This window comes from Lithobates pipiens, unplaced genomic scaffold (genome assembly GCF_037356315.1).
Source record: "Lithobates pipiens isolate NorthernLeopardFrog02 unplaced genomic scaffold, aLitPip1_a1.2 Scaffold_1, whole genome shotgun sequence".
In the NCBI taxonomy this organism is placed as follows: Eukaryota; Metazoa; Chordata; class Amphibia; order Anura; family Ranidae; genus Lithobates; species Lithobates pipiens.
The window spans coordinates 219,100,442-219,325,806 of NW_027507685.1; the positions used below are offsets into that span (position 1 = coordinate 219,100,442).

Below are 225,365 nucleotides of genomic sequence, written 5' to 3' on the forward strand. Positions count from 1 at the left end.
GTGTAGCGGATTGCTGCTCTTGGTAGCGATTTGTCTCTGTGACAATTTTTTTTAATTACCTCCTCAGTGAGGAATAATTGCAGGTATGTCAGAGGGTTGTCACGCTCAACATCTACCTTCATCCCAGGGGATCCAGTGAAGGGGAATCTTGGGGGCGCTACCTGGTCCGTACTGCAGTCAATAGGGCACCAAGTGCGCACACCACTGAGGTCAGGTGCAGGATCGTCACCGCTGTCACTTGCCAGATCAGTGTCAGTGTCAGACGACAAATCTCCCCAAGACTCACTATCGATCAGTTCTGCGAGCAACTCCGTGTCGCTGTCACTGTCACTCAACTGGTCCAAAGGCGATTTTGTAGCGAAGTGGCGCTTTTTTGATGCCATGTTAGAAATATTTTATTGGGGAAAATTTGAGGCAAGGGGAACTGTACATTTATCAGTCAGATCTGAGATGATACAGTGTAATCCTCTCAGATTACAGTGTATCACCTCTTTTTATGTGTTTGTGTTTATGTTTTACTTTTGAAATTCCCGCCCAGTTCCGCTCCCAATGCGCCACTGCTGCTCGCAGGCAACGGAACCAGAAAGTCAGATGCCGGTGATCTCGCTGGCTATCGTGCCGGCGATCACAGCAGAGGACATCGCTGGATCGCCAGGAGAAGGTAAGGTCTCCGCTGGCAGCTCTGCAATGTTACCCTGAGGGTGACTTGTGGTCACTGCTCCTGGCAGAGAAAATCAACCCCTGAGTCACGCTCGGGGATACTACCAGGGAGGGAATGCACACAAAAACGCAGGTAAACAATGATCCAAAATAAATGATAAAAAAAGCCAAAATATGTGTTGAAAAAAGCAGCAAAATGTACTTCAAAAACTGTACAAAAATGCACAGGAAAAAGGCCCAAAATGCCAAATTGAATTTTTTTTGGCATTGAGCATTGTTTTAATGTGCATTTTGACACGGTAGTATTTTTCTCAAATGGAAAAATGTGTGGCAAAATGCATGTATGCTAACTGCATTTGGGGTGCCATTAACAATGAATGGCACCCAAAAGCGCATTGAGGATTTTGACACAATTTTACAGCAATTTGGAATCATGGGAAGATTCGGATAATTTTGCCAACAATTCTGCATTGCTCAGATGTGAACGGGTCCTAAAAGAAAATACATTATAACTATACCATGTGTATATATGTGTGTGTGTAAATGTATGAATATATATATGTATATGGATGAGCTCCAGCGTGTTTGCATACTCCACGTGCAGAGCCCGCCAGGAAGTCGGCATAGCGCTGCGCTAATGTGAGGAAGGAGGCTTCTTTTTTCCTAATATCAGCAACAGCAAGCTTAAAGATTGATATAAATTATAACTATATATGTTTGTGTGTGTGCATATATATAGAGCTGCCGTACCGTCAGCAAAGTGCAGCTGCTGCTTTTTTTTTGTCCACTAGTGGGGTTTAACCCTTTTTTGTCTGCTAGTGGCCCAATAGCGCCGCTAAAAACAGCGGGCGCTTTCAGTGAGAAAGGGCTCTAAAACTTTTTTTTTTCACAAGGTACTAGAACTACAGTTACATATATTTAGCTTCATCCCTCCAATGTACACCATTGTCTTGGATCGTATGCAGTGGTCATCAACCCTGTCCTCAGGGCCCACTAACAGGCCAGGTTTTATGTATTACCTTGGGAAAATGCAGACTAGAATACTGCAATCACTGAGCAACAAATGATATCACCTGTAATGTATTTCAGTTATCTTGCAAACCTGGCCTGTTAGTGGGCCCTGAGGGCAGGGTTGATGACCACTGCTATATACGATTCAAGACAATGGTGTACATTGGAGGGATGAAGCTAAATATATGTAACTGTAGTTCTAGTACCTTGTGAAAAAAAAATAGTTTTAGAGCCCTTTCACACTGAAAGCGCCCCGGGCGTCGGCGGTAAATCGGATCACCATACCGTATATAGGATCACCAACCCTGGAATATCATTTTTCCATACTTATACATATTCATTGTGCTAATGTCAAACAACTTACACCAGGCTCTTTAAAAAAGGCCATCTACAGTCTAAATTTAAGTCTACATCCAAATCATATTCACATGAGTCTTGCCAAACAATGGTCACATGTACATCGCTTATATCATCTATTGATCGTCCATTCATCCACTCATTTATTCTGGGTAAATCTATAACTTTCCATAGGATGTCTGGCTTTAAAAATTTTGGACCACTAAACTATAGCAACTAAATTTGCATACCAATTAGCCACCTCAAAGATATAATGTCCCGCTATGTTAGATGTGCATGTGTCTCTTATAACAAACTATGTAATGACAGAGATAGAAGTGTTAATGGTTTAGTTTTATCAATTAACACAATGGCAAGTAAATGAATAGAAGAGAAATCCAAATAAATATTTAGTGTGACCACCCTTTGCCTTCAAAACGGCATCAATTCTAGGTACACTTGCACACAGATTTTGAAGGAACTCTGCAGGTAGGTTGTTCAAAACATCTTGGAGAACTAACCACAGATCTTCTGTGGATGTAGGCTGCCTCAGATCCTTCTGTCTCTTCGCAGACAGACTCAGACTCAGTGCTGGTCAAAGGATCAATTCCAGGACTCCTTTTTCTGCTTTACGCTGAAGATAGTTCTTTTTTTTACACATTGTTTTTATTACATTTTTGTTTTAACACACAGACACATTAGCAGCACTTTAGACAAAACAAACCAAGAAAGGTATGCAGACATACAGTGAAGCTCGGTTCACACAGGGGCGACTTGTCCAGGCGACTTAGCCGCCTGACAATTCGCGCTCCGTTCTGTACTATGGAACCATTCTAATAGGAGCGACTCAAGTCACTCTGACTTAGAAAAAAGGTTCCTGTACTACTTTTGGGGCGACTTCAGACGACTTGCATTGACTTCTATACAGAAGTCGTTTTGCAAGTCACCGCTGAAGTCGTTTGCAGGTCGCGTCTGTGAGTCGCGCTGCAAGTCGTGCCACCCCTGTGTGAACCGAGCCTGACAGTTTAAGTAATCCAAACAAAGCCAGTAGTAGCTTCCGTAAGCATACGGACAACCACAATTAGCAGCCATTCGCTTGTTTGGGAACAAGATATAGGACATTACAATGACATAAAATTATAGCTATCAATGCACTTATAGCTGCATGAAAAAAACAAACCTGAATCTGTTTAGTAACCTAAACCTAACTTGCACAAACAGACCAAAATACTTATTAGTGACATATGTCTTGAATATCAATAAGACCCCTCCAAGAAAATAATATCAGAACTACAAGTGCACACAGTGACCTCACACTCAAAGGGACAGTAGCCTGTCTGATATCAAGTGGAATGGGACCAGATCAGGCACTGCCAGCCAAAGGTTCCATAATCTATCATATTTTTGGGTACAATTCCTATGCTGGTATATGATCTTTTCTCGAGAAATAACAATGTTAACTTGGTTTTTCCACTCCACAGTCAATGGAGGGCTAGAGTAAATCTATTTTTGGCAACAACTTTCCGTGCTATATAAAGCAATCCAATTATAGAATTGTCAGGTGCTAAAGAGTCTTCAAAATATTGAGAAGACACAATTTAGGATCTAGTGGTAGAGTAGTGTGATATATGAAGGATATGACAGACACAACCTCATGCCAATACCTATGGGGTTTAGAGCAGCGCCATATCATAAGCATAAAATCTGCCAGACCTCTGGCACATCACACTGACAGACATCTGTATTCCTACTCTTCAACGTATACAAGTTTAGTAGGGGTATGGTAAACACTATCAAATCTGAGTTGATAAAAGGGACACCAAGTGAAGAGAAGTTCATGCCTTCTCACATAGGTCCCCCATTAAGGGGCCCAAATCCTTTCCTAGAAGAGATTGGAGTATGTTTTTTTATTTCAGCTATTAAAATCTCATATAAGCGAGAAATATGTCCTTTTCTGGCAATAGTAGTTAAAGTATATGATTTTTATATTCACTTAATTTATATGTACATGCTTGAACATTTATAGCATGTCACAATTGTAAATACTGGAAAAACCTTTGAGTTGGGAAATGGAATTCCACCTGAACTAACTGAACGTTTTTCAATGCGCCACACTCATATAGTTGGGACAAATATCTCACACTCCTCTCTCTTCAGAGCCCGAAGCCCTGTAGTTTACTCATTTCTGGTAGAAACACATTTTTCCATAGGGGAATGTAACAATTATACCCTCTCACATCATCAGTTTCCTCACCTGCAGCCAAAGCTGATGAAAAAACAGCAGTGTGGGATATGGTATCAGCCTCGAGTTAGGAAAGCAACAGGTATTCAGAATTGTGGGAGTGCAAAATTTCCTGAGTAGGATTTGCCAAGTCCTTCTCACCCCAGTTCAAAAAATGTCGAAGCTGGGCAGCAAGAAAGTACATTTTAGGGTGAGGTATGGCAAGGCTACCAGCATATTTCACAAGTTGAAGAGTAGATAGAGTAATATGTGGAGGCTTCTTTTTCCAAATACGGTAAGCGCCTGAAAAAAGGAATCTATTTGTTGAGACTATTTCTGTGGCAATTGGGGAGTTGTGACAGCTGTACAGTAATTGGAGTGCCCAAATCATTTTAATAAGGTTGGAGCAGCCAACCACCATTAGGGGTTTAAATTACATATTTACCGGCTCCTTTCGCCGCTCTCTGTCCTGACAGATCTGAGACAAAGGGGGAGTGGAGGAAGACACAGAGGGGGACCCGGAGGAGGACACGGATGGGGATCGGAGGAGGACACAGAGGACCCAAGGAGCCGGAGGAGGATACAGGGGACAGTTAGGGGTGATCGTTGAGGCTGACAGCCGATTCTCCTCCTCTCCCTCCAAAGGTTTTTAGCTGCTTTATTGAAAGCCACACAGGGAGATTGGGGATGTAACTAGGGATGGGCTGAATGGACCCCTGTTCGGTTCGCACCAGAACTTTCGAACACCGCAAAAGTTCTCACCCGAATAACGAACCCCATTAAAGTCAATGGGACCGAATGTCAAAAATCAAAAGTGCCCATTTTTAAGGCTTATATGCAAGTAATTGGGCATACAATGGTTATAGGGTCTAGGTCCTGTCCTAGGGGACATGTATCAATAACAAAAGTGTGAGAAATGTCATTTTTAAATGAGCAGTGATTTTTTTGGTTTTTAAAGTGAAAGCATAAAAATGAAAAATTCCTTCCAATATAGTGCCTAGGGGGTCCCCTTGTCTACCTGTAAAGTGAAAGATCTGTACCATGTCTAGAATCTGCTGCAGCAATGATTGCATTTCTAAAGCCAAAAAATAATAATTTTCACTCTAAGTTGCATTTATTTTGCTCAGCAACAGCTGGGGAGACAGTGTGTATGATGAGGCCACAATGTAGTGCACTGGGAACAAGATTAGATATTTTTTGGATACATTCTGGTGTCACTTTGACTTTGTATAGGAGTAACTGGTGCATAAAAATTTATCTTTTGGTGTTGGTGGCGCCTTCCCACCTTTACCCTATAGAGGTACTCTTGATGAAAGCAAGAATTGGCCTTACTGTAAAAAATTGCAATGATATGCACCTGTCAAACAGGTGCAGAAAAATTACTTTTTGCGTGTCGGCGGTGCCTTCCTACCTTTACCCTATAGAGGTACTCTTGATGAAAACAAGAATTGGCCTTGCTGTAAAAAATGCAGTTATATGTACCTGTCAAACAGGTGCAGAAAAATTGGTCTTTGGATGTTAATTGTGCCCATGAAACCTATACCAAAAGCATTCTTCCAGATGAAATGATTGAACACCCTCAAAGCTAGGCAGCCTTGAAGTCCTGCAGAGATTCCACATCCTAAAAAGACTTAATCAGTGACTTCAGCATCAGGGGCATCAGGGGCTTCATAGCTGGTAATCCAGGACTGATTCGATTTTTATAAAAGTCAAATGGTCCACGGAGTCTGTGAACAGACACGTTCTATGATCAGTAACGAAACCTCCTGCAGCACTAAATGCCTGTTCTGAAAGCACGCTGGATGCAGGGCAGCCCAACAACTCAATAACATACTGGGCAAGTTCTGGCCAGTGGTCTATTCTCATGACCCAGTAAGTCAGTGGATCGTCAGCTGGAAAGTTCTCCATCTCTGTTTTGGCCCCAAAGTAACCATCCACCATGTGATGTAGACACTGCTGATGGGATGTGGAAGCTGTCAGCTCTGGGCGGCGTGAACTAAAAACATTCCGAACTGCCTCACTTAGGCGGATGCCTTCTCCAACGCTCCTCTCTTGACCAACAGAAGACTCAAAAGTTTTCCATGACATTACAACCTACTGGAGTAAGCAAAAACATTCAATAAAATGCTCTTTAACGTGTCCTCGTGAGATTTTATCTTCTGCACCCTCTGTGGGGACGGGATGCGTTCTGAGACCTTCCCCTTAGACGGTGGTCAAGGAGGTGTCAGAAACCATGAACTAGACCAAGACAGAAGTACAGTAAAATCACACTTATTTATTAATAAAAATAAAAAGGTAAATAGAGTAAGCGTAGTCAAAGCATAACCAGAGTCCAGTAACCAGATTGGGTAATCAGCCAGGCCAGAAGTCAGGGATCCAAGTATAGGAACAGCAAGCAGGAAAAGGAGCCAGAAGGGATGCCAGTAAAGCCAGTCTTTTACCAGGAACACAGGAGATGGTTTCTTGTGATGTGATCAAGGTGAAGGCAGGAATAATGTGAGCTGCAGATCTTTAAGTAGGTGGGACTGACGAGCAGATCCACAACAGCTGGTAAACTGTGGAGAGAGATGAGAATTGGTAATTAGCTGACAGCTGAGTGGCCAGCTCAGAGAAGGAAGGGCTGACCAGCCCTGACCGTACCCCCTTCCTCAATGACCCCTCCCTCTTGTAGGACCACCAGGCTTGAACGAAAAACGTCTATGGAAATCAAGGAGGGCAGGAGCATGTACATCTGAGGATGAAACCCAGGAGTAGGGATGAGCTACGTTGTCACGTACCTGGTTGGAGGCCGAAATGCCGAGAGGGCTCCCCTTGCGGCTGAGTGCAGTACACCCCTGAAGTTGGGTACAGAGGGTGTAGTGCCCAGAGAAGCACAGGTTGCCAGATGGATTCCGGAGATAAGAGCTGGTGGGCACCTGAAGGACACCAGGTAATGCAGGAAGCACAGCAGAGTTAAAGTCTATAAGAATCCTTGGTAATACTTGGCAAGGTGTGCATAAGGCGCAGTAGTGGAAGCCAGGCCAGGGGTCAAACACAGTAGATCCAGCAGGAGGATGAGGCAGGTTGCAGAAACGGGACAAACCAAAGGTCTGGTATCAGGAAGCAGGCAGGAACAGGTAACTGTAGCGAAGTCCGTAATACTAGCCGGGATCAGGTATAGGAGAAGACAGCAAGTCGGTAAAGCAAGCCAGGGGGTCAAACCAGAAGAGCAGATCAGACAGGTCAGGAACAAGCCGGGTCACAACAGGAATCCAAATAGTGCTTTCACAGAGGTTCAGGAACACAGGAAGACTGACAAACCAGCAACTGCAGACTTCCTTATATAGGACCATGTGACCTGCTGGTAGAGATACTGGGTCCTAAAGTCCTTCTCCTGCCAGAGATTCTGGGTCCTAGAGCCCTTCTTCTGCTGTTGGCTCCCTGACAACTGACACTATAGCCAGTTCTCCTACGGACATTTCCCTGACAGTGCCCCCCCCCAAGGGGCAGCCTCCGGATGCCCCAACGGGCCAATGCTTCGGGATGTCTTCTGTGAAAGTCTCGCACAAGTCTAGGAGCATGCACATTGTTTTCAGGCTCCCAGGAATTGTCTTCGGGAGGGTACCCCTTCCATTTGATTAGGTACTGAACCTGCCTACCCCTCCTCCGGCAATCCATAATGGCTTCGACCTCAAATTCTGTTTCCCCTTCTACCAAGACTGGAGGTGGAGGTGGCTCTTCTCTTCCAGGGAAGGGACTGGGTACAGCTGGTTTAAGCAGGGATATGTGGAACACTGGATGGATCTTGTAAGTATTGGGTAGTGCCAGCTCAAAAGCCACCGGATTTATCTCTCTTTTGATTTCAAAGGGACCGATGAATTTGGGTCCGAGCTTCCGGGAGGGACATGAGAGCTTGAGGTTTACTGAAGAAAGCCATACCTTGTCCCCAATCTTAAAGACAGGATTCCTTCTTCTTCTCTTATCATGGAACTTTTTATAGTCCTCTTGGGCTTTTCGCATGGCCTCCTGTAGCAACCTATAGTTGGATTGAATGAACCTTAATCGATCCTGGACAGCGGGAGCAGAAGTTTCAGGTATAGTATTTGGAAGGAAGGAGGGATGGAATCCATAGTTTGCCCAGAAAGGGGACTGATTGATTGCTGCATGCAAAGAATTATTGTATGCAAACTCAGCACAGGGAAGAAGGGAGATCCAGTCATCCTGCGAGCAAGTACAGAAACACCGAAGGTACTGTTCTAAGGTCTGGTTAGTCCTCTCTGTTTGACCATTGCTCTGAGGGTGGTAAGCTGAGGAAAGACACACTTCTATTGATAGAGATTTGCAGAGATCTCTCCAGAACCTGGAGGTGAACTGTACCCCTCTATCGGAGACAATACTATCTGGTAATCCATGTAATCTGACAATCTCTTTAATGAACATGTTTGCTGTGTCTGAGGCGGAGGGTGTGCCAATCATCGGAAGGAAGTGTGCCATTTTGGAAAGGCGGTCTACCACCACCATGATGGTGGTGCATCCCCCAGAGGGGGGCAGGTCTACTATAAAGTCCATGGATATTTCTTTCCAAGGTTGTTCAGGAATGGGTAATGGCCTCAAAAGTCCCCATGGCTTGGCATTGCAACCCTTGCTGCGCTGGCATAGGGTGCAAGAGTTCACATACTTTCTGCAGTCCTGTCTTAGGCTGGCCCACCAAAATGAACGCTGAACGAGTTCAGTGGTTCTTCGTATCCCAAAATGCCCAGCAAGTTTATGGTCATGTGAAATTTTTAGAACCTGGAGTCTGACTGGCTGGGGAACAAAAATTTTATCCTGGTGCCACAAAAATCCATCTTGATTTCTCAGTGAGGAAACTTCTGATCCAGAGCACTGGGTTGAGGCTTGCTTGATTAAGGTCTTTAAGTCAGGTTGGATAAGCAAAAAATTCTGGGTAGATAGGATCGTACTTGGCTCTGTCATTTCAGGGGTGTCCGGAAACATTCGGGAGAGTGCATCTGCCTTCCCATTCTTGGAACCTGGCCTATATGTAATATGGAAATTGAACCTGGAGAAGAACAGAGCCCAGCGGGCTTGCCGAGGTCTTAAACGCTTGGCTGTTCTGAGGTACTCCAGGTTCTTATGGTCTGTAAAAATCATAATGGGATGAGCGGCGCCCTCCAATAAGTACCTCCATTCTTCTAGGGCAGATTTAATGGCCAGAAGTTCTCTATCTCCCACGTCATAATTTCTCTCTGGTGGGCTCATCTTTCGAGAGAAAAAGGCTACGGGGTGAAGAAGAGCCTTAGGTCCCTGCCGTTGGGACAGGATTGCCCCTGTAGCAACTTCAGAGGCGTCCACTTCCAATACGTAAGGCAGGGTCGGATCTGGGTGCCGTAGGATTGGGGCGGAAGTGAACAGGTTCTTTAATTTGTCAAAGGCTGTCTGGGCTGCTGGAGACCACTGGAACCGGACCTTCTGGTGGGTCAGCTGAGTGATGGGTGCTATGGTGGTGGAGAAATCCTTCACAAACCTCCTGTAGAAGTTGGAGAACCCCACAAAGCGCTGAACACCTTTCTTGTCTGAAGGAGCTGGCCAGTCTAGTATTGCTTTCACCTTCTTTGGGTCCATTGAAATTCCTTCTGTGGAGATAATGAGACCCAGGAATTGAATAGATGTTTTTTCAAAATCACATTTGTCTGCCTTAACATATAGTCCATGTTTTCTCAAGGTTGAGAGCACCTTTTTTACGTGGATTCGATGAAGCTCCAAAGAGGCAGAAAAAATGAGGATATCATCGAGGTATACGATTACAAAGTAATCCAGGAATTCCCGAAAAATGTCGTTCACTAGATGCTGGAACGTGGCTGGGGCGTTGCATAACCCGAACGGCATCACAAGGTATTCAAAGTGGCCGAACCGTGTCCGAAATGCTGTTTTCCACTCATCACCCTGGCGTATGCGGACAAGGTTATAAGCGCCCCTCAAATCCAATTTAGTGAAAATCCGGGCGGTTCGGAACCTTTGGAAGAGTTCAGGAATGAGAGGGAGTGGGTATCTGTTCTTTACAGTGATCTTATTGATTTCTCTGTAATCTACACATGGCCGCAATGTACCATCCTTCTTCTCCACGAAGAATATACCTGCCCCAGCAGGAGAAGAAGAGGGTCGGATAAACCCCTTTTCAAGGTTCTCGTGAATATATACTCGAAGGGTCTCCAGCTCATTTTCAGATAGGGGGAAGATTCGTCCAAACGGGATCTCGGCCCCTGGGAGTAGTTCAATTGGACAGTCATAAGGCCGGTGAGGTGGGAGGACATCGGCCTTTTTCTTGTCGAAAATGTCTATAAACTCATGATAGGCTGGAGGAACATACTGGAGATTACTGAGAGCAGGTTGCACCGCCAGACAGCTAACAGGCTTACTGGAGCTGGGAGTAAAGCAATGCTGCAGGCAATATACTGAAGAAAGAGAGATTTCCTTCTTGGCCCAATTGATCTGTGGGTTATGTGCCTGCAGCCATGGAATTCCCAAGATTATGGGAAACATGGGGGAACATAGGACATCAAATCGGACAAATTCTTGATGGCCGGTATCTGTGGTAGTGAAGATGGGCATGGTTTCCTGGGTGACAACTCCAGAACTGGGCAGGGAACCATCAGCCAAAAGAACCTCAAGTCTTTGCTTTTTTTCATAGAGAGGCACACCAAGTTTCTTAGCCAGAGACAAGTCCATAAAACAGCTACATGCCCCAGAATCAATGATTGCTTGTAGCCGAATCTCCCTTTCTGCCACTTGTAAGGAGATGGGGAGAACAAGGTAAGAATGGCAGGATCCAGAGACTTGGAGATATGTGGAAGTTGGTGGGTGGACCTTACTGGGTCTTATGGGGCAGCTGCGCAAAAAATGTCCGGCCCCTCCACAGTACAGGCAGAGATTGGCCTGTTGGCGGTGTTGTCTCTCCTCAAGAGTAAGGGAGGAATGGGCCAGGCCAACTTGCTTTGGTTCCCTTCCAGAAATTGCAGGGCAAACAGATGTGGGTGCTACAGCAGGAGAAAACTTGGGTAGCATCTGTGTAGGCTGGAAGGATTGAGCACGTTCAGACCGCCGCTCCCGCAGGCGCCTGTCAAGCTGAATGGCTAGGTGAATAAGTCCATCAAGAGAGTCAGGAATAGCAACTCGAGCCAGTTCATCCTTAAGGATCTCAGACAGTCCTTGGCGGTACTGGAACCTGAGTGCTGCCTCATTCCAGTTAGTGTCAGTGGACCATCTGCAGAAATCAGCGGTATAATCTTCCACTGGGCGTTTTCCTTGCCGTAGAGCAACTAAGGCAGATTCAGCGGAGGCCGCACGCTGGGGGTCATCGTACAACAGAGTCATGGCCTCAAAGAAAGTGTCCATAGTATTCAAAGCAGAATCTTTTTGTTCCAGCAGGTTATGAGCCCAGGCTTGGGGTCCCTCAGATAATAAAGAAATGACAAATCCTACTTTCACAAACTCAGAAGCAAAAGTTCTAGGTTGGAGGGCTAGGTACAGTAGGCAGGCATTCTTGAAGGCCCTGAACTTTTTTCGGTCACCGGAGAATCGTTCGGGTGTAGGTATACGTGGTTCAGGAGGAGGCAAGGAAACTGGAACCGTATTAGAGGAGGATGAACTAGAGTCCACCAAGGCTGGAGCAACAGGCAAATGCTGCAGCCGACCCTCCAACTGGAAATAGCCGTCCTGGAGCTTCTGTACAGCTTGTGTAAGGGTGGTGACTTGCTGACACATCATTTTGAGCGGGGAAGCACCTCCGTCGGCCTCGGTCATGCTGGTTTGTACTGTCACGTACCTGGTTGGAGGCCGAAATGCCGAGAGGGCTCCCCTTGCGGCTGAGTGCAGTACACCCCTGAAGTTGGGTACAGAGGGTGTAGTGCCCAGAGAAGCACAGGTTGCCAGATGGATTCCGGAGATAAGAGCTGGTGGGCACCTGAAGGACACCAGGTAATGCAGGAAGCACAGCAGAGTTAAAGTCTATAAGAATCCTTGGTAATACTTGGCAAGGTGTGCATAAGGCGCAGTAGTGGAAGCCAGGCCAGGGGTCAAACACAGTAGATCCAGCAGGAGGATGAGGCAGGTTGCAGAAACGGGACAAACCAAAGGTCTGGTATCAGGAAGCAGGCAGGAACAGGTAACTGTAGCGAAGTCCGTAATACTAGCCGGGATCAGGTATAGGAGAAGACAGCAAGTCGGTAAAGCAAGCCAGGGGGTCAAACCAGAAGAGCAGATCAGACAGGTCAGGAACAAGCCGGGTCACAACAGGAATCCAAATAGTGCTTTCACAGAGGTTCAGGAACACAGGAAGACTGACAAACCAGCAACTGCAGACTTCCTTATATAGGACCATGTGACCTGCTGGTAGAGATACTGGGTCCTAAAGTCCTTCTCCTGCCAGAGATTCTGGGTCCTAGAGCCCTTCTTCTGCTGTTGGCTCCCTGACAACTGACACTATAGCCAGTTCTCCTACGGACATTTCCCTGACATACGTATTCGAGTCGAACCCATGTTCGACTCGAACATCGGCTGTTTGCCCATTCAGCAAAATCCGAACATTATGGGCCGTTCACGACAAATTAGAGTGGTGCTCACGGCCCATATTCACTGCGGCATCGCAGTGCATTGCTGGCTGATGATTGGCCAAGCATGCACTATGACCAGCATGCTTGGCCAATCACAGCGCCGTCAGTGAAGAGAGCCATAATTGGCCACAGGCAGGATGCCTGTGGCCAATTATGTCTCAGAGTGTTTAGTACACTCCCCACACTAGGAGGCCTTGCGTAGTGTGTTGCATCGGCTAAGAGAGATAGATGGAGAGACAGTGTCTGAATTTCCTTTGAAGCTGTTGCAATTACAGTCGGTGTATTGTGCCACCTGCACAGTGTACACCTAAAGCTACTCCAATTGTTGGTGTTCTTCTGATCCTATACCACATGCAGCTGCTGCAGCAATTACAGTCTGTGTATTGTGCCACCTGTTGACACCACGCCAGCTTAATCGAGAAATGGTGGTTTGCGACAATGGCACCAACCTCCTCTCCGCCCTCCGACAGGGACAACTGACCCATGTGCCCTGTCTGGCTCACATTCTTAACTTGGTGGTGCAGCGGTTCTTGGGCAGGTACCCAGCCTTTACAGGATGTTCTGAGGCAGGCCAGGAAGGATCCTCGTATTTGGCGGATCAAGGAGAGGGATCATTACTGGCTGGCAACTCTCCTTGATCCACGGTACAAGGGTAAGGTTGCAGACTTTATCTTGCCGTTGCAGAGGGAGAAGAGGATGAGACATCTCCGGGAGGCCTTGCAGAAAGGTCTGTGCAACGCTTTCCCAAAGACTGAGAGGTTACAAATTCCTAGTCCTGGACAACCGGTTGCTGAGGCTTCGGTCAGTCACAGAAGGAGCGGTGGAGAAGGTGGCCGTCTTACCGATACGTTCAGACAATTTTTTAGTCTGCAGCTCCAAGGTATGATCAGTTCCAGCAACCATTGCCAGCGTCTGATTTACATGGTGCAGGAATACCTAGGGGCAAGATCAGACTTGGACACCTTTCCCACCGAAAATCCTCTGGGCTACTGGGTCTTGAGAATGGATCACTGGCCAGAGCTTGCACAGTATGCAATTGAGCTACTGGCCTGTCCTACATCCAGCGTTCTTTCAGAACGCACATTCAGTGCTACTGAAGGCTTTTTAACTGATCACAGGGTGCGCCTATCCACCGACTCGGTTGATCGATTGACCTTAATAAAGATGAATCAGTCTTGGATCACCACCAGCTACCAAGCACCTGAAGCTGATGTAACTGAATAATTTTTTTTGAAATGTCACATCCCTTCAAGACTGCCTATGCTGATGCTGAGTGACTATCTTGTTATGCTGACTGACTATCATCTTCCTCCTCAATGATCCTGCTGATAGCTTAGAAGAATTTTTGGTTCTGGGCACCGCCACCAGTGGCTTAGGCCCAATTTTTCAGCCCCTGTTTAACAGGGGCATGTAATTACAATTTTTGATGCAATACTTTGAAACAGGGCTCATTCCTACACTCCAACTAGAGTATCTGTGAGGGGTTGCAGTGTCCTGGCAGCAACACCAGTTCCTAAGGCCCAATTTTTCAGCCCCTGTTTAACAGGGGAGTGTAATTACAATTTTTGATGCAATACTTTGCAGCAGGGCTCATTCCTGCTCTCCAACTAGAGTTTCTGTGAGGTGTTGCAGTGTTGTGGCACCAGTGCCTAAGGCCCAGTTTTTCAACCCCTGTTAACAGGTGCATGTAATTACAATTCTTGATATAATATTTCACAGCAGGGCCCGTTCCAGCGCCCACCGAGAGTAACTGTGAGGACTTACAGTGTTGTGGCACCAAAAAACGCAATAAAGGTCTGTAAATAGCTGGAAAAATTGATCTTCTATAGAGATCTATTGGAAGCTGCAACTCTGCTGTATAACATAACTATAGTAAGGGTAAATGGACAAATAAAATAATTGCGCTAAACCAGTGACACAAAGTAATTAAATTGTGTGAAAGATACCCCAAAATCATTCTAACAATCTTGAGAAAATAATAAAACAATATTGCATACCAGAAATTATAATATAATTATAAAAGTGTTGGACACAAACCTATACATATATGTGCTATATATATAACATATACTTAAAAAAGTCCTCACAAAAGTGATATAAAAAGCCAAAATTAATGGCCTTAAAACTAACGATGAAAAGTCAATGTGTTAACACAAATGGCCTGCAAAAATATAAACTGAAAAAATCAAACAAAAAATATTTTAAAATATATAAAGTCCATCCATAAGTGAAAATAGTCTTCAAAATGTGTGCCGTGTTCAATCCACCACCAGTGTATAAAGATTTACTTCTTACTAGAAGTCTATGACCCCCCCGTTACAGAGGATCACAGAAAACTTGTAATACAAATGTATCTCTCCTGGACCATCAGACAATCCTGCTGATCTCTTTGATGCACAGCCTCCAAAATGTAAACAAAAAACACCCAGCACTCTTCGATCCACCTCTCATGTACTCAAATCTCATTGGTGTGTAACCATGGCATGAAAAAAATAAAAAGCTCCAATAGTATAAAACCCACGATTTATTTCAAATAAAAATAGCAATTGCACTTACCACAGGTAAAAAGTTCCAGAGCCTTAAGTCCGGTGCGCCGGCCGGCACACACATGGACAAACCCGTCCTTTCCGGTTCTCCGTCTACAAACAGAGGAGACGTCAGAGCGTCGCTCCACCCTACGTGTTTTGTAATAGATTACGTCATCCAGGGGCCAATATATTTACGATATTTAAAGAAATATTTTAAAAAAAAATTCACTTTAAGCGTCATTAAAATCAGTGCTCCCGAAAAAACGTTAGTTTTTAAAACTTTTTTTGCATTGATACATGTCCCCTGGGGCAGGAGCCGGGTCCCCAAACCCTTTTTAGGACAATAACTTGCATATTAGCCTTTAAAATTAGCACTTTTGATTTCGAACGTTTGAGTCCCATAGACTTTAATGGGGTTCTAAAGTTCATACAAATTTTCGGTCTGTTGGCAGGTTCTGGTGGGAAACGAACCAAGGGGTGTTCGGCTCATCCCTAATCTATAGCTAAAAGACACGTTGGGATGGCAGTTCTCTGAATGTACTCCACAAATGTACAAGTTTTAATAATATTGTCCCTAGTTTCTTGTCCTTTTTGTGAAACCCGTCTGATCTATTTTTATATACCCGGGTAAAATAGGTGTTAATCTGTTAGAAAAAATTTTTGGATGTGGATATTGGACATTGGTGTCATTATCTCAGGTCCGAGGTTTGTTTTTGCAGGCATTTTTGGGTCTGGGGTTTTCCCGGACACCATCTGATTAAACACACAGGTTTTGCCATAAAGCCTGCTTCAGTTCTTGACAGATCTAAATGTTTCTACCAGCTCATTATTCAGAAAATACGCAGTTTTGGGGAATATATTATCTGCTTTAGAAAATATTTGGGAAATACTAGTGGAGCAAGTTATTTATTCTTGTCCCGGACAAATTTGCCAGTAAATATTGTGTACATATTGAAATCTGTTGCCCTTTTGGACCACTGACCTGTGAGCACTTCAGGCGAAGGAGGGGATGTTGAGTGAGAAATGGTTTTACAATAGTGTGCTGTAGGATTGAAAACTATTTTATTGTAGCATGTGGTCACATTTTCAGTGTAACACAGACATGGGGACTGTTACTCTCACTCACTTGTTGTCAGTGATTTCTCTTCTGCATATCACCTATGGAAACCCTGTGGACTGCAGTTCTAAAATAACGAAGATCCCTAATGACTTTTTGCAGGTTAGCATGTTGGATTATTGTCTTGTATTTAAAAATGTATATTTAACCACTTCAACTCTCACACCTGTAAACCCCTTATGGAGCAATTTTTACAATTCCGTTATGTATCTGTTGCTTCAGTGACAACTTTATTCTTACTTAAGATAAGACAGTAATTCATATACTATGTTTTAGGGACAAACTAGGCTTTTTCTTGCCAATACTGTTTTGTAAAAAGCATTTTACTTTGATTGAATCTAAAGGCGAAAAAAAAGAAAAGACATAAGTGTAAAAAAGGAGGCCTGGGGGGTCTATAGTATGCCTGTAGTGGTGCATTTTTCCCCATGTTTAGAACAGTACCACAGCAAAATGACATTTCTAAAGGAAAAATTGTAATTTAAAACTCATTGCGGCTGTAATGAATTGTCGGATCTCGGATCTCTGTTTTAGTGTATATCCTGTTTTTGACTCCCCTCTTTTTCCCATGGTGCCCTCAGGGGGAGTTTAGGAGGATCCTAATATCTTGGTTAAGCATTTAAAATAAAGTTTTTTAAAGGTCTACTTCTAGGATATTTTGATTCCAGTTTACCTTTAGAGCATAACAAAGAAAAGTGCTGGTTTGTTCATGTGGTGAGTCCTCACTTTATTCTTGGCTTTCTGTAACAGAACATTAGCCATCTGGATCTTGTGGCTAAATCCTCCAGTCACGAGGATACACATCTCATAGGTCAATCGTACTATGAAGCAAAATTGTCGGTCAAACTCAATGAAGATAAGTATACCATTACTGAACTATGGATAGCGTAAGTTCATAACCAATTTATTTCAGATCATACACTGGATTTGATGGGTTTTCCTGAGACAGCTTTTGTCATAAAGTTTATCTAAAAACTTGACCTTTTGGCTTTTGAATGTTAAATTTTTTGCTATGTGTATCTCCACTAGGAAGATTTACTCTCTCTTTTTGTCTTGAAGACTATTGTCAACTAGACTAAAGTGAAAGAGAATTCAACATTTTGAGTAGTCAACGGAACAAAAATAGAAGAGAAACATTTAACTTCTTACTTCTTGTTATGTCTATGAGACAGAAAGGAAAGCTAATTGTCATCAATAGGTTGGCAAAAAAAAAAAAAAAACAGTGTTTTTATTATTCCCTACTCCATTCAAAACATACAAAAAGGTTTTTATCTTTAAATATACTGTAAAGGAAAAAGTCCCAAAAGTATATGACAAAAAAGGAGGTCTACTTGGCATAGCATACTCTGTTCATTCCTTGAATGGCTAATTCAGAAGGTAATGATTCCTACTCTGAATGGTATAAGGTCATCAGTGGTGTACCCCAAGGTTCATTGTTGGGAGCCTTACTTTTTAATACCTTTATAAATGATATAGGGTCTGGGATTAAAAGTACCATTTCAGTCTTTGCAGATAACACCAAGCCATGCAGTGCAATAACGTCCTTACAGTCTCCAACTTACAAGTCAACCTCAATGCACTGTTTAACAACTTAAGCTCCGGACCAATTTGCAGCCAAAGGACCAGGCCCCTTTTTGCGATTCGGCACTGTGTCGCTTTAACTGACAATTGCGCAGTCGTGTGCAATGTGGCTCCCAAACAAAATTACCGTTTTTTTTCCCCACAAATAGAGCTTTCTTTTGGTGGTATTTGATCACCTCTGCGGTTTTTATTTTTTTGCGCTATAAACAAAAATAGAGCGACAATTTTTTACTTTTTGCTATAATAAATATCCCCCAAAAATATATAAAAACATTTTTTTTTCCTCAGTTTAGGCAGATACGTATTCTTCTACATATTTTTGGTAAAAAAAAAAAATCGCAATTAGCGATTATTGATTGGTTTGCGCAAAAGTTATAGCGTTTACAAAATAGGGGATAGTTTTATAGCATTTTTATTAATATTTTTTTTTACTAGTAATGGCAACGATCAGCGATTTTTATTGTGACTGCGACATTATGGCGGACACATCAGACATTTTTGACACTTTTTGGGACCATTGTCATTTATACAGCAATCAATTCCTGTGTAAATGACACTGACAGTGAAGGAGTTAACCACTAGGGGGCAGTGTAGGGGTTATGTATGACGTGATGTTTTTTTTTTTATTGTAGGGGGCGTGGCCTGGCTTGTGACATCCCTGATCGTCCTTCCCTTTAAAAGTGAAGAGACAATCAGTGACAGCCACACAGGGAAGCACGGGGAGAGGTTTGTTTACACAGACCTCTCCTCGTTCTTCAGCTCAGTGACCCGATCGCGGGACACCACCAGCGATCGGGTCCACTGGTCCCGCGGCCACGGTCACGGAGCACAGGACCGCGTCGGGAGCATGGCGGCGGTGGCGCGCCCTCGACCCACGGCTGGGCACTTATAGAATCACGTACCGGTACGTGATTGTGCCCAGCCGTGCCATTCTGCCGACGTATATCGGCGTGAGGCGGTCCTTAAGTGGTTAATTGGGCAACTATGTGGTAAATAAGATTTAATGTTGATAAATATAAAGTTATGCACTTGGGGGCTAAGAATATGCATGCATCATACATACTAGGGGGAGTACAACTAGGGGAGTCAATGGTGGAGAAGGATCTGGAGTTTCTGGTCGATTATAAGCTTAAAGGGGTTGTAAACCCTTGTGTTTTTTCACCTTAATGCATCCTAGCAGTCACCGGCCCCCCAGCCCCCCCCCCCCCGGTTTACTTACCTGAGCCACTTCATCTGTTCGACGGGGACATGCTGTCCCTCTCTTCACGAGGCCCAGCTCTTGATTGGATTGATTGATAGCAGCGCAGCCTTTGGTTCCCGCTGCTGCCATTCAAATGCAATGACGCAGGCTCCGGGAGCTCGTCTGCAGGGTAGCCCCCTTGGGAGAGAGCTTCTCCTAGGGGGTTATCTGATGCGGGGGGAGCCGCGAGAGCAGGCGGGGGACACCAGAAGAGGATGTTCAGGGCCACTCTGTGCAAAACAAGCTGCACAATGGAGTTAAGTATAACATGTTTGTTATTAAAAAAAAACAAAAAAAAAACGATCCTTTACAATCACTTTAATAATAGCATGCAATGCCAAGTTGCAGTTTCCTATGTGAGCAAATCCTTTCTTCTATTAAGAGAGGTATGAACTCCAGAGAGAGAGAGATATCATTTTTCCCCTGTATAAATCATTAGTAAGGCCTCATCTGGAATATACAGTTCAGTTTTGGGCACCAGTTCACAAAAAGGAAAAATCGGGGGAACTGGAAAAAGTGCAGAGAAGGCAAGTTTAACTGTTAAGAAGCAAGGAGGAGCTCAGCTATGAGGAACTGAATTTATTCTCTTTTGAGAAGAGGATATTAAGGGGGATATGATCCACATGCATAAATACATAAGGGGTCCATATAGTGAACTTGGCGTTGAGTTATTCACTTTTAGGTCATCACAGAGGATAACGGGGCACTCTGGCCAGCTCAGTAGACTGCTTTAAAAAGGCCTGGATTCTTTTCTAAATGTACAAAATATAACTGGATACTAACATTTATAGAGAAAGTTGATCCAGGGAATATCTGATTGCCTCTTGGGGGATCAGGAAGGAATGGATTATGCTTTGCTGTTTTTTTAGCCTTCTTCTGGATCAACGGTAGGTATAGGATTGTCTATATAGGATTGTATATTTTATTGGTTGAACTAGATTGTCTTTTTTTTTTTTAACCAGACTAACTATGTGACTATAAAGGAAGGGTTTATTTGGCTAAAGTAAACAGTGAGGGAAAAAGTATTTGATCCCCTGCTGATTTTGTACGTTTGCCCACTGACAAAGAAATGACCAGTCTATAATTTTAATGGTATGTTTATTTTGACAGTGAGAGACAGAATAACAATAAAAATATCCAGAAAAATGCATTTCAAAAAAGTTATAAATTGACTTGCATTTTAATGAGTGAAATAATTAGTAGACCCTTTCTTAAAACTTGACTTGGTGGCAAAACCCTTGTTGGCAATCACAGAGGTCAGATGTTTATTGTAGTTGGCCACTAGGTTTGCATACATCTCAGGAGGGAATTTGTCACACTCCTCTTTGCAGATCTTCTCCAAGTCATTAAGGTTTTTAGGCTGTTTGGTAACTTGAACCTTCAGCTCCTTCCACATATTTTCTATGGGATTAAGGTCTGAAGACTGGCTAGGCCACTCCAGGACCTTAATGTGTTTCTTCTGGAGCCACTCCTTTGTTACCTTGGCACTGAGAAGAGCCAAGGTTTGCAACCTTCCCCCTTTTTATATGACAGGTGGGCTGGCTAGGATAAAAAATCCCAGGAACAGAACTTCCACAAATTACTCCCCCTCCCCCAGCCTAGGGAAGCCGCTAACTCACTAGAACCAAACACAGTTTACCTGCCTACATGTTCATGTTGCTCTATCCTTCTCATATGCACAGGAACAGTTCACTGTGCCTCCAGACTATCTGGGATGGAGACCCTTGATTAATGATTTAATAGGCCAGCACTTGGATCCTAATACACCAGCTTGCAACCACAAAAGAACCTTGAATGGCATACATGGGTCTGGTGGTTGTCCCTGCATGTGGGATCAGTACTCAAAATATTATTGTCTTCATTGGGAGACAGCATACATATGATTGGGTGACCCATGTCCAGCATATCCAGTCCTGTTTTCCATACATGGAAGTAGATGATGGATCCATTACAGTATGAAACATACCCATACTGGATTGAGTATTAGTATACAATATATGAGGATATTCCTCTTTGGAAGAAAAATCTTGGATGTTTTCCCACATACATGGACATTTAATGTGCAGGACAGAGGATATAGAGTAGGAGGAGTGTTTTTTGTGTTTGTTTTATATAAATTTCTTGGCCAAGTATTTTAAATATCAGTAATTGTGTTGTGATTTACAAGTTATAAACTACTGTATTTTATGTGTCATCTGCATTGGTTGGAATATTCAAATATTTATACAAATAAGGTATGTTTGTTTGAGTCTCAGCCAGGTTTATACTTTTTAATTTAAAATATTTTTATTGGAAAAACAAATTAGACATAACGGACATAATTGTGCATAACAGTGTAAGTTTTGTCAAGTAGCTATAAGTTCCAGCATATCACTAATAATCCAAATATAGTAAGAAAGGCATATGAGCAACTTCAGAACATAAATAATAATTGGTTAACTCAAGTGGTAAGGTCAGGACTGTCCAGGAGCCCTAAAACCGGGTGATATTTCATGGGTCTTCCTTCTCTCCTAAAGGGGCTGGCCCCAACGCCTGCCTCACTGTATCAGGATAACTGACAGAGTGAAATATATAAATATTAACCTAAGGGTGACCGCCGGTCCACCCAAAGGGGTTCCATACACAGCACCCCTTTGGGAACTCTATGTGGATATGCGTGGTGCCCCCCTGGGGCCCACGACCAACCCCTCCCCTGTGCTCGCTACTGGCCCTCTGGTAAAGGCTATAAAACGGCGCCCACCATATCAAAGATCAGTACAAGAGTGGTTGAGTGTCAGCTGTACAATATTAGGAGTGATTAAACTCTGACCAATAATGATTACTAAACCCCCTTCAGGGGTAGCGTTCTGTCTTGCTTGAAGTGAAGGGAAGAAGGGACCAGATTGTCCCCGAAAGGAAAGAGAAGAAACGTGTGAGAGGAAAAGAGAGGTGTAAAGAGATGGGTTCTAAGAGGGATAGGAGCATTCATGGTTCCAGGCGGCATACCAGGAAGGAAAGGTATATTGCAGGAAGTGGCCCAAGGTTCCCAAGTGGCATTAATCCTTTCAATTGTGTCATTAAATTTCCCTACTATTTGTTCTTTAGCCATTATCCAAGACACTTTTCTCCTGAACCCCTGGTAGCAAACAGTGGGTTTCTTCCAGGCCTTAGCTATTGTTACTTTAGCTCCTAATAAAATGAAAGAGGACAGTGCCTGGAAGTGCTTAGTTAGATCCTGGATATTGTGATTTATGTGCTATACTGAGGTTAGGTGTCACTGTTTCACCTGTTAAGCAGCTAATGGTATGGTAGACTTTCTGCCAGAAGGATCTATGCGAGGACAGGTCCACCATATGTGGAGCATTGTGCCCTCCAGCTCTCACCCCCTAAAGCATAGTGGCGAGGTCCCTGGGTAAATTATTGCCAGCCTGGAGGAAACATAATACCACCTAGTCAATAAATTTAAACTAGCTTCAATGAGGGATTTATTGAGAATACCTTTGTAAGCTCGTTTTGATGTGCAGAACCAATGCGAGGTAGTCCACGTGCTGCCTCCTGTCCCCCTCCCAGGCCCGAGCATAGGTTGGCTTGGTCAAATTTGTCGCCAGTGCTGTATAGATCAGTGAGATACCTCCTCTCTGATCCATAGTGTTTGAGCACCAATGCTCATAAAGGGTTATTGTGGGGGGTTCCGTTTTGTTGGTCCAGATGGAGTATAGGAAATAAGAGATTTGGGAGAATCTAAATAGTTCCAAATCGGGCATTTCTAATTTCTTCCTGAAGTGGAACAAAGTAAGCGGACTCGCCAGAGAGAGGAAGTGACCAATTCGATAGAGGCCCTTATCTGTCCACCACCGGAACGCTTTAATGTTCAACCCCGGTGAGAAGTTAGCATTATGAAACAAATGCGCTAGAGGCTTGAAGGGGGATATCAGGGTGTGTTGTGCTTAAAGCTTGGAGCATAGGGCAATGACGTGAGAAAGGGTGGGGGACATTATAGCTGGCCTAATTTTTGGGTCGCACTAAAGGAGATAATCATTAGTATTCAAGGGGGTAGCTTGTCTTTCCATGGAGAGCCAATCAGGCTTTGGTCCCCTATAGAAAACCATTGAAATTTGTGTGAGTTGTGCTGCCTGGAAGTACCCCCAGAGGTTTGGCAGACCCAGACCGCCCTGGGATTTCACGCAGAAAAGGATTCCTGAGGGACACATATACCCTTTTGTTACCCCAAACAAAGCATACTATTTCCGACTGGAATTTATTGAGGAATTGTTTCTTAATTGGGATTGGGAGAGAGTGAAATAAGTATAAAAGATGGAGGAGAAGGGACATCTTAACTGCATGATCTCTGCGCAGCCAGGATAGACCACACTTTTACCACCTTTCCATGTCACCTCTACATTTGTGTACCATAGGGGGGTGGTTTGCTTTAAAAAGGTTATTTATATCTGGCGTTAGTTTGATTCCTAGGTATGGAAATGCGGCAGGAGCCCAAGAAAAGTCAAAGTTACTTGAAAGCTGTTTAAGCAGATTCGGAGAGACTGTTATGTTTAATGCTTTTGATTTGTTCATATTGCCCCGCAGGCCAGAAACCTCGCTGAAAAACCGCAATAACTTATATACCATAGGAGTGAATGTGTCATGCACCACGTGTGACCAGAACTGCGTGGTTAGCTACAGAGGAACACCAAACACATGTGAGTGAAAATATAAATGATTTATTAAAGTAAGTGAATAATATAAATACAACCTCCTCCAATATGACACAACATAACCAACCAACAGACAGAGACCCACAAATAACAACAGACAGATAAGTACAATAAATGGGAAATACCCGAATCATAAATAATAGCCAGGCCAAGGTCATACAGAGCAGATCAGCAGATGGACAGGGGATGTTCCAGAAACATAAATGTAAGCCTGGCCAAGGTAATACAATCTCATGATAAGCGGGATCATTAAGTAAGATGGGAAGATATTTAGCTACTGTAATCTTAATCTTGGTAAATTCTGAACTATAAGGTGTAGAGAAAATGGGGAGATCTTTAAAGGACAATGAATATTTATTATTCTTTTATGTTTTCTTATTTATATTGTGCATAAGTAAAGATTTTCTAGGGATTTTTTTTTCTAATTCCACTTCAGCAAAATGTCCCAAGAGACTTATTTCAACTTTGCAGTTCAATATTGTCCCTTCTCGTTTTTACATCATCGTGTTTTATTCTAGAATGTCTTATTTAATTATCAAAACAAATCAAATATATTTTTTAATTACATACAAAAATAGATCAATTCTATTACTTATTTCTTACCACCCCTTCCCACTATCCCTCTCACCCTTTCCCCCCTCCCCCTCCCCCCCTGGTTTGTTTTATTTTAGATCTCTTCTGTTCCGAGTTCACATTCCTCTGCCTACTATCATCTTCTCTAGGTATTTTTCTGAGGATTTACATTTTTCCCAACTTTCCCAAGTACTGATGTAATTCCGGTATCGTCCTTTATCTCTTCTGCCCAAGTATTCCATTTTATTATAATACTCCATTTTATCGAACCATTCTCTTATACCTGGCTTTTCGCTATTTGACCATTTAAACGAGGAATGATTATAATACTACAGGTGTAGCCTGTGTTGGCTAACCACAATGGGTCTATTCACATTAATCAATTTATTAATTAATTATTTTAGTCACATGGGTTTAACCAGAGAAAGTATTTATTCGATTTCCTGTGTTGTGATTGTTAGCTATGAGTAAGCACTACTGCAAAACGTCAGCTCCTGTCTGCTGTGATATTTCATCTTTGATTTTGATGTGAATTTTTCAAATAAAAAAAAGGCAGTTTTTCAAGGGTGCGGCTGTCCAGAACCATTTCCTGTTTATGGCTACTTTCAATTGCCAGCACCCGTGGCTTCTAAACCGAGAGAGAGGTTTACCATCGGTTTGTCCTCCTGGAGCGGTGATATCTTCCCTTTCCTTCCCCATGTCCAAGTTAGGGGCCCCAGTTGCTCGGCATAAGCCAGTCCTGCAGTAAAGTGAGGTTGTGACTTAGCTGAGTCAATGCAGGTGTGGGATCAGTTCTAATTTGGGTTTTCAATGCAGGGAGGACAGGGGGAACCCCCAAAAATGTGTGGGGAGTGGTAATGTCACAGATCAGAGCTGGTGGGGTCTCCTTGTAGAGGAGGGGGTTCCCCTGACAGCCGGTGTGGAAGGTGGTTCCTGTGCAATCAGACCAAGTTGTAGCAGAAGATGTTCCCCTTTCTGCAAAAGAGAAGATGAAACTTTTATTTCTGTATGAAAAGTTCAGGCGGAAGGGGGAATGACCATCTATACGTGATTTCCCTTTCAATCAATAGCTGAAGTAACGGTTTGAGCAATCGTCTTTTCTGAACCGTATATGGGGATAGGTCAGCAAAAATCTGGATTTTGTGTCCATTCAATGTGAGATTGTCAGAGATCCTGGACTTCTTCATCACCTCCTCCTTTACTGAATAAAAGTGGGGTTTCACAATGATGTCTCTGGGGAGACCATCCGTGCGGCGCGGGGGGGGGGGGGTTGAAGGGCATTGTGAGCTCTATCCAGCTCAAGGTGGTGTTCAGCAATATCTGGGATAAGGCCTTTTATGAGAGATTTTACAGCCGCTTGTACCTCTTTCCCAGATTCAGGGAGCCCCCTAATCCTAAAATTATAGCGCCTCGATCTGTTTTTGAGGTCATCGATCTTTACAAATGATGTTTCTAGTTGATCCTGCACATCTTGTAGCCTGGCGAATTCTGGTTAATCCATGCCACAGATTGATCAGCTTTTTTCTCTATTGTGTCTATTCTCATCACTATTTGCTACAAATCTGGAGTGATGGATGAGGTTATATGTGCTGCATTCAAAGCTAAGCTTTTTGAGAGCATTTGTGCAAAAGTTTCCATCATGGAGGGGAAGTCAGTGGGTGTAGGAGTTGCTTAGTTTGCTTCACTTACAGCCATAAGCAGGCCTGTGTGAGGGTCCAGCATGGGGGTATTGGGGAGACCAGAGCTCATCCTGCGCAGCAAGGACTCAGTGGAAGCGGGAGATGTGGCCAGGGCAGGGGAGGGTGTACAGTACCTGGGGAAGGCGGAGGGATCGAGTCCTGGTCCGCAATAGAATCCTCTGTGTCCTCAGCGATGTGTGCGCCTCGTGGTACCACCACCATCTTGGCGTAGCTGATTAGTCTGGCCGCTGCTAACATCTGGCGTTCCTCCTGGATTGCACTGCTGTCATCAGAGGGTTCCCAGTGAGAGGTGTGGGGGGGCACTCTGTGAGCCCCGGTGGCTTTCAGGGGGCTGTATTGGAGCGGAGCTCTAGACACTGGTGGCCATCTTGGGAGCTGCCACACATGCTCCTAGGTTTATACTTTTTGGTCCATTGAGACAAACCAAACCATGAGAGTTTGATTCGATTGTTGGATTACTAAAGATGATATGAGAATGGTTGCAAAGGCAGAAGATTTTTTTTCACCTTCATGCAAAACCTATTGCATGCAGCAAAATCAAGGTTTACAATCACTTTAACTAATATATTGTAGAATTAAACATAATGTCAATAGCTATCTGATCTAAAGACTGGCTGAGTGAAAACTTCAAGTCTTTAAAGAAGGGGTTGAGCAGAAAGCAGGGGAGGCCTTGACTGGGGGACATTCAGCCTCCAGACAGTATTAATAAGATTAAGGTTTTGCAGGTGTCCCTGAGTGGGGATACTCCTCCATTCAAATATTGATTAGAGCAGGACCCACCTTCAGAGATGCATGCTGAGCATTATAAAACTATCAGCTCCCTGCTTAGACAAGCATCTCTACAATCTATGGAAGTCTTCCAACATCAACCTCCCTTGCGTCTGGGATTTCATGTGACCTAATGTCAATAACCGCAAAGGAAGATTGTGCTGGAAAATGTGAAAAGACATGTCCTTTAGTAATGCCCACATTTTTTATTATGCCCTTACAATTACTACCGCACTGTGTCATTATTTAGTACACAGAAATCTGTCTCTACAATAAAAGGGCCAGTTGGTTGTTTTGTCTCCTGACCAAGGGTTCCTAGTCCTCCCCTGGCAGAGAGGTTAGCTTTTTACATGTAGGAACAGTATGAACAAGGATCCAAATTTAGGTAGGATACCCTCCAACACATGAATTAATACCACAAGAGTCATTTGCATGTTCGTACCCAGGTGATGCACGAGTGTGAGCAAATATGTGTCATCTCTATTCATCTAGCAGATTTTTCACTCTTTCTCTATAGATCTTGTCTTTCCCTAATTCCACACTGTTACTTCTGATGCCGGGTACACACGACCGGACTTTCCATCAGAATAAACTCCGAAGGTCTTCCCGATGGAGTTCTGACCGAACTGACTTACCCACACACAATCGGACCAAATTCCGTTTCGAACGCGATGACGTACGACGGAACTAGAAAAGGAAGTTCAATAGCCAGTAGCCATTAGCGTTGTATCTGGTCCGTCGGACCAGCATACAGGCGAACGGTTTTCCCGATAGAAATTGATTCCGTCTGAAAGATTTAAAGCTTGTTCTATTTCTAGGTCCTTCTGAATTTTTTTAAGAAAAATGATCGGATTATCCCAGACACAATCGGAATATCCAACGGAATGATTCCGTCTGACCTTTTCGGCCAGAAATTCCGGTCGCGTGTACGTGGCATTATTCGTTTTCATCGTTTATTTTGTATTGCAGACCAAGGAGCAAGGGAAATTTATATGACCTACCAATAGGGACAGGTGGGTGCAAATGACAATCTTTTTTTCCTATACCTAACCTCATAGTACTAAGCTAGGGATTCAAGTATTTTATTGTGTTTCAACAGAAGTGGATTACAAAACAAATAAATAGATTAAATTGACAAAAAAAAATTAAAAATAAGGATTTGGGTAGGAAAGAAGAAGCACCCAGTGTCGAGAAAACTGCAACCTTCAATGTATGGTTCAAAAAATGTTTATTGTCGGTGTAAAGCTGTAAATCAAGCAAACGCATTTCAGGGGAATGGATTCTCCCTTCTTCAGGGCTGTTGCAGCATGCTATTGGATGGGAATGGTTCCCATTATAATGTGTGGTCCATGCTATCTGGTAAGAAGCATATACTAAGAGTTTGTGTTTGGTGGCGGAGACTGTCAGTCAACTTTGTCTACATTTTTTGTACTTTATGGACATTTTTTGCTCACTATTGAAAGAATTTTTATTTGATTTTTATTTGATTTAATACTTCGCACATAGATGTATGTATTTGTTTGTAATATCATTAATTAGGATGTTGAATGTCCAGTTATTGTATGATTTTTAGGTGATAATTAGTTTGATGCATTATTATTATTTTTATTTTGTTTGCACCTTTGTTTATATTCATTGTATGGGGATTATTTGTCACCCAATGTATATTTAAACTTTTAGCACCACTTCTTATCTGAATTCCCATCCAATAGTCCGCAGCAACAGCCCTGATGAAGGGGGAGTTCATTCCTCCAAAAACATGTTGGCTTGTTTTACAGATTAACATCAACAACAACTGTCTGTTGAATCATACATCAACAGTTTCGGTTTTCTGGACACTAGGCAGTCTTTCTCTCCTACCCAAGTCTTCTAGCTGAAACAACCACATAACCGTATCAGAAAGGTGGCAGCTCAAGCCCCCAAAGGTCCACCACCACGATCCACCATTGGGCAAAACCCACTGGAAGAGATTGCTTTCCCTTTTCTCACACACCCATGACTAGTGACTGATGTAGAACCACTTGCTGACCACCCTATAGCAGTGTTACTGCTATAGAGCGGCCGCTCTGTGTAGAAGCAAGTATATGAACGTATTCTGCACTTCTGGGTAGGGAGCATGTATACTGCCGAAGCACTGATTCTGCTTTGATTAGTCACAGCAGAAGCCAATCAGCCTATGGATGACCGCCGTACCTGCTAATCAGCGAGGAGATACATTGAATGGAGCTCTGCATATGTAAACAATGCAGAGATCCATCCTGTCAGTGGGAATGTGCTGGATTTTGTTTCCCTGCGAAGCATGGAATAAACTCCAGCACTTTCAATAGTGAAAGCAGCACACTGTACGCAAAAAAGCACTGGTTTGGCACACATTTACTCTTTGATTGCCCTAGATGTTTAACCCCTTCCCAGCCAGTGTCATTAGTACAGTGACAGTGCATAACACCGGTCACTGTATTAGTGTCACTGGTTCCCACAAAGTTTCAAAAGTGTCAGTTAGTGTCCGATTTCCCGCCACAATAACATAGTCCTGCTATAAGTCACCGATTGCCGCCATTACCATACCATAACCATACCTTACCATAACTTACCATAAAAAATGAAAAATTATAAAAATTCCAGTATATATACCATTATACCATATACGCTTATTTGGATTTTTTTTTAGCAAATATATGTAGCAGATTACATATTGGCCTAAATTTATAAAGAAATTAGATTTTCTATTTTTTTTTTTTAATTGGATATGCTTTACAGCAGAAAGTTAAATATATTTTTCCAAATTTTTCAAAAATTGTTGGTCTTTTTTTGTTTTTAGTGCAAAAAATAAAAAACTTAGTGGTGATCAAATACCACCAAAAGGAAGCTCTATTTGTGTACAGCATTATTGCAAAATTGTCAGTTAAAGTAACGTGGTGCTGTATAGCAAAACATGGCTTGGTCATGAAAGGAGGTAAATCTTCCAGAGGTCAAGTGTATAATGATAAAATGGATACATGAGAGCATGAATTCATTATACAACACTCATGTTTAAGATGGAATTTTAAAGAAAGGAAATTAAAAAAAAGCTCTTGATTATTACATATTACCTAACAACTAGGTATAGAGATTACATAAAGATTTCAGGATAACGTAACCACATTTTCAATCAAAAGGGACCTGCTGACCTCTGGTATCACAGTCTATCTAAAGCACTGGCTCCTGCTAGTTAAAAGAGATTAAAGAAGTATTTAGCACTCCGTTAAAGTGCATGTAATGGCATTTTTTATTTTATTTAATTTGGATAAAGTGGGGAAGGGGGCCACCCTGGCCTAGGATTTATTGCTATTTATGTTCCCGTTGTGATGTTTGACCCTTCCATTTATCCTGGTGACCACTGACACTGAGCAAAAAAGTAAGAGGAAATTAAAGATTTTAGAGTTGCCTGCACAGCAAGGGCCAAGGGGAAACCATCCAATGGGGCAAATAATTGGGTGGTCACTGTCCAAGACTTTAGTTCCCCTCACTTTATGGAGATTTCCTTCCTGTTGCTTCTCCAGGATAGAAAATGGTGGGAAACCTCCTCAAAAGGGGGATTTCATTAGCATAAAACACAAGTACAACATACATGCTTTTTCAATGGGTAATTTGGTATTCAAGTATTTTATAAATACACCCCATATTGTGCAGAGCACACAAGATCAACGTTTTTTTTTTTACCAAACTTGCCAAAAAGATATAAAATGATTCCAATGGTATAGTTGAAGACCAAAAGGAAGCAAACGAAGAGAAGCTCAGTGTTAGGGTTTACATACAGAAAATATAAAAGAAACACTCCTATGGCCACATCCATATGGGAGTTTGATATAAAAGAAAAAAATGAGCATAAGCTAGCCCAAAGGTAGGACTTTAGAGGCACAGTGGACAGTAATAGATATAAACTTATATATTTTATTTATAACGATACATGGTGCAAAAAGAAAACAAAAATGTAAAGAATTAAAAATATATACACAATACATGACAAAAATTAACATGCATAGTATACATAGTAGTGAGCCCCTGTGCGTTAACACGTTTCTCTGTCTTTGTCAGGACACACTCAGGGATTGTAGGAAAACTGGTCTCACTATCTAAGATAAAACACATAGATAAGACTAGATATTTCATTTGTCTGTCCTTTTTAACTATACATTACAAGGATGTGCTTCTAACAGACTGCTGCTATGGAATTTTTTTTCCAATAGGTGACATAAAATTGTCAAGATTTAAGATGGATGAAGGATTTCTGCTCCTGGAGATCAAGACTGCAGAAATTACTAATTTATACCTGGCAAGTGAGTATAAAGACACTCACTTAAAGGAATTATTTCATAGAAACTGACCCTCTGGCATCAGTACTGGCAATAATGATCATGTTGTGGCATTTCCTTATGGTTCTAAGGTATGCAAATTAGATTTGTGGCAGATAATTCCTGCATAAAAACAAGAGGATGAGCTGTATATTAACATGTGTATTGGCATGTTTTTTTCACGTATGCGTGGAAAATTCATAAAATTCTTCTAGCTTTTGTTTGGTTGTATCATACACATGTATACTATACTGTCAAAAGTATTGAGACACCTGCCTTTACACGCACATGAACTTTAATCCCAGTCATAGTCTGTAGGGTTCAATGTTGAGTTGACCCATCCTTTGCAGCTATAACAGCTTCAACTTTTCTGATCTCACTGATGTGCTTCTGGAAGAATGGTCAAACATTCCCATAGACACACTCATAAACCTGGTGGACAGTCTTTCCAGAAGAGCTGAAGCTGTTATAGCTGCAAAGGGTGGGCCAATTCAATATTGAACCCTACAGACTAAGACTGGGATGACATTAAAGTTCATGTGCATTTGAAGGCAGGTGTCACAATACTTTTGACAATATAGTGTATATGCAAATTTTTTTGCATTTTTCTTTTAATGATCTATACGCAGTGCAAGTTTGAACGTCTGTGTGTACAGGCCCATTAAAAACAATGGGCTGCATTTACATCCGCAAAAAAAGTCTGAATGCCTAAAAACATGGTGTTTTTTAGGTGGCTGTGTGCAAGAGGCTTTGAAAGAATAGCTTATATTCTGTCCTAACTCCAAAGTATTATTATAATAATATTTTTAATAAAAAAAAAAAAATATATATATATATATATATATATATATATATATATATTTTTTTTTTTTTTTTTGTACAAACCAATAACTATATTGAAATAAAAAGTGTTTTTATATGCAATTTTTTTCTACAAAAAGGAAAAAAGATAACTAAGGGCCTGGGATATTCAAGCTCTTTGCAGATAAAAAAAAAAGATCACCAAGTCATTCATTTATGTATTACCGTAATTAAATTAATTAATTGTGCATTCATACTGCATAAAGCTAGTGTGGATACATGATTCTGTTTTTATATTAGCTTCTGCGTAGCAGCACTGAGACTGAGGGATAATAGCAGCACTGTGAGTTAATTAGACTTTACTATGCTAGGCTGTACTGTCAATCTAACACTGATATCTTGCTGACAGGAGGAAAGAGTAGAGCAGTTATTTGCTGTGGAGTTAGCAAACTAGGGTTTAGGGCAGCCAGTCCCTTGAGAACATCTTCTATGACAAAATGCATCAGGGCGGAGCCTGTGCTGATGTCATCACACCATCAGACCGAACAGTTGGCTCGTTTGTTTCTTATGCTGTCTTTTGCATATTGACAATTTGAGTACGGTACCTTTCTTTTAATAATAAATATACCAAATGGTTTACACTATGAAGTCTTTGTGATTTGTTTCTTGCCGGAATCCTGTTACATACAGAGTGTTGGTGCAGACTGTTACAGATGTTGGTGTTCCCTGTGGTTCCCTATATTTGTCCCTGTGGTGGATTGATGTAGACAGTCCTCTGACATCAATAAGGGCTATTATTGCTTTGAAGTCTCTAATTTTGGTAAGGCTGATGTTTTGCAATGATGGTGGAATTGTAAACTCACTAACAGGATTCACAGAAGAAATTGAGCATCATTCATATTTTTTTTGGTGGACTTTTTATTGTTTATGATTTTGCACTATTGTGATGATTGCACAAGGTGTGTGTATGTGTGTATGTATATGTATATGTATATATATATATATATATATATATATATATATATATATATATATATATATATATATATATATATATATATATATATATATATATATATATATATATATATATATATATATATTTTTTTTTTTATCATTTGATTTGTGAACCTAAAGGTATAGCAATATTGTGATTTTGAAACTAGGGCAACCAAGCTTGTTGACTAAAAGCCTAACCCTAAGCTATTTTTTCCCAGCTGGTTAATATAAAAAAAGCAGCCCTAACTACAATACTCACTTTCAATTCAGGGATGTCCCAGGCAGTACCACAGTACTTCTTTTCCAAAACAAGATGTCCTTGGTCTTTAGAGTTGAATGAAGCCTCAGTCACCCAACCTGGAAGACTGAGCACAATACCATTAATACAGGGTGTCATGGACCCAACCTCTGAAGGGTGCCACCTTGGCTCCTTTCATTTACTGTATATTGATGCAGCTAGGGGCACTGACCTCAGTGGGATTTCTCTGGGAGAGGGGAGAGAGATGAATAAATGCTGGAGAAATGTAAAGTCACTTACCTGGTTATGCTTTTTGGCAGGGATGCCTCAATTGCTGAACTGGCCAGACACAATTACAAATCCTTCAGCGGATACTATAGGTAATGTTTACATATTTCAAAAACAAATTTAGCTGATTGCCTTGATATAAGATATAAAATGTGTTTTTATTTTTTATTTTTTTTTAGTAGTCAAAACTGCCACACAGGCCGCTGTAGATAAGTTTCAAGAACAGGCTACGTGTTTTGGAACCAAATATAACTACTTTTTGCATGATGCTGAAGTAGTGAGTCGAGGTAAAGGTGAAGGAGGAGGTAAATAAAAGTCTAAAGTGTTAATAATGTTTAAAAGATGCTATGCTACATATATAAAATTATTTCATCAGTATAACCCCTTCACGCCTAAGGGTAAAACAAATCTATAAGCATAGGCACAATTTTGCAATTTAACACGTGTTAGTAAACTGTACATGTCATCACAACTACTTAGTGTATCCAGGGGGATTATACCTTGTTTCTTTCAGGACAAATTGGTCTTTCTTTTTTGTGGTAAATGGTAACCGATATCTCCTGATTTTTTTTTTTATTATCAAAGCAAAACTGGCCCAAAATAATAATAATAAAAAAAAAAAAATGTAGCTGTATATTTATTGCTATTATCGTAATTTGCCACCAAAGAACAATCTGAAATAAATTCTTCTGCTCCTGACAATTGCAGGAAAACTACATATGTATATGTTAGTTGTTGTTTGTACCTGTAGTACAGCACAGAATCAATGGTGCACATTTAGCATTTTTATTATTCCTGCCTAAAACACGCCGACACTGATAATTTTTTGATCATTTCTACCCAAAATATACTGACCATGACCTTTGACAACAGCATTGACCCTAAAGCTAACCCTGGTAAACCTTGATCTTGTTATTTTTTTTCTTTATAGTTTATGTTTTAATTAAAGCGGAGGTCCGCGGATATTTTTATTTTTTTTAAAGTCAGCAGCTACAAATACTGCAACTGCTGAATTTTAAAATAAGGACAATTACCTGTCCAGGGCGCCTGCGATGTTGGTACCCGATGCCGATCTCTCCCTCGGCTCTTGGGTGCTGCCGCTGCCATCTTCGGTAAGGGGATCAGGAAGTGAAAACTTGCAGCTTCACTTCCTGGTTCCCTACTGCTCATACTCGGTAATCCCAATAGGCATATATTGATTGGTTTGTGCAAAAGTTATCGCGTCTACAAATTGTTTTTACTAGTAATGGCGCCAATCTGTGATTTTTAGCAGGACTGCGACATTGCGGTGGAAAAATCCCACCCCAAATGACACTTTTTGGGGACCAGTGACATTATTACATTGATCAGTGCTATAAAAATGCACTGATCAATGTAAAAATGACACTGGCAGGGAAGAGGTTAAGACTAGGGGGGTGATCCCTTAGTGTGTGTTTTAACTGTAGGGGGGATGGGCTGCCAGGGACATGACAAAGATTGCTCTTCCCGATGACTGGGAACAGTAGAACTCTGTCATGTCCCTTGTCAGAGTGGGGATTCACCTTGTTACCAAAGGCAGATCCCCGTTCTGCCTCTGTACTAGGCGATTGCAGGTCGCCACCGGGCATCGAGTCCGCTCGACCTGTGGGCACGCTCCGATACGCAAGCCGACGTACAGCTATGGCGAGAGCCAACCTGCTATCGTATAATGACGGCGGCTGATCGGCAAGCAGTTATTTTGGTTGGCACAGAGGAAATGAGTTGGTGATGGGACCAGGACTGATGAGATTTAGGCATTGGTACCTTGGTGCTTGTAGCTTTTGGGACAGAAATGATGGTGTACAGCACTGGGGATCAAGACACAGATGAGTATGCAAAAATAGTTTTGGTTTAAATCAGGTATTGTTAGTGTTAAGGTTACACAGAGGGTTGGTGGTAGGGTTATGTTGGGTAAATACTAAGGTTACTGATCCGGTTGATGTTGGGTCATAGGGAGTGTTGCTATTAGAGTTGGAGTTACAGGTAGAGTTAGTTTGAGCGTTATGGTGGCCATATACTAAAAAAAAAAAAGATCATACAAAATCATTCTATCAATTTTAACGTTTGTTTAATTTTCTAATAATTAGTGGGTGAATAACGATAATCCTTTTTAACTTTTCAGAGCTGAAAAATGGATTGAAAAGTTTGCCAAACTTTTTATTGAATGAACAAAACTTGAAAGGTTAGTGAGTTTCTCAAACGGTAAAAATTTGTACGATTTTTCATGCGCATGTGCAAGAAAATGTTAATCTAGAAGTAAAATACTTTATTAGAACGGACAAACATTCCAGAACGTCAAAAGGGCAAATATATTTTGCCACTTCCTTTCTAATGTGAACAAACTAAACGATAAACCGATTAATTTATGTCCATTGAACGATTTATCTTTTGAAATTTAGTCACTACATGATGGTAGTATCGTGAGCTCTGCCGAACGAGGTTTCATTTTTCTGAAGCACTTCAAAATGAGTTTTTGCCTAGTGTAATGCAGGCCATACACGGTCGAATTTCGAACAAATTTTCTTTTCAAAATCAGAAAATTCGTTTTTTTTGTGATCCGATGATGCCACCATTGATTTTCGAAATTCGGCCGACCAAGCCTTCAATTTCACCTCATGTTGCTACAGAAAAGAATTTTCTTGGCTGGGAATCTTCTTTTCTCTCCGTAAATTTTCTTTTATCTCCGTACATTTTCTTTTATCTCCGTACATTTTCTTTTCTTATTACGTTTCTCGCACGATTCTCCCATCATTGATTAGAAAATCGTTTGTTTTTCTAAAAATTTCCAACATGTCCGATTCCTCAAATTTTATTTCCGCACGAAAATCGGCTGTTGCTGCAGCCCACTAATGGTGCGAAATTCATACGAAAATTCTTAGATACGATTTTCGAAAGAAAATTCTTTTGAAATTCGAACCGTGTATGGCCAGCATAAGACCTGTATTAGGGTTACAAGGAGATTTATTAGTAAGTATAATGGTGGTTGGTGTAAGCTGCTGCACATGTGGTGATAGCCACGGGCAAAACTCTAGAACGTGTAAAAGTGGAACATTTTTGTACAGTCAGGTTTGACACATGATATATTTTGCATTGATAAATTTGGCTTATTACCTTAGCTGAGCCATGCCTGATCCTGACAAGTTCATGCTGCACTTATGATGCAAATCAAACACCTCCTGCGGATGAGTGTGGTATGGTAATAAAGCTCCAGAACCTGTGACACTTGGATTCTTGACTTAAGATATGAACACAATGCACCTTGCTGCCCTCTCAGGACTGGGGATGTCCTAATGGTACACACACAAGAAACACAAGAAAGAGAGGGTGCGCCAGGCAAGCGCATTATCCCAGTAACGCTTATTAAAAAAGGAAGTAAATGTATCTGGATCCAACTGGCTTATGCGTTTCAAGGGTTTGGATCTGAGGAAGAGGGTTTAACCTCGATACGCAACGGTAAATGCAATCCAGGTGTGGTCCTGTAAGGGACTAGAAGCATGTGGAGAGGATTGCAACATTGCTACATTTTGATGAGCCTTGGACAGTTTTTGTTTGTGAGTAGATATATTTACTTCCTTTTTTAACCTCTTGCTTACTGGGCACTTAAACCCCCTCCTGCCCAGACAATTTTTAGCTTTCAGCGCTGTCACTCTTTGAACAACAATTGCGCAGTCATGCTACACTGTACTCAAAATAAACTTTTAGAATTTTTTTCACACAAATGGAGCTTTCTTTTGGTGGTATTTAATCACCACTTGGGTTTTTATTTTTTGCTAAATAAACAAAAAAAGACAGAAAAAAAAAGTTTCATAGTTTGTTATAAAATTTTGCAAACGGGTAATTTTTCTCCTTCATTGATATTCGCTCATGAGGCTGCACTGATGGGCACTGATAGGCTGCACTGATAGGCACAGATAAGGCGACACTGATAGGCATAGATAAGACGGCACTAATGGGTGACACTGATAGATGTCACTGATGGGCACGGGTAGGTGGCACTGATGGGCACAGGTAGATGGCACTGATGGGCACTGGTAGGTGGTATTGATAGGCAGCACTAATGATGAGGCACTGATTGATGACATTTATAGGTGCCACTGTTGGCACTGATAGGTGACACTGTGGGCACTGATGAGTGCTACTGAGGGCACTGGTAGGTGGCACTGATGGGCACTGGTAGGTGGCACAGGTGGGCACAGAAGCCTCTGCAGAGGCTCTTCGCAACTCACAGCTGGGGTTTTTTTTTCTCCTCACTAGGGATGAGCCGAACACCCCCCAGTTCGGTTCGCACCAGAACCTTTGAATGGACCAGAAATTCGTACGAACTTTAGAACCCTATTAAAGTCTATGGGACTCGAACGTTCAAAATCAAAAGTGCTAATTTTAAAGGCTAATATGCAAGATATGCATCAGACAACACCAGCAATAAGGGGTATCTTCAGATGTATACTGTGCTGGAGGCACACAACACCCACTTTAACTCCTGCAGATGCCTGAGAAAAGAACACACTGTCCCTGTCTATCTTGCTCTTTCCCTGCATGCCAGAACACACTACACTATATCGTGTGGGGTGTGTACTAAACCCCCTGAGCTATAATTGGCCACAGGCATCCTGCCTGTGGCCAATTATGGCTCTCCACGCTGCAGGCGCTGTGATTGGCCAAGCATGCGGGGGCACAGTGCATGCTTGGCCAATCATGAGCTAGCAATGCATTGCGATGGCGTAATGCATTGTGGGCAGTTCGTGCCACATGAATTTGGTGCGAACAGTCCACAAAGTTCTCAATTCACCGAACAGACGACGGCTGATGTTCGAGCCGAACATGCGTCGAGTTGAAAGCCGAGCTCATCCCTACTCCTTACACTACTTGTGTGAGGAGAAAAAATAGGCGATTACTGACTCTGTTTACATCACATGATCAGCTGTTGGGATCGAGTCTCATAGGCAAATTAGGTCCGCTCTGTAGCCATCTTTTGGCTATAGCACGGACAGGAGGTGGTTAATAAACGTTCCTGGGATAATGCTCTAGGCTGGTGCGCCCTCTCTTTCTTGTGTATTTTGTTTTGCAGTGTACCATGCTGCGCTTATGCTGTATGTGGTCCCCACTCTTGGAATACCTGGGATTCTGTTCCAGGCTCAACCTTCACAAGGGTTGCTAATCTCTCTTTTCCCATGCGAATGCCAAGTAGCGTCCAGAAGACCTTGGATGTACCTTTCATATTGTAAGAGCTATCTTGCTTCCTGCATGATGAAAAAAGCCAAACTTCAGCCAAACTTCAGCCCCTCCCTCCTGCCGAGTGCCCCCACAACAAGCCGCTTGCAATGGGGGCACCCAAGCAGGCACGCTCCTGAGCTGCGGCTCTGTGTGTCCATTCACACATGGAGTTGGGGTTCGGCCCCATCCCTCTGTCTCCTGATTGGCTCAATGGCTGTGATTGACAGCAACGGGAACAAAAGCCATTCAGGAGTGTGAGTCCCCAGTGAGCCAAGTCTCTTGTGGACATCGCTGGATCAAGAGGGGGCTCAGGTAAGTATCAGGGGGGCTGGGAGGGGGGGATGCTGCACACAGAAGGTTTTTTACCTTTATGCATAGAATGCATATTATTTGAACAAGCTGAAGTTAGAAGCTGATTGGCTATCATGCACAGCTGCACCAGATCCTGAGTGCTCCAGTTTTAGTAACTTAACCCCTCAGTGTCCAGGTACCCACATCTTGCATCATATGGACCAAAAACAAACAACCAGACACTATCCTATGAGCTCCTACCCTGTTTCCCCGAAAATAAGACCTAGTGTGATTGTCATCGGTGATGGCTGCAATATAAGCCCTACCCCCCAAATAAGCCCTAGTTAAAGTCCTTGTAGGTCTTATTTTCAGGGTAGGACTTATTTTTGGGGAAACCGGGTAGGACTTATTTGGGGGTAGGGCTTATATTGCAGCCATCACTGACAATCATGCTAGGTCTTATTTTTGGGGGAAACAGGGTAGTAATACTTGCTAACCTGGTTGTATTCCTGTTATACTGGGAAGCCACAATGAACACCCATCAGTCAAAATTAACCTATCATAATTGCCTTTTCATAAAAAAAGTAAAAAAAAAAAGTTCTGTTCATGCAATCATGCAATATTGAGATCATATTGAGATCACCAGAAAAAAACTGCCTTGCACCAAGTGTAGTCATTCACAAAGCCAAGGAAGTGTTTTTGGGATGCCAGGATCCAACTGGTCAGCACTAACCTTAAATGTAACTTTAATAATTCTGGTGTTCATATATTTTAGAATCCTGCTCTGATTTGGAAGAAAAGCTGACTCCTCTTTCCAGCAAAAAGGTAACATTACATAGGAGGTTTTTGTATAGTAATAGAGAGATGGATAACCTGGGATGATGGTTGTGATTTGCTTTTTAGTCTTTAGGGAGGTGGAATGTGGTGGTTTCAGCGCACAGCAAGATATTCATCGCCCTTCATGACACTTCAGCTGTCCATAGTGCTGTAGAGATACGCCAAGAAAATCATAAATATTACATGAGCATTTTGGCAATATTGTGAGTATACAGAAAGCCATCAGTAGTATCAGAGGGTACTTTCCAAGCTGAGGTCACCACTAACCATGAGTGTAGTGATAATGACAAAATGTAATTGTTGAAACCAATGATTTGATTGATTCCAGTCTTGGTTTTTAAGGTAACAAGCCATTTAACCTCAACTTGATAAGTAACTTTTTCTCAAGTAAGAAAGTTGTCAAACCAGCTAAAAGACATGGGCACCGTCAAAAAATTTGTTTTGTTCTGTACTAAAAAAAAATCGTATTTCATAATTTGTGTACAAAATTGAATTCAGATTCTTACAAAATACGAATTTTTGGAAACTTTTCGTGAAAATAATGAAAGTTCGTTATGATGAATTTATCATTATGAGGGGTTCCCACCTTCCCTGTGCTGTGCTGATTTCCTGGGTTTTAAAATTTTAGGTTTGTTAACTTTTCGTAACAATTACGAATGTTCGTTATGATTAATTTATCATTATGAGGGGTTCCCACCATCCCTGTGCTGAGTTCCCAGGTCTGTACACCTGCTGTGTCCATTATGATGGGTTCCCACCATCCCTTTGCTGAGTTCCCGGGTCTGAGTGTACACCCGCTGTGTCCATTATGAAGGGTTCCCACCATCCCTGTGCCAAGTTCCCGGGTCTGTATACCCGCTGTGCCCATTATGAGGGGTTCCCACCATCCCTGTGCTGAGTTCCCGGGTTTGAGTGTACACCTGCTGTGCTCTTTATGAGGGGTTCCCACCATCCCTGTGCCGAGTTCCCGGGTCTGAATGTACACCCGCTGTGCTCATTATGAGGGATTCCCACCATCCCTGTGCTGTGCTGACTTCCTGGGTTTTTAACTTTTAGGTTTGTTAACTTTTCGTAACAATTACGAATGTTTGTTATGATGAATTTATCATTATGAGGGGTACCCATCATCCCTGTGCTGAGTTCCCGGGTCTGAGTGTACACCCGCTGTGCCCATTATGAAGGGTTCCCACCATCCCTGGGCTGAGTTCCCAGGTCTGTACACCTGCTGTGTCCATTATGAGGGGTTCCCACCATCCCTGTGCTGTGCTGACTTCCTCTGATTGGTGAACAAATCACCAGTCACAATTCTGTTAATTTGGATCCGAAATTCGTTAACGAAATTTCGTATTTCGTCTAAAATTCGTAAGCATAGAAATTCCCATAGGGTTCCCACCATCCCTGTGCTGAGTTCCCAGGTCTGTACACCTGCTGTGTGTCCATTATGAGGGGTTCCCACCATCCCTGTGCTGTGCTGACTTCCTGAGGTTTTAACTTTTAGGTTCCTTAACTTTTCGTATCAATTACGAATTTTCGTTATGAATTTGGATCCGAAATTCGTAAACTAAATTTCATATTTCGTATGGAATTCGTATGCATAAAAATTTGTATTTAGGATTCGTACAAATGTACGAATTTTTGCAAATTCGTACAAATTTTTGATTCATACGAAATGAATTGCACATGTCTACCACCTAATCATTGTCTTACTTTGGTGAGCCAGTCCTGTGTCCTAGTATGTACTGTATGCGAGTACCTGTTAATTGTCCCGATTTTAGCAATTCCTGATTTTAATTCAGAAGAGTTAGCGCTTCAGACAATGTACAGGCATACGTACCCCACTTTTAAGTACACAACGGGGTTTATTTACTAAAGCTGGAAAGTGCAAAATCAGGCTCACTTCTGCATAGAAACCAATGAGCTTCCAGATTTTATTACCAAAACTTAATTGAACAAGCTGGGGTTAGAAGGTCATTTGTTTCTTTGCAGAAGTGAGCCTGATTTTGCACTTTCCAGCTTTAGTAAATAAACCCCATTGTGTACTTAAAAGTGGGGTATACCTGTCAATGTGGTTTGGTATACACACGGGAGTGGTTCAGAAGATCACGGGAAGGGTTTGAGCAAATCAGAGGTGTGATTTCTCTATTCAGTGTTTGCCTCTGAAAAATAATGTGTGCCAGTGGCTCTAATATAATGACCATGAAGTTTGTGTCGATGCAATCAGATTTTAAGCATGTCATTTATTCTCTTTAAGAGCCAATTATCCCGTTTTGGTGAAAATGCCTCTGGAAGAACAAGACGGGTATTTAAGTTATAAAGGTAATGCAGCCTGAAAGGCAATAGCTTTAAGCCTGCATGTGAACAAAACTCAGGTAGCTTTCTAACTGAATTATTAATCAAACCCTTATACAAATGGAAGTTTTAGTAAATAAACCCCTTATTGTATGAGCAGGCATCTATAGGAGTTGGGTTAGGGACTCCGTAGGAGTCTAGTTTTAGTTATCCTGTTGCATGAACAGCTTTTAACAAAACTTTAATAAAGTCTTCTATTAAGGTTTCCCACAATGCGAACAAAGTACCAAACTGAAAATCCACAACTGAAGACTTCAGTCAAAATGTTCCCTGAATTCCATCTGCTACGGCTACTTTCACTGTTTTAATGGGTTCTAATAGTGATGTTATGCTAGTTTTGGAGTGGCTTTCTTTAGTTTGGAAGTTAATTGTAGAACAAGTGCTATAAAGCTGTCTTCTGTCTTTATTTTCTGTTCCAATATATCTACAAAAAATAAAGTTTCAGTTCCAAAGAAATACAGGATACATAGATGATCAAGATCCAAACATTTAACCGCTTGCATACCCACCCTATTCTGAAACTCCTCTCCTACTTTTAAAAATCATAATTTTTTTTGTTAGAAAATTATTTAGAACCCCCAAACATAAAATGGTGGTCATTGCAACTTTTTATGTCACACGGTATTTGCGCAACAATTTTTCAAAGCGTTTTTTTTTGGGGGGGAAAATGTATTAAAATATAACAAAACAGTAAAGTTAGCCCAATTGTTTTTGTATAATGTGAAAGTAAATAGATATCTAACATGTCACATTTTAAAATTGCGCACACTTGTGGAATGGCGTCAAACGTTGGTACTTAAAAATCTTCATAGGCGACGCTTTCAATTTTTTACAGGTTACCAGTTGAGAGTTACATATGCGTTTGCTTCTGTGTGCGAGCACGTAGGGACAGGGGCGCTTTAAATTATTATTATTTTTATTTTATTGTTTATTTTACCTTTCTTTTTACAATTATTTTTAATCCCTTTTATTGCTATTACAAGGAATGTAAACGTCCCTTGCAATAGGAGTAGTGCGTGACAGGTTCTCTTTATGGAGAGATCTCCATCTGGCTGCGGTGGGTTCCTTCTCCGGCTCGCCAATTGCACAGGCGAGCTGGTAAAAGCACTGGATGGAGGCGGGAGGTTTGTCCCCTCCCGCCGCCTGTAACAACGATCAAGCTGCTGAACTATGATTGTTCTTACGATGCACAGAATCACCGGCTGTAAAAGATGATATCTGAATGGGCATCATTCAGATATCCCCACTCAGAGTCTAGACCTCATATGACGTCTTTGGGTTGGAAGTGGTCTGGGAAACATTTTTTAATGAATGAAGTCTGCTCCGAATATAAACAGCACAGTGGCATGTTTAGTCACAACAAAAAAGCATGTAGTAAGAAGAAAAATGTTCTCTTTTAGTGAGGGCTTTACTCACTTACATTTTTCCCCAAACCCTGATGTCCCACAACCATTCCGGCAAACATATCCTTGCTGAATGTGTGTGCATGCATACTGCAGCTCTGTTCATTCCTATGTGTGCTCTGTATTCCAGCTGTCCAGTGGAGCATGGCTCGCTCATATGAATGAAGGGGGCTGTGGCACATGGGCACACTGTGTGGTGTCAGACAGTGCTGCGCAGTGATGATCGCTGGAAGGGGGAGCAAAGTAAATATTTAACATGGCAGGTAGCAACCAAAGTAGTTGTGGAATCGAGACAAGGACAAGTTCACCAAAAGAACTTTAAAACATAATGGGGTTGATGTATTAAAGGTAAACAGATTGTTCACTTTCCAAGGGAATTTTCACATAACAAGGGAATTTTCCCTTAGCATAGGGAATTTAGTCAATTCATTTTGCAAAGAACACCTAATCACATGCAATAAACTCATTCACTAAGCTAAGCCTATGTTCTTTTAATAAATTAACCCCAATGCATTTAATGTTTCAGGTTCTTAACCCTATCTTGACTAAGCCTATTTTTGACATTTGGTGTTTACAAGTTAAAATCCGTATTTTTTGCTAGAAAATGACTTAGAACCCCCAATCATTTTATATATATATATATATATATATATATATATATATTTTTTTTTAGCAGAGAATATAGAGAATAAAATGGTAATTGTTTCAATATTTTATGTCATACGGTATTTGTGCAGTGGTGTTTTAAACGCAACTTTTTGGGAAAAGGGACACTTTCATGAATTTTAAAAAATGAAACAGTAAAATGAGCCCAGTTTTTTTGTATAATGTGAAAGCTGATGTTACGTTGAGTAAATAGATACCAAATATGTCACGCTTTATAATTGTATGTACTCGTGGAATGACGACAAATTGCAGTACCTAAAAATCTCCATATGCGATGCTTTAAAAAATTGTCACATGTGTGATTTGAACACCGTTTACATATGCGGGCGCGACTTCTGTATGCGTTTTCTTTGCTGCGCGAGCTTGCGGCAACGGGGCGCTTTAAAAAAAATCTTATTTATATTATATTATTTATTTTAAAATGAATACATTTTATTGCTTTTTATTGCTGTCACAAGGAATGTAAACATCCCTTGTGACAGTAATAGGTGGTGACAGGTACTCTTTATGGAGGGATCGGGTGTCTAAAAGACCTCCAGTCCTTCCTTTGCACTTCCTTTGCACTTCAAAGTATTCAGATCGCCGTTTTTGGCGATTCTGAATACTAAATTGGCAACCGAGTAAACGGGAAGTGACGTCATGACGTTGCTTCCGTGTTTACAATTAGGAGACTGGAATGAAGCCACTTACGGCTTCATTCCAGTCTGCCCCTAGCTGCCAGAAGCGGTGGATGGTTGGCCCCCCTCTCGCTCCTCTGGTATAACAGCCGAGCAACTTTTAGCCGCATCGGTTGTTATTGCTGGAAAGCCGAACGCCGGCTCTAAAAAACAGTACTGGGATGATGCCTGCAGCTGCGGGCATCATCCCGGTATAACCCCCGAAAGCCGAGTAGGCACATCTGCGTACGCTCGGCGGCAAGGGGTTAAAGAAAAAAAAATCACTGATTATCACTTTCAACAAACTATAATGCATTTTTATTATTCAACTGATCCCACATTAACATTAAACAACATGAAATAGTAAACAGTGAATCCATCTGCTAAAGTTATGGTACAAGATGAATAACTACTAGACAATGGGCTAGCCACCCACAAACTGTATGTAACTTTTTGGACATCGCCAATACTGTCCTATATAAAAGTCTCTGCATTTCTTTGTCTAACAAAATCTTTCATCCTCCTTTTATCTCTTGATTTAGGAAGTGATAAGGCAATTTTTCGCCATTTTAGCAAAGACTGTGCTGTGTTTGCATCAGAATCCCTTGGAGATTCCCTCTTTCTTTGTTGTAAGTTCTATTACTTAAATCATATATCAAAGCAAAATTAAAAAAAAAAATTTTTTTTAGTACATTTCTGAAATGCATGCACATTTCTGAAATGCATGCACATTTCTGAAATGCATGCACATTTCCCCTTGTTTTATCCCTTTGAACATGATGCAGTTACAGAAAAATAACTTTTGATGCTCCTGAAATGTAGTGTGCTCCTACCTTTCTCTTTGACATGACAGCACAGAAAGAGTGTTCATTGTGTCCCCCAAATGTCAGTGCAGGTAACAGACTCATGTACCATGTACATATGGACACTCCATCCTCAGTGCAGTTGAGCTTCCTCCTGACATTGTAGTTGTCACACAGAATTTTCGAATTTCCGAATTTCGAATTTTCGGATCTCCGAATTTCGAATTTCGGATTTCCGAATTTCTGCTTTCTGCTTTCCAAATTTCGCATTTTTGGATTTCCGAAGTTCGGATTTTCAGAATTCCGAATTTCCAAATTTTTTTCAAGGGTATTCTCTTTGCATTTACTATTTATTGAACAGATACAACAAAACTTTTCCAATGTTGTATTTAGCAGATGAATTGGGGGCTAATAAAAAAAGTATATTTATATATTTAGCATTTACATACACCTTAAGAGAACTTAATGAATATACGGTATATATATATTTATAGATCTATATATATAGCTATATATATATATATATATATATATATATATATATATATATACTGTATATGATATATTGTAAAGCTACCTCTTTAGTTGTGCCCACAGAATGGAAGAAAGTCCTTCTACTGCTTTCACACTGCAATACTTTGCTCTCTTGTGATCCCTGCAATCAACTGCCAAGCTCTTTTTTGAGCTCCATGCACGCTGGAGCTCAAAAAAGCTTTTTCTGGATGCCAGATTGCTGGCAGAAAACACTGGTTGAAAAATGTGCTTTTAACAGAGTTTTGTACTAGCTTTTATGTGCGTTTATGCAGTTTTTAGCGTTTATGGGCGTTTTTAATAAAAATACACAGAGGACTCTCCAAAAATCCCGAAATGCATTCCCAAATTCCCACAATGCATTGAAAAAATAGAACGCCGAACATTAATTAACGTGCGTTTATGCGCGTTTAGCTTTTCTTGCGTTTTTTGTGGTAAAAAAAAAATGGCACTTTGAATGCGATTTTATGGCATTTAGAGAACACCCCATAAACTCCACTGCTGATAAAAGCTAAAAAAAAGTCCATGTGTGCAGGGACACATAGGATAACATAGAGAGGAGTTTATGGGCTGTTAAAAAAATTGCCCAAACTCCAAAAAACGGACATTTATGAGCTTCAGTGTGCATGGAGCCTTAGTTTTTATGACCAAATAAAAGTATAGTATGGGACCTTCAATCCCAGAGCAGCTGCGAACATTACCTACCATTTCATATGTGATTTGGTGCGTAGCAGTGTAGGTTTGTAATAGTACATTGGGGTGCCATTCAACATGAATCGCACTGCAACTTCCTGCATGGTGGTGCATGTATTACTAGGCATTGCAATAAGTGTGAATCCGACCTTAAGGACAAGTCTCTTTTTTTTCCATCTCCTACAACAGTATATTAAGCATACCATATATGCTGTCTGCTGCCAGTATCGATATTTTGTTCTCTACTTTTTATCTTATCACAGGTCGCACAGCTATCCATTCCTCTGAAGCTATGAGCATGTTTGCACAGTGTGCTCTCCATCTCAATCACACCTTCATCTTTTTTAGAAGAGAACCCGGTAACTGCCATTATATATTCTCAATCCATAATTAATGTTAAACATTAAACATGAAAAAAAAAATGGGAACTGTTTTCCTGTCAAAGGATTTGCATTTCTGACCATCCAGTTTTGACATTTTCACAGCTCTTCCACACAGCAAAACCCTGTCTACCCTGGCAGGAGGCCTGATTTTTCTCTGCTTCAGTTACTACTTATAGACTACCTTCTCACCCCAAATCTCTCACTGGATAGTGAAAGGAGAAGCAGTAGACTGATGAGCTCATCCCTATGACACTCTGCTTTCCACCTACCAGCCCTACTGCAACATGACTGATTGGCTCCTACTTGCAATAATAAAGAAAAAAAATATCTGCTGCACATTGTTTTACTCCTACGCAGCCTGTCCCACCTCTCCTCTTCAGCACTCCATCTATTGGTCACAATCTGACATCTTTACATACAATGCAGGACCAGTAGTCCTGCAGAGTAGAATTCAGGCTGTCAGGAGTGCAAAGGATAAATGGTCCCCCAGACGAAAAGGAACATTTAACCCTTGTAGTGTGGAGGGAGCCCCACTGCAAGACTAGCTTTAAATTTTCACTAGAACTCACCTTTAAACATAGTTTACACTATATCTAGTCTTGAAAAAGAACATAAACAATGTCCAGATAATTCTAACTTATTACAAAAACTCAACAACAAAAGGAATAAGCTTAGGACAATTTTATTAACGAACCATGACAAATACCTCAAATGACTGAAATGCAATTATTACTCCCAAAATTACAGGACAGGCAAATTGATGGCCTCTGTACTAAGTCACCGCCAAAGAACACAAAAAATTGATAGACTAATTCATCATAAATCTGGGAAAGCATTAATAAACCCACAAGAAATAGCAGATGCTTTCTCAGATTATTATGGAGATTTATACAATTTAAAAAATTTAAAAAATGACAAGGATACTATCCAACCAACATTAAAAGACATTACAGTATTCTTAGACAAAGTGAACATACCCAAAATCATCTCTAATACACTTGACGCACTAAATCAACCCATATCGTTAATGGAAACCCAGAAAGTTATAAAAGACCTTCCGCTGCATAAATCACCAGGTAATGACGGTCTATCCAGCGAATATTACAAAATATTCATTAATATTTTAGCTCCGCACTTAACAAACCTGTTCAAATGCATAGCTACAGCAAAATGTTGCCCGAAAGAACTATTAGAAGCGGTAATAATTACTCTCCCGAAATCTGACAAAGACTTTACTTCACCTTTAAACTATCGACCAATCTTGTTGCTCAATTCGGACAATAAAATTTATGCTAAAATATTGGCCAATCATTTGTTAGAAATAACTCCTTACCTGGTCGACTCTGATCAAGTAGGCTTTGTTAAGGGTCGTCAAGCCCCGGACAGCAGAAGGATGATCAATTTGATTAACTACGTTGAGAACACACAAACGCCTGCTCTGCTCCTAGGTCTGGATACAGAGAAGGCATTCAATAGAGTGCACTGGAACTATATCTCCAGGACTCTTAAGAAGTTTGGATTTTCAGGATTTATCCATGAAGCAATTATGCTACTATATACACAACCATCAGCAAAAGTTTCCTCCTCAGGAATGTTGTCTAACACTTTTAACCTCACAAACGGCACCAGACAGGGTTGCCCACTCTCACCCATTATATTTCCTTTGGTAATTGAACCCTTAGCAGAAACCATTAGGTCCAATGAAAATATTTCAGGAATAAAGATAGGTGATAGAATACATAAAATTGGGCTATTTGCCGATGACATCATTCTATCTTTAACTAATCCCAACACGTCCCTGCACGTGCTACAATCAATACTTAACTCCTTTAGAAAAGTATCTTATTACAAAATTAACAATAGGAAAAGCTTTGCCCTACCTATGAATATATATAATGATACCTCGACCATCCTAAAAAATTATATAATTATAATTAGGATGCATCTTTGTTTACCTATCTAGGCATCAACTTTACATTTCCCTAAAAAAAAAACTATATGCAGCAAATTTTCCTAAGTTATTAGACTTGATTTCTAAATATTTTCAAAATATAAAACAAACACACCTATCCTGGATAGGCAAAGTTGCAGCATTTAAAATGCAAACCCTACCCAAAATACTCTACCTTTTTAGAGCCATACCTATTCCAATACCTTCAAACTTAATCAAGATTCTAAATACTAAATTGAGAAACCTGGTCTAGAATAACAAAAACCAAGGGTAGCGTTCTCTATTTTAACATCTTCTAAAAACAAAGGGGGTATTAACTTACCTGATATGCATAAATACTACTACGCAACACTTTTGGATCAAATGAAATACTGGTTCTTCCCAAATGACGATAAGCTGTGGTTATCCATTGAAAGAGAAATAACCAAGAGAAATGATTTATTTGCCCTGTCGGTGGCTCACATGGATATTCCCTAAGGTCAAAGTTCCTAAATTGCTTTCTATTAAAGTTACCCTGTTAGCATGGAAGTTTCTTGTCTCCAACTTCCATGCTCTAGGGCATTTACAAAAGATCCCTATACCACTCAGAGCCCTTGACTACTGTAGAGGCCGACTCTTGATGAACAAATGGATTGCTGAGGGCTTTAACTTTTACATACACCTTCCCTCGGGATACAAAGCCACGATTGATGATAAGTTAAATAAGCTTAACCATCTGCAAAGCTTTAATCCACATCAAGATTTTGAAATTCCATCTTTAATTTGGTCACACCTCACCATTAACAAACCTGTAAACCATAAAAGTATAGCTTTCTTCTATAAAGCTTTTTCTCAGTATCCTAAATATGAGAAAAACCCTAATATGTATAAATGAGAAAAAGATTTAGGAGAATCCTTTTCGGACGAATGTTGGTACAATGCTATGAGAATAAACCAAACTGCAACATCTTGCTTAGAGCATTGGGACAACTCCCAGAAAATATTGAATAGATGGTACCTAACTACTTACAAATTAGCTAAAATATATCCATCTACATCACCACTATGCCGGCGTTGTACGGATCAAGTTGGTTCCTTATTTCACATTTTATGGAGTTGTAAAAATCTGACCATTTTCTGGAACTCGATATCCACCTTTATTGCCTCTCTCACTGGCAACTTTTTAAAACTATCACCTGCTATGGCCCTTTTAGGAATCAACCTTGACACGTTCCCATTTCAATACAGAATATTAGTGGTGAATATTTTTATAGCAGCTAGACTTACCATAACGAACATGTGTAAATCAATTGAGACCCCTAACCTGTGTGATGTCATTCTTAGAGTCAACACCCAGACGTACTATGAATTACTGTTAGCACTTAAAAATTATAACTTGATTCACTTTAAGAAGCACTGGCATGTATGGATCATACATCCTAAAGCATCTACAGTACTGAAAGACTTGTACGCTTAGTCTTAACTACCACTAGGTAGCCTGTTGGTATCGCTTATTCCTTGTAGAGACTTATGCTGCTTTCAATTCCTGATTGGTTTGATTCACTAGAATACATTGATATACTAGACAACATCCTGTTCTCTCTTTTTTAAACATAGAATAGACCTGTTCACAGTTTGCTCCCCTAGGGGTGAATTGGTTTATTCTTGGAGGTTTACTAGCTAGAAACTCAATGTAAAGATATGAAATTGAAGGATTATTCACGATTATTATACTGACTTAATGTATTTATCAAACATGCATTCGCTATACTATGTACCTGTAATGGTGTGAATCCTGTTATACTTTTCTTAATGTCTTAATTTGTTATTTTATGTTCTGATAACTAAATAAACATAACTTACACTGACTGTACCCAATGAGCAATTCATCACTGCCCCCAATCAATGCATTTAATGTAAAAATATTTGAGAAACTTCTATTAAATAATACAATTATTTTTCTCCAGCCTCTTCCTGCTTAGACATCCCACCAATAGTGACATCTCCAAATCTGCAGAAGGTAAGACTTCATCATAATTAATAATGTATGAAACTTCATTTTGATTGCTGTTAAAATCTACGGCATGCCTTGTCAGAGACAGAGAAATCAAAAATGATTAAAGGTATTGTAAATTCACAAGTTTTTTTTTTATCTTAATGCATTCTATGCATTAAGATAAAAAGCCTTATGTGTGCAACAGCCCCCCTCAGCCCCCCTAATACTTACCTGAACCCCACCTCTGTCCAGCGATGTCCATAAGTGTCTCGGCCATCAGAGACTCACCCTCCTGATTGGCTGAGACACAGCAGTGGCGCCATTGGCTCCCACTGCTGTCAATTAAACTCGGTCCGCCAATCAGGAGAGAGATGGGGACAGGGCCAGCCCGCGGATCTGTGTCTGAATGCATACACGGAGCTGCGACTCAGCTCAGGTGCCCCCCAGCAAGCACTCAACAGGAGGGAGGGGCCAGGAGCACAGAAGAGGGACCTGAAAGAAGAAGGATCTGGGCTGCTCTGTGCAAATCCACTACAAAGAACAGGCAAGTATAACTTGTTTTTTTAAAAGACTAGACTTTACAATAAATTTAACTACTTTAGCCCTGGAAGGTTTTACCCCCTTCCTGACCAGAGCACTTTTACAATTTGGCACTTTGCTGTTTTAACTGGTAATTGCGCAGTCATGCAATGCTGTAAACAAACAAAATTTGTGTCCTTTTTTCCCACAAATAGAGCTTTCTTTTGGTGGTATTTGATCACCTCTACGGTTTTTATTTTTTGTGATCTAAACGGTAAAAGACCGAATTTAAAAAAAAAAGGATATTTTGAAGTAGTTTTCGAGGGGCCACATGTTGTACTCCGTCATCAGAGCTATCTGTGAGGGTGCCGCTGCTGTCTACAGGTTCGTATTCTGAGCCTGAATCTGACAGATGAGTGACTTCCTCCTCACTATCTGTCATGCTCTGAAACGTGTAGGTCTCCTCATTACTGTACCTTCATTTGGACATTTGGGCCTCTACATTTACTGGTACAACTAGTGAGACTCACAAGAACAAAGAGCACCTGACTGCTTCAAACGCTACCAAAAAAACTGTTAGCATTCGCAGGGATCAGGCCTGACTCTGCAAATGCTACAGCTATGTGTTTAGTGTGTTGTAACTGACAGTGATCGATTAATACTGCACTTGGGTGGGCTGGGCGGAGGGGCTAAACACAGGTGCTATATGGTATCTGGGCTGATCCCGCTAACGCTGCATTTTTGGGAACCTTAAACTATTGGGGACGCTAATATAGTTCTGATCAGATCAAAGACATCAATCCGTATAGACACTATACTACTAAGGGCGGTGTATGGTTCGTGCATGGGTGTTAGCGATACTGGCCCTAATCTGATGCTGTCTGGGGTGACGCAGACCCTAACTGACGCTAAAACCTTACTGATATCACCCACCGAGTGATCGGGGGGTTAAACCTTTTATTAGGTCATGTACGGCGGATGCCCTGACACTATCAAAAAATAACTAACTAACCAACGTCACCCGTGACACTAATACGGTGATCACTGGTGACAGGGGGTGATCAATGGGTTAATCCTTTATTAGGGTTTAGTGGGGTACCCTAAAGCTACCTGGGCCTACCACTAACTGCTCTAATGCTGATTAGTGTCACAAATGACACCAGTACAGTGATCAAAGAAAAATATGAACACTGCACTGGGTGACACACTGACAGGGAGTAAATGGGTTAACTGGGGGGGGGGGGGGAACGGGGGGTGATCAGGGGGTGAAATGTGTGCCTATGTGTACTGTGCCAGTGTAGTGTTGGTGCAACTCACCTGAGGATGTCCTCTCTCCTCTCTCTGGAATGGAAAAGAATTCCAGAGAGGGAGATGACATCACTTCCCCTGTCTGTGTTTACACTTACAGACAGGGGAAGCATTTAATTTGTCAGGACCGATCAGCAGGTCCAGGCCAGAAATCATTTGTCTGGGCCTGGAGACTGATCGGTTCTGAAACTAATCTGATCGTCCCGGCCGCCATACAGCTATGTCGTTTCGCCCACCCGTGCCATTCTACCGCAGTAAAACTGCGGTGGCTGGTCGGGAAGTGGTTAAATGTTGACCTTCAGATTTTATAACAATGCATTACATTTCTTTGGGGATAAAAATTATGGTATTTAAACACATATGTGTAAATCAGAACTTCAATTTTCAATGCTCATGGGTTTTCTTCTTTAAAAGTAACAACAATCTCACCGTATAGCTATGACTTATTAATACAGGGAATTCCTATTAGTTAGCTCTTCTGAAAGCAGATATAATAATATAATAATAAACGTTATTTTATATAACGCCTTTAAAGGTGGCTTCTCAAAGCTCTTTACAAGGAATCACAAGGATTACACAGGTTACATGATAGCATAAAAGAAAAGGGACAATTAAATTAAATGTTGTCTAAAGAAAAGCGTTTTTAGATTTGATTTGAATGAGTTTAGAGAAGATGACTCTCTGATGTTCTTTGAAAGTGAATTTCAGAGTTTTTCAACATAGCAGGAGGAGGCTCTGTCTCCCATCGAGTGTCGGTGAGTAGGGGGGGATACACAGCAAACCAGAATTTGAGGACAGGTTATTATGAGGAGGGGGGGGGGGGGTGAGTCGATAGTGGTTGCCAAGCCATGCAGAGCCTTATAGGTGAGCAAGAGGATCTTAAAGTCTATGTGAAGCCTGACAGGTAGCCAGTGCAAGAACTCCAGGATAAGGGTAATATGAACACTTGTACAAGACCTAGTCAAGATTCTGGCTGCAAAATTTGGAACACATTGAAGTCAATTAATAGTGGATTTAAATACACCAGCGAGTAGAGCATTGCAGTAGTTAAGTCAAGAGAACACAAATGAATGGATCAGCTATTCAACTACAGTGTATGATAGCATAAATAGAAAAATCAGTGCTACTACCCATACAACACATAGATAGCAGAGCCCCCAGGTGCTCGATCCACAGTCGCTGGCTGAGTAGAGTAATGTGGAAAGAATGATCTGCACTCCGTTTGTTGCTCTTAAAATGTCTTCATTTTATTGAAAAGCCACAGTGAACAAACACAGATTATGTCAGTTTACGCGTTTCAGCCTATAAGGCCTTAGTCATAACCACTATTATGTGTATGATAGCATAGAACGCAGCGAGCAATGTTTCTCAAGTGGAAAAAAAAGATGTTCTGAAAACATTTTGTACATGTGATTCAAAGGTTCATTTTGCATCAAAGGTTTTAGGTTCTAGGTTTTTCAGTTTAGACTGAAGCTCAAGAACAGTGACATCTATGTATACGCTATTAGTGCCAATAAGCATGACTTCAGTCTTGTCACAGTTTAATCAAAGGAAATTATGGGCCACCCACGTGTTTATTAGACACGTACGAATACAAAATACAAATTGTTATGCATACAAATTTTGTAAGCCCTTGTACACACGGTCGGACATTCCGACAACAAAATCCGTCGGATTTTGTCCAACGGATTTTGTCCGAAACTGGTGTTGCATACACACACGGTCGGACAAAGTTGTCGGAAAATCCGATCGTTCGTAACGTGATGACGTTATTTCGTTACGACTTGCCTACGTTCAGGCTAGTAGCCAATAGCTTTGGTCTTGTAATTTGATCTGAGCATGCGTGCCACTTTGTCCCATCGGATGTTGTCGGAAAATTATATAGCCCAGCTCTAAAACTTTGTTGGTAGGATATTCCGACGGAAACAGTCCGATGGAGCCCACACATGGTCGGATTATCTGACAACTCGGAATGTGCGACCGTGTGTACAAGGGCTAAGAAACGAAAGATACGAACTTCGGATTCAAATTCCGTTACAACAGAATCGGATAGAATGTTCATTAACTACGCTTATTTGTTTTGATGAAGTTAAAAACCCCAGGAAGACAGCACAGCACAGGGATGGTGGGAGCCCCTCATAATGATAAATTCATCATAAGGAAAATTTGTAATTGTTACAAAAAGATAACGAACCTACAAGTTAAAAACCCAGGAAGTCAGCACAGCACAGGGATATTGGGAGCCCATCATAACGAACATTCGTGATTGTTACAAAAAATTTACGAATCTAACGAAAATTTGTATTTCATACGAATCCGAATAAAATTTCAGACAGGAATTACGAAATATGAATTAATTTTAATACGAAATGGAACGGAACAAAACAAAACAATTTGTTTGATGGCACACATGTCTAGTTTTTTTTTTTTTTTAAACATCAAAAAGTTTATTAGAAAACATGCAAAATGTTTATATCATTTGCATATCTAGAGAATAAAAAAAGAAAACCAAGTCATAAATGCTATAAAAGTGCATTCAACATGTTCTAATGATAATTATATCACTGGTTTCCGGCTGTAACAGTGTCCTATAAGTGTGAGATATCCTGAATTAAACTTTCATTCCATAACTAATGCTTGTTCAGTTTTTTCTTTTTTCCTTTTTTTTTTTTTTTGTGAAACATTGTATCTCCATATATATAGAAAGAGGAAAGGGAAAGAGTAGAGAAAGAGAAGAGAAAAAAAAGGGGGTAGGTAAAAAAAAAAAAAAGCAGGTGAGAAGAATACTTTTAGAAAAGATATCTATAGAATAGGGCGATTACGGTTACGGTAACTTCCAGTATATCACGGCGTAACTTTCATTCAGTGCATAGTATTAAAATGTATGTCTAGTTTTTATGTCACAAATACAGTTAGATAGAAGCGAGGACGTCAAAGTAGAATCCAGTTTAGTGTGGATGAACTGCATATCTGAGCTATCAAATGGCAAGGGAAAATTTACTGCAACGTTTATGCAATAGGATAATTTACAGTTATGTCTTCATGCTACTAGTAAGTTTGTTTATTGGGAACACAGCAGTCAGGAAAATCTCTCCAAAAATCATGAATATTACATTATTTAGAATGTAAGCTCTATGAGCAGGGCCCTCCTGTCCCTTCTGTATTGAACTGTACTGTAATTGTGCTGCCCCCACGCTACATTGTAAAGCACTGTGTAAACTGTTGGCGCTATATAAATCGTGTATAATAATAGTTTTCCAATATTTTCATATAATAGAGAGGAAACACTACAATTGTTACACAAAGGGTCTTTTTATCAATGTTGTCACCCAAGATTCATGCAACTTTCACCCAAGAGTTACCCATTTCCTCATATGATTCCATTTGAAGTTAGAGTAACAAACTTAAGGGTCCTAGAAGACTCGCACAATCTTTACCCAGGTCTTAATTTTTTTAATTGAATTAGAACAACGGGAGAATCTTGGGTAAAAGCTATGTGAATCTTGGGTCAACATCTTCAGAAAATAGGCTTTGAGATATTTGTTGAATGTGTTACTAACACGGGTCCCTTTATCCTCTTAATCGTCTTCATCCAGTTATCAGGTAAATGGAAGGTGGTGGGATCTGCTACGTTTATTTCTGAAGAGCACTCTCCAACAGAAATTGAGTTCACTGTGGAAGGGGAACATGTGATTCTCTCATCGTATAAGGGGTAAGCAAATTTGTATTGCTATAACAATGAATAAATTTTCAAGTAGACAGGAGAACTTATTTATTCTTTGCTGTTAAATTCCAACTATAGATATTTTTTTTATTTTTAAATACATGGGGTAATGTAGCTTCTATTTAGTTTTTTCTTGCTTCCAGTGACCCTGATGAGGTATAATCTTTCTGTATTCCCATGGAGAATCCATTATGGAGCTGGTGACCCCTTCACCACCTCTCAATGAGTTCTCCAAAGGAACACGTGTAGGATGCATTCCGGAGAGGAGTAACAGGGAGTTCAGGTCAAAGGAATGCCCTTATTTTTAATGTGACAGAAAGTGAGTGTGAATCTACCCGGAGAAACCAAAAATGAACAGAGGCTCTAACCATTCCTCTTCTATGTTTCACCTGATATGTATCTAGTGTAGGAGCAGTGATAGCCCTCCAGTGGTCAGATGGGCTGCCGTTTCACTGCATTCTTGACTTATAGTGGGGTTGTGGACAGATGCACACCAACCATTTTAGAGTCAAAATTTGGAGTTTATTTGCCACCATAAACTCAGGGAGAAAAGGTTAGGGCACAGGACACCCAAAGAATACAGCAGGCTCCAGGAAATACTCACAGAATTTACAGGTAAATGGACCTTTAAGCCAGACCGGCAGCCTATGATTTTTGAGTACTTAACTATAAATTGCTCCCCCTTAGTGAGACACCAGACACCCTATGAGGTCCAAGGCAAATTCCAGCTTCTTGGGCATCTCCAGCCTAAGTTCCCCCCTGGTGGTCCTTCCCAGGAATGACTCCATTATTTCTGAGAAAACCACCTCCAGCATGGTAGTGTACAGAAAAGAGATTTCATCTTCAATTATGGAAAGGTTTTTTCACAGTAAGAGCTGGGAACATGTGGAATAGACTCCCTCAACTAATAATTTTTCCTTAGGCTGACTACAGCCTAGTAGCACTAGATTTAACCACTTAAGGACCAGGCCTCTTTTTCAGACTTGGTGTTTACATGTTTAAAACAGTTTTTTTTGTTAGAAAATTACTTAGAACCCCCAAACATTTTATATTGTTTTTTTTCTAACACCCTAGAGAATAAAATGGCGGTCATTGAAATACTTTTTTTCACACCGTATTTGCGCAGCGGTCTTACAAGCGCACTTTTTTTGGAAAAAATTCACTTTTTTGAATAAAAAAATAAGACAACAGTAAAATTAGCCCAATTTTTTTTATATTGTGAAAGATAATGGTACGCCGAGTAAATTGATACCTAACATGTCATGCTTCAAAATTGTGCCCGCTCGTGGAATGGCGTCAAACTTTTAGCCTCAAAAATCTCCATAATCGACATTTAAAAAATTCTACAGGTTGCATTTTTTGCGTTACAGAGGAGGTCTAGGGCTAGAATTATTGCTCTCGCTCTACCGATCGCGGCGATACCTCACATGTGTGGTTTTACCACCGTTTTCATATGCAGGCGCTACTCACGTATGCGCTCGCTTCTGTGCGCAAGCTCGTCGTCACGGGGTGTTTTTAAAAAAAAAAAATTTTTCTTATTTATTTTAATTGATTTTATTTATTTTTACACTGTTTTAAAAAAAAATGGATCACTTTTATTCCTATTACAAGGAATGTAAACATCCCTTGTAATAAAAAAAAGCATGACAGGTCCTCTTAAATATGAGATCTGGGGTCAAAAAGTCCTCAGATCTCATATTTGGGCTAAAATGCAAAAAAAAAAAAAAAAAAAAAGAAAGAAAATCTGACATTTAAAAAAAATATACCTTTAAGAGGTATGGGCGGAAGTGAAGTTTTGACGTCGCTTCCGCCCTCCTATGGTAGACGAGTTGGGGCCGTCTTAGCCTCACTTGTCTCTATGCCCAGCAGATGAAAGGACCCGATCGCCTCCACCGCTACCGACGGCTCCGGTAAGCGGCGGAATGTGCGGGAGGACGGCGGGAGGGGGGGTGGCACCTCTCCCGCCGCCGATAGCGGTTATCTTGCAGGGAATCCGCCGCGGAGACCACCGTTATCGTACAGCCGACCGCCACCTGAAGAGATGGATATCTCGGTTGTGGCAGCAGCTGCTGCCGTTACCGAGATATCCCTCTTCAAAAATAGGACGTACATCGTCGTGCGGCGGTCGGCAAGTGGTTAAAGATTTACTTCTGTTTATGGCAAGGTGGCTACACTAGTATCTATCTGTATCATTGTTAAAGGGAAACTATAACATGTTTATAAATTATACAGTATGGTATATGTGTAATGGATCTATCTTAAAAAGTAGCCTAGCCATAAGAAAAAATGCAGAAGTTTTCAGCTTCAGATGTCCTGCAGAAAATTTCCTGTTTATCATGCTTATTCTGTGACTTCAAGACTTTTTCAGCCACTTTGTCGCTACCTGTCCTAATAAGTCGAGAAACGTCAAGAGTCTATTGCAGTTGGGGTCTGCTTCTATAGACCATACTGTGTCTGTTTCCCTCAGAGATGGCTTATTTTTTCCTGCACAACTTAGTTCTGCCAAGTTCTCTCACCACCTTTCTGCTTTCATTGATTCTGGTACTGCTAGCAATTTTATTGATAGGGACCCAGCACATCGTCTACAGATTTCGGTGACTAAGGTGCACAGACCCTTCTCAGTTTTAGTCGTTCATAATTCTCCCTTGTCCATGGGCCTGGTGACCTTGTGCACGGTACCCATTACTCTGACCATTGGGGAATCGCATAAGGAGACAATCAGCTTCTACGCGATCTCATCTCCTGCTTATCCCCTTATCTTAGGGTATCCCTGGCTTGAACTGCACAACCCGCACATAGACTGGGCTGCAGAAGAGATTGGATCCTGGTCCCAGACCTGCATCCAGAATTGCATTAAAACCGCTGACCAGTTGCCCATGTATAACTCTTGTGTGGCCAGTACTAGTCACATGCCTTTTTTCCAGTCCTATTCAGATCCTGTTGATGACAACCTTTCCAAATGTGACTACAGTTTGCATAACCATGTGTCTTTACATGACTCTCTTAGAGCAAAAGACGCTGACAAGTTTATTGAATTCTCTACAGGTCATCTCTCCAGCCCATTGCCACAGCCTGAATCCTCTCATCCTAGAAGCTAAATGTATCTGTTGCCTTGCACCCTATATGGAAACTTCCTTTAAGTTCCCAGAAGTCATGCGTCCTGAATTACCCCTTTCCTCTGCCCGTCACTGAACTCCCTTGGATGAACAGCCAGACTAACTTGGCTGCAAGTTCCACATTCGCTATGTCTGGTGATGCGATTCAGACAGTTACTATGCCTGGCGATGCAATTGAGACAGTCGCTGCACCTTACAATGCGATTCAGACAGTCACTACACCTGGCAATGCGGCCCAGTCAGCCACTGCATCATTTATGCCAGTCCAGCCCATGCCCGTTGAGCTTCCTGCTTCTTCCTATTATGGACTTTCTGTTGATGTGATTCAGACAGTCGCTACACCTACTGATGTGTCCCAGTCAGCCACTGCATCAAGTATGTCAGTCCAGCCCATGCCCATTGAACTTCCTGCTTTTTCTTATTCAGGACTTTCTATAACCTGGCCTCACCCTACTTCTCTAACCGGTCTAAGAAGTTCAATCCACCCTTAAGCTGAACTGCCTCATTCGACCAGGTGGGGCTATCAATCCTTTTTTCAGGGCTCTCTGCACCCTGCTCATGTTTTAGCTGTCCAGCTTGACCCCTGTGACACGTCCCCTGCTAATATCATGGATCCACGGACCTTTGCTGATGGTCCTATGCTGAATGTCTTTTAAGGGTCTGGGGACCCCTCCTCGGGGGGGGGGGGGTAATGTCATGATCACTTAGTGCCCCTGTTCCTCATTCCAGCACCCGGTTTTCGTGACAATTATACTCACAAAATTACAATATCATCAAAGCTCATCACCCAGCACAGCACCGTCCAGTCCACATTACATCATACCTTGTGGCAGGAGGTGAAGATTCAATAGGCTAACGTGTTTCGAGGACTAGCCTCTTCCTCATTATGCACTAGTGAGCCCTTTCTTTCTTTTTGTGGTTCCAGTTGTTCCAGACTTCCCCAGATGTATGAGGGCAGCAAGACTAGACTTATCCACATTAAGCCAGGATAAAGACTTAGCCTACTTATTCTGAGAACTGGAGAATTTGTGTTTGTGACAATTTGCTTTTAAATGCAAACACTGTAGGTACCTGAATTTGACTGGATATCAGCATCTTGCATTATAGCTCAAACTGGGAAGAGAAAGAAATACCACAAAGTGTCCTTCACTTGTACTGCAGCACAAGGAACATGCTGACAGGAGGAGTGAGTAGAGGAACAGAGAGATGAGCTCATCAGTCTGCTGCTTCTCCTTTCACTGTCCAGTCACAGGCTGGGGGAGGGAAAAGACCTAGAAGTGTTATTGAAATGCAGTAGAGAAAAATCAGCTCCCTTATATGTATTTCAATTGTGTATTATCTGTTTGCTTGGGGTTCCGCTTTAAATAACAGTTGTGAAATTTTGTGTCAGCAGCTGGTTTTGAGAAAGAACAACATTTATCTGATATTGTAATTTAAACTCAACAGCATTAAAACTACATGGGAGAAGCGATTTGACGGCTTCTATGACATAAAAGGTAAGAAAAATTATTGATAAATTATTATATTTCTGAGCAGATATATTGAGTGGGTATTAATAGGGGAACTTACTTTACAGACCAGGGACTGCATAAAATAAATAAAATGTGACAAGGACTCTATCCTGTCACTGTGCTGTGAACTTTTTCATGCATTCCCTGCTGCATTGTGGAAGTCTCAAACCCCACTGCTGCCAAAAGAAAGTGGCAGCAGTGCTCTCAGCCTCACCCTGGGCATAGATTTTCTAGTTCACAGTACAGCAATCTAAGCACCAGTAGGCTGAGAATGGTCATCACTGGGGTCAAACTACCACTATGTGCATGCGCTGTACATCTGCTGTAGTAATTTTGACTACTAAGAAATATGTGCGAATTTAGCTGCCACACCAGACAGGAATATATCAGAGTTTAAAGTGCCGCTGTGCAGCTCTGATGAATGGCCTTTGCAGGAGGGGCTGAGATCTCCCTCTGACATCAGCTAAGGAGATCACATGGCTGCTCAGCCCCTTCTGCAGTAGCCCTAGAAACCGGCCGAGAGTCACATGACCGGCCTGAAGATCGCACTAAATCTGTATTTACAAGCCTCCTTTTCATAAAATAATAATAGTGTGCTATGCCTGCCTATAATACAGTGCTGGCAGTGATCATTTATAATTTTTTATTTTACAAATAACAGTGGGGGGGGGGGGGGGTCAGATGGACAGAGACAGAGGCACATACACAAATCTGACAGGCAGGGAGGAGGGGGTGAGGGGGAGAGAGGAGAGCAGAGCAGGCTGCAGATGATGGAGCAGCCCTTCCTTCTCAATGCTGGCCGCTCAGCTATTGGCTAATTGCCAGCTCCTTTCTCTCCAAAGTGACTCACCTGTTGATGATATCATGTTCGTCAGTCCTGCCTACTTAAGCCGTCCAGCCCAGATGATCTCTGCCTTCACCTTGGTCACATCTCTAGAGACGCTCTCCTGTGTTCCTGTTAAAGACTTGCTTGGCTGGCATTCCTTCTGGCTCCAGATCCCGCTTGCTGTTCTACTATGCTCATCTCTGGCTCTCTGACATTTTGGCTTGTCTGACTATCCATTCCTGTTCCTGAACTCTGGTTGTGTTTTGATTACGTTTACTCTGTTTACCTTTTTATTATTATAATTAAACAAGTGAGATTTAACTGCACTTCTGTCTCAGTCTGATTTATGGTTTCTGACAGGGACGTACACTGACCTCGGTGGTCAGGGCTCAGCAGCCCTAGTTATCGTGGTCAGTGCAGAGAGGGGGACACAGGAAGTGGCAGGAACAAGCAGGTTTTTTTTTTTTTTTTTTTTACACAGCACAAGCACTGTGCTGTTTAATCTGCTTTAACAAACATTAAAGAGGCAAGAATTCTTTAATTCTTGAATAAAGCATTTTGAGATTTAGATTAATGATTTTAAAGTATGATTTTAGAGAAAAGAAAAAAGGTGCAAGACAATATTTACAAAAAACATATTACAAAAAGAAAAGTTCAAAATGCTTAGCATAGTTTGCCTGGTCTTTGGTTTCGGCAGAGTCGAATTGGCTGTAGAGTAATTGATGTAATAAGGTAATTGTCTCCGTGGAATGACCCCTAGCAATGCTTGATAATTTGGGTGGTAAAATGAGAGCTCATAAGCTGCAGATGCAACCAACTTTTCAGGTCCCTAAGGAGGGCTTTTACAGAAATTACATGAACAATGAAAAGGTCTGAGGGGTTATAAATGTATTTATTTCATAACAGAGGTTATGGATTGAGTTTGAGAGTTTAGGATGTATGAAAAGTTTCAGGTTAGGTAGAGCCAGACTTACTTTGGGGTTTATTAGATAGTTATCACCACGAGCACAGCTGGCACAGTTGGTCCCTTATTAGTTTTAAAGAGTTTTATTGAATTTTCAAAGAGACCAGTATCAACAAATGTGTGGTGAACAAGTAAGTCATCAACTCAGAACAATCTGTTCCTGAAGGATCAAACGGAAACAAAGTTATGGATAACAAGCTATACCAGTGTTTCTCCAACTTTTTTGACTTTCGGCGCACCAAAACAATATAAAAATTTTCATGGCACACCTGAAAAGATTTAACAATTTTTGTGGTGAAGAACTTATTTATTTTTACATATATTTAATTTTAAATTTAATGTGAAGGATGTGCCTGCTTTCGAGAGCAAATGAGATTAAAGCGAGGTTTCAAAGTCGACAAACAGAACAAACAAATGGAACGGACTCTATTATTTTAATATAATTACAGCGATCAAGTTCTCCTGAGATCTCGCAAAAGTCTTGCGTTACAAAAGAGACCAATGACTGACAGAATGACAAAGATTGCATTTTTATACATGGTACTTTTTAAATTTTGCGACATTGATTTACCATCTAATTTTTCTATTTGTTCAAGGTTTAAAAACGCTAGCAATTTTAAATATTTTTCAAAACTCCCACGACACACGTCCAAATTGGGACCAATTAGTAATTTTCACTCCCCGGTGTCATGTGACTCGTTAGTGTTACAAGGTTTGAGGTGTGAATGGGGAGCAGGTGTGTTAAATTTAGTGTTATCGCTCTCACTATATCATACTGGTTACTGGAAGTTCAACATGGCACCTCATGGCAAAGAACTCTCTGAGGAACTGAAAAAAAGAATTGTTGCTCTACATAAATATGACCTAAGCTATAAGAAGATTGCCAAGACCCTGAAACTGAGCTGCAGCACGGTGGCCAAAACCATACAGCAGTTTAACAGGACAGGTTCCACTCAGAACAGGCCTCGCCATGGTCAACCAAAGAAGTTGAGTGCACATGCTCAGCGTTATATCCAGAGGTTGTCTTTGGGAAATAGACATATGAGTGCTGCCAGCATTGCTGCAGAGGGTGAAAGGTTGGGAGGGTCAGCCTATCAGTGCTCAGACCATATGCCACACACTGCATCAAATTGGTCTGCATGGCTGTCTTCCTAGAAGTTGTCAGTACTAGAATCCCTTTAGGACCCAGCACAACTCACCTGACACAGCCTGTGTCTGGGAAACAACAGTGATTGGCCTGCTCACGTTTAAATCACCTGTATCAGCATTCAGTCAGCGCTCGTGTTAGAGTTCACTCGTGTTTGATCCAGCTGATATTTGCTCTGTGACTTTCGTGTTTGACCCGGCTTGTTTGACCCTCCGTACTTGCTTCTGATTCTGTACCGTTTGGATTCTGATCTACCTGTGTATGACCCAGCTTGCCTAGACTACGCTTTGCCTGATTCTACTAGTACCCTCATCTGCAGCAGTGAACCACAAGGTCCAGCAATCATCTATCCTCATCTACAGCAGTGAACTACAAGGTCCAGCAATCATCTATCCTCACCTACAGCAGTGAACTACAAGGTCCAGCAATCATCTACCTTCGTCTGCAGCGGTGTACTACAAGTCTCAGCTGACCTGCTCTGCTTAGACCTGCTCATGGTATGTGCTTTGAACTCTTTGTATAATCAGCACACCTGAACTGTTACTTGTTATCTGCACCTAGCCTGACATTAACACGAGCCAATACATAAAGGGAAACCTATCATGAATCCTGAACAGGCTCAGTTGTTTGCACAAGAACTTTGCTGTTTATCACATCAAGTTCAGGAAATGGCCACAGAGCTCACCAAGGTGCAATCTCCTTCTACTACCACCATTACTAAAACTCCATCTGAACCTAAAATTCCTTTGCCCGACCGGTTTTCTGGTGACCGTAAAGCGTTTTGCAACTTTAAAAACAGCTGCAAATTATATTTCAAGTTGAGGCCATCCTCGTCTGGCCATGAAACTCAGAGGGTTCAAATCATTATCTCTCTGCTACAGGGTGACCCCCAGGCTTGGGCCTTTAACCTGGAACCTAACCATCCAGCCTTACTAACAGTAGATGCCTTCTTTGAAGCCCTTGGGTTGCTATATGATGATCCAGATCGTGCTGCTACTGCAGAATCGACCCTGCGTAACTTAAAACAAGGAACTACCACAGCTGAAATGTATTGCTCAGAGTTTCGCAGGTGGGCCCCGGAATCTGGCTGGAATGATGCAGCTCTCCGCAGCCAGTTTAGAATTGGCCTTTCAGATGCGATTAAAGACGCTCTGGTCAACTTCTCCTACCCAGCCTCACTGGAGGAGGCTATGTGTCTAGCTATTAGAATTGACCGCCGCCAGCGAGAGAGGAGGCGAGAACAAACAATGGCTGTGGCAAACTGTATACCTTCCTTACCACCTGATTATTCCATCTCCAGTGCCAAATCTGAGGAAGAACCTATGCAGTTAGGCTCCACCCGGTTATCTGCCCAGGAACACAAACGCAGGCGTAATATGGGACTCTGCTTATACTGTGGCCTCAAGGGTCATATGCTCCGTTCGTGCCCTACACGTCCGGGAAACGCCAGGACCTAGGTGATTGCGGGGAGGTCACCTTAGGTCTACTCTCATCTCCCCAGGGGGATAATCGCATACTTTTACCCGCTGTCATTCACTTTGGGACAGGGGCTCATGAACTGCTGGCCTTGGTGGATTCTGGAGCAGCTGAGAATTTTATTGATAGAACTCTGATCACCTCTTTGTCCCTGGAAACTCATGCTCTAGATTGTCCAGTCCGCCTGATCTCTGTGGATAATCGGCCTCTCTCACAAGACCTGGTGCTCAAATCCACCAACCCTTTCCAGTTACAAGTAGGGGCTTTGCATTGGGAGAAGATTTCTTGTCTTGTCATTGACTCTCCATCCACTCCTTTGATCCTAGGCCTTCCTTGGCTTCAGAAGCACAATCCTGTAATTGACTGGCCAACAAGAGATATTCTGGCTTGGTCCAATCAGTGTAAAAAGAGCTGCATCCAACACCTTGTTCGACTTGATACCTGTCAAGTGGGAATAGAACAGATTCCACTTTGTTATAAGGACTTTCGGGATGTGTTTTCTAAAGGAATTGCTGACACTTTACCTCCTCATCGCAGTTATGATTGTCCCATTGACCTCTTGCCTGACACTACACCTCCTCGAGGGAGAGTCTTTCCACTGTCTGAACCAGAGAATCTTGCTTTGCAAGAATACATCCAGGAAAACCTAGCTAAGGGTTTCATCCGTCCCTCCACTTCTCCCGCAGGAGCAGGATGCTTCTTTGTCCCGAAGAAGGATGGAGGACTGCGACTTTGTGTTGATTACAGAGGTCTAAATAAAATAACCATTCCCAATCGGTATCCTCTCCCTCTCATCACAGAGTTGTTCTCTCAAATCCAGGGAGCCAAAATCTTCTCCAAACTGGATTTAAGGGGAGCCTATAATCAGGTGCGAATCCGTGCAGGCGATGAATGGAAGACGGCCTTTAACACCAAGGATGGTCATTACGAATGTCTTGTCATGCCTTTCGGCCTCAGGAATGCACCAGCCGTCTTTCAGAACTTCATGAATGACATTTTCCGTGACATGATGGGTCGCTTCATGCTTGTTTATTTAGACGATATTTTGATTTACTCTCCCAATCTTGAAACACATCAGAAGCATGTCTGCTCGGTATTAGCCCGACTAAAGACTCACTCCCTTTTTGTAAAGCCTGAAAAATGTATTTTCCATGTTAAACAAGTACCTTTCCTGGGCTACCTAATTTCTGACACAGGCCTCACCATGGACCCAGCCAAAGTTCAAGCCATTCTAGACTGGGCACCACCTTCAGACCTGAAGGCAGTTCAACGCTTCCTGGGCTTTGCAAATTTCTATCGAAAATTCATTAAGAACTTTGCCACCATTGCACATCCCATCACCTCTCTCACCAGGAAGACTCCTAGTACATTTAAATGGACTACTGAAGCCCAGGCAGCCTTCACCCAGTTAAAGAAAGCCTTTACCTCTGCACCAATTCTACGCCATCCTGTTCCTGAGCTACCTTTTATTGTAGAGGTAGATGCATCTGAAGTAGGAGTGGGGGCGCTTTTGTCACAAAAAGATCCTGTAAGCGCTGCCATCCACCCTTGTGCCTTCTTGTCCCGTAAATATTCCCCAGCAGAACGCAATTACGATATAGGCAACAGAGAACTTTTAGCCATAAAGCTAGCTTTAGAGGAGTGGAGACATTGGCTGGAGGGAGCTCGCTATCCATTCATAGTTCTGACTAACCACAAAAACCTTGAATATATCCGTTCTGCTAAAAGTCTGAACTCGCGTCAAGCCAGGTGGTCATTGTTCTTCTCCAGATTTGACTTTACAATTTCTTATTTACCAGGTCCAAAAAACATTAAGGCCGATGCCTTGTCTCGTAGTTTTTTATCAGAGTCTCCTCCTCCGCTTCCTCCTCAACCCATTATCTCTGAGGATAGGATTTTGGCTTTTACCCAGACTGACATCTCTGAGGCCTTGTTACCAGCACAGGCTGAAGCCCCTCCCTCCACTCCCCCTGGTATGCTCTTTGTGCCCCTGGCTCTTCGTTTGCAGGTATTGCAACAAGTACATGCATCAAAACCCGCAGCACATCCAGGGTTTAGACAAACTTTTGAGATTGTCTCTCGCAACCTCTGGTGGCCATCGCTTAGGCAGGATGTGTTAGCCTTCGTCCAGGCCTGTGAAGTTTGCGCCAGAAGCAAGAGCAGTACCTCTAAGCCCCCCGGTCTCCTTCGTCCTCTACCAATACCTACCTGTCCCTGGACCCATTTATCTATGGACTTTATCACAGACTTGCCTCTGTCCCAGGGATGTTCCACAATCTGGGTGGTGGTAGACAGGTTCAGTAAGATGGCCCACTTTGTTCCGCTTCCGAAGCTTCCATCTGCTAAAGAACTGGCATCTTTATTCATTAAGCACATTTTCAGGCTCCATGGGGCACCAGTTAACATTGTCTCTGACCGTGGCTCTCAGTTCATAGCCCAGTTTTGGAAGGCCCTTTGCTCTCAGCTGGGGATTAAATTATCATATTCTTCAGCATATCATCCTGAGACTAATGGCCAAACAGAAAGGACTAATCAGACTCTAGAGAAGATGGTACGTTGTCTGATGGCCAAAGATGAGGTGGAGTGGGTCAACATCCTTCCATGGGCAGAGTTTGCCTTTAATAATTGTGCCAGCACATCTACAGGGACCTCTCCTTTCTTTTGTGTTTACGGGTTGCATCCTCGTGTGTGCTCCTTTGATCTTCCGCCCTCTGATGTTCCAGATGCCAACACCACTATTGAACATTTCTCCAAAATCTGGTCCGATGTAAATCATGCTATTTCCCGCTCTGTGCAGGCTTTTAAGAAAACTGCTGACAAGAAGCGCTTAAAGGCTCCAGAATATAAAGTTGGTGACAAAGTGTGGTTATCATCTCGGAATCTGTCCCTGCATGTTCCATCTAAAAAGCTTGGCCCAAAATTCATCGGGCCTTATGAAATCTCGGAGATTGTTAATCCTGTGTCCTACAGATTAAAACTTCCCCCATCCATGCGCATTCCAAATGTCTTTCATGTTTCATTGTTGAAACCTGTTCATTCCAGCCTCCTAGTAAATGAACCAGAACCTGTGGATATGTTGGACAGTCAAGAATATGAAGTGGCATTTATTCTTGATTCCAGACGAGTGCGCAATTCCTTACAATATCTTGTTCATTGGAAAGGGTTCGGTCCAGAGGATCGATCTTGGGTACCAGCTCGTGATCTTCATGCTGACCGACTTAAGAAGAAGTTCCATCTCCGTTATCCAAGTAAGCCTGGGGGTGCAGGAGCAACCCCTCGAGAAAGGGGGGGTACTGTCAGTACTAGAATCCCTTTAGGACCCAGCACAACTCACCTGACACAGCCTGTGTCTGGGAAACAACAGTGATTGGCCTGCTCACGTTTAAATCACCTGTATCAGCATTCAGTCAGCGCTCGTGTTAGAGTTCACTCGTGTTTGATCCAGCTGATATTTGCTCTGTGACTTTCGTGTTTGACCCGGCTTGTTTGACCCTCCGTACTTGCTTCTGATTCTGTACCGTTTGGATTCTGATCTACCTGTGTATGACCCAGCTTGCCTAGACTACGCTTTGCCTGATTCTACTAGTACCCTCATCTGCAGCAGTGAACCACAAGGTCCAGCAATCATCTATCCTCATCTACAGCAGTGAACTACAAGGTCCAGCAATCATCTATCCTCACCTACAGCAGTGAACTACAAGGTCCAGCAATCATCTACCTTCGTCTGCAGCGGTGTACTACAAGTCTCAGCTGACCTGCTCTGCTTAGACCTGCTCATGGTATGTGCTTTGAACTCTTTGTATAATCAGCACACCTGAACTGTTACTTGTTATCTGCACCTAGCCTGACAGAAGTAAGCCTCTTCTAAAGATGATGCACAAGAAAGCCTGCAAACAGTTTGCTGAAGACAAGCAGACTAAGGACATGGATTACTGGAACCATGTCCTGTGGTCTTATGAGACCAAGATAAACATATTTGTTTCAGATGGTGTCAAGCGTGTGTGGTGGAAACTAGGTGAGGAGTACAAAGACAAGTGTGTCTTGCCTACAGTGAAGCATGGTGGTAGGAGTGTCATGGTCTGGAGCTGCATGAGTGCTGCCAGCACTGGGGAGCTACAGTTCATTGAGGGAACCATGAATGGCAACATGTACTGTGACATACTGAAGCAGATCATGATCCCCTCCCTTTGGGGACTGGGCCGCAGGGCAGTATTCCAATATGATAATGAGCCACAAACACACCTCCAAGATGACCACTGCCTTGTTAAAGAAGCTGAGGGTAAAGGTGATGGACTGACCAAGCATGTCCAAGCATGTCTCCAGACTTAAACCCTGTTGAGCATCTGTGGGGAATCCTCAAATGGAAGGTGGAGGAGCGCAAGGTCTCTATCCATCAGCTCTGTGATGTCATGATGGAGGAGAGGAAGATGACTCCATTGGCAACCTGTAAAGCTCTGGTGAACTTCATGCCCAAGAGGGTTAAGGCAGTACTGGAAAATAATGGTGGCCACACAAAATATTGACACTTTGGGTTCAATTTTGACATTTTCACTTAGGGGTGTACTCACTTTTGTTGCCAGCGGTTTAGACATTAATGGCTGTGTGCTGAGTTATTTTGAAGGGACAGCAAATGTACACTGTTATCCATCTTTACACTCACTACTTTACATTGTAGCAAAGTGTCATTTCTTCAGTATTGTCACATGAAAATATATAATAAAATATTTACAAAAATATGATGGGTGTACTCACTTTTGTGAGATATCATATCTTTAGTGTTTACTTATGTCTCTCCAAAGCTCTAAGTGCTGTGTCTTTCTACTGCTCCGTTCTTCTATTATCAGCACGATCACTTATGACAAGTTCTCAGACACATGAGATATCAGCACCTGGAAATGTGTGTCAGGGAGGGAGCTTAGAGGTAGATAAGCAGGGAGCTTGTCTATTCAGACTGCAGCTCTACATGTAACTTTGTCCCTCTGCCTATGTGTAGGAAGGGGGGGGGGGGGGCTTTCCGCCAACAGACTCCACTCCCACTGCTAAGGAAGATAGGAAGAGGAAGAAAGATTTATAACATGTTCTGCACTTTCTAAAGGGTTTAAAAACCTGAAGACAACAGATATACATGTAAAATGTAGGGATATTTGTTTAATCTCTGTGTATCATCTGAGGCTGTTCAATTCACTGGGTATGGGAGACTGTTTACATCTACTTTAAGGCAATATATGAAAGCCTATTATATTGTATTTGTTTTTGTGTTTAGAAGAAAGAGTAGTGTGCCTAAGTTTAGCAACTTTTGTTTAACCTTTTTACTGCCACTGCCATAGGTACTATGGTGGTGGCTTTAGGGTCTGTCAGCTGTCATACCCCCGTATGTGTCATTCCCCCCTGAACCCACCATGTTTCCTGGGCTCTGCGTGCTGGGTAGAAGGTGAGTGCCTTCTGGTAGAGGGGAGGGAGATCAGCAAATGTCAGTTTGTTGATCTCCCCTTCCCATTAATGACCCAGAAACAGCTTCTAAAACGTCTGGGTCCTGGTTTAGAAATGAATGGAATGTGATTTGCACTCCATTAGCTTCACTGGAGGACAGGTGAGACATCTTTTAGACCCCTGATGTCCCATTAAAGAGGACTTTTTGCCCCTGTGTGACTAAAAAAGTTTTTAGGGAAGATTACATTTTTTATTTTTTTAAACAATTACAAGTTACACCCAAGTATTTACAACCCCCCCCCCCCCAAAACTGTTTACCCCCACACACACAGGATTGTACGAATGTAAATGTGCATGTTACATGGGACATGTTACATATCACAATGCAAGCCTTAGTGAGATCAATCATTCTAGTCCCAGTTATGACCTATAGGGGCTTTTAAAGCGTCACCTATAGAAAACATTTAAGATTTAATATGTTGGGTATCTATTTACTCATCTTTTATATTTTACCAAACAATGGGTAATTTGTTGCATTAATCTGCCCTTGAAGTGATACTAAAGTCGTGCTTTTTATGTTTTTTTTATTTACAAATAACTGACATTTCAGACTTACCTGCTCTGTGTAATGGTTTTGCACAGAGCAGCTCTGATCCTCCACTTCTCAGGTCCCTCTTTGGTGCTCCTGACACCTCCCTCCTGCTGAGTGCCCACACAGCAAGCAGCTTGCCATGGGGGCACCGGAGCCCAGCCGCAGCTCTGTGTAACCATTCAGATACAAAGCTACGGCTTGGCCCCGCTCCTCTCTCTCGTCATTGGTTGACTGACTTTGATTGACAGCAGTGCGAGCCAATGGCACCCACTGCTGTCCTAGTCAATGAGGAGGGAGAGTTCTGGACAACTGAGTCTCTTGTGCAACATCACAGGATTGAGATGGGCTCAGCTAAGTCTAAGCCCCTGTACACACGGTCGGAGAATCCGTCGGAATGTGTCCTATCGGACCGAGCCTGAATGTAGTCCCATCGTAACGAAATTACGTCAGCGCGTTCTGAAAGATCGGATTTTTCGACAACTTAGTCCGACAGTGTGTATGCAACAGTTTTGGACAAGATCCGACGGACAAAATCCGACGGACAAAATCCGACGGATTTGGTTGTCGAAATCTCCGACCGTGTGTACAGGGGCTAAGGGAGGCTAAGGGGGGGCTGTTGCACACAGAAGTTTTTTTTATCTTAATCTTTAAATTTACTTTTTACTGAAATTTTGCACTTCATAAACTGTTGCGCCAATATCGTGTGACATAAACTTGGAATTGCCACTATTTTAATTTTCTAGGGATCGCTCTGTTGATCCCTGCTGAGCCGGCAGATGACAAGTCCATCCCTGCACACTGTGCAGAAACTGACCTGTCAGATCTCCGCTCTCCTCTATGGGGGGGAACGGATGATTATGGACCGCCTGTCTGTTTTCATTCAATCCACCAAATGGATGGAAAATAGGGTTTCCATCCATCTGGATTTCATGGAGTGGATCGAGGCGGATCATGTCACATTGGTCGCTCCATAGAGATGTATGGAGCAACTGTTCAGGTCCGCTGAAAAAAAATGACAGACGGATCTGAACGGTCTGCAGGTGTGAAAGGGCCCTTAGTCTTTGATCTCCACATGAGAGCTGCACAAAATACATATTTTTTTTCAAAATTGTTGGTCTTTTTTTATTTGTTTAGCAAAAAATTGTAAAAAAAAAAAAAAACAGTGGTGATTAAATTATGACCAAAAGATAGCTCTATCTGTCTAAAAAATGATAAAAATATAATGTAGGTACAGCATTGCATGACTGTGCAATTGTCATTCAAAATATGACAGCGCTGAAATCAAAAAATTGGCCTGGGCAGGAAGGGGGTGAAAGTGCCCAGCATTGAATTGGTTAAAGTGTGCTACTAGCCCATTCATAATGGCAGACTGCCATCATGCAGTAAATCGTAGATTCAAAGGTAACATGGAGTGTTTTTTGTCTTCAGATGGGGAGAAAATTTTCAAAGTCCATGAATCACCTGAAAATTCATTGCTCTTGTGGATTGGAAGCAAAAGGGAAGGTCATGCTGCCCTGTATCTATTATGTAAGTAATTATGCCAGATCCCAGAACTGACGTATAGCATTTTATGGCATTTACCCTGTAGCCAGGGCCGTCTTTAAGGCAGGGCAAAAGAGAAAGCTGCCCTGGGCCCCATCATTGTTGTGGGGCCCAAAACAGCTGCTTCATACTTGCCAACTATCCCAGTTTAAATTCCCTCGTCCCTTGACGTTTTAGTCCCGTGCTGTGTCCCGATATCTGCAGACCCTGTGTTTACATGTAAATAACCTGCATTGATATGTAAGTAGCAGCAGAATTAATATGTAAATAGCCGCAGACTGTCTGCATTGATGTGTAAATATAGGCGGCATTCATATGTATACAGAGGCGGCTCTAGGCTTTGTGAGGCAAAATTTAGACACGAGACGCCACACTCACACCCTTTTCAGGGGTTAAGGAAGAATACAGAGGCGGAGCATCTTATTACTGCTGCTGCTTGTGTGGGTAGGATGTGTACTGCGCCAATCACATGGGATGAATAGGAGAGGAGGGTCGGCAGGGATTGGCGCAGTACACATCCCACCCATACAAGCAGCAATAAGATGCTCAGCCTCAGGGTTTTTCTTTAACCCCTGAAAAAATTGGGGTGGGGACCATGGGGTAGGAGGAGAGAGAGAGATCAGAGTACTCACTGGGAGGCAGAAGAAAGAGGGGAGGGAGTGGATGGATAGATCAGGCCAGGGGCGTATCATGAAATTAGTGGCCGGTGTGCAAGATGCTTAAAGGAGGTGTGGTTAAATAGGGTCTGAGATGATTAACATGGTGCAGAATGTGGTAATGTTAAAAAGGGAATGTACAGTGCAGAGTGAATGGTGGTGGGTAGTATGTGCAGGAGAGGGGCACAGAGTGTATGGCGGTGGGTAGTATGTGCAGGAGGTGGGTAAGGAGGGATTAGGGCTGGGTGGTATGCGCAGCAGAGGGGCATGGAGTGAATAGAGGTGGGTGGTATGTGCAGCAGAGGGGCATGAATTGTAGTGGGTGGTATGTGCAGGAGGGGGCACAAAGTGAATGGGGGTGGTCGGTATGTGCAGGAGAGGGGAAAGGAGTGAATAGGGGTGGTTGGTATGTGCAGGAGGGGGGCATGGAGTGAATAGGGGTGGGTGGTATGTGTAGGAGGGGGGCATGGGGGAAAAGGGGTGGGTGGTATGTGCAGGAGGGGGGCACAAAGTGAATGGGGGTGGTTGGTATGTACAGGAGAGGGGATGTGTGATGGTATCATCATTAGCAAATAATGGCACTGCTGTATATCTGCTAAAGGGCAGTATGTTTCTTTGGTGTCAGGAAAGCGATTTTGCATGTGTTCCCGACACACACAAATGTGAAAGAAGGCTAAATGTCTCAGTTACATTGGTGGTCAGTGTAAATCTTGGGGCTTAGTGTACAATCCTTTATTCACACTAGTGGCCAGTGTGAAGGTCCCCCTTACATTGGTGATCAGTGTAAATCCCTCCTTAAATTGGTGGTGACTGTGAATGCTCCTATTACATCAGTGGTCAGTGTAAACCCCTATTACATTGGTGGCCAGTGTAGAAACTCCCCTTTATATTGGTAATTAGTAAAAAAAAAAAAACTTGCATTTGTGGTCAGTTTTCAATCCTCCCTTACATTGGTGGAAGCCCCCTTTAAATTGGTGGTGAGTATAAATCCCCTCTTACATTGGTGGCCAGTGTAGAAATCCCTCTTTTTTTGGGTTGTTGATGTAAAATCCCCCATTACATTGGTTGTCAGTGTAAATTCTTCATTACATTGTTGATCAGTGTACATTTCCCTTTACATTGGTGGTAAGTGTAGAATTGCCCTTACACTGGTGGTCAGTGTGATTCCGCCTTTACATTGATGGTCAGTGTAAATCTCCCCTAACATTGGTGGTCAGTGTAGACGTGTCACCTTACATTGGTCTTCAGTACAAATCTCCTCAACAAAGGTTGTCAGTGTAAAATCCCCCTTACATGGAGGTCATTATATAATCCCCCTTACACTGGTGGTTGGTGTAAATGCTCCTATTACATCAGTGTCAGTGTAGAAATCCCTCTTTATATTTGTTGTCAGTGTAAATCCCCCCCAGCATTGGTGATCATTGTAAATTCCCTATTTCATTGGTGGTCAGTGTAGAATGCACCACTATATACGTGCCAAAGATTTCCAGCATTGCTCTATATGATTCAGATACCACAGTGTACTGCCTACTAACTACTGCCTACTAACTAATCCCATCTTCCCATCACTGCCAATGATGCAATCAATTAGTGAGCGGTAATGATGTGCACTAACCTCTTGCAACCAATCACTGAGTAGTAAGGATATGCAGTAACCTCTAGCAATCAATCAGTGAGCAGTAACAATGTGCAGTGACCTCTAATTCTGCTAATACTAATTCTGTATTAGCAGAATTAGTTAAAGGTAAGGATGTCCAGTAACCTCTAGCAACCAACCAGTGAGCAGTATTGATGTACAGTAATCTCTAGCAACCAATTAACAAGCAGAAGTCATGTGCTGCAACCTTTAACAAATAATCAGTGAGCCATAATGTGTGCTGGAACCTCTACCAGCCAGTCATTGAGCGATAATGATACACTGTAACCTCTGGCAACCAATCACAATCGCTGCCTGATCTGATTCAGTCAACTGCTATTTTTTGTATGTCTCAGAACAGGTGGAGAATGAAATTACATGGAAGGGCCCAATAAAATATTTGCCCAGGGCCCAATCAATATTAAAGATGGCCCTGCCTGTACTGTAGACCCCTCCTGGCCAACCTGCGGACTTTTGACACTTTTTCTGCGGCGCTTGGAGCCATTTTGTTTCTTTTACACCATTGCCTTTTCTTGCACTGTTCATTATGTTTTAAACTAGGTTCACACTTGTGCAGGTTGGGAACACTCGCAAAATCCCCTAGATTATCTAAGCTGACCACCACTGCTGTAGACAGCCTTAAAGCCGTAATTAAACCCAAACCCAAAAATGTATTTGCAGTTTACCGATTATTAGATGTGGTGGCTGCATTTGTTTTTTGTTTTTTTTTGTGCTTTTTTCCCCTCTGTTTTCACCTGGTGATCTGGCTAGTAAGATACCTCTTGTATTAGTAAGACACGACTTTGGATGAATGAGGACAGGAGGCACAGCAGACAACAGCATTGTCAGTCTGGAGGAGAAAGTGGAGTATTAAATGTATTAGCAGAATTAAACGCACTAACAAATTGAAGCCAAACTCCAGTTCACGCTTTATAATCAGTAAGACCCCTTTTACACTGGGGCGTTTTTAGACGCTTTAGTGCTGGAAATAGCCTCTGCTAAGCCCCTAAAAACCTCCCATTCATTCCAGTGTTACTTTTGAAACTCAGGCGGTGCGCTCGCTGGACTTTCTGAAAAGTCCTGCAAGCAGCATCTTTGGGGCGGGTTGGGAGCACTGTATTTAGCGCTCTCAAAACACCCTGCCCATTGGAATGAATGAGCAGCACTTCAGAACTAACTGAAAAGTGTGGGAGTCTTTAATCCCTTCTTTGGGTTTAAAAGCGCCCCACTAGCGGCTAAAAAGTGACACTCAAACAGCGGTAAAGTGCCGCTAAAACGAGGGGTGTTTTCCCACGAACGTGGCCGTGGCCCCAGTGTGAAAGGGGTCTTAGCCCATGTACACACAGTCGGAGATTTTGCCAACCAAATCCGTCAGATTTTGACCGTCGGATTTAGTCCGACGGATTGTGTCCGAAACTGTTGCATACACACGGTCGGGCCAAGTTGGCGAAAAATCCGATCTTTCAGAACGTGATGACGTAATTTCGTTACGATGGGACTACATTCAGGCTAGTAGCCAATAGCTTTGATGTAGGAATTTGATCTGAGCATGCGTGGCACTTGGTCCGATGAAAATGCTCTACACATGATCGGATTAGGTCCGTCCGGCCAGTTGGTCAGGAAATATTTCCAACATGTTGGAAAATTGGGTCGGACGGAGATTCGGACGGAATCAGTCCGATGCATACCACACACAGTCAGATTATCTGACGACACGGTCCGATAAGACTCATTCCGACAGATTCTCCGTGTGTACAAGGGCTTACAGCAAACAGCTTTTTTTTCCTTTTGTGATAAAGGTTTTGCACAAATAAATAAAAACTGATAATTTTAAGGACCCCTGTCAGTTAAATGATTTGTCTCAGGCATGAAAACTGATACATTCTGCTGGAGAGTTTGAGCTTTTGAACTTGCTGACCAGTTCACCAGATGAAAATAGAAGAACAAAAGTAAAAAAAAAACTGAATTCAGCCATCACATCTAAGAAATGGTAAACTGCAATATAATAAATGTGTGTTTTTTGTGCTTAATATTGCTTTAAAATATATATATAGTTTTAAATAAGCAATAGCAAATGTAGGGCTGGATTTTAGTTACCGTAGGTATTCCTAGGTCTGGGGGGAGTGGTGAAAAGAGGAACAACCTGCACCAGGGATCTCTAATGCCACGTATACAGGACTGGACTTTCTGGTAAACTAGGTCCGATGGTCTTCCCTATGGACTTTTGGCGGAGTTCCGATGGACTTTCAGAACGAACGGACTTGGCCACACACAAAGTAAACAGGACTAAACAAGGAAGTTCAATAGGAAGTAGCCAATAGCTTCCCTTGCGTCGTATTTGGTCCATCGGATCAGGACACAGACAAACGTTTTTCCTGATTTAAGTCAGTCGGAATTGAGTCCGTCAGATAGATTTGAAACATGTTCTATTTCTAGGTCCATCTGATTTTTTTCACGAAAAATGAACGGATTAGCCCACACACGATCGGATTGTCCGACGGACTAATCCCGCCGGACCTAGTCTGCCGGAAAGTCAGTCGTGTGTATGCGGCATTAGGCTCACCATACATTTTTACAATCTGACCATACAATCTCTGTACAATCAACTTTAGATTTACCAAAACGATATATTATGAGAATCTACCTAATGATTTAGTCAATCTGTATTCAATCAGGTAGGTGCTTGCACTACATACTTGTTGGTAGATCTACGTTTAAGCCTGTGTTCACACTGTTGCATGCTGGGAACGCACTCACAATCATGAGAGAAACGTGTTATAGTTTAGCAGACACATGTTCCATTAATTATTAATGGCACTGTCACACAATGGCAAAATGCCTGCGTTTTTGCGTTTGCAAAACTGCATGGTACTGGAGCACCATGCAATTCCCTGCAGCACAGTTTTAAAAAGGGCCCAGGACTTTTTTTCATTTGTTTTTGTGGGTAGTTCAGCCCACTGAAAAAAAATGGGCTGCCCTACCCACAGCCTGCACAAGTGTGAATCCAGGGTAAGACTTTGTTCACATCAATGCAGATGCGACAGTGAGAAAGCTTTTTTGCATGTTTTTGCATGTTGTATTTTTGGCAGCCCATTCATTGCAATGGGTTGCCCTTTTATTATCATTATTATTTAGGATTTGTGGAGCACCAACAGTTTGCACAGTGCTTTGCATTATAAAGTGAGAGTGCAGTCACAATACAATTCAATACAGAACGGTTAGCCCACGTACACACGGTCTGAGATTTTGCCAACCAAATCCGTCAGATTTTGCCCGTCGGATTTACTCCGACGGATTGTGTCCGAAACTGTTGCATACACACGGTCGGGCCAAGTTGGCGAAAAATCCGATCTTTCAGAACGTGATGACGTAATTTCGTTACGATGGGACTACATTCAGGCTAGTAGCCAATAGCTTTGATGTAAGAATTTGATCTGAGCATGCGTGGCACTTGGTCCGATCAAAATGCTCTACACATGATCGAATTAGGTCCGTCCGGCCCAGTTGGTCGGGAAATATTTCCAACATGTTGGAAAATTGGGTCGGACGGAGATTCGGACGGAATCAGTCCGATGCATACCACACACAGTCGGATTATCTGACGACACGGTCCGATAAGACTCATTCTGACAGATTCTCCGACCGTGTGTACAAGGGCTTAGGAGGGCCCTGCTGAGAGTTTACAATCTAATTTACTATACCTTGAAAAATCACACAAAAGAATACCATGACCTTTTTTTTCAAATTGCACTGGACCAAAGCACATTGATTACATGTGTTTTGGCATGCACTTTCACACACACATTGGCATTAGGCATTGTTGTGCTTTTTTTTTACTTGCATTTTTTTTAATGCTTTTTCATGCTTTTTTGAAAAGCCCAAAATCCTGCCAAAAATGCACCAAAAACAGTTGTACGTGTCTTTTTTTATTCATTGATGCATCCAAAAACACTATATGCTGCACCAAATGAAGTAAATGTAACTTTTCAAAAATCGCACAGCAATAGGTGGCATTAATGTGGGCTACAATAAATTTTTATTACATTTTTAATACATAAATAATAGAAAAAAGAATTAAACATACACTAAAACGTAAATAAGGTAATATTACAGAATGGAATACAAACTAGGTGTAATAAAGGTTTGAGAAAACATAAATAATAATAATAAAAAAAGAAATTAGTAATTATAGTAGGTAAAAGTAATACTAAGGTAGTATATAAGGGGAGACATTTTATATAATTAGTTGTAAAGGTGTAAGTGGAACAAGCTCATGAGAGTATCTTCTAGCAGTGACGGCCCATACATTAGGGGCACACGGGTGCCGCCCCCCTATCCATGCTTCCGGCCCCTTGATCTACATGCAGGGTGCCGGTGTCCAATCAGATAGTGTCCCCCATCACATAGTGTCCGCCCTGTACTGCGCTTGCGCAGTACGGGGGACAAGGAGAAGCCAAACATCTCCGTAGATAAACGGTGACTGCGCACTGAGTCCAGGTTCAAGCCCCACCATCCAAGTGGACATAGAGTTAGAATATAAAAGAGCCAAGCGAAGTGAGGCTGTGCCCAAAGCGTGGCGAGTGAAGCAGACCCGTGAGGGGCCCTGTTACTATGAGCAACCCTATGTCCACTTGGATGATGGGGCTTCAACCTCGACTCAGTGCGCAGGCGCCGTTCTTCTTCGGAGATGTTCGGCTTCTCCTTGTCCCCCGAACTGCACAAGCGATGCGCCTGCGCAGTACGGCCTGGACACTATTCGATAGGTGGACACTTTGTGTCAGAACACTGGACGCATGGATTCCAATGGGGGGGGGGGGTTGAAGCATGTGATTAGAGCCAGAGGCTCTAATAGGCTTCAAATAAGGGTGGGCTCGGGGCACAGAACACTGTGCCCAAAGCCCACCCAGTTGTGTGACAATAGAATCTCCTCCTGGCCAATCGGGAAGCGGGTCATGAGACCCATCACTCGATTGGCCGAAAGGAGATCCGATCGGATTGGCCGGCAGGAAGAGGAGGGAGGAGATGCACGGCGCACAGAGGAGGGGAGGGAGAAGACGCAGGGGAACTGAGCCAACAAGCAGCCCAGGGAGAAGCCACCACCGCACTGCCCTTGAGATGGGGTAAATGCGGGGCTCCAACTGACTGACGGACTGGGGTGGTGCCGCCCATGACCCGACCACCCCCCCCCCCCCCCCCCACCACCTCCCCCCCAAGAAAAAAACACCAGCCATCACTGTCTTCTAGCATTAGTCAGCAGATGGTTGGCAGGACAGAAGGGAGTATTTTAAATTTATAATGGGAAATGTAAGGTATGGGGTCAGGAAGGAGGGGGAGGGGGTGTTGGGGGGAGGGGGGTCAGGAATTAGGGAGGATAGGGATATGTCAAGGGAAAAGGGGGCCCATGTGGTTCATAGTAGGCAGTGAATCTTCAAGTTACTATCTGCAATCAAAGAGATAGGAGAGAGCAGTCAATGTTTAAATGGTTGGTGTAGTCCAACCATGTGCTCCAGACTTTAAGGAATTTAGATTGGCTATCATTAAGAAAAAAGCAAGGAAAATGTTCATCACCAGTATTCGATGAAATTTGTTAAGATGTGGAACGGGTCTATGAAGGAACGCTTCCCAAGGGTTTATAATAAGGGTGATATGAAGAATCAAATGTATTCAATTATAAACTTTAGTCCAGAAATGGAAAGCTATAGGACCACCAAATGGGTAGCAGGGTGCCCCGATCAGTACAACCACGGAAGCATTGCAAAGAGGTATTAGGGATAAAATTAGTTAGACAATCTGGGGTCATGTATCATGTGTCATTAATGTGAACGGGCACCATAGAGAATGATGTCTTTTCCCATGTTGTGCATAGCAGTGCGACGGCAGACCCAGAAGAAAACACATTAGCGTGAAGGAGACTAAAGGGGCCAAGCAGCTTAGGCTGCAAATTACACAAATATCAAACTGCTCAATATACTCTTTAATGAACAAATGCACTTTTACACTTAGTTACCTTGTGTTTTTTTGTTTTTGTTTTTTGAGGAAGTGTGATCAATGAAAGAGGAAAGGATAAAAAGGCCATTTTGGTTTAGGACAGCTATGATTCATATCTAAAGGAGCCACAAAAGGAATTGTAAAAAGGAAGTGATAGAAATACCACAGTGCCGTGCTCTTGTTGTAAAAACTTATGGGCAAAATATTGTATTTCATGAAGCCTGTCAATGACATTAATACATTTGCTATAACACCTATTGATCCTGTCAGTAGATCCATTATTTTTCCTTTTCCTTTAACAGGCCAAGGTGTCCAGCAAAAGGTTCAGTTACAAGAGTTTGGGCAATCTATACAAATTTGGTAGGGGTGTTTGTAATGTTCAGCTTTTGTTCATTTGGTTTAACCCTTATTACAAAAGAAAAATAAATAAACCCATGTCTGTAACTAATTAAAAAACATTAGCTGGAGTTGGGCTTTAATTTGTTTGTCTCCTACCTGAAAGCCCATTCAATACTACATGTCTATGTGATATCGCTAGGCTGATAGAGGTGAAAATTGGTTCTGATGGATCTACTGAAAATGATTTATCCTTCAGATGAAGCAGATCTGTGATTTTAGTCCTAGGCTGCTATCTAGAGAAATGTTATTGTATTAACCATGATCCTTACTAGCTCGTCCACAATTCATGTAGGGAATTGTAGTGAATTGGTGGTTGGAACCACCATACGATTATCGATTTATCATAAAATAAGAATCTTCACCAGCACACCTTGGTATAATGATAATCTTGTCCACTGTGACTCATGATAAATGCTTAAGGGTTCCTGATGAACTGTTAAGATCCAAAAGGGTTGGATGTTGCAGACCAGTGAGAGTGCAGGCTGTGGAAAGATCCGTCCAGATCCAAAGCATGCTACAAATATAAAAAGAGATAGATAGAGTGGCTGCTGCTCACCTCACCCGGTCTCAGTGGTAAGCAAGTAAAGGAGCCTCAGCTCGATTCACCCAGACCGTGTCTCCAACATGTTCCGCCCCACCCCTGGAGCTTAATCATGGAAAATCATGCCCACATATAGTAGCAGGCATCTCAGGTCTATGTTCTGGGACCTTGCAGGATGCCTTTGTCAAGGCAGAGTATGATGGCTGTTACATTTTGTGAATAAAGACGGTAGAACAAGGTTTTCATTATACCTAGGCTCCTACCTTCTGGTAATGTCAAAGTGCCATCAAGAGACGCTTGTCTTCAATAAGAATAATTTAGTCTTTATCAGGCCTTCATCTAGTCGTCATCACGCCTTCATCTAGTTGTCATCGCGCCTTCATCTAGTTCTCATCAAGCCTTCATCTACAGTAGTTGTCATCAAGCCTTCATCTAGTCTCCATCAAGCCTTAAAGGGTTTGTAAAGCCAGAAGGTTTTTTATTCTTAATACATTCTATGCGTTAAGATAAAAGCCTTCTGTGTGCAGTAGCCCCCTGTCATGAACTAGAAGTGACCAGAACTATGTGACTGCGACAGAGTGAACCAGACATAAATAGGTGAAAGTAAGTTTATTAGAGTAAATGCATATAAATGGGAACACACCACCAATACAAACTGAGTGAACAAACCAAACAACCAGACAGTGAAGATAAACAAACAACCAGCATATGTAGCAAAAGGGAGTACCAGAATCATAGTCAAGCCAGGCCAGGGTCATAAATAGGAGGTCAGCAGATGGGGGGACAAGGAGAAAGGGATCAGGTTGCAACAGGTTCAGGAGGCAGGATGCAGGAAACAGGGATCAGGTATCAGGTATCAGGTATACAGGCTGCAGGTCAGCGCACAAGGACAAGGTGTGTGTGCACTTGCCGGGTATTTATACAATGGCTGTTATCAGTCATGTGACGCCTGACTGCAGAAGGTAATACCTGCTCCATACTGCCAGGATCCCTCCGCTGGTGGACGCCAGTCCTGCGGACCAAAGATTACATAATTCCAGCAAGCGAAAAGCTCTTCTGACAGCTCCAAACTGCCAATAGACACCTGCTGGTGGATCTCAGTACTGCACGCCAAATGATCGATATTACCAGCGGAGGGAACCTTTCCTGACACCCCCTCAGCTTCCGTAATACTTGAGCCCCCTCTCTGTCCAGCGATGTCCACGATTGTCTCGGCCATCCGAGATTCTCCCTCCTGATTGGCTGAGACACAGCAGTGGTCCCATTGGCTCCCACTGCTGTCACTCAAAGTCAGCTAGCCAATCAGGAGAGAGAGGGGTGGGGCTGGGTAGGGGCTCCATGTCAGAATGGATAGAAGGAGCTGTGACTTGGTTCGGGTGCCCTCACAGCAAGAAGCTTGCTGTGGGGGGCGCTCAACAGGACACAGGGGCCAGGAGAGCTGAAGAACGACCCGAGAAGAGGAGGATCTGGTCTTCTCTGTGAAATCCACCGCTACAGCGCAGATAAGTAGAACATGTTTTTTCTTTTTATAGGGAAAAAAAGCCTTTACAATCACTTTAACACTGGTCCCTAGTGCATTCTGACGTGATTTTATAAACTTTGATCGCTTAAGCCCTGAAGAGGCTTTTCTCCCCTGAAACATGTTGACTGTATTTGATGTTCTTAACCATTAAATGTTTAAGAAAGGTCTTCAAATTAGATAAAGTTTTGTAGCAGGAACTCCTCAAAAATACATCTAAAAATGTAAAACTGGTCATTCTAAAACTATTCTGTCCCAAGGAATGACAATGTGGCTGTGTGTTACAGGAAGTAGAAAAAGAATGGATTTTCTGGCAGGATCAACAGATAATAAAGTTACAGGGGCACTCAGAAACACAAAAACTGCTTTGTTAATGCAACCGACAGACTGAATCATATGTATAATTTTTTTTTTCCCCCATAGTTATACAAAAATACATCTATTTTACCTTTATCCTTTATATATATATATTTTACAGCCAAACATTCTATTGTGGAGCCTAATCAAAGGGAAAAGTTCAAACTTTTTGCATCCTGCTTGTCCTTGCCTAACATAAATGTGAAATAATGAAAGGTAAAGTAACTGTATATCACTGCTACTGTATAAATCTCTGTTGATAATTGCCTCCATTTAATCAAAATGATCATAGACTACACTAAAAGAAATGCTTTCTCTTCTGAGCATGATGGAACATTTTGTGAAGTGGTGTATGCTAACATCGGGGCTCCCTTAGACGTGATCTCATCCCCCCTTCTTCCTCTCTCCCTACTCACCTTGGAACCTGATGGCACATCATACCTTTAAGCTTATACATTGTGCTATGTTACCGGGTTTTGCCCAGATCCCCTGAAGAAGCTCTCTATGAAATATGTTGGCATGCATCTCCTGCCATATACCTACCTCATTTCTGGGGAATTTTTTGTTCTAGGCAACCATCTTTTGCCAAGATCCCCTGAAGAAGCTCTTCACAAAACATGTTAGGATGCATCTCCTGCCATATACAGTGCCTTGAAAAAGTATTCACACCCCTTGACATTTTCCACATTTTGTCATGTTACAACCAAAAATGTAAATGTATTTTATTGGGATTTTAAGTGATAGACCAACACAAAGCAGCACATAATTTTTTTTTAACAAATAAATATCTGAAAAGTGTGGCGTGCATTTGCATTCAGCCCCTTTACTCTGCTACCCCTAACTAAAATCTAGTGAAACCAATTGCTTTTTGCCAGAAGTCATCTAGTAAATAGAGTCCACCTGTGTGTAATTTAATCTCATTATAAATATAGCTGTTCTGTTAGAGAACCTTTGTGAACAAACAGCATCATGAAGGCCAAGGAACACACCAGACAGGTCAGGGATAAAGTTGTGGAAAAGTTTAAAGCAGGGTTAGGTTATAAAAAAATATCCCAAGCTTTGAATATCTCACGGAGCACTGTTCAATCCATCAATTGAAAAAGGAAAGAGTATGGCACAACTGCAAACCTACCAAGACATAAAACTGACAGGCCGGGCAAGGAGAGCAATAATCAGAGAAGCAGCAAAGTGGCCCATGGTAACTCTGGAGGAGCTGCAGAGATCCACAGCTCAGGTGGGAGAATCTGTCCACAGGACAACTATTAGTTGTGCTCTCCACAAATCTGGCCTTTATAGAAGAGCGGTAAGAAGAAAGTCATTGTTCGAAAGAAAGCCATAAGAATTCCTATTTGCAGTTTGTGAGAAGCTATGTGGGGGACACAACAAACATGTGGAAGAAGGAGCTCTGGTCAGATGAGATTAAAATTGAACTTTTTGGCCTAAAAGCAAAATGCTACGTGTGGTGGAAAACTAACACTGTACATCACACAATCCCTACCGTGAAACATGGTGGTGGCAGCATCATGTTGTGGGGATGCTTTTCTTCAGCAGGGACAGGGAAGCTGGTCAGAGTTGATGGGAAGATGGATTGAGCCAAATACAGGGCAATCTTAGAAGAAAACCTGTTAGCCCACGTACACAAGGTCGGAGATTTTGCCAACCAAATACGTCGGATTTTGCCTGTCGGATTTAGTCCGACGGATTGTGTCCGAAACTGTTGCATACACACGGTCGGGCCAAGTTGGCGAAAAATCCGATCTTTCAGAACGTGATGACGTAATTTCGTTACGATGGGACTACATTCAGGCTAGTAGCCAATAGCTTTGATGTAGGAATTTGATCTGAGCATGCGTAGCACTTGGTCCGATGAAAATGCTCTACACATGATCGGATTAGGTCCGTCCGGCCCAGTTGGTCGGAAAATATTTCCAACATGTTGGAAAATTGGGTCGGACGGAGATTCGGATGGAATCAGTCCGATGCATACCACACACAGTCGGATTATCCCATTGACACGGTCCGATAAGACTCATTCCGACAAATTCTCCGACCGTGTGTACAAGGGCTAAGAGTCTGCAAAAGACTTGAGACCGGGATGGAGGTTCACCTTCCAGCAGGACAACAACCCCAAACATACAGCCAGGGCTACAATGGAATGGTTTAGATCAAAGCATATTCATGTGTTAGAATGGCCCAGTCAAAGTCCAGATCTAAATCCAATTGAAAATCTGTGGCAAGATTTGAAAATTGCTGTTCACAGACACTCTCCATCCAATCTGACAGAGCTTGAGCTATTTTGTAAAGAAGAATGGGCAAAAATGCCACTCTATAGATGTGCAAAGCTGGTAGAGACCTCCCCAAGAAGACTTGCAGCTGTAATTACAGTGAAAGGTGGTTCTACACCTTTCACTGCATACAAATGCACCCCACACTTTTCACATATTTATAAAAAAATATAAATAATTGAAAACCATTCATTATTTTCCTTCCACTTGGTTTATCATATAATATCCCAATAAAATACATTTACGTTTTTGGTTGTAACATGACAAAATGTGGAAAATGTCAAGGGGTATGAATACTTTTTCAAGGCACTGTACCTAGCTCATTTCGGGGGAATTTCAGTATATGTAATGATAGATGGCATTTGAAAATTTATATACCTTGTTATGTATATAAGGTTGAATAGCAGGAGTTTAAAGGGGCAATTGTATAAATTATGCATTCTTCAAGGTTGAATACTTTGTTGTTTTTATATTACATGCGATAATAACATTTTGAATGTATATAACATATTTTGCTTTTGTATATAAAATGTGTTGTCTCTGGGGAAATTTATGCACTTCTGAAAGTCCCAAATTTTCCTTCTTATTTCTATGATTTTATTAAGGGATGTGGTGCATGGGATTTTAACAAAACACCAAGCATTTGAAAGAAGGAACATTTGATTTTTGAATCATTAGGGAGATCAGATTAACGTTCGTTTTCTAACACAGTGACAAAAAAATTAGAATGCGCAGGATGGAAAATTTTCCCCGACCGAAAAAATTTCTAACAACGAATACGTTTTTTGTTTAGGAAATTATATTCATTCCAAAATCAAATGTTAAAAGCAAACAATATTTTGAAGTATTTAATAAAGTCATTGAATGTACTAATGAGAATTAATGAACAAACTTTTTCAAACATCGTCTAGTGCAGAGATGGCGAACCTTGACACTCCAGATGTTTTGGAACTACATTTCCAATGATGCTCCACTACACTGCAGAGTGCCTGAGCATCATGGGAAATGTAGTTCCAAAACATCTGGAGTGCCAAGGTTCCCCATAACTGGTCTAGTGTACAGTGGTGTGAAAAAGTGTTTGCCCCCTTCCTCATTTCCTGTTCCTTTGCATGTTTGTCACACTTAAGTGTTTCGGAACATCAAACCAATTTAAACAATAGTCAAGGACAACACAAGTAAACACAAAATGCAATTTGTAAATGAAGGTGTTTATTATTAAAGGTGAAAAAAAATCCAAACCATCATGGCCCTGTGTGAAAAAGTGATTGCCCCCTAAACCTAATAACTGGTTGGGCCACCCTTAGCAGCAACAACTGCAACCAAGCGTTTGCGATAACGTGCAATGAGGCTTTTACAGCGTCCTGGAGGAATTTTGGCCCACTCATCTTTGCAGAATTGTCCTAATTCAGTTACATTAGAGGGTTTTCGAGCATGAACGGCCTTTTTAAGGTCATACCACAACATCTCAATAGGATTCAGGTCAGGACTTTGGCTAGGCCACTCCAAAGTCTTCATTTTGTTTTTCTTCAGCCATTCGGTGGTGGACTTGCTGGTGTGTTTAGGATCATTGTCCTGCTGCAGAACCCAAGTTCGTTTCAGCTTGAGTACATGAACAGATGGTCGGACATTCTCCTTCAGGATCTCTTGGTAGACAGCAGAATTCATAGTTCCTTTTATCACGGCAAGTCTTCCAGGTCCTGAAGCAGCAAAACAGCCCCAGACCATCACACTACCACCCCCATATTTTACTGTTGGTATAATGTTCTTTTTATGAAATGCAGTGTTCCTTCTACGCCAGATATACTTGGACACACACCTTCCAAAGAGTTCCACTTTTGTCTCATCGGTCCACAGAATGTTGTCCCAAAAGTCTTGGGGATCATCAAGATGTGTTGTGGAGAAATTGAGATGAGCTTTGATGTTCTTTTTGCTCAGCAGTGGTTTTCTCCTTGGAACTCTGCCATGCAGGCCATTTTTGCCCAGTCTTTTCCTGATGGTGGAGGCATGAACGCTGACCTTAACTGAGGCAAGTGAGGCCTGCAGTTCCTTGGACGTTGTTGTGGGGTCTTTTGTGACCTCTTGGATGAGTCGTCGCTGCGCTCTTGGGGTAATTTTGGGCGGCCGGCCACTCCTGGGAAGGTTCACCACTGTTCCATGTCCACCACTGTGGTTCGCTGGATTCCCAAAGCTTTGGAAATGGCTTTATAACCCTTTCCAGACTGCTAGATCTCAATTACTTTCTTTCTCAATTGTTCCTGAATTTCTTTGGGTCTCGGCATGATGTGTAGCTTTTAAGGATCTTCTGGTGGACCTTACTGTGTCAAGCAGCTCCTATTTAAGTGATGCCTTGATTGTGAACAGGTGTGGCAATAATCAGGCCTGGGTGTGGCTAGAGAAATTGAACTCAGGTGTGGACAACCACAGTTATAGTATGTTGGGCCCAAAGTGTCTATATTTTGTGTGGCCACCATTATTTTCCAGCACTGCCTTAACGCTCTTGGGCATGGAGTTCCCCAGAGCTTCACAGGTTTCTACTGGAGTTCTCTTCCACTCCTCCATGATGACATCATAGAGCTGGTGGATGTTAGAGACCTTGCGCTCCTCCATCTTCTGTTTGAGGCTGTCCCACAGATTCTCAATAGGGTTTAGGTCTGGAGACATGCTTGGCCAGTCCATCACCTTTACCCTCAGCTTCTTTAGCAGGACAGTGGTTGTCTTGGAGGTGTGTTTTGGTCATTATCATGTTAGAATACTGCCCTGTGGCCCAGTCTCTGGAGGGAGGAGATCATACTTTGCTTCAGTGTGTCACAGTACATGTTGACATTCATGATTCTCTCAATGATCTGTAGCTCCCCAGTGTTGGCAGCACTCATGCAGCCCCAGACCATGACACTCCCACCATCACGCTTAACTGTAGACAATGCACTTGTCTTTGTACTCCTCACCTGGTTGCCACCACACACACTTGACACCATCTGAACCAAATACATTTACCTTGGTCTCATCAGACCACAGGACATGGTTCCAGTAATCCATGTCCTTAGTCTGCCTGTCTTCAGCAAACTGTTTACAGGCTTTCTTGTGCATCATCTTTAGAAGAGGCTTTCTTCTGGGATGACAGCCATGAAGACCAATTTGATGCAGTGTGCGGCGTATGGTCTGAGCACTGACAGGCTGACCCCCGCACTCCTCAACCTCTGCAGCAATGCTGGCAGCACTCATATGTCTATTTCCCAAAGACAACCTCTGGATATGATGCTGAGTACATGCACTCAACTTCTTTGGTCGACCATGGCAAGGCTTGTTCTGAGTGGAACCAGTCCTGTTAAACCGATGTATGGTCTTGGCCACCGTGCTGCAGCTGAATTTCAGGGTCTTGGCACTCTGCGTATAGCCTAGGCCATCTTTATGGAGACCAACATTTTTTTTTTTTTTCAGATATTCAGAGAGTACCATGAGGGGCCATGTTAAACCAGTATGAGAGCGATAACACCAAATTTAACACACCTGCTTCCCATTCATACCTGAGACCTTGTAATACTAATGAGTCACATGACACTGGGGAGGGAAAATGGCTAATTGGACCCAATTTGGACATTTTCACTTAGGGGTGTACTCACTTTTGTTGCCAGCTGTTTAGACATTAATGGCTGTTTGTTGAGTTATTTGGAGGAGACAGCTAATTTACACTGTTATACAAGCTGTACACTCACTACTACTATTTCTTCAGTGTTGTCACATGAAAAAATATAATAAAATATTTACAAAAATGTGAGGGGTGTACTCACTTTTGTGAGATACTGTATATGCACTCACCCGCCACTTTATTTGGTACACCTGTTCAGTTGCTTGGTAACACAAATTCCCAATCACATCATGGCAACTCAATGCATTTAAGCATCTAGATGTAGTGAAGACGACTTGCTGAAGTTCAAACTGAGCATCAGAATGGGGAAGAAAGGGTATTTAAGTGACTCTGAACGTGGCATGGTTGTTGGTGCCAGATGGGCTGGTCTGAGTATTTCAAAAACTGCTGATCTACTGGGATTTTAACACATAACCATCTGTAGGATTTACAGAGAATGGCTCGAAAAAGAGAAAATATCCAGTGAGTAGCAGTTATGTGGACGAAAATGCATTGTTGATGTCAGAGGAGAATGAGCAGACCAGTTTGAGATGATAGAAAGGCAACAATAACTCAAATAACCACTTGTTACAGCCAAGGTATGCAATATATATCTCTGAACACACAACACACTGAACCTTGAAGCAGATGCGCTACAGCAGCAGAAGACCACACCGAGTGCCACTTCTGTCAGCTAAGAAGAGGAAGCTGAGGCTACAATTCACACAGACTCAACAATACACACAGACTCACAATAGAAGATTGGAAAAACTTTGCCTGGTCTGATGAGTCTCAATTGCAGCTCTGACATTCACATGGTAGGCTGAGAATTTGGAGTAAACAACATGAAAGCGTGGATCCATCCTGCCTTGTATTAACGGTTCAGGCTGGTGGTGTAATGGTGTGGGGGATATTTCTTGGCACACTTTGGGCCCCTTAGTACCAATTGAGCATCGTTTAAACACCACGGCCTACCTGAGTATTGTTGCTGACCATGTCCATCCCTTTATGACTACAGTGTCCCCATCTTCTGATGGCTCCTTCCAGCAGGATAATGCTCCATGTCACAAAGCTCCAATCATCTCACCACTGGTTTCTTGAACATGACAATGAGGTCACTTTACTCCAATGGCCTCCACACTCACCAGATCTAAATGCAATGCACATTTGGTATGTGGTGGAATGTGGGATTTGGATGTGCAGCCGACAAATCTGCAGCAACTGAGTGATGCTATCATGTCACTATGGACCAAAATCTCTGAGGAATGTTTCCAACACCTTGTTGAATCTATGCCACGAAGAATTAAGGCAGTTCTAAGGGAAAAGGGGGTCCAACCCGGTACTTGCAAGGTGTACCTAATACAGTTGCAAGTGAGTGTATATATCGATATATAATATATAAATATTATATATCCTTCCCAAACTTCCCCAGTGGCATTGTTCAGTGACACAAAGAGTAACATTATCATGATGACATCAGCAACGCCCCCTTCCAGGGTATGCAGAGGGTTTATCTATCCAGTGAAGACACAAACAGCGATAAAATTGGGACATGGATTTTAATGCTTTGATAATCTATCCAAAATGTAAATATACCATACATGTGATCTCTAGGGTTAACTTCGAAATCAAACACTTTATTTAACCACTTTTTGGTCTTTGGCCATTTTGCTGGTCAAAGACCAGAGCACTTTTTGCAATTTCGGCACTGCGTCGTTTTAACTGACAATTGCGCGGTCGTGCAACGTGGCTCCCCAACAAAATTGATGTCCTTTTTCCCTCACGAATAGAGCTTTCTTTTGGTGGTATTTGATCAGCTCTGAGTTTTTTATTTTTTGCGCTATAAACAAAAACATAGGGACAATTTTGAAAAAAACGCATTCTTTTTTGCCTTTTGCTATAATATTAATAATAATATCCCCCAAAAAATATAAAAAAAATGTTTTCCTCAGTTTACGCTGATACATATTCTTCTACATATTTTTGGTGAAAAAAATCGCAATAAGCGTTTATTGATTGGTTTGCGCAAAAGTTATAGCGTCTACAAAATAGGGGATCATTTTATGGCATTATTATTCATATTTTTTTTTTTACTAGTAATGGCGGCGATCATCAATTTTTATCATGACTGCAACACTATGGCGGACATGTTGGACAATTTTGGCGTGATTTTGGGACCATTCACATTTATACAGCGATCAGTGCAATTAAAATTGCATTGATTACTGTGTAAATGTGACTGGTAGTGAAGGGGTTAGCACTAGGTGGCTCTGTAGGGGTTAAATGTGTCCTAGGGATGTGTTCTAACTGTAGGGGGGATGGGCTAGCTGTGCCTGTGACATATCACTGATCATAGCTCCTGCACACAGGGAGCAGAGATCAGTGACACTGTCACTAGGCAGAACAGGGAGATGCTTGTTTACATTAGCATCTCTCCATTCTTCCTCTCCGTGAGACAATCGTGGGTATCTCCACGAGGCCTGCGACCCGTCTCAGGGAGGGCCCCGGCCAGCGTGTGTGTGTGCTACTGGCAGCGTGCACGTGATGCCATGGCGGCAAATTCAAACGGATGTACAGGTACGCCTATTTGCCCAGCTATGCCATTCTGCTGACGTACATCAGCGTGCGCCGGGTAAAGCGGAGGTCCACCCTAAAAAGAAAAAAAAAATACACAAACACGCTCCTTAAAATACATTAAAAAACATTTGAAAAAAAAAGTTTTACTTACTAGAAATGGCTGTTGCTAGGCATATCGTCCTAATCTGCCACTTCCTACTCTGTGGTTCTTGTCCTCCCTCGCGTTGTCTCCTGGGAGATGGGGCGCGATGTCTTACAAAGTGCCGCGCGACTTGCACATGTGAACCGCAAGGCCACAAGGCTCCACTGCCTGTTTTCCATCAATAGGATGGTGGCAACGGCACCCGATCCGGTGGACGGATCAGCCTCGGGGGCCATCATCGCGGGCTCACTGGACAGGTAAGTGCCCTTATTAAAAGTCAGCAGCTACAGTGTTTGTAGTTGCTGACTTTAAAAAAAAAAGAAAAACCTCCGGACCTCTGCTTTAAACATTTAATTATTAGCAGTTTGAATCTAAGCCACCCATGTACCCATCACTCATGTAATTTGTTCAAATATCCATAATGCTATATTCCGTTAATGTAAGTTGATGCTCAGCAGGGGTTACACTAAATGGAATCCACACAACACATTGGACCCCTCCCCTGCTTACTCCACAACGTAAATAGTCGCCTCTTACATTTCAGGATACCTCTTTAAAGGGGAGTGCAGATCACACGGTACATAATGCCCAACTGAATCCATTGAGAAAAATATGTCAACGGGTGAAAATATTCATAAATAGACCTAGAATAAATTAGAATAAAGTGATGCCTCATGTTTTTCATAGAGAAGTACAAAATCCTTTTTTTTTTTTTTTTATCAAATATTATAGTGTCCCTTGACCTTATCATTCCCTGTAACCCTAATATTTTCAGTGCCATTCTTAATTTAGGATTAAAGAAGAAGAAAAAAAATAAATAAAGGGATAACGAGGAACAATTTGACATTTTTGATGGCCTGGTGCTTCCTCTCAGACCTTGCTGCCCTGAGCATTGGCCCACCAACGTCTTCCACAGCTGTCACTCTATCAATTTCTATCTGATGTTTTATGTCATTTACATCTTCAGATACGCCATATCAACCACAGAAATAAAAACACAGAGAAAAATTATAAATGAAGAGAAAAGATGTCACAAATTACTAAAAATATTGTCTTTCCATTGGCTTCACAGGTCCATTGACAATATTGAAGAACATTTTTGAGAAGACATAAGAAGTCCTTTGTGTCGCCTGCAATCTCTTATATGTAATAAAGAAACACATCTATATACAATGGCTTCATCTGTCATTTTTTTTTATATGATCGGATATACTAAATCTCATGGTACTACAGAGTAAAAAAAAACAAAAATTGTATACTCACCTATATCAGTCATTTTCCTTTACTGGTGCGTCCAATGGCAGCATAGGTGTCACCTTTCTAACCCCATAGAGCTAGATTTTTGTTAAATATGAGGGTACAGCCTGCCACAGTATTTCTGTAACTATTATGCAATTTTGGGTGGGTATATATACATTGCCATTGGATGCATGGGGAAAGGAAAAATGACCAAAAGATGAGTATAATTTGTTCTTCAATACAGTTCGATATACTGTATCCCGTAGCACTGCCAAAAGATGGCTACAGCGTGGACGCTAACTGCCGGGAGGGCGTCCCAGCCCAGGACGTCCTCCCTTTAAATTCCCCTCTGCGTGCCATCGCAGTGCCACGTATTAGTGCCATGTGTCTTCAGTGCCACGTGTCATCAGTGCCACGTATAAGTGCCATCTGTCATCAGTGCCACATATTAGTGCCATCTGTCAGTGTCACGTGTCATCAGTGCCACTTAGTAGTGGCATCTGTCATCAGTGCCACATATCAGTGCCACGTATCAGTGCCATCTGTCATCAGTGCCACGTCGGTGTCACATGTCATTGTCCTGGTGCTCCAGGGCCTTCAAAAGTGTAATAGGTAGTCAACAAGTTAGATGTGTAATTTATGCTCCTAGAACATGTGACGGCGCTCCCTGCATGTTTGGCCTCTCTAAGTGGCCAGGCTGTGGAAAAGTCCCACACATGTGGTATCGTAATACTCAGGAGGAGTAGCAGAATTTATTTTGAGACATTATTTGTAGTATACACATGCCATGTGAGAGAAATAACCTATTACAATGACAATTTTGTGGAAAAAATTTAAATAAAATAAAAAATCTTCATTTTGCAAAGAATTGTGGTAAAAAATGACAACATCAAAAAGCTCACCATGCCTCTTACTAAATACCTTGGAATCTCTACTTTCAAAAATTGGGTCATTTGGGGGGTATTTGTACTTCCCTGGCTTGTTCGGGTTGCAACAAATGAGATAGGCCACCAGTACATCAGATGTGATCAATTTTGTGTGATTTGCACCACAAATTGTAAACTCTCTAACTTTCACAAAGACCAAATAATATCCACTAATTTTGGTTATTTTTACCAAAGATATGTAGCAGTATAAATTGTGGCCAAAATTTATGAAGAAAAATTAATAATTTGCATAATTTTATCACAGAAACAAAGAAAAATGCGTTTTTTCAAAATTTTCGGTCTTTTTTCATTTATAGCGCAAAAAATTAAAAAAACTAGAGGTGATCAAATACCACCAAAAGAAAGCTCTATTTGTGGGAAAAAAAGACAAAATACTCATTTGGGTACAGTGTTGCATGACTGAGCACCAAAAGCTGAAAATTGGTCTGGGCAGGAGGGGTGTTTAAGTGCCCAGTAGGCAAGTGGTTAATAAGAAAAGTCACCAACAACAGTTCACAGCAAGTGACAAATAATCTGATATTATGCTTACATTTTTTTGTACCAGAAATTTTATTGGTTCCTTTAGAAAGCATTTTTTTTTTCTAAAGGTCTAAACATGGGTCATCTTAATTATCGTAGTTGCACAGATTTGTGTCGCAGCTAGTCCCATTGTTCCGGAAGCTCCATAAGTCGAAGTCTTCAGGACACTTTGCTGCGCATCCTTTTTTCTTGAACAACAAGCTGTTTCCTGCAAAATTAAAGAGGACATAGAAATTATGATTATTAATAATATTATTAATGAAATGTGCACTGCAAGGTTTAATTGTTCTTTTTTTTTTTTTTCATCAAGGGGATGGAAACTGCTGTTTTTCTTACCCAGTCCTCCACTCCTGCAGGTTCCTCTATGCTGCAGCCCGGTACCTGAAGCCTTTCCTCCCCCTGCACTCTGGTGGATGGATGCCCCTGACGTCATCACGTCAGCCCACAGCCCTGCATTGGATGTGATAATGCTGATGGCCAGTACACTCCTAGAGCATAGTGGAGTAGAGGAAAGCTGCTGGAAGAGGCGGAGGACGGAAAACTGCTTTTCCCTTCCCCTAAATGAGTACTGAACCCTTGATATGTTGCGGCAGCCCCACAGTAAAGCTCATTCACAATGTAGCGTCTCAGCCATCACATATTTCCTTTTTTTTTTTTTTTTTTTTTTTTTAAGAACTTTAGTGAAATATCACACAAACTGCTCTGCATTGGAAAATAGTACAGATTGCTGTACTTTTTTTTCAATGCACACCTCCCTCACACCACCACAATGCGGTGGTAAGAACCAGGCACATAGGAGATAAGGCATTTTGCCATGTTGTGCTGTGAGACTGCAGTGGAAAAGCCACCCAATTTGCACAGAAGCTGGTGTGAATAGACCTTAGCGGCTGGCTCACACCACAATTTCCAGATGCATTTCTGAATGCACATTTTTAATGCATTTTTGATGTGTCCCAGTGCATTTTTACCCTTTTTTTTCTTAATCTCAATTGAGGACATGTGCATTCTGGTGTGTTTTTGATGCATTTTGCCGCATTCCTGATGCGTTCCATACAGAAAAAAATGTAAAATGTTCTACTTTTGTTGACTGAACTGGTGTGATCTAGGGCCATTGTTAAACACTGACCATGCAATTTTGATGTCAACAAAAACGTGTTGGACTGAATCTGGTGTGAACCAGCCCTTAGAGAGGATTTGTACTTTTCCCAGAGTTGGGCTTTAAACTGGTCAAGTAATGCCCCATACACACAGTCAGACATTCCGACCACAAAAGCTGTCAGATTTTTTCCGACGTATTTTGGCCAAAACTTGTCTTGCATACACACAAAGTTGACAGAAAATCAGATCGTTCGGAATTAGGCGACGTTATACACAACAGGACTACGTAGAGGCTAGTAGCCAATAGCTTTCATCTCCAAATTATTTCTGAGCATGCGTGGCACTTTGTGCGTCGGAATTCTCTACACGCAATTGGAAAAAGTCAGATCGGATTTTGTTGTCGGAAAATTTTAGATCCAGCTCTCTAAATTTTTCCGTTGGAAATTCCGACAGAAAAAGTCCGATAGAGCCCACACACGATCAGATTTTCCAACAACATAATCCAAACTGGCTTTTTCCGTTGGAATTTCCGACCATGTGTATGGGTCATTAAGGTTTTAAATCCTGTTATCCAAGTGTAGAGCCCCCCTTGAAAGGGGCCGCTGTTTTGCCCCAAATTCATTTTACCATACTAGTGCAGCAGCAGCCAGGCACACAGTTATAGTCACTCTTCTGGCTCAATGAGCAGTCTAAGGGTATCGTTTTGATGCGTTATTGAAAATTGAACTTTAAAAGGGTGCAGGGAGATTGTGGGATACTTCAGAAGCACAATGTAGTAACACAAGCACACTCTTCACTTTATCAAAGCCTCATAGTATAGTCCATCTAGCAGCAATGAATGGATTGAGTAACACTGAGACACCATAGGCAGTGGTGGTGTGTCCATAAGGGCGCAGGGCGCCGCCCCTCTCTCCTGCCACCCCCTGGCACCAATAGTTAGATTCATGCATTGTATGAATCTATTTATGACCGCCGCGGTTATCCCCCTATTGAGGCGCCCGGCCCCTTTTCTGGCCCAGGACGCCAGAATTACAGCGGAGGGGGTGGTTTTGAAGCACCTGATTAGAGCCATAGGCAAAAAAGGTGACCTGCAAGTGCCATGCTGGGCGCTCGCAGGTCACTCAGCTGTGTGTTCGACTATTCGCCTTTCTAACACTAAAGCCCCTCTCCGCCAATCAGCTGCTCGGATCTGTTACCGGTCACCTGATTGGCTGAAACCACAGGCGCTGTGATTGGATGCCATTTCAACTAGAACTTGTGCTTCAAGTGCTCTGCAAGTGTACAACTTGCCAGGGAAGATGTGTAGCAAGTTCACAAGACTTACAATTCAATACTGCCACAAATGTGTGCCAAATTATCCTTGCTATCTGGGTAGCTGGGACCTCAATAAGCACTTTTACAATGACAGACAAGAACAGGGCTGCCCCAGGCCCCTGGCTATTTATGCACTATTCAGCCACCTACTGGGTATCCTCCCCCAGGGATTGGCTGGGACCACATATATATTCAGGCTGTCCATTTGCCTCTTCCACCCCACTACAATCCAGAACCCTCCACAGCCACTGAAACCTAGAACCCAAAGTAATCACAACCTGCTCCACTGATAACAGGGGAGTGAAATAATCCTGTAGGCAGGTAGTGGTTAATGCTGCCCCAGCAAGTAGGGAAAGAGTTAACCCAGTTCCCGTCCTTTATCTGAGCTCTAGCCTCCCTGTACTAGAAACAAAAGGGGGGCGGGCTCTGCCCACACACATTCAGTCGGTATGGAAAGGGAAGACACAGACAGCAAGATGATGTTCCTTTTGCAGATTCCAGCAAAGTTGCTACTCGCCTGTGTCCAGGAGCCTTCTGCAATGTAGGAGGATTGCTGTAACTTGCATTTCTTCCTGAAGATAACATCCATGGACTCTGCCAAGTATGGACTATTTCACATGCAGGTATACTGGGGCAGCCACAAGCCTGAGTTAGGGACTAGGAATGTTAGGGAATTGACTGCACTATGTTGAACTGTTATCTTGCGATTCTCATCATGCTGCATTATTCAAGTAAAGAAAAGCCCGGAGTAAAAGTAATAAAAGAAATTAAAAGAAAACGAAGGGCGGGCATGCAGTGCTAACTGGGGCAGCAGTGAAGCATGGTAGTTTGTAAGAGTAAGTAGGATTGGTCAGGAAGGAGAGGGGGCGGAGCAGTGAGGAAGTTAGAGGAAGCAGGATCCCTCCCCAGCTCAGTCAGCAGGGGAGGAGTGAGCTTACCACCCTCCCTCCATAATAATGGTGAGTATAGTGTGTGTGGATTCTTACACTTGTTTTTGCGTCTACAGAGCAGTGAATGTCATGGCAGTGGCGGGGTGTTGGTCTTTGCGGGTGCAGGAAGAAACCCCGGATATGGAAGAGTTCGGGAACCCTCGTGGTATTCGGTCCCGTTGGTGGTATTCCAGCTAGCGGTGGTTTTAGCTGGAATTTGGTTAATGGGGGCACTGCGGTCAGTGGTTTGTCTCCGAGCTAGTATGTCAGCTGGAGGCCTTAGTTCAGTTGAAGTTACCGCAGTGCAGGAGTGGATTGAGTGGCAAGATTGTTTTTTTTTTCCTGCAAAGACCAAGTGAGTATTTAACTGATGGGGATGTTGTTTATAACAGATGTTATACAGTTTATGTTAATTTGATTTGAGTTTTAATAAAAGAAAATGGCTGCTACGGCCAATGTTTACTTCTGCTTGGTGTGGTCTCAGTTATTGGTAGAAGCATGGGGTATTGGTGGATGGAGGGTTGGCTGGTAGTGGAAGGTAAATGGGGCACCTTGGTTATACAATAGTCAAGCTTTTGAAACTTTGCCCTTGCCTGGTCTGAAGTTAAGATGTAATATAAGTCAGTGTTTCTCAACACCAGTCCTCAAGGCGCCCCAACAGATCATGTTTTCAGGATTTCCCTCAGATGAAAGGCCCGTGGTAATTACTGAGGCGGTGAAACTGATCAAATCACCTGTGCAAAGTAATGGAAAGCCTGAAAACATGACCTGTTGGGGCGCCTTGAGGACTGGAGTTGAGAAACACTGATATAAGTAACTGGCACATATAGTCTACAGCTTGGGTCACTAAACACATTGGGGTATGAAGGCATCAGCGCAAGAGTAAATGCATTGTAAAGTTGCAGTGGTTATCAAGGGTAACAAAGGTTCATCCAGCAGTTTGTCGTTAAACGTGTATATGTGGCAGGTGTGTTAGCCTCTTGCAGCGAGGGAGATGTTGACAGCACTCCTTCCGCTGTGTTCCATTTCCCATAGCAAAAGGAGGAGATCTGCACCACCGGGGCCCTCATCTTGTACACATAGATTTAAAGAGGAAGTAAACCCTGATGAGTTTACTTCCTCTTTCATTCCCTGCAAAGGTAAAGCATAATGGACTACTATGCATCGCATAGTAGTCCATTATGTGTCACTTAACTGACACAGGAGCCAGCGAAGTCACCGCTGTCCCCTGTAGTCCGGAGCATCCATCTTCTCGGTGGGTCTCGCTGCTCCGCCGCTGTCATTCGGCGAAGTCGCGGTGACGTCACTCCCGCGCATGCGCACGGGAGCCACCACTCGTGGCATATCGCCGTTGACCGCGGCACACTCAGTGCGCCTGTGCGCCACTGTCTATCTTTCGGCAAATATCTCCTAAACCGTGTAGGTTTAGGAGATATTTCTTGGACCTACAGGTAAGCCTTAATCTAGGCTTACCTGTAGGTCAAAGTGTGTTGTAAGGGTTTACAACCACTTTAAGTGAAGTCAGGTACATGCATGGAGTCCGCACTAGGTGTACGGTGGGACCCCATACTGGGAGCGAGGTAGCAGTGGTACCCTGGTCAAGTAGAGAGGCCAATGACTCTGCATGTCCCTCCTAAATGCACACGTAACCATGGTGTTGCTAACTACATCAAGAAGCTCAAACATAGCACTAACAAATGGTATATTTATTTTTAGGATTTAATAAAATGGGGTTCAAAGTGGGTGGGGTTTTGATAAAATAAAAACAAGCTATTATATATAAAAAATCATAACAGCACAAATAAAAATTTTAGCAGCACAAATCGGCACAAACGTAGCACTAACCAATAAGTCCCGTTTCCTGTCTTTTGGCTATTGTAAGGGGCTGGGTGACCTAACTATTAAATAGTTAATAATGCAAAAATAATAAAAGACCAGAGATTTAAATGGCACAAACAGCACAAATGCAACACTAACCAACGAACCTGGTTTCATGTCTTTTGGCTGTTGTAGGGGGGCTGGATAATGCCGTCTAGTGATGGCCGAACGGTTCGCCCGGCGGTCGTTTCGCGGCGAATTTCCGACTTTCGCCGTCCGCGGGTTCGAACGCCTTTTTCCGTCGTTCGCCCCGGCGGACTTACGTGTTTAATGTATACAAGAACTTTAACCTTTCGTGACACGTTTATCATGTGTTACAGGACAACCAATTGAGACATGACAGCTCATGGACACTTGGACATTCCCCCTAACCTATAAATACACCCGATCCGGTGGCCATTTTACATTCTTTCTTCTGTCACTGTAGGGAAAGGATCCTGTGTGGAGTAGGGACAGAGAAAACGCTAGCTATTTGGTACACAAAAGTTCTTTTCAGGACTGGTATAGGTGTTAGGTCAGCAGCCTGAGTTTCTTTTGTCAGTTTAGATAAAGGGACAGAGCGCTGTATGCTGCTATTTTAGGGACAGCTCAGCCAGATTAGTCTTTCTTCATCATCATCATCATCATCATCATTAGCTGTTACTATCAGGTCCACAAAAGAGCTGTTCCAGCTAATCGTTCCAGCCTACTCTTTTTTGCCAATTTGTATAGGGACAGGCAGGAAGCAGTGTGTCAGGCAGTGAGGATAATTTTAAAGACTTGCTGTTACTATTAGTTCCACAAAGGTTCTTTTCAGGACTGGTATCAGTGGTACGGTAATAGGCTTGTACACGTATAATATTCTTTCTTCCAAATATAGAAAGAATATTATACTTGACTGCTGCCCTTCTGCTGCAGTCTGCTAATCATTCACAACTCACTTGTTCCACAAAGCTCTTTATCAGGACTGGTAACTTGGTCTGTCTAGGGTGCTACGGTACATAGGCTTGGGTGCGGTACAGTCTGCTGTTCTGTAAGGACCGCTATCGGTCCACAATACATAGGGTTGCCGTGCACTACTGCTGACCGCTGCCCTATACTGCAGCAGTCCTTCATTGGTATAGGGACTGACGTACAGTCTGCTAATCACTAACACACAACCTGCTTGGTCCACAAAAGTTCTTATAAGGACTGGTAACTTGGTATAGGGTGCTACGGTACATAGGCCTGAGTGCGTTACAGTCTGCTGTTCTGTAAGGACCGCTATCGGTCCACAATACATAGGGTTGCCGTGCACTACTGCTGACCGCTGCCCTATACTGCAGCAGTCCTTCAGCGGTATAGGGACTGACGCACAGTCTGCTAAACACTAACACACAACCTGCTTGGTCCACAAAAGTTTTTATAAGGACTGGTAACTTGGTATAGGGTGCTACGGTACATAGGCCTGAGTGCAGTACAGTCTGCTGTTCTGTAAGGACCGCTATCGGTCCACAATACATAGGGTTGCCGTGCACTACTGCTGACCGCTGCCCTATACTGCAGCAGTCCTTCATTGGTATAGGGACTGACGTACAGTCTGCTAATCACTAACACACAACCTGCTTGGTCCACAAAAGTTCTTATAAGGACTGGTAACTTGGTATAGGGTGCTACGGTACATAGGCCTGAGTGCGTTACAGTCTGCTGTTCTGTAAGGACCGCTATCGGTCCACAATACATAGGGTTGACGTGCACCACTGCTGACCGCTGCCCTATACTGCAGCAGTCCTTCAGCGGTATAGGGACTGACGTACAGTCTGCTAAACACTAATACACAACCTGCTTGGTCCACAAAAGTTCTTATAAGGACTGGTAACTTGGTATAGGGTGCTACGGTACATAGGCTTGAGTGCGGTACAGTCTGCTGTTCTGTAAGGACCGCTATCGGTCCACAATAGATAGGGTTGACGTGCACCACTGCTGACCGCTGCCCTATACTGCAGCAGTCCTTCAGCGGTATAGGGACTGACGCACAGTCTGCTAAACACTAACACACAACCTGCTTGGTCCACAAAAGTTTTTATAAGGACTGGTAACTTGGTATAGGGTGCTACGGTACATAGGCCTGAGTGCGTTACAGTCTGCTGTTCTGTAAGGACCGCTATCGGTCCACAATACATAGGGTTGCCGTGCACTACTGCTGACCGCTGCCCTATACTGCAGCAGTCCTTCATTGGTATAGGGACTGACGTACAGTCTGCTAATCACTAACACACAACCTGCTTGGTCCACAAAAGTTCTTATAAGGACTGGTAACTTGGTATAGGGTGCTACGGTACATAGGCCTGAGTGCGTTACAGTCTGCTGTTCTGTAAGGACCGCTATCGGTCCACAATACATAGGGTTGACGTGCACCACTGCTGACCGCTGCCCTATACTGCAGCAGTCCTTCAGCGGTATAGGGACTGACGTACAGTCTGCTAAACACTAATACACAACCTGCTTGGTCCACAAAAGTTCTTATAAGGACTGGTAACTTGGTATAGGGTGCTACGGTACATAGGCTTGAGTGCGGTACAGTCTGCTGTTCTGTAAGGACCGCTATCGGTCCACAATACATAGGGTTGCCGTGCACTACTGCTGACCGCTGCCCTATACTGCAGCAGTCCTTCATTGGTATAGGGACTGACGTACAGTCTGCTAATCACTAACACACAACCTGCTTGTTCCACAAAAGTTCTTATAAGGACTGGTAACTTGGTATAGGGTGCTACGGTACATAGGCTTGAGTGCGGTACAGTCTGCTGTTCTGTAAGGACCGCTATCGGTCCACAATAGATAGGGTTGACGTGCACCACTGCTGACCGCTGCCCTATACTGCAGCAGTCCTTCAGCGGTATAGGGACTGACGTACAGTCTGCTAAACACTAATACACAACCTGCTTGGTCCACAAAAGTTCTTATAAGGACTGGTAACTTGGTATAGGGTGCTACGGTACATAGGCTTGAGTGCGGTACAGTCTGCTGTTCTGTAAGGACCGCTATCGGTCCACAATAGATAGGGTTGACGTGCACCACTGCTGACCGCTGCCCTATACTGCAGCAGTCCTTCAGCGGTATAGGGACTGACGTACAGTCTGCTAAACACTAATACACAACCTGCTTGGTCCACAAAAGTTCTTATAAGGACTGGTAACTTGGTATAGGGTGCTACGGTACATAGGCTTGAGTGCGGTACAGTCTGCTGTTCTGTAAGGACCGCTATCGGTCCACAATACATAGGGTTGCCGTGCACTACTGCTGACCGCTGCCCTATACTGCAGCAGTCCTTCATTGGTATAGGGACTGACGTACAGTCTGCTAATCACTAACACACAACCTGCTTGTTCCACAAAAGTTCTTATAAGGACTGGTAACTTGGTATAGGGTGCTACGGTACATAGGCTTGAGTGCGGTACAGTCTGCTGTTCTGTAAGGACCGCTATCGGTCCACAATAGATAGGGTTGACGTGCACCACTGCTGACCGCTGCCCTATACTGCAGCAGTCCTTCAGCGGTATAGGGACTGACGTACAGTCTGCTAAACACTAATACACAACCTGCTTGGTCCACAAAAGTTCTTATAAGGACTGGTAACTTGGTATAGGGTGCTACGGTACATAGGCTTGAGTGCGGTACAGTCTGCTGTTCTGTAAGGACCGCTATCGGTCCACAATAGATAGGGTTGACGTGCACCACTGCTGACCGCTGCCCTATACTGCAGCAGTCCTTCAGCGGTATAGGGACTGACGTACAGTCTGCTAAACACTAATACACAACCTGCTTGGTCCACAAAAGTTCTTATAAGGACTGGTAACTTGGTATAGGGTGCTACGGTACATAGGCTTGAGTGCGGTACAGTCTGCTGTTCTGTAAGGACCGCTATAGGTCCACAATAGATAGGGTTGACGTGCACCACTGCTGACCGCTCACCTATACTGCAGCAGTCCTTCAGCGGTATAGGGACTAAGAGTTTTGTCACAGGGTCATTTAAAAAATGACATGCAGAGGAAGAGGCAGGCCCTTCCGCAGGGGTGGTAGGGGTAGGGCAGGAGCAACAGGCTTGAGCCAAAGTGGGAAGTTGCAGAAGGTGCGTTCAATTACTTTAAAGGATGCACCAGACTTGGTTGAGTGGCTCGCTCAGCCTTACTCTTCTGCACCCTCCTCATCCTCTCGATCTGCACCCTCTTCTTCACTCTCTGCTATGTGCACCCCCAAAGACACTACCACCAACAACACGACCACCACCACCACCACCACATACCTTCCGCTTGAGTCACTGGAATTATTTTCCGATCCATATCAAGAGGACATTTCTGATGCGCAGCCACTCTTGGTATTGGATCAGGAAGAGGAGGTAGCAACAAGCGCTACTCAGCAGTCTGACGCCAGTACCCAGATCAGCCCAAGGAGGAGGTTGGTCCCCGGTGTTGCTGCCTACTCTACTTATAGCGGTGGGGAAGGTGACGTTGATGATGACGTGTCTAGTGATGTCACGTGGGTGCCCACAAGAGAGGAAGAGGAGGGGAGTTCAGAGGGAGATATGGACCAGCAGATAGGGAGGAGAAGCAGCAATGACTTACATTGCACAGCAGGGACAAAGCAGACTGCAAATGTATCAGGAGCGAGTCATCGACCATGTACGGTCACATCTGGCGCTCCCAGGACACCGGCACATGGCTCCGCAGTGTGGGCTTTTTTTAACGTGTCCGCTGCTGACAATAGCGTTGCCATCTGCAATCTTTGCAGTCAACGCGTTAGTCGCGGTAAGCCCAATACTCACCTAGGGACGACCGCCTTAAGAAGGCACATGAGCAGCCATCACCGAGCCCAGTGGGAGCAACGGAACACACAAAGCCACACTGCAGGCTCTCACCGTCCAGCCTCGTCTTCTACTTCTCCTTCTCCTCTCTCCTCACAATTGTCCTCCACTCCACCTTCCATCACGCCAAGCTCACATTTTTCTGCAAAAAGGCAGGCTTCCGTGGGCCTAATGTTTGAGCGTAAAAAAATGATGACGCCGGATAACCCTCTTGCCCAACGGTTGGCGGCTGGCTTGTCAGAACTCATAGCCCGCCAACTACTGCCATATAAACTGGTGGACTCGGAGGCCTTTCGCAAATTTGTGGCCATTGGAACACCACAATGGAAGGTCCCAGGAAGGAAGTATTTCTCAGAGAAGGGCATCCCAGAGCTATATGGCCATGTTCAGCGGCAAGTGAATGTATCTCTGGCACACAGTGTCGGTGCCAAGATACATCTGACCACAGACACGTGGTCTAGCAAACACGGGCAGGGAAGGTATATCAGTTTTACTGCCCACTGGGTGAACCTTCTGACGGCCGTCAAGCATGTAACCCGTGGCACCCGTGTAGATTTGGTTTTACCGCCACGGATTGCATGCAGGCCTGACTCTTCTTCTCCTCCTCCTACTCCATCCTCCTCCCTCTCCTCCTCAGCTGCCTCCTCCTTTTCCGCTGCTAGCGTCTCTTCCACTGCACCGCCCAAGCTCCCCAGAACCTATTCCACATGCCAGGTGAGACGTTGCCATGCCGTGCTGCGTCTGTTGTGCCTGGAAGCAAAGAGCCACACTGGCCCGGCACTCCTTTCAGCTTTGCGTTCACAGGCAGATGAGTGGCTAACACCGCTCAATTTGACAGTTGGTAAAGTGGTGTGTGACAACGGTGCCAATCTGCTTAGCGCATTGAAACAGGGCAAAATCACGCACGTGCCGTGCATGGCACACGTCTTAAACTTGGTCGTGCAGCGATTCCTTGTCAAATACCCTGGGGTCCAGGACATCTTGCGGCAGGCAAGGAAAATCTCGGCCCATTTCAGAAGATCTTACACGGCCATGGCTCGCCTTGCTGACATTCAGCGGCGACACCATCTGCCGGTCAGACGTCTTATTTGCGATTGCCCGACGCGATGGAACTCAACCTTCTATATGCTTGATAGGCTGCTCCAGCAGAAACGTGCAGTTAACGTCTACCTGTATGAACTCTGCGAAAGAAACGGTTCTGGGGAGCTGGGTTTTTTTTCACCGCGCCAGTGGCTGCTCATGCGCGACACATGCAGACTTCTGCGGCCATTTGAGGAGATCACCAAACTGGTCAGTCGCAGCCATGGCGCCATCAGTGACATGGTACCTTATGCCTTCTTTCTGGAGCGTGCATTGCGTCGTGTCATTGATCAGGCTGTGGAGGAGCAGGAGCGGGAAGATGAGGAAGTCGCAATGCTGGATGAATTCCCAGGGGGGGCTACTCTATCTGAGACAAGTCAACAACAGGAGTCTGATGAGGAGTCAGAGGAGGATGGTGCCGGGGCGGATGAGCAGGAGCAAGAAGAGCATGCTTTAAACCTTTCTGGGATCCCTGTTGTGCGAGGATGGGGAGAGGAGAATGAAGAGGACGACATTATCCTGGATGATGAGCAGGAGCCAGGCCACCACACCGCTTCCACTTTAGTGCAAATGGGGGCCTTCATGCTCCAGTGTTTTAATAGGGACCCCCGTATAAAAAGCATGAGGGTCAAGGACCAGTACTGGGTGGCAACGTACTTAGACCCCCGGTACAAACACAAAATGGCGGAAATGTTACCGCCGTCGCAGAGGGCTGTCAGAATGCAGCACTTCCAGGCCTTGCTTCGAGAAATGCTGCATTCTGCTTTTGCGTGCGCTGGCAGAGGAGCAATTCCCACTCCCAGAGAAGGATTTGCGGGTACCAATCCAACAGCGCCTGCAAGAAGAGGCCGGTTTGAAGATGTGTTGGTGACTTCGGATATGAGGTCATTCTTTCAGCCGACCCATCGACAGGTGTCATCCGGATCCAGCATCAGGGAACGCCTAGACCGTCAGGTGTCCGACTACATTGGGTTAACGGCCGATGTGGACGCTCTGAGGAGTGATGAACCCCTAGACTACTGGGTGGGCAGGCTTGACCTCTGGCCAGAGCTTGCCCAATTTGCAATCGAACTGTTGGCTTGCCCCTCATCCAGTGTCCTGTCCGAAAGGACGTTCAGCGCAGCAGGGGGGATTGTGACCGATAAGCGTACTCGCCTAGCTCACCACAGTGTTAACTACCTCACATTTCTAAAAATGAATGAGGCATGGATCTCGGAGGAATTCAACACATGTGATCAGTAGACCATGTATATGTCTATAAACAATTTTTGGAATCAAGCACACAGACCTTCTTAATTCATTTGGCTCACTTCCCTGACCCAAAAAAGCACACCGTACTATATGCCCCTACCCTCCTCTTTGAAGAGGTTGAGCGGTGTCATATTTCTACTGGGGCTGCTTATTATGAGGGGTTCCCACCATCCCTGTGCTGTGCTGACTTCCTCCTGGGTGTTCTTATTATGAGGGGCTCCCACCATCCCTGTGCTGTGCTGACTTCCTCCTGGGGGTTCTTATTATGAGGGGATCACACCATCCCTGTGCTGTGCTGACTTCCTCCTGGGGCTGCTTACGGTGCTGCTGTCAGCGCTGTATGTCACGGAGCTGCTGTCAGCGCTGTATGTCACGGAGCTGCTGTCAGCGCTGTATGTCACGGAGCTGCTGTCAGCGCTGTATGTCACGGAGCTGCTGTCAGCGCTGTATGTCACGGAGCTGCTGTCAGCGCTGTATGTCACGGAGCTGCTGTCAGCGCTGTATGTCACGGAGCTGCTGTCAGCGCTGTATGTCACGGAGCTGCTGTCAGCGCTGTATGTCACGGAGCTGCTGTCAGCGCTGTATGTCACGGAGCTGCTGTCAGCGCTGTATGTCACGGAGCTGCTGTCAGCGCTGTATGTCACGGTGCTGCTGTCAGCGCTGTATGTCACGGAGCTGCTGTCAGCGCTGTATGTCACGGAGCTGCTGTCAGTGCTGTATGTCACGGAGCTGCTGTCAGCGCTGTATGTCACGGAGCTGCTGTCAGCGCTGTATGTCACGGAGCTGCTGTCAGCGCTGTATGTCACGGTGCTGCTGTCAGCGCTGTATGTCACGGAGCTGCTGTCAGCGCTGTATGTCACGGAGCTGCTGTCAGCGCTGTATGTCACGGAGCTGCTGTCAGCGCTGTATGTCACGGAGCTGCTGTCAGCGCTGTATGTCACGGAGCTGCTGTCAGCGCTGTATGTCACGGTGCTGCTGTCAGCGCTGTATGTCACGGAGCTGCTGTCAGCGCTGTATGTCACGGAGCTGCTGTCAGTGCTGTATGTCACGGAGCTGCTGTCAGCGCTGTATGTCACGGAGCTGCTGTCAGCGCTGTATGTCACGGAGCTGCTGTCAGCGCTGTATGTCACGGTGCTGCTGTCAGCGCTGTATGTCACGGAGCTGCTGTCAGCGCTGTATGTCACGGAGCTGCTGTCAGCGCTGTATGTCACGGAGCTGCTGTCAGCGCTGTATGTCACGGAGCTGCTGTCAGCGCTGTATGTCACGGAGCTGCTGTCAGCGCTGTATGTCACGGTGCTGATGTCAGTGCTCTGTATTACGGTGCTGCTGTCAGTGCTCTGTATCTCCTGCACCCTCTTGTTTGCCTACCCTGGTCCCTGACCTTCCCTCTCCTCCATTGCCTTCATTAGCTCCATAGTCCTGAATTGTCAGAACAATTTCCCAAATAAAAAAAAAATGCTTGTAGTTATCGATCCCAAATTCACCTCATACATGTATTATGCTATTGTCCAGGTGGTGGGACTACGTGCTACCCCCTAATAATTACCCCGTGGCCGCAAATTCGACCTAAAGGTTTGCGAAATTCGCCTCCCATTGAAGTCAATGGAGCCCGCGGCGAACGGTCGTTTTCGCGAACGTTTGTGTCCGTTCGCGTTTCGCGTTCGCGAAACGTCCCGTCGGAAGTTCGTCCATCACTAATGCCGTCATCTGGAAAAAAACTATTGCTAATATCGTGAGCACCAAGCAAGGGTAAAATGAGAGGCTTACCCTGGGGTGGGTTCTTCTGGGCTATGCTAGGCACTTTGGGTCACTACCATACACATGGGTACCTTTACTTGAGCCATGCTCATGACCCGGCCATGACAAATATAATTAAACTCTATAAGACCCCACATCTCTCCTCAGGCAGGAAAGGCTGAGATCAAAAAAAAAAAAGAACAATCTCAGGCTTTCCTGCTGAGTTCCTGGCATTGCTTACTTCCGCCGGTCCAAACGTCATAACGTCGCTCTCGTGACTCCGAGAGTCATAGAGACTATGGAGGACCATCTTGCCCTTGGTTTTCTCATTTTAACTGACAATTGCTTTTTTTCCCCACAAATAGAGCTTTCTTTTGGTGGTATTTGATCAACTCTACGGTTTTTATGTTTTGTGCACAAAAAATGCATCAATTTTGAAAAAAAAAAAATATTTTTTACTTTTTGCTATAATAAATATCCCCAAATTTAAAAAAATATATATTTCTTCATCAGTTTAGGCCAATAGATATTCTTCGACATATTTTTGGTAAAAAAAATTGCAAGAAGCGTATATTGTTGTTTTGTGCAAAAGTTATAGCGTCTACAAACCATGGGAAAGATTTGTGGCATTTTTATAGCATTTTATTTTATTTTTTATTTTTTTTACTAATAATGTCAGTGATCTGTGATTTTTAGTGATATTGCGACATTGTGACGGACAGATCGGACACTTTTGATACTTTTTTGTGACCATTGACAATTATACAGCGATCAGTGCTATAAAAATGCACTGATTACTGTGTAAATGTCACTGGCAGGGAAGGGGTTAACACTAGAGGGCGATCAAGGGGTTAACTATGTCCGCTCACTGTGTTCTAACTGTGTGGGGATGGGAGTGACTAGGAGAGGAGACATATCGTTTTTCCTACTTAGTACGCAAATCTCAGTGCTGGCGCTTGTGCACGAAATCGCACATGGCGATCACACACAAATCCCAGTGCTGGCGTTTGTGCCCACTGGCCACGCACATCGGGTCCCCCATTGTGCTTTTCGGCCACCAGATGGTGGCCTGAAAAGCGTTAGGATGTACCCATATGTGATTTCACCCAGGGGCACCATTCTGCCGCAGTATATCTGCGTCAGCTGGTCGGGAACCGATTAATAAATAGTAATTAACAAAAAAACGATAAAAGTTTAAATAGAGATTTAAATGGCACAAACCAGCCAGCGTGATTTTGTGTCTTTTGGTTGTTGTAGGGGGAGCTGGGTGACCTTTGGTGGCTGATAGGGAAATTGCATTATTCATAGTCCTTAATAATGTTGGTCTCACGAATATCTAATAAAGACTCTAATATCATGGTTATTCTGGTTACCTTGAATTACTCTTATAGGAGTGTGTATTTGTAAACTGACCAAGTCTTTGAGGGGTCATATTACAAAGGAAGTTGGCTTGGGGGTTGTCTATTCCTTATACGCAAGTCTAAATACCACAGCCCAAACTGGAATAGGCTAGTCTCGTCTCCAGAGCTACATCATGCAACATGCATGCGTCTGGTCTGATTACCTGGCCACGCCTTTATGGGGGGACTCCGTGGTGAAACAGCATCTTTAGTTAAGTATTCTTGTTATATTTTCTAATATTATCAAGTTCAATTAAAACCAATAAGGACACATATATAGAAGTAAAAACACTACAGAGGTTGTAACTCTACCTCACTTTACCCCACAGTAGTTAAAGAAAGGGTTTGGCTGGAGCTCCACTCATTTTAATAAGAAGTAAATCTATGGAAACACTTTTAAAAGGAGCTGAGCCATGACAACTTCAATGTGCATGAATCTGTTCCTGTGATTTTTAATTACCAAAAGAAACATCGACGGTGGTACAAACTCCATGGCAGGATTCAAAGCTGGAAATGGAAAAGCAGAGTGAACTGATCTCAAAGCTGCAAATGTAGCAAATCAATGGTGACCCTGTAAGAAAGAGGAGCACATACGGTACTTAGGACACACATGGAATGCATTGGTTAAAGATTATACATTGTATTTGTTGGTATATCTAAAGGAGATCATACAGTTATAAAATATATTTATTAGGTACACCTGTTCAATTGCTTGGTAACACAAATTGCTAATCAACCAATCACGTGGCAGCAACTCAATGCATTTAGGCACCTAGACGTGGTGAAGACGACTTTCTGAAGTTTAAACAGAGCATCAGAATGGGGAAGAAATAGGATTTAAGTGACTTTGAATGTGGCATGGTCGTTGGAGTCAAATTGCTGATCTACTGGGATTTTCACACACAACCATGTCTAGGGTTTACAGAGAATGGTTCGAAATAGAGAAAGCATTCAGTGAGGGGCAGTTGTGTGGAGGAAAATGCGTTGTTGATGTCAGAGGTCAGAGGAGAATGGGCAGACTGGTTCCAGATGATAGAAAAGCAACAATAACGCAAACAACCACTCGTTACAACCAAGGTATGCAGAATACCATCTCTGAACGCACAACACATCAAACCTTGAAGCAGATGGGCTACTGCAGCAGAAGACCACCCCGAGTGCCACTCCTGTCAGCTAAAAACAGAAAACTGAGGCTACAATTTGCACAGGCTCACCAAAATTGGACAATAGAAGACTGGAAAAACATTACCTGGTCTGGCGTGTCTCGATTTCAGCTGTGATATTGAGATGGTAGGGTCAGAATTTGGCGTACACAACATGAAAGCATGGCAAATGCAGAAAAATTCCTCTAGTTCGACATTTGAGGACAGAAACTCCTTAATAATCAGACAGTATTGAAAAAAATATTAATATTTTATTTATTTTAAAAGTTGAAAACCATGAAGGTAGAACATAGTAAAATCAAAATGGATGCATAAGAGGATTATTGTCATAAAACGTGAAACGCGTTGGGCATCTCCTGTCTTATCCACACATTTGACAGTGTCCAGTAGTCGTTTGTATGCCATGTGATATTGCACCCATAGTTGTATATGCATCCATTTTGATTTCACTATGTTCATCCTTTAAGGTTTTTAACTTTTCAAATAAAAGATGAATATTTTTTTCAATACTGTCGGATTATTATGGAGTTTCTGCTATCAAAAGTCCCACTAGAGGAGTTTTTCTGGATTTGGTTTGATTGGGGATGCGGGCAGCAACTACAACTCTGTTCACTTGACTTCCACTACATGTCGATATACATCGGCACAATGGCAGTTGTGGGCAAATGGACGTCCCCTTTAATTGGCGGGGCTAGCGGCCCCGTCGCCACGTACAGCATGACCATGCCCGCGGGACCTGTGGACTAGATGTCCGCCGGTGTCCCGGTGATCGTGTCACAGAGCCACAGAACGGGGGGATGCCTATGTAAACAAGGCATTTCCCCATTCTGCCAAGTGACATGTCAGAGATCACTGCTCCCTGTCATCGGAAGCAGTGATCGCTGTCATGTCAGTGGTAGCCCCTCCCCCCTACAGTTAGAATCACTCCCTAGGACACACTTAACCCCTTGATTGCCCCTAGTGTATAACCCCTTCCCTGCCAGTGTCATTTATACAGTAATCATTTTTATAGCACGGATCTCTGTATAAATGACAACGGTCCCAAAATAGTGTCAAAAGTGTCCGCCATAATGTCACAGTCACGATAAAAATCGCAGATTGCCGCCATTACTAATAAAAAAATAAAAATGCCATAAAACTATGCCCTATTTTGTAGACGCTATAACTTTTACGCAAACCGATCAATAAACGATTATTGTGATTTACTTTACCAAAAATATGTAGAAGAATACATATCAGCCTAAACTGTGGAAAACATTTTTTGGGAGGATATTTATTATAGCAAAAAGTAAAAAATTGTCGCTCTTGTTTTGCCTATAGCGCAAAAAATAAAAACAGAGCTGATGAAAAGAAATCTCTATTTGTGGGGAAAAAAAGGATGTCAGTTTTGGTGTAACATCGCACGGCTGCGCAATAGTCAGTTAAAGCGTTGCAGTGCCGAATCGTAAAAAGTTCTCTGGTCAGGAAGGGGGTAAAATCTTCCGGGGCTGAAGAGGCTATAAATCTTTAGCTGCCAGATCCAGATCTCAAATTTTTGTTTGTCAAAAATTCAGATGGAAAATGTCCAATGGAGCCTACACATGGTCGGAATTTCCGACAACAAGCTCCCATCGAACATTTGTTGTCGGAAATTCTGACCGTGTGTACGCGGCATAAGACTTTGCACACCTTGTATTAGTATGTTTCAGAATGTATATAGCTGGTTTAAACTGTGGCTTCATTATTCCAGTCCATGCTGCAACATTGTAACCTTTTTATGTTTTCATTTGGTATCAAGCTATAAAAGAGTCTTTGGATCACGTTGTATGTGCCCTGGTCACCTTCCTGTTATCTGCCCCTTTGTCACTGTATCATTTATTAACCAGGTTTCTTTTATTTGTTATCAGTCTGCTATAGCGACTGTTTGGTATTCCATAAACTAAATAAACATCCTCTCCTTTATCTTGCCTGAATTCCTTATTATGACGACCTTATGCCCCCCCATCTCTGCCCTCCAACGTCTGACTATATGAACAAGTCCTTATATCAGATATGTCTTTACTGATATTTGTATTGTTAATCCTAGAAAGTCATCTCCAAAAGAACCTTCTATTGAAGGTGACATATGTATTATTATGGAATACAGTGCCTTGAAAAAGTATTCATACCCCTTGAAATTTTACAACCAAAAATGTGTATTTTATTCAAATTTTGTTTGATAGATCAACACAAAGTGACACATAATTGAGAAGTAGAAGGAAAATTATAAGTGTGGTGTGCATTTGTATTCAGCCCCCCTGAGTCAATACTTTTTAGAACCCCCTTTCTCTGCAAGTACAGCTGCAAGTCTTTTTGGGGATGTCTCTACTAGCTTTGAACATCTAGAGAGTGACATTTTTGCCCATCCTTCGCAAAATAGTTCAAGCTCTGTCAGATTGGATAGAGAGCATCTGTGAACAGCAATTTTCAAGTCTGACACAGATTCTCAATTGGATTTAGGTCTGGACCTTGACTGGACCATTCTAACAGATGACTATGCTTTGATCTAAATCATTCCATTGTAGCTCTGGCCGTATGTTTAGGGTTGTTGTCCTGCTGGAAGGTGAACCTCCGCCCCAGTCTCAGGTCTTTTGCAGACTCTAACAAGTTTTCTTCTAAGATTGCCCTGTATTTGGCTCCATCCATCTTCCCATCAACTCTGACCAGCTTCCCTGTCCCTGCTGAAGAAAAGCATCCCCACAACATGATGCTGCCATCACCATGTTTCATGATGGAGATGGTGTGTTCAGGGTGATGTGCAGTGTTAGTTTTCCACCACACGTAGCGTTTTGCTTTTAGGACAAAAAGTTCAATTTTGGTCTCATTTGACCAGAGCACCTTCTTTCAAGTGTTTGCTGTGTCCCCCACATGGCTTTTCCCAAACTGCAAATGGGACTTCTTATGGCTTTCTTTCAACAATGGCTTTCTTCTGGCCACTCTTCTATAAAGGGCAGATTTGTGAAGTGCACGACTAATAGTTGTCCTGTGGACAGATTCTCCCACCTGAGCTGTGGATCTCTGCAGCTCCTCCAGAGTTACCATGGGCCTCTTGGCTGCTTCTTTGAATAATGTTCTCCTTGCCCAGTCTGTCAGTTTAGGTGGACAGCCATGTCTCGGTAGGTTTGCAGTTGTGCCGTACTCTCTTCATTTATGGATGATGGATTGAACAGTGTTCCGAGAGATGTTCAAAGCTTGGCTATTTTTTATAACCTAACCCCGCTTTAAACTTCTCCACAGCTTTATCCCTTACCTGTCTGGTGTGTTCCTTGGCTTTCATGATGCTGTTTGTTCACTAAGGTTCTCTAACAAACCTCCGAGGGCTTCACAGAACAGCTGTATTTATACTGAGATTAAATTACACACAGGTGGACTCTATTTACTAATTAGGTGACTTCTGATGGTAATTGGTTCCAGTAAATTTTAGTTAGGGGTATCAGAGTAAAGTGGGCTGAATACAAATGCAGGCCACACTTTTCAGATATTTATTTGTAAAAAATCTTGAAAACCATTTATTATTTTCCTTCCACTTCACAATTATATGACTCTGTGTTGGTCTATTACATAAAATCCCAATAAAATACATTATGCGTGAGAGCTCGGGACTGGACATGCTCTGAGTGAGCTCCGCACACCGCTGGCCCAGAAAAGCTATTATTAGCGCAGCAAAACGGCCTTTGCCACTAGAAATTGTTGGGATACTATCTCCCCAAGCTGGTGATGCAGCGATGGTCATCGAGACAGCCCAAACGCAGACCCTACAAGCAGCAGAAGCCAAACTGAGCGGCCGGGCCTTCCCCTGGACTGAGGCCTCAGTTTAAGATGGTGCCGGAGAGGGGGACACCACAAGGTGACTTGGATACAGCAACAAATTTGGGAGCAGATTTCTCAAAACCACAGAGACAGGCAGCCAAGAAAACAAAGCCTAACAAGCTCAGAGACCCCTACTCATCTCCATCCTCTGGAGACCTGGACACAGAACAACCGGGTGAGTCTTTTCATAGCTTCCCCCATCCCCTGCCACAAACAGGGACACTCAAGAGCCTGTAGATTCCCCGGGGTCCTCCATGAACAGAAATACGGCAGAGATTACTGAATTAATCTTCAGCCAGTCTAGCCATGAAGGAGCGCTGCCTGCACCTCAACCTATACCCTATGCTGGGGATGCTGTTTTATTAGCACGCTTCTCTGCCATGCTGCAGCAGGAACTATCTAAAGCTTGCACCATTATAACAACTGATCTTAAACGGGAGATTCAAGGCATAGGAGAAAGATTTGAAATTATTGAAGCTAAGGTGGTGGAAACGGTTACTAAGGTTAACCAGAATTCCACAATGATTACAGATCTCCAGGGCAGATTAGATGAGGCGCGAAGATTTGGAAAACCATTCTTGTAGATATAACGTGTGCTTAAGAGGACTTCCAGAAACTCACAATGATCTTGAAGGAGCCATGAGGGAATTGATGAAAGAACTGATCCCTGACATAACTGAGCAACACATGGAAATTGACAGAATCCATCGTGCCCTGACAGCTCCCAGGTCGGATGGCCTGCCACGCGATATAATAGTCAAGCTGCACTATTACCGCATAAAAGAGAAATTAATGCTAGCTTCCCACAATAGGCCAGATTTGGCCCTATTTGGAACACCAATCCAGCTTTTCACTGATTTGGCCCCATCTACAGTCAAAAAAAGGAGGAACATGAAACCTTTACTGCAACAGCTTATGAATCGACAGATAAAATATAGATGGGGATTTCCATTTATACTGTCTTTCACATTCAAGGGCAAATCCCACTCCTTTTCTACATTCCAGGATGGCAAAGATTTATTGCTGGACCTGGGAATCATCTCACGGGACCACCGAACTGCCTCTTCTTCACATCATGCAAACCACCCTCTCTCCCCTCTCTGGAAAGTGGGCAATAAATTGTCGGCAAGAAGATTCTCTCCAATCACTTGAATCTGGTCGGACTCTACTTCCCTCTGTGTGGAGGTTGACAAGGCCCAGCTAAGGATGCCTGTTGAGGCCAGTTAAAGGCAGTGCATACATCACTGTCATCCCAGTAGTAACCCATTATATTAGAACAAAAATTATGCCTAGATGCTTCTTGAATCATTTTCCTTGAACTGACTGTTCTGCTGCTTCTGAGTTTTACTTTTGGACTGTCCCCCTACGGGGATGGTGGTTGGCCCTCCCTTGTTTGCCCAAATCTCTAGGGCATGAAAGGCTGGATTAAGACCAGCCTGCCCTGGTTTTCTGGGCCATCCGGGGGAAACAGTCTGGTTAACCAAAAAAGAGGAGAAGGAAGGGGAGGAAAAAAAAGAAAAAAGTTCTAGAATGTTAAACAGGTTTAGTACCCATTCCCTTACTTTTTTTTTTCTTTATTATATTTGATCTTTGGGTTGGGATGCACACACATGCCCCCGCTAGTGAGACTACCTCTCTCTATGGATGAAGGTACCCTCAGAAATTCAATTCCGGATGTCATTCCCGGATAGCGTTTCGACCTAAAATCTTATTATCTATATGATGTTTCTTATGCAATGTTACCTGTGCCTAAGGCCAGCTGTTCATTCCCTTTATATTTACTTATCTTTCTTTCTGTTCTTTTTCCCTTTCCTACCCTGGTTTCTGACTCCACGCTCTGACCCGGTGATCCGGCCAAAGATGAGGTTGCAGAAAGTACCACCGACCCTGCATATTATATGAATCAAGGTGAGTGTACTCTGCCCTACCACAATGGCTAAGGTTTGTCCTACACAGTACTCTATAGTGACCCATAATGTCCATGGGTTTAACTCTCCTATTAAAAGAAACAAGGCCTTTCAGTATTACCACTCACAATGGGCCGATGTTCTCTTGCTGCAGGAAATCCATTTTTCCAAAACCTTGGCGCCTAGATACTTTAATACTAAATACCCATAGTTTTACCTATCCTCTGGTCCTGAAAAAAAGGGAAGGGTAGCAATTTGTTTCTCAATATGGACCCCGTTTACACCCATATCTATAATTAAGGATAAAATGTGCTGATATATTATGGCAGTGGAACGCATACAGGACTGATTGGTCTCTTTTATCTCTTGCTATGCCCCGAATTCTGGACAGGTGGAGTTCCTTAGTAAGATGTTTGAGATACTAATGCCCAAGGACAAACCGCCAGACTTTGCAGCGGAGGTCCGCCGGACTTTCCGAACTAGTGGACCTGCCCACACACGACTGGACTTTTCTCCGTGTGTGGGCACATCCGTTCATTTCAAAAGTCCGGACCTAGTCCGCCGGACTTGAAATGAACGGACGTTCCCAAACACGGAGAAAAGTCAGTTCATTTTGAACGTGGCTCCAGGTAGATGGGACTAGCAAAGGAGGTCAATGTCGTGGCCTCCATCGGCGAGATTGACACCTCGCTGGCCCTATCAACTGGTATGGACTTAAAGCCCTACGGGAAAAACGGCGTGGGGGTCCCCCCAAAGTCCATATCAGACCCTTATCTGAGCACGAGTGAGCGCCCCCCCTGTGCCGTACCAGGGCGCGTGCCCTCAACATGGGGGGGTGCTTTGGGGAAGGGGGGCCCTGCGGCAAGTCCGTTCATTTCAAAAGTCCGGCGGACTAGCACACAGACGGGCGGATTGTACACACACACGGGCGAATATAAACGTAAGGAGCCGTCTTTGGGATTTGGACCAAGTCCGCCGGATAGTCTGATCATGTGTACGCAGCATTAGGGTGTAAGATTGATGAAGTTTCCAAATCCCAAAGATGGCTCCTTACATTTATATTCGTAGTGACCAAAATTACAATAGCCAGGAACTGGAAGTCTGCAGTCCTACCGTTTTACCAATTTAAACATAAACTTTCTTGGCTTATGTTAAACGAAAGACTGACAGCAATTTTGCAGGATAAAATAAAATTGTTTAACAAAATATGGGATCCCTGGATCGCCTCTTGACAAATGACCCCTGGACACTAACTGACTAAGGACTCCTGAGGGGTCTAGCACAGAGTGTGGATCCCCCCCCCCCTTTCTTCCTTCTCTCCTCTTTCTATCGCCTTCTTTTTCAGAGACTCTGGTGTTGTTGGGCCGGGGTCCGCTGCTCTGTGGTTTGGGGGGGCGGGTTCTGCTTCCCCTGACGTCTCGTGCGTGCCCGAGAACCCTAATTATATAATTGTTATTGGATTACGGGATATGGTATGAAGCTCAACACGGGTGGCCTATCCCATAAAAGTTGAGAGATTTTGTAAACAAGATGCAGAGTGAGGAAAAGAGGATAATATGGAAAGTGCCCTCCTCCCTCTTCTGAGGGGGAAGAGGGGTATCCGTGATTATAAGGAATGCTTCTCCGTTTGTGAAAACCATACACTGTTAAAAACAATGCCATGGTCCTTACTTTGTATTGTATTGTTTAAGGAATGCTTCTCCGTTTGTGAGAACCATGCACTGTTAAAATCATTGCCATGGTCCTTACATGTATTGTGAAAAACCTGAATAAAAATAATTGAGAGATAAAATACATTTATGTTTTTGACTGTAACATAATAAAATGTGGAAAATTTCAAGGGGTATAAATACTTTTTCAAGGCACTGTATACATGGATCAGCCATAACATTATGACCACTGACAGGTAAAGTGTATAACATTGATTATCTCATTATAATGGCATCTGAAAGTGGGTGGGATATATTAGGTAACAATTGAACATGTTGCCCCTGAAGTTGACATGTTGAAAGCAGAAAAAAATGGGCAAGTTTAAGGATCTGAGGGTCTTTGACAAGGGCCAAATTGTAAGAGCTAGAAGACTGGGTCAGAGCAACTCCAAAAATACAGCTCTTGTGGGACGCGAAGGCCAGCCCATGTAGTTCGATCCAATAGAAGACCGACTGTAGCTCAAATTGCTGAAAAAGTTAATATTGGCTATGATAGAAATGTGTTAGAACCCACAGAGGATCGCAGTTTGTTGTGTACAATATTACCTAGCTGCTGACTAGTCAAGGTGCCCATGCTGACCCATGTCAACAATGGGTATGTGAGCATCAGAACTGGTCCATGGAGCAATGGAAGCATGTGGCCTGGTCTGATGAATTCAAATTGGCTTGAGGAATACGACAAGTTTGAGGTCTTGACCTGGCCTTAAATTCTCCAAATCTCAATCCAATAGAGCATATTTGGAATATGCTTGAAAAACAAATCTGATCCATGGAGGTCCCACCTCACAATGTATAAGACTTAAAAGATCTGCTACTTATGGCTTGGTGCCAGATACCGCAGCATACCTTTAAATGTCTAATGATATTCATGCTTTAAAGGGTTATGCTGGGTGGAAAGCATTGTAAAGGCAAAACTTGATTTCTGGACAGAGCCAAGCTTCTATTGCTGAAAATGTAGAAAAAGGTTTTCTACTTTTTTCCATTTTCTTCTTTTGAGGTCATTTTGGGATGATAGCACTGATAGTTTTCACTGTTCTTTTTTTGTTTCAGCCCAAAGACAGCGTGAATAAGCAAATCTCCTGCTGTGATAAACAAAAGAAAGAAACAAAAACAGCTCTCACCACCAAAAAAACAATAAAAAATTAGGAAAGAATCAGAAGCTATCCTAATGTTCACATAAGTCTATGTGTTATATAAAAATAATATCAAATCTTTCAAACTGTTTTAACCTTGCACCAAGCGACAAGGTACAAATGTCCCAATAAAGTAAAAAGAAAACAGAACGTGTCTCCCAAGATGAAGAGGACCACTGTATATATATCCATCACGTGTTTAAGATAGAGTTCCAAAAGCCGCTTACCAGAACACCTTGACTCTCTGGTTAGGAGCGGTCAATATGAGCATGAGACTGATCATAGGCTCCTTAGGCGACTTTCACACTGAGATGCTTTACAGGTGCTATAGTGCTAAAAATTGCGCCTGCAAAGCGCCTCTCCTGTCACTCCAGTGTGAAAGCCTGAGTGCTTTCACACTGAAACGGTGCACTAGCAGGATGCAAAAAAAAGTCCTGCAAGCAACATCTTTGAGGCGCTGTAGGAAATCAATGGGCAGTGCCGCCGAAGGCGTGTTTAACCCTTTTTCAGCCGCTTGCAGGGGTTAAAAGCATCGCCCCACAAGCGGCCGAAAAGCATTAGTAAACAAACATTAAAGCGGCGCTAAAAAAACTTTACCGCCGACGCTCGCCCGTCCCAGTGTGAAAAGTGCCCTCAATGCGGAGTTACACCGGTTTTTTCATTTATTAGAAGTCAGCAGCTACAAAAAGCATAGCTTACAGCATCACGGCCGGGCGCGCACTGCGCATGCGCTCTCCTATTGGCCAGCCAGCCAGAAGATTGCTGGCAGGGAGGGGCTGCCTAGGGCAAGAGGAGGAGTCAACATAGATGGCTGAAGATAGAAAGCAGGAAGTGGGACAGGAAGTCCCATGAAAAAAAAGGGTACACACTCCCCCTGAAAAAAATGACATGCCAAATGTGGCATTTCAAGGGGCGAGGAGTGCTTAAAGCGGAAGTTCCATTTTTGGGTGGAACTCCGCTTTAAGGCAGCTGTCAAATTCTTAGTGACAAGTTTAGCACTGGATCTCTCTTTCCATAAATGCTGACATGAATAAGAAAGAGGACCCACACATAGTGTATGTAGCGAAGACACTTTAGACAAAGTGTTTGTCACGTACAAATTTGAAATGTTAAGTTATAGTGTAGCGCTATAAAAAAGAAAAGTAACCTATTTATAACTACTTAGTGATATAACAATATTATATAAGTGTCAAAATTAAAAGACATTCAATGATGCTTCTCAGACTGCACCACACTTGCATAGATTCGTGAAAAAAATACAGTGAATGTGAAAAAGTCCAAAAAAATCAATAAATGATATACAAAAAAAGTCTATTATTCGATTTAAATTAAATCCAATCCACACGTGAGAGGGAAAGAACCATCCACCTTCTTCTTATGAAGACCACATGCAGGCACCCTGTGGCATTTCCATCACCAAATAGGATGTAAGCTTACCAAATTGAATGGATCCAAACGAATATACATTCGAAGGATCAATCAGGCTTTTGAACACTCTTGTATAGAGCTATCCAACATAAAAGACTCTCCAGGGAATTTTCAACCAGGTACTCAAACGATGGGAAAATCTTCCGCTTTAAACTCCAACGCACATTGTAGAACTCATACAGAAAGAAAATGAGGGCCACAATAGTGTAAATCCGTAAAAAAATTTTTTAATAAAATAAGTAATGAACTTACATGTATCCAATGAATTAAGCGCTTATATCATATAAAAATAGAGCTGCAGTAGGAGTCCCGACGCGTTTCGTCCTCAAAAGACGTCATCTGGGGACCCCAGATGACGTCTTTTGAGGACGAAACGCGTCGGGACTCCTACTGCAGCTCTATTTTTATATGATATAAGCGCTTAATTCATTGGATACATGTAAGTTCATTACTTATTTTATTAAAAAATTTTTAAACGGATTTACACTATTGTGGCCCTCATTTTCTTTCTGTATGAGTTCTACAATGTGCGTTGGAGTTTAAAGCGGAAGATTTTCCCATCGTTTGAGTACCTGGTTGAAAATTCCCTGGAGAGTCTTTTATGTTGGATAGCTCTATACAAGAGTGTTCAAAAGCCTGATTGATCCTTCGAATGTATATTCGTTTGGATCCATTCAATTTGGTAAGCTTACATCCTATTTGGTGATGGAAATGCCACAGGGTGCCTGCATGTGGTCTTCATAAGAAGAAGGTGGATGGTTCTTTCCCTCTCACGTGTGGATTGGATTTAATTTAAATCGAATAATAGACTTTTTTTGTATATCATTTATTGATTTTTTTGGACTTTTTCACATTCACTGTATTTTTTTCACGAATCTATGCAAGTGTGGTGCAGTCTGAGAAGCATCATTGAATGTCATTTAATTTTGACACTTATATAATATTGTTATATCACTAAGTAGTTATAAATAGGTTACTTTTCTTTTTTATAGCGCTACACTATAACTTAACATTTGGAATTCTGTTCACTGTTTTATATCCTTGTGATCGTGTTAGCAGCTTCTTTTTGTTTATAGTTTTTGGGGATAGCGCAGTGTTGATTGTCATTCAGGTACAAATTTGGTTTTTGCCTCAGAACAGTAAATGTGTTCTGAGGGTTAATTGTATAGGTTTAACTTCGACATCAGTTAGTGAGGTGCACATGACAGGCTCAGAACTAGGCCTGGTTGGATGTTTAAGCTATCAACTTCCCAGAGCCATTTAGTGGGTGCGCCGGGCCCCGCTGAGGAGACCGGGGAAGGGTACTTAAGGTGTTGAAGTCACGTGTTCCGGGTTTGTTCGTGAGGCCTTAGCGGTCTGTTCCTGATTCTGGACCGGGGTAGCCCAGCGAGGGGTTCCGGTCACGGGAACGCAACATGCTTCAGTTGGTTAACCTCAATAGACCCGCCTGGTCTGGGGTAGGGATCCGTCTGTTCCCGAGTCTCGGAAATGGCTGGTCCGAGGCGCAGTAACTGATGGAGGATTCAAGGTGCCCGGGTGTGCTCTCGGCTTGGAGGGGCACCGCAGCTCGTTTAAGTGACCGGGGGAGGACTCTTCAGAGGAGGGCCAACAAGCTGGCATCCTGAGAAGTGCCTGGTTACTGAGTTGTGAAGGACACTGACGAATTCACGCTTTTTCCAGTACTGTCAAGGAGACAGAGAACGTTTCAGGTACTGAGGAAAAAGGTTCCTGTTCACTTTCAGTTACAACTTGTTCAAGGTCAGAGATTTAACAAGTTATGAGTTAAAGCACTGATTGCCATAATCTCTGGCTAGAGATTTGTTCAGCCTTGAAGTGGCCAGCTGCGAGTGGCTACTCTCTGGGTTGTATTAGAGACTTTGTGATATTTGCAGTTCAAGGTGCCTGAGTTTTTTCACCCTTGCCATCTGTTCCCAAATGAGACTGTGTTGTTGGACGTTACCCCTGCAAATAAAAACCTTTCAAAAGGACTTTCTTGGTGTCGGCGTCCAAGGTTGTTGGGTACTAACTGTGGGAACCCCTAGACGTGGAAGAACAAGCCAATCAGAGGTAATCGGTAAGCCCAAAAGTTAAGGCCGCCCTGCAAAGGGTTATGGCTGTTACATGTAAAATTGTCACAAAAGCATTTATTAAGAGGAAGTATTGCACTTACGTAAAACGCACCTTAAAAAGCATCCAATAGCAGTGGAAGTTTAGCCTAAAATGAATTATCTCTAAATCTACTTGCAGCCACATTCTAAGACTAACCTATCTAGCCATGTAAAGTAAAAATCACTATACATAAATTTTCTGCATCCGATCCGGTCCGATCTCCATGCTGTGTACACGAGGCAGCCAACAATAGCTGGGAAATGCCTGAGAAGTGACATCACTCATAGAGTTACTATGGGGCTTCCCTTGTCGGCTGCCTCTTCTGCATCCACTTACACAATGAAGCCGCCGCGGACAGCTCCGCGTGAAACGGAAACGGAACGGCTTCCGAAAAGGTATGTTTAGCGATTTCTTCTTCACAGGGATAAATAGGTTAGTCTAAGAATGTGGCTCCATGTAGGTTTAGAGTTAGTTCGTTTTAAGCTGAACTTCTACTACTTCTACTTTAAGGCTGGGTTCACACGTAGTGCGGACACGGCTCACGGCAAGGGGCCGGTTCGTCGCTTTTCTCCTATTCAGGGATGAATCAGGCCTGAATTTTTAATTCGGAAGTGAAACAGAGCCAAAGAAACACAGGACCCCTGTGCAATCTGCTCCACAGCCGCCACTGAGATGTGTGAACCGAGAAATCCGCGTCCAATTTACACTAGTGTGAACCCAGCCTAAAGGATGTTCTACTGATGACTTGGTGCCAGATACCACAGCATACCTTCAGATGGCCATGCCTCAATGGGTTGGGGCTGTTTTGGTGTCAAAATGGGAACCTGAACAGAATTAGATAGGTGGTCATAAAGTTATGGCTGACCAGTGTATGTATTTTATCTGTGTACAGTAAAACCTTGGTTGGAACATTTTTAAATACATTTTGACTTTATATACAAACAATGTCTTGATATACGAGTAGTGTCATGTCACAACTGAGTATAAAAGAGAAGAGAGGCACCTCTAATTGTAGTAATATGTTTACATTTAATGAAGGTACAACATATAGCAACTCACATGTTTGATGATAAAAACAGGCACATCTAAGTATGCAGGCATCCAGGGTAAAGCTGTCCACATAGACCATCCCATGCACTGCCATCGTCGTCATCCCTTCCACGCTGCGCTCCACGAGCGGTTTAATCGCTCTACTGCAGGGTAGTCTTCCTGGTCACAATTGCAGACTGACATTGGTGAGAGCCAGCGTGTGCGGGGAATGGTCTATGTGGGCAACTTTACCCCGGATGCCTGCATACTTAGATGTGCCTCTTTTAATGATCAACCATGTGAGTTGCTAAATGTTGAACCTTCATTAAATGTAACCATATTGCTACACTTAGAGGCGCCTCTCTTCTCTTTTATACCTTGTAGCTCCTGCTGGATTTTGCTTCTAATCCCCTTGTGGAGGCTTCCATTTGTGAATGGACATATTATGGTCACACAACCTATCACATTGCTATAATCTTTTTATATGGCCTATAAACTGAAGGACTTATGAATAAATGGTTGTGGAACGAATCATCTGAGTTTCTATGATTTCTTATGGGGAAATTTGCTTTGATATACAAGTGCTTTGGATTACAAGCATGTTTCTGGAATGAATTATGCTCGCAATCCAAGGTTTTACTGTTTATCTGTTTGCCTGGAGTTAGGCTTTAAGGCGTTTGTAAACTCTAGATATGAAATAAGCATATCTCACTTGTGCTATGTCGAGCCTGTAGGACATTAAAGTGGATCTAAAGTCTAAAAGTTTTTTTTAACTTTAATGCAGTGTTTTCCAAACTCTAGCCCAGGGACCAGATGTGGCCCTTTGCTTGCCTATATTCGGCCCTTTGGATGCTATTCCTCCAAATGACCCCAATGATGGGCCACTATTCCTCCCACCGATACTAACAATGAGGCACTATTCCTCTAACTAACCCCAATGATGGGGCACCATTCCTTCCACTGATGAATGAGGCACTGTAACAATGGGGAACAATTCCTGCCATAAAAAAGAAAAAATGATAAGGTAAGGTTTACACTGGCCACAATCTGCCAAATATTAAAGAGCACTCACCTGCTGACACCAGGCAGAAAATTAAACTCAGACACAGCAGATGCTTCATAGTACTGGTACCTTTAATGCCTGCAAAAAGTTAGACAACAGAATCTTTAGTGCCTATTAGACAATTTGTTTCGGTCTGAATACAAATTCGGACAAACTTTTGGTGATTCAGATTCAGATGTATCCGAACCTCCGAATAAGATAGTAATCAATTTTTTTTTTATTTTTTATTGTTAGTAAAATTCCAAATTTTTTGAAAGAATTGAATTTAGATCGATCGAAAAATAAACGACCAATTAGAATTCTTTGTTAAGAATAGCTGTTTGTTTATCATTGGGCAGGGAAGCCGGCTGGCGCATCCTTAACAACCGATGACTTATTAGCTGTCAGCGAGCTTCCACACTGACAGCTGAAATGTAAACAAAACAATGCCAGCAATAGAAAAATCCAACAAAATACAGCGTGGGGTCCCCATACTCCCCCCCCCCCCCCCCTCCCAATCCATACCAGGCCCTTCCGGCTCTGGTGTGGATTCTAAGGCAAACCCCATGATAAAATAATAAAATAAAAAAAACGTCATGGGGTCCCCAAAATTCCATACCAGACCCTTATCCGAGCATGCAGCCTGGCAGGCCAAGGGGGGGGGGGCAAGTGAGCGCCCCCCTTCTAAACCATACCAGGCCACATGCCCTCAACATGGAGGGACCCCCAGATACCAGTTCCCCTCTATGCGAATGAGTATATGGTACAAAAATTTGTAAGAAAGTGAATAAAGACAGTATACGAGTTTTTGACAATTCCTATATTAACCTCCCTGGTGGTATGATTCAGTCCGGTTTTAGGTGCTGAAAGCGGTACAATTATTTAGCATGGGAATTTGGCGTTTTATTTTGTAGTCCTGTAATTCTTAGGAATAACTCTCTTAAATCTGTTCAAACCAGAGTTTAGCAGACATCCCGGGTATGATAAAGTTTACAATATAATAAAGAATACAAAAAATTATTCAATAATGTAATCAAATCCAAAAACACTGAAAAAGGGACACTTTTTGGTTGCTATGGGCAATCTCCAAATTCCAGGCAGAAAACAGTATTTATTATATTTATAATATAAAAGTGCATGCAGGGCATTGCACAGACCACTAGGGACAAAGGGGGTGTGTATTTTTTAATACAGCACTGTAATCTGTAAGATTACAGTGCTGTGTGTGTTTTTTGTGTATTTTTACTTTTTTGAATTTGCCGCCGTTCTCCGCTCCCGTGCGCCGTAACGTCGCAGGGAAAGGAGCTCGGCGGCATTCGGCACTGTGAATCGAGCGGAGGACAGCTCGATCACACAACGCAGAGGACATCGCTGGATCCAGAGGACAAGGTAAGTAAGTCTCCCTGTGTCCTCCCCTGCATCCAGCGAAGCGATCCCGAGTCTGGCTCGGGCTTACCGCTTCTACCAGTAAATTCCTAACCCGAGCCAGACTCGGGATTACCGCTAGGGGGGTTAAAAAAATAAAAAACAATATCCCCCGCTTTGTAAATCAATCATCAATCACCCACTACTACCGCACCCGGAAAAAGCCCAAATAAAACCTCTGGCTTTGATGTGGCCGGACATTATTTTTTATTTTTTAATAGAGGAATCGTCAAAAGCTTGTGTACTGTCTTTATTCACTTTTTACACTTTTTTTGGTGAATGGGTAGGGGTACAATGTACCCCTACCTCCCAACATTTTGAGATGGAAATGAGGGACACCTCCTAACAAATGTATGTAGGCATAGGGCACACCCCTGACACACCCCCTTAAAGGAGAATAAACCAAAAAAAGGTTAATTAAATTCACAAGGACTTTTTTGTACCACTACTATTCTTTTATATTGGCTTTTAAAATGTGCAGATGCAGTAATTTAGAAATTAGATGAAAGGTTTAGCACTGGGAAACACTTTTTGAAAGATAAAAAGTGCATTTTATATACAACTATATAGATCAGACCAAAATGAGGGACAAATGAGGAGGAATGAGGGACAGAGGGACATTGCTCCAAATCAGGGACAGTCCCTCAAAATCAGGGACATTTGGGAGGTATGTGTACCCGATACTCATTCACATGGATGGGGGTCTGTGGGTGGCCCCCCACCCACAGATCCCCACAACCACAGCCCAGGGTTGTGGGGAAGAGGCCCTTGTCCCCATCAACATGGAGACGAGGTACTTTGGTGTGGGGGGGGGCAGAGTCCCCCCTGTCCCAAAGCACCCCCTCCATGTTGACGGCATGTGGCCTAGTATGTTTCAGGAGGGGAGATGGGGCGCTCGCTCGTCTCCTCCCCTTTCCTGGCCTGCCAAGCTGCATGCTTGAATAAGGGTCTGGTATGCCTATATACATGGTTAGAGTTTTGCCCTATAACTTCATGTCTAGTGTTTGAACACCACAATAGAAATTGACTTAAATTTTATATTCTCTCCCCATTATGAGTTTTTCCTTCAAATGCTCCAGTTTCCCCCAATCCAAAAATGTAGTAGTGGGTCGATGGACATCCTCTCAGATTGGTCTCGTATGTGTATGAGGGCATACGATGGTGAGTTCTGTCCTGGAACAGGGACTGACATTAATAGATCTATGTACTACTACTTAATAAAGAATAATATGGGGCTGATTTACTAAAGGCAAATAGTCTGTGCACTGCAAGTGCTCTAAATCTGAAAGGAACATGTAAGAAAAAAAAAACATTTTTGCTTGTGCATGTCATGATTGGATGATTGGATGATTGAAATCAGCAGAGCTTCCCCTCAGATCTAGCCCAACTGCACTTGCAGTGCACAGTACGGTATATTTGCCTTTAGTAAATCAATCTCCAAGTTGGCACCATATAAATAGTAAAAATAAATAGACAAAAATAAATGTGTTTAACCTCTTAGTGATGGAAGGTAAAATAAATCTGAACACAATTTTGCAACTTTGACATATGTTAGTAAAAGTGTTCTACGCAGGTTACAGAAGTAAAAAAAGAAAAAAAAAACATACAGAATGAAAACTTTGGGGTGGATTTACTAAAGGCAAATAGACTGTGCACTTTGCAAGTGCAGTTACTCCAAAGCTTAGTAAAGGAGGGGAAGCTCTACTGACTTCCATCATCCAATCACGTGCAAGCAAAAGTGCTGTTTTTTTTCTTCCCTTGCATGTGATTGGATATTCTTTGCAAAGTGAATCTCATTTACTAAGCTCTTAGGCAACTGTGCTTATAAAGTGCACAGTATATTTGTCTTCAGTAAATTCACCACACTGACTGCTACAATTACTACAAATATTATGTTAATAATAATAATAATAATAATCATAATATATTTGCATTGAATACATTTTTGTTCAAGTCATAATAATAATATTAATAACAATAATAATAATAATAATAATAGTAATACATTATTATTATTAATTATTATTATTATTATTACTAATAATAATTATAATATCTTTCCATTCAAAATGAGATGTATTCTAAATTTATTCATGTATATGTACATAATAATAATAATGGCCATCATAATAATAATCATATTATTATTAATCAAAAAGGAGATATGTTATATTTGTGTTCAAATATTAATATTAATAATAATAATAATAATAAGAAGAAGAATTATAATAATACCAATATGAATAATAATGAATTTTATTATTAGAAATACTATTACTATTATTATTTATATTATTAATATTATTTATATTTTAACAAAAATAAACTTTATCATTTACATTTAATAAGCTATGTTAGAAATGTTCTACTGTTGTCAGTCCCACCGAATGTACCCGTTACCTGTTTCATATTAAATATATATACAATAAATATATTATATGAAGCAGGCCTTTTTCCTCATCCCCTTAAAATTATGAGGAAGACATTGCACATTATTCTTTTACAACAAGAGAACTCTCATTTGCTTTCATTTGAGTAACAAATATTGATAGAAGGTCCTGACAAGGATCCACAAACAGACATACCTGTGCTAATTCCCAGGTAAAGGTGTATCTCCCTCGGTGGCACCCAAAAGTATACCAGGCTCACCAGGATCTCCAAACACTCAAATAAAAACTTTCCAGAAGAAGGCGGTGCACGTTGTGAAGGTGAGGCTTAAGTTATATAACATTATTTAACAGTGTGTATGAACAGGAGCAGGTATATGACATTGATACACATATATATATATATGTGCTGGACTGTGCCGGATAACTCTTCAAGGTCAAGAGTTTGCATTTTCTGAACTGTCCTAAAATCATGTGACAACACTGAAGAAATGACACTTTGCTACAATGTAAAGTAGTGAGTGTACAGCTTGTATAACAGTGTAAGATTTGCTGTCCCTCAAAATAACTCAACACGCCATTAATGTCTAAACCGCTGGTAACAAAAGTGAGTACACCCCTAAGTGAAAATGTCCAAATTGGGCCCAAAGTGTCAATATTTTGTGTGGCCACCATTATTTTCCAGCACTGCCTTAACCCTCTTGGGCATGGAGTTCCCCAGAGCTTCACAGGTTGCCACTGGAGTCCTCTTCCACTCCTCCATGATGACATCACAGAGCTGGTGGATGTTAGAGACCTTGCGCTCATCCACCTTCCATTTGAGGATGCCCCACAAATGCTCAATAGGATTGACATGCTTGGCCAGTCCATCATCTTTACCCTCAGCTTCTTTAGCAAGGCAATGGTCATCTTGGAGGTGTGTTTGGGGTCGTTACCATGTTGGAATACTGCCCTGCTTCCCAGTCTCCGGAGGGAGGGGATCATGCTCTGGTTCAGTACGTCAAAGTACATGTTGGCATTCATGGTTCCCTCAATGAACTGTAGTTCTCCAGTGCTGGCAGCACTCATGTAGCCCCAGACCATGACACTCTCACCACCATGCTTGACTGTAGACGCACTTGTCTTTGTACTCCTCACCTGGTTCCCGCCACACGCTTGACACCATCTGAACCAAATAAGTTTATCTTGGTCTCATCAGACCACTTACAGTAATTGCCTTTCTGTTTCCTTATGAGAGAATTTGGAGGAGAGGAGGACACAGAGGCTTCATCCATTAACTAAGGGTTCCTATTTGGATATCCCTCCAGTGCATTAGACCATCTTTTTAAATAAAGAGGTCATAGCCATCTGGTGAGCAGCTTTCATGTCTGAGCATTTTCATGTTATATCATGTTGTATGGTGAAGGATTTCTTCTCTGCCATCAAGATTTTAGTCATTACTAATTTTCACTATGGACTTTTTCAATGTTATATTTTTATTCACTCGTTCATCCAAACATTGCACTTTATATTTGCACTGATTTATTAATCTATGGTCTATATTAGTTTTTTCTAGTTAGGTATTCATTTTCACTTTATTTGCACATGTCATTTTATTCCATGTTATATGGTCGTATAGAGAAGGCACATATTATTATCACACAGCGCCCCTTATCACTTATTTCTCTAATAGGACCTGCAGTTGTTTTGTACAACCGCTGCATCCTCATAGACTAACAGGCGGCTCCAACCTTAATAAACCATTCTCGCTGTATGGGTGAGAGGACCCATGTATATAAGCACTTAAGCAAGGTCCATCAAAACATGGATGAGCATGTTTGGGGTGGAGGAACTTGACTGACCTGCACAGAGTCCTGAACTCAACCCGATAGAAGACCTGTGGGATGAGTTAGAGTGGAGACTGCGAGCCAGGCCTTCTCCTCCACATCAGTGCTTGACCTCACAAATATACTTCTGGAAGAATGGTCAAACATTCCCATAGACACACTCCTAAACCTTGTAAACAGCCTTCCCAGAAGAGTTGAAGCTGTTATAGCTGCAAAGGGTTGGGTCAACTCAAAATTGAACCCTATGGACTAAGACTGGGATGCCATTAATGTTAATTTGTGTGTAAATCATGTCCCTTAAGAATACTGTGGGACTGGTAGAAGTTGCCGGAGGTCCATGTACTCCGCCAAGCGTTCCATGGCTTTGACTGGACACTTTGTTTACTTCTGTCCACAGGAATTTGGCTAATATTTGACCAGGACAGACCGCAGTTATCCTCTTGTCGTTTGCGGACCAAAGGTCAGTGGGCACTGGTAGAGGAGGAGGTGATGAAGTGTAGGCAAGGCAATGCTTTTTTATAAGACTATATAAGAAATTGTAACAATAATTGTCAGCGGTGTCACTGTCACCAATAACCATGGGGACTGTCCCTCTCCTTTTGTCACTCTTTTTGCTTCTGCACATCACCTATGGAAACCCTGTGGACTGCAGAACTCAAATTAAAGGGACCCCCCCTAACTTTACCCAGGTGAGTGAGCTAGAGACATTAATTCTTTGGTGGGAGAGAACAAAATCTCTGCTCTAAACAACATTTCTATAGTTTAGCTCCGTAAATACAACTTATTAAAGAAAATATGTGTTCCCCAGATCCTGCTCTAGCATTATTAAAGCTGCGAACTGAATGTCACCCATCCAATTTCTGTACAATTGTAGCAGAAAAATTACTATAACGGGATTTTAGAGAGTGGAGCTGGCACCCAATCCATCCAAAGTACTTGCTCTGCTTAAAATCCATTATGCATATAAAAGGGACCTTTCTATCATATCAAAATCAATAACCACCTTTGAATACTCCTGGAAAGCTTGGGTTGACTGGTGTAATTAATGTCTTACTTAATACACAATCATATAATGCTACTATTGTGCCTTTTTCCTTAAATTTCTTGTTTGTCCCAATGGCCCTGCAGAGCTTAGGTGGGACTACCTGACTGATGCTCCATGTTCATTTTGTAACGTTTAAGAGTTTGCTGTTCTGACTTTTCTATGTTTAAAATTGAGAATTCTCCATAAGAATGATTGAAAAGAAAATCTGTGTGCCCTTACTTTGCAAAGCAGGCGGAATTATACCCATGGCGTGAGATGCTTGTTTGGTAGTGGAGGAATAAGGAAACGTCTGCCTTTGGGGAGTTAAAACAGAGCTCACAGACCACAATACTGCTGGCCACCACTAGAGGCCGACTCACCCAAAACACACAGGTAGGCATAGACCTTGCAGAAATCGACAGCACTACCGAAAAGGTTATAGAGACGCTTAGTGATTACCACACACTTATGAGATTCCTCAACCTATACTGCAAGCTGGAAACCCTGCATGATCAACTTTTCCACTGTGCCCACATACCCATGCCAGATACATTATTTTAGCTTGCCACCACCTGTAGTTTGTCAGCTGACTGGTGTGCTATCTGGGGTTGTAAGGGGTGCTGCACTGCATGCAATATTTAGGTCAGACACCAGCATCATCATAACACATGCCTATCCAGGGCATTTAGGGCAGCCACAGCATTCAGAAGGGGGCAAAAATCTACTTGTCTTTAGACCTGCTCCTTCTTCCTCCCACTGTCATGCTAGCACAGTCATGCTATGGTGAAGATGAGAAGGTAGAACCCTCTTGTGAAATATTGGGGGGGGGGGGCTACTGAGGACTGTTATCTAAAGGTGGGAGGGGGGGATTGAGGACTCTGATGTGAAAGAGGATCTGAGGACTCCGGTATAAGGGGGGACTGAAGACTCTGGTGGGAAAGGGGGGTGATGTGATAGGGGATCCCATTTTAGATTGGGGTGCATTAAGATTTTTCATACTTTCAAAGGGTGCTATGACAGAACGAAGGTTTAGAAACACTGTGCTAGGGGAGATTTGGGGTGAGAATTTGTGCTAGGAGGGTGGGATTTGCAGGACGAGGTTTGTGCTAGGAGGGGGGGGATTTGAGGGTGAGGATTTTTGCTAGGATGGAAAAATTGAGAGAAAAGAGAATGTGTACTATGAGAGGTGACTTTTGGGGTGGGGAGAGTTTGTTTTAGGAGGAGGGAATTGGGGGGATTTGAGCTAGTAGGTGGAATTGGAGGCGGGGGGGCAAAGATTTGTGCTGAAAGGGGGGATTTGGAGTGGGAAGAGGAGGAGGAATTTTTGCACACAGGGCATTCAACAGATCTTCTCCTCCCAATACAGCACATAGTTGAAATCTGATTATTTTACAGACACGGCCTGTGGGGGTTATTTACGAAAGGCAAATCCACTTTGCCCTGAAAGTGCACTTGGAAATGCAGTCACTCTAAATCTAAGGGGTAGATCTGAAATGAGTGGAAGCTCTGCTGATTTTATCATCCAATCATGTGCAAGCTAAAATACTGTTTTTTATTCTCCCTGCATGTTCCCCTCGGATCTACAGCAAATTTACTTCCAAGTGCACTTTCAGTGCACTTTAAAGTACACGTGCAGTGCAAAGTGGATTTTCCTTTAGTAAATAACCCCCAGTGTGTAGCTGGCTGCTCTGTTGCAGTTGTGGCCTGTAAAATTGCCAGATTGGAATGGCAGCGCAACTGCAATAGCCTGCTGCACACTATGCAGATTGAGCCTGTGTCTGTAAGGGAATCAGATCTCAGCTATCTACTGTGTGGCAGTAGGAGGTCTGCTGAGTGCTCTGCCAGAAGTGACCCTATCTTCTTCTCTGTTGACCCCTGTCATCTAACCTGCTAACTCCCTTTACCCTACCTTGCTGACCCCTGTCCTCTGCCTTACTGACCCTTGTCTTCTGCCATGATAACTTTTGTTCTCTGCTCTGCTGATCCCTATCCTCTGCCCTACCTACCACCTGTACACTGCCCTTCTAATATCTCACCCTCTGTCCTGCTGATCAACTGCACACTGCCCTGCTGCCCCCTGTCCTTTGCCCTGCTAACCCCCTGTACACTGCCCTGCTGCCCCTGTCCTCTGCCCTGCTAACCCCTGTACACTTCCCTGCTGCCCCTGTCCTCTGCCCTGCTAGCCCCCTGTACACTGCCCTGCTAACCCCCTGTAAACTGCCCTGCTACCCCCTGTACACTGCCCTGCTAACCCTCTGTACATTGCCCTACAAACTTCTGAATGTATCCTTTGCCCTGCTGACCCCTTGTACACTGCCCTACTGAGTCCTATACACTGCCCTACTGACTCCTATACGTTGTCTTTCTGATTTTACATCATCTGCTCATTTTCATCTCCCTGTGACCCATATTTTAGGTCTATATGATAGATGAAAACATATTAACTCTGATCCTTGGAAAATGACAAATGCTTGCGGTCTATCTGGAGCCTCAAAGTGTAAAGACCTCTTCCTCCCCCCTGCTTTATTAATTGCAAGGTCTGTAGGCTTCTTTGATGGATTGTGAGGTGATAGCTGATTAATTTGATATAAACCATGATGCTGTCAGAAACCTATTGACAGCTTTGTATTAAAGCAGAACTAAAGCCTCCTCCCCTTTTCAGCTACCATCTTATCCAATGTAAGAGAAGGTGACCACACTCCAGAATGCAGAGGATGAGAAGCTTTATTCCATAAAATCCATGGATACTATCAAAACATGATTACGATATAAACAGACTGCAGGTGAATCTTGCTGCTGTCTGTTTGTATCGTGATCATGTTTTGATAGTATCCATGGATATTATGGAATAAAGCTTTTTGTTCTCTGCAATCTTGAGTGTGGTCACCTTTTCTCTTATATTGGATATTGCGTTCAGACCACGTACTGGACCAGCACCCAGTCATCAGAGGGAGGATCATTTCACCCGGGGCGGCTTTGTCTCTCCCATTCATTGTAAGCTGCCATCATAGTCTCTGATTGATCTGCAACTGCCATGATGCTGCACGTGATCATTTATGGCACCAGCCATTTGATGGTTTGAAAGTTTGCTTGAAAGCACAAACAAGTATCTTAGCATTCCACACATGCTGGGAATGTAACTGTTTTTTTAAAAACATCAAATAAATGGGTTTAGTTCTGCTTTACTTTAGGTTTACAGGTCCGTGCAACACCATTAAATCAATGGGTTTAGTTCTGCTTTACTTTAGGTCTACAGGTCCGTGCAACACCATTAAATCAATGGGTTTAGTTCTGCTTTACTTTAGGTCTACAGGTCCGTGCAACACCATTAAATAAATGGGTTTAGTTCCGCTTTACTTTAGGTCTACAGGTCCGTGCAACTTTTTTTACATTCTAAATTGTGATCATTGTCTAAACCCAATCTTTCTCAACTCTTTACCCCAAAGGGACACCTTAAAAAAATTTTAGTCCTGGGGAACATCTTCTAAAACCAATTCATTGGGGGTCAGTGGGAGAAATGCGGCTTACATTGGTGGTCAGTGGGAAGAGTCAACAGCCAAAACATAACTGATGCCAAGCAGCTGGCTCTGCCACATGGCGTTGGCCCTGGAACCATTCAGGTACCATTAGATGGGAGGTCAATTAGGCCTTGTTCAAGGAAACCTAGCAACCTCTGGAGGAACTTTAAGATTCCATGGAACCCTGGTTCAGATAGGCTGGTCTAAACTATGAAGCAATAAACTAAGTAAGAAAATATTATCTGACTTTCAAAGAATGACCACATGGGTCCTTTTTTGTAAAAAATCCTGCTACATATATGACTGTTTTCTGAAATTATACTGAGGAATTGGTATGTGGCCACTTAAAACTTAAGTACTCTGTAAATGTCCTTGCTCTAAAAGGCTCATGTCCTTGTGTCCTTGTGTCCTTGTGTACGAAGGTGATTAGCAATATGCAACGTAGAGAAACCCACAGCAGCCAATCAGGTAAAGCGATTCTGTACAGTATATATCAAATCTCATCATCTTTGCTGTTTGTACTGTTCTGTAGATTGTGTTTGGAAAGCAACGGGGTAAACTAACACCAATGCATGTTTTACAGATAAATGGACTTTGGAACTTTCAGTTATCATCATCAGAGACAGAGTTTAAAATGAAAGGAGTAGTATACATCTTTTCCAGAATTTCTGCAAATGAGAAAGAAGCAAATATCAGTTTTTCCTACAATCCGTAAGTTGCCAGTATTAAAGTAGATGTAAATTACAGCTGAATGACATTTAGTTTGCAGAAGGACTATGTATCATAAACATGGAACATGTCTGTGCACAGGGGTCAAGTCCTGGGGAAAAAAGTGTGGGAACTCCCACCCAAGATCCACTCCCACACCAAAAAAATAAAAAATAAATAAAGGTACGCTCATATGCATATATATTTCACAGAAAATACAGTACATTTATTGTAAAGTGCCAGTTTACAAAAACAAAATAAGTTAAGTTGTCAAACAGAATAATCAACACAATGGGTGATGATCTTTCCCTCGCAGGGAATTTCTAACACAAATACACCCTGTTCCAAATTCAAATACAGCAAATTAGAAAATATCCCACAAACTGGAATAGTCTTGGCAGGGTAAGTATTGCAGAGTATTGGCAGGGTATTGCAGAGTATCAGCGGGGTATGTATTGCAGAGTATTGGCAGGGTATTGCAGAGTATCGGCAGGGTAAGTATTGCAGAGTAAGTATCGCAGGGTATGTAATGCAGAGTATTGGCATGGTATTGCAGAGTATTGGCAGGGTATGTATTGCAGAGTATTGGCAGGGTATGTATTGCAGAGTATTGGCAGGGTATTGCAGAGTATTGGCAGGGTATGGCAGAGTATTGACTGGGTATTGCAGAGTATTGACTGGGTATTGCAGAGTATTGGGTATTGCGGAGTATTGGCAGGGTATTGCGGAGTATTGGCAGGGTATTGCAGAGTATTGGCGGGGTATTGCAGAGTATTGGCGGGGTATTTCACAGTATTGGGTATTGCAGAGTATTGGCAGGGTATTGCAGAGTATTGCAGAGTATTGGCAGGGTATTGCAGAGTATTGGCAGGGTATTGCAGAGTATTGGGTAATGCGGAGTATTGGCAGGGTATTGCAGAGTATTGGGTATTGCAGAGTATTGGCAGGGTATTGCAGAGTATTAGGTATTGCAGAGTATTGGGTATTGCACAGTATTGGCAGGGTATTGCAGAGTATTGGGTATTGCAGAGTATTGGGTATTGCACAGTATTGGCAGGGTATTGCAGAGTATTGGCAAGGTATTGCAGAGTATTGGCAGGGTATTGCAGAGTATTGGTGGGGTATTGCAGAGTATTGGGTATTGCAGAGTATTGGCAGGGTATTGCAGAGTATTGGCAGGGTATTGCAGAGTATTGGCGGGGTATTGCAGAGTATTGGGTAATGCAGAGTATTGGCGGGGTATTGCAGAGTATTGGGTAATGCAGAGTATTGGGTAATGCAGAGTATTGGCGGGGTATTGCAGAGTATTGGGTAATGCAGAGTATTGGCGGGGTATTGCAGAGTATTGGGTAATGCAGAGTATTGGTGGAGTAATGCAGAGTATTGGTGGGGTATTGCAGAGTATTGAGTAATGCAGAGTATTGGTGGAGTAATGCAGAGTATTGGGTAAAGCAGAGTATTGGTGGAGTAATGCACAGTATTGGTGGAGTAATGCAGAGTATTGGCAGGGTATTGCAGAGTATTGGGTAATGCAGAGTATTGGTGAAGTAATGCAGAGTATTGGTGGAGTAATGCAGAGTATTGGTGGGGTATTGCAGAGTATTGAGTAATGCAGAGTATTGGTGGAGTAATGCAGAGTATTGAGTAATGCAGAGTATTGGTGGAGTAATGCAGAGTATTGGTGGGGTATTGCAGAGTATTGAGTAATGCAGAGTATTGGTGGAGTAATGCAGAGTATTGAGTAATGCAGAGTATTGGTGGAGTAATGCAGAGTATTGGTGGGGTATTGCAGAGTATTGGTGGAGTAATGCAGAGTATTGAGTATTGCAGAGTATTGGTGGAGTAATGCAGAGTATTGGGTAAAGCAGAGTATTGGTGGAGTAATGCACAGTATTGGTGGAGTAATGCAGAGTATTGGCAGGGTATTGCAGAGTATTGGGTAATGCAGAGTATTGGTGAAGTAATGCAGAGTATTGGTGGAGTAATGCAGAGTATTGGTGGGGTATTGCAGAGTATTGAGTAATGCAGAGTATTGGTGGAGTAATGCAGAGTATTGAGTAATGCAGAGTATTGGTGGAGTAATGCAGAGTATTGGTGGGGTATTGCAGAGTATTGAGTAATGCAGAGTATTGGTGGAGTAATGCAGAGTATTGAGTATTGCAGAGTATTGGTGGAGTAATGCAGAGTATTGGTGGGGTATTGCAGAGTATTGGTGGAGTAATGCAGAGTATTGAGTATTGCAGAGTATTGGTGGAGTAATGCAGAGTATTGGGTAATGCAGAGTATTGGTGGAGTAATGCAGAGTATTGGGTATTGCAGAGTTTTGGCGGAGTAATGCAGAGTATTGGAGGGGTATTGCAGAGTATTGGGTAATGCAGAGTATTGGGTAATGCAGAGAATTGGGTAATGCAGAGTGCAACTTAACATACTAGTGACTAACCTGGTTTATTTCTTGGGAGAGAAGTAAACTGGTAGCAGTGCAGCGGCTGTGGCCCCAGGAGGCCTGGACTGTCTGGCACTGGGTAGAGGGGAGGGAGGAGACAGTCCGGATCCCAGCGGCGTGTGTCTGTCGCTGGATGCGCTGACTCCAGTGCGTGCCCATGTGTACGGCCGACGTCATGTGACCGGTTGCTAGACGCGGAGCGGCCCTAGCCTAGCAACCAGTCACTCGGGCGGCAGAGGAGCGGCAGACTACGCACTGAATAGCCTCAGGCGGCTAATGGGAACGGCGTTCCCATTGTGGAAATAGTACGGGAACGCCATTCCCATGCGTTCCCACAGGACTCGAGCCCTGGGCATAGGTGCTTGCAGACTACATCTGGAAACATGTAACAGAGTGATAAAACAGGAGCACAGCTGGGAGACTTGTCACCCTATAACAGGAAGTGTCTGGACAAGGATCTCCATAGCAGAATCACCCTGTATTATTTTAATGGAAGCTGGAGAATTAAAAATAGGAAAAATTACTTTTGAAGTTACGCTAACAAGCTTAAAACCGGGCACTTTCACCCCCTTTCTGCCCAGGCCAATTTTCACCTTTCAGCATTGTCCCACTTTGAATGAGAATTGCGCAGCCATGCAACACTGCACCCACATTTTTTAGACAGAGCTTTCTTTTGGTGGTACTGTATTTATTTTTTGCTAAAGACCAAAAATTTTGAAAAAAGTTTTTCTAATTTCTAATATAAAATTTAGCAAATAAGCATTTTTTTCTTCTTCACTGATGTGCGCTGATGAGACTGCACTGATGAGACTACACTGATGGGCACTTATGAGGCTTCATTGATGGGCACTGATGAGGCTGCACTGATGAAACTACACTGATGACACTGCACTGATGGGCACTGATGAGGTTGCACTGATGAGACTACACTGATGATACTGCACTGATGGGCACTGATGAGGCTACACTGATGACACTGCACTGGTGGGCACTTATGAGGCTTCATTGATAGGCACTGATGAAGGTACACTGATGACACTGCACTGATGGGAACTTATGAGGCTTCATTGATGGGCACTGATGAGGCTGCACAGACGAGGCTGCCCTGATGGGCACTGATGGGCACTAATAGGTGTCATTGATGGTTGTGATAGGCTGCACTAATGGGCACTGATATGCAGAACTGAAGGGCAATGATAGGTGGCACTGATGGGCAGTGATAGGCGGCACTGATGGGCACTGATAGGCGGCACTGATGGGCAATGATAAACTGCACTGATGTGCACTTATGGGGCTGCACTGATAATCAGGGCACTGATCATCAGTGCCCTGATTATCAGTGTAAATGCTGTATTCCCTGTGCCCTGTCAAATCACCTCTCCTTTCCTCACACACTCTCTCTGTGTGAGGAAAGGAGAGGCGATAATCTGCAAGACTGTTTACGTGTGACCAGTTGTGATTGGTCATAGCTGATCACATGGTAAAGGGTCACTGTGATTGGCCAAGGGACACAGCAATCACAGACACTTCCTGATGCGTGCCCCAGGGGGGATGTGAGAAGTGCGTTCTCAGGAGGACATCCAGGGAGACAAATTTAGACAGAAGCCAATGACCCTCTCAGCACATCCTAGGAGTGTGGGAGCAAACCGGAGTACCCGGAAAGAAACCCATGCAGGCACAGGGAGAACATGCAAACTCCAGGCAGGTAGTGTCGTGGTTGAGATTCAAAATGACAGCCCCAGTGCTGCTAGGCAAAAGTGCTATCTACCTAGCCACTGCGCTACAGAAAGTAAGAAAAAAGCTTGTTATTTTTTTCAAAATGGTTGGTCTTTCTTTCCTTTTTATAGTAAAAAAGCAAAAACCCAGCCGTTGCTAAATGCCACCAAAAGAAATCCCTATTTGTCTTAAAAAAATTATGTAAAGTTATTTTGGCAAGGATATTACATGAGTCATTTTTAGTCAAACTATCACAGCATGGCTTTGTATTGAAGGATTTTTATAGGAGCTGAAATACTGAAACAAAATTATAGCCGCCACATCCCTTTAAATATATAGAATAAATTCAAAAAGTTTCAGTGGGACTTAGAAAAAACAAATGAAAATATGAAAAATCTAAATTTTAATAGATTTTAAAACATATAAATACATAAATTTTATATTTCAAAGAATACATCACAAAGTGCATAAAGATATTTGCAATGCTGATTGGTCTCTACATGCTTTGCCATACAAAATGGGGTTTCTTCAGGAAGACAGTTTATATCAGCCGTTATGCATATAATCACTAGAATGAAAAAAGACAAAAATCAAAAACATACAATATATATATTACAATTTACAGCCATGCAGAATACCATATAGACAAAAATTGGCTTTAAGAGCTGACCTGCGCATTCAATGAAAATGATGATCCAAAAGTAAGTGGATAAAAGAGGATCAGTTTTGATGATACCATAGAGAGGGGTAAATCAGTAAGGAAAACAATACCCACTGGGGTCCGTTTGTCAAATAAAAAACAATAATAAATAATGTATTCAAATAACTCAATAACAGAGCTCAATCAAAGATCCACATAACGAACTTGCCTACCTCAATTTATAAATAAAGAGAGGAGCTAGCAGCTTTCAAAGTGGAAGAGAAATATGAAGAGAAAACTTCAAGATGTAAATATTATCAGGAACCCCTTAAAATAAGATAAGAACCACTTAGCCACAACAAGCCAAATTGCCGTAAAAAAAGTCCTAATAAAGGACACGACTGATGAATAATTACCTGAATATACAACATCCAGAAATTCCAAAATAATAAGCAAAAAGAGGGCAACCTCAAGGTGTATAGATACCAAAGTCCCCTTCTGGAATTAAAATACAAAGTTGATTTTAATCAAATGAATATCTAAACCAAAGATGGCGTCAAGCCATAGTAAAGAACGTTATTATTACCTACTAGCAGACAGACTCCCTCTCTGGTTTATCAGCCATTGACACTAAACTAAGCAATCCTTTTATCCCTCTCCACCTCGTTTGGCGCCAAAAGTTTGGCGCGAAAAACGAGGAGAGGACACAATAAGCATCATACACAAGGCGCCGTCGCACCGTAAGTGACGCCATCGCACCGGAAGTGACGCCGTCGCACCTTAAGTGACGCCGGCACACCGGAAATGACGCTGGTGCTAAACATCATTTCTGGTGTGCCAGCGTCACTTCCGGTGACAAATCAGACACTTAGGGGGTTATTTACGAAAGCACTTGGAAGTGCAGTCGCTGTAAATCTGAGGGGTAGATCTGAAATGAGGGGGAGCTCTTCTGATTTTATCATCCAATCATGTGCAAGCTAAAATGTTTTTTATTTTCCTTGCATGTCCCCTTTGGATCTACAGTGATTGCACTTCCAAGTGCACTTGTAGTGCAAAGTGAATTTGCCTTTAGTAAATAACCCCTAAGTGACACTTTTTTGGGGTCCAGTGACAATAATAGAGTGATCAGTGCTAAATATATGCAGTGTCACTGTACTAATGACACTGGCTGTTAAAATCAGGGGCGATCAAAGGCTTAACTGTGTGTCTAGCTAATGTTTTTAGTGTGCTATATGTTCTGCCTGTGTACTGAACGATCAGCGGGACACGCTGTGTGGTATCACAGTGGGAGCGAGCCGCCAGCGGCGCGCACTCGCGCCCGATAACCGGAAGTGCAGGATCACGTATATATACGTGTTCCTGTGCAGCATGGCCACCCTGTAGCAGTAAAACTGCTATAGGGTGGTCGGCAAGTGGTAGATACACTTTAGTAGACATTTGTCATCGTCAGAATGCATTTCATAGATTTTCGTGTTTGTTTTAACAAATCGATAACGAACGCGCAGAATCCAAAATCTGAAATCAAAAAATGCTTTATTTTTGTATTCATTATATTTTCATATCATCGCGACAACAGTTCGATATAGATAGATTCGACATGACGGTGACAATAGCGATCTGTGTCTATCGAACCTGCGTTCAAATGTGCCTATCCTAATTCTATTAGTCCAAGATTATTCAACATAGAGAGAAGAGATTTGACATTATAGAGACATGAAGATTCGACGAAGCAGCTAAAAACATACGATCGCCGCAAGCGGACATTTACGGTCAAATGCTCTGCCCATAGGCTATAGAAGAATTCTAATGTTGTTTGACTAGTAATAATAATTATAATTATTACTATTCATACAACATTAGAATTCTACTATAGCATGTGGCCGGAGCATTCGACCGGAAATGTACGATCGTGGCGTCGTACAGTTTAGCTGCTTTGTTGAATCTTCTTAGAACATCCGACAGACACCATAAGCCTTCAATTGACAGATTCAACCTTAACTAATTCGGATTTTCATATAAATGCATTTTTTAACGAAACAAAATAAATAAAAAGGAATTTCGGGAGTAATTAAATAAATGTATTTTTCGGACTAAACCGAAATTCCGAAACAAAATATTTCAGTGTGCACATGTCTACTCTTTAGGCTCATTTCACAAAGCTAACATGCCAGGATAAGGAAACAAATTTTTTTTAAAAGTGACAGTTATCTTCAGTTAAGGCCAATGAGATTTGAAAACTACAGTCACATGATTAAGATACTTGTTCTGGTGTTAAATCTTTGAAGATATGTCATGAAAGGTGTGGCCCAGTAAAGGCAACCTACAGGGGATTGCCACGGAAATATTTCTTTGGTCCTTAACTTTTCTTCATTTCTTCTAGGTTGTCTCAAGTGGGAAATGAAATTAATTTTAAAAGGGTAAAACATGATAGTTCCGAGGATCTGTCCTATGAATTTGAATTTACTGATGGTAAGTAATATTTTTTAACAACTGACATGAAAAAAAAAAATGGAGAATCACATCTGAAATTTTTCTGTTTGGGCTGATTGATTTTGGCAAATAAAAGGTTGGTCTTTGGGTCCCGACACAGGGAAGGTTGAGTATGCAAATGAGTGGTTAAAAGAAAAGTATAGGAACATTTTTTTTTTAAATCATACTTACCTAGGTGGATGCTATATCGGTCCCCCCATGGAATCTAAAGCCGCGTACACACGTAGCCGTCTGTCCGATGTACTTAGTCTGGTGGACTTCCCGCCAGACTGTACGTCGGACTTTCCGAACGGGCTACTTGCCCACACACGGCACTTTTTCAGCGGACTAATACGGCGTACTAAGTCCGCCGTACTATCCGCCCTACTTTTGAAATGAACGGATTGAAATGAAGGCGGCGGCGGCGGCGGCGGCGACAGAAGACCGGGCCACCGCCTGTAAAAGAGCTAGAAGAAGACGCGGTGGCCCGGCAGAAGAACCGAAGAGGGGGACAAGACCCCCAAAGTCGGAAGAAGAGGCCGGCGGCGAGGAAGAAAGCCGGGCTCCTCCGCTAGCAAAAGAGCTACAAGAAGATAGCGGATGAGTCCGGCGAGAAGACCCCCGAAGACGGAAGACCCCGGAGCTGTGCAATAAAATATTTTAACCCTGTGTTGTGTTTTTTTTTAACTTTTTTTCACAGGTGAATGGGTAGGGGTACATTGTACCCCATACTCATTCACATAGGGTGGGGGGCCGGTATCCGGGGGCCCCCTTATTAAAGGGGGCTCCCGGATTCCGATAAGCCCCCCGCCCGCAGACCCCGACAACCAACGGCCAGGGTTGTCGGAAAGAGGCCCTTGTCCTCATCAACATGGGGACAAGGTGCTTTGGGGTGGGGGGGCCGCGCGGCCCCCCTTCCCCAAGACACCCCCAATGTTGAGGGCACGCGGCCTGGTACGGCTCAGGGGGGGGGTGCTCGCTCACCGGCCGGGTAGCGTGCTCGGACAAGGGTCTGTTGTGGACTTTGGGGGGACCCCCACGCCGATTTTTTTCAGCGTTGGGGTTCCCCTTTAAGTCCATACCAGGTGGCGGGGCCGGCCCCGCCTACCTGGAGACCCACTCGAAATGAGCGGATTTTTCTCCGGGCGGGAAAAGTCCGCTCATTTCAAAAGTACAGTGGACTGGCATACACATGGCCGGATTGTCCGCCGAAATGCGAGTCCGGCGGGAAGATTGGAGTGTAACACGGCATTCTAAGTCCGCCGTACTTTCGGGTCAAAAAAGTATGCAGGAGGCTACACACGGGGGGATTGATCGTGTGTACGCGGCATTAGACTAATAACCGAGGGATCAAACACCACTGATCGCTCATTTCTCTGATCCCCTTGACCAGAGAGCTGGTGACTGTCAGTAAGCGGTTCCCTGGTCTGCCCCCTTCCTCTGCGCTCACTGAAGTGCTGGGCTGTGGAGGGGGTGGGAGTGTCTGGCTGGGGCTCTCAGTGGCTTAATGAGAGGCGGAGCTAGGTGCCATTCCAGGCATGTGGGCGGATCCCCACCCTGGACCGGTTCTGTCACATCAGCCAATAGCAGGCTTCAGCCCGCTGTCTGCTGAAAACTGGTCAGTAGAGTGCAGAACAAACTGCACTCCTGTGATCCACAAACGAGCTTTGGCTGTTCTTCTCCTTTAACCGCTTCAGCCCTGGAAGATTTTACCCCCTTCCTGAGAACTTTTTGCAATTCGGCAACTGGTTTAACTGACAATTACGACGTTGCAACGAAACAAAATTGACGTCCTTTTTTTCCCACAAATAGAGCTTTCTTTTGGTGGTATTTGATCACCCCTGCGGTTTTTATTTTTTGCACTATAAACAAAAAAGAGCAACAATTTTAAAAAAGCAATATTTTTTACTTTTTGCTATAATAAATATCCCCAATAAATGTATAAAAAAAATGTTCCCTCAGTTTATGCCGATATGTATTCTTCTATGTATTTTTGGTAAAGAAAAAATGCAATAAGCGTATATTGATTGGTTTGCGCAAAAGTTATAGCGTCTACAAAATAGGGAATTTATGGCATTTTTATTATTATTATTTTTTTATTAGTAATGGCGGGGATCTACGATTTTTATCATGACTGCGACATTATGGCGGACACATCGGACACTTTTGACACTATTTTGGGACCATTGTCATTTATACAGCGATCAGTGCTATAAAAACACACTGATTACTGTGTAAATGACACTGGCAGGGAAGGGGTTAAACACTAGGGGGCGATCAAGGGGTTACGTGTGTCCTAGGGAGTGATTCTAACTGTGGGGGGTGGGCTACAACTTACATGACAGCGATCACCGTTCCCGATGACAGAGAGCAGTGATCTCTGTCATGTCACTAGGCAGAAAAGGGAAATGCCTGGTTTACACAGGCATCTCCCCGTTCTGTAGCTCTGTGACACGATTGTGGGGCACCGGCGGAATATCGAGTCCACAAGGCCCACAGGTCACGCTGTATGAGGCGGGTACACGCGTGCCCACTAGCCCTGCAAATTTAAGGGGACTTACAGGTACACCCATTTGCCTACCGCTACCATTGTGCCGACGTACAAAGATGTCGGAAAATCTGATCGTTTGGAAAGAGGTGATGTACAAAACATACAATGGGACTACGTAGAGGCCAGTAGCCAATAGCTTTAGTCTCCAAATTTTTTCTCAGCATGCGTGCCACTTTGTGCGTCGGAATTCTCTACACACAATTGGAAAAAGTTAGATCGGATTTTGTTGTTCGTAAAATTTTAGATAACATTTTTTAGGAAATTCCAGCAGAAAAAGTCCGATAGAGCCCACACACCATTGGATTTTCCGACAACAAAATCCAATCGGACTTTCTCATACAAGTACATGGTACAGCAGGCACATATCAGGAATATGAAATGTTGGGTTTATATACATGCATTAAATGCATGATGTGTGTGGTGTGGTAAAACACTTTAATATTAAACGAATGGCACCCCCAACACACTAAGGCAATGCAAGGCAACACATGGTTGCAAAACATTTGCGTTACAAAAAATGGGTTACATTTTAGCACATCAGGCCATGTTGACAGCCCATTCATTTTAAGCCTAGTACACACAATAAGATTATCGGACGAATGATTGTCCGTTATTTTTGGGGTTTTTTTGCATGCTAGTCATCAGATAGAAAATGAAGAGGGTAAAGTGCCTTGAAAAAGTATTCATACCCCTTGAGATTTTCCACATTTTGTCATGTTACAATCAGAAACATAAATGTATTTTATTGGGATTTTTTGTGATAGACCAACACAAAGTGGCACATAATTGTGAAGTGGAAGGAAAATGATAAATGGTTTTCAACATTTTTTACAAATAAATATGTGAAAAGTGTGATGTATATTTGTATAGCGCCCCCCTGAGTCAATACTTTGTAGAACCGCCTTTCACTGCAATTACAGCTGCAAGTCTTTTTGGGGATGTCTCTACCAGCTTTGCACAGAGAGGGACATTTTTGCTCATTCTTCTTTACAAAAAAGCTCAAGCTCTGTCAGATTGAATGGAGAGCGTCTGTGAACAGCAATTTTCAAGTCTTGCCACAGATTCTCAATTGGATTTAGGTCTGGACTTTGACTGGGCCATTCTAAGCCATGAATATGCTTTTATCTAAACCATTCCATTGTAGCTCTGGCTGTATGTTTGGGGTTGTTGTCCTGCTGGAAGGTGAACCTCCACCCCAGTCTCAAGTCTTCTGCAGACTCTAACAGGTTTTCTTCTAAGATTGTCCTGTATTTGGCTCCATCCATCTTCCCATCAACTCTGACCAGCTTCCCTGTCCCTGCTGAAGAAAAGTTCAATTTTGGTCTCATCTGACCAGAGCACCTTCTTCCATGTTTGCTGTGTCCCTCACATTTGCTTCTCGCAAACTGCAAACAGGTCTTCTTATGGCTTTTTTTCAACAATGGCTTTCTTCTTCTTGCCACTCTTCCATAAAGGTCAGATTTGTGGAGAGCACAACTAATAGTTGTCCTGTGGACAGATTCTCCCACCTGAGCTGTGGATCTCTGCAGCTCCTCCAGAGTTACCATGAGCCTCTTGGCTGCTCCTCCCATTATTATTATGATTATTTCGGATTTTGGGTGCTGAAAGCAGTACAATTATTTTGCATGGAAATTTGGCGTTTTATATTGTAGTCCTGTAATGCCCCATACACACGAGCGGACTTTTCAACATCCAAAGTCCGACGGAATGATTCCGTCAGACTATTCGATCGTTTGTGGGCTGCAACGGACTTTTGACTCGCAAAAGTCTGACAGACTTTAGAAAATGGAACATGCTTCAAATTTTTTCCGACGGAACTCCGCCGGACCCAGTTCCTACCGAAAAATTTGCTCGTGTGTATGCTATTCCGACGGACTAAAACCGACGCTAGGGCAGCTATTGGCTACTGGCTATGAACTTCCTTATTTAAGTCCAGTCGTACGTCATCACGTTCGAATCCGTCTGAGTTTGGTGTGATTGTGTGTGGCCAAGTCCGCTCAGTCGAAAAGTCCGTCAGAACTCTGTCGGAACTCCGGCAGAACTCCGGCAGAACTCCTTCGGAAGTCTGTCGGACATAAGTCCTCTCGTGTGTACGGGGCTTTATTCTTAGGAATAACTCACTTAAATCTGTCCAAACCAGAGTCTAGCAGACATCCCGGGTATGATAACGTTTGAAAAATGAAATCATAAATTATAATATAATAAATAACTATAAATAATTATACCAAATAATAATATAACAATAATAAAAAATATTCAATAATGTAATCAAATCAAAAACACTGAAATTTGCTCAGCTGTAGAATTGTCACTGTCATTACTTTTCAGTATTTAATGACGGATCTCCCCACAAATCGCTATTGCTCAATTCCTGCGAGTGATTACAATTTATTATCGCTGTTTTCTAGCTGGTCTAAAACCACTTTTGATGTAAAGGGACAGTTTTGGTTGCTATGGACAATCTCCAGTTTCCAGGCATAAAGAACAGTTTTTATAATATAAAACTGCATGCAGGACACTGGGCAGAACACAAGGGACAAAGGGGATGTGAAATATTTACATACAGCAATGTAATCTGTAAGATTACATTATACTGTATGTAATGTGTATGTTTTACTTTTTGAATTTGGTGCCGTTCTCCGTCCCCGTGCGTCGCAGCGCTTGCTGGGAATGGAGCCCGGCTCCGTGATAGATCGAGCGGAGGACGGCTCGCTCGTACAGTGGGGGGACATTGCTGGATCCAGGGGACAAGGTAAGTAAACCTCTCCCTGGATTCAGCGATGCGGTCCCGAGTCTGGCTCGGGTTTACCGATAATAGTATAAAACTTTTACCCCGAGCTAGACTCGGGAATACTGCCAGGGGGGTTAATGCTCTCCTTGCCCGGCCTGTCAGTTTAGGTGGACGGCCATGTCTTGGTAGGTTTGCAGTTGTGCCATACTCTTTCCATTTTCGGATGATGGATTGAACAGTGCTTCGTGAGATATTCAAAGCTTGGGATATTTTTTTATAACCCTGCTTTAAACTTCTCAACAACTTTATCCCTGACCTGTCTGGTGTGTTCCTTGGCCTTCATGATGCGGTTTGTTCACTAAGGTTCTCTAACAAAACTATGAGGGCTTCACAGAACAGCTGTATTTATACTGAGATTAAATTACACACAGGTGGACTCTATTTACTAATAACGTGACTTCTGAAGGCAATTGGTTCCACTAGATTTTAGTTAGGGGTATCAGAGTAAAGGGGCTGAATACAAATGCACGCCGCACTTTTCACATAATTATTTGTAAAAAAAAATTGAAAACCATTTATAATTTTCCTTCCACTTCACAATTAATGTATGTCACAGTCAATCACATAGAATCCCAATCAAATACATTTACATTTTTGGTTGTAACATGACAAAATGTAGAAAATTGCAAGGGATGTGAATACTTTTTCAAGGCATTGTAACTAAAGTTACGAAAATTCTCATACGACAGAATAAAAAATTGGAAGTGATGTCATGTATTATAGTGTATTGTATTTTATCTTCAGAGGAAAGCTGTACTGATTAAAGAAAATCGTAAGATCTGGTATCTTATGAGGACATTTTTTCGTGATTGTCCCTTCGGATAATTTTGGATAAACTGTTATGATGGGTTCTTGAAAGCTGTGTACTAATGATCAGATTATCGCATGATCGCTTCGAAACCTGTATTTTTTGTATCATTTTTTGATTGTGTGTACTAGGCTTTAATGCAACACGTTAACATATGTAACAATGTAATTCCAATACTTTTCCCTGAGAAAAGTAGACTTTGTCCTGCCGTATATCATTCTTAAAGATAAAGTATAGGCATTACCTTGTAATTGCCAAAGGGCAACTTTATTGGAATAATACTGTATATGGTCTTGTGTTGAATAGTGATACTACTGGTGACACTTTTGCCTTATGTACTGTATTTATGACATGGTACTTTTATGAAATTGCAACTAAAGATTTATAATTTTTTTATAAAAAGGTTTCGTGAATAAGTATAGCAAACCAGCTATTTACAGCCTAAGTTTACCTACAACAAAAAAAATGAAAAATCAGCACAAGGGATATTATTTAACTTCAGTAAGATGTGTCCCTTGTGCTGATATCCCCTCCTTTTGCTAAAATATTCCTCATTTAATTCCTTGCCCCACCCCCTTCATGTAATCCTCCAGCATGGTGGGGGGTTAATAGAACTGAGGGAGCTGTCATTTGCACTCATCAGGAGTGCTCAATTATACCCTTTCCGCTCGGCTCCTCCATTCATAGAAGCCATACTATGGCTTCCATAAATGAAACAGAATCAATGAATGGAGGGGGAGGACCTTTCAATTGTCCACACATCCTCCATTCATAGATCCCGTTTCATTCGGAGAAGCTGTAGTACCCACGTGTATGAATGTAGGAGGTGGGCAGAAAGGACAGGAAAAGTCAGAAATGAGAGCTCCCTCAGTTCCTTTGTACCCCCACCACAACAGGAGGGGGTGGGGGGAATTATAGGAGGTATGGGGAATGTGACATGAGGGTTTCATTTTTGTCTGCGGCCATGAAGCAAAGCATCTGAGCCCTGAGAGGGCTGCATGCCCTTGCTCAGGTGGGTCGTCAGGGGGTGGTAAAACCATGCCTGCTATTACCGCCCCCTGGTTGAATGTCTGAATGAGCCCTCAATGGTATATGTAACAGACCAAAAGGAAGCAGATAAGAGAAGGTTAGGAGTCACAGACATGCTAGGGCCACCATAGGTGGCTGCAGGAAAGAGATTTGCACCATCTATGGCCTGCCTAATTTACATCTATGCATATTGTTTTTAAGCATCGCTGTAGTTTTTTCTTTTTTGCCGCGATTTCCCACACTTTTGCCACGATTTGCATTTTTTATGCTTTTTTTTTGTCTAAGGCCGCGTACACACGGGCGGACTGTTCGCCCAACTTTGTCCGCTGAACAGTGTTTCAGCGGACAGTCCGCTCGTGTGTGGGCTTCAGCGGACAGTTTCAGCGGACAGTCTGACGAACAAAGTTTTTCGGAATTCCCGTAAGACAGTCCGCTGAAACTTGGTTTGAGTGGACAGTCCGCTCGTGTGTAGGCTTGTTCGACAAACTAAGTCTCGCGCATGCTCAGAAAGAATTTACACGGCGAAGGTTGCATTGCAGTGTATAGGACGTCGTTTTTCTAGTCCCGTCGTACGTGCCGTTCACGTCATCGCGCACGCTTTCAGCGGACTGTTCGTTCATCGTGTGTTGTCAAGTCCGCTCATGCAAATTTTGAGCGGACTGTTTGTCTTACTGTTTGACGAACAAAGTTGGGCGAACAGTCCGCCGTGTGTACGCGGCCTTAGGCAAATTTCTTGATTTAAAAATGCAAATCACGGTAAAAATGTACTACATGCTTTTCTGCATCTTCTCCATTGAAGACTATTGAACCAAAAAAGAATAAAAAAAAGTAGTATTTTGCTTTAAAAAAGTCCCAGACCCTTTCCAAAAATGGAGAGGTCCAAAAATGCATTGATGTGAACATGTTCCATAGGAACCCATGTTAAAAATAATGCCCTGCGTTTCTGCAAAAAGCAAAAAAGCATGAGAAAAGGCATTGGTGTAAATGGGGACTAAGGCTGGATTCACACCTGTGCAGTTTTAGTGCTTTTTGCAGATTTGCACTACAGTCCATTTAACATTGTTTCCTATGGAACACGATCTGTAGTGAAAATCTGCAAAATGCAAAAAGCACTAAAAATGCCATAGGTGTGAATCCATCCTAAGTGAATGAATGAATTGCTTTTTTAATGTGCAAACACGGTGCGTTTATGTTTATAGGAACACAAGGTATGCTGACAATTGTCCAACCCGACCCGGAAAGTCTGATCATATATTACAAAGCAAATGGAGTCTACAAGATGGCGTCATTATACTGTAAGTACTGAACTGCAGAAAAAGTGTAGGCTATAAGCTGAGCTGTTAAAACGTACAGTGCCTTGCAAAAGTATTCACCCCCCTTGGCATTTTCACAACCTGGAATTAACATGGATTGTTTGAGAATTTGCATCATTTAATTTACAGAACATGCCCACAACTTTGAAGATTTTTTATTTTTTTTTATTGTGAAGCAAGCAACAAATAGGACAAAATAACAGAAAAAGTCAATGTGCATAACTATTCACCCCCCTAAAGTCAATACTTTGTAGAGCCACCTTTTGCGGCTATCACAGCTCCAAGTCACTTTGGATAACTCTTTGGATAAGTGTCCTGCTGGAAGCTGAACCTCCGCCCTAGCCTCAAATCACACACAGAGTGGTACAGGTTTTACTCAAGAATATCCCTGTATTTAACACCATCCATCCTTACCTCAACTCTGACCAGTTTCCCAGTCACGACTGCTGAAAAACATCTCCACCACCATGTTTCACTGTGGGGATGGTGTTCTTTGGGTGATGTGATGTGTTGGGTTTGCACCAGACATAGCGTTTTCTTTGATGGCCAAAAAGTTCAATTTTTCATCAGACCAGAGCACCTTCCTCCATACATTTTGGGAGTCTCCCACATGCCTTTTCGCAAACTCAAAACATGCCATTTTGTTTTTTGCTGAAAGTAATGGCTTTCTTCTGGCCACTCTGCCATAAAGCCCAACTCTATGGAGCGTACGGCTTATTGTCGCCCTATGTACAGATATTCCAGTCTCTGCTGTGGAACTCTGCAGCTCCTCCAGGCTTACCTTAGGTCCCTATGCTGCCTCTTTGATGAATGCCCTCCTTGCCCGGTCCGTGAGTTTTGGTGTGCGGCCGTCTCTTCACAGGTTGGCTGTTGTGCCATGTTCTTTCCATTTGGTTATGATAGATTTAATGGCGCTCCTATGGCTCATCAAAAATTTGGATTTTTTTATAACCTAACCCTGACTTGTACTTCTCAACAACATTGTCCCTTACTTGTTTGGAGAGTTCCTTGGTCTTCATGGCAGTGTTTGGTTAGTGATGCCTCTTGCTTAGGTGTTGCAGCCTCTGGGGCCTTTCAAAAAGGTGTGTATATCCATATATATATATATATATATATATATATATATATATATATATATATATCCACCTATATATATACACCCCCATCAAATCATTCTCTGCAGCTATTACCTTTTGTACCACCACCCCCTCCCTTTAGAATGTAAGCTCTACAAGCAGGGTCCTCCTGTACCTTTTGTATTGAACTGTACTGTAATTGTGTTGTCCCCCCTATACATTGTAAAGCACTGCATAAACTGTTGGCGCTATATAAATCGTGTATAATAATAGTAATAATATATGTAATGACAGATCATGTGACACTTAGATTGCACACAGGTGGACATTATTTCACTAATTATGTGACTTCTGAAGGTAATTGGTTGCACCAGAGCTTTTTATGGGCTTCACAACAAAGGGGGTGAATACATACGCACAGGCCAATTATCTGTTTTTTATATCGGAAAAATAGTTTTATGTATATATTCTTCTAATTTTACTTCACCAACTTAGACTATTGTGTTCTGATCCATCACATATAATTCAGATTAAAAAAACATTGAACTAAAGGCTGTAATGTCACAAAATAGGTAAAAAGCCAAGGGGGAGGGGAGGCACTGTAGGATTGTATAGATGGAGGTTTTCTATTTATTTATTTTTTTCTATTAGTTGAACTGGATGGACTTGCACAATTTAACTATTTAAAATTACCCAACTACAACCCTTATTGTTTAGAAAACATTATATTGCCATTTACTTGTTTGATGTCATTTTTCTCCTTCCTTACAGACCAAGAAACACCTTCAGTGGATCAAGGGGACCATTTTATAAAGTGGAGCAAATGCAAGAATCTTCTTTACACTTTGGTCCTTGACACCTCCTTCAATTATGGTATTCTTTCTCATGGTAGCCATACACGCTTTGATTGTATTATCTGACCAATGTGGAATTCGATCAAAAAAGACAAAATCTGCAAACAATTGAAAAGCCATAACTTCCCTCAGTTAAGATCAGATTCGATCAAACTGAGCCAGTTGGCCAAGGCTGAAAATCATTGATCAATTTGCATCAAACAGCAGCATGACATACTTTGTTAATGAATTATTATTATTATTATACAGGATTTATATAGCGCTTTACAACATTAGGGCAGACAGTACACTTACAATACAATTCAATACAAGAAGAATCAGAGCCCTGCTCGTTAGAGCTTACAATCTAGGATGGAGGGTCAAGTGATACGAAAGGGTAATAGCTGTGGGGGATGAGCTGATGAAGAAAATAAAAGAACAGTTGTTAGGTGGAGGCAGTGTGGGCTTCTCCAAAGACAAAAATTTTCAGGGATTGCCTAAAATTAGATAGATTTGGAAACAGTCTGACAGAGTGGGGTAGGGTATTTAAAGCGGTTCTTCACCCTAAAGGGGAAGTTCCGCTAGTATTATCCCTCCCCCCCTCCGGTGCCACAATCGGCACCTTTCGGGGGGGAGGGGGGTGCAGTTACCTGGATAATCCAGGTAACTGCACCCACTTCCGGCCAGATCGCCGCATGGCTCCGCCCACCGCCGCATGGCTCCGCCCCGCCCCCCCCCCGTTGTGTTCTGGGAAACACACAGTTCCCAGAGACACAGCGGGGAACCAGCGCAGCGCGACTCGCGCATGCGCAGTAGGGAACCGGGCAGTGAAGCCCTCTTGCTTCACTTCCCGATTCCCTGACAGAGGATGGCGGCGGTGGCTGCAGCGAGACGAGCGATCGCTCGTCATCTGCCGCCGACATCGCTGGAACCTGGGACAGGTAAGTGTGATATTATTAAAAGTCAGCAGCTGCAATATTAGTAGCTGCTGGCTTTTAATATTTTTTTTTTTTGTGCAGCTCCTCTTTAAGAGGATGAGAGAGGCTCGGGAGAAGTCCTGGTGTTGAATACTGGAGGAGGTGATGAGGGAGCATGCATGATGGACTGAAGGGGAAATAGCCTATTTAAAGGTAGAGGAAAAAATACTGCGCTCCTAACTAAATAATTATAAAAAAAAATGAGTAAATGAGTATAAAGGAAGGTAGCTGCGTGGACAATGACACCCCTGTTAGTGAATCAGAAGTAAATAAATAGGTAAATTAATAAACAATGAAATGTGAAATACCACCAGCCAACGGTGTGCAAATAAATCGAAATTGTATCGCGAGTGATCATAAATTATAAAAAATGAATACAATAAATATATAGTATACAAATCAAATATTATAAAGTCCAAGTGATAAAATAGGTGGTTGTGATCAATTCTTGCAATCTTTCGTCACCAATACGTCTTGACCACCATAAAGAATGCACGCTTACCAGAGACAAGCATCAACCAGCTTGCAAACAAACACCCCGATAGGGTCCCAATGAAAGATCCCATATGATAATTCAAAAGGCAGCAGGCCAGGAACACAAAGCCCCCAATGGTCAACTGAAGAGACTCCCAGGCATGAGACAATTGTCACCCAGAAATAAAACAAAAGGGACTTCCCATAGTGTAAAACTGGTAGACTATTTTAATAAAAATGGATAAAAGCACTTAGAAACATATGAAAAAAACAGCATATATGCCGGCCGGCAAGCGACGTAAAGGTAAGCCAATGAGGAGGGAGGTGCAGTAGTCGAGGTGAGAGATAACCAGGGAGTGAATCAGGAGATTTGTGGTTTCACTGGTTAGTAAGGGACGTAGTTTGGATATGTTGCAGGGGTTGAGGCGGCAAGCTTTGGAACACGATTGGATGTGGGGCCAAAAGGACAGTCCAGGATAACGCCTAGCATGTAGGGATGGGTGGATGGTTGTGCCATTGCTCTTACCAGAGAAGAATCCAATCATATTTCCATGGTAAGATTATGAAATTACATGGTGGAAACAGAGATGTGATTGATAACTTACAGTTGTAAGTTACCATTATATCTTAACTATTGATCACAATCCACATCTCCATGTGTGGCATATCGATCAAATAGGTTTTCGACTATAGAACGATTATTCTTATTAGAAGAGATTGATCGGAAGAAAAATCAACCATTTATCAAGTTGTGTATGGCCCCCCTAAAGTCTTCAGCTACATTGTAAACACTGCAGTATGACCTGTTTTTTCAAATGACTTTTATGCTTCAATATAAGAATTTTTACAAGAGGAAGCAGTAACAGCCCAGATCAACCCATCTGCCCGTTTGAACTTAGCCTTAAGCCTCGTACACACGATTGGATTTTCCGACGGGAAATGTGTGATGTCAGGCTGTTGGAGGAAAATCCGACCCGGTGTGCGCTCCATTGGACAATTGTCAGACATTCCGGCAACAAATGTTGGCTAGCATGTCTTCAAATTTTCCACCAATAAATGTGTGTTGTCCAATTTTTCGATCGTGTGTACACAAGTCCGTTGGACAAAAGTCCAAAGGACAAACACGAATGCTCGGAAGCAGAAGCAGTCAGTCTTGTAAACTAGCGTTTGTAATGGAGAATGACGTGGCAAATTATGCAATCTCCAAATGCAGCGCACATTCTCTTCTTTTTTAATGGGATAATAATGAAGCTGCTTTGCTGATGAAGGAGTTGTTACAAACAATTTTTCAAAGGCTTTTTTTTATTATGTTTTTTTTTTTTTGGGCAAGTTACAACACCATTATCCCGTGTTTTTTAAGATCAAAGATACAACTATGTTGGTGTCCCTTGTCTATTTTACATTGTATTTTTTAAAATGTAACTGCCTACTCCCAAACTGTCATTTGAAGTAAAACACATAGCCAAGTATTATTCTACACAATTTTTTTTATTGTGCATTAAAAATAAATAAAACAAATTAGACATGTGATCTCCCAATAGAACTTAATCAAAAAGTGCATTCTATGCATCCAAAAATATAGAAAATATACCAAATCAAATCATTATGAACCAAAAAAATAATGTCAAAGCAATAAATCCAAGGCCAATAATAAATAACACGTTATCTCTTCCGATTCCGCAACATGGCTGGTTGAGGAACGGCCGTTCAGAAACGAACTGAAAAGCACGAAATGAAAAGCGCGAACTGAAAAGCGCTAAATGAAAAACGCGAAAAGAAAAGCACGAATCAACGCTCACCAAACTTTTAGTAACATGAAATTAGCCAAAGAAGCCCAAAGAGTGGCTCTAAAGAGATGAAAAGCCACATAGTACATCTAGTACGTCACTACGTCCATAATTGTTGGTCAACATTTGTGTGACCGTGTGTATGCAAGACAAGTTTGAGCCAACACCCTCCGGACAAAATTTTGGAAATGCATATCCCTGGCATCAGTTGGAGGATAAAAATTCCCCGGTGTGCCTTGGTGCTGTGTAAGGAAAATATACAGTATTTACTGTATATAAGAATTTCTACAGAACTCTGGAAAACACTGGTGATCAGTATAGAATAGCATTATTATTAATTCATACATATACAACAGTTGAAATAAACTCCCATTACAAGATTTTTCTCAGTTCATAATATGCTAATGTATTTGGAGAATTGTGATTTTCTTATGGTGTAAATGTTACTTCTTTTAATGCCCCGTGATGCTCCACATGTCACTGAAAACACTTAAAGCCCCATACACACTATCAGATTCAGGGGCGTAACTATAGGGGGTGCAGCAGTCGCGACCGCAACTGGGCCCTGTGCTGCAGGGGGCCCATGCAGCCCCCTCTACATATGGCCGGCAGCAGCATAGGCAGCTAGGGGTACCAGTGCACCATGCACACGGGTGGCTGGAGCTGGGGGGTGACTAGTAGAGCTCCATGCTGGACTATCGCACTGGCTGCTCTTTAGTTGTGCATTCCCCGCATGACCTGTGTCTTCGGCTGGCTGCTCAGCGTACCCCTCTTCTGCTCCATGCATTGCCGCTCAGTCTGATGTCTGTTCTCCCCAGCCAGAGTTGAGAGCTGCCCTGGAGAAAAGGACATCATCTCTTCTGGGGACGGGGACTCCATCCTGCCTAGGGACAGTCCACCTAAAAGTTAAAAAAACTAATAAAAAAAACTACTGATGCCAGTGGTGGAACTACAGGGCTCATAAAGGTCCTGTGACCACGCCCTAGAGTTCCACCGCCGGACTCGGAGGGAAGGGCCCTGGCTGGGGTTCAGGGGGGCCCTTCATGGTTTCTTGCATCGGGGCCCGGAAGGTTCTAGTTACGCCACTGATCAGATTTTCTGCTGATTTTTTCCTTCAGATTTACCAAAAGGTTTGACCTCATATGATATGATTTTGGTAAATTTGAAGGAAAAAATCAGCAGAAAATCTGATAGTGTGTATGGGGCTTTACAGCTGTACTTCTTCTCATTTGCAGCGGAGAAGTGCTCTGGTCTGTTCGAGGAGTCGGATGATCTGGGTCATATGAAGGTTTGTACTTTTAGTTTTGTTCATCATTCACCATTAAAACATAAAAATTGGGGATGCCCAACCAAATTAGCATGTAAATATTCACCAGCACACTAAGGATCTTCAATTTTGTCCAAGCGTTTTTTTATTGAAGAAAGATTACATCACTAACTGTGTAGTGCAACGTTTCAGAGCCATGCAGGACCTCTTTGTAAGGCATGCGATGACGAAGGGGTACTGCGCAGCTCTGAAATGTTTTTTGATGTAATTGAAGATCCTTCGTGTGTTGCCAAATATTTACATTCTGTCGTGAATGATCCCGTATCTGGCTGGTGGTCGCTGCAGCACCAGGTACTTTCAGAGCTCATTCTAGGATTGTGTGCAATGGGAATATTGACTGTGTGCCCAACCAAATCAGACCCTATCTAATGTACATTATATTACCAAAGGTATATGCCTGCTTTTACATGCACATGAACTTTAATGGCATCCCAGTCTTAGTATGTAGGGTTCAATATTGAGTTGGCCCACCCTTTGCAGCTATAACAGTTTCAACTCTTCCCGGGAAGGCTGTCCACAAGGTTTAAGAGTGTGTCTATGGGGATGTCTGACCATTCTTCCTGAAGTGTATTTGTGAGGTCAGGCGCTGATATTGGACGAGAATGCCTGGCTCACAGTCTCTGCTCTAATTCATCCCAAAGGCATTCTATTGGGTTGAGGTCAGGACTCTGTGCAGGCCAGTCAATTTCCTCCACCCCAAACTTGCTCATCCGTGTCTTTATGGACCTTGCTTTGTGCACTGGCGTGCAGTCATGTTGGAACAGAAAGGGGCCATCCCCAAAATGTTTCCACAAAGTTGGAAGAATGAAATTGTCCAAAATATCTTGGTATGCTGATGCCTTAAGAGTTCCCCTCACTGGAACTAAGGGGCCAAGCCCAACCCTGAAAAACAACCCCACACCATAATCCCCCCTCCATCAAATGATTTGGACCAGTGAACAAAGCAAGGTCCATAAAGACATGGATGAGTGAGTTTGGGGTGGAGGAACTTGACTGGCCAGCACAGAGACCTGACCAAGCAAGAAAACATTTGGGATGAATTAATGCATAATATAGTGTATTTAGACAAGCTTCATCTACTTTTTGCTACACCCTAATAAATTTCAAGGACAGATATTCGAGACAGTTCTGCTCATTTACTCACTATGCTCAGATGCAGGCGCAGGCCTCATTGGTGCATTTTCCCACAACTCCGTGGTGTACTGGATGATACATTTATTTGCTTCTCGCCCTGGGCAGCTCAGAGAGGCCACAGCTGATAAGGCAGAGGTAGCTGGGCAAGTTATATACAGCCAGAGGACAGGTTTTACACTGTCAGAACCGGCAGGTGGGAAGCCAGGTCAGAGCCTAATAGCATACAGTTTCTCTAGAAGGCCCAGCTACTGTGTGGAGCCCCTCCCCAATTGATACCAGAGGACTGCAGTTGGTAGTGCATAATCCTTCGGCACTGAATCCCTCCAGGTGTTGACCTGTGTTACTAGAGATACCCTGAACTTCACTACTCTCTGTCTTATCATTTAGCCAAATACCAATGAAATGTGATCTATGAAGGGAGGCGGTGGGCCTTTAATTCACTTTCTGGAAGATGGAAGCTATAGTGCAGCTCCTATGAAAGGAGGATGGGGTGGAAAGGGTGGGCATAGTCAACACTCTTGAAAAGTGACTATGACAGGTCCATCGGTTCTGTTGACTCCTGCAACACTGGAAGATTTCAGCCATGAAATAAGAGGAGGGAGGATCAGAGGACTTCAGTTTTCAACTAAAACCACTACCAGCAGCACAATGGACAGTTCTCATTGACTGTAACTCCGGTCCCTTGTGCTGATATATATTTTTTTTACTTTACAATGTTTTATTGAAGATAAATAGAGCATAGTACATGTTAATGACATACACAAAGTGCATTTGTCAATATAATAGCGTTTTAAACAATCGTATATGTTTTTGTAACAATTTTACTAAACTTTAGCTTTAAAACCCAATTCCAAGTTGGGCACATTTGTCCATAGTTCCACTTTAAAGTGTAATTAAAGGCAAAACTTTTTTTTAGTTTTGGATAAAGTGGAGATTGATTAGAACACCTGTCCCTGTCAGTTTTTATTGCAGTCTGTGCCCCTAATAGGGAAATTAATTCTCGCTGTTATCATAGAAAGTGAACGTAAATGGATACCAGACCATTAATAGAGGGTAAAACTTCCAATGGAGACACTGGTTCTGGTGATTCTCTCATTTTGGAAGTATTTCCCCTCACTTCCTGTTGTGGCTATGGGACAGGAAGTGAAGTGAAATCTCCCCAATGGGACATAGATGGCAAAGAAAATGACAGGGGCTATAACTATAACCCTCACTATCCAAATTGAAAAAAAAGTTTTGCCTTTCAATACACTTTTTTTATTTACCTCTACTGTTTTTTATCTTTACTAGGGTTTTATCTCTCTGAATCTTGTGGGGAAGGCGGTCAGTTCTGATGATCTGTTTTCTCATTTTAAAACGCTGTACACAGCAAGGCTGGAAATTCGACATTTCAGTGATAAGTACACTGTGCGCGAGTTCAAAACAAAGTAAGTCTACCACTGATATAATTGTACAATTAAAGCTAAACTCCAGGAAAATATAAAAAAAATTCAAATTATTGCAGCTCTGTAATCATTATTATGTCACTTAATGTATTTTTTAAACTGAAAATGATTGCTCAAAATATAAATGGACTTTATTGGCACCGCAAGGAGTCACACAATAGTAAATTAAAAACAAAAATGTACTATCTACACATCAGTGCATAATATAGTCCATAAAACAAATATTCAAACATATATTGTTATCCATTCAAATTGTCATAATATTAACTACTTGATGCCGGCTGCCACCCTTTAAGGGGCTTGCTATGCCAGGAGGTGGGGCAGGGCTTATAGCCATGTGACTGCTGTGATTGGCTGTCATGGCGGTCACATAATTGGAAAAGTCGATCGAGAACTTTCCGTAAATGGGCTCTCGGCACAGCACTGTCAGTGCTATAGCACGCAAATATGCAGCCGCTCGGCGCCAATGTAGCGCCTAGCCAATGTAGCGCTTACCACCAAAAGGGCCCAGAGGTCCTGAGATTCGCAGTCTCTGACACTCTTTAGGTTCAATGATTAGTCTATGGCGTATCCTTTTTTAATGCTTTATTGAAAACTTGAACTTAGATGCATGTAGGGTACCATGGGATACTCCAGTAATGTTAAGTAGTAACTTGAGGACTCCTATCTTTCTCCTAAAGATTCCTAGCACAGTGTCTCATTCTAGCATCCTGGTTTCGGATGTGATGACTTTCCCTGTCTACCTATCCACCTGCAAGGTGATTGATGTAGCCAGTCTCTGGAGATCAAATCTAATTTAAGCCAGCCAAGCCTGCAGTCCTATGGTTTGTAACACATGTTCCAAGCTCCCTGTTTGTCTTCCCTGCCTGCTATTTTGGATGCCCTTGTTGATGACCTCAGATCAGATATCGAATATGCTCAGAACTCAACCTAGCCCGAACCCGGACTGCCACTGACCACTATGCCTGTCTGCTAACTGCAAGTACCTATTTGCTGTGCTCAGTTCATGCCTGCCCCAGCATGGTGGCCAGGCACTATAGCATAGTGTATAAGACCTGGGGGCAACTGAGTACCAGTAGACCTGCTTGTCTTATGGGAAATGGGGTTGCTATAGGTGAAGAACACAGAAGCTAGCTATAGTGCCTGACGACATGCACTAGGGGTAAGGGTATAATATATAAACTCTTACAGGAGAGAATTTCCCTTCCTAGGGGTAGATTTCATCTCACTTCTTGTTGTCTCCTTCCGTTTGCAAGTAGGAGACGTTTGTAAATTGGATGTTTGAAAGTAGGGGCCTGCTCTATATGCTCTGCAGAAATTTGGGCCTAAGGTTTTGGTGTTGCCACAACACTGTAAGCCCTTGGTTACTCTTGGTGGACGCTGGAACACCCTGCTGTGAACTATTATATCAAGAATTGTAATTACATGCCATTGTTGAACAGTGGTAGAAAAACTGGGCCTTTGGTGGTGGTGGTGCTGGTGCCACAACACTGTAAGTCCTCACAGTTACTCTTGGTGGGCACTGGAATGGGCCCTGCTGTGAAATATTATATCAAGAATTGTAATTACATGCACCTGTTAAACAGGGGCAGAAAAATTTGGCCTTTGGTGGTGTTTGTGGTTGTGGTGTTGCCACAACACTGTAAGCCCTCGCAGTTATTCTTGGTGGGCACAGGAATGGGCCCTGCTGTGAAATATTAGATCTAGAATTGTAATTACATGTCCCTGTTGAACAGGGGCAGAAAAATTGGGCCTTAGGCACTGGTGCCACAACACTGCAACACCTCACAGAAACTCTAGTTGGAACGCAGGAATGAGCCCTGCTGCAAAGTATTGCATCAAAAATTGTAATTACATGTCCCTGTTAAACAGGGGCTGAAAAATTGGGCCTTAGGCACTGGTGCTGTTCCCACAATAGTTTGATCTTGCCCCTAGGTATTCGTGCATAATGAAAATCAGACGCTGGCGATGGTTGCTGGAACCGATCATACCTTGGGGCTGCGGACTAAAAAATTGTCTGAACGCATCAGTCAGACGGCCACCTTCTCCACTGCTCCTTCTGTGACTGACCAAAGCCTCAGCAACACGTTGTCCAGGACCAGGAATTTGTAACCTCCCAGTCTCTGGGAACGCATTGCACAGACCTTTCTGCAAGGCCTCCCGAAGATGTTTCATCCTCTGCTCCCTCTGCGATGGCAAGATAAGGTCCACAACCTTACCCTTGTAACGTGGATCAAGGAGGGTTGCCAGCTAGTAATGATCCCTCTCCTTGATCCGACGAATACGAGGATCCTTCCGCAGGCTTTGCAGGATCAGGGAGGCCATGCAGTGTAGGTTAGCTGAGGCATTCGGTCCGGAATCCTCTGGGACACTAAGAACGACATGATCCACAGCCACCTCCTCCAAGCCACGTACAAGTCCACGGGTTTCTTGGGACTGTAAATGATCCCTAAAAGACTGCTGCTGATGCTGAGTGCCAGGCTCCACCTCCATGCTGACACAATCCTCCTCCTCCTCCTCTTCCTGTGTGATCGGCGGGCCAGCCGGAGCACTGTCTGGATAAAGGCGGCCTTTAGGCCGCGTACACACGCGCGGACTGTTTGCCCAACCTTGTTCGTCAAACAGTTTCGGCAAACAGTCCGCTCAAAATTTGCATGAGCGGACTTGCCCACACACGAGCGGACTGTTTGACGAACAAGGTTGGGCAAACAGTTCGCTCAACTTTTGAAATGAACGGACTCGCCCACGTAAGGAGGAGGCAAATCCGCCCATTTCGAGCGCGTGTACAGGTAGGCGGGGCCCGCGAGGGAGACGTCGCGGGCTCCGCCGCCTGGAATGGGCTTAAAGGGGAACCCCAACGCCGAAAAAAATCGGCGTGGGGGTTCCCCCCAAGTCCACACCAGACCCTTGTCCGAGCACGCTACCCGGCCGGCCAGGAAAGGGGGGCGAGCGAGCGCGCCCCCCCTCCTGAGCCGTACCAGGCCGCGTGCCCTCAACATGGGGGGGTGCCTTGTCCCCCCAAAGCACCTTGTCCCCATGTTGATGAGGACAAGGGCCTCTTCCCGACAACCCTGGCCGTTGGTTGTCGGGGTCTGCGGGCGGGGGGCTTATCGGAATCCGGGAGCCCCCTTTAAGAAGGGGGCCCCCGGATACCGGCCCCCCACCCTATGTGAATGAGTATGGGGTACAATGTACCCCTACCCATTCACCTGTGAAATAAAGTACAAAAAAAAACACAACACAGGGAAAAAATATTTTATTGCACAGCTCCGGGGGTCTTCCGTCTTCGGGGGTCTTCTCGCCGGACTCCTCCGCTATCTGTGTGTAGCTCTTTTACTAGCGGAGGAGTCCGGCTTTCTTCCTCCCCGCCGCCGACCTCTTCTCCCGACTTCGGGGGTCTTGTCCCCCTCTTCGGTTCTTCTGCCGGGCCACCGCGCCTTCTTGTAGCTCTTTTACAGGCGGTGGCCCGGTCTTCTGTCGCCGCTGTCGTCGCCGCCGCCGCCGCCGCCTTCCGTTCTTGTTCTTGTTCTTCTTCTTCTCCAGGAGATGTTGACTCGACGAGCTCTCCGGCCGGAATGCCAGGGACACTCTCCGCTGCCACTTATATAGTGACAATGGGGCGGTGTCACATGGTATATGTCACATGGGTTGGTCACATGGTGACCCCGCCCCCTTACGATGTCATAGTCCCCATGTGACATCAACCCATGTGACCAACCCATGTGACATATACCATGTGACACCGCCCCATTGTCACTATATAAGTGACCGCACAGCGCGGCTCTGGCATTCCGGCCGGAGAGCTCGTCGAGTCAACATCTCCAGGAGAAGAAGAAGAAGAACAAGAACGGAAGACAGCGGCGACAGAAGACCGGGCCACCGCCTGTAAAAGAGCTACAAGAAGGCGCGGTGGCCCGGCAGAAGAACCGAAGGCGGCGACAGAAGAACGGAAGACAGCGGCGACAGAAGACCGGGCCACCGAATGTAAAAGAGCTACAAGAAGGCGCGGTGGCCCGGCAGAAGAACCGAAGAGGGGGACAAGACCCCCGAAGTCGGGAGAAGAGGCCGGCGGCGGGGAGGAAGAAAGCCGGACTCCTCCGCTAGTAAAAGAGCTACACACAGATAGCGGAGGAGTCCGGCGAGAAGACCCCCGAAGACGGAAGACCCCCGGAGCTGTGCAATAAAATACTTTTTCCATGTGTTGTGTTTTTTTTTGTACTTTATTTCACAGGTGAATGGGTAGGGGTACATTGTACCCCATACTCATTCACATAGGGTGGGGGGCCGGTATCCGGGGGCCCCCTTCTTAAAGGGGGCTCCCGGATTCCGATAAGCCCCCCGCCCGCAGACCCCGACAACCAACGGCCAGGGTTGTCGGGAAGAGGCCCTTGTCCTCATCAACATGGGGACAAGGTGCTTTGGGGTGGGGGGGGGCCGCGCGGCCCCCCCTTCCCCAAGGCACCCCCCATGTTGAGGGCACGCGGCCTGGTACGGCTCAGGAGGGGGGGCGCGCTCGCTCGCCCCCCTTTCCTGGCCGGCCGGGTAGCGTGCTCGGACAAGGGTCTGGTGTGGACTTGGGGGGAACCCCCACGCCGATTTTTTTCGGCGTTGGGGTTCCCCTTTAAGCCCATTCCAGGCGGCGGAGCCCGCGACGTCTCCTTCGCGGGCCCCGCCTACCTGTACACGCGCTCGAAATGGGCGGACTTTCCGAGCGGGAACAGTCCGCTCATTTCGAAAGTACAGCGGACAAGCCCACACACGGGCGGACTGTTCGCTCAAACACAGTTTCAGCGGACAGTTTTTCGGAATTTCCGAAAGACTTTGTCCGTCCAACTGTCCGCTGAAACTGTCCGCTGAAAGCCCACACACGAGCGGACTGTCCGCCCAAACACTGTTCAGCGGACAAGGTTGGGCGAACAGTCCGCCCGTGTGTACGCGGCCTTAGAGATCAAGTGCCCTGTCCATTATTCCATGCAGTGTGTGCTCCAACAGGTGGACAAGAGGGACAGTGTCACTGATGCATGCACTGTCATTGCTCACCATCCTCATGACCTCCTCAAATGGAGACAGGACAGTGCATGCATCCCTGATCATGGTCCACTGGCGTGGGGAAAAAAAGCTTCCCTGACCCTGTCCTGGTGCCGTAGTCGCACAGGTACTCACTGATGGCCCTCTGCTGCGAGTGCAGCCGCTGCAGCATGGCTAACGTTGAGTTCCACCTGGTGGGCATGTCACAGATTAGGCGGTTCTTGGGCAGGTTAAATTCCTTTTGGAAGTCAGCCAGCCAAGCACTGGCATTATATGACTGGTGGAAATGCACACAGACTTTCCTGGCCTGCCTCAGGACATCCCATAAGCCCGGGTACCTGCCAAGAACTGCTGTACCACCAAGTTAAGGACGTGAGCCAAACAGGGCACATGGATCAGTTGCCATGTCGGAGGGCGGAGAGGAGGTTGGTGCCATTGGCGCAAACCACCATTCCTGGCTTAAGCTGGCATGGCGTCAACCACCTCTCAGCCTGCCCTTGCAGAGCTGACAGAACATCTGCCCCAGTGAGGCTCCTGTCCCTCAAGCACACCACCACAAGCACCGCATGGCATAATTTTGCCTGCGTACTTGCATAGCCCCTTGAACGCCTAGGGAGCACCGCTGGTTCAGAGGACAAAGCACAGGAAGAGGCCATGGAGGAAGAAGAGGAGAGGGTGGAGGAGAGAGGTGTGTCAGAATCACCAGTAGTAGCATTTTGGAGGTGTGGTGGCGGAACAACCTCCAACACTACTGCACCTTGTCCTGCATCCTTCCCAGCTGCCAGCAGAGTCCCCCAATGCGCCGTGAAAGATAGATAACGTCCCTGTCCATGCCTGCTGGACCATGAGTCAGCGCTAATATGCACCTTACCACTGACCGCCCTGTCCAGCGAGGTCAAGACATTGCCTTCCACATGCTGGTAGAGAGCCGGAATCGCCTTCCATGCGAAAAAGTGACATTTGGGAACCTGCCACTGAGGAACCGCACGTTCTACAAACTCACGGAAGGGGGCAGAGTCTACCAACTAAAAAGGCAGCAGTTGAAGTGCTAACAATTTAGACAAGCTAGCATTCAACCGCTGGGCATGTAGATGGCTGGGAGTGAACTTCTTTCGGCGGTGCAGCAGCTGGGGCAGGGAAATATGCCTGGTACAATCAGACATCGGTGTACCGATAGCAGATTGCCCACAAGTACTTGGCTGTGACACACATAATTCTACACCTTCATTCCTCTCAGTGCAGGTTTCAGAGAGGACTGAAGGTATAGTGGGGTTGGAGATCCCAGCTGATGAGGAGCAAGGAGAGATCCGCTTTGTTCTTTGGTGTGGGTCTTTTAGGTACGCTTGCCAAAGAACTGCATGGCAGGTCGACATATGTCTGGTCAAGTATTTGGTGCCCAAGCGGCTGATGTTTTGGCCACGCGAGATACTCTTGAGACATATGTTGCAAATAGCAGCGGTGCGATCTGATGCACTCGTCTCAAAAAAGGCCCACATCAAAGAACTTTTGGAATAACGTACAGAGGCAGCGGCCTGCACATGCGGAGCTCTGCGGTGTGATGCAGTCGGTGTGCTGCCCTTAAGCTGGCCCCTGGAGGGCATCCTGCCTCATTGCAGATGTGCCTCCTCCTCCTCTCTAATATCAGGCACCCATGTGGAGTCAGTGACCTCATCATCCCCTCCCTTCTTATCACTGGAGCAAACCTGGCAGTATGCTGCAGCTGGGGGAACATGACTGACAGATTGCTGTGCTTCTTGGGCATCCCCTCTCTCTGGGCTCATGTTACTGCCTTCCTCTAGCTGGGTATCATCATCGGAACCTTCAAAATGCTGGGCATCCTCCTGGAGCGTGTACCCAACACTGTGGTCAAACAGTTCGGGATACTCCTCAGGAGGACATGGTGGGGCTAGGGAAGGAGTGACTGATGCCATTGAGCCAAGGGAAGAGGCCACGTTGGCAGCTGCTTTGCCAGACAAAGTACCCTGAGCCCGGGTGAGAGAGGATGAGGACAGCTTGGTCATCCACTCTACCAAGTCTTTGGCATGTTGCGGCTCAACGCGGCCAGCTGCCGAAAAAAAAAGGACAAGCGTGTCCCATGACCACGTGCTGAGGAGGATGCACCGTGTCCATGACCAGCACTGTTGCCTCTAAACGCAGAGCCTGCTTGCCCTCTTTTATTGGCTCATGACTGTCTGCCTCTCCTTGTTGGACTTCCAGACATATGACTAATGGCCTGCAGGGAGATGTAGCTGCAAAAAGCTGGGACGTATATACTGATATACTGCAGCTAGCAGAATCAACTGCCTGCCTGTAGTATTATTAGTATGAGAACACCAGCAATTGGGGTAGCTTTATGTGCACACTGTACAGAGGACACAGTACGCCATCTGTAATTACTGCAGCTGCCTGCGGATAGGATCATATATATATATATATGATCTATATCACACAGTATTTTGTGAATTAAATAAAATAAAAATAAACAGTAAAGTAAAGTAAAGTTAGCCCAATTTTTTTCTATAATGTGAAAGATGATGTTATGCCGAGTAAATATATACTAAGATGTCATGCTTTGAAACTGCGCACACTCATGGAATGGTGACTACGGTACCTAAAAATCTCCATAGGCGACTCTTTAAAGAAAGTTAGAGGTTACCAGGTTAGAGTTACAGAGGAGGTCTGGTGCGAGAATTATTGCTCTGCCTCTGACGATTGTGCTGATACCTCACATGTGTGATTTTAACAGCGTTTACATATGCCGGTGTACCTTGTGTATGCATTTTTTTTTTCTTATTTTTTTTTTTACATTGTCGCTGTAAAAAAAAAAAAACGTTGATCACTTTTAATGCTGCCACAAGGAATGTAAACATCCCTTGTGACAGTAATAGGTGGTGACAGCTAAAAGACCCCATATCCCTCCTTTACACTTACAAAGTATTCAGATGATTCTGAATACTGTAGGTTTTTTAAAATTCAGCGCCATTGGCACCCGAGTAAACCAGAAGTGATGTTGTTTCCGTGTTTACACATAGGAGACTGGAACAAAGCTGTTTCCGGCTTTGATTCAGTCTCTCTCTAGCCAGCAGAAGTGGCGGATCGTGGATCGGGTCTCCCAGTGGGATGTGAGGCTCGTTAACAACAGCGGAAGGCGTCGGAAGGGGGGGGCACTGGGGGTGTCAAATGACCATACTGGAGCACCCTCAGAATAGGTAAGTATAAGCATCTTCCTTCTTCAGTGTAGTTAGTATAGGAGTTGGAGGAGGGGAGGGAGCTGTTTTAAAGCTTAGTTAGATCTAGGTTGGAATTCCACTTGAAGGCCATTTTTAATTTTCCCATTTTCAATAGCGTAAGAAACGCTTATAACCCATGCTAGGATTTTTACCATCTATGTCCCATTGGAGAGATTTCCCTTCATTTCTTGTCCCATAGTCACAACAGGAATTGTCAGGAAATTCCCCCAAAGTGAGGGAAGTCCCAAGCAGTCACCAGGGTCCCCAGAGCTAGTATCCTTAGTGGAAGATTTCTCCTCTATTCCTGGGCTGGTGCGAACCCAAAATTTGGGATTTGCTTTCACATTCGATGATAATGGTAAACAGACAAATACTCAAGCTGGGTTGATATCCCTAATGGGGACAAAGATAGCATTAGATACCCAACAGGGTTTCTAATCGCTCTCTACATATGAAACAAAAAAGATTTTGCCTTCAGTCATACTTAAAAATGAAGAACTTTGCATAATTTCCTCTCTTCATTTCAAATTCTTTAATTGTATTATTATATTTTAGGACAGTTGAGTACAAAGAAGCAGAGTTTAATTTTATCAAAGGATTAAATACAGGTAAGTGTTTTTTAAAAATAGTATAAATCCATGACTAATTTTACATTCCAAAGTGTTGGACAGTAAAAGAGAGCACTGGCTGCCAAGAGAATGTAGAATAAGGTAATCATATTACCTTATTCATCATTCCCTGGGCAAAATGAGCAGTTAACCCTTGCAGTGTGGGTAAATCCTTTACAAAAAAATGTAACTACCATCTAACACGAAGTCAGATAAGCATCAGCAAAAAAAAAGAAAGAAAAGGAATTTGGAGGAGACTGAAAGCAATAGAGGGGACTTTTTTGAGTTAAAGTGGTGGTAAAGGCAGAGGGTTATTTTTTTTTATCTAAAAAGCCCTCCTAATACTTACCTAAGCCCCCCAGTGATGTGCATGAGTGCCTCGGCTGTCTGGGACCCACCCTCCTAATTGCCTTAAACACAGCAGTGGCAACATTGGCTCCTGCTGCTGTCAAATTCAGTTAGCCAATCAGGATAGAGGGGGCGGATCAGAACCACGGCTCCATGTCTAAATTGACACACAAAGCAGCGGCTTGGCTCGGGTGCCCCAATAGCAAGCTGCATACTGTGGGGGCACTCAAAAGAAGGGAGGGGTAAGGAGCACTGAAGAGGAACCCAAGAAGAGGAGGATCTGGGCTGCTCTGTGCAAAACCATTTCACAGAGCTGGTATGGCATGTTTATTATTTTTAAAGAAAAAAACAAGTTTAGTATCACTTTAAGAATACATACTTGAATCAAATTTTTTTAAATCAGAGTTTAGTTTTACTTCAAAGCAATCAATACTAGCGCTTAAAAATTAGCTGTAACATAAATACAGTGAGAATTCACGAGATCTGAGTTTTTTATTGAAAAAAATTAAGGGGGAACATAGCATTATAAGTGTTACGGTATATAATTGCAACGAATTTCCCAATAGACGTTGGGTGACATAAAAATCAATCAATCTTCTCTAAATTGATCACTCACTTCTTTATAAGTACGTTCCTTTCAACCTGTTTTGAATGTGTTTTGAATGTGAAGATCTTGATTTGTTTTAATTTTGTATTATTTCCTACCAGACTACATTAAAATGTCAACATTTAAGACGGCAAAAGATTTGCTGCTTCTGGGAGTCAGGAAGGGCTCTTCAAGAACCTTATACCTAGCATGTGAGTGCCACCAATGCTCTGTGTATTACTGTATCATTTAAAGGGTGTGTAAAAACCTAACAATAACCTCTTACTTGCTCCCTTTTGGCCCTTTAAATATATTTTTGAAAGAATTTTGCTATATCAATTCCATAAGCACAAAACAAACAAATCTTCTTAAAGTAAACCCTTCTATCGTTTTCAGTCAAGGAAGCCCCCATCTTGGCCTCTAATAATTCTTCAACTGTCATAATGCTGCACATGTGATCAGTTATGACACCAGCCATTGGATGGTTTGAAAATTTGGTTAACCAATGTGAACGTTAGCATTTCTGGCATGCCGGGAATGTAAGTGTTTTTTGAAACTGGGTTTACTCCTGCTTTAATTGTGGATTGGGGATGCAGAAAAAGTATTATTCATGGACATTGGGTTATGTAACTGCCTTCAGGAAGTAGACACAATGACAAAAATGTTAAAGTGTTAAATGTTAAAGGCTAGCCTCTGTTAAACCCCATCCCAGATGACCTCCTTCAGTTTTATTCTAGTGTTCTGGGATGTTGGATACTGAGGTAAACTTTCTTGCTTTAATAAATTTTTCTCCTCTATTAACATTCTCAGTATTTTGTGGGTTTTTTAAACACTAATTGACTTGGTTCATTCCACTCTGCATATGGCAGATTTACCTGGTAATACTGATTTTGAGTCTTCTACTTTTGAAAAGACATTTCTAGTACCCTGTTTTTTGTCTCAGCTACAAATCTTCCAAGACATATACTCCATTCACTAGTGTTCCTAGCTAATCTTCTTGAAATGTTCTCCCTTTTCAAAGATGCAGAGGTTTTTCACCTGCATTATTTTCCTCTAATGGCAGTTTCCTTGTACATACTGGTAGAAGTTTGTATTGTTCTGTATTATTCAGACCCCTCCTTCTCATTTGGACTTAGGTTCCTGTGTATTCCTTATGCTGCGTACACACGATCGGATTTTCCGATGGGAAATGTTGGATGTGAGCTTGTTGGCGGTAAGTCTGACCATGTGTATGCTCCATCTGACTTTTGTTGTCGGACTTTCTGCCAACAAATGTTGGCTAGCATGTTCTCAAATTTTCCGCCAACAAATGTGTGTTGTTGGACTTTCCGATCGTGCGTACACAAGTCTGTTGGACAAAAGTCTAAAGTACAAACACGCATGTTGGAAGCAGAAGCGTTCGGTCTTGTAAACTAGCGTTCATAATGGAGAATTAAAATTTGTGACGTGGCAAATTATGAAGTCTCCAAATGCAGTGCATAATTCTCTTCTTCTTTAAAGTGGTTGTAAACCCTTAGGCCGCGTACACACGCGCGGACTGTTGGCCCAACTTTGTCCGTCCAACAGTTTGAGCGAACAGTCCGCTCAAACTTAGCATGGACGGACATGGCCACACACGACGGACGAACAGTTTGCTGAAACCGTGCGCGATGACGTGAACGGCACGTACGACGGGACGAAAAATACGACGTCCTATACACTGCAATGCAACCTTCCGACGTGGAAATCCTTTCTGAGCATGCGCGAGACTTAGTTGGCCGAACAAGCCTACACACGAGCGAACAGTCCGCTGAAACCTTGTTTCAGCGGACAGTTTTTCGGAATTTCCGTAAGACCTTGTTCGGCCAACTGTCCGCTGAAACTGTCCGCTGAAGCCCCACACACGAGCGGACTGTCCGCCCAAACACTGTTCAGCGGACAAGGTTGGGCGAACAGTCCGCGCGTGTGTACGCGGCCTTACAGACCACTTTGACCTACAGGTAAGCCTAGATTAAGGCTTACCTGTAGGTGAAAGAAATATCTCCTTAACCTACACAGTTAAGGAGATATTTGCAATAAAGGCGGCACCGATGGCACTGAGCGTGCTGTTTAATTAATGGGATTGTGCCGTCACTGATGGAGTGATGTCCTCGCGGCTCCAGCCAGTCACAGTGTCGGAGCCGCGATACACGGAAGTCACTCCGGGTATCATGGCGGCGACAGAGGAGGGGACCAAGGACTGCTGCGGAGACTTTGATCTCAGGTAAGTAATTCATAATGAGCTAGTATGCTATGCATACTAGCTCATTATGTCTTTGTCTTGCAGGGTTTTTTTTTTTTTTTAGAGAGGGTTTACTTCCTCTTTAATGGGATAATAATGAAGCTTCTTTGCTGGTGATACTGATGGAGATATTGCAAACAATTTTTTTTTCTAGCAATATCAAGAATAATATTATTATGTTTTTTTTTTAGTTTGTAAGAACAAAGATACAAATATGTTGGTGTTGGTGTTAAAATGTAACTGCCTACTCCCAAACTGTCATTTCAAGTAAAACACATAGCCAAGTATTAGTCTACACATTTTTTTTTATTGTGCATTAAAAAAAAAAAAAAAAATTAGACATGCTATCTGCCACTATAAAATAACTAAAAAATCAAATCATTATTCAACCAAAAAAAAATGTCAAAGCAATAACTCTGTTTTGGACTTGGTCTTAATATCTCCCTTCTCCAACATAATTCCTTTCTTTTCAATTATTTTTTGAGATTGGCTTGTGGGTGGGGCTTAGGCATCCTAGTGGGGGACACTAAAACTATACATACTAATTGTCTACATTCTAGGCAGGAGTTTGCTTTCATGTGAAAATCAGCATTAAGGCATAACTCCAGAATAATGCCCCATACACATGATCGGACATTCCGACAACAAAATCCATGGATGTTGGCTCAAACTTGTTTTGCATACACATGGTCACACAATGTTGCTAATTCAGAACGTCAAGAACGCGGTGACGTACGTCCAGCCGAGAAAAACGAATTTCAATAGCCAGTGCAGTTCTTCTGCTTGATTCCGAGCATGCGTAGAACTTTGTGCTTCGGAATTGTGTACACACGATCGGAATTTTCAGAAAATTTGAGATCCAGATCTCAAATTTTGTGTGTCAGATGGAAAATGACCAATGGAGCCTACACACGGTCAGAATTTCCAACAAAAAGCTCCAATCAAACATTTTCCGTCGGAAAATCCGACCGTGTGTACGCGGCATTAGAAGCCAGCCACAATGAACGCCCGTTACATTTTAGAGGACTTAAATGTACCTGAGATTTTAGTTGACTAAAATGTATTGGAGATTTTATTCGACTAAAATTAAAATGGCATTTTAGTCAAAAGACTATAACTAAAACTGAATTGAAATGTGATGTCAAAATTAACACTACTGAAGAAACAACATACAGGAATAGTTCTTATTAGTCAGCCTCATGCATGAATTCCTGTTCAAGATGCTTTAGTGCCCATAGGTTAATCACATCTGAATAACAATAGAGCCCATTGTCCTTTAGTGGCAAGTGTTCATGATTGGGAAATAATCCACAAGAGGTAGCACAGAGTACATTTAGTCCATCTTTGTCATAGATTGTTAAAAGGCTATCAGTCCAACCCTGGTACCCAAAAGTGCAGCATGTCCTCAGGTTCCCATTCCCTCAGGGAACCCTGACTGGCCTCCCCAGATGGGGGAGCAGTCCAGAAACATAACAGTCTACATTTTGACAGTGTTTTTTAGCAGCTCTCTCCTAGGACATTGAAGGGCCCCTTTTTATGTGAATCTGTGGAAAATGAGTGGAAAAAACTAGCCAATCAGTCCCTCAAGTCCACCACATATTAACATTTTAACAGTTTCACAGGAAAGACAGCAGACTTGACCCAGACAGCTACAGAGCATGAGTCAGCACAAGAAAAAACCCATTAACCCTTCTGTAGGTACCTACCTACATGCTTATTATGCCACATACACACGACCAGACTTTTTGACCGACTAGGTCCGGCGGACTGGAATCCGTCAGACAATTCAATTGTGTGGGCTTCAGCTGACTTTTTCTTCCCAAAAGTCCGGTGGACCTAGAAATAAAACTTTCTTCAAATCTTTCAGACGGACTTGAGTCCGGTCGAAAAATCAGGTCATCTGTGTGCTAGTCCAACTAAAACTGACGCTAGGGCAGCTATTGGCTACTGGCTATGAACTTTCTTATTCCATGTCATCACGTTCAAATCCGTTGGACTTTTGGAGTGTTCGTGTGTGGCCAAGTCCGTTTGTTTGAAAGTCTGGCAGACCTCAGCTGCAAAGTCCGTCGGATTGTCCTCCGGACCAAGTCCGTTGAAAAGTCCGGTCGTGTGTACGCGGCATTAGATTACATACCGTAGTTCCCAAGTAGCAGGAATATCTTTTGATGAGTCAGTTTTATTGAGCTGACTCACTTTTTCATTGCTATAGAATGTAAGATTTTCTTTTGCTGGAAAAGCTCAATAGACAGGTCTATTCAGAGTTGTGTGTTGCCAACATCCCTAATGCATCAATAAAAAGCAATTTGTATAACATATTACATATTTTATTTGTACAATTTTCAGATATATTCACATAAAAAGAATTATTATTTCATAATGGTACATCATCAATACCCATATACCCACTGGCAGGGTTAACATACATGTATATCCAGTTCCCGACCGGCGCAGGCCGATGTACGTCGGCAGAATGGCACGGGCAGGCATATTGGCGTACAGGTACGTCCATATTTATATGCCGCCCTGCCATCGCATGCGCGCCGCCAGCTGCGTGCTCGCGTGCCAGTCGGGACCCCCGTGGGTCTGGTCGCAGGTCCCGCAGCGATATCGCTGCGGGGACACCCGCGATCGTCTCATGGGGCGGCTGAATGGGGAGATGCCGTTGTAAACAGCATCTCCCCGTTCTACCTAGCAACAAGTGACGCTGATCTCTGCTCCATGTGATTGGAGCAGAGATCAGTGTTCACTAACACAAAGCCCAGCCCCCAACAGTTAGTAACACGCCTCTAGGAACACTTAACCCCTACACTGCCACCCCCTGGTTAACCCCTTCACTGCCAGTGTCATTTACACAGGAATCACTGCATTTGTATAGCACTGATTGCTATATAAATGACAATGGTCCCAAAAATGTGTCAAAAATGTCTGATGTGTCCACCATAATGTCGCAGTCACAATAAAAATCGCTGATCGCTGCCATTACTAATAAAAAAAAAAAAAATCATAAAAATGCCATAAAACTATCCCCTATTTTGTAAACGCTATAACCTTTGCGCAAACCAATCAATAATCGCTTATTGCGGTTTTTTTTATATGTAGAAGAATACGTATCAGCCTAAACTGAGGGGAAATTTTTTTTTATATATATATTTTTGGGGCATATTTATTATAACAAAAAGTAAAAAAATAATGCATTTTTTTCAAAATTGTCACTCTATTTTTGTTTATACCGCTAAAAATATAAACCACCAAATACCACCAAAAGAAAGCTCTATTTGTGGGAAAAAAAGGACGTCAAATTTGTTTGGGAGCCACGTCACACGACCGCGCAATTGTCAGTTAAAGCGACGCAGTGCCGAAACGCAAAAAGTGGTCTGGTCTTAAGCCAGCAAAATGGTCCGGTCTGAAAGTGGATATACACATCCAATATTAGAATTTCTTCACAAAGTGCCCCCTGCTGGGGGGAACCCAAGGTGTTTCAGTTTGTGCTTTACAAATCTTCCTCAAGGGGTATGTATGTTAATATCTCAGATGTGTCACCACTAAACATAAGCCGAAGAACTTAAATGGATACCATCTCCTCATACCTCTGGGCCCCACGGGGGCCATAGGGACAGCGAATGCAAGGCACCACAAGGATGTTCAGGACGAGTTCAAGAGATAGAGCCCCAGGGCAAAAACATAAAACTTCAGTATCCAACATCAAATGGGCAATACAAATAAGGCTCACACATGCATTATGGTGATGACTGTACCATAGGTATCTAGGTAATAAATGTATTTTGTCCATCTCTAGAGTTTTAGCTTCTGCAGGAAACATTCAGCTAGGGGCATTTCTTTTGCAAATATTGTTTTTTGTTTGTTTTTTTTTCAGCCAAGACTTTTAAAGCTGACCAGCAAATTCTGGATACATTTATGAAACAAGCTTCGTGCTTTGGAAACAAATATGTCTATTTTGTTCCTGGCACTAGAGAAAGCGACCGTGGAGGTAAATGAAAATGCCCAGGAGATACTCTTTAAGATGCAGTCACCATTTAGAGCCCAATTGAACCTTCAGTTTAAATCAGCTAAATACATTACAACCCATAAAAATATATATATTATATATAGTTTTAAGTCTTGCAGTTCATGTTTTTTTAGAAAGCAACCACACGTGAGTAGAAAGGCCTTTTCCCTGCCAGCACGCTGCAGGGAAGGACTTTGATTCAATCAACCACACTGCCCTTATAAGGTACTCATCACTTATTCTTCAAAGTCTCCACTCACCAGCCACTTTATTAGGTACACCTGTTCAATTGTATGGTAACACAACTTGCTAATCAGCCAATCAAGTCACAGCAACTCCATGAATTTAGGCATCTAGACGTGGTGAAGAAGACTTGCTGAAGATTAAACCGAGCATCAGAATGGGGAAGAGTGGGGATTTAACTGACTTTGAAAGTGACATGGTTGTTGGTGCCAGATGGTGCCAGATGGGCTTTTCTGAGTATTTCAAAAACTCAAATAACCACTTGTTATAACCAAGATATGCAGAACACCATCTCTGAATGCACAACACATCGAACCTTGAAGCAGATGGGCTACAGCGGCAGAAGACCACACCGGGGGCCACTCCTGTCAGCTAAGAACAGGAAACAGAAGCTACAATTCGCACAGGCTCATCAAAATTGGACAATAGAAGACTGGAAAAATATTAACTGGTCTGATGAGCCTTGATTTCAGCTGCAACATTCAAATGGTAGGGTATGAATTTGGCGTAAACAACAAGAAAGCATGGATCCATCCTGCCTTGTTTCAACGGTTCAGGCTGGTGGTAATGTAATGGTGTGGAGGATATTTTCTTGGCGCACTTTGGGCCCCTTAGTACAAATTGAGCATCAAATATTACTGCCTACCTGCCTTGTTGATGTCAGAAGTCAGAAGAGAATGGGCAGACTGGTTCAAGATGATAGGAAGGCAACAATCAATAAAAAATTAAGTTGTTATTTACACAACTTAAATTTTAATTTTTAATTTTAATTGAATTCATTTTAATTTTTAATTAATTAATTTTAGTCTTCATTAAAATTTTAATTAATTTTAATTAATTGTTATTTTAATTACAATTTTAATTTAAAAATAATTTATGTCACTGTGGTAGGATCTCACAGATTTAGTTGCTGCTAGGTCATGTTTAGGATAATTAGCATGGTATTTTTTGTTTTCTAGAAAGGCAACAATAACTCAAATAAACACTCAATAACTCAAATAAACACTCAATAACTCAAATAAACACTCAATAACTCAAATAAACCCTTTTTTGAACCAAGGTATGCAGAATACTATCTATGAACACACAGCACATAAAATATTGAAGCAGATGGGCTACAGAGCAGAAGACTACTCCAAGTGACACTCCTGTCAGCCAAGAAGAGGAAACTGAGACTACAATTTGCACAGGCTCACCAAAATTGGACAATAGAAGATTCTCAATTTCAGCTGCACCATTCAGATGGTAGGGTCAGAATTTGGCATAAACAAAATGTAAGCATCCATCCTGCCTTGTATCAACGGTTCAGGCTGGTGGTGGTAGGGTAAAGGGGTGGGGGATGTTTTCTTGGCACACTTTGAGCCCCTTTGTACCAATTGAGCATTGTTTAAATGCCACGACCTACTTGAGTATCGTTACTGACCATGCCCATCCCTTTATGACTACAGTGTACCCATCTTCTGATGGCTCCTTCTAGCAGGATAATGCACCATGTCACAAAGCTCCAATCATCTCACCACTGGACAATGAGGTCACTGTACTCCAATAGCCTTCACAGTCACCAGATCTCAATCCAGTAGAGCACCTTTGGGATGTGGTGGAACGTAAGATTTGCATCATGGATGTGCAGCCAACAAATCTGTAGCAACTGTGTGATGTTATCATGTCAATATGGACCAAAATCTCTGAAGGATGTTTCCATCACCTTGTTGAATCTATGCCGTGAAGAATTAAGGCAGTTCTGAAGACAAAAGGGGGTCCAACCCGGTACTAGCAAGGTGTACCTAATAAAGTGTATATACTATATATAATCTGTGAAGTGTTTCCCCACTTTCCTTCACTGTATGTTCACAAAGTTCAAAGCACTTAATTCTGCACCATTATTAGAGTCCATATTCGCTAATGATGACTTTAGCCAAAAATTCTTATTTGCATACATTGGCAATTGCCTCTCACTTAAGGAAATTATTATGTTCTTCAAATATGCATAGATTTGTCCGCCATTTTTTTATACGCCTTTTGGTGCTTTCCAAATATAACCGGGTGTTCTCTTTATTTCAGTGTCATGCTTTGGTAGTTTAGAAGATGTGACACCACTTCCAGTCAATGAGGTAATAAGCTATATGAGGGGGATTGTTCACAAAATGAGGGATAGGAACATATGACATAATATATAACTTATGATATTCATTCTAGTCTCTGGGCAGATGGAACCTGGCGATATCAGCTCAAAGATTTAGACATTCTCTAATGAACGATGTGGTCAATTCACACAGCGCCATAGAACTACGTGAGGAGGAGGGCAAATATTTCCTAACCCAGGTGACTATACCGTGAGTATCGTAATGCCAGTATGTGCTACATATTCAAGGTCAGACTGATGCAGTCTGGTTTGCAGGGTTTGAATATCTCTTCCATTGTAAGACAACAACAAGACAGGCCAGTATCTCCATTGAAAGAGGACTGTGAAAAAAGAAAAAAAAAGTCTGGTGATCTAGCCTATATATATTGTGCAAGGTCTACAAAACATCACTAGATTTCATCTCACTTGCAGTAAGGGTAACTGTAGAGAGCTATTAGCCTTATGCCATGTACACACGAGCGGAATTTCCAACAGCAAAAGTCAGACAGGAGCTTTTCATGGTATATTCCGATCGTGTATATGCCCCCTCTGACTTTTTACGTTGAAAATTCTGACGGACCTAGAAAGAGAACATGTTCTAAATTTTTCCAACAGAACCAATTCCTATTGGGAAAACAGCTCGTCTGTATGCTGTTCTGACATACCAAAAACGGTGCAAGCAAGTACGAGACGGAAGCTATTGGCTACTGGCTATTGAACGTCCTTTTTCAAGTCCCGTCGTACGTGTTGTACGTCACCGCGTTCTTGACGGTCGGACTTTGGTGTAATCGTGTGTACGCAAGACAGTTTCAGTGGAATTCCGTCGGAAAAACCTTCAGAGTTTATTCCGATGGGAAAACCGGTCGTGTGTACAGGGCATTAATCATAGCAATAGTTCAGCACAACATTAAAATTACAACAAATGTCCATAAGCAATACAAGTCCTTTTCACTGTCCTTCAATGACCAATGTGTAGTAAGAATGGTCTCCTCTTCCTGAATTTCTACACAAACATGCAAACCCCGCGTTGGAAAAAGCTCTGATGGTTTTCAGGTCGGAATTCCGACGGAATTCCGCTCAAACTGTCTTGCCTACACACGGTCACACCAAATTCTGACCGCCAAGAATACGGGACTTGAAAAGGGAAGTTCAATACCTAGTAGCCAATAGCTTCCATCTCGTAGTTGAATCTGAACATGCGTGAGTTTTTGTGCGTCGGAATTGTATACACACGATCGGAATTTCCGATAGAAAGTTTTTCCAATGGGAAAATTGAGAACATGCTATCAAATTTTTGCTGGCGGGAATTCGGCCAGCAAAAATTACGATGGAGCATACACACGGTCACATTTTCCGATGGAAAGCTCTCATCGGTCTTTTGCTGGCCGAAATTCTGATCGTGTGTACACAGCATTAGACTGAGGTCAAAAAGCACTTTTAGATAATCTCCTGCTGAAGTAAAGAACCTCCAATGGCACATGCATAGCTTCCAGCTGTCCCTGATTTCGGGGGACTGTCCCTGATTTGGAACAAAGTCCCTATGTCCCTCCTTCTTCCTTTTTGTCCCTCATTTTGGTCTGATTTATATAGTTGTATATAAAATACACTTTTTAGCTTTCAAAAAGTATTTCCTAGTGTAAAACCTTAATTTAATCTCTAATTTCTAAATTGCTGCATTTGGAAATTTTAAAAGCCAATAGAAAGGAATAGTAGTGATAAAAAAAAAGCACGTGGGTTTAACTAATCTTTTTTTTGTATAAGCCCTTGTACACACGGTCGGAGAATCCGTCGGAATGTGTCCTATCGGACCGTGTCGTCGGATAATCCGACTGTGTGTGGTATGCATTGGACTGATTCCGTCTGAATATCCGTCCGACCCAATTTTCCAACATGTTGGAAATATTTCCCGACCAACTGGGCCGATCGGACATACTCCGATCATGTGTAGAGAATTTTGATCGGACCAAGTGCCACGCATGCTCAGATCAAATTCCTACATTAAAGCTATTGGCTACTAGCCTGAATGTAGTCCCATCGTAACGAAATTACGTCATCACGTTCTGAAAGATCTGATTTTTTCACCAACTTTGTCCGACCGTGTGTATGCAACAGTTTCGGACAAGATGCGACGGACAAAATCCGACGGATTTGGTTGGGGAAATCTCCGACCGTGTGTACAGGGGCTAAGTCTCCTTTAAGGGTGGCGTGGCAGGGGGTGTGCCCTCTGCCTACATACTTTTGCTAATAAGTGTCCCTCGTTCCCATCTCAAAAAGTTGGGAGGAATGCACATGGAACATAAACAACTTCTTGCAGGTATTGTAGCCCATAGTATATAAACATACAGTATCTCACAAAAGTGAGTACACCCCTCACATTTTTGTAAATATTTTATTATATCTTTTCATGTGACAACACTGAAGAAATTACACTTTGCCACAATGTAAAGTAGTGAGTTTACAGCTTGTATAACAGTGTACATTTGATGTCCCCTCAAAATAACTCAACACACAGCCATTAAAGTCTAAACCGCTGGCAAAAAAAGTGAGTACACCCCTAAGTGAAAATGTCCAAATTGGGCCCAATTATCCATTTTCCTTCCCCGGTGTCATGTGACTCCTTAGTGTTACAAGGTCTCAGGTGTGAATGGGGAGCAGGTGTGTTAAATTTGGTGTTATTGCTCTCACTCTCTCATACTGGTCACTGAAAGTTAAACATGGTACCTCATGGCAAAGAGATCTCTGAGAAACTGAAAAAAAGAATTGTTGCTCTACATAAAGATGGCCTAGGCTATAAAAGTATTGCCAAGACCCTGAAACTGAGCTGCAGCATGGTGGCCAACAGTGTAACAGGACAGGTTCCACTCAGAACAGGCCTCATCATGGTTGATCAAAAGAGTTGAGTGCACATGCTCAGCATCATATCCAGAGGTTGTCTTTGAGAAATAGATGTATGAGTGCTGCCAGCATTGCTGCAGAGGTTGAAAGGGTGGGGGGTCCGCCTGTAGTGCTCAGACCATACGCTGCACACTGCATCAAATTGGTCTGCATGGCTGACACCCCAGAAGGAAGCTTCTTCTAAAGATGATGCCCAAGAAAGCCCGAAGTTTGCTGAAGACAAGCAGACTAAGGACATGCAAAACAAAATATAGTGTAACGCAACCAAAAACAAATAATGAAACAAGTCCAAATATAACAAAATTCCACCGTTGTGCAACTTTCAGTGACAGTTCATAAATTTCCAGTGACTTCAGTGACCACCATCTCTAGCTAGAATGCCTGCTCACCTACAAAAGTGGACCCCACCTCATGCCCGTGATTATATCTCTCAGGATGACTTGGGAAAACAACTTCTCCTCCTGGTGTTCCTGGACAGGACAGACCTCCTCCCGGGTCCTCATTATGTAGACTCCACTGCAGAGTTACACACACTTAGTGTAATATCTCTCTGGATTTTTTCATCATAGTGGGGTCTAAATAGTGAGAACCCGGAAGGAGGTCTGTCCTGTCCATGGACACCTGGAGGAGGAGTGGTTTTCCCAAAGCATCCTGGGGGATATAATCACAGGCGTGTGTGACTCTGTAGTGACTCTGTAGTTGGGTCCACTTTTGGAGGGGAAGAGGAAATCCAGCTAAATGTGGAGGTCACTGAAGTCACTGGAAATTGGTGAACTGTAACTGAAAGTTGCACAACGGTGGAATTTTGTCTTAGTTGGACTTGTTTCATTTGTATTTGTTTTTGGTTGCGCTACACTATATTTTGTTTTCTTTGATATATTGAGAATCACATGTGGATATACTCCAAGTGGTGTGGGCAGCGATCACGTTAAGCCTATTAGTCTGTCCTCCTCCTGCAGGGTCACACCGACAGAAGGGGGCTATGAGTCTGTCCTCCTCCTGTGGGATGATACAGGCAGATGGAACTATGAGTCTGTCCTCCTCCTGCAGGGTGAGACAGACAGATGGAGCTATGAGTCTGTTCTCCTCCTGCAGGGTGAACCCGACAGAAGGAACCTATGAGTCTGTCCGCCTCCTGCAGGGTGAACCCGACAGAAGGAACCTATGAGTCTGTCCTCCTCCTGCAGGGTGATATAGACAGAAGGGAGCAATTTGTTTCCTACTCCTACTGTAGGGTGTCATCAACCTTAATACATTTACATGCATTTTTCATAAATTTCCTATTTTAGTTCTTCACTTCCATTTTTGGAGAAGAATACACCAGTTGAAGTAAAAGATGGATATTTGTCATTCCCAGGTAATGACTTTGATTTCATACATTTATTTATCAGTTCATTCTATGTAGTCATACTACAGATGGTCAGACTGTGCTGGTTGCTAAAATAAGTGAGATGGATTAAAGTCTGTGTAATCCGTCTTTGTTTTATCTGTTTATTAAGTGCTACAATTACCATTTGATTATCTCGGAAATCTTGTGAGCTGATAAGTTTGTGTGCATTTCGGAAGGTGTAAGACAGGCTAGACTGGCTAGTATCCCTTTTAGGGTGAGGCACCACCTTGTCTCCAGCCAGTCTGGGTTGGCCATTCTTTCCTCTTGCAGGGCATATACTGGGGGTGGAGCTGCTGGTGTGATGGCATATGGGAGAAGAGCCATGGAAAGCTCCAGCAGATGCTGGTAATAGAACTGCATGTCTTCCAATATGCAGGCCCAAACCAATTACTTGGAGGATAGTTCTATGAGTGTAGCTATTGATTATGGATGCAGACTTTGATCACTCGTGGCCATCACTTGTGGCTTCATCACAGAATAATTTGATTTTCTGCAGGGGAAGTTAACATTTGGATGTCTCACCATTATATTAACCCTTTAATAGAATTGTACTGTTTAATTAAGAAAGCTTCAAAGCAAGTTTACTGGTTCAACGGTCTGCCAATGAGAAAGCTGGGAAGAGTATGAGACCTGAGATGGCATCAAGGATTCATATTTTTGTACAGAGTATTGAAATAATGTGTTGGAAGCTTCTTGTTTGCAACAATAGCTTTGCTTTTATGGAGGATTAGCAATCCATGTCTTTACAGCATGAGAAACATGAAACAGGAACTAACCACAAACAAGTGCCCTGAACTTAGATAGACGGTACATCCTGTGATATCATAGAATATATATTATAACACTATAATACTACAGCGCCACCTGCTGCATAGATAAGAATAAGGGCTTGTTCACATTTGACTACATTTCTGATGCTCAACAAATGCTCCTATAGCATTTTTATGGCGTTAGTATGGGCATCAGACAGGTGTTAATAACCTTTAGAATGGGGCATTTTACAAGCATTAAAAATGCTCCCTAAATGCCCTATGTGTGGTTTTGTAGCATTTGATGCGTGTTAAGGCACGTTAAAACTGCTCCAGAATGGATAGTGACAGAAACAAATTAATGCGCCACAACCGTACCAAAACCGTGCCAAACATGCCTGCCAGAGCATTTTGCGGAGCATTACCATAAACTTGAATGGGAGGCGTTAAAAGGCTTCAAACGCCTCCTGACTCGACACGAGGCTTCAATGTTGAAGCGACCAGACGCTAAGGCTTAGTGTAAACAGCACAATGTGCTGTTTATTATATCTTGTGCATAGGTGTTTGAGGGGCGTTTTTAATGCCTGTCAAATGCTTCTCAAAAGCCTGCTCTTAATGCCAGCGTGTACTCAGCCTTATGCATACAGTATATAGTTCACATTATAAAGACACTTGTTTTGCTTTTCCAACACCTCTTCTCAACAGCATGTGCTTTGTCAAATATTATTCAGCTTTATCTTGAAATAACTATGATGTTCCTTCAACAAAGGCTTGGTGAGTGCATCAGCAGTCATCTCCTCTGACGGGCAATATTGAATGTCAATAACACCTTGCTCTTGATTGTCCCTCAGTAGGTGATACATGACATCAATGTGTTTGGTCCTAGGATTGACCCTTTCTTATTGTGTTTATACATTCCTGGTTATCTTCAAAATTGGGAATTCGTTTTGACATGTCTATCCCAATGTCCACAAAAAAGTTGGCAAATCCATATCGGTTCTTGACATGCGTGTGCTGCTGCAATGTACTGTGCTTCAGTTGAAGATCGAGCAACAGTTGTTTGCTTTCGACTAGACAAACTTATAGTTCCTTCCCCATACTCAATGATGAATCCACTTGTGGATTTGTGGTTTGTGCAGTCCCCGACCCAATCAGCATCCACATATACGACCAGTTTTGGATCCGATGAATACAACAGCCAACACTCGGATGCTGGAATGAGGAGCGGGTGATCCTGACAAGCATGCAGTGCATTGCAGGGTGTTCGGCAGGGGTGAAGACCAGTCAAATGCCCTGCAAATTCGGGTTTATGCCAAGCAGGTGAACAGGCGATGTTCAGGCCGAACTTTTCTTGGGCCAGAACTGTTCGCCCAACTCTAATTGTGAAATGTGCATGTATTCCAGAGATGTGCTAATTTTTTTTTTGCCTTGACATATGCTTTAAGTGACTGAATGACCTCAGACTCCAGCCATATCCTGCCATGGTTATCCAAATAATAACACAGAGTTTAGGCAATGTGCAGACAAATGTTGAAGAGTTGGGTAAGGAATGGGTGTGCAATTTCAAATTCCAGAAATACCAGTCACATAAAGAAAAGATTTGCTCAGAGAAATTTGGAGATTGCCATTACTGATTTTTTTCTTCCTTTCCAGTCACACAGAAAATATTCAGCATGACAGCCAGGCGACTAGTATTTTCAGAAGTATATTTTCTCTCTCTTTCTAGGAAGCAATAAGCCTGTTTTACGACATTTCAGCAGAAACTGTGCCTTGCATTCTTCAGACGATCAGGGAGATGCCATATTTGTTTTTTGTAAGTGTTAGAACTTCTGTTTGATTCCAATGTAAATAGCTTTGCAAATAATACATTTGATTTTAGGACAATGGGGTTTATTTACTAAAGCTGGAGAGTGCAAAATCAGGCTCACTTCTGTATAGAAACCAATCATCTTCCAGATTTTTTTACCAAACCCTTAGGGTCCTTTCACATGGACGTGTCCGTGTATGGGCTCCGCTTTGCTCAGCAGGGATCGCTCCATCGATTCCCGCTGAGCAGGCAGATGACCACCAAGTCTGTTGCAGAGTCCCCTAAAACTTTTGTGACATCAGTGCCGTTCAGTTTTTTCTACATTTTGACAGCAAAACCTTCCGGACCCATGTTCTAGCTATAGAGGACCAGGTGTTTTGCATCTGTTTCTATGAGGCTACCTCCTGTATGTTGTGTATACTGTGGGTCAGGAATAAAGGAAAAGAACACAGTTTATTAAATTTTTTTTGGACCTGGATGAACTTGGGGGTAAGGGGATATAAATAGACCTGCCCATAGAGTTACATAAAGCTTCCAATCAGGTCCTCCTGAAAAACTGACAGTAGAAACTGATCAGTCTGCTTATGTCAAGGTTTTTAGAAAATGGTGAGAAAGTGAGAGAAAAAAAGGGGTGGGGGGGGGCAGGGTCAATAACTTCTTCAGATTCCTCAGCTCCATATTAAACATTTTGAATAGGCAATATATGGTAAGTAAGCAAATTCAATTTTTTTTGTGGGAGCAACACCCCTATTACTCCCAGGGGTGTACTGGGCCTACGTCAATTATACCCCCCCCCCCCCCTAGGGCTGCTCTGATGACAAGTAAAAAGGCTGCACTGCTTCTGCCACAGACAGGTCTAAATACTTCCTGGTGAAGAGGAGAAAAAAGTCCTCCATGCCCACCAGAAGCTTTCTCCTCTCAGCCAGCCCTGACCAAGTTGCTCCCCAGAGACGGTGCAGCGGGCACTGTCCAGCCGGCAAGAAACAGGGAAGAGAGAGGGAAGAGGGAGAGTGGGTGGAGGGGGCGAGTCATTGCACCATGGACCTCTGGGTTGTATATGCCCCCGAGTCAAAAGTTACCAGTCAGCCCCTGATTTCCCCACTATCCTAGGGAAGCCTTCTTCTTCTGTTCTCTAACAACAAGCATATGGTCTTTATTGCAGGTCGCTCTTATGTACTCAACTATGAAGACAAAATGTTATTTACACAATATGCGGTCTGTCAGAAGTTTACAAACTTGGTCATTAGAAGGCAAAGTGGTAAGTGTCAGCACAGGAGCCTCAGAAAGGTTTTAGGGTCAATTCAAAAAACAAGAAAGAACCGATGTGCTGCAAGGAAAAGGTTTAAGTGTACAAAATTTTAAATGCCAAGATAATTAAATAATTTACTGGCCACCCCTATCTATGACCTTTTATTGACCAGCCTTTTTCAACCAGGGTGCCTTGAGGTTTCTTCAGAGGTGCCTTGGCAAAATGCCTAAAAATTGCCCAAAAAGTGTATACAAGCCAGTGTGTGGACAAAGGCTGCCTTCTAGGAAGGCCGCGTACACACGCGGGGACTGTTCGCCCAACTTTGTCCGTCAAACAGTTTCAGCAAACAGTCCGCTCAAAATTAGCATGGACGGACATGGCCACACACGACGAACGAACAGTTTGCTGAAACCGTGCGCGATGACGTGAACGGCACGTACGACGGGACGAAAAATACGACGTCCTATACACTGCATTATAACTTTCGGCGTGTAAATCCTTTCTGAGCATGCGCGGAACTTAGTTTGACGAACAAGCCTACACACGAGGGGACTGTTCGCTGAAACAAAGTTTCAGCGGACAGTTTTTCGGAATTTCCGAAAAACCTTGTTCAGCGGACTGTTCGCTGAAACTGTCCACTGAAAGCCCACACACGAGCGGACTGTCCGCCGAAACACTGTTCAGCGGACAAAGTTGGGCGAACAGTCCCCGCGTGTGTACGTGGCCTTACACTTATGCCGCATACACACTTTCCGGCAGAAGAAGTCCGACGGACTTTCGACCGAGTTCTGACAAACTTCCAAATGAATGGACTTGCCCACACATGAATGGACTAAGTCCATTCGAAAGTTTGTTCATTTTGAATGTGATGACGTAAGACGGGACTAGAAAAGGAAGTTCAATAGCCAGTAGCCAATCGCTTCCCTTAATTAAGTTAAGTTAATGCCAAAGAGCTCAATTTTGCTCTCACCTGACCACAGCACTTTCTCCCAATCCTTTTCTGAATCATTTGCAAACTTCAAATGGGCCTGTACATATGCCTTCTTGAGGAGGGAGACCTTGCGGGCAGCGGCGTATTGTGTTACCAATGGTTTGTTTGGTGACTGTGGTCCCAACTGCCTTGAGATCATTCACAAGCTTCTCCCATGCAGTTCTGGGCTGATCCCTCACTTTTCTCATGATTATCCTTATCTCATGAGACAAAATCTTGCATGGAGCTCCAGACCGAGGGTGATTCATTGTTATTTTGTATATCTTCCATTTGTGAATAATCGCTTCAACAGTTGTCACCCTCTGACCAAGCTTCTTCCTGATGGTCTTGTAGCCCATGCCAGCCTTGTGCAGACCTACAATATTGTCCCTGATGTCCTTTGACAGCTCTTTGGTCTTGCTCATGATGGTGTGGTTTGAATGGAAGAAAGATTTTGTGGACAGGTGTCTTTTATACACATAACGAGTTGTCCTTAGGAGCAACTTCTTAACTTGACAGGACTAAGCTCAGCTGTGTACCACATGAGCACCTACTGTAGCCAGTCTGTGGGAGAAAGAATTATAATTGGTTGTGGGGGATCAAATATTTATTTTATTTACTGAACTGCAACTCCATTTATGACATTTGTGTCATGTGTTTTTTTCTGGATTTTTGGTTGATATTCTGTTTCTACCATTTAGAATACACCTATGATAAAAAATTATAGACCCGTCATTTCTTTGTAAGTGGGCAAACGAAATCTGCAGGGGGTCAAATAATTATTTTCCCCACTGTATACTTACTTTTCCAGTGGCCCTTGTGTTAAAAATGTTATTCTGACCCTGACACTTTGGTTGCATTGAATATCTGTGCGTAGGTTCCTCCTACATGTTAATGAGCTGCTAATCAAACCCAAGGGCCTGTGTCAATAGGCTTTGAGATCATTCATAATTCATTTACAGGTCTATCTGGCATCCTTGTAAAATGCATTGGACCTACTTGAATGAAGGTTTTGCATTCCTATAGACCCAAGGACTCCTTGACATCAGGACTGGAGTGAGGTGAAGAAATTGTTAGATGTTAAAATCACCTCCATGTCCCCAATTCATAAATCTTGAGCCATAGTTTCCCCCTTCTCTGCAGTCAGTTGGTTGTCAGAGCCAATAACTTTATTCTAACCAACAGAAAACGTTGAAAAACTTTGATGTTGAAAAACTACAAGAAAAATATAGTAGGTTACAGCTTAACAGTCCCTAGGTGTGGTGACTGCATCAGTTGTTTTTTTACCAGATGATCCTGCCACTAAGAAACTTCCTGTCCTATGGTGACAATGCTCACTCTGTACTGTTTAGGAGGAGCAGCATTGTCATTCAGCCTAGGCGGTTCTCCTGATTTGGACTACAAACAACTCCCCAATTCTCATCTTCATAACAAACAGCACATTTCATAACAAAAGCACTCATGTCCCGTACACATGATCGGAAATTCCATCAGCAAAAGTCCGATGTGAGCTTTTGGCCGGAAATTCCGACCATGTGTATGCATGCGCCATCAGAAATTGAGAGCAGGTTCTAAATTTTTTGGTCGGAAAAAGTTCCGATCGGAAATTCTGATCGCCTGTACCAATTCCGGCGTGCAAAATTCCTACTCATGCTCGGAAACACGTATGCTCTGAAGCATTGAACTTAATTTTCTCGGCTGGTCATAGTGTTGTACGTCACCGCGTTCTTGACGGATGAAAGTTCAGAGAACATCCAAGTTTTTTCCAACTGAAAATCCGATCGTGCGTACGCGGCATTAGTTGACATAGGCTTATAACACAACTTTGCATAAACCGTGTGCTTTATTACTTACAGTACCTTAACAATACCTTTATTTTTTTCAGCCCTCTCCTGTCTAAATATCCCCGCTAAAGTAAAGCACATAGACCCAGAAAAGGTGAGAATAAAAATTGAATTACTGTACAACATGAGAACTTCTGTCCCGTGAATTTTTCTGGTGTGTCCTGCAGGACATGGTCAATCATATTTGTTGCCCTTTTTCTTCAATTGTCTTGTGAAAATATCTGATTGCATGCTAAATGCTAAAGGTTCAAGTATTTATATAATGCGTTATTGTCTGCATTTGACTGGTCCTCTTTTCTTTTTTTTTTTTTATCAGAAAAAACGTTTATTTAGAAATTTAGAAACAGTACATGTCCCCTTCTAAGCTAATTATGACTTTCTTCGCTCAGCTTTCAGGTAAATGGAAGGTAGAAGCGTCTGCTACTTTTTTATCCAGAAGAGAGGTAAACTTTGCAACTGAGATGGATTTTACAGGGCAGGATCAGCAAGTGATTGTCTCACAGGAGGATGGGTAAGCAAATCCATGTGCAGGTTATACAATATAGTCATTAAATGGACAGTGTGTCAGTCCTTAAGGCCCCTTTCACAAGGGCTGTCCAATCAGGTCCACCTGTCAGTTTTTTTCAGACGCACCCGATCAGACCCTCCATTCACTCCTATGGAGCAGCGGATGTCAGCAGTGTCCACTGACATCCGCCACTATCTGATCCGATCCTGTCCGCCAAATCCAGACAAGTAGTGGTCCTATTTTCCATCTATCTGGTGGATCGGATATGTATAGCTCCCAACTGTTCCTGATTTTGAGGGACTGTCCCTGATTTGGAGAAATGTCCCTCTGTCCCTCATTCCTCATTATTTGTCCCTCATTTTGGTCTGATCTATATAGATGTATATAAAATGCACTATTTATCTATCAAAAAGTGTTTCCCAGTGCTAAACCTTTCATCTGATTTCTAAATAGCTGCATTTGTAAATACCAAAAGCCAATATAAAGGAATAGTAGTGGTAAAAAGCACTTTTGGGTTTAACCAATCATTTTTTTTTAACAATTCTCTTAAGGTTGTGTGGCAGGGGATGTGTCCTATGCCTGCATACTTTTGCAAATAGGTGTCCCTCATTCCCAGGGCCGCCATCAGGGGGTACAGCCCATACACCTGTAAGGGGCCTGCAAGGAAGGCAAGGACGGGTGTAGAGGAGCTCCGTGGCTGGGCTGGCTTTTGGAGTGAATGTGAGCCGGCAGCTGTATCACTGAGCTTGCATTGGGCTCTTTGCTGCCACCTCTGGCAAATTCCTGCATGTGCTCTCATCATGTGTGTACAAGAGCTGGGACCAGGAACACCGCCTTACAAGTAAGGGCTGTTCTACATGTGAAAGGGGGGGTGTACATGTGTCTGTGTACATGTGTGTGTGTGTGATCAGTGGGTATATGTCTCTGTGTACATGTGTCTGTGTATATGTGTGTGTATGTCTCTGTATACATGTATCTGTGTACATGTGTGTGTATGTCTCTGGGTACATGTGTGTGTGTGTATGTCTCTTTGTACATGTGTCTGTGTACATGTGTGTGTATGTCTCTGTGTACATGAGTGTGTATGTCTCTGTGTACATGTACATGTGTGTGTGTGTGTCTGTGTACATGTCTATGTGTACATGTGTCTGTGTACATGTGTGTGTATGTCTCTGTGTACATGTGTGTATGTGTCTGTGTACATGTGTGTGTATGTGTCTGTGTACATATGTGTGTATGTCTGTGTGTGTGTGTACATGTGTGTGTATGTGTCTGTGTACATGTCTCTGTATGTGTCTGTGTATGTGTGTGTGTGTGTCTGTCTGTGTGTGTCTGTGTCTGTGTACGTGTGTGTGTGTGTGTGTGTGTGTGTGTGTGTGTGTGTCTGTGTACATGTGTGTGTGTGTGTGTCTGTGTACATGTCTCTGTATGTGTCTGTGTACATGTGTGTGCGTGTCTGTGTACATGTGTGTCTGTGTACATGTGTATGTGTTTGTCTATGTGTACATGTCTGTCTGTGTCTGTGTGTCATATATACACATGTGAGGGGTACTGAGAGTGTACAAGTGTGAGGGGGGCTGAGAGCATTCAGCTGCTGCATCTGGATGTCTCTTTTTGGCAGATATAATTTCCTACTGTTAAACCTTGAAAGCACTAATGACTTATAATACATTGTGCATTTTCATATATGACATTGTATGAGTGTTAAAATAAAAGTGTGTGCACTGAAGAACTCATGGGCGGATTCGTGGGAAGGCCAGTGGATGGACCCTAAGAAATGTTGGTGGTCAGGTCTGGGGGGGCCAAGGCCTCAAGCTGTCTAAGGGGCCCCACAACTTCTGATGGCTGCCCTGCTCATTCCCATTTCAGAAAGTTGAAAGGTATAGATATCAATGGGTGAAACGGTCCGTTTTCACCTGATCTCCCCATAGAGCAGAGTGGGACTTGGTCCGTCTCCACTTTGCACAGTGCGCGGAGACGGACCTGTCATCCACCTGCTCAGCGGGGATCAGCAGATCAATCCCCCTCTGAGAAAGCAGAGTCTGTCAGGCAGAGGTGCCCGTGTGAAAAAAGACTAACTCCAGGAATACTAGGACTTTAAATAGTTTGGACAAAGTTGGCCCCAACAAACAAAATCCTTTACTAATAAATGAGGCAGTTGTAAGCACTGTGTAAACTGTATGTAACATTTAGCATTTGATGTGTCAAATGCACATCAAATGCAGGAAAACCATGCCTGTTGACATTAACTTGAAGGCCCTGTACACACGGTCAGATTTTCCAACAGAAAATGTTCAATGGGAGCTTTTTATCGGAAATACCAATCATGTGGAGTCTCCATCGGACATTTTCCATCAGAATTTCCGTCACACAAAACTTGAGATCTGGATCTCAAATTTTCCGACAACAAAATCCGTTGTCGTAAATTTCGATCGTATGTACACAATTCCAACGCACATAGTTCCACGCATGCTCAGAATCAAGCAGAAGATCCACACTGGCTATTGAACTTCAAATTTCTCGGCTTGTCATACGTGTTCTACGTCACCGTGTTCTTGACTTTCGGAATTTCCGTCAAGATTTGTGTGACCGTGTGTATGCACGACAAGTTTGAGCCAACATCTGTCAGAAAAAATCCATGGGTTTTGTTGTCGGAATGTCCGATCAATGTCCGATCAATGTCCAATCGTGTGTACGGGGCATTAGGCTGTTTGCTACTATCTAAAAGTAACTGTTAATAAAAACACAGTACAATACTTATTGCTAAGTATATAAAATAAGTATATACATTACATGTGCATGACATATACATTTCGGTAGAAAAACCAAGCTCCAATACAGGAAGAATGAAACAATAGGGTAATACTATTACGACCATCTGTTATGGTTAGGATGAGTCAAAGCTGTATACAGGAATACAGTGAATAATATAATATAATAGTACAACATATGCAAAAAAAAAAGGAAACAAACCTTAAAAACGTCTGTATTCATAGATCTAGAGCCTTCAGCATGTACTATTAAAAATTAATATTTTTTTTGCTAAACTTTATTGTATTTTTTTTTCTTTTGTTTAACCACTTGAGATCCGCGCTATAGTAAAAAGACGTCTACAGCGCGGATCTCAATTTCCGGGACTACGTCTATTGACGTCGTCCCCTTTAAGAGTTCCCCGCGCGCTCCCGGGAGCGCGCATTGGGGAAAATCTGTGTTGGCCGTGTCCGCTGGACACAGCCAATCACAGATCGCTGTAAACGGCCAATCACAGCGGCCGTTTACAGCGTGATCGCCTCCTCCAATGGGTGATGATCTCAAATGTAAACAAATGAGATCATCACCCATTGCCGAACGTGTCTCCTCACACAGCGATAGCGTGTGAGGAGACCGAAGGAGTTAGTGAGTTTTGCAGCATACTAAAAGTGACAGTAAACCTATAAAAACCCTGCCAGTGCCCAGATCTACCCCACCTGTGCCCAGATCTACCCTGCCAGTGCCCAGATCTACCCCGCCTGTGCCCACCTGTGCCCACCTGTGCCCACCTGTGCCCACCTGTGCACTGCCAGTGCCCACCTGTGCACCGCCAGTGCTCCATCTGTGCACCACCAGTGCCCGCCAGTGCCCATCTGTACCAATCGGTGCCCATCTGTGCCTCAGCAGTGCCCATCTGTGCCGCCTAAGCAGTGCCCATCTGTGCCGCCTCAGCAGTGCCCATCTGTGCCGCCTCAGCAGTGCCCATCTGTGCCCATCTGCTGCCTTATCAGTGCACATCCGTGCAATAAATCAGTGCACATCTGTGCCGACCTATCAGTGCCCATCTGCCGACTCAGCAGTGCCCATCTCTGCCCCCTCAGCAGTGCCCATCTGCCGCCTCAGCAGTGCCCATCTGCCGCCTCAGCAGTGCCCATCTGCCGCCTCAGCAGTGCACATCCGTGCAATAAATCAGTGCACATCCGTGCAATAAATCAGTGCACATCTGTGCCGACCCATCAGTGCCCATCTGCCGCCTCAGCAGTGCCCATCTGTGCCGCCTCAGCAGTGCCCATCTGTGCCGCCTCAGCAGTGCCTATCTGTGCCGCCTCAGCAGTGCCCATCTGCCGCCTCAGCAGTGCCCATCTGCCGCCTCATCAGTGCACATCCGTGCAACAAATCTGCACATCTGTGCAATAAATCAGTGCACATCTGTGCCGACCCATCAGTGTCCATTTGTGCCACCTCAAAAGCGCCCATCTGTGCCACCTCAAAAACGCCCATCTGTGCCACCTCATCAGTGCCCATCAGTGCTACAATGGCTAAACGCGTCTTTTCCGCTGAGGAGGCGTACCAAATTATTTCCGCGGCCGACGAGAGCAACGGGGAGCTCTCCTCTTCCGATTCCTTTTCGGATTCGGATTCTGAAGACGTAACTTATGAGCCAGTCCTCAGCAGTGAAACACTGACTGATGAATCAGAGGAGGAAGATATCCGGCCCATCAAGCGAAGGCGTTCTAGTGAGGCAGTGCCGTCCATCAGCACCGCAGTGCCGTCCACCAGCACCGCAATGCCGTCCACCAGCACCGCAATGCCCCAGCAAGAAAGGCAAAGTACCAGTGGGGTGTCATCTCAGCCCCAAAGGGTTAGGAGCCATGCTGGCCTTCCCTATGCCCTTCAGAACCCCTTGTGGCTTCCTCCTAATTCAGGAGAGGCCAATGTTCCCCCTTTCACCGCCCAGCCAGGAGTCCAGGTGGACACGGAGAATTTTAGCCCCATCGATTTTTTTAATTTAATTTTTACGGAGGACATGTTGGCGTCAATTGTGGCCCAGTGCAACCTGTATGCACAACAATTTATTTTTCAAAATCCGACCTCCTATTATGCCCGTCCCTACGAATGGAGAGACCTAACGGTGGAGGAGTTCAAGCTTTTTTTAGGCCTCACATTTAATATGGGACTCAACAAAAAAAAACAATTACGTACCTACTGGTCAACCCACCCCCTCCACCACTCACCGCTCTTCTCCGCGGTAATGCCCAGAACTAGATATCAGATGATCCTGAGGTTCTTACATTTCAGTGACAATTCCCAATGCCTTCCACGAAATGATCCAAATTATGACCGCCTTTACAAAATTCGACCAATACTAAATTATTTTTCTGAAATATTCCCCAAATTGTTTACCCCGGACCAACACATATGTGTGGATGAGTCCCTTATTAAATTTAGTGGCAGGCTTAGGATGAAGCAATTTATGCCCAGCAAAAGGGCCCGCTATGGGGTGAAGGTCTACAAATTATGTGACCGAGCCACAGGGTACACATATTCCTTCAAGGTGTACGAAGGGAAGGACACCCAGCTCCAGCCCCCTAATTGTCCGGATTATTTGGGATCCAGCGGAAAAATTGTTTGGGACCTCATATACCCCCTACTGGATAAAGGCTACCACCTGTATGTAGACAACTTCTACACATCTCTGCCCCTGTTCCACAACCTTCACCGGAAGAAGACGCCAGCATGTGGCACTGTAAAAAAGAACCGGAAGGGCTTTCCTCAAAGTCTGGTGAACAAGAAGCTGCGGAAAGGAGAAACCGCAAGTCTAAGAAACAAGGAGGTTCTGGCAGTGAAGTGGAGGGACAGAAGGGATGTGTATATGTTGTCTTCTATCCACAACGATACCTTCGTAGAAATCCCCAGAAGGAATGGCCCCGTAAAGAAACCCAAATGTATTTCCGAGTATAATTTGTTCATGGGAGGAGTCGACTTCAACGACCAAATGATGGAACCATATCTGGTCTCAAGACGGACATATCATTGGTACAAAAAAGTAGTAATTTATTTTTTTCAATTGGCCATTTACAATTCATATGTAATTTACAGCAACGCCACCCAAAACCCCAAACGTTTCTTTGGCTACCAGGAGGAAGTTTTCACAGCCCTTATTTTCCCAAACGGCCCACCAGAAAATATCAGATCAGACGTTGTTAGTCGACTCTCCGAGCGCCACTTTCCGGATAAAATTCCCCCCACACCAGCAGGCAAAAGACGCCAAAAAAGATGTAAGGTGTGTACCAAAGCAGGAGTCAGAAGAGACACATCTTATTATTGTGCACAATGTCCTTCCCAACCAGGCCTCTGCATAGGCGACTGTTTTCGGCGTTACCATACTTCAATAAATTTTTTGTGAAGTATGGTAAACATAATCCTCAGTTCCTGCCTTCATACACCTTCACACCCCTTATGCCACTGCCTGCTTTGTAACTGACCCTGGCTTGTTATTTGACCACTCTTATGCCTGCCGATTCTGTACATACCGCTGCCTGATCTGGAACTGACCCTGGACTGTTATTCGACCACGCTTCTGCCTAACGATTCTGTACATACCTCTGCCTGATCTGGAACTGACCCTGGACTGTTATTCGACCATGCTTCTGTCTAACGATTCTGTATATATCTCTGCCTGATCTGGAACTGACCTTGGACTGTTTGACCACGATATTTGCCTGCCTCTTGGACTGATCTTGTATTCTGCAACTGGACTAGTGGGATTCAACACGGGGTCTCACATATGTGAGGGGCTCCAATATAGTTTTTCTGGAAGAAGAAAACAATTTTCTTTGTTTTCTTATTCCTAGATTAGGGTCTGGAGACTTGGAGGCTTCAAAGAGATTTGGGAGGGAGAAGCCTCTACCCCTATCCCCATTCTGTCCTGAACGAGGCTCTACTTTTGTCTGCTGCCTGTAGGACTTACTGCCATCATGCCGCACTGACCACACCACAAGGACCTGCCTACTACCAGGACCAATATTTTTGGCACTGCTGACATCTCTGCACTAACCCTGGACTGTAATATGGACAGTATCCCTGCCTGCTGCCTGAAAAACTGTGTTCGCTGTTGCTGACCAAGTCCCTGCCTGCTGCCTGGACCAGTGATATCCTCCTGTGGACAACTGCGCTTCTAAAACCACAGGTAATCTTTTCTTTACCCTTTGCTCAGCATAATGTATTTGGGGGTGTAATTCTTGGTATGTGCACTCTATGTGTCCCTGGAACGCCGACGGTGTTTCTTGCATGTTGCGCCTCTGTATTTGGTCAGGCTGTGTAAAAGTCTCACACATGTGGTATCGTTATACTCAGGAGGAGTAGTAGAACGTATTTTGGGGTGTTATTTTTGCTATGTAAATGCTATGCGTTGGAAATATCTTATAAACAGACAACTTTGTGTAAAAAAAAATGCGTTTTCATTTTTTTCCACATTTTCCGAAAACTTCTGGAAAAAAATGAACCATTGAAAAGACTCATTATGCCTCATAGATTATACGTTGGGGTGTTAGCTTTCCAAAATGGGGTCATTTTCTGGACGTTTCCATTGCCCTGGTGTTCCAGGGCCTTCAAAACTGTAATAGGTGGTTGAGAAATGAAATGTGTAATTTATGCTCCTAGAATGCCTGAAGGTGCTACTTCAAAATTAGGCCTCTGTATGTGGTCAGGCTGTGTAAAAGTCTCACACATTTGGTATCGTTATACTCAGGAGGAGTAGTAGAACGTATTTTGGGGTGTTATTTTTGCTATGTAAATGCTATGCGTTGGAAATATCTTATAAACGGACAACTTTGTGTAAAAAAAAATGTGTTTTCATTTTTTTCCACATTTTCCGAAAACTTCTGGAAAAAAATGAACCATTGAAAAGACTCATTATGCCTCATAGATTATACGTTGGGGTGTTAGCTTTCCAAAATGGGGTCATTTTCTGGACGTTTCCATTGCCCTGGTGTTCCAGGGCCTTCAAAACTGTAATAGGTGATTGAGAAATGAAATGTGTAATTTATGCTCTTAGAATGCCTGAAGGTGCTACTTCAAAATTAGGCCTCTGTATGTGGTCAGGCTGTGCGAAAGTCTCACACATGTGGTATCGTTATACTCAGGAGGAGTAGTAGAACGTATTTTGGGGTGTTATTTTTTCTATGTAAATGCTATGCGTTGGAAATATCTTATAAACGGACAACTTTGTGTAAAAAAAAATGCGTTTTCATTTTTTTCCACATTTTCCGAAAACTTCTGGAAAAAAATGAACCATTGAAAAGACTCATTATGCCTCATAGATTATACGTTGGGGTGTTAGATTTCCAAAATGGGGTCATTTTCTGGACGTTTCCATTGCCCTGGTGTTCCAGGGCCTTCAAAACTGTAATAGGTGATTGAGAAATGAAATGTGTAATTTATGCTCTTAGAATGCCTGAAGGTGCTACTTCAAAATTAGGCCTCTGTATGTGGTCAGGCTGTGTAAAAGTCTCACACATGTGGTATCGTTATACTCAGGAGGAGTAGCAGAATGTATTTTGGGGTGTTATTTGTGGTATGCACATTCCGTGTGGGAGAAATAAGCTATTACAATGAAAATTTTGTGGAAAAAAAAAAAATCGTAATTTTGCAAAGAATTATGGGAAAAAATGACAACTTAAAATAACTAACCATGCCTCTTACTAAATACATTGGAATGTCTACTTTCCAAAAAGGGGTCATTTGGGGGGCATTTGTACTTTCCTGGCTTGTTAGGGTCTCAAGAATGGAGATAGGCCTTAGTACATCAGATGTGATCTTTTTTTGCAAATCTTTATGATTTGCACCATAGCTTGTAGACTCTATAAATTTCACACAGATCATATAATATGCAAAAATTTGGGTTATTTTTACCAAAGATGTGTAGTAGTATAAATTGTGGCCAAAATTTATGAAGAAAAATTGCTAATTTGCTAAATTTGCTAAATTTTGTCACAGAAACGAAGAAAAATTCATTTTTTTTCAGAATTTTCGGTCTTTTTTCATTTATAGCGCAGAAAATAAAAAACCGAGAGGTGATCAAATACCACCAAAAGAAAGCTCTATTGGTATGAAGAAAAGGACAAAAAAATCATTTGGTTACAGTGTTGCATGACTGAGTAATTGTCATTCAAAATGTGAGAGCACTGAAAGCTGAAAATTGGTCTGGGACTGAGGGGGGTTTAAGTGCCCAGTAAGCAAGTGGTTAAAGGATAAGTTCACCTTTTAAAAAAAAAATAATAAATGCACTTTTTTGCAGTTCAAAAAATTTGCATTTACTATTTTTTTTATTTTTTATTTTTTTAGGAGAATGGAAAGCATTGCACCCGTGATAAGCAGATCGCTGCTGCCTTGCAGGTCTCCTGCAGTCAGCACTGTTGTAATTAATTGAGAGTTACAAGCCAGCGGTTGCAAAGGCTGTCGGTAGTTGTAGCTCATTCATTAACAGAACTCTGTGAATGAATGAAGCAGCCATGTGGGTTTGTATGGGGAATTTCTCCCGATACTGCTGTCCTACAGAGGGCTTAGGTCGCAGAGCCACTGCAGGATCGGGAACATGTCACATGTTCCACCCTAAAAACAGGTTCCCAAAGCTGAACCTATCCTTTAAAGTGTTCATTACACTAATATTTTATGTTTACCACATTTTATTTTTACAAATCTATTCAATTACTGCAGAATGAAAATAACATTGAAGAAAAACACAACAATGGAGAATAGTAATCACAAGTTTGAAGACATTGTTGGTAAGTGAACTAAGCATTGGTGTAGCTTGTCCCAGTGAAAGATATCACCCCCCGAGCTTCAGTCCAGTACCTGCTACTTCTAACTTAACATTGCCATCCACCATGACCTCATGCCACCATGACCCCTGCTGGAGCTAACATGCCACCATGACCCCTGCTGGAGCTAACATGCCACCATGACCCCCGCTGGAGCTAACATGCCACCATGACCTCCACTGGAGCTAAAATGCCACCATGACCTCCGCTGGAGCTAACATGTCACCATGACCCCTGCTGAAGCTAACATGCCACCATGACCTCCGCTGGAGCTAACATGCCACCATGACCTCCGCTGGAGCTAACATGTCACCATGACCCCTGCTGGAGCTAACATGCCACCATGACCTCTGCTGGAGCTAACATGCCACCATGACCTCCACAAGAGCTAACATGCCACCATGACCCCTGCTGTAGCTAACATGCCACCATGACCTCTGCGGGAGCTAACATGCCACCATGACCTCCACAATAGCTAACATGCCACCATGACCCCTGCTGGAGCTAACATGCCACCATGACCCCTGCTGGAGCTAACATGCCACCATGACCTCTGCTGGAGCTAACATGCCACCATGACCTCCACAAGAGCTAACATGCCACCATGACCCCTGCTGGAGCAAACATGCCACCATGACCCCTGCTGGAGCTAACATGCCACCATGACCTCTGCTGGAGCTAACATGCTCACTTTATTTCATGCATCTAAAAAATTTGCAACATTTATAACTTCTGCATAAGCCCCTTCACCCCATACAGTTTGTTCCTAGCTGTGTATATTATTATCCAATCATCAGCCTTGAGCCTGCTGATGACCAAGCTGCATTGGGGAGAGAAGTGAGGTCACAAGCTAACTATTCTATCTGGCAGGAGTGTCTAAATCAGATGAATGTCTAATTATGATTACAGTTATTCTAGCAGGTTACACTGTTTGTGTACATATGTATTTTGACCATGTATTTTTGCTTGAAATTTAGCTCTAAGGTACCTTGCAGGACAAGTTAAAAACATGCAGATTTCCCAATGTCTTATCCTTCTTAAAAGAAAGGTATTACAGTCTATCAGCTGATGTAGCAGAGCAGCGCCAAGTTCCCGAAACAGTCCTCATATTGTTGTCAGTATCCATCCAGCTGCCTGATTGACATCCAGCTCCACTCTTCAGGACATGACTGAGAGCCCAAGTCAATGTCAATGCCTCCAGCCTAGCAGTCTAGTGAGTGCTGGAGGAGCAGAGCCGGTGGGGTTTGGCGACTGGCAGTCACTGCTCTCCACTACAAGCAGACTGAGATCAGCAGGTCAGGTGATCTTTCAGCCTGCGTGGGACAGCATCATACAGATGCTGTAGCATGGAGGTCAGAATGTATGTTTGTTTCTTTACTAACCTCAAATTCTCTTTTAACCAGTTCCTGCCCGGCCTGTGACAAAATGATGGTCAGGTGGACCTTTCGCCAATCTGGGTGGGCATCATATGACGTCCTCCAGGGCTGTGCTTTAGCATGATCTGTCACCAGCTGTGTCCATTGGACACAGCTAATGACTGATCAGTGTACCGGCTTGCTGCCAGTACCATGAGACCGCTGTGACCAATCACAGCAGATCAAATGACAGTTGCAAACAATGAATGGCTTCCTTTCATGCCATCCATTGTGTATAATTGTGTTGCTAGCTGTAATTGGTCAATGCAATCACATGGTACAGACAGGGCCAATCACAGCCCATCTGTACCATGTGATTAGCTCTGGCCAATCATAGCTAATCACAACAAAACAAACAAAATGAATCAGTTTCATTTAGCAAATGAAATTCACTGCTATAAGCCAGGGGTCTCCAAACTTTCTAAGAAAAGAGCCAATTAATATCACCAATGAGGTTCTATTCCTCCAATTAAAACCAATGATGGGGCACTGATGGCCGGGCCTTTTCTACCCCCACTGGCCACAATCTGGCCCTCCTAAAGCCAGAAGGACAGTCCTTCTGGCTTTAGGAGGGCCAGATTGTGGCCAGTGGGGGTAGAAAAGGCCCGGCCATCAGTGCCCCATCATTGGTTTTAATTGGAGGAATAGAACCTCGTTGGTGATATCAATGAGAAGAATAGTGCCCCATTCATGGTGTCAGTAGGGGAATGTTGCTCCATCATTAGTGTCAGTTGGTGGAATAATGTCCCAAGGGCCAGATAAAGGCAAACATAGGGCTACATCTGGTTCCCCGGCCTCAGTTTGGAGACCACTGCTATAAGCAATCATAATGTGTAAAAAAAAAAAAAAAAAGAAAAAGAAAATCTTGATCACTTCCCCAGAGTAGTACAATGTTACTGTGGTAATATTATATTGCTCTGGTCACAGTGTGTTAAAAAATCGTAAATAGAAAAAAAAGTAATAAAAATAATAATTTTGAGAAAAATATTGTTATTTATTTTGATAATGACTTTTTACTACTATTAATTACTATTTTTTTCGTACTGTCACCAGTGTCTCTGATCACATCCACATCAGTTATATGATGACATTGTACTGCAATGGCGACAGTATTTATTTATTTATTTTTTTCTTAATTTTCCAAAAAAATATGACTAAAAGTTAGAACTTCATGCCTCTTACTAAATAGCTTGGACTGTCTACTTTCCAAAAAAGAGTAATTTAAGGGATTTGTACTGTCCTGGTGTTTTTGAGCCTCAAGAAATGAGACCAGCCATCAGTACATCAGGATTGATACATTTTCAGATATATACCATAGTTTTTGGACTACAAACGAAATAATATACACTGATTTGGGTTTTTTTTCACCAAAGAAATATAGCAGAATGCATTTTGGCCTAAATTTATGAAGAACAATGTTTATTTGCAAAATTTTATAACATAAATGAAGAAAAAGCATGCTTTTTTGGGCAAAATTTTCAGTCTTTTTAAATTTATTTAGCAAAAAATAAAAAATAAATGGTGGTGATTAAATACCACCAAAAGAAAATTCTAGTTGTATGAACGAAATGATAAACAAATTTAGTTTGGGTACAGTGTTGCATGACGGTGCAATTGTCATTCAAAGTATCACAGCGCTGAAAGCTGAAAATTGGCCTGGGCAGGAAGCGGGTAAACCTGCCCTGTATTGAAGTGGACTTTGCAAGGACAGAAAATACTTGTTGATCTTTTAGAAATGCCCTTCTTATCTCCCAGGTCCTGCTTTAGGTTGCCAACACAGCATTTTCGTAGATGGAATTGTGTCAGTCCTGCTCAGCTATCTTTTGCTAAACTACTTAATTCCTTCCACTGTCCTAATCTCTAATGCCGCGTACACACGATCGAACTTTCTGGTGGACTAGAGTCTGTTGGACAATTTGATCATGTGTGGGCTCCAGCGGAATTTTTCTTCCCAAAAGTCCGGCGGACCTAGAAATAAGACTGGCTTCAAATTTGTCTGCCGGACTCGGCTTTTAGGGGACAATCCGTTCATCTGTATGCTGGTCCGACGGACTAAAACCGACGCTAGGGCAGCTATTGGCTACTGGCTATGAACTTCCTTATTCTACGTCACCACGTTCAAATCTGTCTGACTTTTGGAGTGATCATGTGTGGCCAAGTCCATTCATTTGAAAGTCCGGCGGACCTCAGCTGCAAAGTCGGATTGTCCGCCGGGAAGTCCGATCGTGTGTACGCGGCATAAGGCATATTACTTTACCATCTACTTCACTCTGTAATTTATTTCTGAAACTGTTGTGAAAAAATATTCATTGAAAATGATGAAACAATATCTGATCTTGTACATTTGTGTTTTTTTTCTATAGATGGAGATCATTTTGTAGTGTTCCATCTATCGGTAGGAGACTCATTGATTGTCTGGAGTGGAAGAAATAAGGATCCGGTTACTGCTGTTTATCTGTTATGTAAGTCATTAAATATTCCTCTACAAAAAACAAATAAATATTTAGGAAGTAAAACATTTTATGAGTCTGGAGTGTTCCTTGGCTTCAATGGGCTCTCCAGCCAAAACTATTTTTCGACAGATCTGTTTAGCATAGGAAGGGATTAGAAGTTGTCAGAGTGAATTGATTTTTTCTTATGTAATTTAGTCTGATTAGGAAAGCAGCAATAACATTGGCAACTCCTAATGCCACATACACACGACCGGACTCTCCGGCAAAAAGGGTCAGACGGAATCATTCCGTCGGATATTACGATCGCGTGTGGGCTTCATCTGACTTTTTTCTTAAAAAATTCAGACAGACCTAGAAATGTTTCAAATCTGTCCAACGTAATCAATTTCTATTGGGAAAACCGTTCGTCTGTATGCTGGTCCGACGGACCAAATACGATGCTAGGGCAGCTATTAGCTACTGGCTATTGAACTTCCTTTTCTAGTCCCGCCATACGGCATCCCGTTCAGAACAAACGGACTTCGGTGTGGGCAAGTCAGTTTGGTTGGAAGTCCGACGTAACTCCATCGAAAGTCCGTCAGAACTCTGTCCGGTTGTGTGTATGTGGCATAACTCTTCTACTTCTACCAAAGGTTTCTTTTTATTTTTTGCCTGTGTCTCTGTTAAAGAGATTTTTTCATGACTTCTTGTTCTAGTGACAACTGGCGCTCCACTAAGTGATAACTTAGAAAGGCAGTCTTGTGCGGAGAATCAATCAGAGGTTGGATTTTTACAGCCAACTGCTGGGGTGTCTGCAGGGCTGGACTGGGACAAAAATTTGGCCCTGGACTTCATCCAGACCGACCCACTCCAATTTTGCAAACGCGCACAAAAACAGTATGCTGCGCACTTGCACGAGAGTGACGTCATCACAGCCCGGCTAGACACATAGCAGGAGTATGCAAACTCAGAAGCCGACAGCACACTGCTGGTGATCTTTTATTTTCCAGCCCCCCCCACCCCCTGGTGTCCCCCTGTCACCTGCCCGAAGTCTGGCTCTGCATTATATATTTTAAAATAAGCAACTAATGCGCACACCTATTTTTGATCAACCGCAGTAATGAGAAGCTGCCAACATCAAACAGGTTTAAGCCCCTTTCACACGGGACGGATCAGTAATGATCCGCCCCGTGATGATCCGCTCGCTCAGCGGGGATCGCTCCGTTGTCCCCGCTGAGCCGGCTGCGGACAGGGCGGTCTCCGCACACTGTGCGGGGACCGCCCTGTCAGATCTCTGCTCTCCTCTATGGGGATCGGATGAGCACGGACCGTCTGTCCGTGTTCATCCGATCCGCTCTGCAGACGGATAGAAAAATAGGATTTTCCTCCGTCTGCAGAATCGGACTGTTGCGGAGGCGGATGAAATCGGGTGTCTGCGGATGTTCATCCGCAGACACCCGCTATCCCATAGGGATGAATGTATGCCCGTATTTCATCTGCAAACGGATGGATGAAATACGGACATATCATCTGCATGTGTGAAAGGGGCCTAACACAAACCCACAGATAAATTGAATATATAGCAAAGGATGTGATGCTAACCAAAATAACATAAAAAAAATCCATTTGGTGCAAATAATGATTCAAATAATACAAAAAATCCAACATAGCTAAAAGTACATCAAACGTGTCAATTAATATTGAAATGTGCATAAAAAAAAATTTCAGCAAAAAATTTGTATATAAACGATGCTTATAATTAAAACCATTTTATCCAAACTATGTCCTTGGTATTAAAGTGCAAAAAGAGTACAAAAAAAAGGGGGGTTTTTAATTATAAGCATTTTTATATATGATTTTTTTGCTGAAAATATTTTTATGCACATTTTAATATTAATTGACAGTTTTGGTGAACTTTTAGCTATGTTGGATTTTGCATATTATTTTAACCATTATTTTCACCAAATGGATGTTTTATGTTATTTTATTTAGCACCACATCCTTTGCTATATATATATATATATATACACACAGCTATATATATATATATATATAATATATACACACATGCACAGCATATATATATATATCCAGCCATGTGCTATATACAGTATTCAATCGGCCGGCCGGTTACCTGGATGGGTTCCTGCAGCACCGCCATCCTCCAGGCTCCCTCGTCTGCTCCAGGGACTTCTCTGCCTGTCGGCTGCTCTCATGGCGGCCCCCGGCTCATTTAAACTCACAGCGTCCGTTACCGCGGGGGCCGCCGGAGATAGCCGAGTTTTGTTCGCTGTCGGAGAGGAGCAGGGCGGGGGAAGCCGAGCGGTGACGGAGGTGGCCGAAGATGTGTTATGAGAGCGCCGAGTGGGGGCGGAAAGAGCCGAAGTGCGCCGCGCTGTGCTCAGAAGTACAGCGGTGCTCAAATGAATAGCTGTGCGAGTAGCGCAGCCATTCATTTGGCTAGGCTATCACTGAAACCGGCCCACTGAGCCATCGGCCCACCGGGAATCTCCCGGTAGTCCCGATGGCCAGTACATGCCTGGGTGTCTGCAAAGTTGGGTAATCTGATCTTTTCTCAATAAAAAGGGCGTTTTTTTTTCTCAGCATTAAAACACTTCCATAAAGTGAAATTTTTGATATTTTGTTTTAAAATATATATTACCAAGAAACATTTTAAAAATACGGTGAATAGATGCACAATATATTACAATGTTTAGACATTAGACCCTGTTAGATACAATTTTTTCCACTATGGAATTAATCAAGACCCATGAACACGTTTCACAGTAAAAAAAAGCGCTTCTTCAGGAGAGGGTAAAAATTGTAACTCCACAAAAAGGATTTGATCAGATGTCATATAAAATGATTTGATTACTTTTATGTAGCATTCCATTGGATCCCTTTATGTAGCGTTAAGCATTTTACTGTATCAGAAACAAGATTTTTTTACCCTAAAATGTGTCCACAAGGGTTTTTCATGAAAATAATAGTGGATAACAGAATCTAATGTCTACAGATTATAATGTATGTCTAATCACTGTGTTTTTAAAAAGTGCTTTTTTTGGGTGCTAAAAAAGTTTAATTATGTATAAAAATTCTGACATTTAATTTAGGAGTTTTTTTCTGAAGACTTTAAAAGCCAGTGATCTGATCACACAGCTCGGCACATGTCAAAACAGTTGGCTGTAAAAATCCAACCTCTGTGATTGATTCTCCTTATATGATTGGTTGACTCTTTGGTACATTTTAGACCCCTTTCACACCAGGGCGTTTTGCAGGCGCTATAGCATTAGAAATAGCGCTTGCAATCCGCCCTAAAGAAGCTGCACCATTGTATGTAGTGTGAAAGCCTGAGGGCTTTCACACTGCAGCGGTGCGCTGGCAGGACGTCAGGGAAAAGTCCTGCCAGCAGCTTCTTCGGAGCGGTGAAGGAGCAGTGTGTTTACAGCTCCTCCACTGCTGCTCCCCATTGAAATCAATGGGGCAGCGCTGTAATACCGCCGGCAAAACGCCGCTATTGTGGCGTATTGCCGGCAGTTTTAACCCTTTCTCAGCCGCTAGCGGGGGTAAAAGCGCCCCCGCTAGCGCCCAAAATGCGCCACGAATCCGCTGCAAATCCGGCGATAAAACGCCGCTAAAAATAGCGGCGTTTTACCGCCCATGCTATGGGCGGTGTGGTGTGAAAGGGGTATTAAAGTTAAGGTTGAGATAAAATAGTCAAAGATGCATCACTTGTTTCTATTCCACTGAGTGGGTGATGGGGTTCCCTTAAATTAGAAGGAAGAAGTTTTTGCTGGAGCACAGGGGATATTTAGCTCAGAGCCAGTGCAAGGCTATGACTCATGTTTAATCCATCCAAAGTGGGAACTGTCTAAATAAGGTGACATAATAAGGCAATACAACTACCAAAGAATACTGTGCTTTTAACCACTTAAAGTGGTTGTAAACCCTTACAAACCCCTTTGAACTACAGGTAAGCCTAGATTAAGGCTTACCTGTAGGTCCAAGAAATAGCTCCTAAACCTATACGGTTTAGGAGATATTTACCTGAAGACAGCCACCACTGTCTATGGCGCATGCGCTGTAGACAGCGGCGCGCAGGCGCACTGGGTAAGCTGCAGATCGCGGCGACATGCCGCGAGTTTCGGCTCCCGTGCGCATGCGCGGGAGTGACGTCATCGCTGCTCCGTCAAATCACAGCGCCGGAGCAGCGAGACCCACCAAGAAGATGGACGCTCGAAACTACAGGGGACAGCGATGACTTCGCTGGCTCCTGTAGTCCATTATGCTTTACCTTTGCAGGGAATGAAAGAGGAAGTAAACCCATCAGGGTTTACTTCCTCTTTAAGGACCAAGCCTCTTTTTGAGATTTGTCGTTTACAAGTTAGAAACAGTTTTTTTTTGCTAGAAATTTACTTAGAACCCCCAAAAATTATAATTTTTTTTTCTAACACCCTAGAGAATAAAATGACAAAGTATTGTTGTAATACTTTCTGTCACACTTTTTTTGAAAAAAATACACTTTTTTGAATTAAAAAATAAGACAGCAGTAAAGTTAGCCCAATTTTTTTTTATATTGTGAAAGATAATCTTACGCTGAGTAAATTGATACCCAACATGTCATGCTCTAAATCTGCGCTTGCTCCTGGAATGGTGACAAACGTTTACCCTTAAAAATCTCCATAGGCGACGTTTAAAAAAATCTACAGGTTGCGTTTTTTGAGTTACAGAAGAGCTCTGTTTTCATATGTGGATGCTACTCACATATGCGCTTCTGCATGCGAGCTCGGCAGGACGGGCCGCGTTTAAAAAAATTATTTTTTTTCTTATTTATTTCACCTTTTATTTCTTATTTTTACACTGTGTTGTAAAAAAAAGTTCACTTTTTTTCACCTCTCCCGCTGCCAATAAAAGTGATCTCGCGGCGAATCCACCACAGAGACCACTATTATCGGAAATCGGACCGCCGGCCGAAAAATAGGTTACTGGGGTTATGGCAGCCAGCTAGCTGCTACCATAACAATGATATTCCTCTTCAAACTTAGGACGTATATCGGCGTGCGGGGGTTAAAGGTGCTTTTTTGATCTCTTGCTTAAATTATATGCTTGAGTTTTTTTAATTAATTTTTTTACTTTTCTTTTTTTTTCTTTGAAACCTTTAACATTTCAGACATTTAGGGGGAGATTTACTAAAACTGGAGAGTGCAAAATCTGGGGCAGCTCTGTATAGAAACCAATCAACTTCCAGTTTTTATTGCCAAAGTTTAATTGAAGAAGCTGAAGTTAGAAACTGACTACCATGCACAAATGCACCAGATTCTGAGTGCTCAAGTTTTAGCAAAATCTCCCCCTATTAATGCTCTAATAGTTTAATCTCCTTATGTGGTAAGTCTTGCCTATCTTGGTCGGTGATTGAATGATGAAGTTGGAGCTTTTTTTGTTATCTTGAATGTTCGTGTTTTAAGTATATATTGTCTTCTCATATATGGACATGCTTGTCTGATTTAAAAAAAGAATTAAGAGAAAAAAAAAGAATTTAAGGGTGCCAACCGCCAACAACATCAAAACGCTATATAGGTTAAAGATCATATTTGCAAATTTTAGTATTCTCAAATCAGTTTTTAGTTTTATCATAAAAATAGGATGCAATCTAAGGTCAATGTGTAAGCCTATGCATAATGAAACATAGATATCCCTCTCACATGCCACCTATATATATATATATATATATATATATATATATATATATATATATACATACCCCACTTTTAAGTACACAATGGGGTTTATTTACTAAAGCTGGAAAGTGCAAAATCAGGCTCACTTCTGCATAGAAACCAATGAGCTTCCAGGTTTTATTACCAAAGCTTAATTGAACAAGCTGGGGTTAGAAGCTGATTGGTTTTGATGCAGGAGTGAGCCTGATTTTGCACTTTCCAGCTTTAGTAAATAAACCCTATTGTGTACTTAAAAGTGGGGTATGACTGTATATATATATATATATATATATATATATATATATATATATATATATATATATTATACATACAGCGCCTTGGAAAAGTATTCACCCCCTTGGCTTTTTACTTATTTTGTTACATTACAGCCTTTAGTTCAATGTTTTTTTTAATCTGTATTATATGTAATGGATCCCCAGAGGCTGCAACACCTAAGCAAGAGGCACCACTAACCAAACACTGCCATGAAGACCAAGGAATTCTCCAAACCTGTAAGGAACAATGTTGTTGAGAAGTACAAGTCAGGGTTAGGTTTTAAAAAAATCTCGAAATTTTTGATGATCCTTTGGAGCACCATCAAATCTATTATAACCAAATGGAAAGAACATGGCACAACAGCTAACCTGCCAAGAGACGGCTGCACACCAAAACTCACAGACCGGGCAAGGAGGGCATTAATCAGAGAGACAACACAGAGACCTCAGGTAACCCCGGAGGAGTTGCAGAGTTCCACAGTAGAGACTGGAGTATCTGTACATAGGAGGACAATAAGCCGTAGGCTCCATAGAGTTGGGCTTTATGACAGAGTGGCCAGAAGAAAGCCATTACTTTCAGCAAAAAACAAAATGGCACGTTTTGAGTTTGCGAAAAGGCATGTGGGAGACTCCCAAAATGTATGGAGGAAGGTTCTCTGGTCTGATGAGACTAAAATTTTGCTTTTCGGCCATCAAAGAAAACGCTATGTTTGGTGAAAACCCAAAACATCACATCAACCAAAGAACACCATCCCCACAGTGAAACATGGTGGTGGCAGCATCATGCTGTGGGAAAGTTTTTCAGCAGTTGGGACTGGGAAACTGGTCAGAGTTGAGGGAACGATGGATGGTGCTAAATCCAGGGATATTCTTGAGCAAAACCTTTACCACTCTGTGTGTGATTTGAGGCTAGGACAGAGGTTCACCTTCGAGCAGGACAATGACCCCAAACACACTGCTAAAGCAACACTTGAGTGGTTTAAGGGGAGAGAGAGAGAGAGAGTGTCTCAGTTTAACATGTTTCACACTTTAACTTCTTTAGGAACACAGAGGTATTTTTCATAGGATCATATCATGTATGTGGTTAGTGTTAAATGGCTGAATGGCTTTTAGGTTTTCCCATCAAAGCCATCCCACATATCAGCTCTCTTATTTACCTTTCCCTGTGGTTCCTCCCCTAAGGAGGAGAACTTTTGTAGAGAACTAATGTTCTTTTATTATTGACAGTAGTAAATCACATTTTGGAGAATAGGAAATGCATACATCTATGTAACAAGAGATACAATGTAACAATTCTAGAGAATTCTAGAGGGAATTAGAACATAAATGTACATTTTGCTTTAAATGAGTAGTAAAAATACCATAACCCCATAAAACGTGCACGCTTTGAAGAAAACACAAGTGCATCTTCTAATGCGTTGGCGTGACCAGGCATTACAGCTGTGTTTCAATCAGTTTCAAACTACTTAGAAACATCTGCAGAATTTTGAAGACACATTTTACGTGCGTATTACATACCCTTTCTTTCTCTTCGTCATTTCCTGTCTCCATCTTGTGGGTTTTGTCTGTGTTTGTTGGAAATGTGGGCATGTGATCTTGAAAAACACGCTTATTAAAATGCATTTTAATGCATGGCCAGTGCATTTTCCATGTGTTCCAATAAGCAATGCACGAAAACATTCAACGGATGCAGCAAGCAAGATCTTTTTAAAAACGCAATGCACTGGGCTCTAATCCACTGATGTGAAGAGCTTTATAAATTATAACAATAAATAGTTTATAGGCGCTTTTAGTGTGCACATACATTTTTGCTGTGATCTTTGAGAATGAATTACAATATAAGCAGCTACAGAGGTCAGGGATGGCTTGTTTTAAAGCTCTTTTATGGCTGTTAAGAAATAATGCGCATAGCCTGGGCATAGGTGCACTTTTAAAAAAAAGAAAAAAGTAGCTGCTCTACCTATCTCTCTAACTCATGCTAACCTAGAACAGAACCAACACCACCCAAGGGCTAACTGTCTTGTTCATGCTAGCCTTATTATTTGTGGTACCTATGTAGTAACTTGTTGAATAGGGCACAGTGGCGGCCCGTCCATTAGGGGAGCCACAATCCATGCACCCGGCCCCCCTAATCTCCATGCAGGGCGCCGGACTCATGTATTTCATTTTTTTTAGCACGTAATTACAGCTGGAGGCTCTATGTTCACTAATGTCTCCCCGCTTCTCCTCCCAGCCAATCAGTGAGCCCATCCACTTGTGTGACATTAGTGAATGAATATTCATTAAGGTCTTCCTGCTTCTCCTCCTTGCCAATCAGGAATATTGGCCGGGCGTCTTAGGACTCCCGGCCAATCAGATCTCAGGACCCGCCTCCTGTTTGTCTGGGAGGAGAAGCAAGGGCCCGATGGCAGCAACAGCCTCTTCCAGAAGCTTGGATTTGGCAGTGCACCACCACCTCGTCCTCCCCGCACCTCTACCACAGTATAAGGTAAGGCCACGGATAGCGCGGAGGGGTGACGATGAGTGGATTGAGAAATGCACTGTGCTATAAGCTCATGCAGAGTCATGCAGGACCTATGGCTGGCCAGTTGCTGCACCATGATGATATAGTGTATCTCTGCTCACTGATAAGCAGAAAACTGTATCGTACAATAATATCTCACATTTTTCTTTTTCATATATTTTACAGCAAAGTCGAGTAAGTTGGATCCTGCCGAAGTAACTGTCTTTAAGGACTTTGCATCATGTTTTTCATTCACTAACATTAAGGTTCCTGTATAAATGGTAAGGAATTTATTCTCTGTACAGTGCTGAAAAAAATAAAGTGTCACTATGTATTTTTTATCTTCAAAATAAATGAAGAAAAGGAACCTGCGACTTTTCTCATTCATCATGACAAAGTATCAAGCTTTCCCAAGGAGGAACTTCATTCTGCCAGAATTCTCCTGCTGCTCCTCCTCCTTTATTGTCCCATGTGTGCGCAAATGTGCCTCCGATCTCTGCTAGGGATTTGGGAGACGTGTCTGTACATGCATAAGATATTCCCACGCATGCGCACACATATAATACAAAGAAAGTGTAGTGCTACCCTATTTATAATGTATGAATAGTGGTGAAACTCTCCTGCACGTTAGTGGAACAATGATACTCTTAATTAGTAAGAAACCACCGTAAAAAAAAAATACTTAAAAACAACGTAATTAAAAATGCTCCTGATAGCATCTATACCCAAACACATCAAGTGTGATACAGTGCAATTATAAACAATGGTGAAAACCCCTAAGGCTCCATTCACACCAAGGAGCTCCGGATCGTGGGCGGAATTGGTGCTATTCTGCTTGCGATTCCCAAATTGCCGAAAAACATGGGCTGTGCTTGCGATCCCGTTACTTTCAATGGCACCCCAATCATGGCATGATTTTGCTGCAATTGTTGCCCAACAAATTGCGGCAAAATCGCACAAACAAAATCGCTGGACACCTGTCGCCCAAAAGAAGTAGATAGAAGAAATTGATAATTGATATTTGTTTCCACAATTTTTTTTTTCATTTTAATTTTATCTTGTAATGTTAGTAAATTAAGTTAGGGAAAATACAGATTATTTGATTATTCATTGGAGGTAGGCACAACAAAAAATAATACCACTTTCATTTACAATATCAAATACATAGTTAAAATCTAATATCTTTAAAATATTTATAAATCAAACTCATTTTTATTTCAGAAGTTGTTTGGAATACCTGACCCTTAGGGCCGGTTCACACTGCGGGCGATGCGAGTCGATACGACTTGCCTCGCCGCGATCTGACAAGTCGCCCCCGTTCTGTACAATGGAACCGTTCTGAGAGGAGCGACTCGGGTCGCTCCGACTCAGAAAAAAGGTTCCTGTGCTACTTTTGGGCGACCTCGGGGCGACTTGCATTGACTTCTATACAGAAGTCATTTGCAAATCGCCGCTGAGGTCACGGCAGGTCGCGGCGAGGCAAGTCGGTGTCGCCTCGCATCGCCCGCAGTGTGAACCGGCCCTTAGGGGTTTTCATCATTGTTTATAATTGCACTGTATTACACTTGATGTGTTTGGGTATAGTTGCTATCACAAACATTCTTGAGTAGTTTTTACATTTTTATTTTTTTTTTACAATGTTTTTTTTTGCAAATTACTTGTACACGCACACACACACAACCTGCAGGTTTCCTATATGACCTGGGCCCAGGATTGGAGGCTTTATCCCACCCAAGATGTTTTTAAGTCTGCAAGCTCTAGACCTCAAATCCGGATTACAAAGCCATATGTCATCAGAGGCCAGCTGCCTGAACGCAGAAGAGGAGGCTGGCTTCCGTTGACTGAGGAGGCTCAAGATGGCGACGCAGGACCTAGGCTGCTACACATGATCATCGGATCACAGCAGAACAACACAGGTGAGTATCTGAATTCAGAATAATGCCGCATAATAGATAATTGGGGATTTAAAAATAAATAGCAAATTAAGTTCCTATTTTCCTTGATTACAGATGATGGGTTGCAGAGATAGCAGTTGTAGCTTGGTTCCAGTTTAATCCCCAATAAAGGTGCACTGTACCACTATAACAAATTTAGGAGCAATTCTAGAAGTTTAACGTGTACGTCAAGCCAAAACTTAGTAGAGTAGAGAAGGATTAGAATTCCTGTTGAGTATTTTAATGCTATCAGGGGCTCCGTTAGAGTGATTTACTCCCACGTCCTGCACTGCAGACAACGGTTCCACTAGAAAGGAATTGAAAATCTGCATCGGTAATCCCAAAAATTAAAAACTGACACGGGGTCTTAATTTCCCCCTAATCTACTAGAGAAAAGAATTTCTACTTCTCCCTTTGTTGTCATTAGAGAGTTTCTTTTCCTATCTGATTAAAAGTCAGTAAGGGTAAATCTCCTTAACAAAGGGCTCAGGTAGCAGTAAAAACCTGAAAGGGGTTTGAATATTTTCCCACTCAAAAACTACATAACTACAAAAACCTTTTGGTTGGACATGCACTTTAATATAAAACGTATGCCGCATACACACAATCAGATTTTCCAATGGGAAATGTTGGATGTGAGCTTGTTAGCTGAAAGTCCGACCGTGTGCATGCTCTATCGGACATTTGTTGTCGGACTTTCCACCAACTAATGTTGGCTAGCATGTTCTCAAATTTTCCACCAACAAAATTTTGTCGTCGGACTTTCCAATCGTGTGTACACAAGTCCATCGCACAAAAGTCTCAAGTAACACGCATGTTCGGAAGCCAGGACAAGCCGGAAGGGATCGATCCTGTAAAACTAGCGTTCATAATGGAGATATCACATACATCTTTTAAGTCACTATGTTAGTAATTGTTGGCCAACATTTGTGTGACCATGTGTATGGAAGACAAGTTGGAGCCAACACCCTTCAAACATAAGTCCACGGTTTTGTTGTCGGAAAGTTTGATCGTGTGTACTAGACTTTAGTTGCGTGGTCAGCTAGCTTCTGTTGATGTGGTTTCTTTGTAGTCCATTTCTCTGTGAATTCAATTTCTATTGGTAATGCAGCCCAAATATATATTCTGATATGAAAATTAAATATTAATTGAGCATTACAGAGCATAGTTTTGTATTACATAATAAATTATATGGCCAAAACTGAGAAATACCGCACCAGACAAGAGCAAACTATACTAAAAATAAAAATAAAAAGCTGCACCATCAAAATGAAAAAGTCAAATAAAAATAAATTGCTGCGCTACAAAAGATACATTTCATATAGTCAAATGACTATTAAAATGTCCCAATTGAAATTAATCAAAAAAGTGTCCATATATAATTCAGTGAGCAAAACAATTGTGAAAAAACATTATAATAAAGATTAAAAAAAAAAAAAAAAATCACTTCGGTCCAATTCGAAAGCAAATACAAATGCCTATCAACTTTCAGCTCTTTGAATAAATAAATCTGTAAGTGAGGGTCCTTACCAGAGCGAGTGGACTCCCTTGCAAGCGGAGTCACAATTGCAAGCAGATTCAGCCCTCTGCAGGTATGAATGAATCTCTGATGCTTCAAGTCTGGTCAGCCACTTCCGAAGGTAAACAAGGAGACCCGACAGAGGAGGGCAGTGTGAAGATCAGTTGGTGGATAGGCTCGTCTGTCCCTAATGTGTTCGGAGTCTTCTGCTGATAGACAAAAAGTCGTTTCAGCAAGAGGCGGCAAGCTTAAAAGTGTGGCCAGTGAATCCACTAATCTGAAAAAGATGCACCCGGGCTCAGGACCATGAGTGTTGGCCCTTGTACACACAGTCGGACATTCCGACGGAAAATTTCCGATCGGACCGTGTTGTCAGATAATCCGACTGTGTGTGGGCTTCATTGGACTGTTTCCATCGGAATATCCGACGGACAAAGTTTTAGAGCTGGGCTATAAAACTTTCCGACAACATGATCCGATCGGAATTTGTCCGATTGTGTGTAGAGAATTCTGATCGGACAAAGTGCTATGCATGCTCAAATCAAATTCCTAGACCAAAGCTATTGGCTACTAGCCTGAATGTAGTCCCGTCCTAACAAAATAACGTCATCACGTTACGTACGATCGTATTTTCCGACAACTTTGTCCGACCGTGTGTATGCAACACAAGTTTCAGACAAAATCCGTCGGACAAAATCCGATGGATTTTGTTGTCGTAATGTCCGACCTTGTGTACAAGGGCTAAGAGGAAAAAAGACGGACTCCAATCGTGAAATACCATTAAAAAAAGCCTTTAATGCTTAAAAAAGAACAAGCAGAAAAAAACGTACTACAACATAAATTATGCACAAAGATAAATATTAATGTAGCGCTGACCCCCGAAGGAGAGGCTGGTTTGATTGGGCTTACCGTTACCTTCTTGACTTCTTGAACTCCGCATCATCCAGGAGGAAACTGCTCTGCATGTTTTCTGGGAGTGTCCCTTTGCACAGGACCTGTTAAGGGCTCTGGAACCTGATCTCAAAGACTTTGTTCCACAGACTGCTATTACACTTTGGTGTGTTAAACGGACTCTTTTGTGGAACTCATTCACAGGAGGACATTGATAGTGCCTGGCGGGTGCTGTGTTGCTTTAAGGACGCTGTTTGGTGTGCCAGAAAGCGCCTCATCCACCAGAGGGAGAGGATGTCCATCGAGGACTGTCGCAGACTGACTCACAGTCTGCTCAGAGACTATCACCTGATGGACAACAAGGAGGAAGAGGAGGTCTGAAGATTTCCCCTCCCCCCCCACCCTCCCACCACTATGTACCCTTTTGGCAGTTCAATAAAGCTTCGGGCCTGTGAACTCTTTCCCCTCCCTACCCCAACTTCTCCACCCCTCCCCCCCCCCCCCCCCACCTGTTGCTCATTGAAATGCCATTTGACTCTGACTAAGACCGTATGACTTGATGACATGTTTTTGGTAACGTTTTTGGTAATGCTTTCAGGGTAATGCGGCGTCATGCATGATGTGATGTTTCAGGGTATTATTACTCTGCGCAACACATCAGGCATCATACCGCAGGATGAATGTAATTTATTTGTATGCTTGGAACTGTATTGTTATGTAGTGTATTTATGCACTGCGTTGCAGTACAGTGTGGAATGTACCCTGTTCAAAGTATTTTGTTTTTTGTATATTTTCTTGCAAAATAAAGTATACATTTTCAATCAAAAAACTGTCTCGAGGAATGAACGAATTGCGATCAGTGGTTTTAAAGTAAGTAGATGTCATCAGTACACCATCTTCATTACAAATATTCAAATCTAGAAAGTTAATAGCATGTTGACTGGCTACATATTTAAATTCTATACCTCTATCGTACATATTTAGACCTGTCATAAATCTCTCTAGAGATTCCAAGGTACCATTCCATAGGAGGAGGACCTCATCGATATGCTTTGCCCAGAGGGCCAGCTCTGGTCTCATATTAGCATAGATGACGTCCTCCTCCCATTTCCCCATAAAAAGGTTGGCCAAACTGGGGGCAAACTTTGCCCCCATGGCCACACCCTTTTTCTTAAGGTAATACTTATTAGCATGCCAAAAAAAATTATGTGTAGTAGCATACTCCAAAAGTTCCACGATAAACCTGATTCAGGGTGTACCACCTTTGTCAAGGTACAAGCAGCACTGCATGGACATTGAAGAAAGGGAGTACACCCCAAAAGCTTGTCCTGAAAATTTGGATGTTTGTGCAAATAAATATAGTATCATGGACACTACTCAATTGTTTCTGATTCAAGTGCACTAATATGAAAACTGTATAATATATTTTTTAGGATGTCCCTGGGGCTGTTCCTTAGAGCACAGATACTGATCTGTCTTCTTGTGAAAAAAATCCATATAACATACAAGTCACATACATATTTATTTTGAAATAAATTAAGTAGGCTTAATCATACTTTTTTTTCCTTTTAGACCTGTCTTTCATTTTGGCAGAGAAACAAAGCAGTATAGGTTGGTAGTATCATTATGTCCATCAAAAACCATTGACAAGACCTGAAGAACATTTATAAAGACAGAAGACATCCAAGGCCATCTTTTGCCATATTCCAGTCTCTAATTGTCAGTAAAGAAACATTTTAACATAGATGCTTTATGTGTCAGTTTATATTTCACTGATAACGGCTAAGTCCATATTTTGCAAAAAGGTAATAAAGGCACCCATATTAATTAACCACTTGAGTCCCAGTAAATGATCTATTCTATTCATCAGATCAGGTAGAAAAATTTAGTCCTAAAGTGTATCTAAACCCATAACCAATGTATTTGGGATATCACCAACTCTCTGTACACCCCTTTTTACCCTTAGACCTACCTATTACCTATTCCCTTTTTCCCCAATAAATAGACCCCAGCGGAGTTTGGAGTGTAAATGGCCATAGCAGCAAATAACTTTATTAACTATTTATAAAACACTATTTAGCAATGGCAATGTTAAACTCCCAGTCAGTTGGTCTTTGACGGTACCCGGTTTCACCTTTAACTTGACACTCTCCACCAGTACACTGCGGGACCAAACTTTACCATACCAGGCCTCCGGCCTTTTATCAGCCCGGAGACAACCCCCTTTCCTGCAGTGCCACCAATCCCGTATTCCAGCCTACCCTTCCGTTGGGATACATCAAAAGGGGGCACATACCACTTATGAGCCCCCCCACACTTCCATCACATCAGTTTCCTTGCCCCATCAAAGACCAAAGTCACCGCCGTTACAGCTGCTATGACGACCCGCATCACCGACCCCTGTAAGAGAAGTAAACACAGACAAACAACAAGAAAAACAACACAACACATAAATACAGTTAAACCCCACAACACAAATGGGCAAGTGGGTGGGCAACTTCACCCTTGCTCTGTCCCACGCTTGCCGCTAAAACTCCTCCCCCTCCTTTTATATCTCTCCACCCCCTTTAATTTCTTTCCATAACTCTACCCCCTTTCTCTCTGTCCTTCCAGTTAACCCCATCCGTTCCTTCACCCTACCATTTGTCATGCCCGGCCCTCCACCTACGTCTTCTAGCCTGCTTTTCCGGGCCTCCCTAGAACCACAATGTAAGTTTCACCTGGTGATTCTGCTAGTAACACACTTCCTGTCCTAGGATGACAACCCCTTAATGTACTGTCCCCATAGAATAGTAGCATTGCTACTCCAAGACAGGAAGTATGCTGGACTACAGAACATGTCCCACTCTTCTTAACTCAGTAACATTGGTGAAAGGTATTCTGGAGTTTACAAACAGGGCTAGTAACATTGTTTAAAATTTCAGTGCAGTGTTGTCAGCTTGCAGGTTGAGGGGAAGGGGGGACCCAGGTGGTAGACACCCAGAGGGAATGTATGGCATACACAGTGGTCATTTGAGGTACAACATCAGAGTATCTCCAACAATAAGAACCATGCAGCAACACTCACAGCAATATATGGAATTTACAAAAGGAGCATGGTACACCAAGTCCGACAGCACCTGGTGCAGGGAGTGGCTGGGAGACTGTCACGTACCTAGTGGTGAGCCCGGAATGCAGAAGGAGACCTCTCTTGCGTCCCCGACTCATGGCCCCTGATGGTGGTGACAGGAGGCATGGGAGTCAAAGGTAGCACGAGTGCCTGGCAGGATCAACAGCCGGAGGATGAATCAGGCTGACTTCAGGAACTGTAGCTGGACAAGCAGACCTCAGTGGCAGCGGACAGGAACCAGTAAACAGCAGGAGACCAACAGGAACAGGTAGATCGCTCAGGAGCAGGCACACAGAAGAGTCGGGCAAGCCGGGTCAAACCAGACAGTCAGTACAGGAACAGATGCAGCAGGCAAAGGCAGGAACGTGGAACAGGCCGGGTCGGTAATGGATGAGCATGGATGGACCAGAGGATAAGACATTGCAGAGTCGTAAACAAGCTGGAGGTCAGAGGCAGGCAGAAGGCAGGGAAGGTCACAGGTCAGGTCGGGTCAATACACGAAGAGATCAGATTCAGGCAATAGTCTCAGGATCAAGATCAAGGAGCAAGATCTGAAGGGAGAACTGGGTTTAAATAGCCCGCCTGGCGCCGGTAACCTGCACGCACACGCACAACCGCGAACGCGCGCCCGCACGACCGTGAACGCGCGCACCCGCATGACCGCAAACGCACACACGGACACGTCCAGGCACCCGCAGGCACGCACAGACAGGCGACGGACCACTGTCTCCAGCCAGCCTTTCCTGACAGAGACAGATACAGTAAGTACAGGTGGTGAAAAGTTCCATAGGGAGCTCTAGAACAATTCCTAAGCTACCCTTCCTCCTCTACAACCTTTCCCTGAGCTAGGCTCACTCTCCCTGTCAAGCGGGTTCATGTCCCTCACCTAACCACATGCAGAATGCACACGCCCCATAGTGAGCCTAGCCTTTTTTTAACCTCTGCCCTCACTAGTGATAGCTGAGGGGTCACCCAGGTGGCAGCTTCCCGTTGGACAGCAGCCCACCCGATGACCATGAAGAGCCCTAAGAGGTATAGGTATTTCTCTTACCCACCACTCTCCCTGCCAGACGGATGCAACAGCACCACCCATGTAGGGAGGTCAACCTTCCCTTGTCTACAAGATTAAAACAAGAAGTTAGTTAATCTTTGGATTTCTGGCAGGATCAACTGACATTTTTTGCACTTAATGAACAGATATAATGACATGCTTTCAATTGTATATTTAATAGACCAAAAGTGAGAAAATCAGAGAAGTTCACTGTTAGGATTTACATACACTTTCATTTTTATATTGAATTATATACTCCTAAGCAACAGCTTTAATGAGAAAATATCAGTGAGGTCACAAATGGCAGTCAAGACATGATATGGATGAAAAGTGGATCGGACTAATTGGATGGGAAAAACGAGGTTCAGGTCCACATCTCTTGTACAACATGTAAAAGAAAAGTTCCTCAAAAAACGTGACTTGAGCACTCAGAAGAAAAGTATATAGTAAAAAATATTTTTTTTAATTCATTTAACATATTATAAAACACATAATGACATTGTAATACAGATAGAGTTGCAGCATATAAAAGAGAATGGAAGAGGCCCAAGCTGCCAACTAGACAGATAAAATCCAACGCGTTTCAACATGTGAAGTAAGGATCTTCTTCAGGGTAAAGGGAGAGGGCTGAGAGGCTTCCATAAAAATGCGAACAATCTATAAAGTTGATACAAAATATAATAAATATATATAAATGTAACACCATGCAAATACATACAACAGTTCAATCATTTATAGAATCATATGTATTATGTTATTATCAAAGACTGACCTCATGTGTTTGATGCTATTATGCACTGGAAATCAATTACTCAAGGTAAGAGGAAGAGGATGGGAAAGTCCACATAAAACAGCAAGATGTTGGGTCATGTGCAAGTCTCATCCCATGCACTACCGAAATACGGCCCAGAGAGGAGGATGGAGAGCCGACACAAGAGAGGGGGACGAATGGGTCAACCAAACAGTGCAGATCGCATTGACTTGAGAGCAGAGAGGATGACCAAAAACGACTCCTTAGTGATTACAGTGGCATCTGTGGCCTCACTATACACCTATTCATATAATAAAATATGGAAAGGATTTAATGGCTGATCAGAGTGATAAGCCAAAAAACTTAATGAATTAATATTATTAATATTTATTATCTCAAAAGGCAGATAGAGACCATATATTACAGTAAGGTGACCTACCTATTAGTGGTGTTTTTAGGATCACTTCTGATCACAGAGGAGCCTCAAAAGATTTTTAAAAAAATACCATGCAGTCAACCCCAGAAGAAAAAAATTTTTATCCACAGATTTTACAGGTTGAAAAAGACCGTAGGCCGTAGATGGTATGACAAAAACAAACAAACAGGAAAACAGCAGTATGCCCATATTTGATAATATAGGGAAATGAGAATAAATCTAGGTTTTCTGCCACCTATGTTGCCTCCAGAGTGCATCAAAGCAAACTGAGGATTGCTGCTGTTAAATAGAGCTCAAATGAAGAGTGCTGGCCGAGCTAAATGTGCCACACCTGGGGCAGTGTAACACACCCCTAAGGTGTGCCCTCCCCTTGCCACCTAATCATCATCCCCTGGGAGGGCGTCATTCCGCTCCATCCCGCCCACACACTGGTTGGAATGTGTGTTGGGATGCAAAGCCTAGTCACAGTCCACAGGCATGGCCAGGGTGCAACAGGAAGCACTGTCATAGAGACGGGCCGAGGCCTGTCACATGACAGCGCCAGCGCCTCTGATCGGAATACAACAAAGGGGCTTCCATGGAAACCCAGTCGAGTGCAGACACATGACACGGCGGCTAGGCTGTCCGCCGACTGACAGAAAATGGGGAGGTAACAAAAAAGGAGGCGGTAAAAAAGGGGCGGTAACAAAAAAAGGGAGGGGGAACCAGATAATAAGTACAAAGAACAAAAAAAGGGGGAAAATTACTGCACAAATCATGAAGTCAATGAGTGACTTAACAATTATAACAATCATGAACACAATACAGAACCCCAGAGTTATCATCTTTTTACTAACCCATTAATGCCGATTCTTTGAGGAATTTCAATTTGAATAGGCCTTTTATATATATATATATATATATATATATATATATATATATATATATATATATATATATATATATGGCTAATAGTAAAATATATCATATGTGTTCAAAGACATGATGGGTTCTAAACTTTCCACAATCGAGAATTTAAAAAAAAGATGTTTTATCTGCAGTTACATGTTTACTATTAAAGCTAGTGGCTCATTGTCTAAGAGGAAGGAGAAACTATGTCACTTACCCGTTCCCCTACTTCCCTGGCAGGGAACACTCCCCCGCAATCTGGCGGTGGTCCCTCATGTCCAGTGCAGAGCTGTGGACCTTGTTCTGGTCTTGAACATATATAGACCATGACCAGTCTACCTGCTGGAAGGAGCAAAGGATCAAGTAAGTAAATGTCCTTCTTATTAGGCATAATCGAGCAATTAGCCCTTGCAGTGCGGGCACAGCCCCACTGCAAGGGATCATTTTT

The 225,365-nt window shown here is 42.9% G+C and overlaps 3 protein-coding genes across 8 annotated transcripts; 2 read left to right on the forward strand and 1 right to left on the reverse strand.

Moving 5' to 3' along the window:
* Positions 1–16,322: 16,322 nt before the first annotated feature.
* Positions 16,323–94,493, forward strand: LOC143983320 (uncharacterized). 4 transcript variants are annotated; one of them, XM_077482880.1, is made up of 18 exons: positions 16,323–16,563; positions 17,209–17,345; positions 23,843–23,955; positions 31,238–31,327; positions 33,701–33,760; positions 33,851–33,973; positions 35,809–35,868; positions 39,967–40,016; positions 40,095–40,231; positions 42,280–42,344; positions 45,645–45,731; positions 47,393–47,488; positions 51,410–51,462; positions 56,862–56,977; positions 61,552–61,601; positions 73,480–73,578; positions 84,811–84,905; positions 94,391–94,493. In XM_077482880.1, the coding sequence occupies exons 1-17, from the start codon at positions 16,417–16,419 to the stop codon at positions 84,897–84,899; spliced, it is 1,572 nt and encodes a 523-aa protein (XP_077339006.1). In that variant the 5' UTR covers positions 16,323–16,416; the 3' UTR covers positions 84,900–84,905; positions 94,391–94,493. The 4 variants fall into 4 exon arrangements, with proteins under 4 accessions (XP_077339006.1, XP_077338996.1, XP_077339013.1 ...); XM_077482870.1 differs by having other exon boundaries at positions 16,327–16,563; positions 33,848–33,973; XM_077482887.1 differs by lacking the exon at positions 73,480–73,578 and having other exon boundaries at positions 16,327–16,563; positions 33,848–33,973.
* A 1,536-nt stretch (positions 94,494–96,029) lies between these two features.
* On the reverse strand, positions 96,030–133,825 carry LOC143983337 (uncharacterized). 2 transcript variants are annotated; one of them, XM_077482907.1, is made up of 4 exons: positions 133,783–133,825; positions 126,911–126,979; positions 111,993–112,103; positions 96,030–96,231 (listed from the first exon to the last, which is right to left on the reverse strand). In XM_077482907.1, the coding sequence occupies exons 1-4, from the start codon at positions 133,808–133,810 to the stop codon at positions 96,110–96,112; spliced, it is 330 nt and encodes a 109-aa protein (XP_077339033.1). In that variant the 5' UTR covers positions 133,811–133,825; the 3' UTR covers positions 96,030–96,109. The 2 variants fall into 2 exon arrangements, with proteins under 2 accessions (XP_077339033.1, XP_077339042.1); XM_077482916.1 differs by lacking the exon at positions 133,783–133,825 and adding an exon at positions 130,891–131,040.
* Positions 132,991–220,513, forward strand: LOC143983309 (uncharacterized). 2 transcript variants are annotated; one of them, XM_077482847.1, is made up of 21 exons: positions 132,991–133,207; positions 137,644–137,771; positions 144,948–145,036; positions 153,415–153,510; positions 155,376–155,477; positions 159,911–159,963; positions 162,427–162,563; positions 171,395–171,447; positions 172,504–172,593; positions 178,516–178,629; positions 180,952–181,001; positions 181,087–181,223; positions 185,197–185,264; positions 187,773–187,859; positions 189,016–189,111; positions 191,958–192,010; positions 192,306–192,427; positions 201,893–201,960; positions 205,775–205,873; positions 214,525–214,619; positions 220,255–220,513. In XM_077482847.1, exons 1-20 carry the CDS (start codon positions 133,097–133,099, stop codon positions 214,614–214,616), a joined length of 1,845 nt encoding a protein of 614 aa, XP_077338973.1. In that variant the 5' UTR covers positions 132,991–133,096; the 3' UTR covers positions 214,617–214,619; positions 220,255–220,513. The 2 variants fall into 2 exon arrangements, with proteins under 2 accessions (XP_077338973.1, XP_077338981.1); XM_077482855.1 differs by lacking the exon at positions 205,775–205,873.
* The last annotated feature ends 4,852 nt before the right edge of the window (positions 220,514–225,365 follow it).

Excerpts from the sequence above, each read along its gene's own strand:
- LOC143983320 (XM_077482870.1), top strand. The coding sequence starts at position 16,417 with ATGTGGTCACATTTTCAGTGTAACACAGACATGGGGACTGTTACTCTC. Across the intron at positions 31,328-33,700 it reads TACTAATTTATACCTGGCAA|GGATGCCTCAATTGCTGAAC; the intron begins GTGAGTATAAAG and ends GCTTTTTGGCAG. Across the intron at positions 40,232-42,279 it reads ATGAGCATTTTGGCAATATT|AGCCAATTATCCCGTTTTGG; the intron begins GTGAGTATACAG and ends ATTCTCTTTAAG.
- LOC143983309 (XM_077482847.1), top strand. The coding sequence starts at position 133,097 with ATGGGGACTGTCCCTCTCCTTTTGTCACTCTTTTTGCTTCTGCACATC. Across the intron at positions 159,964-162,426 it reads ATGATCTGGGTCATATGAAG|GGTTTTATCTCTCTGAATCT; the intron begins GTTTGTACTTTT and ends TATCTTTACTAG. Across the intron at positions 172,594-178,515 it reads AAGAACCTTATACCTAGCAT|CCAAGACTTTTAAAGCTGAC; the intron begins GTGAGTGCCACC and ends TTTTTTTTTCAG.
- LOC143983337 (XM_077482907.1), bottom strand. The coding sequence starts at position 133,810 with ATGGGTATAATTCCGCCTGCTTTGCAAA. Across the intron at positions 112,104-126,910 it reads TTTCTGCCTGGTGTCAGCAG|GGTCACCATTGATTTGCTAC; the intron begins GTGAGTGCTCTT and ends TCTTTCTTACAG. Across the intron at positions 96,232-111,992 it reads CACCGTCGATGTTTCTTTTG|GAAACAGCTTGTTGTTCAAG; the intron begins GTAATTAAAAAT and ends TTAATTTTGCAG.